The 274,053-nt window shown below is 41.2% G+C and overlaps 1 protein-coding gene and 1 non-coding gene across 17 annotated transcripts; one reads left to right on the top strand and one right to left on the bottom strand.

The window, feature by feature from the left end:
- Positions 1-55,357: 55,357 nt before the first annotated feature.
- On the bottom strand, positions 55,358-198,990 carry IRF2 (interferon regulatory factor 2). Of its 16 annotated transcripts, none has more exons than XR_010318783.1 (10): positions 140,234-140,327; positions 135,956-136,052; positions 105,352-105,451; positions 104,185-104,361; positions 103,643-103,689; positions 93,102-93,219; positions 80,328-80,492; positions 68,446-68,492; positions 59,328-67,077; positions 55,358-56,244 (listed from the first exon to the last, which is right to left on the bottom strand). XR_010318783.1 is itself a non-coding variant. In XM_064273526.1 (10 exons), exons 3-10 carry the CDS (start codon positions 138,720-138,722, stop codon positions 74,590-74,592), a joined length of 1,395 nt encoding a protein of 464 aa, XP_064129596.1. In that variant the 5' UTR covers positions 138,723-138,819; positions 139,211-139,381; positions 140,234-140,327; the 3' UTR covers positions 74,368-74,589. The 16 variants fall into 16 exon arrangements, 12 of the variants coding, with proteins under 12 accessions (XP_064129605.1, XP_064129596.1, XP_064129599.1 ...); XR_010318784.1 differs by having other exon boundaries at positions 60,594-67,077; XR_010318785.1 differs by lacking the exon at positions 55,358-56,244 and having other exon boundaries at positions 57,125-60,699; positions 60,813-67,077.
- LOC111752197 (U6 spliceosomal RNA) lies at positions 168,211-168,317 on the top strand. The gene has a single exon (XR_002787191.1). It is a non-coding gene; the product is annotated as a U6 spliceosomal RNA (small nuclear RNA).
- Positions 198,991-274,053: the final 75,063 nt, after the last annotated feature.

The following is a 274,053-nucleotide window of genomic DNA, read 5'->3' as shown; positions in this document are numbered from 1 at the left end:
CTGAATAATACCCTGATTAAAAACCACTGGGTAATAGATGGAATCAAAATATACCTAGAATCAAACAAGAATGAAAGCATATCATACCAAAACCTTTGGGACACAGCAAAGGCAGTGCTCAGAGGTCAATTTATAGCAATAGATACACACATCAAAAAAGAAGGGACAAAATCAAAGCATTAGCTACAGAACTCAAACAAATAGAAAGAGAACATCAAGAGAAGCTCACAGCCCCTTAAATAATAAAGGAAATAATAACAATCAGAGCAAAAATAAATGAAACAGAGAATAGAAAAACAATAGAATTAACAAAACCAAAAGTTGATTCTTTGAAAGGATCAACAAAAGCGACAAACCACTAGCCAAACTGACAAAAGAAAAACAGGAGAGGACACAAATAATCCAAATAAGAAATGAAATGGGGGACATTACAACAGACACAACTAAAATAAAAAGGATCATAACAGAGTACTATGCAAAACTATACTCCAAAAAATTTGAGAACTTAGAGGAAATGGACAAATTTCTAGAAACACACTACTTACCTAAACTAACACAGAATGATGTTGAAAATCCAAACAGACTCAAAAGAAGAGATTGAAAAGATAATTAAAAAAAAAAATCCCCAACGAAACAAAAGCCGTGGCCCAGATGGCTTCACTGAAGAATTCTACTAAACATTCAGAGAAAAGCTTATACCAGTACTACTCAAACTATTTCAGAACATAGAAAAGGAAGGGATTCTTCCTAATTCATTCTATGAAGCCAGCATAACTCTGATACCAAAACCAGACCAGACACCACATAAAAAGAAAATTATACCTGAATATCTCTCATGAATATAGATGCAAAAATCCCAACAAAATTCTAGCCAATAGAATTCAGCATCATATAAAAATAAAATAAAACACCATGACCAAGTGGGATTCATACCAGGTATGGAAGGATGGTGCAACATTAGAAAATCAATCAACATAATTCATCCACCACACAATAAAGAATCACATAATCATCTCCATTGACGCAGGAAAGGCATTCGACAAAGTCCAACCCACTTTCCCGATAAAAACTCTCAATAAAGAGGTATAGAAGGGAAAATCCTCAGCATAATGAGTGGCTCCTGTACAAAACCAACAGACAACATCATTCTTAATGATGTTGGAGAGTGACTGAAAACATTCCCCTTGAGAACAGGAATGAGACAAGGATACCCTTTATCACCACTCTTATTTAACATTGTGATGGAACTCCTAGCTAGAGGAATAAGGCAAGAAAAAAGAAATAAAGGGCATACAAATTGGTAATGAAGAAGTTAAACTCTCCCTATTTGTGGGTGGTATGATACTAATATAGAAAACCCAAAAGTCTCCACAAGAAAACTACTTGAACTAATAGATTCAGCAGAGTAACAGGATACAAGATAAACATACAAAGATCAGTTGGATTTCTATATGCCAATAAAGAGAACAATGAAAACAAAATCAGGAAAATAATACCATTAAATAGTCCCTAAAAAAAAAAATACTTAGGAATAAATCTAACCAGGTATATAAAAGACCTATACAAAGAAGGTGGCGTAGTGGTTAAGTGCTATGGCTGCTAACCAAAGGGTTGGCGGTTCGAATCTGCCAGGTCCTCCTTGGAAATTCTATGGGGCAGTTCTACTCTGTCCTATAGGGTCACTATGAGTCGGAGTCGACTCTACAGCACTGGTTTTTTTTTTTTTTTTTACATATACAAAGAAAACTACAAAACACTACTGCAAGAAACCAAAAGAGATCTACATAAATAGAAAAATATACCATGCTCATGGATAGGTAGACTCAGCACTGTGAAAATGTCAATCCTACCAAAAGCAATCTACAAATACAATGCAATCCTGATCCAAATACCAACTGCATTCTTTAAACAGATGGAAAAACTAATCATTAACTTTATACGGAAAGGGAAGAGGCCCTAGATAAGTAAAGCACTGGCCAGGAAGAAGAGTAAAGTAGGAGGACTTGCACTACCTGACCTCAGAACCTACTATACAGCTACAGTAGTCAAAACAGCCTGGTACTGGTACAATGACAGATGCATTGACCAATGGAACAGAATTGAGAACCCAGATGTAAATCCACCCACCTATGGTCACCTGACTCATAGGGTCGCTATGAGTCAGAATTGACTCAATGGCAACAGGTTTGGTTTTGGGGTTTACGGTCACCTGATATTCAACAAGGGCCCGAAGTCCATCAAATGGGTAAAGGACAGTCTTTTGAACAAAAGTGCTGGCAAAACTGGATGTCCATCTGCAAAAAAAAAATGAAACTGGACCCATACCTAACACCATACACAAAAACTAATTCAAAATGGATTAAAGACCTAAATATAAACCAGAACTGTAAAGATCTTGGAAGAAAAAATAGGGTCAATGCTAGGGGCCCTAATATATGGCATAAATAGGATACAAACAACAACTACGAATACACAAACACCAGGAGATAAACTAGATAACTGGGATCTTCCAAAAATTCAAAAGTTATGCTTATCAAAAGACTTCCCAAAGGGTAAAAAGAGAAACTACAGTCTGGGTCTGGGGAAAAAAAAAAAAAATTGGTTATGACAAATCTGACAAGGGTCTAATCTCTAAATTTTATAAGAAATTCCAACGCCTCTACAACAAATAGACAAGTAATCCAATTAAAAAATGGGCAAAGGATATGAACAGACACTTCACCAAAGAAGACATTCAGGCAGCTAACAGACACGTGAGGAAATGCTCGAGATCACCAGCTATTAACCAAAAAAACCAAACCCATTAGAACTGCTCCATAAAGTTTCCAAGGAGTGCCTAGTGAGTTTGAACTGCCGACTTTTTGGTTAACCCCTGTAGCACTTAATGCCTGCTCCACTAGGGTTTCCATTAGCCATTAGAGAAATGCAAACCAAATCTACAATAAGATACCATGTCACCCTGACACTACTTGCACGAATCAAAAAATAGAAAATAACAAATTTTGGAGAGGCTGTGGGGAGATTGGAACTCTTATGCACTGCTGGCAAGAATGCAAAATGGTACAACTTTTTGGAAAACAATATGGTGCTTCCTTAAAAAACTAGAAGTAGAAATACCATGCAATCTAGCAATCCCACTCCTAGGAATACATTCTAGAGAGACAAGAGCCATCACACAAATAGACATATGACACCCATGTTCATTGCAGCATTATTCGAAATAGCAAAAAGACAGAAACAACTTAAGTACCCATCAACAGATGAATGGATAAACAAACTATGGTACATACACACCATGGAATACTACGCAATAAAAAACAATGACAAATCTGAGAAACATTTCTCACAACAGGATCATTCTAGAGGGATTATGCTCAGTGAAATAAGCCAATAACAAAAGGACAAATATTGTATAAGAGCACTATTATAAAAACTGAAGAGAAGATTCACACACAGAAAGAAACAATCTTTGAGGGTTACAAGGGAAGAGAGGGGTGGGGTGAGAAAAACACTCACCAGATAAGTGGTTAACTTTGGTTAAAGCTAAGACAGTACACAATACTGGGGAGGTCAGCACAACTTGACCAAGGCAAAGTCTTAGAAGCTTCTTAGACACATCCAAACTCCCTGAGAGACTAAGTTACTGGACTGAGGGCTAGGGACCATGGTCTTGGGGGACACCTACCTCAACTGGCGTAACAGTTTATAAAGAAATGTTCTACATCCTACTTTGGTGAGTAGTGTCTGCGGTCTGGGGAGTGGCCGTCTAAGATACATCTGCTGCATCCATAGCACTACCGCCAGCCCTGCTGTGGTCACACCACAAGTAGTTCAACCATATAAAACTAAAAAAAACCAAGCCCACTACCGTCGAGTTGATTCCAACTCATAGTGACCCTATAGGACAGAGTAGAACTGCCCCATAGAGTTTCCAAGGAGCACCTGGTAGATTCAAACTGCCGACCTTAGCACTGCAGCCCCAGCACAACCACTACGTCACCAGGGTTTCCTTCAACCATATATACAAGACTAAATGGGCATACCAGACCAAAAGCAAAGATGAGAAGGCAGGAAGTGACAGAAAAACTGGACGAATGGAAATTGGGATCCCAGGATCGAGAAAGGAAGAGTGTTGAGGCATTGCACGTTGACAACCAATGTCACAAAACAATTTGTGTATTCATTGTTTAATGAGAAACTAATTTTCTCTGTAAACTTTCACCTAAAAAACCACAAAGAAAAAAGAAAAGGAACCAAATGCAGGAAAAAAAAAAAAGAAAAGAAATTACAGTGATGCAGTACAAACCAAGGAATGTCAAGGATTGCTGGCAACCACCAGAAGCTAGGACAAGGCAAGGCAAGATTCTTCCCTAGAGTCTTCAAAGGGAGCATGGCCCTGCTGACACCTTTATTTTGAACTTCTAGCCTCCAGAATTATGAGAGAGAAATTTCTGTTGTGTTAATTCATGCAGTTTGTGGTAATTTTGCAGGCAGACCTATGAAACTAATACATTTACTAACACCTTGTCCAGTGAAATATTTTTGTGTGAACGTATGGAGACTTTAAGCAAAGCAGAACATTTGATATTGGAGATCACATTAAGAGAACAGCGTACATCCCCTCGGTACCATTAGTAAATAATCATTTATTGGAGTACTTAATATTGCCAGTCACAACAATGAGTGCTTTACACACATTTTCTTAATCCTCACAATGATCCTATGAAGAATATATTTCTATTTTATAGAGGAAAAAAAAAAAACACGAGTCAGATTAAGTAAGAATACGGCTAGCAAATGACAGCAGAACTTGAGCCCAAGTTTGTGGGACTAGCTCTGAAGGCCATATTCCTTTCTCTGCACCAGTCAGCACACCTAGATGTCAGCCAGAAAGAAACCCCGTGTGGAGTGCGACCTCTGTCCAGTCTGCAAGGCAGGCACGGCTGCTCCACAGTTACGAGAAGGGACACAGTATTCTGAAACTGCATAAGGAATGTAAAGAAGACGTGGAATCCCTCAGAACTGCTTATCCCTTCCTGGACGCTGAGTTCAGAAGAAAAAAAAAAAAAGTCTTTTGTGTAGCACTTGAGTAGGTAGCTGGGCCCTGAATATGTTAAGAGCAACTGGTGAGAGCCATGGCTGGGTTTTGCCAGAATGTATGCATTTAAAATAGTTTGTCTCTTCCTAAGCAAATGATTTCCTTGCTCATGTCAGGTCTCAAATGCTTACTGAGCTATTTAAGAATTCCACGGAAGCCTAGAATTAATTTTTACAAAGAAAATCTCAAAACTGGCATTTGTTGATAAAAATAATTTTGCAATTTTAAGAGGACAGTCTTGGTACTTCACAGTAGATACCAATGTCATCTGTTTAAGATTTGTAGCCACTGAGTCCCTGGGTGGTACGAAAGGTTAATTTGCGTGGCTGCTAACTTAAAGGGTGGCGGTTCGAGTCCACCAGAGGTGAATCGGAGAAAAGGCCTGGTGATCTACTTTCCAAAAATCAGCCACTGAAAACCCCGTGGAGCCCAGTTCCACTCTGACGCACAACGGGTCGCCATGAGTTGGAACTGACTTGAGAGCAACTGGAGTTTGGTGGGAGCAGTGGGATGGATCATGTGAAGGAGCCTGCCAGCATGCCCCTTCACGCGTAGTGAGTGAACCCAGGCTAGATTTTGATAACATCTTGTGAGGCTGTGGAAAGAGTCTTATGTCCGTACTACAGACGAGGAAACACAGTCAGAGTGTTTACCTGATTTTCCCAAGAGCACAGAGGTAGTAAATGGCTGAGCCCAGATTCAAATCCAAATCTCTTTGATTCCAAAGACAGACTCTCAATCACTTCTCTGAAGAACAGAGAAGCACAACTGTATACCTGCCACCTGAGAAAAAGTAGGACCTCAGCTTTTCCTCTGAGGCATCTTAGGAAATCCTTGGGAGCAGCAGAAGCATGATTTTTCTATGTACTTAGTACTTGCTTATTTATTTATACCTATTTGTTTATCTTACCCCACGTTCTTCATGTGACTGCACTGCCAGAGTTCACTATCCATTGTAGTACATAATTCCATTTATCCTAAAGTCCTTTCTTTTGAGCTTCAGAAATTTCCTGTACATCATAGAATTCTTGGACTTTATTATTGAGTCCTTTCCACACTCTTTGTGATCTGGACGTTTCAGCTTTCCAGGCTAAAAGATGCTGCTGTGAAAATGTCTGTCCTCCATTCGAATGTCCTCTACTCGCTCGATCACACAGTTTCCTTCTCTGCTTCCCTGTGGCACCCAGCAGCATTCCAGGAGCAGGACCTTTTGGCTTTATGTGGGGGGATGCTGTCCCTTTTCTGTTTCCTTTGCCCTCCGCTCTCTTTCTGAGAGTGTAACAAGATCCAGAGAAAATAATGTCAGACACAAGATCTGAGCCTGTTTGCCTCTTTTCCTCATTCATCTAACCTTGCACTGGCTGAGGTAAACCACCATTATTTTTTTTTAACCGTTCTCAGGATCTTGGAAGGTCTTTCTACAGTTTAACAGCAGTCTTCAACTCCTGAAAGATTCTGATGACGCATACAGTTAGTTGGAAGCTTCACTGCGCAATCCTGCTCCCTGGCTATTTCTGGTAAATGTTAAATAAAACCAATTTCTGTGTTCCTGATTCCAAGGCACCACAATGGCAAATATTTCTTTGTTGTGGATGCATAGAATGGTTTAAAGACAGGAACGAATGTGTTCCCTCCCTTGTTTCAAAACCCAAGACAACTGCTGTTTTAATAATCTTCCTTTAAGCCTAAAAACTCATACTCATAACCTCCTCCTTTATCCCAGTGAAGTTGTCAGGGCCAGGGAATTTTTGGGGGGAGGGGGGGTGTTTAATTACCTTTTCAATCTCTTCTTTTGATATGGGTTTATTTAGTTGTTCTTCCTCTGTTTTAGTTCAGGTAGGTAGTATGTTAGTTTAGGTAGGTGGTGTATTTCTAGAAATTTGTCCGTTTCCTCTAGGTTCTCAAATTTTTTGAAGTATAGTTTTTCATAGTACTCTGTTGTGATCTTTTTTATTTTAGTTGGGTCATTTGCCACTAGTGGCAACCCCATGTGTGTCAGGGTAGAACTATGCTCCATAGGGTTTTCAACAGATAAGTTTTCAAAAGTAGATCTCCAGGCCTTCTAAGGTATCTCTGGGTGAACTCAAACTGCCAACCTTTCAGTTAGCAGCCAAGCATCTTAACCGTTTGTACCACCCAGAGACTCCACTCTTTATCTCCACATCCATTTATCCCGCCTACCTTTCCCCCCACCCACACAAGACTAAAGAATGCACGAAGGCATGAATCCTTTTCCAAGTAGCATGACCTCCTCACCACTAAAACTTATTCATGTTTTTGAGCTTTAAAAAACCAAACCCCACGAAAGCATGGTATAAACTTCTCATCCTGGTCAATAGCTTGAAAAGAGAATAAGGGACCAGAATACTGTCTCCTTTAGTCAGGTCCTCTGTATGGGGAAGTAGAGGAAGAAATAATAGAAATTCCAAATAGCTTTGGGTAGACTTGAGAAGAGAGAAATACAGGATTGGATTCAGGTTTTGCGGAACCCCAAAGCTTATATAATTTTGGGTACCTTCATTAAGAAAGATGCAAAATTATGAATACAAAATTAAAAAAAAATTTTTAGGTGACTATTAATATTTATAGTGAGAAAAGAACACAAAAATAGATGAATTTTTAAAAAGTGACAAGCATCATAAAATCCAGAAAAATAAGATGTTTCATTAATTAAGTGTTTAACACACCTCTAGCAAACTTTTTGCCTTACATTTATTAGCTTTCTGTTTTATAATATTATTTTTATAGAGATAACAGAAATAATTCAGCCTTTTCTCTGGCATGTTTGATCAAAATTCGCTTTTATTATTAATAGTGTAGAAACATTTCTTTCAGCTTGAAACGTTATTACTGATAACATAAATATTTAGGATTGTTGTCAAATTTGGGGAAATCCCAATGGCCTTTCTTTTATATAGATGTCCTTATACATATATTCAGTATTTGTCATACTGCCACAGGTTTGTGTTCAGGAAACACAGAAATTCTGACAAATTCTATTTCCCGCAGTTCCTATCAACAAAGAAAATACATACTTGGCAAACTTTTAATTGAATACTCTGCATTATCCAAATTACTCCAAACTGGGGAGAACTATCCTTTTGAACAGGTGGCGGTGAGAACCAAAGCCTCCGTGTAGAATTTTATACGTTGGTCGCTGAAGCCACAGTCTAGCTCCTGGCGCCATACATTTCAAAGCTTGCTGCTCCTCCACTCCTCATGGAGTGCTGGGTGCAAACTGCCATGTGTTCTCTGACTCTGCACATTTATGTCTTGACATCAGGTGAATCAGGAGTATTCCTGAAAGTCATTCCTCACCAGGATGGCTGGTAGTAACTTAATTACGTGGAAGTGTCTGAAAAACACACAAATATATCCCACTTAACCTAAACTAAATGTATCTCCAATCCAAATCCCATTAAAGCAAATATTAAAAACACCCAGGACCACTCCCAAAGCTGACACATGGACAGCAGAAACAGAGGGGAAATTAGATGGAAAGAACCAGCAGTCTTAACTTCTTGTGGCTAAAATGTCTCATTTTTCTTATTAGTGGTTACAAGGGTGGGAATGAAGAAGGGAAAAAAGAGGAGGCACTGCTTACGGGGCACTGAGTTTCTATTAATGGTGGTAGAATAATTAGGAAAAGCATTGTGGTAACGGTTGCACAACACGATGAATGTAACCAGTGTCATTGAATTGTAAGTTAAAAATTGTTGAATTGGAAAATGTTTTGTTATACATATTTTTACAACACTAAAAAGTCTTACTTTTGCAAATATCATAAACATAAGACCATTTGAACACATTCCTCCTAGGGCTTTGGAACGGGCCCAAGCAAGCCAGGGACCCTGCAACTTAATTAACTTCACGGTAAATCCACCTCTGGACACCAGTTACATTTTAAGCAGAAGACAGAGAATTGTTATACATAAAATGACCTGCCTCTGCATTGCCAGGCATTACATAAGTCCCTCACAGCTCCAGAACTTATATAACGCCAGAGGAATTTATCCAAAGGAGGCTAAGTTTAACACCTCAAAGGACTGAGTCTATCTAAAAATAACTAGATTAAATTTTCTGCCATCAAGTGAAGGGAGGGCTTGAAATAGTGATCAAATTGATAAAGATATTTCTGCCTTGAGATTTGTAACCTGTGAAATTTGTTCTCACTACAGTTGAAAGGAGAAAAAAGAAGCAGCATGACTGTTATGGGTTGAATCGTGTCCCCCCAAAATATGTGTTGTAAATCCTAACCTCTGTGCCTGTGGTTATAATCCCATTTGGGAATGGGTTGTCTTTGTTATGTTAATGAGGCAGGATTAGTGTAGGGTGTACCTTGAGTCAATATCTTTTGAGATATAAAGAGATTAAACAAGCAAGAAGAGAGATGAGGGGAAGGTTGATGTCAAGCCACATGGAGACCTCCAAGGAAACAGGAAGCAGAAGCTGCAGAGACAAGCACCTTCCTCCAGAGCTGATGGAATAAGAAAACCTTCCCCTTGAGCTGGCACTCTGAATTTGGACTGCTAGCCTTCTAAACTGCGAGAAAATTAATTTATCTTTGTTAAAGCCACCCATTTGTGGTGTTTCTGTCATAGCAGCACTAGAAAACTAAGACAATGATTATTCTTATACTCTGAGAAATAAGAATGCAGGATACTAAACAAGGGAAATAATTAAAAAGAAGCTGCACATTTCACATAACAAACCTTCCTAATACTCAATGGTGTAAAACAACTATTTTATCATTATGCTCACAGATTCTGTAGACCAGAAACTTGAAAAGTGCACAAAAGGATGACTCTTCTATGCTCTACAACGTCTGGGTCCTTGTGTAGGTTGACTCACGTAGCTGGGGTGTGGAACTGATGGGGCGAGAGGATCCACTTCTAAGATGGCTCTTGCCTTAGTCAGAGTTTTCTAGAGAAACAGAATCAGTCTGTTTGTGTCACTGTTTTCTAGTCTCTAGGAGCGGAATTGCTAGGTCATATGATCTGTTGAAAGATTTTATTAACATACTTATCTCCCGTTAGGAGTGCCTGAGTGGCCCAAATGGGTGGTTCAAACACACCCAGAGACTCCTGGGAAGACGGCCCTGACGATCTGCTTCTGGCAGGTCACAGCCTTGAAATTTCTATGGAACACATTCTGCTCTGACACACATGTGGTCACCTTGAGTTGGAACTGACTCAATGGCAACTAACAACAACAGCACCTCCCATCAAGACTACATGTTCCTTGGGTCAGGGATGATGTGATCCTATCTGTATCCCCTTGGAACTTCTACAGTGCTTGATTTATAATAGATACTCAATCTGTATTTGTTGGAAGAAGGACAGAAAGCATGGTCGCTGCAAAAATGGCTGCATCATGTTCACATTGACTGATTTCAGGCTCCACGCTGGTCTGTGCCACCTCGCCTGACATTATTGCAGGGCTGAGGAGCTCTGCATAGCTGAGCTGTGGGAGTGCAGCTGACACCACCCTGAGTATCACCCTGCACCTCTAAGCACTCTTGACTCACTCTCTGTCTCACCCAGCCAGTCCTTTTGGTTAATGAGCAGGCCACTGAAAGTTTGCTGAGATTGGTGAAAGAACCAATGAGAGCAGTGAGGGGGCCCAGAAACCTAAATGTCACAGGTTCTGTTAGCTTCCTGTAGTCATGGGTGCAATACAAGGATGAACTGCATGACCTCCTCCCCCAATTCCTTAATGTAATGACAGATGTGTCAAAGGAAAGGAAGTGGTGTGGAGATTTTTTTGATGGACTTGGCTGCAAATTCCTAGTTTCATCTACAAGTTCCAGGAGACCAAGTTGTGAAATTCATATTTTCACTTAAAAGTCTTGTCCCCATGAATTACAAACTATGAACAAACTTCTCTTTTTGACATTTGTTTTTGTGTCTGTCTAAATGAAGTGCTAACATTTAAGAGAACTGACATAAATGTTATTAATTTGACTTTATATGACTTCAACAAGTGTTTATAAACAGTAGCCATGAACACAGCTCAATATATCAGGAGATTAAAAAAACATTATAGGACATCAGGACCTTCCACTAACTATCTAGTTAGAAATATAGAGCGAAGCCACTTAGGAAAAATATAGAAAAGCTAGGCAGGGTCTTATCAAAAGTTACCATGGGCTGCCTAGGCACTGGGGAGCAGAGAAAGGAGATCCCTGGGGGTTAAAAGAGTCATGAGCCAGAATGGAAAAATTGCATAGGTTATGGCAGAAGAGGGAAAAAGGTGGAATGGCATGAGCAAAGGCTTGGAGGTAGCATATCTGACACCCTGAGTAAGTTTCTATTAGGAAGCAAAAGGAAATAAGATTGAATGAGTTGGTTGGAAACTGATTAAATGGTCTCCAGATGACTGTGTACTTGATCCTATAGGCCAGTATTTGCCAAATATACTCACTGGAATACTAGCCTTAGGAGATTTCCTGGGAAAAGAGTTTCATGGTCAAGTAAAGATTCACACTCCCTACTATCTGCAAACTAGGGGATTCACACTGTGCATTAATACATTAAAGACTAGGAGTCATCCTGCTGTAAAGAAATCTGTTTAATTGGTTTAAAGCCTTAATAAACATGAAAAGATGTTCAACATCATTAGTCACTATGAAAATGCAAATTTAAGGCACAGTGAGATAGCACAACACTCCTGTCAGAACGACTAAAATTAAAAAAAAAAACACTTTGAGAGACAAAGTTACACTGGAGCTGAGGGCTGGGCACCATCATCTTGGGGGACATCTAGGTCAATTGGTATAACATAGTTCATAAAGAAAATGTTCTACGTCCTACTTTGGTGAGTAGTGTCTGGGGCCTTAAGAGATTTCAAGCAGCCATCTAAGATACATCTATTAGTCACATCAAATTTAGAGCAAAGGAAAATGAAGAACACTACAGACACAGGGAAAATATTAGTCCAAAGGACTAATGGACCACAATGAACCACAGCCTCCACTAGCCTGAGCCCAGAATAACTAGATGGTGCCTGGCTACAACCACCAATCACTCTGACAGGGATAACAATGAAGAGTTCCCAGTACAGCAGGAGAAAAATATAGAAAAAAGTTCAAATTCACATTTAAAAAAAGGCAAGACTTTCTAGTCTGACAGAGACTGGAGGAACCCCTGAGACTATGGCCCAGGACACCCTGCTAACTCAGAACTGAAGCCACTCCTGAAGTCTACCTCTCAGCCAAAGATTAGACAGGCCTATAAAATAAACAATAACACAAGTGAGGAACGTGCTTCTTAGTTCAGTCGAGTACATGAGACCAAATGGGCAACACCTGCCCAAAAGCAAAGACAAGAAAGCAGGAAGGGAGGACAGAAAAACTGGACAAATGGACTCAGGAAACCCGGGGTGGAAAGAGAGGGAGTGCTGGCACATTGCAGGACTTCCAACCAATGGCGCAAAACAATTTGTGTATAAATTTTTGAGTGAGAAACTAATTTGCACTGTAAACTGTCACCTCAACACAATTAAAAAAAACTGGCAATACTAAGTGCTGGTGAGGATGCAGAGCAATTGAAATGCTCACACACTGTTGGTGAAAATGCAAAATAGTACAACCACTTTGGAAAACAGTTTAGATTTCCTAATAAAGTTAAATATACACTCACCATATATCCAGCAAGCTCACTGCTAGATATTTACCCAAATGAAATTAAAACTTAAATTCATACAAGAAGTAGAAAACAAATGTTTACAGATGCGTCATTCATCATCACCAAAAACTGAAAACAATTCTAATTTCCTTCAGTGGATGAATGCAAGAACAAACTCTGATACATCCATACAATGGAATGAAGTTCTTGTTAGCTGCCCTGGAGTTAGCTTCAACTCATGGCCAACTTATGTACAACAAAACAAAACATTGTCCAGTCCTGCACCATCTTCATGATCATTGGTATGTTTGAGCCCACTGTTACAGCTATTGTGTCAATCCATATCATTTAAGGACACCAAACATGTCTAAAGCAAGCATACTGAAATCCTGCCACCCTTGCTTCTAAGGAACATTCTGGTTGTATTTCTTCTAACACTGATTTGTTTGTTCTTCTGGCAGTCCACAGTATACTCAATATTCTTTGCCAACACCACAATTTGAATACATCAATTCTTCTCTGATTTTCCTTTTTCATTGTCCAGCTTTCACATGTATATGAGGTGGCTGAAAAAAAACATGGCTTGGATCAGGTGCACTTTAATCATGAAAGTGATATGTTTGCTTTTTAAAACTTTAGAGAGGTCTTCTGCAAAGGATTTTCCAAATGCAATACACCATTTGATTTCTTGACTGCTGCTTCTGCGGATGTTGATTGTTGATACAAGTAGAATGCAATCACTGGCAACTTCAATTTTTTCTCCTTTTATGATGATGCTATTTATTGGTCCAGTTGTGAGGATTTTTCTTTTCTTCACCTTCAGCTGTAATCCATACTAAATAGAAAACTACTCAGCTCTAAAAGTAATGAACTACTGATAAATGCAACAACATAGGTGAAATCTCGAATACATTAAGCTATGGGGAAGAAATCAGCCACAAAAGACTATAACAATGTCCTATAATAGGCAAAATTATAGGAAGAGAGTGTTGATAAATGGGAAGGGATGGCTGCAAAGAGACATGAAGGAAGTTGCTGGAGTGAAGGAGATGTTCTATATCATAATTGCAGTGGTGGTTACACAGCTGTGCATTTGTCAAAACCTTAAGAAGTTTCATTTTACTGTAGGTAACTTATACTTCAATCGTGTAAAAAACTAATGAGGTTAAAAGAAAAAACAGCACAGAGAATGGATGCCAAATAAGTGTGTGTGTGTGTGTGTGTGTGTATCTGTTGTTTTTAGGTTAGTTCCTACTCATAGTGACCCCATGTACAATAGAACGAAACACAGCCTGGTCTTGCACCATTCTCATAAGTGTTGTTATCCTTGAGCCCACTGTTGAGAGGGGCTCATCTTCCAGCACATCAAACAATGTTCCATTGCTATTTATAAGGTTTTCACTGGCTAATTTTTGTCAGAAGTAAACCACCAGGTCCTTCCTCCTAGTCTGTCTTTATCTGGAAGGTCAGCTGAAACCTGTCCAACATGGGTGACCTTGCTGGTATTTGAATACCGGTGGCATAGATTCCAGCATCACAGCAACACACAAGCCACCATGGTTTATATATATATATAAACCCACTGCCATCAAGTTGATTCTGACTCATAGCGACCCTATAGAGTTTCCAAGGAGCACCTGGTAGATTCGAAATACTGACCTTTTGATTAGCAGCCATAACTCTTAACAATTATGTCACCAGGGTTTCCATATATATATACTTATAAAGGAGACCTGGTGGTGCAGTAGTTAAGCTCTCACCCACTAACGAAAAAGTCAACAGTTAGAACCCACAAGCCAATCCACAGGAGAAAGATGGGGCAGTCTGCTCCCATAAAGATCACAGCCTAGGAAAACCTATGGGGCAGTTCTATTCTGTTCCATAGGGTGGCTATGAGTCAAAATCAATTCAAAGGCACAGAAAAACATATATGTATATATATGTATGTATACACACACAAACTCCTATTCACATCCAGGAGCCCTGATGGTAAAGTGGTTAAGAGTTCAGCTGCTAACCAAAAGGTCAGCAGTTGGAATCCACCAGCTGCTCCTTGGAAATCCCATGGGGCCATTCTACTCTGTCCTACAGGGTCACTATGAGTCAGAATTGACTCCACAGCACACAACAACAACACAGCAATTCACATCCTCATTCTTCTGGCCAACATGGTGCCATAGACAGAAGCACTAGGCCATCCCTGTACAAAAAACGCCTGAAAAACTAAGCAAAACAGAGACAAATGTCATTCCTGGAACATGAGCTGTCAAATGAAGAGATAAGGAACTCAGCCAAGCACTGAATGGGATAAGAAACTGAAAGAGGATGGAGAGCAAGGAGAGATAGCTGCAGAGGGCCCCATCGCTAACGCAGCTTGAATCTGCCATCTTGAACTCCTGTGGGGACTGGCAGACAGGGAGCAGAGGAAAGCAGCTTCACGGAACTCCCAGCAGGAGACAGGACAACCAGTAACCAGTGAGACATGCTTTCCCATCCCCCCATCCTCTCCCCGCTGCTCTAACTTTGAGCTTGCTGGCTGGCTGTGGTGGCTCGGCTGGCTGGGAAGTGCAGCATCCGTGCAGCTTGGATTCACCCATTGGACAAGCAGCTGAAAATTATTGTGAGTACAGACGAGCAAACAACAAAGAATGCACAGCCTGCCTGCTCACACATAACCAAATAAAACAACAAAAAAAAGATGTAACAAACAAACCTACAATCAAAAAATGAAGGAAAAAACTACTGAATGTCCCGAAGAAAGCAGACAATATCAAAACATTTAAGAAAAAGGACCAGATGGCTCCAGTAGGTGTCCAAAATAAAATAATGGATAACTTTCCAGTAGAAGAAAAGGCACTAGAACTACCTGACAGGGAATTCAAATCTCTAATATTCACAGCAATCCAAAAACTGAAGCAAAAAACAGACAGAAGTGAGAAAAAAATAGACAAATTTATGGAAAAGGCAGACAAATTCATGGAAAATACAGACAAAAAAATGGAACAAGTCAGGAAAATAATACAGGAATGAAATGCCAAAATAAATTCACAATTAGAAATCATACAAAACAACAATTAGAAATCCAAAAGATAAACAACAAGATTTCAGAAACGGACAGTGTCATAGAAGGGCTGAGGAGCAGGTTTGAAACGATGAAAGACAAGATCAGCAAAATTGAAGACACACTTGGATACAACTCTGTTTGAGGAAAAATCAGAAAAAAGAATGAAGAAAAGGGAAGAAACCGTGAGAATTATGTAGGATACAATCAAAAGCAAAAATTTGCAAGTGATCAGAGTTCCAGAACAGGGAGAGAAAATGGAAAACACAGAGATTATTGAAGACTTGTTGACAGAAAACTTCCCTAATATCATGAAAGATGAAAAGCTGACCATCCAAGAAGCTCAACGAACCCCATATAGGATAGACCCCAAAAGAAAAACACCAAGGCACATCATAATCACACCTGCTAAAACCAAAGACAAAGAAAAAATCCTGAGAGCAACTGGAGAAAAACAAAAAGTCACATACAGAGGAGAAACAATAAGACTAAGCTCTGATTATTCAGCAGAAAGCATGCAGTCAAGAAAGCAATGGGATGACATATATAAAATCTTGAAAGAAAAAAATTGCCAACCAAGAATAATATATCCTGCAAAACTCTTGTTCAAATATGATGGTGAAATTAGGACATTTCCAAATAAATAGAAATTAAGGGAATATGTAAAAACCAAACCAAATCTACAAGAATTATTAAACGGAGTCCTTCAGTCTGAGAACAAACATCAGGCCACAGCCTGATTCTAGGACACAAGATTGGACCAGCCAGATACTAACTAGGAAATGAACTCTCAAGCAATATCCAAAATCAAAATAATTGCAACAGGGAACTAAAGAGGTTAATCTGTAAATGACAACAACATCAGAACAAGAAAAAAGGGAATAAACTGTATAGGTGTAGAACTTTCTAATGGAGAGGAAGGCAAGGAGATACCAAATAATGTTAGACTGGTTCAAACCTAGGAAACTAAGTGTAAATTTCAAGGTAACCACGAAGAAAGTTAACAAACTTACTCATCAAAATACAGAAGAAAAAGAAGTCTCGATAAAAACAAAAGAAGTCCACAAACAAAAGGAACTCAGCACACAAGAGTAAGAGGAACAAAGGAAATGTCAGCACCACAAAAAAGCACTACAAAATGACAGCAATAAACTCACACCTATCAATAATTACACTGAATGTAAATGGCCTAAATGCACCCATAAAGAGATGCAGAGGGACAGAATGGATTAAAAAAAAAAAAGAATCCATCAATATGCTCTCTACAAGAGACGCAGCTTAGAATCAAAGACACTAATTTGTTAAAAATCAAAGGATGGAAAAAATATATAGAGCAAATAACTACCAAAAAAGAGTAGGAGTGGCAATACTAATCTCAGACAAGATAGATTTTAAAACAAAGCTCACCATAAAAGACCAAAAAGGGTACTTTATAATGATTAAAGGGATGATCCATCATGAAGACTTAGCCATAATAAACACATACACACCCAATGACAGGGTTCCAAAATACATAAAACAAACTCTAACAACACTGAAAACAGAAATTGACAGTCCCACAATAATAGTAGGAGACTTCAACACACCACTCTCAGTAAAGGACAGAACATCTAGAAAGAAACTCAACAAAGATACAGAAATGCTAAAGGGCACAATAAGCCAACTTGACCTCATAGATATATATAGAACACTCCACCCAACAGCTGCAAAATACACATTCTTTTCCAACGCATATGGAACGTTCACCAGAATAGGCCACATCTTAGGCCACAGAGCAACCCTCAACAAAATCCAAAACATTAAGATAATACAAAGTATCTTCTCTGACCACAACGCATCAAAGTAGAAATTAACAACAGGAAGCGTAAGGGAAAAAAATTAATTACATGGAAACTGCTTAAAAACCAGTGGGTAATAGAAGAAATCAAAGATGGAATCAAAAAGTTCCTAGAATCAAACAAGAATGAAAACACATCATACCAAAACCTTTGGGACACACCAAATGCAGTCCTCAGAGGTCAATTTATAGCAATAGATGCACACATCAAAAAAAAAGAAAGGGAGAAAATCAAAATACTAGTTCCACAACTGGAACAATTAGAAAGAACAGCAAAAGAAGCCCACAACCACTAGAAGAAAGTAAATAATAAAGATTAGAGCAGAAATAAATGAAATAGAGAAAAGGAAAACAGTAGAAAGGATCAACAAAACCAAAAGTTGGTTCTTTGAAAGGATCAATAAATTCAATAAACCACTGGCCAAACAAAAGAAAAACAGGAGAGAACGCAAATAACCTAAATAAGATATGAAATGGGAGACATTACAACAGACCCAACTGAAATAAAAAGGATCATAACAGAGTATTATGAAAAACTATACTCCAACAAATTTGAAAACCTAGAGGAAATGGACGAATTTCTAGAGACACACTACCTACATAAACTAACACAAAACAACATTGAAAATCTGAACAGATCCATAACAAAAGAAGAGATTGAAAAGGTAATTTAAAAACTCCGAACCAAAAAAAGCCCTGACCCAGAAGGCTTCACTGGAGAATTCTACCAAACATTCAGAGAAAAGCTCACACCAGTACTACTCAAACTATTTCAGAACATAGAAAAGGAAGCCTTACTTCCAAATTCATTCTAGGAAGCCAGCATAACCCTGATACCAAAACCAGGCAAAGACACCACAAAAAAAAAAAAAAAAAGAAAGAAAATTACATACCAATATCTGTCATGAATATAGATGCAAAAATTCTAGCCAATTGAATTCAGCATCATATCAAAAAAATAATACACCATGACCAAGTAGAATTCATACCAGGTATGCAAGGATGGTTCAACATTAGAAAACCAATCAACATAATCCAAGACATAAGTAAAAGGAAAGAAAAGAATCACACGATTATCTCAATTAACACAGAAAAGGCATTTGCCAAAATCCAACACCCATTCCTGATAAAAAAAAAAAAAACTCCCAATAACATAGGTATAAAAGGGAAATTTCTGAACATAATAAAGGGTATCTATGCAAAACAAATGGCCAACATCGTTCTCAATGGAGAGAGGCTGAAAACACTCCCCTTGAGAACAGGAAGAAGACAAGGATGCCCTTTATATCCATTCCTATTTAACATTGTGTTGGAAGTCTTAGCTAAAGCAAAAAGGCAAGAAACAGAAATAAAGTGCATCCAAATTGGTAACGAAGAAGTTAAAGTCTTCCTATTTGTGGATGATACAATACTATCCACAGAAAACCCAAAAGACTCCACCAGAAAACTTCTGGAACTAATAGAAAGTTTCAGCAGAGTAACAGGATACAAGAGCAGCATGCGAAAATCAGTTGGATTCCTATGCACCAATAAAGAGAACAATGAAAAGGAAATCAGGAAAACAATAGCATTTATAATACCCCCTAAGAAAATAAAGTACTTGGGAATAAATCTAACCAGGGATGTAAAAGACCTATATACAAAGAAAACTACAAAACACTACTGCAAGAAACCAAAAGAGATCTACATAAATGGGAAAACATACCATGCTCATGGATAGGTAGAATCAACATTGTGAAAATGACAATTCTACCCAAAACGATTTACAAATACAATGTAATACCAATCCAAATACTAACAACACTCTTTAAAGAGATGGAAAAACTTATCATTAACTTTATATGGAAAGGGAAGATGGCCCGGATAAGTAAAGCACTATTGAAGGAGAAGAATAAAGTAGGAGGACTTGCAGTACCTGACCTCAGAACACACTGTATGGCTACGGTAGTCAAAACAGTCTCGTACTGGTATGACGACAAATACATTGACCAATGGAACGGAATTGTGAACCCAGATTTAAATCCATCCACCTATGGTCACCTAATCTTCGACAAAGGCTCAAAGTCCATCAAATGGGGAAAAGGGGAAAAGATAGTCTTTTTTAACAAATGGTGCTGGCAAAACTGGATGTCCATCTGCAAAAAAAATGAAACAGGACCCATACCTCACACCATATACAAAAACTAACTCAAAATGGATCACAGACCTGAATATAAAGCCAAAAACTATGAAGTTCATAGAAGAAAAAATAGGATCAATGCTAGAGGCCCTTATACACGGCATTAACAGAGTACAAATCACAAGCAACAACATGCAAGCTCCAGAGGATAAGCTAGATAACTAGGATCTTTTAAAAATTAAACACTTATGCTCATCAGAAGACTTCACCAAAAGAGTAAAAATAGAACCTACAGACTGGGAAAAAAAATTGGGGTTTTACAAACCATACAAAGGCCTAATCTCTAAAATCTACAAGAAAATCCAAACCTCTACAACAAAAAGATAAATAATCCAATTAAAAAATGGGCAAAGGATATGAATAGGCACTTCACAAGAGAAGACATTCAAGGGGTCAACAGACACATGAGGAAATGCTCACGATCTCTAGCCATCAGAGAAATGCAAATCAAAACCACAATAAGATACCATCTCACTCCACCATTACTGGCATGAATCAATAAAACAGAAAATAACAAATGTTGGAGAGGCTGTAGGGAGATCAGAACTCTTATGCACTGCTGGTACGAATGCAAAATGATACAACCATTTTGGAAAATGGTATGGAGCTTCCTTGGAAAGCTAGAAATAGAAGCACCATATGATCTAGCAATTCTACTTCTAGGAATATAGCCTAGAGAAATAAGAGTCACCACACAAATAGATATATGTATGCCCATGTTCTCTGCAGCATTGTTCACAATAGCAAAAAGATGGAAAGAACCTAGATGCCCGTCAACAGATGAACGGATAATCAAACTGTGGTACCTACACACAATGGAGTATTACACAATGCTAAAGAACAACAATGAATCTGTGGAGCATCACATAACATGGATGCATCTGGAGGACATTATACTGAGTGAAATAAGCCAATCACAAAAGGACAAATACTGTATGAGACCACTACTGTAAAAACTCCTGAAAAGGTTTACATACAAAAAGAATCTTTGATGGTTTTGAGGAAGGGGAAGGGTGGGAATGGAAAAACACTAGATAAGCAATAGATAAGTGGTAACTTTTTTTAAACTTTGGTGAAGGGTGAGGCAGTACACAATGCTGGGGAAGCCAGCACAGCCTGTAAAAGGCAGGGGTATGGTAGCTCTCCATAGACACACCCAAACTCCCTGAAGGACTGAATTGCTGGGTTGAGGGCTGTGGGGACCATGGTTTCAGGGAATATCTAGCTCAAATGTTCTACACTCAACTTTGGTGAGTAGCGTCTGGGGTCTTAAAAGCCTTTTGAGTGGCCATCTAGGACACTCTACTGGTCCCACCCCTTCGGGAGCAAGAAAGAATGAAGAAAACTAAAGACACAGGGAAAAATTAGTCCAAAGGACTAATGGACCACATCTACCATGGCCTCCACTGGACTGAGTCCAGTACAACGAGGTGGTGCCCAGCTACCACCACTGACTGCTCTGACAGGGATCACAATAGAGGGTCCCAGACAGAGCTGGAGAAAAATGCAGAACAAAATTCTAACTCAAAAAGAAAGAGCAGACTTGCTGGCCTGACAGAGACTGGAGAATCCCGGAGAATATGGACCCCGGATACCCTTTCAGCTCAGTAATGAGGCCACTCCTGAGGTTCACCCTTCAGTGAAAGATTGGACAGGCTCATAGAACAAAACAAGACTAAAGGGGTGCACACACCCTGGGGCAAGGACTGGAAAGTAGGAGGGAAGAGGAAAGCTGATAATAGGGAACCCAGGGTTGAGAACAGAGAATGCTGACATGTCATGGGGTTGTTAACCAATGTCATACGACAATGAGTGTACTAAGTGTTTGATGAGAAACTAGTTTTGTTCTGTAAATCTTCATCTAAAGTTCAATTAAAAAAAAGAAAAAAAAATTCACACCCTGAGGAACTATTTCTACATTGAAAAGTTTGTAAAGGAGGAGGAGAGGCTAAAAATCATAGATTAAGCTTTCAGACAATCACACCAGGATCCATCATGTATTCATCCATTTGGAATGAATGAATGAATGAGGTAGTGAGCACCTACCATACACATTGTTCCAGACACTGGGGTAATAATAGTTAACAAAGAAGAAAAAGCTGTTTCCATTTAGACCTCACATTGGAGGGAATTAGGTGATAGTGGGTGGAGAAAGGCAATAAAAGGTAAGTAAATTTACATAGTACACTAGGAAGTAATACATGCTATGTAGAGGAAAGCAGAAAGAGGGTAAGGGGGTGTGGGGAATAGAGGCCTGTAATTTTTAATATAGTGGTCAAAGAAGACTTCACTGAGAAATTGAAATTTAAGCAAAAATTTTAAGAAAGTGAGGGAGAAAGCCATGAAGCTATCTAAGGGAAGAATTTTCTGGACAAAGGGGATAGCAGGTGCAAAGGCTCTGAGGGAGGTGAATGTCTGACTTTTCCAAATAAAAATTCCTGGGACAGGTGAATCATTCCTGCCAAATGTTTGTTTTCCTCATCTGTTATATGAGGGCATTCAACAAGGAGCTCACCAAGACCTCTTCCAGCTCTAACCTTGGATTCTGAATACTCAAATTTCACTGTCTCCTCTTCTTTTGAGGAGGCCGCTTGTTCATCTGCCCATCTCTAAGATCGCCCATCTCCAGCCCTTTCTCCATCTGGATAAAAAGGGTTGGAGGAAACCTGGGCCTTGCTGATGTGTGTGTCTGCTCTCTGTTGCTAACATTCGACTCTGCTATGGTGACATCGTCTCTTCAGCATCTTCTCTGAAAAGATCCACTAATCTTGCTTCTTTGAAATCATCCCCATCCCTTCATTCCTCAGTGGCTCACTCAAGCAGTTTGATCAACACCCTATTTCCTCAATCGTATAATGCAATCAATTGTAAGACGCTCTGACAATTTAATAACAGCCTTTCAGGAGAAGGGAAGGAAAGATAAGAGTGGATAGAAAAAAAGCAGGGAGGGAGGGAGAGAGCAAGGTAGAAAGAGAGAGGGGAAGGAGAGAGAGACTAAATTTTTTGTACACATGTTTCTTGTTGTGTGCCATCAAGTCAGTTTTCAACTCATGTTGTTGCTGTTGTCCTGTGCTGTCGAGTCGATTCTGACTCATACTGACCCCAAAGGATAGAGTAGAACTGCTCAGCTGCTAAGTTGACAGATTGAATCCATCCAGCAGCTTCCCAGGAAAAAGACCTGTCAATTTGCTTCCACAAAGATTACAGCCAAGAAACTCTATGGAGAAGTTCGACTCTGTCATATGGTGTCGGTATGAGTCACAATCCACTTAAGGGGACCTAACAACAACAACAATCTTTATAGAAGATCTCCAGGTCTTTTTCCCAAGGAGCCACTAGGGGGGGTTCAAATGACCAAACTTTCAGTTAGCAGCAGAACGCTTAACTGTTGCACCACCAGGGCTCCTATACATTCTTAAATGACTTTAAGAATATTCATCTATCCATGCAAGTACATTGCTGTTATTTGTTGTTAGGTACCTTTGACTCATAATGACCCTATGTACAACAAAACGAAACACTTCCTGGCCCTGCGCCACCCTTACAATTGTTTCTAGGTTTGAGCCCATCATTGCAGCCACTGTGCCAGTCCATCTTGTCAAGGCTCTTCTTCTTTGGTCAGTCCTCTACTTTACAAGCATGATGTCCTCCTCCAGGGACTGGTCCCTCCTGTGAACATGTCCAAAGTATGTGAGACAAAGTCTCGCCATCCCTGCTTCCAGGGAGCACTCTGGCTGTATTTTTTCCAAGACAGGCTTGTTTGTTCTTCTGGCAAGTATGTGCCGCTTTCATTTTCAGTGTCATTACCAAAGTTTAAATCCAGCCTACGTCATTATCAGAGACAAAATATTCTTCCAAATCATTTTGGACATCCCGTTATTCACAGCCTAATGGGGGACGTGCTGCTTTTCCAGCATGTTTATGAGCTTGGGCTCTTTAGCAGACTTAAGATTTACAGTGTAATGGGAAGGCAGAGAATCCTGGTGGTTTGTTGGTGTTTCTTCTTTGGTTAAACTTATAATTCTGTTTTTCCTTTTTAGAAGATAATCATTTCACAGCTTCTTTTGAAAAGTCACTAGAAGCTTTTCACAGATCGTAGAAACTGAATAATAATTTTTCATGATGAGTGAAGTCGTCACACCAATTTCTTCTAGCTTTGAAAATTTTGTAATTTACTTTGCGAGATGAGGTAATTTCTAATGCCTGGCATGTGCCACAAATCTCATGTATACATGACTTTTTTTTTTTTTAATAATTTTTATTGTGCTTTAAGTGAAAGTTTACAAATCAAGTCAGTCTCTCACACAAAAACCCAAATACACCTTGCTACACACTCCCAATTACTCTCCCCCTAATGAGACAGCCAGCTCTCTCCCTTCTCTCTCTCTTTTCGTGTCCACTCGCCAGCTTCTAACCCCCTCCACCCTCTCAACTCCCCTCCAGGCAAGAGATGCCAACATAGTCTCAAGTGTCCACCTGATCCAAGATGCTCACTCCTCACCAGCATCCCTTTCCAACCCATTGTCCAGTCCAATCCATGTCTGAAGAGTTGGCCTCGGGACTAGTTCCTGTCCTGGGCCAAAGAAGGTCTGGGGGCCATGACCACCGGGGTCCCTCCAGTCTTAGTCAGACCATTAGTCCAGTCTTATGAGAATTTGGGATCTGCATCCCACTGCTCTCCTGCTCCCTCAGGGGTTCTCTGTTGTGTTGCCTGTCAGGGCAGTCATCGGTTGTAGCCGGGCACCATCTAGTTCTTCTGGTCTCAGGATGATGTTGTCGCTGGATCATGTGGCCCTTTCTGTCTCTTGGGCTCGTAATTACCTTGTGTCCTTGGTGTTCTTCATTCTTCTTCGATCCAGATGGGTTGAGACCAATTGATGCATCTTAGATGGCTGCTTGCTAGCGTTTAAGACCCCAGACGCCACTCTTCAAAGTGGGATGCCAGTTGACTTAGATGTCCCCTGAAACCATGGTCCCCAGGCCCCTGCCCCTGCTACGCTGGCCTTTGAAGCATTCAGTTTATTCGGGAAACTTCTTTGCTTTTGGTTTAGTCCAATTGTGCTGACCTCCCCTGTATTGTGTGCTGTCTTTCCCTTCACCTAAAGTAGTTCTTATCTACTATCTAATTAGTGAGTGCTCCCTCCCACCGCCCCCCCCCATAACCACAAAAGAATATTTTCTTCTCTGTTTGAACTATTTCTCAAGTTCTTATAATAGTGGTCTTATACAATATTTGTCCTTTTGCAACTGACTAATTTCACTCAGCATAAAGCCTTTCAGGTTCCTCCATGTTATGAAATGTTGAAATGTTTCACAGATTCCTCACTATTCTTTATCGATGAGTAGTATCCCATTGTGTGAATATGCCATAATTTATTTATCCATTCATCCGTTGATGGGCACCTTGGTTGCTTCCATCTTTTTTGCTATTGTAAACAGTGCTGCAATAAACATGGGTATGCATATATGTGTTCATGTAAAGGCTCTTATTTCTCTAGGATATATTCCAAGGAGTGGGATTGCTGGATCGTATGGTAGTTCTATTTCTAGCTTTTTAAGGAAGTGCCAAATCGATTTCCAGAGGGTTGCACCGTTTTACATTCCCACCAGCAATGTATAAGTGTTCCAATCTCTCCACAGCCTCTCAAACATTTATTATTTTGTGTGTTTTGGATTAATGCCAGCATTGTTAGAGTGAGATGAAATCTCATTGTAGTTTTGATCTGCTTTTCTCAAATGGCTGATCGTGAACATTTCCTCATATATCTGTTAGCTACCTGAATGTCTTCTTTAGTGAAGTGTCTATTCATATCTTTTGCCCATTTTTTAATTGGGTTATTTGTCTTTTTGCAGTTGAATTTTTGCAGTATACATGATGACTTTTATTACAATACAGGAAAGCAGTGCAATCTGTGTGAAGGCAATTTCTCTGACAATTAAAAACACCAATCTAAGTTAACAGTGTGTGCTGGCACCAACACAAATAACAAAACAGAAGTGACAAAGTGGGTGAATGAATACTTCTACTATGGCGCAGCTATCTTTGCGTGGCTAGAGGGCAATCCCAACCATTGACACCTCACTCCTCTGGCAACACTTTTGTGTGTGTGTGAATTATGTATGTCTTTATTATTCATCCAAACATTACTGACCCATCAATACAATAACCAGATATGGGCAATAATAATTAAATTCAATGATCTTTGATGGTTTCCTGACTTTTTGTCACTATGTAGGTATATTAGTCAAAGCTGGATTCTGGAATATATTTTAGTATAACAGTTTGTTATTTTAACATAGAACCTTTAAAAATATTATTGTGTTTTAGGTGAAAGTTTATAGTGCAAATTAGTTTTTCAATGAAAAAATTTATACACAAGTTGTTTTATGACATTACTTGCAATCCCTGCAATGTGTCATCACTCTCCTCTTTTCCCTTTCCATTTTGGGTTCTCAGTGTCCATTCATCCAATTTTCGTGTCCCTTCCTGCCTTCTTGTCTTTCCTTTTGGGCAAGTGTTGCCCATGTGGTCTCGTATACTTGATTGAACTAAGAAGCACGTTCCTCATGTGTGTTATTGTTTGTTTTATACGACTGCCTAATCTTTGGCTAAAAGGTGGACTTTGGGAGAGGCTTCAATTCTGAGTTAGCAGGGTGTCTGGGGGCCATAGTCTCGGGGGTTCCTCTAGTCTCTGTCAGACCAGTAAGTCTGATCTTTTTGTGTGTGTGTGTGAATTTGAATTTTGTTCTACATTTTCTCCCGCTCTGTTGGGGACCCTCTATTGTGACCCCTGTTAGAGCAGTTGGTGGTAGTAGGCTGGCATCACCTAGTTGCGCTGGAATTATTCTAGTGGAGGCTGTGATTCATGTGGTTCATTAGTCCTTTGGACTAACATTTCCTTTGTGTCATTGGTTTTCTTCATTCTCTTTTGCTCCAAACACGATGGGACCAGTAGATGTATCTTATATGGCCACTTGCAAGCTTTTATGACCCCAGACAGTACTCAGCAAAGTAGGATGTAGAACATTTTCTTTAAGAGCTATGTAATGCCAATTGACCTAGATGACCCCTGAAACCATGGTCTCCAGCCCTCAGCCCAGTATCTTGGTCACTCAGGGAGTCTGGATGTGTCTGCGAAGCTTCTATGGCTTTACCTTGGTCAAGTTGTGCTGACATCCCCAGTATCGTGTACTGTCTTACCCTTCACCAAAGTTATGTACTATCTAGTTAGTGTTTTTCCCTCTCTACCACTCCCCTCCCTTGTAACCATCAGAGATTGTTTCTTTCTGTGTGTAAAAATTTTCCTGAGTTTTATAATAGTGGTCTCACACAACCTTTGCCCTTTTGTGATTGAATTATTTCACTCAGCATAATGCTCTCCAGATTTGTCCATGTTATGAGATTTTCGCAGACTTATCATTGTTCTTTATTATTGAGTAATATTCCATTGTGTGTATGTACCAGAGTTTGTTTATACATTCATCTGTTGATGGGCACTTCAGTAGTTTCCATCTTTTTGCTATTGTCAATAACGTGGCAATGAACATGGGTGTGCACACATTTATCCATGTGACTGCTCTTATTTTTCTAGGATATATTCCTAGGAGTGGGATTGCTAGATAGTATGGCATTTCTTTTTCTAGCTTTTTAAGGAGGTGCCATATCATTTTCCTTCCCCCACATGTCTGTCATTTTATCATACTGTAGGGGCTTACATGTTGCTGTGACGTTGTAAGCTATGCTACCGATATTCTGATACCAGCAGGGTCACCCGTGGCTGACAGGTTTCAGCTGAGGTTCCAGGCTAAGACAGACTACGAATAAGGACCTGGCATTTGCTGATGTGGCATGACTCAAATGAGAAGAAAGAGCAGAAAATATCTATTAATAATCAGAGTGTGGAATGTACAAAGTGTGAACCCAGGAAAACTGGGAATTATCAAAAATGAAATGGAATGCATAAACTTCAATATCCCAGGCATTAGTGAGCTAAAATGGACTGGTATTGGCCATTTTGAATTGGACAATCATATGTTCTACTATGCCATGAATGACAACTTGAAGAGCAATGGCGTTGCATTCATTATCAAAAAGAACATATCAAGATCTATCCTGAAGTACAACGCTGTCAGTGATAGGATAATATCCATATGCCCACAAGGAAGACCAGTTAATACAACTATTGTTCATGCTGAAGATGAAGAAATTAAAGATTTTTACCAGCTTCTGGACTCTGAACTTGATCAAAAAAGCAATCAGGATCCATTGATAATTACTGGTGATTGGAATGCAAAAGTTGGAAACAAACAAAAAAAAAAGGATCAATAGTTGGAAAATATGGCCTTGGTGATAGAAATGATGCCAGAGATCACATGATAGAATCCTGCAAGGCCAACAACTTCTTCACTGCAAATACTTCTTTCCACCAACATAAATGGCAACTATACACATGAACCTTCCAGATAGAATGCACAGGAATCAAATCGACTACATCTGTGGAAAAAGACAATGGAAAAGGTCAATATCATCAGTCAGTAGGCCAGGGGACAGCTGTGGAACAGAACATCAATTGCTCATATGCAAGTTCAAGTTGAAACTGAAGAAAATTAGAACAAGTCCACATGAGCCAAAGTATGACCTTGAGTATATATATCCCGCCTACATTTAGAGATCATCTCAAGAATAGATTTGATGTGTTGAACACTAATGACTGAAGACCAGATGAGTTGTGGAATGACATCAAGGACATAATACACGAAGAAAGCAAGAGGTCATTAAAAAGACAGGAAAGAAAGAAAAGACAAAAGTGGGTGCCAGAAGAGGCTCTGAAACTTGCTCTTGAATGTTGAGTAGCTAAAGCAAAAGGAAGAAATAATGAAGTAAAAGAACTGAACAGAAGATTTCAAAGGGTGGCTCAAGAAGACAAAGTATTATAATGATATGTGCAAAGAGCTAGAGATAGAAAACCAAAAGGGAAGAAAACACTCAGAATGTCTCAAGCTGAAAGAACTGAAGAAAAAATTCAAGCCTCGAGTTGCAATACTGACAGATTCTATACGGGAAATATTAAATGACACAGGAAGCATCAAAAGAAGACAGAAGGAATACACAGAGTCATTACACCAAAAAGAATTGGTCAACATCCATCCATTTCAAGAAGTAGAACATGATCAGGAACCGATGGTACTGAAGGAAGAAGTCCAAGCTGCTCTGAAGGCACTGGCAAAAACCAAGGCTCCAGGAATCGATGGAATATCAACTGAGATGTTTCAACAAACAGAGGCAGTGCTGGAGGTGCTCACTCGTCTATGCCAAGAAATATGGAAGACAGCTTCCTGGCGAACTGACTGGAAGAGATCCATATTTATGCCTATTCCCAAGAAAGGTGATCCAACCAAATGTGGAAATTATAGAACAATATCATTAATATCACACGCAAGTAAAATTTTGCTGAAGATCATTCAAAAGCAGCTGCAGCAGTATATCGACAGGGAACTGCCAGAAATTCAGGCCAGATTCAGAAGAGGACATGGAATCAGGGATATCATTGTTGATGTCAGATGGATCCTGGCTGAAAGCAGAGAATACCAGGAAGATGTTTACCTGTGTTTTATTGACTATGCAAAGGCATAAAACTGTGTGGATCATATGGAATTCCAGATAACATTGCAAAGAATGGGAATTCCAGAACACTTAATGGTCCTCATGAGCCACCGGTACATAGATCAAGAAGCAGTTGTTCGGACAGAACAAGGAGATACTGCATGGTTTAAAGTTAAGAAAGGTGTGAGTTAGGGTTGTATCTTTTCACCATACCTATTCAACCTATATGCTAAGCAAATAAGCTGAGAAGCTGGACTATATGAAGAACGGGGCATCAGGATTGGAGGAAGACTCATTAACAAGATGACACAACCTTGCTTGCTGAAAGTGAAGAGAACTTGAAGCAACTACAGGTGAAAATCAAAGACAATAACCTTCAGTATGGATTACACCTCAACATAAAACAAAAGTCCTCACAACTGGACCAATAAACAACATCATGATAAATGGGGAAAAGATTGAAATTGTCAAGGATTTCATTTTACTTGGATTCACAATCAACACCCATGGAACCAGCCGTCAGGAAATCAAAAGACAAATTGTTATGGGCAAATCTGCTGTGAAAGGCCTCTTTAAAGTGTTGAAAAGCAAAGATGTCACCTTGAAGACTAAGGTGCACCTGACCGAAGCCATGGTATTTTCAATCGCATCATATGCATGTGAAAGCTGGACAATGATAAGGAAGACGTAAGAAGAATTGATGCCTTTGAATTGTGGTGTTGGTGAGGAATCTTGAATATACCATAGACGGCCAAGAGAACAAACAAATCTGTCTTGGAGGAAGTACAAGCAGAATGCTCCTTAGAAGCAAGAATAGAGAGAGTGCATCTTACATGCTTTGGACAGGTTATCAGGAGGGATCAGTCCCTGGAGAAGGACATCATGCTTGGTAAAAGAGAGGGTCAGAGAAAGAGAGGAAGACCGTCAACGAGATGGACTGACACAGTGGCTGCAACAACGGGCTCAAGCATAACAATTGTGAGCTGGCGCAGGACCGGGCAGTGTTTCATTCTGTGGTACATAGGGTTACTATGTACTATGACATGAGGGCACCTAACAACAACAACATACCATTTTCCTTAGTGGTTGTACCATTTTACATTCCTGCCAGCAGTGCATATGAGTTCCAATCTTCCCAAAACCTCTTCAATATTTATTATTTTCCAGTTTTTTGATTAGTGCCAGTAATGTTGGGATGAGAACTCATTGTAGTTTTGATTTGCATTTTTCTAATGGCCTAGGATCACAAGCATTTCTTCATGTGTCTGTTAGCCACCTGAATGTCTTCTTTGGTGAAGTGTCTGTTCATTTCCTTTGCCTATTTTTTAATTGAGTTATTTTCTTTTTGTTGTTGAGGTGTTGAAGTATTCTATAGATTTTAGAGATTAGACCCACGTTGGATATACCATAGGCAATTTTTTTCCCCAGGCTGTAGGTTGTTTTTTTACACTTTTGGTGAAGTCTTTTGATGAGCATAAGTTTAATTTTTAGGAGCTCCCAGATATCTAGTTGATCTTCTGGTGTCTGTGCATTGTTAGTTATGGTTTGTATCCTACTTATGCAATATATTAGGGCCCCTAGCATTGACCCTATTTTGTCTTTCATGATCTTCATAGTGTTTGGTTTCATGTATAGGTCTTTGATCCATTTTGATTTAGTTTTTGGTGTATGGTGTGAGGTATGAGTCCTGTTTCATTTTTTTATAGATGGACATCCAGTTTTGCCAGGACCACTTGTTATAAAGACTATCTTTTCCCTGTTTAAAAAAAAAAAAAAAATTTTTTTTTTCTCTGTTTAGTGGACGTTAATCCTTTGTCAAAAATCAGGTTACCGTAGGTGGATGGATTTACATCTGGGTTCTTGATTCTGTTCCATTGGTCTGTGTGTCTGTTATTGTACCAGAAACAGGCTGTGTTGACTATTGTGGCTGTGTAGTAAGTTCTGAGATCAGGTAGTGTGAGGCCTTCTACTTTGTTCTTTTTCTTCAATAATGCTTTGTTTATCTGGAGCCTCTTTCCCTTATGTATAGTTAGTTTTTTCATCCCTTTAAATAATGCTTTTTGTGTTTGGATCAGGATTGCATTATGTCTGTAGATTGCTTTGGGTAGGATTAACATTTTCACAATGTTGAATCTTCCTACTCATGAGCGTGGTATGTTTTTCCATTTACATAGGTCTCTTTTGGTTTCTTGCAATAGGGTTTTGTAATTTTCTTTGTAAAGGTGTTTTACATCCTTGGTTGGATTAATTCCTAAGTATTAGATTTTTTTAGGGGCTTTTTTTTATTATAAATAGTATTCTTTTCCTGATTTCCTTTTTAAAGTTCTCTTTGTTGGAGTATAGGTATCCAACTGATTTTTGCATGTTGATCTTGTATCCTGCTACTTTGCTGAATCTATTGGTTCCAGTAATTTTCTTGTGGAATCTTTGGGGTTCTCTAGGTATAGAATCATATCATCTGCAAATAGGGATACTTTTACTACTTCCTTCCCAATATGGATGCCCTTTATTTTTCTTACGTTATTGCTCTAACTAGGACTTCCAGCAGAATGTTAAATAGGAGTGGAGATAAAGGGCATCTTGTTCCCGTTTTCAAAAGAAATGCTTCCAGTCTCTCTCCATTGAGAATGATGTTGGCTGTTGGTTTTGTAAAGATGCCCTTTCTTATGTTGAGAAGTTTCACTTCTATTCCTATTTTATTGTTTTTATCAGGAATGAGTGTTGGGTCTTTTTTGAGTCAATCGAGATGATCATGTGAGTCTTCTGTTTTATTTATGTGGTGCACTACTTTGATTGATTTTCTAGTGTTGAACCATCCTTGCACAAAAAACAGCATACCTGGTGTGAATCCCACTTGGTCTTGGTGTATTATTTTTTGTTTTATATGATGCTGAATTTTATTGGCTGGAATTTTGTTGAGAATTTTACCTTCAATATCCAAGAGAGATACTGGTTTATAATTTTCTTTTCTTGTGGTGTCTTTGCCTGGCTTTCATATCAGAGTTATACTGGCTTCATAGAATGGATTCGGGAGTATTCCTTCCTTTTCTATCCTCTGAAATAGTTTGAGTACTGTCAGTGTGAGCTCTTTTCTGAATGTCTGGTAGAATTCTCCAGTGAAATTGTCGGCTCCAGAGATTTTGTTGTTGTTGCAAGTTTTCTTTATTACCTCTTCAGGGTCTTCCCTCATCATGGGGCTGTTCAGACTCTCTATCTCTGCTTGTGTTAGTTCAGGTAGGTAGGGTGTTTCTAGAAATTTGTCCATTTCCTCTAGGTTCTCATATTTGTTGGAGTACAGTTTTTCATAGTATTCTGTTATGATCCTTTTTATTTCAGTTGGGTCTGTTATAATGTTATAGATTTCATTTCTTATTTGGGTTATTTGCCTCCTCTCCTTTTTTCAAGTTTGAGCAATGGTTTGTTGGTTATGTTGATCTTTTCAAAGAACCAACTTTTGGTGTTCTTGATTTTTTCTATTCTCTATTTCATTTATTTCTGCCCTAATGTCCCCCCTCTCCCCATTCCTGTGGTGACTTTGGGCTTCTTTTGCTGTTCTCTACTTATTTGAGTTGTAGAGCTAACGGTTTTATTTTGGTCTCTTCTTTTTTGATGTGTGCATTTATTGCCATAAGTTGACCTCTGACCAGTGCCTTTGCTGTGTCCCAAAGGTTTTGGTATGGTGTGTTTTCACTCTGACTAAATTCTAGGAGTTTTTTTTAATACCTCTTTGATTTCTTCTATTACCTAGCTGTTTTTAAGGAAGGAGTTATTCAATTTCCATGAATTTGATCTTTTTCCTTCCTCTTCTGATTACTGATTTCTATTTTTTTAATTTTGTTTTAAGTTTAAAATTCAAGTCAGTCTCTCATACAAAAACTTATACACACCTTGCTATGTAACTCTAGCTGCTCTCTACCTCATGTGACAGCATACTTCTCCTCTCCACCCTGTATTCCCCACCAAAGTGAGATGCAGAACGTTTTCTTAATACATTTTATTATGCCAATTGACCTGTATGGCCGCTGAAACCATATTTCCCAGATCCCCATCCCTGCTCCTCTGGCCTTCAAAGTGTTTAGTTGTTTTCAGGAAACTTTTTACTTTTGGTTTAGTCCAATTGTGGTGACATCCCCTGTATTGTGTGTTATCCTTCCCTTTACCTAAAATTATTCTTATCTACTACCTAGTTAGTGAATACCCCTCTACCTCCCTCCCTACCATCATAATCATCAAAGAATGTTTTCTTTTGTGTTTAAAACTTTTCTTGATTTCTCATATTAGTGGTCTCATAGAATATTTGTTTTTTGCCACTGACTACTTTCACTCAGCATAATGCCTTCCAGATTCATCCATGTCATGTGATGTTTCACAGATTCATTGTTGTTCTTTGTTGTTGTGTAATATTCCATTGTGTGAATATACCATAATTTATTTATCCATTCATCCATTGATGGCCACCTTGGTTGCTTCTGTCTTTTTGGTATTGTAAACAGTGCTACAGTGAACGTGGATGTGCATGTATCTGTTTGTGTGAGGGCACTTATTTCTCTAGTATATTCCAAGGAGTGGTATTGCTGGACAGTAAGGTAGTTCTACTTCTAGCTTTTTAAGGAAGCGCCAAATCAATTTCCAAAGTGGTTGTACCATTTCACATTCCCACCAGCAGTGTATAAGTGTTCCAGTCTCTCCACAACCTCTCCAACATTTATTATTTTGTGTTTTTTGGATTAGTGCCAGCCTTGTTGGGGTGAGATGGTATTTCACTGTAGTTTTTATTTGCATTTCTCTGATGGCTGATGTCCATGAGCATTTCCTCATGTGTCTGTTAGTTGCCTGAATGTTTCCTTTGGTGAAGTGCCTGTTCATATCCTTTGCCCATTTTTTAACTGGGTTATTTATCTTTCTCTTGTTGAGTTCTTGCAGTATCATCTAGATTTTAGAGATCAGACACTGATCGGATTTGTCTTAGCCAGAAACTTTTTCCCAGTCTGTAGGTAGTCTTTTTACTCTTTTGGTAAAGTCTTTGGATGAGCATAAGTGTTTGATATTTACAAGCTCCTGGTTATCAGGTTTCTCTTCTGATGTTTACGTATTGTTAGTAATGTTTTATATACTGTTTATGCCATGTATTAGGGCTCCTAGCATTGTCTCGATTTTTTCTTCCATAATCTTTATCATTTTAGATTTTATATTTAGGTTTTTGATCCATTTTGAGTTAGTTTTCGCACATGGTGTGAGGTATGGGTCTTGTTTCATTTTTTTGCAGATAGATATCCAGTTATGCCAAAAGCATTTGTAAAAGAGACTGTCTTTTTCCCATTTAACAGACTTTGGGCCTTTGTCAAATACCAGCTGCTCATAGGTGGATAGATTTATGTCTGGATTCTCAATTCCGTTACATTGGTCTATATATCTGTTGTTGTACCAGTACCAGGCTGTTTTGACTACTATAGTGGTATAAAAAGTATAACAGGTTCTAAAATCAGGTAGTGTGAGGCCTCCCACTTCGTTCTTCTTTTCAGTAATGCTTTACTTCTCCAGGGCCTCTTCCCCTTCCATGTGAAGTTGATGATATTTCTATCCAACGTATTACAAAATGTCACTGGAATTTGGATCAGCATTGCAATGTATTTATAGATGGCTTTGGGTACAATAGACATTTTCACGATGTTGAGTCTTTCTATACGTGAGCAAGATATGTTTTCCCACTTAAGTAGGTCTCTTTTGGTTTCTTGCAGTAGTGTCTTGTAGTTATCTTTGTATTGGTCTTTTATGTCTCTGGTTAGATTTATTCCTAAGTATTTTACCTTCTTGGGGGCTATTGTAAATGGTATTGATTTGGAGAACTTCCTCTTCAAAGTTCTCTTTATTGTTGTAGAGGAATCCAACTGATTTTTGTATGTTTATCTTGTATCCTAATACTTTGCTGAACTCTTCTATTAGTGTCAGTAGTTTTCTTGTGGATTCTTTAGGGTTTTCTGTGTATGAGATCATAATATCATCTGTAAATAGAGACACTTTTACTTCTTCCTTACAAATTTGGCTGCTCTTTGTTTCTTTATCTAGCCTAATTGTCCTGGCTAGGACCTCCAGCACAATGTTGAATAAGAGTGGTGATAAAGGACATCCTTGTCTGGTTCCCGGTCTCAAGGAAAATGCTTTCAGACTCTCTCCATTTAGGATTTTGTTGGCTATTGGCTTTGTATAAATGCCCTTTATTATGTTGAGGAATTTTCCTTCTATTCCTATTTTGCTGAGAGTTTTTATCATGAATGGGTGTTGGACTTTGTCAAATGCCTTTTCTGCATCAATGGATAGATTATGTGGTTCTTATCTTTTGTTTTATTTATATGATGGATTATATTGATGGTTTTTTAATGTTGAACCATTCTTGCATACCTGGTATAAATCCCACTTGGTCATGGTGAATTATTTTTTTGATATGTTGTTGAATTCTATTGGCTAGAACTTTGCTGAGGATTTGTGCTTCTAAGTTCATGAGGGATATAAGTCTATAATTTTCTTTTTTGGTGGTGTCTTTACCTGGTTTTGGTATCAGAGATATGCTGGCTTCATACAATGAGTTTGAGAGTATTCCATCCTTTTCTATGCCCTGAAATACCTTTAGTAGTGGTGGTCTTAACTCTTCTCTGAATGTTTGGTAGACTTGTCCAGTGAAGCTGTCAGGGCCAGGGCTTTTTTTGGGTTTTTTTTGAGGTGGGGTGGACAGTTTAATTACCTTTTCAATCTCTTCTTTTCTTATAGGTTTATTTAGTTGTTCTACCTCTGTTTTAGTTCTGGTTGTTAGTGTGTTTCTAGAAATTTGACCGTTTCCTATAGGTTTTCAAATTTGTTAGAATACAATTTTTCATAGTAATCTGATATGATTCTTTTAATTTCACTTTGGTCTGTTGTCATAACACCCATATCATTTCTTGTTTGGGTTATTTGCTTCCTCTCTTGTTTTTCTTTTGTCAGTTTGGCCAATGGTTTATTGATTTTGTTGATCTTTTCAAAGAACCAGCTTTTGGTCTTATTAACTCTTTCAATTCTTCTTCTGTTCTCCATTTAATTCTTCTCTGATTTTTATTATTTGTTTTTTTCTGGTGCGCAACAGTTTCTTTTTTGCTCTTTCTATTTGTTCAAGTTGTAGGGATAACTTTTTTTTTATTTTGGCCCTTTCTTCTTTTTGGATATGTGCCTTTATTGCTATAAATTGACCTCTGAGCACTGCTTTAGCTGTGTACCAAAGGTTCTGGTAGGAAATGTTTTCATTCTCATTGGATTCTATGAATTTTTTTGTCCCATCTTTAATATCTTCTATAACCCAGTAGTTTTTGAGCAAGGCGTTGTTCATTTTCTGTGTGTTTGATTTCTCTTTTCTGCTTTTTCTGCTATTGATTTTTACTTTTATGGCTTTATTGTCAGAGAATTTGCTTTGTAATATTTTGATGTTTTGAATTCTGTTAAGCCTTGCTTTACCACCTAATATGTGATCTATTCTGGAGAATATTCCATGTGCATTGGAAAAGAAAGTATATTTGGCTGAAGTTGGGTGGAGTGATCTGTGTATGTCTATGAGGTCAAGTTGGTTGATTATGGCATTTAGATTTTCCATGTCTTTACTGAGCTTCTTTATGGATGTTCTGTCCTTCACTGAAAGTGGTGTGTTGAGGTCTCCTACTATTATTGTGGAGCTATCTCACTTTTCAATGCTGTTAGAGTTTGTTTTATATATCTTGAAGCCCTGTCTTTTGGTGAGTAAATATACTATGGTTACTTCCTCCTGGTATAAAAAAAAAAATTGTCACTTTAATCATTATATAGTGTCCTTCCTTATCCTTTGTGGTGGATTTAACTTTGAAGGCTATTTTGTCAGAAATTAATATTGCCACTCCTTTTCTTTTTTGATTGTTGTTTGCTTGATATATTTTTTTCCATCCTTTGAGTTTCAGTTTGTTTGTGTCTTTAAGTCTAAAGTGTGTCTCTTGTAGGCAGTATATAGACAGATTGTGTTTTTTTTACCCATTCTTCCACTCTCTGTCTCTTTATTGGTGCATGTAGTCCATTTATATTCAGCATAATTATGGATAGGTATGTGTTTAGTTCTGTCATTTTGATGTTTTTGTGTGTGTGTGTGTGGTTGACGGTTCATTTTTTCCACTTAATTTTTTGTGCTGACTAGTTTTTCTTTACATATTGTCTTTTCCTCATTTTCATTGTTATTCATTTAGTTTTTGCTGAGTCTTTATGTTTTTCTTGTTTTTTTATTTTGATGTATAGGATTGTAAAAAAAAATTTTTTTTTTGTGGTTACCTTAATATTTACTCTTATTTTTCTATGTTTAATCCAATCCTTTATCTCTTTATGTCACCTTGACTTCCTCTCCAGATGAAAGATCTATGACTACATTTTTTAGTCCATCTTTATTGATTTAATGTGGTCATCTTTTATATAATGACATCTCTGTTTCCGTGTTTGGAGCGTTTTTTATCTTGATTTATTTTTGTCATTTTTCTGTCTGGGTTGATATCTGGTTGCTCTGTCCCATGCTCTACTCCTGGGTTGATATCTGACGTTACTGATTTTCTAACCAGAGGACTCCCTTTAGTGTTTCTTGTAGTTTTGGTTCGGTTTTTCAAATTTCCTAAACTTCTGATTATCTGAAAATGTCCTAATTTCACTTTCATATCTGAGATGCAGTTTTGCTGAATGTATGATTCTTGGCTGCGATTTTTTTCCTTCAAGGCTTTCTATATGTCATCCCATTGCCTTCTTGCCTGCATGATTCTGCTGACTAGTCTGAGATTATTCTTATTGACTCTCCTTTGTAGGTGACTTTTTATTTTTCCCTAGCCACTCTTAAAATTCTCTCTTTATTGTTGGTTTTGGCAAGTTTGATTATAATACGTCTTGGTGACTTTCTTTGGAGATCTACTTTGCATGGGGTTCAATGAGTATTTTGGATAGATATCTTCTCGTCTTCTCATGATATCAGGGAATTTTTCTGCCAGCAATTCTCTCTGTATTTTCTGTTCTAGTACTGCAGTCACTCGTAGGTTATTTCTCTTGATAGAGTAGCACATGCTTCTTGGCGTCTCTTCCTTTTTTAAAACTCTTTTTTCTGATTTTTCTTCAAATGTATTGGTGCCAAGTGTTTTATCTTCATTCTTACTAATTCTGACTTTTATATTCTCAATTCTGTTCCTCTGAGTTGTCTAATTCTGAAATTTTGTTAATCTTCTCAATTTCTTTTTGCTGTCTCTCTATGGGTTCTTGCAGCCTACTAAATTTGTCAGTAGGCTCTTGAATAACCTTCTTAATTTCCTCCACTGCTTTATCTATGTGTTTCTTGGCTTGTTCTGCATTTTGCCTGATCTCCTTCCTGATTTCTTGAAAAGTTCTGTATCTTAACCTTTCATGATCTACCTCTGGTAATCCTAGGAATATTTCTTCATCTGGAAGATTCCTTGATTCTTTGTTTTGGGAGCTTGCTGAAGTGATCACAGTCTGCTTCTTTATGTGATTTGATATTGACTGTTGTCTCTGAGCCACCTATGTTAGTGTGTTAATTTATTTTATGTTTGTTTACTGTGTCCTACCTTCATGCATTGTTTTGTTTTGATATGGCCAAATAGGCTGCTCAAGTGAGTTAGCTGGATAATTGGTGGCTTTGAAGCTCTAACGTCCTGTCACTAGATGGTCAGAGCCATTACCAAGTATATGAGACCAAGAGTCCATTCACTTTTCTTGTATGGACTCACCTGAAGTGTCCAGGTAGTTAGTCACCAAGTGTGTGGTGCAGGTTCTCACCTACAGTCTTAGAAGAGCAGGGGTGGTTGGTGTAGGCACAGATATCTAGCTGCAGCAGGGGGTCATGCTCTGAGCAAGGCAGGGGCTGAAAACCGTCCCTGAGTGTCTGTGAGGAAAGTGCATCCCTGTTCCCTAGGGCACACAGGTGGGTGAGCTCTGCAGCTGGACCTTGGGCACCCAACTCTTCTGGTTGTAAGGACTGGGAGGCACCACTTTTCCTTGAAGCCCTGTTGCAGGTGGCTAGGTGGCATGGGTAGAGCCACCATTCCTCAGACCCCCAATGTGGGTAAGTGAGGACCCTGCTTAATAGGCAGAGTGGTGTCAAACATCAAAAACCCTCCTCTCCAGCACCCAGCTGAAAGAGTTGAAGTCAGACCTCAGGCACATATACTGTTGCACTGTGCCAAGGAGGGCCTAAGCTGCTGAAATGGGCCCACACAGGTAATTGCAGGGGTGAAAGGCATTCGAAATCCATGGATTGCTTTTGCCTGTGCCCAGGCAAAGGAGTTGCTTCTGCCCTGAGTTCCCAGCTAAGGGGAGCCAGCAGATTATTTTCCCCATTTGTTAATCCTTCGCCATCCTCCAGGAGAATGGCTCAGGATGTGCAGCAGGCCCTGTCTCAGGACCAGGGAAAGTGGATGCCACTGAAGCCATCTCGGGGGCTGAAGCAGAGGGAGGAGGGATCAGGTAATGGGAGAGAGTTCTTTCAAAAGAGGTGCTTTTTTGGTTCACATGGTAAATTAGACACAAATACTTATCTTTTGCACAGAGCGCTGTTTTTCACTGATTTCAGAGGCATGAGTAAACTCTGTGCTGCTCACTCTCACCGTGGTGGAAAATGCATCCATAGCACTACTGCCAGCCCTGCTGTGGTCACACCAGGGGATCGGGCCTGTGGGGTGCTGGTTCCCGCAGAGTCAGTTCCAGCAACTCCTTGCTGCTTTTGAACCATCTCTCCCTCCCCCTTCTGCTCAGTCCAATTTCTTACCTTTGCCTTTGATGTTCAGGGCTCTTAGCTTGTCATATATATAATCGATTCACTTGTTTTTTAAGGTCTTTGTTGTAAAAGGGACCACCAGAAGAGTCTGACCACTCTGCCATCTTGGCCCCACCTCCTGATTTCTACTTTTATAGCACTGTGATCAGAAAAGATGCTTTGTATTATCTCAATGTTTTGGGTTTTGTTGAGGGTTGCTTTGAGGCCTAAGGTGTGGTCTATTCTAGAGAACATTCCATGCGTATTGGAAAAGAATGAGTTCTTTGCTGCTGTTAGGTGGAGTGTTCTGTATATGTCTATGAGGTCAAGTTGGTTGGTTGTAGCCTTTAGATCTTATGAATCTTTGTTGAGTTTCCTTCTAGATGTTCTGTCTTTTACAGAGAGTGGTGTGTTGAAGTCTCCTACTATTATTGTGGAAGTGTCAATTTCTCTTTTCAGGGTTGTTAGAGTTTGTTTTATGTATTTTGGTGCCCCATCATTGGATAGGTAGATATTTATTAAGATTATGTCTTCTTAGTGGATTGTCCTTTAATCATATATAACGTCCTTCCTTGTCCTTTATGGGTGATTTTGCCTTAAAGTCTATATTATCTGAGATGAGTGTTGCCACTGCTTCCCTTTTTTGCTTACTGTTTGCTTGATATATTTTTTCCATCCTTTGTTTTTTATTTATATCTTTGTGTCTAAGGTACATCTCTTGTAGAAAGTATATTGATGGGTCATGCTTTTTTATCCATTCTGCCACTCTAGGTCTCCTTACAGGTGCATTTAAGCCATTTACTTTCAGTGTGATTATCGATTAAAAAAAAAAACACAAAAACCTGTTGCCATCAAGTTGATTCCAACTCATAGCAACCCTATAGGACAGAGTAGAATAGGCCCATAAGGTTTCCAAGGATAACCTGGTAGATTTGAACTGCCAACCATTTGGTTAGCAGCTGAACTCTTAACCACTACGCCACCAGGGTTTCCAGTTATCGATTGGCATGAGTTTATTGCTGTCATATTATTGTGCTTTTTTGTGGTGCTGATGTTTTCTTTGTTCTTACTTTTTTGTGGTGAGTTCCTTTTGTTTGTGGATTTTCTTTTCTATTCTTTCATTATTAAAAATTTTGTGTTTACTGAGACTTTACATTTTTCTTCTTTTTTTTCTGATGAGTAGGTTTGTTAACTTTCTTTTTGTTACCTTGAAATTTACCCTTATCTCCTTAGTTTTGAACCAGTCTTTTACTACTTTATATCATTTTGACTTCCTCTTCATTTGAATTTTCTATACCTACATCGTTTATTCTCTCTTTTATTGTTTTGATGTTGTTGTCATTTACAGATTTGTATCTCTGTTTTCTTTTTCTAAGTCTTTAGCTTTGTTTTACTATTGAGAGTTCTTTACCTAGGTTGGTATGTAGCTGATACTGTCCTGTGTCCTAGACTTTGTTTGTTTTCTGATGTTCTCTAATTGAATGACTCCCTTTAAAATTTCTTGTAAATTTGATTTGACTTTTACATATTCCCTTAATTTCTGTTTATCTGGAAATGTCCTAATTTTACCACCCATATATGAGAGAGTTTTGCAGGATTTATTATTCTTGCTTGGAAGGTTTTTTGTTTGTTTGTTTGTTTGTTTTTCCTCTCTCTCTCTGAAGATTTACTATATATCATCCCATTGCTTCCTTACCTACATAGTTTCTGTAAAGTAATCACAGTTTAGTCTTATTGTTTCCCCTTTTGAAGTGACTTTTCATTTTTCTCAAGCTGCTGTCAGGTTTCTTTCTTTGTCTTTAGTTAAGAAGTGTGATTATGGTATGTCTTGGTGACTTTCTTTTGGGATCTATCCTATATGGGGTTCGTTGAGCATCTTGGATGGTCAGATTTTCATCTTTCATATTTCATGCCAGCAAATCTTCAACAATCTTCTCTGTGTTTTCCATTTTCTCCCCCTGTTCCAGAACTCCGATCACAAGTTAATTTTTGCTCTTGATTTTGTCCCACATAATTTGTACATTTTCTTCATTTTTTTCTTCAAACGAATGGTGTCCATGAATTTGTCTTCAATTCACTGATTCTGTCTTCCATCATTTCAAATTTGCTCCTAAAACCTTCTATTAAGTGGTCCATTTCTGAAATTTTTTTATCTTTTGCATTTGAAGTTGCTGTTTTTTTAATTTCTAAGTATTTATTTTGACATTTTGTTCTTGTATTATTTTTCTGTATTCTTCTCTGGTTTTGTCTGTGTTTTCCACAATTTTATCTATTTTTTCCTTAACTTTGTCTATGTTTTCCTTGATCTCTTTCCTAATCTCTTCAAGACCCCTAAATATTAGTCTTTTGAATTCCATATCAGATAGTTCCACGGCCTTTTCTTCTGCTGGAAGATCATGTGATTATTTTGGTCACTTGCTGGGGCCCTGTTGTCCTGATTTTTTTGTATGTTTTGATATTGCCCACTGTCTCCAAGACCTTAAGGTATTTTTTTTTTCATTTATTGGTTTTATGTTCATTTGTTTTGTCCTGTTTCTTTGTTTTGTTTTGATATGTAAGGGCAGACAGGCCAGACATGCTTTGCTGCTTGTTTGTGGGAACAATAGCTCTCACCACCTTGTGTGGGTGTGCAGGTCAGCAGCAGGCAGGGTGAGCCCATTTCACCATGCACTGGTTTGGTAAGGTAGCTGAGGGCAGACTAGGTGGGCACTGTTTCCTGATATTGGTCCAGTGGTGTGGGAGCATTCACAGCCCCTTGTCAGATAGGTGGAGTTGTCAGACGGGGAGTGGTACGGGCTTGCTTCTCTCCATTCAGCAGCTGGTCAAGTGGCAGAAGAGGGGCAGCAGTGTGGAACCAAAGCAGTGGTCCAGCAAGGGCTGGCAGGAAGGGTGGTGTGGTACAGAGGTAGGTGGCGGGGGAGACAAAAAAAAAAAGAGATAGAAAGAAAAGAAAAATATGGTGAGGTGGAAGGTATCGGGTGGGGGCACGGTGAACCCAAGGTGGCAGTGGGCCAGTGCTTCTCTTGCCAAGTCTTGGCCCAGCAGGAACGGTTAGAAGTGGGGTATGGGCCTAGTTGTGAGAGGGAAAGAAAAGAAGGACAGGCTAAAAATAAAATAACATGGTGCAATGGGAGCTGGTGAGTGGGAGTTTGGGGGACCTGGGCTGGTGGAGGGCTGGTAGCTCTCTATATGCAGAGGACTTGGCGAGAAGTGATAGAGGTGGTGTACTGGGCTATGCGGAGGGAGAAAGAAAAGGAAGAAAGGCTAAACAGAAAATAAATGGCACAGCAGGAGCTGCCTGCGGAGGCAGGGCAAACCCCGGCTGGAAGTGGGCTGGTATGGTACCTCTCTACCTGTGATGGTGCAGCATGGCCCAGTGTAAGGGGTAGAGGTGGTGTACAGGGCTTGGTGAGAGGGATAAAGAAAAGGAAGAATGGGAAAATAAATGGTCCTGCAGGAACCAGAGGGTGGGGACATGGTAGACCTAGGCTGGCATCTGGCTGATGTCTCTCCAGCCAAGGCTGTGCATCATAGCTTGGCTGGAAGGGGAAGAGATGGGGAATGAGTATAGTGGGAGGGAGAAAGAAAAGGAAGAAAGGGTAAAAATAATAAATAAATATGTATTTTTTAATGGTGTGGCAGGAAGCAGCAGGTGAAGGTGGAGTGGACCTAGGCTGGTGATGGGCCAGCATCACTCTAGCCAAAGCATCACAGTGTAGCTCGGGGGAAGAGATAGAGGTGGGGTATGAGGCTAGGTGGAAGGGAGAAAGAAAATCAAGAAAGGAAAAAAAACGATGGTGCAGGAGCCAACAAGTGGGGATGGGGTGCACCTAGGCTGGTTGGAGGGCCAGTATCTCTCTAGCCAAGGTGGTACATCATGCCCCAGTGGGAAGGAGTAGAGGCGATGTACAGGCTAGGTGGAAGGGAGAAAGAAAAAGGGGAAAGGGAGAAAAATGGTGTGGCAGGAGCTGACAGGTGGGGGTGGGGTGGACCCAGGCTGGTGGCAGGCTGGTACCTCTCTAGCCAAGATGGCTCAGCGTGGTCTGTCAGGAGGGGTGGAGCAGGTGTATAGGGCAGAAGGGTGAGAGGTGGGAAAGCGTGTTTCTCTAGTTACTGGGTGCTCTGTCTCCTGTTGGGAGCTCCGTAAAGTTGCCTTCTTATGCTCCCTGTATGGGATCATTGATGGCTGTGCTCCAGGATGGCAGTGCTGTGCCATGTTAGTTGGCAGGGACCTCCACTCAATATTCTCCTCATTCTCTACTTTCCCTCAGTTTCTTCTTCCATTTGGTGTTTGCTCTAGTTCTTTATCCCCTCATTTGATACTTAGGGTTCTAGGATTGATAGTTGTATGTGTTTTACTTAGTTTTCCAGGTTTTTGCTGCAGAGGGACGGCATAATGCGTCTGTTGAGGGTGCCATGTTGACTCTGCCTCAACTTCTTTTGACATGAAGTGCATTACGCATCCCAATTCCATAAATGTGAAAAAAATAAAGTGGCTCTTAAAATAGAAGAAACATGGCAGTTTTTAACAATCACAAGGCCTTGAAAATTTCATTTAGTCTACAAAGCTGGAGCCATTTTTCATCAGCTAAAAGCTTGTTTCTACTTCTTCCTTCCTGTCATCTCAACTCCTGCTCCAGCTCCAAACTTAAAGATAAGAGAGTTCAAAGCACTGCCCAGAGGGAAAACCAATCTCAAAAGGAAGAAGAAGACAATAGTTAAATTTATTTTAAACTTCCTGCCCGATCTCTTAGACTAATTTCTTCTAGATCAGACTTCATTTCCTGAAGTCTTATGGGCATATGGTTATTTTCAGAGCTGTGCTAAGAGATGAAGGCTCCCTTTTCTAGGTCCTCGAATTATCAACATCATAATGGCTTTTACGAAACTCCAACTTGTATCTGATAAAGAGCTGGAGGGAATTAATCCTATAAAAGTATTTTGCAGTTCTGTATGTGCATGTGTGTGGTTACTTTTGCATTTGTTAGCTTTATTTCTTTCTTTGTAATAAAGCTATAGAGCAAATGACTTTTTAATAGTTGTTAAAAGCTATTTTTTTTGTTTGTTTGTTTTGGGGGGGGTCTAGCACAGCAGGCCTCTCCCTTCCTGTTTTACCAGTAAGAGCTTTGCATTACTGCCGCTGAAAAATTTCCCAGCGAATATTTTAGAAGAAGCAGCAAGTCTTCCAATCTGGAAATTGCACAGGAACCTGCATAAGTGGCAAAGCCAATCCAGGCCAAGATGTAGGTGTCTCTAGAAAGAATTTACACACAGCTCTGGAAGAAACAATCACCTGTAGGCGTTCAGTCCCACTCTCAGTTGTTGTTGTTAGGTGCCGTCAAGTCAGTTTCAACAGTACAACAGAGCAAACTGCTGCCCAGTCCTGAGATTCCTCACAATCCTTGTTACGCTTGAGCCCATTTTCCAGCCACTGTGAAAATCCATCTTGTTGAGGGTCTTCCTCTTTTTTGCTGACCGTCTACTTTCCCAAGCATGATGTCTTTCTCCGGAGACTGGCCCCTCCTGATACCATGTCCAAAATACAGTTTCGCCATCCTTGCTTATAAGGAACATTCTGGTTGTTCTTCTTCCAAGACAGATCTGTTTGTTCTTTTGGCAGTCCAAGATATATTCAATATTCTTTCCAACACCATAATTCAAAGGCATCAATTCTTCAGTCTTCCTTATTCATTGTCCAGCTTTCACATGCATATGATGTGATTGAAAATACCATGGCTTGGGTCAGGCGCACCTTAGTCTTCAGGGTGACATCTTTGCTCTTCAACACTTTGAAGAGGTCCCTTGCAGCATATTTGCCCAACGCAAAGCATCATTTGATTTCTTGACTGCTGCTTCCATGGCTGTTGATTGTGGATCTAAGTAAGATGAAATCCTTGACAACTTCAGTCTTTTCTCCATTTATTATGATGCTGCTTATTGGTCCAGCTACGAGGATTTTTGTTTTATGTTGAGTTATAATCCATACTGAAGGCTATAGTCTTTGATCTTCATAAGTAGTTGCTTCAAGTCCTCTTCACTATCAGTAAGCAAGGTTGCCTTACCAGGGTGAGGGTGAATGTGCCCTGCGTGTGTCTCACTGGCATGGATACCCCTGCCGGTTTGCACTCAGCTCTGCAGACTCACTGGAACCATGAGACAAAGCAAATCGGACCACAGATCTGTGCTCCTCACCCTTCATTCTTCCCTGCCTTAGCAGCTCTCAGTTGCTGGCTAGGAAGAGCAGTATCTCTACCAGGGCAGCTAGAAACTCTTTCTTCTCATTTCTGAACATGGAACCCTCCGTATTTGCCTCCCTTACTTATCTTACAGACTTTCAGACATATTTTATTTATTCAGGATGATTTCCTTTAAGGGAAAAGGCCTTGTTTCCGATTACTGAATGTCTCCCTGTGCACACTGTGAGGACCTGGTCTTTTCCCTCTACTGACAAGGCACTGCCTGAGCAGCAGTTTAGTTCTGTCAGCATTGGCTAAGGAATTAAAATTGGAACCATTATTCCCTGTCCTTAAGTATAAAGAATGTGACCCAGCTGGAACAAGAAGGACTCACATGGTATGAAAACCATAGTTTGGACAATCTTGGAAAACATCTTTTAGGAAACCTTTCACATAAACAAATACTTAGAGAACCAAAAACCCACATATTTTCCACTCTTATCTTTTTCTATTAGCATTAAGTAAATAGTAAGATTTGTTGGACCATTGAAGACATTCCTCAGTGTCATTACTGAAACTTGTACCAATGATTATTAAGAAAGGCAATTCAAAATGTAGAACCAAGGTGATTTAGCAGTTTTCAGCCAATCCATGGAAAAGTGAAGCTTTTACCCATTTGTAATGATTTTACCCGTTTGTAATGTCAATATATTCTGATGATTCTGTAACATTCCTCAGACTCAGCAGGTATGGCTCTGGCAGCAGCACACTTGTTCATTTTCCACTTTTGCCTCTTGGAACATATGCAGAATAAAATCTTTCCTCTTGCTTTACTACAACATTGTGGTGACTTTACCTTAGGACAACATCAACAGCCCTTCACAGCAGCTGTCACATTGCTCAGCCCCATCACAGGAATTGTCAAAATCCCAGAATACCAGTCACTTACTTTCTGGCATCTTGACTATTCTTAGAGAAAAATTCCTGCTTTTCTTTTAAAGAAATCAACAACAACAAAAAAAAAGTTCATAAGGAATTGAATCTTTTACTATTAAAACCTCTGACACTTTCAAGTGATAAAGAAGAACTACTTAGCTCCTTTCCTAGGTTTTGAGTACCTGCCAGGCACAGACAAAGTTTGGAGGTTTGAGCCTACCCAGAAGCACCTCAGAAGAAAGGTGATCTACTTCTGAAAAATTAGCTGTTGAAAACTCTATGGAGTACAACTCTACTCTGACACACGGGGCTGTCATGAGTTGTAGTCAACTCAGTGGCAATTGGTTAGGTTCTCATTTTGGTTGTCCCACACAAAAAGCATGCTCACCCCCTCCTCAAGAGAGAAAACTCCAACACTCATCCAGTGACTGCCTCCATGTCAACAGCTAGGATTCCTTGGTAATGCTCAGTTTTCTCATTAGATTCAGATGTAGTTCCTTACAGAACAGAGATCTATGAACTAAAAGAAACAACCACTGCCCCTCTCCTCCTAACTAATACACAGTACTGGAGCAGGCCCAGGATAACCACAACAGAAACTCCCCTTCAGAAAAGGGAATGAGGAAACACTCAACAGCCACTAGTCCAAACAATCATGGGATTCCCCGAGGCAGGAAATGTGAGAAGCCCTTGCCCTATGTCAAAATATAATTCAAAAAGTGGAAAATACAGTTCTCATACAAATACGTACCGAGTACAGGTGAAATATTTAACTCATTAATGCGGGAACCGGCAGGGTGACAAAGCTGGCTCAATTGAGGATTCAAGACACTGAAGTCACTCCAGTCAGTGAAAGAAAGTGCTAAAATAAGTAAGATACAAAACTGGGCAATGTCTAGAGGGGCGATAAAATCGTAATGTTTGGATTTGTCTATCACACAGAAATCATTTATTTCTCTATCACATAAAATTTGTTTGCAACTTGTCAGTCTTCCACAAGTTAATGTCTAACTTGTAGATAAGAGCTTGGGCCATAGCCAACAGCAACTAGTTACAGTCCATCAGTGGTTAGATGACTTTTGGTGGCTTATTAGACAACGCTATAGTCTAGGGCATCCAGAAATCTTTTTGCCTTCTTTCCAACATTTAGATAGATTTTCTTAGCTCCTGACAATGAAGAGTAACCAAGGCACCCTACACTTAGGTTCTTTCCAACCAATTTCTGATGAGTTTTTTTTATAGCCTCAGTAGACACTTTCAAGTTATTACCAAATACCATGTTTCTGCATAGCATGGATCTCCATTGTTTCCAGACTCAAATACCTATCTCTTTGGTATTCACCTCCCAATACTAAGCCAATACCCCAGATCTTGGGTTTTGAGTTTTGGCAGCACATTACTTCAAGGTAAGGATTTCTATATCTGTTATGGTAGGATAAACATAATATATAACATAATATATTAAACACATTAGAAATTTCTTTCCTACTCATGTAACAGTTCAAGGTTAGTATTTCCTGGATGACACGTAGCTTTCGCCCACATGGTCTTCCTGGAATCTGAGTCCCTTGCATCTTCTGGCTCCACCATGTACTCTCACGTCATCTGAATTTGCAAACAGCTGGTAGAATGGGGAAAGAGAGTGTGGGGAGAATGTAACTGTCTCTTAAAGACTTAGCTCAGAAATGGCATCTAGCACTTCTACTCACATTCTATTGGCTAAAATTTAGTCATATGGCCACACTAATTGCAAGTAATGCTGGGATAATACTTTGACAAGTTACTCAGGAAGACAAGGAATGAGAACGTTGGTGGACAAAGTTTGATGTCTGTCCTCCCCGCCCCTCCGCCTAAGTAGAGAGGTCTCTGGAGGGCAGGAATGGTTTTATTCTTGTTTATTCCTAGGGCATAGAAATGTGTCTGGCTCATTGGCACTTGATAAATGTTTAAATAATTTAATGAATAAATAAATACTTTTCTCACTAGATATCCACACCATAGCGCAGAAGAAAGGGGGAGATGCAAAGAACAGAGTCCTGGTTCTGACTCAATCTGTTGCTGCCCTCTGATAAACCTTACTAGCTCCTCAGGTCAGCTCCAGAACCTCTGTCTCTCACCCTGGTCATGGCCCTAGAGTAGGCACTGAGAGAGTCCCACAAAGGGAGCACTTCCTCTTCACTTCCTCATTTCTATGAAAGGAACAAAAATATTACCAATCACACAATGTAATTCTCGGATACCTTACTTCTGTTCATACTCCATCCAGCCACATGCAAGATTGGGGATTCTACCTCCTAAAAACCAGCCTGTTGCCATGGAGTCAATTCCAACTCATGATGACTCCACACGTGTAGGAGTAGAACTGTATTCCATAGGGTTTTCAATGGCTGATTTTTCAGAAGTAGATTGCCAGGCCTTTCTTCCAAGGTGCTCCGGGTAGACTCAACCTCCAACCTTTGAGTTAGCAGCCAAGCATGTTAACTATTTGCACCACACTTTAACAACAGCCCTCTATTCATCTTGTTTCTTTCATCACCTGGCTCCTTCATCTTCAGTTTTCAATTCCTTTTGCCTAGAAAACTACAATTATATCATTCCTCTGCTTAGAATATTTGATGTCTCCCATTTCTTACCAAATTATGAAGATTCTTCACCCTCGTATTCAAGGCCCTTAACTGGGATGACTATACAATTCACCCACTAAATTATGACGCCTTTGGGAGTAAAAGGGGAACCAAAATTAATTAAAATTATATAATTTCTTGAAACATTTATCTGTTTACAAATAAATTCGTGTTTAGTATATTGGCAGAGCAAAAAATTGTATGTTCCAAAGGAAATTTAAAAAATAAAGCCTTTTTAAAAAGTATGAAAATAACAAGTATCTGTAAACATTAAAGCAAAAATTTTTAACTTCTTTATCTTGATTATCTGAATATTTTAAAAAACCAAAAAGAGGATACACTTTAATTACTTTCTTAGCCATATCTGTCTTTAATGCTGCATCACTAGCCTTTTCCTTAAGAATGTATTTTTTATTACGGCCTTATTATTTTAATAATTTTCATTATCAAATTTACTAGTAAATAATTGTGTCTGAGCTTTTAAAAATTTTCAGGTGGTGAGTTATCTGGTAAGCTCAGAGCAAATTCTACTAAATGGAGGATATTCTCAGCTCTATTTTTATTAAAATATGTAAATACTTAATCTTAAATATTTTCACAAGCACTGTCTTCTTGCCTACAGCATATTGTTTGACAAATATTTGTATAAAACAGAGCTTTTCAAGTAAATTTTCTCTAGGATATTTATAATGATTCTGTAAACTTCAATGCTTTAAAATTCGAGAACTTCTCACCATTCCAGTTAGAATATAAATTTATCAAATTAAAAAATATTGAAAGATGTTTTCCATGTTAAGACATTTCAACCTGCAATTGTAGAAATGGCAGATTAAACCCTGTACACTGCTTGAGTTCTCTTTGTTTAATTTGTTCACATCTAGTTTCTCCCTTGCTTTTGTAAGGATACGTTTCAACATCTTCCTTTTCAGAAAACTTTATTTTCAGTAATTGCAATTCCCTGAAAGCTTCAAAAGCTGTGATTGTTTGATGATCCATTTCCTGAATATTTTGATTAAAAGTTTTTCAACTGGTTTTGAACAAAATGCAGTTAGAATTTGGAAGACTTATTATAAAAGTTTAAGACTATCGTAGGACATTTAGTTTACAAAATATTTCTCTGAAGGCTCAAAAATTTCTTTGAAATCCAATTGATGATGGGCAGCAAAAAAAGAAAGCCCATACGTTCCATGCTGAAGTTCTTTGTAAAAAAATACATATTCAACATCATCACAACTATTTGTAGTTCAATTACGCTGTATAAAAATATTTGTAAACTTGACACCTAAAATTTATATTTCCATTGGTAAAATATTGCTGCTTATTAGACATAATTATAAATTATGTGTGTGTCATAGCTAATTTCATGTAGACTTCTATTCCATTGGAGCGCTGGTGGCACAGTGGTTAAGAACTTGGCTGCTAACTAAAAGGTCTGCTGTTAGGATCCACCAGCTGCACCTTCAAAACCCTATGGGGCAGCTCTACTCCATCCTATAGAATCACTATGAGTTGGAATTGACTCGACAGCAATGGGTTTTGTTGGGTTTTCCTACTCCACTGATTTCTTCACTTGATAAGAACACTGGTTTTGCCATGACTCTGTGGTATCCCAAAATTTATATTTATATTATCATTGCAAAAGAAATACTCTCACCTTTGATATTGAACAAAGTTTGCCAATAGCATGTTCAATAACATGACACATTTCACCTTCAACAGAATACACTTCCAAAAGCTTGACTTTGATTCTGAGAATTGGAATTAAAAAAAAAGAACCATTTTTGCAGTTATCTGACTCTGTGTGAATCATCCGATGGTGTTGATACAGACTGGCATCATTTAACAGCTTGCCAAATTCTTCTGCTAGTGAGGCCAGCACATAAACAGCTTTCACTTTGTGTTCTTCACATGTGCAAGAAAACTTGGCGTTGAAAATGAGAAAAATTAATTTAGAAGAACAGACATTTGATTTAAATGAAAAGTCATGCTCACAGAGTGATATGCAAATACACTGTATTTGTTCGTGTTAAATAGCCATCTTCAAGCACAGTCTTTTTGAAATCACTACTAACTGTTGAAATAGGTTTTGATACTTCTTCAGCAGGTTTTTGTCTGGTAAAGGTTTTCATGTGGTGGGTGGTATCACCAGTCCCATGGAGGATGGTAAATGTCTACATAGATTTTGTGCAAATTACATATCGATCATCAACTTTCTTAAGAATCAGAATGCCAGTACAATTTTTTTTATTAAGCATATGCCTTTTTAACTCATTGTTGCCAAAATTGTCTATTGTAAAATAAAAAAGTTACTAAATAATAAAATAAGCAATTGTGGATTGATATACAATAAATAACAAAACCACCCTAGCAAGAAGATTCATAGTACTTTGCATATGCTCTACGGAAGGACTTCTCAGTTTTTATTTTCTGCACATAAAATTTCATGTACAAATAATCCATCATTTGTCATTTCCTCCACCCTGTTGAAGGGCAGTCTGATGACTTTGTGCGTCTCACAGGCCTCACAGCACCACTGACTGGCATGCCAAGTGGTCTGCAGGGGCAGCAGGATCAAATACCTTTCCTAGCAGGCCTAGTAACTTGAAAGGGTTAACTGTCCCTGGACACTTGTGCTTGAGAGCACTTTGCTTTCTTTATATGGATCCACATGCGGTCATTAAAACAAAGATATGAGTATGAGTTATGTTCTGTCTGGGAAAGGTCAGGGAAAGAGAGAACAGTATCACTTTCAGATTTAATCACACGTTAAAGTGCAAACTTTGTTCACTGCACATGCATCTCACACACTACTAACCATAACCCATTGCCGTCCAGTCGATTCCAGCTCATAGCGACCCTATAGGACAGGGTAGAACTGCCCCAAAGAGTTTCCAAGGAGTGCCTGGTGGATTTGAACTGCCGACCTTCTGGTTAGCAGCCATAGCTCTTCACCACTATGCCACCAGGGTTTCCCACACACTACTAGATGAAACTATAGCAGACACTAGAATAAAGAATTGAGCAAAGGTATATACCAGAAGTCTACCAAACCTATCCTGGTTTATTTAATGAAACCATAAAATCCAGCCTTCAGTGTGGGTTACACCTCAACAAAAAGAAAACAAAAATCCTCACAACTGGACCAATAAGCAACATCATGATAAATGGGGAAAAGATCAAAGTTGTCAAGGATTTCATTTTACTTGGATCCATAACCAACACCCATAAAAGCAGCAGTCAAGAAATCAGAAGACACATTGCGTTCAGCAAATCTGCTGCAAAAGACCTCTTTAAAGTGTTGAAAAGCAAAGATGTCACCTTGAAGGCTAAGGCACGTCTGACCCAAGCCATGGTATTTTCAATCACATATGCATATGAAAGCTGGACAAAGAGTAAGGAAGACCGAAGAGAACTGACATCTTTGAATTGTGGTGTTGGCGAAGAATAATGAATATACCATGGACTGCCAAAACAACGAACCAATCCTTCTTGGAAGAAGGACAACCAGAATGCTCCTTAGGAGCAAGGGTGGAGAGACAGCAACTTACATACTTTGGACATGTTGTCAGGAGGGAACAGTCCCTGGAGAAGGACATCAAAGTAGAGGGTCAGCACAAAAGAGGGAGACCCTCAACAAGATGGATTGTCTCAGTGGCTAAAACAATGGGCTCAAGCATTACAACAATTTTGAAGATGGCACAGGACCTGGCAGTGTTTTGTTCTGTTGTACGTAGGGTCACTATGCGTCGGAACTGACTGGACGGCACCTAACAAAAACAACACCATAAATAAGAATCTATGATCAATTTTTCATGAATGATCCGTGTACATTTGAAAAGATGACATGTCTGAAATATCTATCTTTGTTATTCATCTCCCACTACTAAGCAAACACTATATTCTCTATTATTAGTGTAGTGTTGTGTATATAGTGTGGTGTAGTGTTGAATATGTACACATAAGATCTACCTTATTGATTAGATTTTTAAAAATATATCTTTGTTGATTTTCTTTCTATTAGATCTTCATGTACTGAGCATGATGGATGTCTTAGTCATCTAGTGCTGCTATAACAGAAATGCTACAAGTGGATGGCTTTAACAAAGAGAAATTTATCCTCTCACAGTCTAGAAGTCCAAATTCAGGGTGCTAGCTCTAGGGGAAGGCTTCTTCTCTCTGTTGGCCCTGGGGGAAGGTCCTTGTCATCAATCTTCTCCTGGTCTAGGGGCTTCTCAGTTCAGGAAACTTGGGTCCAAAGGATGCGCTCTGCTCTGCTCCCAGCATTGCTTTCTTGGTGGTATGAGTTCCCTCTGTCTCTCTGCTTGCTTCTCTCTTTTATATCTCAAAAAAGATTGACTTAAGACACAATCTAATCTTGTAGATTGAGTCCTGCTTCATTAACACAACTGCCACTATTCTCATCTCGTTAACATCATAACCCATTAACCATTGTTGTGGAATTGATTCTGACTCAGTGACCCCCGACAGAGTAGAACTGCCCCATAGGGTTTCCAAGGAGCCACTGGTGGATTTGAACTGCCCACCTTCTGGTTAGCAGCCATAGCTCTTAACCACTGTGCCAGCAGGGCTCCATTAACATCACAGAGGTAGGATTTACAACACATGGAAAAATCACATCAAATGATAAAACAGTGGACAATCACACAATACTAGGAATCATGGCCTAGCCAAGTTGACACACATTTTGGGGGGGACACAATTCAATCCATAACAGTCTATTGTTAATGTGTTTATATTTCTACCCTCTTCTCGTGTAATTTCTGCCTTATGTAGGTGCTTGCTCTGTCTTTTGGTGAACAGATATTCATTGTTGGATCTTCATTGTGAATGTGTTTTCCACATTTTATAATATCCTTTTTGTCTCACTTAAAATCTTTTTGGCCTGAATTATACTTTGTCTATTATCAGTATCACTACCCCAACTTGCTGTTTTTATTTTTTTCTGGTATGTATTTGCCCATTTATTTGTTTTTGGTCTTTGAATCACTCTGCTTGATTCTCCTGAATACAGCATGGTGTCGGGTTTTGCCTTATGGGCCAGTTCGAGAACTGGGTCCTTTCTTGCTACGGACAAAATGAAAAAAAGAAAGAAATCAGTAAAGTCCATTCTATTTATTAATATGTCTCATATGTTCAGTCTCAAGACTCATATTATTTTGTTATAATTATGGCATGTGTTATATTTGCAGTATTTCTTTACTTGGTATGTCTTCTTTGCTATACATTTTTTCATTTCTTTTGGCATTTCAGAAAGTTTATATATTTTTTCCAGTGGTTGCCTTTATATTTATTCCATTGACAAGTGTGTTTCATCCCTGTTTTCTTCTTATTTAAGCTCTTATCATCTGGTATGCCCGTTTGTACTTTTCTCTCCTACCCATTATCTATAAAATTGTTAACTATACTATTCTACTTTTCCCCTTTCTCTCTCTCTCTCTTTTTTTTTTTTTTTTTGGTTGTATTCTTTCTAATTTTCCATAACATAATATCTCAACACACTATTCTTTGACCCATGTCTTCACCTTTATTTTGGTCTTAGCTATACAATTAAATATATTAAAATTTCACCACCAGTCCTTTTGCAAAAATTTGCCCCCATGATCTCTTTGTTGCACAAAACTCATCCTTTAGGATAATCCCACTGCACGTATACACAGCGTTTCCTGAATTTTTGCATGTTGAAACTTTTTTTTTAGCCTTGATATTTGAAGGACAGCTTAGTTAGTTACCAAACCCTTGGCTCACACTCTTTGCTCTTAAGTCTCTTAAGAGGTGCTTTATTATTGCCTTGCATTGTGTGTTGCTAATGAGCAGTCTAATGCCAGTTTTGTTTCTTTATCCTTATAAGTAATTTGATCTTTTGCCCAGAGGCTATATAGGGGATGGAATGGTGCCCCCTACATACATATTTCCATGCCCAATCCTTGGAACTTGTGAATGCTACCACATTTGGAAAAAGGCTCTTTTCAAATGTAATTAAGTTAGGGATCTTGAGATAAGATTATCCTGCATTATCTGAATTGGCCCTAAATTCAATAGTGTTCTGGTAAGAAAAAGGCAGAGGCAGATGTGAGACAGACAAAAGAGGAGTAGACACTGGGGGGAGGGGGGAAGGGAGAGGGCCATGTGGAGATTCTGGTAAAGACTGTAGTTATGCAACCAGAAGCACAACTTCTGAATGCCAGGATGCTGGGAACCACCGAAGCTGGAAGAAGCAAGGAAGGAGTTTCTACCAGAATCTTCAGAGGGAGCAATCTTGCCAACACCTTCCTTTCAGATTTCTGGCCTCCAGAACTGTGAAAGAACAAATTTTTATTGTTTTAAACAACCAAATTTATGTAATTTTCTAAGATAGCCCTAGGAAATTAATATAGTCTCTGAGGATTTTTTTTATTATTATTTTTATTTTTGCATTTACTACAAAATGTCTCAAAGTTGATCATTCTAGGTCACTTCTCCAAGATATACATAGGGCCTTTTAAACATGTAGATTTGTTTTCTCTTATATCTGGAAAGTTTTCTTGGATTATAGTTCCGCTCCATTGTTTTGTTTTTCTTCTTTTTTTTTTTTTCAGGAACTTCTGTTGTATGTATGTTGGACCATTTGCCTATCTTCCATTTTAATCACATTCTATCTGACTCTTTTTATATCTTTCTTTATTTCATTTTCATTATCTTAGTTATTTTACCTCCGTTATTCAATGCTGAAATTTTTCAACATCAAATCTATTCTCCTTTGAGCATCTTGTAATTTATTCTTTATTTTGGAAATAATTATGTTTCTTCAATTTCTTTCCTGAGGTCAGTTAACTCATGTTTTTTTTTTTTTCCTTTAGTTTGTTTTTTGGGGGGGAGGCATTTAGCCCATTGATCATCCTAGTTTTTGAATTTCTGATTATGGTGTTTTTCCCTGCATATCTCTAGTTGTTTGTTGAACATAATTACTTCACTTTATAATATGGTGTTATAATTTTCTTCTGCTTTGTTGTTGGTTTTAGGTGGAGAATGTTCAACAGTTAAGCCATTATGATTCTCATTTTCTATTTTCTTCTAACAGTTGTTCTTTATAAAGTTAGATTGATTGCTTGTTTCTTTTCCTAGGCATTTTGTGGAAGAGGTTTCTAAATAAGAATTTCCCCCTCCCATCAGTGAAGTGAAATTTATTTAATGGATAATAATGGAGAAGTTATCATGTCTTATTTCTCTTTTATTTCTGCAAGATTCTCAATTTCCCCCTCTTAGTTTCTTCTTTCTCTTGACTGCCAAGTCTCCAAGGGGCACCACCCACTCTCTGTTTATCTGGTTTTCCCCAAGAAACAATGCTTCTTTAAGGCTGTCACTTCTAATCTTGCTCACTTTCAAGCTCCTTCCCTCTAACTGTGCTGTGAATTCATAACTTAGTATTGAAACTTACTCTTTCTGGAGGTGATTTTGTCTATGTTACATCTAAGTCCTCCATGCTTCTTTATTCCTTTTTTTTTTCCCGGAGCCTTTTCAATCTATTCTCCGCTGCTCTCTGCACCCACAAGTTTGCAGTCACAAATGGTGAGAGCACCATTGGGATATAGAGTTTATTCCTCAACATATTGGTAATTTGAAGTTGGTAATATTCTCTGTCTTTTACTAATACTGAATGCTTGGGCTATATGTAGTCTTCTTGTTTTCCCATTGAATTTAGGGGTTGTATGAAAAGATTCAAATTCAGGTGGTTGCAATTATTCCCCAGACCTCAAAATCCCTCTAGATTAGTGTTTCTTAATCATTTTGAACCCATGTTATCTTTTCATCTACATAAAAATTGCATGCAGTAGTATAGTTTTTATAAAATACAAAAATAGATGAAATATTATGACTAAAAACAAATCAAAGCAGTGGGACAAAGTACTGTTTTGTTTTCTAGCCTTGCCTCCCTAGATTCTGATATGCAAATATTTCCTTACCCTCTCCTCCAAATAGCTGGCTTGAGTAATTTACAGAGCCATAATTCTATAAACATTACATTCTATAAATAGTTACATTCATTCTATATTGCCAGAACACATAACATTTACATATTATCTGTTATGGATTGAATTGTGTTCCCCCAAAATATGTTTTGGAAATCCTAATCCCTATACCTGTGGATGTAATCCCATTAGGGAATAAGGTTTATTTATGTTAATTAGGCAATATCAGTGTAGGGTGTGTTTTAGGCCAATCACTTTTGAGATATAAAAAGAGCAAATGAGGCACAGAAGCAAGCAAGTACAAACGAAGGGGAAGATACGCTCCACATGAAGATGACCAAGGAACCAAGGAACAGAAGCAGAAAAGAGAAAATGACTTTCCCTCAGAGGCGACAGAAAGAGAAAGCCTTCCCCTAGAGTCAGTGCCTTGAATTCAGACTTCGAGCCTCCTAAACTGTAAGAAAATAAATTTGTTTGTTAAAGTCACCCACTTCTTGTATTTCTGTTATAGCAGCATCAGCAAACTAAGACACTATTCTTGCAATGCTGCCCCCACTCTTGTTTCTGTCTTAGCTATACAATTACCTGGGGTCACAATGAGTCAGAATCGACTCGACAGCAACTGACAACAACATACAATTGCGTATTAAATTTTCACTATTGGCTCATTTGCCAAAGTTTCCTCAGTTATCTTTTGCTTGGATGAAGCTCATCCTACCGGTGAGTACTCTGAAACTATGTATATAAAGTGTGCACATTATTTATTCCCTGAAGCCTCAGAGAAGCATTTCTTCTGGAGGAGAATCAGTTACATAGAGAATGGGTGGTACTTCTTGCAGATAATGCAATGACGGGAAAAAAAGGAAGCAAGAAGGGAAATTTTAAGCATCTTGAAAGAACGAGAAAGATACTTACTTTTAAAATAATTTTACATATGGCCTCACCATTATGAAAAAATTGTTTTATTATCCAATATGATATTGTATTAATACATATACTAACTTCCTGAAATTTGGAAGTCTTAATCTATGCAATCTCTGGAATTCAACGGCACCATCTTCTGCCACTACTACAACTCATTTTTGAAATTTCCTGCACTTCAGATGTCTCAGGCTCTCTGTTTTTGTGTATCAGTCTACTAAGTACACTTCTTTCCTCCCTTGCCTTGGAGCTACTACTCCCCTGGGTCTGCTACCTGTCCCACTGCCTTGCTGCTTTTAGCCAAATTCTCATTCCTTGGCTCAGGTTGTGGCCTGCCATCTCACTCCAGAGTGTCTGGGAACTTTTACCAGCCACCTGCCTCCACCTTCACCAGAGCACTGTCCAGGCTTACTTCTCATCATTCTACTCGACCTGGTGCCAATATTGTTGACACCACCTAGGCTCAGGCCACTGCTCATTACAGCACTAAGAAGTAGCTAGGGAACCTACCTGTAAGAGTGATGAACGGCCCTGAGGTGCAGCATTACATACCCTCAGCTTTTCTCTCTTCAGGGTGTATACACTGCTCTTGAGTGGTCAGGGGTCACTATGGGCTCAAGAAACAGTCACCACACTGTACTGAGAACAGCTCTCACTGCCTTCAGGTTCTCTTGATGACACCAGCTGGTGATACCCGCAGAATCAATTTTCTTCCTGGGATTCAGTCCCTGAAACACTCTTCTAGTTCTTTTCCCAGGAGGCACTTCAGCCCCTATGCTAATCGCTCTATGCTAACAGATGCCAAGGGAGTGCTCCTGCCCTCACACCTGGCGCATGTGTAGGCTCTGACAAAGCTCCTGCAACACAAGATCCCTCATCCTATCCATGAGCTAGGATGAGATTCTAGAATAGGGTGAGAGTATGTCCAGAAAGCAAAAAAAAAGCTTAATAGTTTGTTGGTCTGTTTTAGAAATATGTTGAAATATGTGCAGTTTCAAAATTGCTGAGTAAAAATGCCATGTGTCCCACGAATCTCGTGGGAATTATAGTGCAAACTGGTTCACAGTGGAAATTATATTGCTGACTCAGAATGAGGCAAGTTAGAATCATCCAAATAACCAAAAGTTGATTTACTTTATCTGGCGGTTTCATAAGGCATTTCCTACATTGATTTGAGTCAATGTTGTTCAAAAATAAAAGTAAGTACTAACCGGTTCTGATTGCCTCTAACTTCTACCAAAAAGAAATAAATTCTAAGCCCCTTCCAAGCCCGTTCAGTAATGGAATTTGGCTTGCCTAGTAAAATGGCCCAGGATCTCTTAATTAAAAAAAAGAACACCTAATTTTAACTATACAGAAACTGGGATCACAGGTTTCAGCTCTGTGATGCTCAACAGTGAACGCTGGGATTCATATGAGTCTGGGGGATGGATCATTTGGAATCAGCACTCCAAAACATGGACTGTGGCTATTTTATGTGCAGATGTTTAGTTTATACAATAGAGGGCCTGCTAAGTACCCTTGCTTTAATGGCATTATCTTATTTAATTCTTACAACAGCCTTGCAAGTAAAATATTAAATACCCCCATTTTACATAGGAAGAAATTGGTTCCCATGGACTTTAAGAAATTTGCTTCAAATCATCAGCGGTAAGTGAGAATTGAACCCACACTGATCTGATTTCAGAAATCTTTTCTCTTCCTACTACACAATGTTGCCTTCCCATATACACTGGAGTCTATGGGATGAAGATTCCATTCTCTGGATATTCCTACCTTGGATTTTTTACTTTCTTTTGTTTCTTGGCAAAGAGTGGCTTCCACGAGGCATGGTGAATGTCTCAGGTAGGCCCTCAGTGTCCATTCCCACCTCTTTCTTCTACTGCAGAGGAAATAAAAAACCGTATTTCCCAGACTCCCTTGCAGCCAGGTTTCTAACTGCAGATTACATGCATTTGCATGAGACTCAAAAGTCAGAATTAAGGCAGGAGCTACCTTCTCCCTGATTTGGCTCTCACCATTGGCAAACACGACTGTGGAAACACTGGACGTTCTGAAGCAGTGTCTCAACGTGCGGTCACTAATTTCGTGAGCGTGGAGGGATCGTTAGGGCAATGGTGAGAAGCACTTCCTGGTTCTCTGATTTCAGCTACTGCAGCTTGTTCTCAGAGTCCACGCTGATTTCCAACCTTCATTGTTGATGGCAGAGGTGGAAAAAAAAAAAAAGCAGCTGTAAATCAGCTCCTCCAGCCTTCCTAGGAGCCCTGGTGGTGCTGTCGTTAACAGCTTGGCTGCTAACCAAAAGGTGGGCAGTTCAAATCCACCAGCTGCTCCTCCGAAACCTTATGGGGCAGTTCTACCCTGTCCTACAGGGTCGCTATGGGTCGGAACTGAATCCACAGCACCTAACAACAACAGCCTTCCCATTTGTGAACGCATTCTTCTCTCTATTCAGTCCCATTCTGCTTAAAATAGCTGCAGCGGTCTCTGTTTCCTGTACCTGAACCCTACCGATACACAGTTGTCCTTTTTCCCTCTAACTGCCTGTCTTTGCAACTGCCAGCCCTTTACTTGATTCTTTAAGCTCTCAGATGAAAGCTTTGAGTATGTCTGTCACTCTTCCCTCAGCCTGCTTTATTTTTCTTCATGGCACTTATTGTCACTGAAGGATTATTTTTATTTACTGGTTGGATGTCCACCCCAACTACGGACTTTAAGAATCCATTGGAGCAAGGATTTTGTTTTGTTCACTTCTGTACAGCCCTCTAACTCTTGGAACCAAACCAGGTGCCATCTAGTTGATTCTGACTCATGGTCATCCCATATGAACGGGACCAGCAAATAGAGGGAACTCAATAAATATTGTTTAACGAATGAATCTACTTTTCTTAACAAATTAGTACTAAATCAACGCATTAGTCACAGGCCCATCAACAACATAGCCTCAATAACTCCTCCTCTTGAAGCTTCCAAGTAGTCCTCAGAGAACACAGAATGACGTGCTTTCTCTGACGTCAGCGTTAAAATCAGGGTGACCAGTTCTTCCTCGTTTACCTGAGACTTTTCCAGTTTTAGCACTGAAAGCTCCATGTCCTGTGAACCCTTTTGGTCCTGGGTAAACTGAAATGTTTGATTATCCTAATTAAATCAATGAGGTGCTAAGGAAAGACATTTGGAATTACATTAAATTAATCTTGCAAATAAGAGAGTTTGAAACATGAATCTGCCAAGTGAGCCTGTGGTTTCCTTCCCACATCACAGCAGTACTGCAAACGAGCCCTGAACCATCAGGGAGAATTAGAGCAATGACTTTGAATTGCAATTTACATTTTTACAAAAATTCCTATTTGCCTATCCCCTGAATCTTTCAGCCTGAGTCTGCGGAATCTCTTCTGTACTGCCTGTGGCTTTTGCTGTTAAACCCCAAGCGGCCTTCGATTCAGCCCAGTCTCATGCAGGCCCCACACACCATGAAATGAAACCCTACCTGGTCCTGTGCCGTCTTCATGATCAGTTGTGGATCAGCCCGTTGTGACCCACAGGGTTTTCGTTGGCTGATTTTCTAAAGGTCACCAGGCCTTTCTTCCTAATGTATCTTAGCCTGGGAGCTCTGCTGAAACTCGTTCAGCATCATAGCAACATGCAAGCCTCCAATGACAGACGGGTGGTGGCTGCGCATGAGGTACACTGGCTGGGAATCGAATCTGGGTCTCCCACAAAAAAGCAGAGAATTCTACCACTGCATTGCATGGTTACACGTGAAAACTGATACATGGGCTTCCCAGAGAAAAGATGCTGCAGCGCTCACAGCACTAGACCCTGTTGGTAAGGCAGAAGTTCAAATTTATAATCTCGCTGGGAGACAGGAGAACTCTGTTGAGAATATATATTGATGTTAATTCTAGGAATGAATGACTGATTTACTCATCACCAACCATTAAGAACTCATCCTCATGTAGCTTGCAGCTAACATTATCCTGGAACTTAGGACAAAAACGTCAACACCTCTGAACTGACGCATTAGAGAGAATTTGGAGAGCAATAACATTCTCAGACACTGGACCCAAGGTTCTGGCAGATGTAGCATGTCGGGTATTCTCTTTCCCTGATGATTCACGTGGATAATGTTTAGGTGGGTCAATTTTTTAAAATTCTTCTCAAAAAAGAAACAAAGATATTGTCATCTTGGAATCTGTTTTGCACCTGCAGAAACAGTTGTGTTACTAAAATCAAGCATTTTCGCTGCACAGGCTGCTGCACGTGAGGGTGCTGTTTCTCCTGCCGTGTGTGAGGGGTTAACGCAGCAGCAGTCGCACAATCCCAGCACAGCGCGTTCCACAGAGCCAGCAGCTTCTGTCCGAGCATGTTAATAGAACAGATCCGGAAACGCTGACCAAACCTCCACAGGGCAGCCTGCTTGGAGGAGCAGACGCACACACGCAGCTTTGCTCCACAAGAAACCTGGTCAGAGGACCCCCCAAAACGCTTTCGGACTCTGTGAACCCTGAAACGCCCCACATCTCGATCCTTCCACAGCATGGCCCAGGTTCTTGAACAGACTTAACGTTTATTTTTGCTAAAACCAGTTATTCGGCCCGGCCACTTCCTTCCTTCTAGGCACTATTTTCAGCAGCAGAGACACAGAGCCCTGCACCTGTTAGCCTGACCACAGAGAAAAAAAATACTCTACAAAACCCTCATTTATCTAAGCAGCAGTACCAGCACTGCTGTTTTCCTAATCTTAGAGCTAGGAAGAAGTACCTGTCCCTGGATTCACGGTTCACAGGTGTACGACATGCCTCAGGTATCTATAGGGCCACTATTAGTTGAAACTGACTTGATGGCAATGGGTTTTGATCAAAGGGGTGACCCATGTACTGGCTGCAGAGAATGGAGACTATTGTTCAAAAGGCAGTCACACCAAACTTGCTACTCACCCATTCACACACTACACCTACCATAAAAGCCTACTGGTTCACCCAGACACCAGCCGGATGAAGCACATGCCCCCAATACTTCCTCTCAGTGGTCCACAGATGCCCCATCTCACTCATTCTTCTTCTGTCAACCCTAAGCATTGTGTGACTGCTGCCTGCTTTCCTACACTACTGGCAAGTAGCCCTTTAAAGTAATACATAGCCTGGTCAGAAATATTTTAAGTGCAATTCTGTTTTTCATGGCCTTATTGGCATTGCATTATTAACTTTAAAACTTAAATGTTGGATTTCCAAATCCTGACCATTCTTCTACCTGATAAGGTTCTGTTTAAGTCCAGTTAAACCACAGAAGTGAAGCAAGTTTGGGGCCTGCCGGTTGCTAAGGAGGCAGGGGTGTGAGCTGGGTACTAAGTCAAGTCTGAAGGACAGAAAGTGGGAGGGGAAGAGAGGCTGCCCTTAACCCTTTGGTAGCCAGCCCATGTGACATAGGGTCACCTTCCTTTATTGTCATTTAAATTTAAAAAAAAAAAAACAGGATGAATAAAGGATTTAGATATAAAATAAAAATTACTGAACTTGTTTGTTTAGGACCCAGGAGAGGAGTGGTTCTGGGCTGAAGAGCATGGTGCTAAGAAGGCCAGGGAGCATCCCTTTCCCTCCTTAGGCTTCTCCTTTCACTGGAGATACAGGCTTTCCAGGGAAATGGAGATGAGCTCACAGTCACGAAGGGCGCTGCTCACAGAAGTCGTTCATCATCAACGCCTGGCACTACATCAGCCAGTAGAATGCTTCTGTTAATTTTTGTTAGGGCTGGATAATTTTATACCGCTTTATTTTTTTTTTTTTTTTATCTGCTAACCAAAAGGTCGGTGGTTCCAATCTACTGGCTGCTCTTTTGAAACCCTATGGGGACAGTTCTGCTGTCCTATACGGTCACCGTGAGTTGGAATCAACTCAATAGCAAAGGGTAATTGTATCTGCAGCCACACAGAAGGAGTTAGATATAAAAATAGCCCTTTGTCCTTACACTGAAGGAGGCTTTTCAAATATTAACTTGGCAATCTCCTCGACGACTTCCCAGAGGTGAGCTGAGTTTTACTGTTCTGATTTTATAAACGCAACAGCAGCAGGCGAGGTCAGTGCAGACTTTTCCAAGGTTGGTTACACAAGGTTGAAGAACAAGGGGTGAGGAAGGGAATCAGGCCTTCCTGAATTCGTATGTCTCACACCAAAAGACAGACTCTAAGTTCTGAAGGCAGGGCCTATGTCTAAGGCCCCAGGTCCCAAAGACAACATGATGGATCTAAGTAGGAACCCAGTAGGTATTTCTTGTTACTGAAAACAGCAACATAAATACAGACCTTTAGTCACACGTGTAGCCTCTGGATGGAAGCGCAGAGGTGGGTGGCATGTGCTCACAGCAAGGAAGTGAGTAACAGGGTGGGTAAAACGGCTCCCTCTGCAGTCACACCAGGAGCCCCTGGGTGCTGCCAACAATTAACATGCTGGGTTGCTCACAGAAAAGTTGGAGATTCAAGTCCACCGAGAGGTGCCTCAGAAAAAAGGCCTGGCAATCTAATTCCAAAAAATCAGCCACTGAAAACCCTGCGGAGCACAGTTCTACTCTGATACACGTTGGGTCACCATGAGTGGGGACTGACTCAACTGACCTGGGCTCATCTCACACTCTTGACCTTTCCTATCTACATGGTCTTGAGTGAAGGCATTTTATGGTCACTCTCCATTTCCTCACATGTGAAATGGAGGTCATTCCCTGTTGTGTAGCATACCTGTGCAGATAAAGAAGGCAGCCCGTGTAATGTCAGCACGGCCCTGGCTCAGGTAAGCACTCAGCAGAGGGAGTGACCTGCATCCTCACAGCAGGATCTCCAGGGTCTCTGGTGGTCCTCAAGGGAAGACACTTTGGTCCCAAGAAGTAATACTTTGTCAGTCCTACCCCACATTTGTGCTCTAAAGTAGACACAGACAAAGCCAGGCGTGATGCCCATTAAAAATTTAACTATATATCATATTCATTTATTATCGATCCACAGGATATTTGATTGCTACATGAGCTCATATAAGCTTTTCACCTTTACAAAATTAAAAAAAAAAAATTGTGCCACAAGGATGTAATAACAACTGCTGATAAACAAGAAAAGGAATCTTAAAATTATAAATTTGCCGTAGAAAAGATAAAAAACAATTATATTTTCTTTAGAATTTTACCTTGAATAAAATATTCCCCTGTATAAAAAATAAAAAAGCTTGCTCTGGTTAGAATTAAGAGTATTTTTTGTCTTCAAATCTGGGAATTTGCATAATATTTCCATGATAGTTTTCCTGTGTACCGCGTGGCATTCAAGCATAGCAGATCAGAAAGACTTTTTTTCTTTTTTTAAAGCAGTCTTAAAGTGGGACATCTGTATAGAGGTTCATTTTCTTCTCCTCCCCCTCAGGCGCATGGAACACAGCCTTTTAGAGAAGGAAAAGTAGGAAAAGAACCCAAAGGGACAGGAAGGGAAGCCGGTAGGGGGCAGGGAAGGGGAAGTCTGTGCTGTGAAGCAGAGCAAGATCATGAGAAGGCTATCTGTAAGTGCTTTACGATAAGGTGCAGAAGCCGACTCCAAGGTCGCTAGCACTGCCCTATGTACATATTCACAAGAATAAAAAATTCCAGCTAGTTCACATTTTCTCGTCCATTCTGAGGCATCCACTCCACCATGCCGGCCTTGGCTGCCCACTGCAGGTGTTGGTCCTATGACATCCTTGAACTTGAGGGAGCACCCCTGGGAAGTCCACCAGACTCTAGAGAGATGTGTTTACCAATGCGCTGGAGTCCTGAGTTAAAAAGAAGCTCCAGTATTGGAGTTGGACACAGCAATCAATGTTCTATTGTCAAGGCTTTTTCCCTTAGATTTGCCTAAAACAGGTGTCAGAGAGAAAAATAAAATACAGACAAACAACAAAACAAAGCTAAGAAATCCCAACAACCACCAGGGAGAGTCAAAGGCTTAACAGCTCTTGACCCGGGCCTGGGTGATATCTGATGTTTTCTTGATGACGCTGGCCCGAGTCTCCTGGTCTGGCCGACTGCTGCTGGGGGCTGCAGTCACAGAGGGAGCGAGGGGGAGGTCGGCAAAAGTGGGCCAGGAGCTGTTGTAAGGCACCGGACAGCTCTCCTCTTTGATGGTGACCTGGAGATCAGGCTTGTTGGAAGTGACAAAAGTCGCCATGCTGGGCAGCAGGTAGGTGCTTCGTGTCCCCATGTTGCTGAGATATTGTTTGCCTTCGATATTCCTCTTCCTCCAGTGGGGCCGCCCCTTTCAAAGAAAACAATTAAGATGCATTTTTTTCTTTTCCTTCTATTGAACGCCACCGGTATAAAAAAACCCACCACTCTTCCCATGTGTTGGTGTTTCAATTGAAAAGAGTCACAGAACAGCAACAGCTTAGCAGCTTTATAAACCAAAGCCCAGTGCTGTCGAGTCTATTCCGACTCATAGCAACCCTATAGAACAGAGTAGAACTGCCCCATAGTTTCCAAGGAGCGCCTGGCGGATTCGAACTGCTGACCCTTTGGTTAGCAGCCGTAGCACTACTACGCCACCAGGGTTTATAACCCTCCCTAAAATCCACACCCAGCCATTCATACCCCAAGCAGTGATTTCTCTTCCTTTTTAGTCAGTCCTCATTTGCTGTCCCAGAAATATAGCCAAAACTATTCTATGAAGGCAGGAAAACAAGGCAGCATCTCAGATCCCAGTTCCGTTCTGCCCTGGCTGCCCAGCCTGATGGTTGGATAGGTTTGAGGGTGGGCTGGCTGGTTTGTCAGGGCTCCTTGGCCCCTCTCTGAGAGCCCAATCTCCATTTTCAAAGGAGGGTCCAGGAAGGACTAACGCACGTGCCCTGGACTGCTTTCAGTGGGTGCAGCTCAGAGCCCAGGAGGCCCTCCAAGCAGCTCAGAAAAGCTGGAACTCTGACCGTGAAGAAACAGGGTCAAACGTACAGCAGCATCTACACTTTGTTTTGTCAGAATTCCTGCACTTCACTTGAAGGTATTTGGTATCTTTGGAAATTACTAATTCAAACAACCATTACTCCTCTCTCCCTCTTCCTCTCTTTCATGCACTCACGGGTGGTGAGCGCGCACGCGCGCGCGCGCGCACACACACGCGCACGCGCACACACACACACACACACACAACCGTCCCCTGCTTCTACAGCCACTTCCTGCTATTGTGTGAGGCCTGCCTGGAACGGGGAAATCGGAAGCCTGCCAGCTCAGAATCGAGATTAGCACACAAGCAGCCTCTGGGCAGGGATCACAAAGGGAGGGGAATCCAGGGATCTGGGGGCCTCTTGCTTAGCCCTTCCTGATGCTTCCTTCTGGTGGTTGCTTTGGCCACTCCGGACATTCTATTTCTGCCTGTGAATTAGGATATTTATAGTGGTAACAAATCGTTCCCTGGTCTCAACTTCAGTTCCATCTTCCTGCCATCACAGCCTCTTGCTAACGGTAATATTTCACTTCTTTCCCTCTCACTGAGCTCCCGAAGTTTAATAATTCAAAATCCAAAAGCAAAACTCATGATCGAAATCTTAAAAACTTAGCTATTAGCAAGGAAAACAAAGTGGCCTCTGGGAGTGCCTTCCCACAGTGTCTCTGGACCATGTGGTGCCACGCTTACCTCAGTGCTCTCTTCATCGCTGGGCACACTGTCGGTAGTTTCGCTTTCTGTTCACAGAGAGAAAAACACAAGGCATCATTCCTGCCACTTACGCTGTTTCGAGGCTCAGGCAGTGTTTTAAAAAAATATATCAGTACTTCTTTTCTCAAAAGAGAAATGGATAACTCAACTAACCATCCCCCTCCCCTTCGTAAGGTCAAACACAAAAACTTCTGATTGTGAGATGCTGGAGTTTTAATTCTGTAATGCCGGTCCTTTGGAGAAAGCTGGTTTTAGAGGTGTTACGGTTGTTAGTTACTGTCCAGTGGATTCCAACAGACGATGACTCGACATGTACAGAGTAGAACTGCTCCATAGGGTTTTCCAGGCTCTGACCTTTCAGAAACAGATTGCCAGGCCTGTCTTCTGAGGTGCCTCTGGGTGGGTTCGAACAGCCAACCTTTAGGCTAGCAGTCGAGCGTTTAACCATTTATGCCAGCCAGGGACTGCTTCAGCAGTGAGGGGTGGCTTTATATTCCACGGCCAGGCTAAGCTGATTTCCCAACGCAGGGGCACTGGTTCCCGTGGCGCCAATCTGCTTTCTGCTCCCCACGCCCTCTGCTTATGCCTGATGGCACCTCAGCACCTTTCCCTCACTGCTGCTCTGTCCACAACGCCCCACGCTGGTCCTCTCTCCCAGTTCATGTCAATTACTTCATTTAAATCCCAACTTAAAGTCAACAGTATCCAGAAACTCTCTCGATCTCACCGTCCTGCTCAGGTGCCTCCTCTCCCTGCAGTACCTGTATCTTGGGTTTGCAGAGCCGTATCTTCCACCTGGCTTACGGTGGTGGATAGATTCTAGGGTGGCCCCACAACCCTCATTTCCAGGTCTTCACTCTCCTGTGTGATTCCCTCTCTTGGGAGTGGTGGGACCCACGAGTTGCTTCTAACCAACAGAATATGGCGTATGTGTGATTACATGTACACGATTAGGTTACACAGGATGGCACCTGTTTTGTGAGGAGACGCTATCCCTTGCGGGCTTTGAGGGGGTGAGAGACCATGTTGGGAAGGCTGACACGGTAATGAACTAAAGGCACCTTCCAGGCAACAGCCAGCAAAAACTGAGGCCCTTGATTCTACAACGTGCAATGGACTGAATCCTGCCACCAAACACATGAGCCTGGAATTAGGCCTCAGATGGAAGGGCGGCCCTGGCAATACCTTGACTGCAGCTTTGTGAGTCCCCTGTAGCAGAGGGCCCAGCTAAGCCAGGCCTGCACTCCTGACACAGAACCAGGGGGGATGACAAAGGATGTTGTTGTGGGGCAGCTCTACTCTGTCCTATGGGGTCGCTGTGAGTTGGAATCGGCTCGACGGCAGTGGGTTTGGTAGTTTGGGGTTGTCATTCTTAGGTGCCATCGAGTCAATTCCAACTCAAAGCAAACGCATGTGACAGAGTAGAGCGGCCCCATAGGGTTTTCTAGGCTATAATTTTTATGGGAGCAGATCACCATGTCTTTCTGCCACGGAGGGATGGCACAGATACATCATTTTCAGCCACTAAGTTTGTGGTGACAGTGTTTCACAGCCAGTCAGTGACTCAGCTTCCATCAGTTGTGAGACACTCAGCCTCAGTGAGCTGCAGCCCCCTGTAAAATGGGGCTGGTGATACCTTCCTAAGAGGACTATTTGATGCATAAATGAAAGGGTGTAGTGCTCACATCCAGCACAGGGCACGCACACAGCAGACAATAAATAAATGTTAGTTAGACACCCAAGAAATGTTGCCACACAAAACATATTAAAATACACATTCCTACGTCCCTTACAAGGAGCTCTGGTGGTGCAAAGATTAAGTGCTCGGCTCCTCATCAAAAGGTCAGTGGTTTGAGCCCACCCAGCCTAGAAAACCCTATGGGGCCGCTCCACTCTGTCGCGTGTTTGCTTTGAGTTGGAATTGACTTGATGGCACCAAAGAATGACAGACAACCCAAAACTACCAAACCCACTGCTGTCAAGTCGATTCCCACTCACAGCGACCCCATACAACAGAGCAGAACTGCCCCACAACAATGTCCTTTCTATCCTAAGCTCATCAGCGCTTTCAATATTAGATAGTACAACAGGCTGGATGAAGAGAGTCAAATCAAGAGAGAGTGATTACGTGTCACCTGTACATGTAATGGAGTGGCGCAGTGGTTCAGAGCTCGGCTGCTAACGAAAAGGTCGGCAATTTGAACCCACCACCTGCTTCTTGAAAACCCTGTGGGGCAGTTCTACTCTGTCCTATAGGGTTGCTATCAGCTGGAATCAAATTGGCGGCAATGGATTTTGTTTTTTTATTTTGGGGGGAAATGTAATAATTTTTTTTAAAGTAAAAACATTTTAATTTTTTTTGAAGTACAAAAAACGAATGGTGCGCAGTTTTTCAGTGTTGACAAGGCCATCGAAAAATGATGAACAAAGGGGAGCATTTCAGAAACAAGTACACCCTTAAACCTTTTGCTGTCAAGTCGATTCAGACTCACGGCGACCCTATAGATCAGAGTAGAATGGCCCCATAGTGTTTCCAAGTAGCAGCTGGTGGATTCAAACCGCTGATCTTTTGGTTTGCAGCCATAGTACAGCCACTGTGCTACCAGGGCTCCAAAGAGATCACTTAATCTGGGTCATTCATTGTACAGACGAGGCCTAACGAGATACCTTATAAGGCTGTTTATGATGTGCTGTGAGCCTGGGACGCATGGGCTGCTGCGCATGCAAGTCTTATTCAGCCCTGGGAGGGTCCTCAGTGGCAGATACCACAATCCCCCCACTGTGCAGGGGAGCTCCGACACTCTGGTGCCTTCTACCCTGGCCCCACTGAGGGACTGGCCTTCAGGTTCACATCTTGCTGGTGGCAGAGCTGGGACAGACGTCTCTCAGCCCAGGCGGAGCCCTCCCTACCACACAGAACATCAGCCACAGACCGGGCTCTGCATAAATTAAAGGCTAAAGAAAAAGCCAACAAGCTATGCCACAGGCTCATTTCTTAAACAAAGAAAAAGAATGGTGACTACATGGTCCCACCCCAGAGCCATCCTGCACCTTTCTCGATCACTGCCTCCAGTGGTTTCACAGCCAAAGGCTGACCATGAGTAATTAGAGAACAGGCCTCTACACTCCCAGGGCCTGAGCTCACGTTTCCCAAAAGCATCTCCAGCTGGGAGCAGCAAATGCCCAAAGAAGGCTTCAGCCTCGGCTGACAGCGCAGCCATCGAGACAAGCTGACAACACTAAGCACAAGAAAGGTTTACACACAAAAACAAATTAAAAGCAGCAAAAAAGAACATTCTCCTCTTCACACTAGCCCTCACACTAGCTCAGTATCCTGAAGAGGCAGGAATCAGCACTGCCACTCCTATAAAGAAAAATGAGGAACAGAGATGTAGAGAAACTTGCCAAAGTTAGTAACTGAGTCAGCAGAGTGGGGAGAAAACAAAACTGCACTTCAGATCCCAGGGCCTCCGGTGCTGAACGCAGGGCCTCTGCCTCCATAAGGCTCCTGCTCCACCAGCCTCTGACGCAATCTCAAGATCCCCTTTCTATTTTTATGCTTAGCTTTCTTTGTGCTCCAAAGCCAAGGTTTCTCTTCCTTCCATACATGGCCAGGCCCCTTCACTCCTAATTATCCTGCATAAACACCATCATCTTTGTTCCTCTCCTCTTCATATACACAGATGCCACAGGCACGCGCTTGCTGGAGGAAAACACCAGGGTCTAGGCTCCATCGCAGTCCAGGTGGCACTGCACGGAGGGGCTGGAAGTCAGACCTTCAGTAAGATTCCTTGGTAAGACCACAATCAGAACCTTAATTTCCTTTAATACCCACTTTTCAGCTCAAAGAAAGTTTCAGACAATACACATGTTTTGAAGTTATGGTTTAAACTGACATTAATAAATGTTAGCTCAAGAGCATATGTAGTTTTGAAGATTAGCTACTTCTGAACTAAACCAAAAAAGAAAGAAAAGCCAAAAAAAAAAAACAAACAAAAAAACAGTTGTTGTTGAGTTGACCCCGACTCCTGTCGACCTCATGTGTGTCAGAGTAGAACTGTGCTCTGCAGGGCTTTCAGTGGCTGTTTTTTTCAGAAGCAGATCTTCCAACGGGCCTCTGAGTGGATTCGAACCACCAACCTTTTGATTAACAGTTGGGTGCTTAACTGTTTGTGCCTCAGGGCTCCTACTTCTGAACTAGAATCTCAGTGGCCTTGAGTGCCTTCAGCCTAGGAGCAGGAGACGCTCAAAGCTTCCACCTGAGGGCCCAAGACACGTCCGCTGGAGCAAAGCTTCCACCTGAGGGCCCAAGACACGTCCGCTGGAGCAAGAGTGGCTCTCACAGCCACGACCAGATGGCGGGAGGTGTACTCAAGGCCACTGTCCTCCGTTTTCGTAGTTTTACTTCGCCATTGTCACTTTTGTCATAACATATACGGCAAATGAGGTCACCGCAGTGCCTACTTCTGGGTCAGTTACTGCGAAATATCAACATGAGACATTATTTCATTTTCAATCAAGAAATATTTCCGTTTTGATTATTTTGGATGTTTAAAAATGCACTTTGAATACAATAGAATAAAAAATCTGGCGTAGCTTCATCAGCACAGTTTAAATAAGCTGGGAATTTGTAGCTACAGAGTGAGTAAGAAGTCCATAATCCTGAGCAATTCACTTAATCTTTCTGGTCTCAGTTTCCCTGAAAGTAACTGGGGTGAGAGGGAAGGGGCAGATCTGGATTAGAAGACCTCAAAGGTTTCATCTTCCAGTACCCACATCGAGGATCACGATCTCCTTAGGCTCACGCACTGTATCAGCTTCCCTGAGGATACACAGAGCCGCTGGGCAGTGCACATCGAGGATCATGGTCTCCTTAGGTTCACGCACTGTATCAGCTTCCCTGAGGATACACAGAGACGCTGGGCAGTGCACACCGAGGATCACGATCTCCTTAGGCTCACGCACTGTATCAGCTTCCCTGAGGATACACAGAGACGCTGGGCAGTGCACACCGAGGATCGTGGTCTCCTTAGGCTCACGTACTGTATCAGCTGCCCTGAGGATACACAGAGACGCTGGGCAGTGCACACCGAGGATCGTGGTCTCCTTAGGTTCACGACTGTATCAGCTTCCCTGAGGATACACAGAGACGCTGGGCAGTGCACATCGAGGATCGTGGTCTCCTTAGGCTCACGTACTGTATCAGCTTCCCTGAGGATACACAGAGACGCTGGGCAGTGCACACCGAGGATCGTGGTCTCCTTAGGCTCACGCACTGTATCAGCTTCCCTGAGGATACACAGAGGCGCTGGGCAGTGCACATCGAGGATCGTGGTCTCCTTAGGCTCACGTACTGTATCAGCTGCCCTGAGGATACACAGAGACGCTGGGCAGTGCACACCGAGGATCGTGGTCTCCTTAGGCTCACGTACTGTATCAGCTTCCCTGAGGATACACAGAGACGCTGGGCAGTGCACATCGAGGATCGTGGTCTCCTTAGGCTCACGTACTGTATCAGCTTCCCTGAGGATACACAGAGACGCTGGGCAGTGCACACCGAGGATCGTGGTCTCCTTAGGCTCACGTACTGTATCAGCTGCCCTGAGGATACACAGAGACGCTGGGCAGTGCACACCGAGGATCGTGGTCTCCTTAGGTTCACGACTGTATCAGCTTCCCTGAGGATACACAGAGACGCTGGGCAGTGCACATCGAGGATCGTGGTCTCCTTAGGCTCACGTACTGTATCAGCTGCCCTGAGGATACACAGAGACGCTGGGCAGTGCACACCGAGGATCGTGGTCTCCTTAGGCTCACGTACTGTATCAGCTGCCCTGAGGATACACAGAGACGCTGGGCAGTGCACACCGAGGATCGTGGTCTCCTTAGGTTCACGACTGTATCAGCTTCCCTGAGGATACACAGAGACGCTGGGCAGTGCACATCGAGGATCGTGGTCTCCTTAGGCTCACGTACTGTATCAGCTGCCCTGAGGATACACAGAGACGCTGGGCAGTGCACACCGAGGATCGTGGTCTCCTTAGGCTCACGACTGTATCAGCTTCCCTGAGGATACACAGAGCTGCTGGGCAGTGCACATCGATGATCGTGGTCTCCTTAGGCTCACGCACTGTTATCAGCTGCCCTGAGGATACACAGAGGCGCTGGGCAGTGCACATCGAGGATCGTGGTCTCCTTAGGGTCACGCACTGTATCAGCTTCCCTGAGGATACACAGAGCTGCTGGGCAGTGCACATCGAGGATCGTGGTCTCCTTAGGCTCATGCACTGTATCAGGTTCCCTGAGGATACACAGAGATGCTGGGCAGTGCACACTGAGGATCGTGGTCTCCTTAGGCTCACGCACTGTATCAGCTTCCCTGAGGATACACAGAGACGCTGGGCAGTGCACACCGAGGATCGTGGTCTCCTTAGGCTCACGTACTGTATCAGCTGCCCTGAGGATACACAGAGACACTGGGCAGTGCACACCGAGGATCGTGGTCTCCCTTAGGCTCACGTACTGTATCAGCTGCCCTGAGGATACACAGAGCCGCTGGGCAGTGCACACCGAGGATCGTGGTCTCCTTAGGCTCATGCACTGTATCAGGTTCCCTGAGGATACACAGAGGCGCTGGGCAGTGCACATCGAGGATCGTGGTCTCCTTAGGCTCATGCACTGTATCAGGTTCCCTGAGGATACACAGAGCTGCTGGGCAGTGCAAATGATAAACGCACTCTGCTGCTAACCGAGGGTCAGAGGTTCCAGTCTACCCAGAGGAGGCTCATAAGGAAGGCCTGGCAATCACTTCTGAAAAATCAACCATTGAAAACCCTATGGAGTACAGTTCTACTCATAGTTGCCATGAGTCGGAATCGACTCTAAGACAACTAGCTTTTGGTTTTGAGAATACATAGTGTCGAGCCATCTCAGGAACATTATGGGAAGGAAGGCAATAACTTTTGTCTTAAAGCCTTTTTACGCTCTAATATCCTAGTAACATTTTTCAGAAAGATCTGGTTCAAGTTTTAGTAAATAGATGACAAGGATTTCTTTCCATCCAGCATTTCCTCAATTACTTTTACTAAGAGGCTTAATTAAAAGGTTCAGATCAGAGTCCTTTTAATCTTAAAGCAATTCTATCTTTGCCCCACCCAAAAGTGTACAAGCCTGCTGTGGTTTCCATAGGGATCCAAAGGCTTTACTGGCCTTGCTGGTCAGCAGGCGCTCTCCATTCTCTCTGCCATAAGCAGTTCCTCCATGGTATTATACCTTTCTCGCGAACTTATTCCCCAACCCCCTCTCACGTCCCCCAAAAGAAATCCTATTATGGCTTTCTTTCACTAAGCCTTCAAAAACTTTCTAAGAGGCCACCTGACTGTAGCCCTTTAAAAATAAAATGAATGACTGTCTTCTAGAGCTTCCTGAGGGAGTCTCGGGGTGGCCCACACTATTAATGTGCTCAGTGCTAACCGAAATGTTGGTGGATCCAGTCCACCCAGAGTCACCTTGGAAGACAGGCCTGGCAATCGATTTCCAAAAGATCACAGCCACTGAAACCCTATGAGCACAGTTCTACTCTGACACACACGAGGTCACCATGAGTTAGAACGGACTCCATGCAACTCGTTATTTATTTAAAGAGCTTCCCAAGGGTGGGCTTTGGGGGATGCTGCCCCAGCACCAAAGTTTACAAAATCATACTAGAATTCCATGCTGTCTTAAAACATCCAACGTAAGGACTTCCATTCAAAGAAACTGCTTTTCTTGTTTCTCATCATAATATTTAAAACAAAGAAGAGAAGACAGACTTGCAAGCTGAATGTGGTTTTAAGATACTACCGGAATAATATTTAGTGATCAGTAGGGGAAAAAACAGCAAAGGACAGCTCCCAAATACCAGTTTTCTGAGCAGGGAGGTAAGTGGGGGTGGTTAGAGGAGGCCGCAGTTCTTCAGAGTCACACAAGGGAACCCTGTCATGAAAAACAGGCAAACAGACTATTCGGTTTGGGAATATAAAGTAAGAAAGGTGAATACAACCAGAAAACTGTCTTTCCTAGCAGCATGCTAAAAAATTACTATTATGGACTGAATTGTGCCCTCCCAAAATATGTGCTGTAAATCCTAACCTCTATGCCTGTGGTTATAATCCCATTTGGGAATGGGTTTTGTTTGTTATGTTAATGAGGCAAGATCAGTGCAGGGTATATCCTAAATCAATCTCTTTTGAGATATAAAGAGATTAAACAAGCAAGCAAGAAAACAAATGGGGGGCGGGGGGCATTGATGCCAACCCACACGGAGACCTCCAAGGAACCAGGAAGCAGAAGCTGAAGAGACAAGGACCTTCCTCCAGAGATGACAGAGAGAAAGCCTTCTCCTGAATTTAGACAGCCTCCTAAACTCTGAGAGAATAAATTTCTGTCTGTTAAAGCCATCCACTTGTGGTATTTCTGTTAAAGCAATACTAGATTGCTAACACACTGACTGAAGGACTTAAACTAGCCATGGTCCGTAACAGATAAAGTTTTTGTTTGTAAGCTCTAGAAAAGCAGTGTTAATGACATTTTGGCTTCATCCAATACACCTCTCTCCAGAACCCAGACAATGAAAACAACTGAAAGAACTAGAGGGTGAGCTGACAAGCCAGGTTCCAACAAAACCTTCTGCCTCCTGCCATCCTGGAACTAAAATCCTTCTCTTCAAATCCGTGCAAACGCCCTGAAAGGGGTAAGGAGATTTTCATTTCTCTCAACATGGAGCAGCTATTCTCGGGATTCTTCTACTAAAGCAAAACGCCACGGCTGGCAGGACAGCAAGAAGAGGTCCTTCAAAAATCTCCAAGAAGACAGAAAATCCTACAACAGACAAACAGAAAAGTCTATTCTAAAGCCCCAAGCCTTAAAAAAAAAAAAGTGCATGGGGTCTAATAATGCCTGGTACAGCATGATGTGCAAGAGTCACGGATTTTTAGCCATAGTTGTGTAAACACAGACAAAGCGGCTTAGTGTTTCAAGCTGCAGTTTTCTCAACTGTAAAATGAAGGCAGAAATATTCTGTCTCCTTTGGTGAATCCTTGTGAAAATCAAATGAGACCACATGCAAGCAAGTGCTGTGAGTGGCCAAGCCTGGTGCAGTCTCCCGGGCAGCATGACAGCCGGGGGCTGAAGAAGAGGGTCTATCTGTGCTACCAGCTGCTTGTCCTTCAACACACTGCTTTGGCTTGGAGTCCTCAGTTTTAAAGAGTGGGTAATATTGGTGCCCACGCTGAAAGGGTTATTCTCACGAGAATTAAACAAGTCAATTGCTATCAAGCACTTAGCACAGTTCCCAGGGTACAAGAAGCATGCAACGAATTGTAGCTATTCCTGGGGGCTGGCAAAGGACCTGGCACACGTAGGAGTTCAAAATACGGTTGATGAATACGTACGCACTGACAAGCCCATTCTGTTTGACAGATTATAAGCTACTTGTAGCCGAGGTCTGTTCTCATTTTCCTAGGATAAAGGAAAGTTGGGGTTCAGGAAATATTACGTTAGTTTAGTGGCTGCTAATTCACAAACAACTGGCCACTTGAGTCAATCAAATTCTAACGCTGACTTTATACCAGTCAGGGAGGTGTCGCCCTAACTGGGTAACACTCCACCTGGCAGCATAAAAAGGACCCTGGGAAGAATCCCTGAACCAGTCACCAGAGCCAACTCTACCAGTTGCTGTCAAGTCGATTCCCACTTATGGGGAACTGTGCTCCATAGGGTTGTCTTTTTTTTTAAAAAAAAAAAGGTATTTTATTATGTTCTCAGTGAAAATTTACACAGCAAATTGGTTCCCATTTAACAATTACTATACAAATTGGTGACACTGGTTATATTTTTCACAATGTGTCAACATTCTAATTAATTCTAGATGTTTCGTTTCCAGTGATGTGGTTTTCCTGTCCCCTTACCCTTTCATCTTTGCTTTAGAGTAACTGTTAACCATTGGTCTTACGTCTCATACAGATGATTTTTTAAAGGTATGCAGTACTCACTGGTAATTTTCTGTATTTTATGAGCTGATCAGTTATTTAGCTAAAAGGTGACTTTGAGGTAGTTGCAGTTCAAGGTTTATGGTTCAGGGCAACAGTTTCAGGTAGTCCTCTAGTCTCAACCAGTCCAGTACATCTGGGCTTTTAAAGATTTTAAGTTCTATTTCACATTTCCCCCCCTTCTCTCTCCATCTACTGTGGCCCTGATCATAATGGTTGTGAGTAGTAGCTGGACAGCAACTAGTTCTTCTGATCTCCAGGCAGATGAGACTGTGGGTTCATGTAGACTTTAGTCCTACAGGCTAGTTTCTCCTCTTAGTCTTTGGTTTCCTTCCTTTTCTTTTGCTCCAGATGAGAAGAGGCCAACAGCTGGTTCTTAGATGGCCTCTCATAAGCTTTTAAAAACCCAGACACTACTTACCAAGCTAGGATGCAGAAAATAAACTTTATGAATTATGCCAGTTGACTGAGTTGTCCCAAGAGACTACGGTCCTAAGGCTTCAAACCCAGGCTAATCCCATGAGGTGTTTGGTATAACCAATCTAAGGAGTATCAGTTATAATATATGTATTATATATGTACATGTGCATGCATATATGCACGCACACACACGTGTCTATACACACGTTTAGTTATATGTATCACACACACACATACACACACATATATCCATAGGGTTTGCGATGGCTGAGTCTCTGGAAGTAGATCATCTGATTTTTTCTCCAAAGTGCCTGTGCGTAGGCTTGAACTTCCAGCCTTCAGTTAGCAGCTTGATAGCATTAACCGCTGCACCACCAGGGACTCCTGACAGTAATCACCCATGATAGGGCCTCTGCTTTTTTTTTATTTTTAATATTTGAAAGCAATAACATGACTTAGAATTTATATTTCCTAATTATGAAAGAAGAGCCCTGCTGGCACGGTGATTAAGAGCTTGGCTGCTAACCAAAAGGTCGGCAGTTCAAATCTCCCACCAGCTCCTTGGAAACCCTACAGGGCAGCTCTATTCTGTCCTATAGGGTCACTATGAGTCAGAATCGACTCAATGGCACACAACAATGGCAATTATGCAAGAGTCCTCAAAATTAAGTGGAGATCATCAGGAAGTGAGTGTGAGATGATGTGACATTGATGGGAAAAATGAGCCATCACTTTATTCTGTAAGGATGGAAGAAACAACAGAATCTGTTTCTAATGCTTTCACAGTATCTAGACCAATTCTGGAAACTATACGGCTATTCCCTGGGGAAAAAGAAATGAGCTCAGACACCTGGCCTCCTGAGAAGCTGTGCTACACAGAAAGGAGAAAATACATGGAAGTGGCACGTAGACTTGATGGAACAGGCTAGATCCAGCAATGAGCTTCGAGTCTGAAGACTGGGTTCAAGTCCTGGCCCAAACACTTATTGACTGTGTGGATTTGGGCAAATCACTTCACTTCTAAAACTAAAGGCACTGGAAGGATGACCTCTAAGCCCCTATCCAGCTTGGACAAATGCCATTAAAAACACCCTGCAGGATTTCTGAATACTTGCAGTGAAAATAAAGTAGACTCTAACTGCTTCCCCAAAAGAAATCTTAATATTTGTTAGTCATGCACAGAAGTGCTATGTGATCGAGTAAAGAAATGCTGTAACCATATTTTTTAACTGGGAACAAAAGAGTGCAACAAGATATTGGTCCAGGAAATTAAAGCAAGAATAATTCCATCAAGAATAACCCCTAAGACAGAGGAGAGATTCCTTGCTGTGTGGTGAAGCCACTGGCTCTAGACTAAAGGAGCAGCCTTGCTCGTTCCTGGCTCAGTTCAGAGATCTCCTTCTGCTGGCTTACCTGCGTAGGAAGACACAGGGGATATCTGCAGAGGGTAGAGCTCGCTCATGCTGACTGGCTGCTCATCACTTTCAGTGGTCACCTCTACGACTTGGCAAATGTCCGGCGGGTTGGTGACAATCTCTTGATCCTCAATGTTGCCGCCCAGGTGAGACTGTCCTACAACTTCAAAGAAAAGAGAGTCATCATGCACCGAGGTCTCCTGACTTTACAATTAAAGCACACGCTCTCTAGAAGGAAAGTCTTCCCCAAAAGAGCCTGCCACCTCCCAGGAAGATGAAGAACAAGCCTTGGCTGCTGGCTGATGTCTCCAGAGAAGCAGTCCGCCAATAATCTGGCTATCCTGGGCTGTTTCCTGCATGCCTGCCAACAGTGCTTACAGGTGGCCTCACCCGTCCATCTCAGCAGAGTCGCAAACTCAAGTTGTTCATGGCCAAGGCTACACGACCAGAGGCTAAATTCAGATATAACCCCCTGGGCCAGAAATGACAGTCCTTAGAGCCTGACCCATTTCTATTCTCCACCCTTGCTTTGAGGTAGGCTGCTGTGCTATTTTCCGGACCCCGTGGTCCAGAAAGACAGGACTGAATCTTAATAAGGAGGCCGACCCACCCAAATCCACCTCTTGGTTTCATGTGTAGTTGCAGGGTGCTCTGTTCATACTCCCAGCCCTCCTCCTGCTCTGCAGGCAACATGATAGCTGGGGGAAATATGAAAACAATATAACACAGTTTCCCAATTCTAACAAACATCAGTAGCATCAATTTCCCAGTAATGAAATGGATTCTGACAGCCCTGGCTGTGAACGCTGGCATGATTATTTCTTATTTTTTTAATTTTTATTGTGAGATCATTGTAGACTAACACGCACTTGTAAGAAAAGTCCAGAGAGGTCCTAAGTATCCACTGCAGTCTTCTCCAACGGTCACATTTACGAACCTATGTAGCACAGTATCACAGTCAGGACACCGACATGGCCACGGTCCACTCGTCTTGTTCACACTTCCTTAGTTTTAATTGTACTCATTTGTGTACGTGTGTGTATTTAGTTCTATGCAATTTTATCGTACGTGTAGGTTCAGGTATCCACCACTACAGTCAAATACTGAGCAGTTCCATCACCACGAGTATCTCTTTGGTTACTCTTTTGTAACCACACCCAGCTCCTTCCAGCCTCCCTTTCCCCTACCACCTCCTTGTTCCTATTTGCTCCTAACCCCTGGCAACCACCAATCTATACTCTCCGTTTCTGTAATTCCTATCGTTTCAAGGTTACTTAAACACACTCATATAGTAACCTTTGGGAGCTGGCTTTTCTCACTGAGCATAACTCCCTGGAGGCCCATCCAAGTCGCTGTGTCAACAGTTGCCCCTTTTTATTGCTGAGTAGTGTTCCAGGGTACGAGAGGACCAGTCTATTTAACCACTCACTGACTGAAGGACATCCGAGTTGCTTCCAGCTTTTGGCTGTTACGAATAAAGCTGCTATAAACATTACTGTACACATTTTTGTCTGAACGAAAGTTTCTATTTCTCTGGGATAAACGCCCAAGAACACGATCACTGGGTGATAGGTAACTGCACGTTTAGTTTGACAAGAAACGGCTCAACAGTTTCCCAGAACAGCTGTACTGTTTTACACTCCACCAGCAATGTATGAGTGGTCAGCTTCCCCTCATCCTCACCAGCATCTGGAGTAGTCACTCTTTTATTTTAGCTGTTCTAACAGCTGGGTAGTGATGTCTCACTGTGACTTTAACTTGATGTCCCTAATGCCCTGCCCTAATTTTAAACAGAACAGACATTACACTGCTGTTGGAAATTGACTGGATGAAATAGCCCTGAAAACTGATTCCAATAAATACTTGGGGAGATCATAAAAAGGCACTAATGACGTTTTCCCAAGGTCCTCACAGTACTTTACCACCATAATCAACACCTTACATCTGTGTAAGTGCTTTTCACATTTCAACCCATAAGACTGACAGGGAAAGCATCAATCTGCTGTTACAGATGAAGAAACTTAGCACAGAGAGGTACAGTAAATGCCCAAAGTCACACAGCCTGGATTATGTGCTCTCTCTCTGACATCTTCTCCCCCATGTGTACCATGTTCAGGCTAGGCAGGAAGGGGTCAAATTCCAACCTCCTTGAAAAGTTAGCCATCACAGACAGGTAGATAAAGGGGTTCTGTTTTAACTGCTTTCTAGATGTTGACGAGCCTAGGTGGAGCAAAGAGTTTGTGACAGGCTGCTAATCCAAAGGTTGGCGGTTCAAACCCACCCACTGGCCCCACGGAATAAAAGGCCTGGCAAACTGCTTCCATAAAGATCACAGCCAGGAAAACCCTACGTGGCAGTTCTGCTCTATCGCGGACTTGCCACGAGTCAGGGGCTGACTCCGCAGCAGCTAAGAACGAGGAGGGGTCGTCTGGCTTCTGCTCAGGGGAGGTGTTCGAGGGCAATGGTAGTTCACAGCTTCTCTAATGAAGACGGCAAAGGGGCACAGGAGGCTGGGGAGGGGGATTTGGGGATGTGGCGAGAGTCCACAAAGCCACAGCTCACAGAGCAGAAGGGAACTGTATGCTGTTTAGGTTTCCCTGGAGGAGATCCTGGAGGAGATGAGGTTAACGAAAAGGAAAGCAGGCTGTGTATGGCGGGCGGTCTGATTTCATCCACGGGAGCGTCCCACGCGAGTACGAGAGCATCGGTTCACGCGGCTCGCCGGACACGGAGTGCCGACATGGCCTCTCTCAAGGTTCTTCTGCCTCTTCTCCCAAGTAAATAGAACAGCTGGAAAATGAGAACTGACTCCTAGGTCAATCTTGCTCTAAGAAGCAGCTGACGCACGGAGACAGAAACTAAAGAGTATGTGTGTTGGCGGGGGCGGGGGTGTAACCAGCGATAGGCAATTAAGGTCTTATAATCAATTTCATGTAAATCAATGCTCTTTAATTTCCAACACTCCAAAACTCACTTCTCTTTGGAACTATAATCCTTTTTTTTAAAATATAAAACTATTTATTGACCACTGTTCACCAGTATTTACAATAAACAAAGTACAATTGGATTAACATTCTCATTACTACACAGCTGTTTTTCTTGGCTTCAGCTGAACCAGTAACCCACGTACTGAGAAGACTGAACCTACACGTAAAGAATAGGTTGAGGTAAAGATAAACACGCAGGTCAGCAGGTTAGATTATGAAGTTTGTTCACCCATTTATGCCAGCACGTCCTCAACTGCAGCACCTCTAACCATCTCAGCAGGCTGTCACCACCAAGGTCTTAGGTGACCCACGAATCCCGACCTTTTAGTCGACACAGCACAGGGATTTCAACTCTCCCTCAAGGAACGGCTCTCCAGAAGGAACAACTGCCCGTTTAACTACACCTTGCTTGGCTAACTAAAACATACTAGTATTTGTCTAGTTTTCTCATCTGAGCAGGGAGGTTTTTAGCAGTGATAAGATTTTCCTCTCAGGGAATTTTGCAAATAAACGGTTTTGTTTATATGACTATAAAGATATGGATTTTTGATATGGATGTTTTAAATTGTCCAATTAATTACGGGATCACTTACTTGATTTGAAAGCTATGCTTTCAAAACTTTTTTCAGTTTAACTTGAGGTGGTCTATTTCTTGAGTTGCTCAGAATGATAGCATCCCTGAAACAACCTGCTTACCCGTGGCTCTGAAACACCGTTTTGTTTAGAATTCTTTGCTTTTGGTGAATGTAAATAAAATAAAATAAAATTTATATATGTATTTATGTATACACACATGCAAATAACAAAGAATCAAAAAACCCAGAATGGTCCTTAGGAATACATATGGGTTAAACACAAGTTCTGGTTCAGTACCGGCTATGTAAATTTTTCCAGTATTTAGAAAAGCTCTTCTCTAACGCAGAGGAAATAATATACCATAGTATCCAATGTTCTTTTCTGATAAATGAAGAAACTACAGAAAGTTTTTATTTATTTGTTCAAAGTAACCAGTGCTATTGATGCAACCAAAAAACAACAAAAAAACCCACAACTCCCCCAATAGTACTTCAAAACAAACACATTAAACTTGATTTCCATTAGAATATAGTTATTCTTCACACTAATAAATCAAAAAACCAAGATCCAGACTTTATGTACATATAAAGATATATCAAAAAGCAACACAATTACTGAGCTTCATCTCCTGGACAAGAATGCCAAGTTAGCCTCTCTTCATAAAAGGCAATTACAATTTGAGGGCACTTCACGTTTGCCTCTTTTGCCAGCACCAAGTCAGCCTCATCTGAGTCTTTCCACTTCATGAGAAACAGTAATTCTCCACTGGTGTCCATGGCGTCAATTATTCGTTCAGGATCAAGACCTCTGGCAAAGCCTCTTGGTGTGACAGCAGCGTCTCTTTTCTTCTTTGATTTGCTGTCATCAGGTTCATTGTCATATAAAGATTTTCTTTTGGAACCATGTTTTTCTTTAACCGCTTTTTGAGAATTAAGAAATGCTTCAATTAATTCCAGACAAACTAAATTTTCTTCAGGTTCCCAAGTATTGTCAGCATCGGTAAACCCCTTCCACTTCAGCAAATACTGCACCTTCCCGGTCACTACATGTCGGTCCAGCACTTTTTCTACCACAAATTCTTCAAGTTCTGCCTTTTCGACTTTTTTACTCTTCCCATTCTGTTTCTTTCCCATTTTTTGCGTTCGAAGCGTGGCGCCTGGTGGTCCCCAGAGGGAAGGGAGAGAGAAGGAGGGGCTGTACTGTAATTCTTAATAGAAAGACAGTAAGGTAGTTTGAGTATAAACAATGGCAGCAGCTCAAGCGTCTTCCCATTATATCCCTTTGTTCTGACCAGGAATTCTCTCTCTCACTGCTTTCCCCATAATGCCCAACTCAGTTATTCAGCCAACACATGCTTTGCACAAGACACTGTTACCAAGTACTACAAGGCTATACTGTCGCTGTGTGACGTCAAGTCAATTCCTACTCACAGCGACCTTGTAGGACAGAGTAGAACTGCCCCACAGGCTTTCCAAGGAGTCCTGGTGGCACGGTGGTTAAGAGCTCAGCTGCTAACCAAAAGGTTGGCAGTTCGAATCTACCAGTCGCTCCTTGGAAGCCCTATGGGGCAGTTCTACTCTGTCCTATAGGGTCACTATGAGTTGGAATTGACTACATGGCAATGGGTTTGGGTTTTTTGTTGTTGTTGTTGTTAATCTTTATGGAAGCAGCCTGCCACATTTTTCTCCCTCAGAGCCACTGGTAGGTTTCAACCACTGACCTTTCAGTTAGCAACCAAGCACTTAACTACTGTGTCACCAGGGCTCCTTAGGAGGGTACAGAAAGATCGATCAGTCAAGGGCTCTGTTTGTAATGAGTCTAGTAGGGTTACAGGCCAGCATGCATAAATCTAGAGAATACAAGGCAACAGTGAAAATCAAAAAAACAAAAAAAGAGGGGTGGATGGCAAGAAATCACATGTTGAGAGCCAAGGAAGGGGACAGCTGCTTCCAGGTAGAGGGCTCTGAGCTCCAAGGAGGCAGGAGCATGGAAGATGGGGCCTGAGCAGCAGGCAGGGCCGACAAGGTCCTGTCTTCTGAAGCCCTTGCTGACCTCTCTCTCCTCTGAGTACCCCTCACTCATCGTACCAATTGCTCAGCAAAAACAATAATGTGACACCACCTTGCGACATTTCTGCCTTGTTTGCTGGGTAACTGTATCCTTAATTAACTTTTATCTGTCTATGTCATATTTCCTCAACCAAGTGATGGCTCCTGGAACAGCTGAGAACCTGTCTGAGAACTTTTGTATCCAGCCATAGCACATGCTCATGGCTCCTCCAGAGAGCAGTTCAGGGGCCCGCTGCTAAATGAGTGGACAGATGAAGGGGCTGAGGCTCCCTGGCTGGTCCAGGCTTCTCCCTTGGGAGCTGAAAACATAGAATCTTGCAAAAGTTCATGATGACTTACAAATATAAAAAGCAAAAAACCAAACCCATTGCCATTGAGTCTATTCTGACTCATAGTGACCCTATAGGACAGAGTAGAACCGCCCCATAGGGTTTTCAAGGAGCAGCTGGTGAAATGAAACTGTCGACCTTTTAGTTAGCAGCCGTAGCTCTTAACCACTATGCCACCAGAGCTCCCTTGCAAATGTAGGAGGTGACAGGTCATGTTTTCTAGAGAAGTTTAAGACCTAGGCTCTTTTGAACCTAAGTGAAGTCTTAAAGACATGGCCATCATAGTGGTTGCTAGGGGCTGAGGTGGGGGAAGAGACTGACAGCAAAGGCCATGAGCAAACATCCTGGGTCTTTACAGGGTGGTGGTTATGTAACTCCAACCCCAGGATGGAAAAGTAGGTTGTTTTCAGGGCCACACTCTGGGTGCCCAGTTAACTGCATTATCTCTAAGGTCAAATTATCTCCAGAAGAGGGTGCAGCTTTATGCCTCAGTAAAAACCTCCCACTTCTCTCCATCTGAACATCTTTGAGCACATTTGAGAAACTATCCCCAACTCTCAAGTCACAAACCCAAGAGAGATGCAGGGAAATCCCAACATCTGAGATGTGACCTAGGTGTACTTTACGCACCATCAATCTTTGTCGCCTTCATGCCAGGTGAGCTGATTTCCCCAAACAACTCTGCCCTGGATGGCAAAACAGACAGTATCTGCCATTGGACAAACCATTAGCTATCTACTGTAAGGTCAGACGCAACACCCCACTGGATGTTAAGGAGTGTCCTGATTGTGATTAGTAACAGTAACAAACCTAGGATTTCCCGAGCACTTACCTTTGCCAGATTCTATACTACGTGCTTTGCCAGCATGATTCCAAAATCCTACCACGTCACAAATAGCCAAAAGGTAGAAACAACCAAAGTGTCCACCAACAGATGAATGGATAAACGAAATGTGGTATACACATACAGTGGAATACTATTCAGCCTTAAAGAGAAATGAGGTCCTGATACATGCTACAACATGGATGGACCCTGAACACATTATGCTGGTTTAACTAAGTCAGTCACAAGATGGCACATATTTTATGATCTCACTTATATGAAACAGGCAAATACAGAGAGACCAAAGTTTATTAGTGGTTACCAGGAGGGAGAGCTCTGGAAAAAAGAGAGTCTTAGCTTAGGGGAACTGAGTTTCTGTTAATGGTGGTGAAGAATCTGGAAACAGACAGTGGCAATGGCTGCACAGCACGATGAACGTTATACCCAGTGTCACTGAACTGTATATGTAAAAAAATATTGAATTGGCAAATATTTGGTTATATATATTTTTTACCACAATAAAATAGTAATAGTAACTGGATGAGGAAGGAACAATTATCACGCCCATTTTAGAAAGGGAAAACAGAGTCCCGGACAGCTAAATAACTCATTCACGTCAGGCAGCTAGGAAGTGGCAGAACCAGGACTCAAATTCAGCCTCACCTGACCCTAGAGCTCAACTCTTAAGTGCTTTTCAACAGAAAGAGTTAAGGAACTTCAAACTCACCTACTCTGCTTTTTAAGCCCCTGGTAGGTTAAAAACTTTCAAATCTCACCTTAATGAGACTCTTGGCTCCTAACCAATAGTGAAATTTGTTTTCAACGGTTATATGTTGGGTGCCAAGGAAATTCTCAAATGGTTGGAGGAGCTAAGAAATCCACTAAGCTTCCCCAGCTTACTAAGTTAAGGCCAGTGCTTCAGGGAAAGAGTTACCCACAGGAATGCTGAGAATTACAACAACATTATTTGTGGCTGGTTACTGAGGAGGCAGTTTAATTCCTAAAAGGTAATCCTTACTTTATTAACAATTGTTGACTTACAGGAGGGCTCAACTAGAGAAAGCAGCTTGCCCGTTATGCCCCAGAGAAACCTCTTCAGAGCAGATACAATTTGAAATGAAAAAGCCCTTAGAGGTGACTTGGCCCTATCATTTTACAGTTGAAAAAACCGAAACCCAGAGAGGTCAGGTAAATTGCCAAGGTCATCCAGACAGCTGCAGAGTCAAGAGTAAAACTTATCAGCAAAGCGTATAAAATTAAGCCATCAGCATGGTACAATGGAGAGAAAGCTCTTTTTGACCCTGTCTGGGAAGTTGAGTATTTGAGACTGTGGATACCAGCTCTGAGGGTACAGCCCAGATGGAGGCTAATTTTGTTTCCCAAACATATTTTAATATGATTTTGATTATGTAATAATCGTATTATCTCACCACCTCTAATCACAGAGTGATTTATTGACACATCTCATTTGATCCTTGCAACAACCCTAACAGGAAGCAGTAACTTCAGAAAGGAGTTCTGTCCTTGTGCGGTCAGACTGGCCCCGGCTGTAGCCCATAACCAGCCCAACAGGTTGGTCTGAGTTGCAGGGTGCAGAAGGAATGTGGCTGGTGTGGTGTGAACTCTGCACCTCCACTCGGAAACCGCATCACAGGCTGTTAATACTATACGAAGGTGGGCAAATGATGGGTCCCAACAAAAATCAGCACTCAGTCAGTACGGCTCAGGGTCAACGGTCTGGGAGCGGAAACCTGGATAAGCCTTCTTGGATTGGCAGCTTACGCTTACTGATTTAGCTGCCAAATGTCCATTTCTTGCTGTGCTGTGCCAACAGAACCTTAGTGGCCACTCCACGGTAACAACACACACCACTAACTTTGCTTTCTCTGCACAGAATCACGGGAGGTCCAAATGCTCAGAAGAATTCAGATTCGAAATCAGGTATGAAAGGTGGGCAGAGGACTGATCACACCGGACACGAGGAAGACCTACTATTTATCCTGGGGGCAATGGGAGGGTGGTGACATGGTTTGATTGTCATGTTTTAAAAATCATTTTGTGTGGAGAATACTTGGAGAGGCGGGAGGATGGAAGCAGGACTCAGGCAGGAGTGAAGGTGAGTGGTGTGGGAAATAGAAAAAAGAGGATGGATGTGAGAAAGATGGCAAAAGAAAACAGGTGGATCTGACAGTTAATTATAAATGGGGTCGGGATGGCAACGGAGAGGGGGAGAAGAACAAAAACAAGCATAGCCTCATAAAACACAGGTTTCTTGGGTAAATAAAAATGTCTTACGGTTGAGAAACCACTGCCAAGCTCCACTGGTTAGCACACAGTGACTACGAAGCAGGCCCACAAGACTCACCTTGGTGGCCACTCACCACTGTGGAAGAGCAAGGTACGCTATCAGTTCTATGGCTATACTGTGAGATCTTGTTGTACATCTCATATGGAGCTCCATGTCGTAAAAATTTCCTAGGGGTTCTGACATAATTGCCTCTGATATCTAGGAGTTCTGATGACTCTGGCCTCCCAGGAGAAAGCACGGGGCAGAGGTGACAACCGACAGAACATGGAAGGTCTTCACCCCCCACCCTCTTCAGTGGGGGTGCCCTCTATCTAAAGAGCCACCTCAAAGCTAATTTTTAAATTCTAGATGGAATTTCACATCTTAAGCACCAGGAATACTGGGGACAAGGATAGGGAAGAAAAGAGATAGGGAAAGATGAAGACAGTTCTGCAGCCCGGCCCTCTCCAGTATCACCCCTTGGCCATCCTTGAAACCACAGTGAATTCGAGTGCCAGAGGCTGCCAACCTGAACTATAACCATGAGCCCTTACGGGGATCTGAAAGGAAATCTCTTCTCTTGCTTCTTCGGTCCTCCCTAGTCCTTCCAAGCTTGGCTAAAAAAATCTACTCACAGTTCACTTCAGATAAAGTTAAGTCAAATTTAAAAGCAAGTACCAAAAAAAGAATATAACGTGCATTTTGGGCAGCCAAAATTAAGACAAAATCCAAAATACATTATTTCTTAATTGCTATATGTCTAGTCACTAAGGATTTTTTTCTTTAATTCAGAGTAATGAAAAGCCTCCATTGTTCCACAGCAATCTTTGGTTTATTGAAGGGTGGGGTTACCTTTTATCAAGAAACACAATGGGGTTATAAAGCGCTGCCTAGGCACGTCAAACAGAACGTCCGCACCTGCAAACTTTTCACGCTGGCCTGGAGATCATTTCAGCACAGTTCAGCAAAAGCACTGCTAACCTGGGCAACATGCCAGCTGGGTGTTGTCTGAACAATTCAACATGTAGCTGGCTTCTTCTGTTTCCTAAAAACAGAAGTCACCACAAAAAGAAAAAAAAATCCAATGCCAAAGAAAAATAATTTTTTTTCTCCCTCTCCTTAAAAGGAAAGCAGAGATAGGTCTTCTGGGTGCTAAACACTGTGCATTTAACCATACCAGAGAGATGGAACATTAGGAGACGTGACATCTCAAGTGTGAGACCCTTCCTTGGTGTGCGCAGGCAGCTGAATCTGAAGGTTCACTCGGCTCTTAGGGAGAAGAAGCCCGACAAGGACCCAGCCCTCCGACAACTGATGCTGTTGATCACAGAGTGTAGGTAAAGCTCTGTGAAAGGTTTACTAACCTGTGTTATTGCTATTATCATCAATGATCACAAATTAGCCATTTCTTTAAAATATTGCACCTGTCCACTTCATAAATAATTATATACCTTCATAAGGGTGATGGACGAGTTAAAAAGAGAAATTTAAACTCGTTTTGCTCCTGTTTATTACTAATTCCTTATTAAGACCAGGAAGAGAATCATTCAATCCATTAGATGGTTCCCTGAACAACCCTGGTGTTTTTCTCTGCCCTAGAAGAGGGCAAAGAAAACTCATTAAATAAGTACCAGCTCCAGGCAGAAGACAGTACAAAAGGCAAAGAACAATTAATTGGGTAGAGGATTTTCATACTCAAGACTGAAAGACTCTTTTTTTCTTTTTTTTTGAAATAAAGAAAACTCTGGTACAATTGAGGCTCTTGTTCAGCATTTGTCTGGGCTGCATTTACCTCACAAATGGCAGGGGGCTCCGATAACCAATAAACTCACCCAAAGTAAGCTGAATCTTAAAATATCCCTGAATTTTTGGCAAACTTCTTCATTTTTTTAAAAAGCCTCAATGGGCATATACTTTGCAAGGGTCGCCTCGCGAGAAAGGCAGGATAAAGGAAGAGCCGGAAGAATAGGGAGGGCCCTGAATGAGGCCACCCCGCACCGCGGCTCAAGCCAGCCATGGAAACAGCCACGGAGACGAGAGACCTGGGAGCTGGGGCTTCTGTCAGGCAAACAGCCTAACTTCACAGGGCCCAGCTTCCTCATTGGAAAGTGGGAGAATGCTTGATCCTTAAGACCCACCTCAGCTCAAAAACTACGAGCTGTGGGACAAACTGCCTCCATGCAAAAGTGGCAAGTCTTGATGTCAGCTCTGGGAACAAGGCAAGGCCCTGTCTGTCTGTCTGTCCATCTCGGTAGATGGAGTGCATTCAACACATGCTTTCTCTTTCTGCCAAAGTCAAAGGCAGTTCCTGCATACGTGATTCTACCTCCAAAACTCCAAAATCAAGGGAGGGTGAGGGTTATGCCCTCTCAATGCTCTCTCAGGCTGCAAAGCCCTAACGTTTGCAGCTCCAATCCAGAATGCAGGCACCCAAACACAAGGCTCGCTTTATAGCCCTGCGACATCTCTCTGGTTCCTAGCACAACATGCCAGAGGAAATCAGGAGCCCTGTTTACAAAATGCAGCAAAGTTTAATTCAAATGGTAGTCCAGGCAAAGAAGTGTGGCTCTGGGTTGCAGCTATAGTTAATCCAAGTTCACTGCCAGGTCTCCCCTCTTGCATCTGGTCCCCACCATCCACTCACCACAATAGTCCAGTGGGGCCTTATTAATATGTAATTCACAGCTTGTCACCTCCCTGCCTAAAACCCTTCAAGAGGTGGTGGTCACATTGTGTATGTGTGAAGAATATTTGTGTACTTTACGGTCCATATAATATACTTCAATAAAAAGATTTCCTAAACAATGCCTTCCTTAACACTTGGAATAAAACCCAACCATCTCCCCGTGACCTACAAGGCCTGCATGGCTTATCCCGGCCTCACTCTCTGACCGAATCTCATGCCACTCTCCCCATGTTCACTATGCTCAGCCTCCTCCTCTTCTCACAAGTGTGAAGGGGTCCAGTGTGGGCAGTTCCTCCACCCACTGGCTGCTGGTGAAATGCTGCTCCTCAGAAAGGCCCCCTCAGCTCCCCACCCTAAATGCGGCCCCCTGTCATTCTCTCATCTTGCTCTTCTTTCCCTTGCAGTACTTCTCACAATTGGTAATGCTTCCGTTAATTGTGGGTTTGTTAGCCATCTGCCTCCTTCCTTCCATGAGGACAGGAAACAGGTCTACCTCGTCTCTACTCTTTCTGCTGCTTGTAGACCGAGCTTGGTATATGGAAGGTACTCAAACACATCTGCTGAATCAAAGTGTGCCCTTTGGCAACATGTCTTTGTGCCTCAGTTTCTTCACATGTAACATGGGCACTGTCTTTGTAGCAAGTCAGCCACAGAACAGGTGCTTGGCAAATTCATAAAGACAGTCACAACATATTTGTTCATGTGACCAAATACTGAAAGACGATTGAGAATCACTAATCATCGGCCACCGGGAAAAAACATTTCGTTTACTTGGACGCTAATGGGAAACCACCCTCAGCCTTCTTTTCTTCAGGCTGACACATCCAAGTTCCTTTATCTGATTCTCAAAGCGCTTTATTTTTTTAGCCCTGAAATCTTGGGGCTGGAACTTGCATTTTGAGATGATGCCAACACCTCCCCCTTCTGACTGGTTTTTCAAGATCACTGCTTTACAAATTTTAGACCCCCAGAGGCCGCTCGTGTGTACAAAAAAATGAAATGTCAAAACAGTTACCTATGATGTTCACCGTACTGTCCACTTCATCTTTTATAGCTGAAGTCAGGACGGCGTACTCAGGAGAAAGATCACTCACTCCATTACTAAGCCCCAAAGATGATTCAACCGGTTCTTGCTAGGAAGAAGAAAAGAAAAAAGAATTGAGAACACTTCTTTTCCCTCCCGTTTCTTAGATTAAATTCTACTCCCTGTCTACTTTCTTAATGCTGGGGTCATATTTATCTACTGAATGCATTCCCTACTTCTCTAAATTAGCCTGCAGTTATTGAAGCACGTTTCTGCCTAAGAGCGTACTGCTGGGTATTCAGTTACTTTCATTTTCCTTCAAGGAAATAGTACCACAGCATCTGGCTGGCCTCTGAAAACACTTACACCTGTAGACCATGACTGTGGGTTAAGCAGGGCACGTAACTGTCTGTGAAAAGGACTGCACTGCGTACATTCCAGGTCTTCCTTCCTGGGTAGAGCGCTCAGAAGAGTCAGCTGCAGGCTTTTTCTCTAAGGAGGAATCGTGTCATCTCTTTTGCAATTATTTCTTAGGAAAAGCTCTGCCTCACCGACTGGCCTGCCACTAGGAACAGAGAGGAAGCTGTGGATGAATTTTCCTCAGGTGTGTTTTGCCATTACCTCTGGCCACCTGAGCCTTCTTCACTGGGTGGCTGGCTGACAGCACAGGCCACACTCACAGCTGAAGCCTCCCTCCACCTGGATGAGGTCCAGTCAAGCAACTCCATGTCCCTGCTTTCATAAATGCCTTTCAAGTGGCTGAATAATACATCCAGCCTGAGAGGCTACACATTCACACTAAGGAAACAATGAAAACAAATTCCTGGACCTCATTACAGCGCTAAAATTTGCTTTATTTAAAAGCACTGAACTCTCCACTCTCTAAGAGTGTCAACCAACTCTGGGAAAGCCAGTCCTGAGGTGCAAGTTGACTTCCAGCATTTTGATTAGAGAGCTTTTCCTCAAGGCCAGATTGCATTTGCTTCCGGTTAGGCACAGAAGTGCCACACAGGAGGACTCATGGGGAAACCAAAATGGAAGAGAAGGGTGGAGGGGTGGGAAGAACACAGGTCTAGAAGCTGAGGACCATGGGAGGTAGAAACCTTAAGAGTGGTACTCAACTCAAAGGCATGTTGAGCATTTTTATTATTTATGTGCTACTTGGAATCAATGATGAATTCCAAGAAAAATCATAGGGAAGTAGCACCCTGGAGGAAATTCCCTGTTCCTTCTAGATCCCACCTGGCCGGCTCCCAACATGATAACCTGACTTCAAAGACATCACTTCACCACAGAGTTCAATTTTTTTAAAAATCACACAATGCATTATTTATAAGATGTACCAAAGGCTGAATACAAGGAAGGGCCCAGAAGGGCCCCACTGGGCAGAAATTTTACCCCTTTTTCCCTCAGCATCTTGTACTTTTCCCTTTTTTAAGAGTTCCAAATAAGAAGTCTTGTTTTCTAGCGGTGTATGGGCAAGGAGAATTATTTGACTGTGACTTGAGCAACCATTTATTTCCTTCTTTCATAACGAAACTTAGAACAAGTGCCTGACCTCCCTAACTTCACCCCTCAGCACCCCCACCACCATTAGCAATTGGCACCTGTGGTCCCACTTCCACCCCACTGCAGATCAAGCGCCCAGGCTGGTGGTAAGTCTGACAGGCCTGGGGACAAGGCCTAGCTCCTGTCACTGGTTGTGGACCTTACTTAGCCTCCTTGAGCCTCCCTTTGGTCATGGTGAAGAGCTGTAAAGTGAGGACAGTAACAGCATCCGTGCCACAGGGATGACGGAAAGATCAGATGAGGTAAGACTGTGCCCAGCACAGATGAGTGCTATTCTCCAAGGTCACCAATGAAATCTTGCTCTCCCAGATCCAGTGACCTTTTCTCAAGTCCTGTCCCCTCGCCCCATCTCTCTGACATCCACCAGAAGGGACCACACTTTCCCTTTCTGACCACCTACCCGGCTGAATTATTTGCAGTTGAATTTGCTGCAGTTCTCTGTCTCTCCAATCGCACTTTGCTTTCTTGTGGGTTTCCTCAACGGTTCCTCATTTGTCTCCCCTCTTGTGGGTTTCCTCAGTGGTCCCTCATTTGTCTCCCCTCTTGTGGGCTTCCTCAATGGTCCCTCATTTGTCTCCCCTCTTGTGGGTTTCCTCAATGGTCCCTCATTTGTCTCCCCTCTTGTGAGCTTCCTCAATGGTCCCTCATTTGTCTCCCCTCCCTGATGATGCCCACATTTCATTACTCCACTTCCCTTTCCTTGATTCCCTCACGAGGAACTAAACACAGAACATCTGAAGAAATTATGGAAAAACTGCTCATTTTCATGAGTTTCTTTTGTCTCAAGTTATTTTTTACTCAATCTCTATGTTTCTTATAAAGGTAAAAGGCAGTCTGACTTGCATATATTTAAAAACCAAAGTTATTCTGATTTCTCAAAGAACTCAAGTATTGCATATGATCTGCCTTTAATTAGTGGCAAGTAATACTTTTGCCACTTTACACTTGAGAAAACTATGACTCAGAGACTAAATTAATTTTCCAAGATCACACTCCTCCTAGCCTGAGGGGCCAGAAGCACTGAACCCAGTCGTTGGTCTTGAGACATGGTTCAATTCCAAAAACTTTCTGTCTTAATAAACGCTTGTCTCCTGCACTGCTTCCATGACGGAACTAATAATGGAGATTAAGATGAACTACTTTGAATACTGTTTTACTCCCCCCAGCCCACTTCAAATAAACTGTCAATTTCAAGGTGTTCAATGCAAGACACCTCTTTGGTACTATCACTCTGGGAGGGGGATCTAGTAAATTGTACGGAACATAGCCAGCATCTCCCTGAGAAGTCTCCTTTACATCAAGGGTGCAGAACAGCAGGCCCATGAGAGAAGAATGTTCACTATAAAACTAAAACCCATTGCTGTCGAGTCAATTCTGACTCATAGCAACCCTACAGGACAGAGTAGAACTGCCCCACAGGGTTTTCAAAGAGCAGCTGGTAGATTCAAACTTTTGGTTAGCAGCCAAGCTCTTAACCACTGTGCCATGAAAGCTCCATCTTCACTATATTCAGTCAAAATTTTTGAAATGATTAAAACTAGGGCTTTCTAAACCCAAACTATGCTAAAATAAACCCAAGGAACCCAAGTTAGGAAAAGGAAGCGTAAAGTTCTCTGCACACCATGTGCTCTGCCCTGCAGGTTACGAATGGCCTTTGCCTGCAGCCTCTCCTGGTCCTCCAGGAAGCCTCGCTGTTGCCCTGTTCCGACAGTTCCTCGCTGCGTTGCACCGTAACCTGGCCTAGTTAATCCTGAACCACCCCCCACTTTCTATTTTCTTTCTTATTGAGATATAGGCTCTCCAATCAAGTCACCTGGAGATTTCCTGCCATCCCTGGGTGGTGTAAACAGTTAAGTGTTCACTATAAACCCAAACTTTGGCAGCTCAAATCCACCCAGAGGTGCTTACGAAGAAAGGCCTGGCAATCTACGTCCAAAAGGTCACAGTCATTGAACACCCCGTGGAGCGCAGCTTTACTCTGATACACACGAAGTCGCTGTGAGTCACAGCCTACTTGGTGGCAACTGGCTCCTGGCAGCTTTCTTTGCTTCTAACCCTCTCATTTCTCTCCAAAAAAAACCAGAAAAAAGACTGCACTTGGAGTCAGGCTCCACTATGGTGCTCTTACCCTGTCAAATATTTATGCCCACGAACCTTATCCGCCATTACGGAATCCAAGATTTGGTCTAGGAATTCGATTACGAAAACAAGCTGGTACAAGAGAGATATTAAGGGCAGAGGTGGCTTTCTTTAGCCCTTTAAAATGAAACAGCTTTGAATGGTCTCAAAGCTACACTTGCTAGATGAGCTTGGGGTGGACCTGAGTTAGAGGGCGGCAGAGGGCTTCTCCAGCCAGTCCCTCATCCCTCTGCTCCAAGCCCATTCTGTCTCATCCCTGTGCCACAGTCTTTCCTCTAGATCTCCCCACTCCTCAGGCCCATACAGTGGCCAGGTGATCATCTCACATCCCCAACCCACCTCTCACTCCCCAAAATTCACTAATTCATCCGAGCTAAATTAGATTCCTTGAAGTCAAATTCAAAGGCATCAAGTTTAAGGGCCTCTCTGCATCCCTCGGCTAACAAAAGCGTCAGACTGACAGCCGGGCTTCATAAAGTAGCCCAGGGAACTGGACCCTAGGAGAGTGCACTTCTGGTACACACCCTACACCATGAAGGCACACAGTGTCACTAAGATTTGTTCTTAGGAAAAGAGGCTGAAGCCTACAGCCTAATCCTAAGAACACTTTCCTTCTCTTCCTTTCTTGGAATTAGGCCTTCACTCTTTTCTCTCTCTCTCCCTTCTAACTTTTTCCTTGGATCACTCTTCTCTTCCTCTTTTCCTGGGGTTTTTGTCTTCATCTCACATAGCTTCTTTCATGGAGAGGACATCTGTTTTCAAGGCCTCCAAGTATCATTCTTGAGTAAATGACCGTACAGCTCTACCTCCAACATTTACCTGAGCTCCACATCTGTTGGATCCAACTTTCTACCCAACGGTCGCCTTAGAGGACTCTCTGTCACTTCAAACTCAACATTTTCAAAGTTAAGCTCATCCTCTTCCCGACAAAAAAATCTCCCTTCCTAACATTCTCCTCTGAAGTCCAAAAGCTCGGGTGTCCTCCTTGACCCACTTCTGTCTTCATTCTCCGTAACCTCCTCCACTCTCTGAAGCAGTATATCCTCCCTCCAGTTCTCCCTGCCTACCACTGTGAGAATGGCCTTCCTTAAAGATCAACGCCAGCACGTTCTGAATCTGCTCCAAGGCGTTCAGCTGTGCCTTATTTCTTAAAATCATCCACAGAGGTCGTTTAAGGAGGCTGTGTGGCATAAACAGTTTGCAACTGACTACTAACCAGAAAGTTGGCAGTTTGAACGTACCTAGTGGCTCCACAGAACGAAGACCTGGTGATCTGCTTCCATAAAGATTACAGCCAAAAAAAAAAAACACCTGTGGAGCGAGCAGTTCTACTCTGTGACACACAGGTCGCATGGAGCGAGCAGTCCTACTCTGTAACACACAGGTCGCCAGGAGTCAGGGGATGACCTGACGCAGCTAACAACAACGAGAGGTCATGCAGCTGACCAGTTCTCAAACTGCTCTGAGCAGTCCTACTCTGTAACACACAGGTCACCGGGAGTCGGGGATGACCTGATGCAGCTAACAACAACGAGATGTCACGCAGCTGACCAGTTCTCAAACTGCTCTGAGCAGTCCTACTCTGTAACACACAGGTCGCCAGGAGCCGGGGATGACCTGAAGCAGCTAATAACAACGAGAGGTCACGTAGCTGACCAGTTCTCAAACTGCTCTGAGCAGTCCTACTCTGTAACACACAGGTCGCCAGGAGCCGGGGATGACCTGAAGCAGCTAACAACAACGAGAGGTCACGTAGCTGACCAGTTCTCAAACTGCTCTGAGCAGTCCTACTCTGTAACACACAGGTCGCCAGGAGCTGGGGATGACCTGAAGCAGCTAACAACAACGAGAGGTCTCGTAGCTGACCAGTTCTCAAACTGCTCTGAGCAGTCCTACTCTGTAACACACAGGTCGCCAGGAGCCGGGGATGACCTGATGCAGCTAACAACAACGAGAGGTCACGTAGCTGACCAGTTCTCAAACTGCTCTGAGCAGTCCTACTCTGTAACACACAGGTCGCCAGGAGCTGGGGATGACCTGATGCAGCTAACAACAACGAGAGGTCTCGTAGCTGACCAGTTCTCAAACTGCTCTGAGCAGTCCTACTCTGTAACACACAGGTCGCCAGGAGCCGGGGATGACTTGACGCAGCTAACGACGAGAGGTCACGCAGTCGACCAGTTCTCAAGCTGCTCTGAGCAGTCCCTTCAACAGCCACCATAAGGAAAGGAGGGACAGGGCAAGCCCATTAATCCATCTCATCCAGGCCAATTCTCATTATATCTGTTTTTCAAATGAGTGGTTGAAAGGTGTTTTCATCTGATAAAATTTGGAAATGAAAGACGTCTTCCAACTAGTGTGGGGATCCTTCCAGTAGCAGCCCTGATAGGTGGTAATTTGGCCTGTCTTTGAACAGGCCAAATGCCAGGGGATTAATTAAGCCAGACAGTACACTGTTTCTTTTTTCTTTCTTAAATTTTTTATTGTACTTTAGATGAAGGTTTGCAGAGCAAACTATTCTACCAGAGGTCTGCATTCAGAACCAATCCAGCCCAGGTCTACTCATTACCAAGTGACTTTAGAAACCTTGCAAAGTCCTATTTTCCATCGTAACGCTAATACTTTGACTTGGAAGTTTCTAGTTTCAAAGTGTGTGTACATCGTCTGCACACAATGAGGCAGGGAGTATTCACTTACAATCCAGGGTACCTTACCTGTCTTTACTTCCCACTGTTCCCTCACACAAACACCTACTCTAATTAAGCCACTCTCCTGACTTGTACAGCGAAGACCAAACAGCAAATCTAATCTCCTGGCCTTCATTCGTAATGTTCCTGGTGGTGTAAACGGCCACTATGTTACCCTACTACTTCCTCCGAGGCCTGGCTCAGGTGCCACAGCTTCCAAAAGGATCAGAGGCTCTGGGTGTGCTGAAAGAACACGGGTTCTGGGGCTGACGGCCTCGATTCAGATCCTAGCTCCATAAAACAATGCAGCCTTGGACAAATTACTCAGCCTGTCTGTGCCTCTGCCTCCTCATATGCACAAGAGATCATCTGCCCATCACAAGGCTCAAACATATCAACGGCTACCTCTGCTTTAACACAGTCAGCTGCTGACTGAAAGGCTGGTGGTTCAAGCCACCAAAGGTACCCTGGAAGAAAGGCCTGGTGATCTGCTTCCAAAAGGTCAGCCCCTGAAAACCCTCTGGAGCACAGTTCTGCTCTGACACAGACGGGGTCACCATGAGTCAGAACGAGCTCAGTGGCAACTGGTCACCTGGTCACCTCTCTGTTTCACCCTCTTCTGTCCTTACTCATCTTGGCCTTGCCTGAATCTGTTCCATGGTATTTTCTAAAACACTTATGTGCACTGATGATACATGATCTGCTATTGCTTACTGTGGAGTTTTTCATCCTTACTTTCTCACATAGGCCCCTGCACACATGACTCACTGAGTCCACAAAGAGAACGTCAGAGAACGTGGAGGAAGGGTTCCTGCACCAACGGGCCTTGGGGTTCCCAATCTAGGGGAAACGTTTGCTGGGGGGACACAGAGCACGGACATGGATAAGCTGCCTAGTGGCCCAAGAAAATTCTGACACTTGCCCCACATACCCTAAACATCGGTTGCTAATTAAAACTTCAATTCGACTTGAAGAGTTTATTTTAACAGCAAATTTTCATATACTGTAGTTAGTGGACACAAGACGAATTTCCTCAGTGGAAGAAAATTTGCACAGGATATATTAACTCTATCCAGTTACATATTTGCACAGAATATATTAACTCAGAGTTTAGGTGTTTTGACACACAACAAAAAGTAGTATATTAGCAGCTCGATAAGGATAAGTTCCTTTGACTACACAATTCTAGACAACCTGGGGAATTAAATTTTGAAACACTGTACAGAAATGTTCAGTCGCCACTATGGCTTGGCACTCATAAACCACAGAATCCGGGAGGCCCACTGGCCTCATCCACGTTCCACCACTACACTGTGGGACAGCTGCAAGTACGTTTAAATGCAGAAGTTAGACTTTGCTTATTTCTGATGAGCCATCTGTCTTCTGCTGAACGAACAATATCCCTTTGAGGGATGAGTTTCAGGTATTAACCATACCTTCATCACAGGACTAGATATTTGATGATACTGAGGAATTTCTGTTAATTTTTTTAAGTGTAATAATGACACTGTGCTATTTAAATTTTTTAAAGGTAGATGCTGAAATATTTATGGAAGAACTGATGTGATATCCGGAATTTACTTCAAAATACGAGGATGGAACTTGACTTGCACGGTTGCAACTAAGAGGAAACCTCTCGGCTGCTTCCCTGGGCCACTACGGCCAGGCCCACGCAGGGCGACACCTTCCACAACCTGTGCATTCGCACGGCCACACGGAAGACGCTGCCCACGCTGGCGCTGACTGCAGTCATCCTTCACGTAAGACAACACCTGTCATAATTTGCATATTTCCTTACACATCCACTTCCTGAAATAGGATATGCCTTATCATCAATTACGTGTCATGGTTTCATTGGAAGGAGTTTTTCTTTCTTAGTGATACATAACATAATGGTGCCTTTTATAACTGCTGGTGTCTGCCACTCAGTGAAATATGGTGGGTACGTCTGAGCAAAGTTTATTGGAAAGTGAACATCTGTTACTGCATTCTTATTTTTCCACTAGTTGTGATTACTAAATTAAATCTACATTCTAATGTAAAAACCCCACTTCCATCTTGGATATTGTATTTATTTATGCATCTATTTAAACAACAAATACCTATGTATCTATTCAGTGATCAAATATGTATTAACTACTTCTTCAGTTATTACATGCACTGAGCTACAGGTTCTGAAAATAATCTACGATATGGTCACACTTAGGATTCTACCAAATTGTTCAAAATCATATATTTGAGGGGAAGCTATACTTTTCTGATAAAACACCATTATCAACATGAAGGCCTAACGACAACAACAAAAAAAAACCCTAACTATGGAAATCATGATAAGACTCAAAACTAGGTTTTTTCAATGAATAGGCTGCAAGGAAAAATAATTTTTTTAAATGATGAAGGGGTAATCTGTAAGTTAAAAAAACTTAAGAGACACAAACAAAATCATAGCTAGTACTTTATATGGATCCTTATTCAAATAAACAAGCTGCACAAAATTTATAACATTTATGAGACAATTGGAAATCTGAACACTGACTAGATATTTGATGATATTGAGGAATTCCTGTTAATTTTTTTAAGTATAATGATGACACTGTGCTATTTAAATTCTTTTTTAAAGATAGATGATGAAATATTTATAGAAGAACTGATATGATGATATCTGGAATTTACTTCAAAATACTGAATGGAACCACAGGAAACTTTAAGTCAAAAATCAGTGAACATAGATGATTTTGTAGCAGAGGTACGGGAAGGGGTGGAGGTACTCCTGAAACAAAAGCAGCCATGAGCTGACTAATGCTGAAACTGGGGCTTGGTCTAGGGGCTATTTATGCTCATTTGTCTCCTTTTAATGTGTATAAAACTTTCCACAATAAAAAGTTAAAATAGACCTTTATGCTGTGCTATACTTAAAAGAGTCACAAACTAAAAGACATCAAAAGTAAAACTGGAAGTATCATTGTTAAAATATACTCTGCCTAAAATATTTGTTTTCCATTGTAGAGGTCAATATCTTGAAAAGTTTAGCAATTTATCCAAGTTTTCACTCAAAATCAAACTGCCTTCACAAATCTAACTTTATATCTAAAATACTTTGCATTTTTCCCACTATTTCAACTTATTGGTCTGTTTTTAAACATTGTGCTATCTAGACGGTTTGGGTTTTTTCTTCAATAGTTTTTACAGGTTAGAAATCAGAATGCTTGACATCTCATTCAAGCTCAGTGCTAAGTAACTGTGCCATCTTGGGTTCCTGCCCTCACCTCTCTGCCTCTGCAAACTCAGGGCAATGAACCAGACGATCTTCCCTATAACGGTCTACGCGTCGGTGACCGCAGTGTCTGCTCTTTGCTTAGCAGCTCTAGTTCACCCTCAACTTTGCAAAGAATACTTGACTATCCTCTCAGTATTTAACAAGGGCTACTTTTTTTTTTACCCAATCTACTCGATGGCACGCAACAACAACAAACCCAATCTACAGCATGGAGACCCTCAAGCCATGGAGGCTCAGCAGAATTAACTATGGGGGCGGGGGATTCAGACTACATACCCTACTGAAAAGCATGTTCTCCCCTCCCCCCCACCACACAGCCCTAAGGAAAACTCATGGGAGTTATGACAGATGGTTCTGTAATGGAGCAGGAAAAAACTATTGAGACCCACACTAGTAAAGTGCCTGCATTTACTACTGTGTCCCTAACCTAAAAGCCTGTCACTGAATATGTACGATCTATATATGATAATCTTTTTAATATTATTATATGATATTTCATATATTTTAAAACATATTTAATAGGCTGAAAACATAATATTATCATACATTATCTGGTTGCTGGAGCTTCGCTGGAAGTAAGTGACCAGGTGAAGAAGGCCCAAGATTATCTAGCTCAGTGTGAATCTGTGACTTCATTCATAACTTTCTCAATGAAATTGGATTAAGCAAGGGATGTGTGGGCTTGTGTCTGCAAGTGGTTACATGTCAAAGAGGAGACATGTAAAACACAGAAAACACAACACCAAAAGAAGAAAAATGAAACATTTCCCAGAGACCATATTACTTGTTTTCATGAAACAGAATATGAATCACGAATGTGGTCACAACTCTGGCCTTCTCTCCGAAAAACCAAAGATTACCTTGATGTGCTTAACTCTGTCTTCTTTTTCTGTCTTTGTTTTCTTTCCTGTCACAACAAAAGAAGAGTTTTGGATTAATTTATTAACATATAGAGAAACATTTCTCCTGAGTTAAACTACTTCAGAAAGTCTTAAAGAACTGCTTGCTTTAATCTGTTGTTGTTGTTGTTGTTAGGTGCCATCCAGTGAGTTCCGATTCACAGCAACCCTATGTACAACAGAGTGTAATGTTCCCTGGTCCTGCACCATCCTCACAGTCCTTGCTTTGTTTGAGCCCACTGCTGCAGCCATTGTGTCACTCCATCTTGTTGAGTGTCTTCCTCTTTTTTGCTGACCTTCTACTTGAACCTGTACATGGTCAAAATTCCAAGTGCTCCTTTGATTGCCTTTGGTGACCTGGATGTCATTTTTCCTGGTCAGGTGAGAGCAGAATCATCATCTACAGTACGACTAGGTGTGCTTCCCTAGGAGGGACTACAGGTGGAGGAGCTATGATATACATTAAGTGGTCAATTTTTCAGTCAATAAATATCTTGATCTACCTTTCTTAGAAGGTCGTTCAGATAAGGGCAGCATTCGATACACTCTGAAGGCATTGTTTCCCTTCTTTATGCTTTTATCCTTGACTTCTTCAATATCGGGCAAGGAGTTCATGGCACATCGGAAATTCGCCTTCCATGTTTTTGGATCAGGTTTATCTACGCCTGGTTGATGCTTTCCTAACAAAACAGTCAAAGGTTAAGAGGAACAGGGAAAAAATTAGATCATTGAACAAAAATTTCTGGAGAAATATTATTGCTGGCCAGATGGTACAGAGAAAGCTTTTTTTTTTTTCCATTTTCCTTTTTTTAATTGTGCTTTAAGTGAAAGTTTACAAATCAAGACAGTCTCTCAATCAAAAACTTACATACACCTTGCTATGTACTCCTAGTTACTCTCCCTCTAATGAGAGAACACACTCCTCTCCACACTGTTGTATTCCCCGTGTCCATTCAGCCAGCTCCTGTCCCCCTCTGTCTTCAGAGAAAGCTTTTATTTCCAGGCTATACTTAGAGTAACCAACTGTCCAGGTGGACCAGGAACTAGGGGTTCTCAAGATTCAAGACTTTTAGTTTTAAAGTTCAGTCAGTTTCTTGTAAACCAGGATGTGTGAGTCACTCTGGTGATACTAAACAGCCTGAGGGAAGATAGTGATCGTAGAAGAATGAGGAATCAACATAAGTGGTACAGATGACTGAGAAGCCAACACACACAAGGAACCTGAGTTCCTCTTTCTCTTCTGACTCTCAAATATTAAGTAAGAAGTACAAGAGGAATACAGTCATTTGTTCCGGTAGTATAAATAGCTGCCTACTTAAATTCTGTAATAAATAAGTAAGTATATTCCTGACCACCTTTTGGGAAGATAAACTCAATCCAAGTTTATACCTCCAAAATAAATGACTATATTCTCTCGGTATACACTTGAGGAACTTATTAGAATACCACATTTACAGGAAATTTAATGGCTGAAATTCCATGGGATGTGTAGAACATGGCTTTTGAGTGATGAAGTTTGTACCCATGTGTCCTGGACGTGCCTGGAGATAAGTCAAAGATTTTTCACAGCTACCGTCATGTGGCATCAGCCAGGGGATTCTACAGGTGTTACGAAAACAAAAACACACAAAAATGCCCATGTCTATAAACACTGCAGGGGGCGGTAATACCTGTGTGGATCGCCCAGTTCCTAAAGAGTGGAGCATCTTTTTCTACATCCCATCCATGTCTAGCCGCATGCATCCAGGGGATCTGAAAAATCTTCTTTTCCTGACAAAAAAAAAAAGTAAACAAGAACTGCAGCCCTGGGTTTTGGTCCATCATTGAAGAGAGCTCTTCAGTTCTAATTAGTAGGATTCATTACTAAGCATCACTGGGTCTGCTGACTGTCTAGTGTAAAATCTACCATAAACCAAATCCACTCCCACACTGGGACTCACATCTTGACAGTGTGGCCAGGGAGAGATTCAGAGTCCTGTGGAGCCTGGCAGAGTAGGGGTGTATTCCAAGGTCTGTTATCTGGGACTCTTCTCTTCAACAGGACCATAGATAATTGACAACTGACCCAAACCATTAGTACTTATTTTTACAGGTTATTCCCACCATTTGGTAAGCAGAAACTCCAGCTGCCTACAGTAAACTGAAAATCACATAACTTTCCAAAATAACACCAATTTGAGCTGCTAAAGGGAAGTTGGAGGTATCTGAGGGCACTGTCTCAGAGACCAAACATCAAAATCTGCTTGGGGTATTCAACAGAAATAAATGATTTCTACTGCGGTAATTCCTGTATGTCGGCTGCCCTAAATACGGCAACAAGAAGCACAAACAAAGATGTACAGATTACATGGAGAAGACACTCCGTCCCTGGAGAAACATCTCTCAAGACAATTCTTAGACCAGATCCTCTCTATCTCTCATAGAGCCTGGGGCATAACTCAAATTTGCTTAAACTAATCTGGCAAACGCATGATTAGAAACTAATGCTTTGGAAGCAAAGTTCTTCTGATAATACAGCTACACATGTGAAACCTGGTTCAAGCAGCCCTCCGACTGGTACTGCCGCAGTTCCTACTGACCCTGTGGCACTCTGCATCAGACTAAACACGTTCACACGGGTGTCGGTTTTGTTTCTTGGAACAATCTAATCAACTAAGTATGTGTTATTACTTCCATTGTACAGATGAGAAAACTGAGTAACATAATTAAATGATTTAGCCCAGAGGCTTATGGCGCTAAGCGTCTAGATTGAAACCTCAGGTAATGTGATCCCACGTTGGCTCACTCAAGCATATCAACTTGTCTCCCCACACATCTGCTGGGTCATGAGAAGCACTGGGGGGCTCTCAGATTTAGAAGAACCCCTGTTCTATGGCATACCTGTTGATTCAGAAACTGTGGGGCATAAGGCCCGAGAAGCTTTTTTTTTTAAAAAAAAAAAAAGCAGTTCTAATAACTTCAAGGTATGGGGGCTCCTCCACAATATGCTGGTGAAGGGAAGAAAACGCCAGAAGGGATTTTCCACCACTTTGGTCTCACACAATGAAAGGCGGAAAGGGTCCCAACTGTCTCAAAATGGGGCCTGTGCCTCTCTCAAGAACCAATTACAAAGCCTGAATTAAAATACTTCAGAACATTTGAGAGTTTCCCAAAAACTGTTAAAAGGGAAAATTCTACTGTATTTAAAAGTAGATTAATAAAGAACTGAAAGCAAGAGGCTTTCATAAACTACTCCTTGTTCGTTCTATATCACCCAAGGAGACAACAGAGTTTCACGTTAGCAATTTTTAAAAGGGCAGTGACCAGAAATGCACTGGGTAAAATTTTTTTTTAATGGAGCTAGATAAAAATCAGAGAGAACAATTGCTTGATATAGCTTTTTATGTGCACATGAAAATGAATAAAAATGAAAAAGAGTTTTTCCTGAGGTACACACTCAGGAAAAAACGTACTGAGGTACATACTCAGCATCTAAAGATTTTATGCTTAAAAAACAGGCCCGTAAAGAACATGCTGTTGTACTTTTTGCTCAGTCAAAGGAAGAGTGGTGTGGCACAATCTGAAATCCACTTCACAGGACATGAAGCTGATCCCCATCAGGTAGACCTTTCAAAGAATTTACATGTGTACATGCACGGAGACACAACCACCAAACCTCGTCTCACAGAAACCGCCAAAATCATGAAACCACAAAGCCGTACCTAAGCCTGGCAATATCTACTGTGAATCCTCATGGAAGCACTCAGGATATAAAGTATCAACAAATGAAAAATAATACTGTTATTCAGTAGAAATGTGAAAGGTGGTAAAATACCTACAAATCCATTTTCTTCCAATTATCTCTTAAATGTGGTGCTGTCTCGCTAGGGCTAATCATAAAACCTGTGCCCTAAAGCCATACAAAATAAATTTTCTTAAAAACATTTGTTGAGGAGTTACAAATAATGAAATTGGAAATTCCAAGGTCCCATCCCTCCACAGAAACAAAAGAACAACTGGAAATACTGTCACAATCAACTTTGTTGGGATCCTAGAAAACACTCAGAGCTTTACAGCACTCAAGCAAACACTTATCATGAAAAAGGTGACTGTAACCTACTTTTTTCCCCATGTCCTCTTTCCCCAGCTTGGTAAAGGTCTTAAAGACCTCTGACTGAATTCCCAGGTGGGTTCCTGCTTCAACAAGGAGCAGAGCAGACCTTGTTTTTAAATAATTGTGTTTGTCTGTTTTGACTGTCCAGGGGCTCCCTGAAAAACTAACACAAAGGGCTTGCCTTTATTTTGCCTAACTCAGAACTGTCTAAAGACAAACAAGTGGCTGCACAAAGGGATTCTTCAAAAAACATTGAAAGGCAAGTGAACTAGACACTTGCCACCTGGAGCAAAGGATATCATTTGGGGCAAATAATACACATGCCAAAAAGCCTGGGAGAAAAAGTTTGGGAGTGAGATACTTTAGGAAGTAAAGGTTTTGAAAAGTTTCCACATATTTCTGGGAATTTAGAAAACCATGTGCATGCCCAGAAAGGGGCACATGCTCAGAAAAGAACTTAGAAGACTCTAAACTCTTGCTGGCTGACCTTCAAGCTCTACGCAAGCAGTCCGTGAAAGCAAAGGCATGCTTGGGAACAGTCCAGCTGAGTACCGAAGTCATGACCCAGCCTACACACAGAGCCCAGATGCAAATACTGGGAGATTTTTTTTTTCTTCTTCTTTTGGTTCCAGGCGTTTTAGAAAAATCTGTCAACTTACAAGCTCACCACTAAGCTAACTGAACAGACTTCAGTAATCCCTACAAAGAACACAGTCACTAAAAAAAAATAGTTCAGAAAAGTTACTAAACAAACAACTACAACCCAAAACAAGCAGCAACGACCAACCATGGGGATGAAGGGAGAATCTGATCTCCAGAGTTATCACATGAGACTATGTGGGCAGCTCCCGTCTGGAACGGAGATGAGGAGCAGAGGGTGTCAGACGCTGGCCGAATGGACACGAAAATAGAGAGTGGACAGAGGGACTGTGTCGTCTCATTTGGGGGAGAGCAACTAGGAGTACATAGCAAGGTGTATATAAATTTTTGTATTAGAGACTGACTTGATTTGTAAACTTTCACTTAAAGCACAATAAAAATTTTTTTAAATGTCTAGTTTTAAATAAACTATTGCTATGCATTCAAAGAAATACAGTATGGCCCACTCATAGGAAAAATAAATAAATAAGCAGAAATTGTCACTGAGGAAGCATAGAACAGCTGAAGAAAAATGAAAAGTCACATGCAAAGGGGAAACAATGAGACTATGCTCTGATATCATGGCAGAAACCATGATGATGAGAAAATAATGGGATGACATATACAAAACCTTGAAAGAAAAAAATCGCCAATCAAGAATAATTATATCATGCAAAACTCTCTCAAATAAAAAAAAAGGAAAAAAAATTTTTTTAAATAAGATGGTGAAATTAGGACATTTCCAGATAAACAGAAATTAAGGGAATCTGTAAACACCAAATCAAACTTACAAGAAGTATTAAAGGGAGTCCTCAGTTAGAGAACCAACAACATGGGACAATAACCTGAATCTAGGACATGGGTCACTATCAGCCAGATACTGAACTATATAATAACTCTCAAGGATAAAACAAAACTAAAAGATTTAAAACAGGGAACCAGAGACATCAATCTGTAAATGACAACATCAGAACAATAAAAGGGGAATGACATGTTATAGGTATAGAACTTTCAAATGGAAAGGAAGTCAAGGAGATATCAAGTAATAAAAAGACTGGTTCAAACTTAGAAGATAAGGGTAAATTTCAAGGTAACCACAAACAAACCTATTCATCAAAATAAAGAAGAAAAGCATAAAGTCTCAACAAACACAAAATCTACAATAAAAAAAGAAACGAAAACAAATTCCACAAACAAAAGGAACTCAGCACAGGAGAGTAAGAGGATCAAAGAAAACATTAACACCACAAAAAAAGCACTACAAACTGACAGCAATAAACTCACAACTATTGATAATCACACTCAGTGTAAATGGTTTAAATGCACCCGTAAAGAGACAGAGAGTGTTATATGGATAAAAAAAAAAATGACCCATCAATATGTTGTCTAAGACTTCCGGCCAACATGGTGCTGTAGACGGAAGCACCATGCCAACCCTCCAAAGCAAAAACTAAGTAAAACAGAGACAAACGTCAATCCTGGAACCCTAAACCTCAAAAGAAGAGATAAACAACTCAGTCAAGCACCAAATGGAATAAGAAACTTACAGGAAAGTGAGGAGAGATACATGCAGAGGTCCCCTATCAGCTAATGCAGCAAGGATTCGCCACCTTGGACTCCTGTCAGAGATCTGCGGACAGGGAGTATAGGAAAGCAGCTTCACGGAGCTCCCGCCAGCAGACGGAACACCTGGTAACCAGCGATACACACTTTCCCACTCCTTATCCTTCTCCCCCCTGCTCAACCTCCCTCACTTCATAGCTGGCTGTGGTTGCTCGGCCAGCCAGGAAATGCAGGGTCCGTGCTGCCTGGATTTACCCTGCCCACATCGGAGATCTGTGGACAGGAAATATAGGAAAGCAGCTTCAAGGAGCTCCCAGCAGTGATATAACCAGTGATATATGCTTTCCCAGGAAACCCTGGTGGCGTAGCGATTAAGTGCTACGGCTGCTAACCAAAGGGTCAGCAGTTCGAATCTGCCAGGTGCTCCTTAGAAACTCTATGGGGCACTTCTACTCTGTCCTACAGGGTCGCTATGAGTCGGAATCGACTCGATGGCACTGGGTTTGGTTTTGGTTTTTTTATATGCTTTCCCAACCCCCTACCTAATTCTTTACCACCCCGCTACCCGGCCTCCTCTGCTTTCCATTGGCAGCATTCTCTTGGCTGGGAGGCACTCACTTTGGCCCCTTGCAGCTTGGATTCACCCTTTTCACACTTGCCAGCTTCCAGAGTGCCATTTGTTTGTTGCTGGTGTTGGTTTTTTCTGCTTCTGTTGGTTTCTTCCATGTCTCTTGCCACCTCTCCTTCCCTTCCCTTGAACACCTGGCTCCCTGTGCCATCTTTGCTTCTTCTTGAAAGGCTGTAAAGCACAGCTTGACTGGAGAACTACTTCCTTGGCCCACACCACCACACTGGTGGGATCCCCAAGGGATTTTTGTTGTTGTTTTGCTTGGTTTGTTTTCTTTTTGTTTTCGCGGCTTTCGACCCCTTCTAGCAAGTCTGTACAGCGTGACTTGGGAGCCACTTCCCTGGTCTGCGCAGCTGTGCCATTCGGATCCCTGGGGGCATTTCTTTTTTCCTTTTTGTCTTTCTTTATTTCTAAGTTTCTCATCTCTCTATACTTACCATCTTTTCCTGTCTCCTGAACACCTGGCGCTGTGTGGTACCTCTACCCCTTCTAGCCAGGCTGTACTGCGCAGCCTGGGAGCCACTTCCCTGGTCTTCGTAGCCACACCGGTGGGCTTTACTTTTCTTCTTCTTTTAATCTTTTTTTTTCCCCCCTTTTTATTTTACCCCATCTCTCAGTTTCTCATTTCTCCACTCCATCGGCAAGCTCCCTTAGCACTTTTCTTGTTTGTTTGTTTTTCACTCCTGTTTCTTTCTCCTCTCTCTCCTCTTTCCCATACACACCTAAGCTCCACACATCACAACCTCCCACCTCCTTCCTGCCCACCTGCACCGTGCACTGAACATCATGCCCCCAAGGACCACAGGTATGGCCTACCGGAACCTGCCCAGCATTGATTCCTGGCCCGTCTAGTTGACCCTAGAACATGCCACAAACAGCCCATCCCAACCCTTCCCCTTAAGCTGGACCCATCCTGCTACACCATAACTGAGTGACTGGCCCTGCCCACTGGACAAGGAGGTGAAAAGCTCATACCCACGGATAAGCAAACAATAAAGAACACACAGGCTGCCTGCTCAGACATTACCAATTAAAAAAAAGAAAAAAAAAAAAAAAACAGGATGAAACAAGCAAATCCCCAATCGATAAACGAAGAAAGTAACTACTGAATGTCCTAAAGACAGCAGACAATATCAAAACATAAAAAAACAGAACAGTATGGTTCCAGTAAGCATCCAAAATAAAACACCACATGACTTTCCAGTAGAAGAAAAGGCACTAGAACTACCTGATAGGGAACTCAAATCTCTAATATTCAGAGCTACCCAAGAGTTGAAGCAAAAACCAGACAAAAATGAGGGAAAAATAGACAAATTCATGGAAAAGACAGAGAAATTCAGGGAAAATACAGACCCCCCCAAAAAAAAAAAAAAAATTCAGGAAAATAATACAGGAACAAAATGCCAAAATAAACTCACAACTAGAAATCATACAAAAACAACAACTAGAAACCCAAAAGATAAACAACAAGATTTCAGAAATGGGCAGTGTCATAAAAGGGCTGAGGCCAGGTTTGAAACAATGGAAGACAGGATCAGCGGAGCTGAAGAGAAACACTTGGACACCGTGTTAGTTATCCAGTGCTGCTATAACAGAAATAACACAAGTGGATGGTTTTAACAAAGAGAAATTTATTTCTTCACAGTAAAGTAGGCTAAAAGTCCAAATTCAGGATGTTAGGTTCCGGGGAAGGCGTTCTCTCTCTGCCGGCCTTCTCATCAATCTTCCCCCAGACTAGGCACTTCTCTGCGCAGGAACCCCGGGTCCAAAGGACGTGCCCTGCTCCCAGCACTGCTTTCTTGGTGGTAGGCGGTCCCCTGTCTCACTGCTCCCTTCTCTCTTTTATAGCTCACGAGATTGCCTCAAGACACAATCCAGTCTGTAGTCTGAGTCCCATCTCACTAACGCAACTGCCACCCATCCTCCTTTGTCAACATCATAGAGGCAGGATTTACAACATATAGGAAAATCACACAACACTGGGAATCAGCCCAGCCAACTGATACACACATCTTTGAGGGGACATCATTCAATCCATAATACATACAACTCTGCCTGAGGAAGAATCAGAAAAAGAAAAAAAAAATGAAGAAACCCTGAGAATTATGTGGGATACAAGCAAATGCAAAAACTTGCAAGTGATCGGAGTTCCAGAACAGGGGGAGAAAATGAAAACACAGCTCTGAAAAATGGCTGACAGAAAACTTCCCTAATATCACGAAAGATGAAAAGTTGACCGTTCAAGAAGCTCAACGAACCCCATATAGGATAGACCCTAAAAGAAAATCACCAAGGGCATATCATAATCACATTCGCTAAAAAAAAGGCAAAGAAAGAATTCTGAGAGCAGCTCAAGAAAAAGGAAAAGTCACATACGGTGGAGAAACAATAAGACTAAGCTCTGATTATTCGGCAAAACCACGCAGGCAAGAAGGCAATGGGATGACACATATATGCCTTGAAAGAAAAAAAACTGCCAACCAAGAATACTATACCCTGCAAAACTCTCATTCAAATATGATGGAGAAAATTAGAACATTTCCAGATAAACAGAAATCAAGAGAAAACGTAAAATACAAACCAAAGTTATAAGAATTATTAAAGGGAGTCCTTCGGCCTAAGAACAAACAACAACAGACTACAGTCTGAATCTAGGGTGCAAGGTCGTACCAGTCATGTACCAACTTGGAAATTAACTCTCAAGGACTATCCAATACCACAAGAATTATAATAGGGAACCAGAGAGGTTAATCTGCAAATGACAACAACGTCAGAACAATAAAACAGCGAATAAACGGTATAGGTAAAGAACTTTCTAATGGAGAGGAAAGCAAGGCAAAACCAAGTAATAATGGACTGGTTCAAACCTAGGAACATATGGGTAAATATCAAGGTAACCACAAAGAAAGTTAACAAACCTACTCAACAAAATAAAGAAAAAAAACATAAAGTCTCAGTGAAAACAAAATCTACAAAAACAAAAGAATTGAAAAAAAAATCCACAAACAAAAGGAATTCAGCACAGGAGAGTAAGAGGAACAAAGAAAACATTAACACCACAACAAAAGCACTACAAAATGACAGGGATAAACTCATACCCACCAATACTTACACTGAATGTAAATGACCTAAATGCACCCATGAAGAGACAGAGAGGGACAGAACGGATTAAAAAAACAGGGTCCCTCAACACGCTGTGTACAGGAGACACACAATAGAAACAAAGATGTAAATTTATTAAAAATCAAAGATGGAAAACATATATCAAGTGAACAGCTACTAAAAGAGGAGGAGTGGGAATCCTAATCTCAGATAAAACAGACTATAGAACAAAATCCACCATAAAAGACCAAGGGGGCACTACATAATCACTGAAGGACGATTCACCATGTAGACAATCACCATAAAAGACTAAGGGGGCACTACATAATGACTGAAGGACGATTCACCATGTAGACAATAGCCATAAAAGACCAAGGGGGCACTACATAATGACTGAAGGACGATTCACCATGTAGACAATCGCCATAAAAGACCAAGGGGGCACTACATAATGACTGAAGGACGATTCACCATGTAGACAATCGCCATAAAAGACCAAGGGGGCACTACATAATGACTGAAGGACGATTCATCATGTAGACAATCACCATAAAAGACCAAGGGGGCACTACATAATGACTGAAGGACGATTCATCATGTAGACAATCACCATAAAAGACCAAGGGGGCACTACATAATGACTGAAGGACGATTCACCATGTAGACAATCGCCATAAAAGACCAAGGGGGCACTACATAATGACTGAAGGACGATTCATCATGTAGACAATCGCCATAAAAGACCAAGGGGGCACTACATAATGACTGAAGGATGATTCACCATGTAGACAATCGCCATAAAAGACCAAGGGGGCACTACATAATGACTGAAGGACGATTCACCATGTAGACAATCGCCATAAAAGACCAAGGGGGCACTACATAATGACTGAAGGATGATTCACCATGTAGACAATCGCCATGAAAGACCAAGGGGGCACTACATAATGACTGAAGGATGATTCATCATGTAGACAATCGCCATAAAAGACCAAGGGGGCACTATGTAATGACTGAAGGACGATTCACCATGTAGACAATCGCCATAAAAGACCAAGGGGGCACTACATAATGACTGAAGGACGATTCACCATGTAGACAATCGCCATTAAAGACCAAGGGGGCACTACATAATGACTGAAGGACGATTCACCATGTAGACAATCACCATAAAAGACCAAGGGGGCACTACATAATGACTGAAGGACGATTCATCATGTAGACAATCACCATAAAAGACCAAGGGGGCACTACATAATGACTGAAGGACGATTCATCATGTAGACAATCGCCATAAAAGACCAAGGGGGCACTACATAATGACTGAAGGACGATTCATCATGTAGACAATCGCCATAAAAGACCAAGCGGGCACTACATAATGACTGAAGGACGATTCATCATGTAGACAATAGCCAAAAAAGACCAAGGGGGCACTACATAATGACTGAAGGACGATTCACCATGTAGACAATCGCCATAAAAGACCAAGGGGGCACTACATAATGACTGAAGGACGATTCACCATGTAGACAATCACCATAAAAGACCAAGGGGGCACTACATAATGACTGAAGGACGATTCATCATGTAGACAATCACCATAAAAGACCAAGGGGGTACTACATAATGACTGAAGGACGATTCATCATGTAGACAATCGTCATAAAAGACCAAGGGGGCACTACATAATGACTGAAGGACGATTCATCATGTAGACAATCGCCATAAAAGACCAAGCGGGCACTACATAATGACTGAAGGACGATTCATCATGTAGACAATAGCCAAAAAAGACCAAGGGGGCACTACATAATCACTGAAGGACAATTCATCATGTAGACAATCGCCATAAAAGACCAAGGGGGCACTACATAATGACTGAAGGACGATTCACCATGTAGACAATAGCCATAAAAGACCAAGGGGGCACTACATAATGACTGAAGGACGATTCACCATGTAGACAATCGCCATAAAAGACCAAGGGGGCACTACATAATGACTGAAGGACGATTCACCATGTAGACAATAGCCATAAAAGACCAAGGGGGCACTACATAATGACTGAAGGACGATTCACCATGTAGACAATCACCATAAAAGACCAAGGGGGCACTACATAATGACTGAAGGACGATTCATCATGTAGACAATCGCCATAAAAGACCAAGGGGGCACTACATAATGACTGAAGGACGATTCATCATGTAGACAATCGCCATAAAAGACCAAGGGGGCACTGCATAATGACTGAAAGACGATTCATCATGTAGACAATAGCCATAATAGGACAGGGCTTCCAAATACATAAGACAAACTCTAACGGCACTGGAAAAGTAACTGACAGTTCAATAATAATAGTAGGGAACTTCAAACACCACTCTCAGTAAAGGACAGAACATCTAGAAACAAAGACACAGAGGAGCTGAAGGGCACAATCAGCCAACTTGACCTCACAGACACATATAGAACACTCTACCCGACAGCTGCAAAGTACACTTTTTTTCCCAACACACATGGAAAGTTCGCCAGAAGAGAACACATTTTAGGCCACAGAGCAACCCTCAAAAAAAATCCAGAACACTGAGATAATACAACCTATCTTCTCTGATCACAACAACATTAAGGTAGAAATTCACAAAAGGAAGAACAAGGAAAACAAATCGATTGCATGGAAACCGAATAACACCCTGCTTAAAAACCACTGTGTAACAGAGAAATGAGAAATGGTATCGAAATAGACCTAGAATCAAACAAGAATGAAAACACATCATACCAAAACTTTTCTGACACAGCAAAGGCAGTGCTCAGAGGTCAATGTACACCAATAGATGCACACATCCAAAAAGAAGGGACAAAACCAAAACATGAGCTACACAACTCGAACAAATAGAGAACAGCAAAAATAAGCCCATGGCCACCAGAAGAAAGGAAATAACAAAGCAGAAATACATGAAATAGAGAACAGACAAAGAGAATCAACAAAACCAAAACTTTATTCTTGGAAAGGACCAACGAAATGACAAACCACTGACCAAACTGACAAAAGAAAAACACACAAAAAAGGACGCAAATACTCCAAATGAGAAATGAAATGGGGACATTACAACAGACCCAACTGAAATAGAAAGGATCATAACAGCATTATGAAAAACTATATTCCAACAAATTTGAAAACCTAAAGGAAATGGACAAATTTCTAGAAACACACTGCCCACCCAAACTAACACAAAATGATGTTGAAAATCTGAACAGACCCATAACAAGAGAAGAGATTGAAAAAAAAAAAAAAAACTTCCAACAATAACAACAACAAAAAAAACCCTGGCCCAGATGGCTTCACTGCAGACTTCTACCAAACATTCAGAGAACAGCTTACACCAGTACTACCTAAACTATTTCAGAACGTAGAAAAGGAAGGATACTTCTGACTTCATTCTATGAAGCCAGCATAACCCTGATACCAAAACCAGGCAAAGACTCCACAGAAAAAGAAAACTACAGACCAATATCTCTCATGAATAAAAAACCACCAAAAACCAAACCCATTGCCATCAAGTTGATTCCAACTCATAGTGACCCTATAGGACAGACTAGAACTGCCCCACAGAGTTTCCAAGGAGTGCCTGGTAGATCTGAACTCGCAACCTTTTGTTAGCAGCTGTAGCTCCTAACCACTACACCACCAGAGTTTACCTCTCATGAATATAGATTAAGAACTGTCCACAAAATTCTAGCCAACAGAATTCAGCATCATATCAAAAAAATATTATACCACGACCAAGTAGGATTCATACCACGTATGCAAGGATGGTTTGACATTAGAATATCAATCAATGTAATCCACCACATAAATAAATGGAAAGAAAAGAATCATATGATCATCTTAATCGATGCAGAAAAGGCATTCGACAAAGTCCAACACCCATTTCTAATAAAAACTCTCAATAAATAGGTATACAAGGAAAATTTCTCAACATAATAAAGGGCATCTATGCAAAACCAATGGCCAACATCATTTTTAATGGAGAGAGGCTGAAAACATTGTACTTGAGAACAGGAACAAGACAAGGATGCCCTTTATCACCGCTTCTACTTAACACTGTGCTGGAAGTCCTAGCTAGAGTAATAAGAAAAAGAAATCAGGGGCATCCAAATTGATAACGAAGAAGTTAAACTGTGCCTATTTGTGGATGATATGCTACTATACAAAGAAAACCCAAAAGACTCCACAAGAAAACTACTGGGAACTAATAGATTCAGCAGAGTAACAGGATACAAGATAAACACACAAAAATCAGGTGGATTCCTATACACCAATAAACAGAACGATGAAAAGGAAATCAAGAAAACAATACCATTAAAATGGCCCCTAAAAAAATAAAACACAGGAATAAATCTAACCAAGGATGTAAAAGAGCTGTACGAATAAAACTACAAAACACTACTGCAAGAAACCAAAAGAGACCTACACAAATAGAAAAACATACCATGCTCATGGATAGGTAGACTCAATACTGTGAAAATGACAATTCTGCCCAAAGCTATTTACAAATACAATGCAATCCTGATCCAAATACCAACAACATTCTTAAATAGATGGAAAAACTTATCATTAACTTTATATAGAAACGCAAGAAGCCCCGAATAAGTAAAGCACTTCTGAAGGAGAATAAAGCAGGAGGACTCACACTACCTGACCTCAGAACCTACTATGCAGCTATGGTAGTCAAAACAGTCTAGTACTGGTACAACGACATATACATTGACCAGCGGAATAGAATTGAGAACCCAGATGCAAATCCATCCACCTACAGTCACCTGATCTTCGACAAGGGCCCAAAGTCCATCAAATGGGGAAAAGACAGTCTTTTTATTTAGTAAACGGTGCTGACAAAACTCGATGTCCATCTGCACAAAAATGAAACAGGACCCACACCTCACACCATATACAAAAACTAATTCAAAATAGATCAAAAAAGACCTAAATATAGAGCCCAAAACTATAAAGTTCATAGAAGAAAAAATAGGATTAACACTAGAGCCCCTAATACAAGGCATTAACAAGATACAACCGTAACCAATAATACAGGAACTCCAGAAGATAAGCTAAATAATTGGGGTATTCTAAAAATGAAACACTTATGCTCATCAAAAGACTTCACCAAAACAGTAAAAAAAGAGAACTTACAGACTGGGTAAAAACTTTTGGCTATTACCAACCAGACAAAGGTCTGATCTCTAAAATCTACAAGAAAATCCAACCCCTCTACAACAAAAAGACAAATAATCCAATAAAAAATGGGTAAATGAAGTGAACAGACACTTCATCAAAGAAGCGGCCAACAGACACATGAGGAAATGCTCGACATAACTAGCCATTAGAGAAATGCCAATTAAAACCACAATGAGATACCACCTCACCCCAGCATTACTGGCACAAATCAAAAAAAAAAAAAAACAGGAAAAAACAAATGTTAGAGTAGCTGGGGGGAGACTGGAACTCTTATGCAGTGCTGGTGGGAATGCAAAATGATAAAACCATTTTGGAAAACGATATGGTGCTTCCTTAGAAAGCTAGAAATGGAAATACCATATGATCCAAAATCCCACTCCTAGGAATACATCCTGGAGAAATAAGAGTCATCACACGAATAGGCATATGCACACCCATGTTCACTGCAGCATTACTGGCAACAGCAAAAAGATGGAAACAACGTAAGTGCCCACCAACAGCTGACTGGATAAACAATGGTATACATACACAACGGAATGCTACGCAACAATGAAGAACAATGATGAATTAGCAAAACACCTACAACATGGGTGAAATCTGGAGGGCATTATGCTGAGTGAGATAAGTCAATCACAAAAGGACAAATATTGTATGAGACCACTATTATAAAAACTCAAGACCACTATTATAAAAACACACAGAAAGAAATGATCTTTGATGGTTACGAGGGAGGGAAGTCGTGGGGAAGGAAAAACTCTTAACCAGATAGTAGATAAGTGGTAACTTTGGTGAAGGGTAAGACAGTACACAATACTGGGGAAGTCAGTACAACTTGACCAAGAAAAGGCATAGACACTTCACAGACACATCCAAACTCCATGAGGGACCAAGGTACTGGGCTGATGGCTGGGGACCACGGTCTTGGGGGACGCCTAGCAATTGGTATAACATTTTATGAAGCAAATGTCCTATATCCACATGTGGTGAGTATCATCTGGTTTAAAAAGCCTAGGATTGGACATCTAAGATACGTCTAGTGGTCCCATATCGGCTGGAGCAAAGGACCTGGGCACCAAAACACAAAAGAAAGATTAGTCCAAAGAACTAATGGACCACAACAATCACAGCCTTCATCAGACTGAGCCCAGAACTAGATGGTGCCCAGCTACCACCACTGACTGCTCTGACAGGGATCAGAGCTGGAGAAAAATATAAAACAAAAGTCAAATTCACACAACAAAGGCCAGACTTACTGGTCTGACAGAGACTGGAGAAACCCCAAGAGTATAGCCCCTGGACACCCTTTTAAACTCAGTACTGAAGTCACTCCTGAAGTTCACCATTCAGCCAAAGGTTAGACACGTCCATAAAAAAAACAATAACACACTGAGGAATGTGCTTCATAGCTCAAACATGTATATGAGACTAAATGGGCATAAAAAAAAAAAAATGGGCATAACCCCCCTAAAAAACAAACCCATTGCCATTGAGTCGATTCCGACTCATAGCAACCCTTACAGGACAGAGTAGAATCGCCCCATACGGTTTCCAAGGAACACCTGGATTCAAACTGCCGACTTTTTGGTTGGTAACTGTAGCTCTTAAACACTACGCCATCAGAGTTTCCACAGTTTATTTAATTTGGTGCACACCAATCCAAAATTAAAGAGAAAAAGGCAGGAAGGAACAAGAAAACTGGACAAATGGAAACGGGGAACCAGAGGTAAAGGCGAGACTGTTGACAGACTGAGGGGTTGGCAACCAATGCCACAAAATAGTTTGTGTATTAGTTGATGAGAAACTAATTTGCTCTGTAAACTTTCACCTAAAGCACATCTAAAAAAGACAGAAAGAAAAACACTATGGAAGCCAAAGCAGTGGAGTGTCATATTGAAGTGCTGAAAGAAAAAATTCTAAATCAAGAATTCTGTATCTGGCAAAACTATCCTTCGAAAGTGAACAAGGAGCTAAGACATTACCAGATAAACAACAGGTGAGGGAGTTAGTCACTAGTAGATCCTTCCTATGAGAAATGCTAAACCCTTCGGGCTGAAGTGAAAGGACACTAGACAGTAACTCAATGTCATACAAAGAAATAAAGAACATCTGGGAAGGTTAACTATACAGATCAATATAAAAGTCAGTACTATTGTATTTTTGGTTTGTAACTCTTCTTTTTTTTCCTATGCATATTAAAAGATAAATTTACAAAGCAATAATTATAAATCTATGTTAATAGGCACACAATATATAAAGATGCAATTTATGACAATAACAACATTAGGAGGTGATAAGAAGCTATATAGGAGTAGTTTTTTTGTTTGATTGTTTTTCTCATTCAAAAACTTATACACAAATTGTTTGGTGACATTGGTTGCAGTTTCTCAATTTGTCAGCACCCCTTTCCATCCTGGATTCCCCGTGTCCATTCGTTCAGTTTTCCGTCCCTTCCTGCCTTCTCATCTTTGCTTTTGGGCAAATGTTGCCCACTTGCTCTCGTACACTTGATTGAACTAAGAAGCATTTTCCTCACATGTGTTATTGCTTGTTTTATAGGCCTATCTAATCTTTGGCTGAAAGCTGGACTTCAGGAGTGGCTTCAGTTCTGTGTTAGCAGGGTGTCTGGGGGCCATAGTCTCTGGGGTTCCTCCAGCCTCTGTCATACCAGTAAGCCTGGTCTTTTTGCGTCAATATGAATTTTGTTCTACATTTTCTCTAGCTCTGTTCAGGATCCTCTATTGTGATTCCTGTCAGAGTTGTTGGGTGTTAGCTGGGCACCATCTAGTTCTTCTGGGCTCAGGCTGGTGGAGACTATGGTAGTTGTTGTCCATCAGTCCCTTGGACGAATATTTCCCCTGTGTGTTTGGTTTTCTTCATTCTCATTTGCTCCAGACCAATAGATGTATCTTAGATGGCTGCGTGCAAGCTTTTAATATCCCAGATGTTACTCCCCAAAGTAGGATGTAAAAGATTTTATGAACTGTTATGCCAACTGGCCTAGATGTCCACCGACACTGTGGTCCCTACCCCTCAGCCCCAGTAACTCGGTCCCTGTAGGTATCTGGATATGTTCTTGGAAGCCTCTATGACTTTGCCTTGGTCAAGTCATGCTGACTTTCTCTATATTGTGTGTTGTCTTTCCCTTCACCACAGTTAACACTTATCTACTATCTAGTTAGTGATTTCCCCTCTGCACCCCCCCCTTGCTCGTAATCCTCAAAGATTTTTTTTTTCCTGTGTGTAATTCTTTTCTTCAGTTTCTATAGTAGTCGCCTCACACAATATTTGTCCTTTTCTGACTGACTTATTTCACTAGCATAATGTCCTCCAGATTCATCCATGTTGTGAGATGTTTCACAGATTCATCATTGTTCTTTATTGTTGTGTAGTATTCCATCGTGTGTATGTACCATAGTTTGTCTATCCATTCATCTGCTGATGGGCACTTAGGTTGTTTCCATCTTTTCTACTGCAAATAATGCTGCAACAAACATGGGTGTGGATATGTCTGTTTGTGTGAGGGCTCTTACTTCTCTAGGATATATTCCTAGGAGTGGGTTTGCTAGACAGTTTAGTATTTTTATCTCTAGGTTTTTAAGGAGGCACTATAGCATTTTCCACAGTGATTGTACCACTGACGTTCCCATCAGCAGTGCAAAAGAGTTCCAATCTCCCCACAGCCTCTCCAACATGTATTATTTTCTGGGTTTTTGATTGGTGCCAGTAATACTGGCATTAGATGGTATCTCATTGTAGTCCTGACTTAAAATTCTCTAATGAATAATGACCGCAAGCATTTCTTCATGTGTCTGTTAGCCACCTGGATATCTTCTCTGATGAAGTATCTGTTCATATCATTTGCCCATTTTTTTAATTATTTGGTTTTTTTGTTGTTGAAGTACTGTATAGATTTTAGAGATTAGACCCTTGTCAGATATGTCACAACCAAAAATTCTTTCCCAGTCTGTAGGTTTTCTTTTTATTCTTTTGGTGAAGTCTTTTGATGAACATAACTGTGTAATTTTTAGGAGCTCCCAGTTACCTAGCTCATTTTCTGGTGTTTATGCGTTGTTGGTTATAGTTTGTATTGTATTTATGCCAGGTATTAGGGGTTTTTTATTAGGGGTTGGGTTTTTATTAGGGCCCCTAGTGCTGTCCCTATTTTTGTTTCCTCATTTAATGGATGTTGATCCTTTGTCAAAGATCAGCTAACCGTAAGTGGATGGACTTATGTCTGGTTTCTCAGTTCTGCTCCACTGGTCTATGTGTCTGTTGTTGTACCACTACCAGACTGTTTTGACTACTGTGGCTGTATAGCAGTTTCTGAGATCAGGTAGTGAGAGGCCTCCTAATTTGCTCTTTTCCTTCAGTAATGCTCTGCTTATCTGGGGCCTCTTTCTTTTCCACATAAAGTGGGTGATTAGTTTTTCCATCTCATTAAAGAATGCTATTGGTATTTGGATCAGGACTGCATTATATCCGTGGATTGCTCTGAATAGAATTGACATTTTCACGACTTTTGAGTCTTCCTATCAATGAGCATGGTATGTTTTTTCCATTTATGTAGGTGTCTTTTGGTTTCTTGCAATAGTGTTTTGTAGTTTTATGTTCCTGATTAATTCCTAAGTATTTTATCTCTTTAGGGGCTAGGAGCAAGTTTTTACATCTATTGATGCTAAGATTGTATTAATTCAAACTACACTGGTATAAGTTTAAGAGACTAGTTGTAATCTCTGGGTAACCACTAAGAAAACATCTAAAAAACTGTACATAAAAGGAAATGAGAAGGGAGCCAAAGTGGAACAGTAGGGGAATAAAAACACAACAAAAATCAAAGACGAAAGAAGGCAATAATGGAGCAACTAAATAAAAAAGATAAAAGACATATAGAAAACAAATAGCAAATGGCAGTGGTAATTTCTCCAGTATCAGTAATTGCTTTAAATGTAAAAGAATTAAACTCTCCAATTAAATGGCAGAGAATGGCATTAAGGACAAAAACACATGATCAAACTATATGATGTCTACAAAAGACTCACTTTAGATCCAAAGACACAAATAGGTTTTAAGTGAAAGGATGGAAGAGGGTATTCCACATAAATAGTAACAAGAAGAGAGCCAGAGTGGCTATATTATTACCCAACAAAATAGATGCTAAGCCAAAAACTGTTAGAGGAGGCAAAGAAAAAATTACATATTGATAAAAGTGTAAATTATCAAGAAGATCTAACAATTATAAACATATACAAACATAACAGTGCTCCAAAATACATGAGGCAAAAATGGACAAATTGATGGGAGAAATACACAGCTGTACAATACAAGCTGAAACCTTCAGTACCCATTTGCAGTGATGGGGAGAACAAATAGAAGATCAACAAGAAAACAGAGGTCTTCCACAATGTGATAAACCGACTAGATATAGCAGAAATACACAGAACACTCTACCCCTAAACAAAAGAACACACATCCTTCTTAAGTATATGCAGGACATTCTCCAAGATACACCATGTTAGGCCAAAAAAAAGGCTCAATAAATATGTTGTTGTTAGGTGCTGTCAAGTCTGTTCAGACTCAAAGTGACCCTATGTAGACTAGAAGGAAACACTGCCCAGTCCCATGCCATCCTCACAATCATTGTTATACTTGTGCCCATTGTTACAGCCACTGTGTCAATTCGTCTCAGTGAGGGCCTTCCTCTTTCTCCCTGACTCTCTACCAAGCATGACATCCTTCTCCAGGCAATGGTCCCTTCTAATAAGATGTCCAAAGTATGTGAGATGAAGTCTTGCCATCCCTGCTTCTAATAAGCATTCCAGCTATACTGCTTCCAAGATGGATTTGTTCACTCTTCTGGCAGTCCATGGTATATTCAATACTCTTCACCAACACCATAATTCAAGAGCATCAATTCTTCTTCTGTATTCCTTATTCATTGTCCAGTTTCTTATGCTTATGAGGAAACTGAAAACACCATGGCTTGGGTCCGGTGCACTGTAGTCCTTAAAGTATATTAATAAATATAAAAAGATTAAAATCACACAAAATATCCTCTTCAACCACAATGGAATGAAACAAGAAATCCATAACAGAAGGAAAAGCAGAAATATCACAAATACAGGGAAATGGGTCAAAGAGAAAATCACAAGGGAAATTAGAAAATACTTTGAGACAAATGAAAATAAAAATACAACATACCAAAACTTATGGAATGTAGTAAAATAATGCTTAGAGGAAAATTTACACCTGCAAACGCTTACAGATAATCTCAATAACCTAAGTTTCCACCTTAGAGAACTAGAAAAAGAAAAGCATACTAAACACAAAGCTGGCAGACAGAAGGGACTAATAAAGATTAGAGAGAAGATACACCAAATATAGAAGATACACAAAATATAAAAGTTTTTTTTAAAAGATCAACAATATTGATAAGCCTTTAACTAGAATGACTAAAGAAAAAAAGGGGGAGATTCAAATTACTAAAATCATAAATGAAAGTGGCAACATTTCTATTGACCTGATAAAAATAAGAAGGATTGTAAGTGTGTACTATGAACAATTAATCACACACCAACAAATTAGATTACCTAGATGAAATGGAAAAACTCCTGGAAACACACAACCTACCAAAATTGACTCAAGAAGATACAGAAAATCTGAACAGACCTATAACAAGCAAAGAGATTAAACCAGTAATCAAAAACTTCCCAACAAAGAAAAATCCAGGACCAGATGGCTTCACTGGTGAATTCTACTAAACATTTAAAGAAGAATTAACACCAGTACCTCTCAAGTTCTTTCAAAAAACAGAAGGGATGGGAACACTTCCTAACTCATTTTATGAGGCCAGAATTACCCTGATACCAAAGCCAGACAAATCACAAGAAAAGAAAACTACAGACCAATATCCATTATGAATAAAGATGCAAAAATCCTCAACAAAATACTAAAAAACCAACTCCGGCAGCACATTAAAAGATTACACACTATGACCAAGTGTGATTTATGGTATTCAACGTAACGAAATCAATCGTTGTAATACACCACATTAAGAGAACAAATGAAAAGAGCCACATGATCATCAAATAAAAAAATACATTTGACAAAACATAACAGCCTTTCACGATAATATAACAGCCTTATAATATGACAAAATATAACAGCCTTTCATGACAAAAATACGAGGAATAGAAAGGAACCTCCTCAACTAGAAGGAAAGACATCAAAACTGGAAAGAAGAAGTCAAACAGTCTCTGTTGGCAAAGGATATGATCCTACATAGGGAGAATACTAGAGAATCTATTTTTAAAAAATTATAGATAATAAATTCAGTAAAGTTGCACGATACAAGATCAACACACAAAAATCAGGTGTAAGTCTATACACTAGTAGCAAACAATCTAAAAAGGAAATTAAGGAAACAATTTCACTTACAATAGCATCAAAAACAATAAAATACTTAGGAATAAATGTAACTAAGGAGGTGCAAAACTTGCTGAAAACTGCCAAACATTGTTGAAAGAAAGTAAAGATTACCAAAACATATGGAAAGACATCCTATGTTCATTAATTAGAACTTAATACTAAGACTTAATATTGCTAAAATGGTAATACTCCCCAAAGTGATCTACAAATTCAATGCAATCCCAGTCAAAATCCAAATGGCCTTTTTTTACAGAAATGGACAGCTCGTATTAAAATTCATATGGAATTTCAAGGGACCTAAAGTACCCACACCTCACAACTGGACCAATAAGCCACATCATGATAAACAGAGAAAAGACTGAAGATGTCAAGGACTTCAGTTTACTTGGATCCACAATCAACACCCATGGAAGCAGCCGTCAGGAAATCAAAAGACACATTGCATTGGGCAAATCTGCTGCAAAAGACCTCTTTAAGGTGTTGAAAAGCAAAGGTGTCACCTTGAAGACCAAGGTGCGCCTGACCCAAGCCATGGTATTTTCAACTGCATCATATGCATGCGAAAGCTGGACAATGAATAAGGAAGACCAAAGAAGAACTGACGCCTTTGAATTGTGGTGGTGTTGGAGAAGAACGGTGAATATATCATGGACTGCCAAAAGGATGAACAAATCCATTTGGAAGACGTGCTCCCTGGAAGCAAGGAAGGTGAGGCTACATCTCTCATACTTTGGACACGTTCATGCTTGGTAAAGTAGAGGGTCAGCAAAAAGGAGGAAGACCCTCAACAAGATGGATTGACACAGTGGTAGCAACAACGGGCTCAAGCAGAACAACGATTTTGAGAGCGACGTAGGACTGGGCAATGTTTTGTTCTGTTGTACATAGGGTTGCTATAAGTCAAAATCGACTTGACGACACCTAACAACAACAACAAAGTAGCCAAAACAATCTTTAAAATACAAAGTTGGAGAACTCACACTTCCTGATTTCAGAACTTACTGCGAAGCTACAGTTATTAACATAGTATGGTACTGACATAAGAACTGACATAGACTAACGCAATACGATTGAAGAGTCCAGAAATAAACTCCTACATCTATGGTCAAATGTTCAATAAGGGTGAGAAAAAATCAGTCTCTTCAACAAATGGCGCTGGAACAAGTAAATATCCACATGCAGAAATAGAAAGTTGGATCCTTACCTCATACCATACACAGAAATAAACTCAAAATGGATCAAAGACCTAAATATAAGAGCCAAACTATAACTTCTTAGAAAAAACCATAGAGGTAAATTTTCATGACCCCTCAAACACATAGGGGTAAATCTTTGGTTTCTTAATTTTTTTTTTTTTTTTGGTTTCTTAGATGACACCAAAAGCACACACAATAGAAGAAAAAATAGATAACTTGGACTTCATCAAAATTCTTGTGCATCAAAGAACACTACCAAGAGAGTGAAAAGATAGGGAGTGAAAAGACAATCCACAGAATGGGAGCAAATATTTGGAAATCATATATCTGACAAGGATCTAGTATTCAGAATTATGAAGAACTCTTACAACTCAACAACAAAAGCACAAACAACCCAATTAAATTATGGGCAAATGACTTGAATACACATTTCTCCAAAGAAAATATACAAATGGCAAACAAGCACATAAGATGTTGCTCAGCTTCATTAACCGTTAGGAAAATGCAAATCAAAGCAACAATGAGATACCACTTTACATCTACCAGGGTGCTTAGAATTAAAGCAAAACAACAAGTGTTGGTGAGCATATAGAGAAATTGGAACCCTCATACACTGCTGGTGGGAATGTGAACGACATAGCCACCGTAGAACACAGTTTGGTGGTTTTTAAAAAGTTAAACAGAATTACCATGGGACCCAGAAATTCCACTCCCAGGTATACCACCCAGAAGAACTGAAAGAAGGTGTTCAAACAAAAGCTTGTACATGAATGTTCATGGCAGCACTGCTCCCAACAGACAAAAGGTGGAAACGCCCAAATACCCATCAACTGATGAAAGGATAAACGAAATGTGCTATGTCCATACAACAGAGCATTATTCATCCACAGTAAAGAACGAGGTACTGATAACATTCTACAAGATGGATGAACCTGGAAAACAATACCCTGAGTAAAAGGAGACAGACACAAAACCCACACACAAAAATATTCCACTTATTCAAATTATCCCCAAAAGACAAATCCATAGAAAGAGGATTAGTGGTTAGGGGGAGCGGGCACTGGAAATGGGGAGCAAATGCTTAAGAGAGTTTCCTTTCTGGGTGATGGAAAAGTTCTGGAACTAGACAGTGGGGATGGTTACACAGCACTGCAGGTACTTAGCACCACTGAAAAGTACACTTTAAAACAACAAATTTAAAAAATCAATGTAACTTTTAACTAGCTTTTCATATTACAGGAAAATAAACTCCTAATAAATGAAACAAAGAAACATTAAAAAAAATGTTGAGGGGTAAACAAGATAAGTTTCATTTTAAAATTAGAAGATATTCTGACCAAGATACATACTAGCCAAAGGTCATCAAGTTTCATGGGACAGTTAAAGTGTTCCTTCATCTGTGCAGGACCTGTGATGTCACTATGACCAGGTGCTGTGTCTGTGAAAGCCCTATGACGTCACTATGACCAGGTGCTGTGTCTGTGAAGGCTCCGTGACGTCACTATGACCAGGTGCTGTGTCTGTGAAGGCTCTGTGACGTCACTATGACCAGGTGCTGTGTCTGTGAAAGCCCTATGACGTCACTATGACCAGGTGCTGTGTCTGTGAAAGCCCTATGACGTCACTATGACCAGGTGCTGTGTCTGTGAAGGCTCTGTGACGTCACTATGACCAGGTGCTATGTCTGTGAAGGCTCTGTGATGTCACTATGACCAGGTGCTGTGTCTGTGAAGGTTCTCTGACGTCACTGTGACCAGGTGCTGTGTCTGTGAAGGCCCTGTGACGTCACTATGACCAGGTGCTGTGTCTGTGAAGGTTCTCTGACGTCACTGTGACCAGGTGCTGTGTCTGTGAAGGCTCTGTGACGTCACTATGACCAGGTGCAGTGTCTGTGAAGGCTCTGTGACATCACTATGACCAGGTGCAGTGTCTGCGAAGGCTCTGTGACGTCACTGTGACCAGGTACAGTGTCTGTGAAGGCTCTGTGACATCACTATGACCAGGTGCAGTGTCTGCGAAGGCTCTGTGACATCACTACACACCAGGTACAGTGTCTGTGAAGGCTCTGTGACATCACTCTGACCAGATGCCGTGCCTGTGAAGGTTCTCTGACGTCACTATGACCAGTGCTGTGTCCGTGAAGGCTCTGTGATGTCACTATGACCAGGTGCTGTGGGTCTGTGAAGGTTCTCTGACGTCACTATGACCAGGTGCTGTGTCTGTAAAAGCCCTGTGACTTCACTATGATCAGGTACTGTGTCTGTGAAAGCCCTGTAACTTCACTATGACCAGGTGCAGTGTCTGTGATAGCCCTGTGACTTCACTATGACCAGGTGCCGTATCTGTTAAGGCTCTCTGACATCACTATGACCAGGCGCTGTGTCTGTGAAGGCTCTGTGATGTCACTATGACCAGGTACTGTGTCTGTTAAGGTTCTCTGACGTCACTATGACCAGGCGCTGTGTCTGTGAAGGATCTGTGATGTCACTGTGACCAGGTGCTGTGTCTGTTAAGGTTCTCTGACATCACTATGACCAGGCGCTGTGTCTGTGAAGGCTCTGTGACATCACTATGACCAGGTGCTATCTCTGTGAAGGCTCTGTGACATCACTATGACCAGGTGCTATCTCTGTGAAGGCTCTGTGACATCACTATGACCAGGTGCTATCTCTGTGAAGGCCCTGTGACGTCACTATGACCAGGTGCAGTGTCCGTGAAGGTTCTGTGACATCACTACACACCAGCTGCTATGTTTGTGCAGACTCTGTGATATCACTATGCACGGGGCTCCATGTGAGCAGTGCTGCACAGGCGTGGCTGTGTTCACTGCACAGCAGGACTCTATGTACCACAGTCCCTTCATGCTGACACACATACAGAACTTGGCCCATCTGAGAGCAGAAGAGATGAGCGCTGCATGAATTCAGAAAAACATTTAAGATTACCTTGAGCAATGCAGAACAGACACACCCTAGACACATAGGAAACTAGTTTTGTTATCTCTCTCTGCCTCTTTACACCAATGTTTTTAAGATTTTCCAGTTAATTTGCTACTTTTCTTTGGGTTTTTATTCTGTTCAGAGATAGCCTCGTGTTTACACAAGAACAAGTCTGCTTTCAAAGTAAAGAAAAAGGAAAGTTCTGGAGCCACCTGATGATGTCCTGTGTCTGGGGAGTGGCTGTGGTATCTGGATGCGGGCAGATCCTCAATCTGACTATGAATTTCAATGACCAGAGTGGGAATCAAGCAGAGCTCTAACGAAGAACCTGGACGTGGCTGCCCCTTCCTACTCAAGAAATGCCCCAGGGACACCACCAGGAAGCACCTGGACAAATCCAGGACTGACCTGGTGTCTTCAACAAGTCAATGGCAAGGAGGAAAAAAAGGAGTGTATACTGTACACAATCAGGAGACTTAGAGTCATAACAACCACACAACCTATGGACCTTCTTTGGATTCTGACTTGAACAAATCAACTGTAAAAAGATATCTGGGGAATACTCAAAGCATTGTGAATATGAATAGGGTAACGATGATATAAAAAAAATCATTATTAATTTTGCCCCATTTATGATGGTATTGTGGAGATGCAGACTATGAGGAATTTGCTTTAAAATGCCACACTAACACACGGAGACATACACAAAACAAAATGTTAATTATTGTGAAATCTAGATGTGAACACATGGGAATTTGCTATACTATCCTTTAGTCACTGGACTATTCAAACATACTATGTACACTTGCAAATACTCATAATAAAAAGTAAATGGCCCAAGACAAGGCCCTGTTTGTACAGTGTAGCTATAATGCTGTTCTGCCCAACTTCCTCACTATTCCTTCAGATAATTCCAAAGCACCCATTCTACTGCCATCCTTCTCAGAATGTACTGACAGCAGGAGATGGAAACAAGTTGAAGGCATTATTTAAAACCACCTATTTGTCTCTTACGAGGAATGCACTACGTTTGATGGGCCTTCCGTTTGAGAGAGACTATATTAACAAAACAAAAATACAGCCACCAGTGTTACCTTTCTTTAAGTCTGTGTCTTAGTCATCTAGAGCTCTGTAACAGGAATACCACAAGTGGATGGCTTTAACAAGGAAAATTTATTCTCTCACAGTCTAGTAAGCTACAAGTCCAAATTCAGGATGTCAGCTCCAGGGCACGGTTTTTCCCTCTGTGGGCTCTGGAGGAAGGCCCTTGTCATCAATCTTCCCCTGGACTAGGAGCTTCTCCGCACAGGAACCCCAGATCTAATGGATGCGCTCCACTCCTGGCACTGCTTTCTTGGTGGTATGAGGTCCCCAACTCTCTGCTTATTTCCCTTTTCCCTTGTAAGACTAAAGGTGGTGCAGGACACATCCCAGGGAAACTCCCTTTACATCACATCAGGGATGTGACTTCAGCAAGGGTGTCACATCTCACCTTAATCCTCTTCAACATAATCCAATTTTGCCTTATTAACCACAGGCAGAGATTAGGATTTTCAACATATAGGAATATTGTAGCAATCACAAAATGTAAGACAACCACACAATACTGGGAATCATGGCCTAACCAAGCTGACACATTTTGGGGGGATGCAATTCAATCCATGACAGTCTGTGTCATTCATTATTCATGAACAGTACTTACCAAGTGCCTCCTAAGCGTCAGGCACCAGGCCCGCGAGTGTGCAGCCCGACCGACACAGCCATGTGCCCACCCTCCTGGAGCTCGGAGCCCAGCACTTGCAGCAGGGGCTTTCCCCACAAACACGACACTCTGCGTGTCAACTATGGCGAAAGAGGACCACGAAGACCATGGACAAGGCTCATCTTCTAAGCACCACAAAGTCTTCAGTGGGAGAAGAGATTTTGGAATGGCTTGTTTCTACCTCAAACCGCTCAAAATAGAAACAGGGATTCTTAGGCAGAATGCTTATAAATGGGAAGAAAATGATATCAGGATCTCAGTAAAGCATTAATGTGGACAGCTGATTGCCAACAAACTTAAGTTAGTGCTATGGACTGAACTGTGTCCCCCTAAAATATATGTTGTAAATCCTAACCTCTATGCTTGTGGTTATAATCCCATTTGGCAGTGGGTTGTCTTTGTTACGTTAATGAGGCAGGATTACTGTAGGGTGCATCTTGAGTCAATCTCTTACAACGTATAAAAGGAGATTAAAGAAGCACACACCGTAGCACATGAAGACCACCAAAGAGCCAAGGAATAAGGACCTTCCCTCAGAGTCAAGAGAGAAAGCCTTCCCCTGGTGTTGGCACCTTGAATTTGCACTTCTAGCCTCCTACACTGTGAAAAAAACAATTTTCTGTTTGTTAAAGCCATCCATTTGTGGTATTTCTGTTACAGCCCTAGATAACTAAGGCAGATAGTGAAAATCTGAGTCCAAAGTTGGTGGAAGCCTGTGGAAAGATGCCCTGTGGGAGTATAGGTTCAGAGAGAAAATGCCCTGACCTCACGCAAGGCCTCCAGTCACGGCGCCCACTGCACAAACACAGCCACACGCCCACTCTCCCTGAGGGCCCAGAGTCCTGACTGACCAGGCCCCTCAGGCAGCAACTACAGCCCACGGGCTCCTGTGCCAGTGTTACTGAGAGGCGGTGTCTGTAGGTAGCCATGCGCACGCACCCCCTTTCTTCAGTCCAGCTCTATCAGAGGGCCAGTGAGATGGCAGAGAGGGTCTCCATCTCCTCTCTGCCTTAGGAAGAGAACTCACGAGTCAACAGCCAGATGAGTGAGGCTCAGCAGGTAAGGGCCACCTGAGAGGATCTAAGTGCCCAGTTGCACAAAGAGGATTCATTTCCTTCTGGCCCCATATGAGAAAAACAGAGACTAAGTGGATGGAAGAAAAGGCATTCAAGTGGAGAGTCCCAGTAAGGAAACAACCCTTAGAGGCTCTATTAGCTCCCCAGGGCTGCCGTAACAAATACCACAAACTGCATGGCTTATGACAGCAGAAACTTATTCTCTCACAGTTCTGGAGGCCAGATGTCTGAAATCAAGGTGTCAGCGGGCCATGCTCCCTCCCAAGGCTCTAGGGAAGAATCCTTCCTTGCCTCTTCCAGCTTCTGGTGGCTCCAGGTGTTACAATCTCTGACTCATCTTCACAGGCCTTTTCCTTCTCCTCTCTGTGTTTCCTCCTCTTATGTCATAAAACATGGACTCTTGTCTGTGGATTTGGGGCCCATCTGGATAATCCAGGATGATCTCATTTCGAGATCCTTAACTTCATTACATCTGCCAAGACCCTTTTTCCAAATAAGGTCATTTACAGGTTCGAGGGGTTAGGATGTGGATATACCATTTTGAGCAACTTAGTAAGTGGCTGCTACTCAGTGCACAAGGCATGATGACTTTGTATGTTCACTGCATCAAGCCAACCAAAATTTGGAGATATGTTTTAAAGAAAGCAAAAGTAAAACAAACAGCTCACTTCTCCTCAGAATTCAAGAATATCTGTTTTAATCTCACACTATAAATCAAAACAGGTAATGTTAAAGAGCCCTGGTGGAGCACTGGTTAAGCGCTCAGCTGCTACCAGGGAAGTTGCTGGTTCGAGCCCACCCAGTGGCTCCCCAGGAGAAAGACCTGCCAATCTGATCCCATAAAGATCACAGCCTAGAAAACCCTATGCGGCAGTTGTACCCTGTCATATAGGGTCGCTACAAGTCAGAGTCAACTCAATGGCAATGGGTTTGGATGGGAGGCACAATGGTTAAGCACTTGAATGCTAACTATAAGGCTGGCAGTTAGAACCCACCAGCCGCTCCTCGGAAGAAAAGACCTGGGAATCTGATCCCAAAAAGATTACAGCCTAGAAAACCCCATAGGGCAGCTATCATATAAGATGGCCATGAGTCAGAATCAACCTAAAGGCACCTTCAGGAAGAAAAAAAAGTTATCTTGTTCTTCAAAATATAATCCTACTTAACCTCTCTGTGCCTCAGTTTCCTCATTTGTAAAATGGAAATAGTAGAATTACGCATCTCATAGTAGGGATTCTGTGAGTTAATGCACATACACTGCGTAGAGGAATACCAGGCACACAGCAAGCGCTCAGTAAGCGCTTAACTTTTATGATTACTTATTATCCTGTGTCCCTACTCTCTTGCACCATCACCTCCCCTTTCCTGATACCTCCTATGCCTCCTACTAACTGGGCAGGCAGAGGAACACCTTGATGTTTGTGTCCTTATTTGGGAGAAGCTAATTTTGAGACCCCTCAGAGTATAAATCTAAAACACTATAGATACTGCAAGGCTATAAAAACTCATTGTTTGCCATAAATTTCAATTTGTATGGACAACTTTATGCTTTTAAGGTCACATAAAATGAACACATGGCTTATTTAATCTATTTACTCTGTACCCTACGTTGCTTCAGAAAGGACTCACTTAAACCAATACATTCAAATACAAGTACATTAAATATAAGTGAGTGAGGAAAAAAAACAAAAAGAAATGAAATTTCATAGATATCTGAAAAGATAAAATGAAGCCAGGAATGAGATCAGTTAAAAAAAAGTTACACTTCCAGGCAACAGTCTGGCTCTAAGCTTTCCAGTGCCCCATATGAAGTGAAGTTGATCAGCTAAATTATTCACGTGTTCTCAAGATTTAAAAAATCGGTGGGAGGGGGTCTTGGGGAGGAAAAGAAGAAAAAACCACCTGCACCGAAGAATTTCAACAAACCCTGGCAGTGGGAGAGAAACTTCGCCCTTAAAGAAGCCCTGATATATTTTATTTAGCTGCCTATGTTATAACTACATATTTTCAAATGTTTTTATTTTTCTATACATCATCTCTTCCTGGTTCACCCTAACAGCTAGGATTAATTAAGTTGAGAGTTTTGCAGTTGTCAAAGTAAGGGAGTGTTTATGTATACATGTGTCAGGGGGATGTTAGAACAGCTGGGTTCATGGACGGGGCTTCAAGACAAAGATGAAGAGGAAACATTTAAGACAAAACAAGTTTTCTTTACATAGAGACCACTGAAAAGAAAATCTATATGCTTCATCCCCAATATCAATCCGGGAGTTCCTAGGACCTCTAAACCCTAGAAAGTCAGGACAAGCAGAGAAGGAATTTGGAGAGGAGGGCGAGGGTCCTTGAAGAAAAACACAGTAAGAAGTTTCCCCAAACAGTCATCCGAAACACCAGACGTAAGCTGGCACTAGTAACTCAAGCTTGAGGCCATGGGCAGAAAAGATGATAAAAATCTTATTTACATGATAACTCAATGTTTTTATGGGTTTTGGGGGGTAACGGTTTGTTTTTGTAATTAATAAGCCTAAGATTTTGAACATGAAGAACAATTTGACCTTTAGCAAGTCTCTCTCACACACGTACCCATGCACGTACACACCCAAAGCGCCTACCTTGTTAAGCCATCTCAGCCCCGGTATTGTGTTTGAATTTATCTGTTCCTCCAGCCACGGGCGCATCCGCATCCTCTCCACAGGCATGGTAGGTACCCTTTTGCAAAGGAGAAAACACATTAGGCAATTCTATCGCTGTCGCTGCCTGCACTCCAAGGAACTACACCCCTGCTTGATCCTTTTCTATCTGCCTTTCCTCAGAAGCACACAGCTTATTTGCATGGGCATGTGGGGTGTAGTCAGGGAACTGCACTGAAGGGCTCTGCCTTGCTTGCCACTCTGCCCCATTCCCAGGGAGCTGCCTCAGTGGGGCAACGGTATGGGCCAGGTCTGCCCATTCTGCCAAGGGGATGCGCTGGAGGCCCAGACCGGCAGACACCCAGCTAGATGGAGGACTCCGACTCCTCCTTGTGACCTTGCCTGATGCTAGGTTTTACCAGTGCTGGGGTGGCATAAACAGTTAATTAGCTCTGCTGCTAACTGAAATGCTGGAGGTTCGAGTCCACCCAGAGTTGCCTTGGAAGAAAGGCCTGGCAGTCTACTACTGAAAAATCAGCAAACGGAAACTCTGTGGAGCACAGTTCTACTCTGACACACTTGGGGTGACCACAAGCTGAAATCGACGGCAACTGGTTCACTGGTGACCTGGCTGAATGGAGCGAAACAGCTGTGGTGGCAAAGAGTTATTATAACCAATTCACTCCTTTTTGGTATCTGAGTTATAAAGGCTACGAACTCCAAACACAGGCACTTAAAAGCTCTAAAGGGATCAGTTAATTTGGCTCCTCCAAGGTCTTTCACCAACCAGGCATCTCCAGGCTTGTTCTATCTGCTTTCAGAGCTTGCCAGCATCTTGCTTTGGCTTCGCCTTGACTTTTACCCTAATTCAGTATTTTATTCACTCCTGCAGGCATCTTTTTTCAATACCACCCTACCCCTCCTCTTTATTTAACCTACTTTCCCTCCATCCGGCCCACAGGACGCCCCTCTCTCCTTGTCTTAGTCATCTAGTGCTGCTGTAACAGAAATACCACAAGTGGATGGCTTTATCAAAGAGAAATTTATTCTCTCACAGTCCAGTAGGCTACGAGTCTAAATTCAGGGTGTCAGCTCCAGGGGAAGGCTTTCTCGCTGTGGGTTCTGGAGGAAGGTCCTTGTGATGCATCAGTCTTTCCTTGGTCTGGGAGTATCTCAGCACAGGAACGTCAGGTCCAAAGGACACGCTCTGCTCCCTGTGCTGCTTTCTCGGTGGTTTGAGGTCCCCAATTCTCTGCTTGCTTCCCTTCCCTTTTATCTCTTGAGAGATAAAAGGTGGCGCAGGCCACACCCCAAGGAAACTCCCTTTACGTTGGATCCAGGGAGGTGACCTGGGTAAAGGCAGTATTACAATCCCCCCCTAATCATCTCAGCATAAAATTACAACCACAAAATGGAGGACAACCACACAATACTGGGAATCATGGCCTAACAAAGTTGATAAACACATTTTTTGGGGGACATAATTCAATCCACGACACTCCTCCTTGCAGATTCCTTTCTAAGATACTCTCTCCCTTGTCCACCAAAATTTACTCAGAGTAGAATTACTAACAAAGTACCTTCCAAACTGTCTAGTACTCATCTTCACCTTAAGAAACCAAAAACCTGTTGCCATCGAGTCGATTCTGACTCATAGCGACCTTACAGGACAGAACAGAGCTGCCCTACAGGGTTTCCAAGGAATGGCTGGTGGATTCCAACTGCCGACCTTTTGGTTAGCAGCTTGAGCTCTTTACCACTGCGCCACCAGTGCTCCATCCTAATTGGACCTAAAGTGAACTTTAATCTGGGATCTAAAAGCAAAGACGATACTAATACAATTCTCTGTTCTGTAGGATTTCATTAACAATGTGATGTGATAATCCTCTTTTCACCCCTTCACAGTGTCTTCTTTCTTTTACTCATTCCTGCTCTAAAAATGAGCTCTGAAAATTATATTCAGGTGTATTTGGGCTGAGATGATCCAATAACTGTCCCTTGCAGCTTGCAAAGGGCCTCCTTCCTCCCCTATGCCCTGCCCCCCAGCTCATCGCAGATTACAAACGTTATTAACTGAACTCATGTGGGGCCTCACCCTCTGCCTACTGTGAAGCCACCTCTCTCAGTTCTGGTCCACTCGCTGTTGCAGACAACTCCAGCTCCTTTGCTCATATCATTCCCTCTGCTCTTCCTTCCCCAGCCCTGCTGATCCTTATCCACCCTCTAGGAGCCAACCTCCACCTCCGGCACAAGGCCTTCCCAGAACACCCCAAGCTGAGGTAATCCCTCCTCCTCCAACTCTACAGCACTCGCTCTTCTTGTACCGCTCATGTGAATAGCAAACACGGTTTTAAAAGGGGCAGCGATTACATGTTATCTTTATTTGTATCTAATTCTCTTATTGCCTATAAACTTTCAGCTCTGTATACCCTCTCTTCCTATTAGTTCTTCCTGGTTAGTTCTGGTTAATTATAAATTCTCTGAGGACTTCACCTCTCATAAATCATTTTATAAGCCTTTAAAACCCAAATGCTGCCTTCCACACAGGTGGTTAAACCAAGGAACAGGCCAATTCTAAAGACCAGCCTGGGTAGTACTGCCACTGAGGACTGTCACCGTTTCCTTACCTGGAGGCTTCAGGCCAGCATTCTTTGACACAAGCAAAAGGAACCTCAGAGACAGGCCAAAAGGACAAGGCCACAAAAAGCCCCAAGTACAGCTGTTGTAAGTGGTTCTCAGGTCGTTCCATTCATTCATTCATCCACCCATTCCAAGATCATTTTCTGAGCATGACGTTCTAGGAACCGGAAAAGATAAGACATCTCTGCCATCTAGGACTTCCTAGTCTAACACGAGAGACAGGAAGGAAGAGAATTACAACACCACATGTTGAATTCTGTGTTCAAATGATAAGGAGTTATGGAAGACCTATGGGGGTGCTAGGAAAGGTCTACCCACTGGAGTGACCACCATGAGGTCACTGGCCAGCACAGGGGTGACACACCAGCCCAGTCAGACCCTCCCTCTTAATTAGATCTCAAGGCGGGGCCAAGATGGCAGAGTAGTCAAATGCTTCCTGTGGTCCCCCTTACAACAAAGACCCGAAAAAAACAAGTGAATCAATTATATATGACAATCTAGGAGTCCTGAACAAGAAAGACAAAGTTGAGGAACTGGACTGAGCAGCAGGGGGAGGGACAGACAGTTCAGAAGCAGTGAGGAGTTGCCAGACCTGACCTGGCTGGCACTGGCACCCTGTAGGCTGTAGGCTGGCGCAAGTGGTGAGGCAAGTAGTAGTACTTTGGACACGTTCTCCACACCAGGGGAGACTGAGTGGCAGGGAGTCTGCTCAAACCTCCAGAACCAGCGAGAAACAGCACTCAATCAGCAAAAGTACAAGCATCTAACCTACCACACAGATCAAAAAGATTAAAAAAAAAACCCTTTTGGGAAGTACTTCTCTCCCATTTACCTGTCTCCTCCCCACTCTGCACCAGGTCCTGGTCCACCTTCAGTGGTTGCTATGCTCCCTGGGCCAGAAGTAGGACCCATCGCTGTGCCCTGGAGCCATTCTCCCAGCTTTGGAGAGGGAACAAACTAGCAAACAGGAAAATATAATCTGCCAGCCCCTAAGCTGGGAACTCAGGGCAGACACAGCCCTTTTACCTAAGCACAGGCATAAGGGGTCCATGAACTTTGAATGCCTTTCACCCCTGCACAGACCTGTGTGGGCCCATTTCAACACTGTAGGCCCTCCTTAGCACAGTATGACAGGGTATATAACTGAAGCCTATTTTCATCTGTATCTGCTCTAAGGGGGAGTGACAGAGTCATGACATTTGACACCACCCTGCCCATTAACCAGGGTCCTTACCTATCCACATCAGGAACTTGAGGACTGGTGGCTCCACCCACTCCACCGAGCCACCCCAGACAGGGGTCCAAGAATAAGTGTTGACTGCCAGTCCTTATAACCGACCGCACTGACTGCTCCTAGTCTGGCTGCAAAACCCACCCACCTACGTGCTCTAGGGAACAGGGACATGCCTTCTACCCAGACACTCAGGAGCAGCAGTCAGCCCCCTGCCCTGACCAGCATATGACCCCCTACTGCAGCCGAATACCTGTGCCTACTCCAATCACCCCTGCCCATCTAGGACTCTAGGTGAGAGCCTGTACCACACACTCGGTGACCGATGACCTAGGACACCTGACCTGAAACCACACAAGAAAAGTAAACGGGCTCCTGGGCTCACATACCTGGTAACAGCTCTAGTCACCTGCAGACAGGACATGAGATCTTCAAAGATGCCAAAAATCAAAGCAGACCACACGAGCAGCCTATTTGGGCATATTGAAACAAAACAAAACAAGAAGCTAGGACACAGTAAACAAACATAAAATAAATATAATAACTTACTGATGGCTCAAGACAACAGTCAATATCAAATCACATAAACAGGCAGACCATGATGGCTTCAGCAAGCCACCAAAACAAAGAATTAAGAAACCTTCTGGAAAAAGAGAACTTCTTGGGATTACCAGAGTAGTATTCAAGAGATTAATATACAGAACTCATCAAGAGATCAGGAAGGAGATCAGGCAAAATGCAGAAGCAGCAAAGCAACACACAGACAAAACATTAAAGGACCTTAAAAAGATTGCACAAGAGTATAATGACAAATTTAACAGGCTGCAAGAATCCATAGAGAGACAGCAAACAGAAATCCAAATGACTAACAGTAAAATTTTAGAATTAGACAACTCAATAGAAAGTCACAGGAGCAGAATTGAGGCAATGGAACTCAGAATTAGTGAGACTGAAGATGTAAGCACTTGACATCAACTTATTTGAGAAAAAATCAGATAAAAGAATTTAAAAAATGAAGAAACCCTAAGAAGTATGTGGGATTCTATCAAGGGCAATAATCTATGAGTGATTGGAGTACCAAAACAGGGGGGATAACAGAATTGTTGAAGATTTGTTGGGAGAAAACTTCCCTGATATCAGGAAAGATGAGACGATATCTATCCAAGAAGCTCACTGAACCCCACACAAGGTAGATCCCAAAAGAAAGTCACAAAGACATATTATAATCAAACTCGCCAAAACCAAACATAAAGAGAGAATTTCAAAAGTGGCTAGGGATAAACAAAAAGTCATCTATAAAGGAGAGCCAATAAGACTAAACTCTGACTACTCAGCAGAAACCATGCAGGCAAGAAGGCAACAGGATGACATGTATAAGGCCTTGAAGGAAAAAAACTGCCAACCAAGGAATCATATATCCAGCAAAACTGTCTCTCACATATGATGGTGAAATTAGGGCATTTGCAGATAAACAGAAGTTTAGGGAATTTGTGAAAAACAAACCAAAATTACAAGAAATACTACAGAAAGTCCTCAAATTAGAAAATGAATAACATTAGTTAACAACCTAAGACTAGAACACAGGACAGAACAACCAGGTATCAACCCAGATAGGGAAGTCACAAAAATAAATCAAAGCTAAAACACGGAATATAGGGAAACAGAGGTGTCAACATGTAAAAAATGACATTAAAATAAAAAAACAATCCAGGTGCTGTCGAGTTGATTCCGACTCATAGCGACCCTATAGGACAATGCAGAACTGCCCCACAGAGTTTCCAAGGAGCACCTGGCAGATCTGAACTGCCAACCCTTTGGTTAGCAGCCATAGCACTTGACCACTATGCCACCAGGATTTCCAAAAAAAGGGAGAGTAAATAATGTAGTCTTAAAACTTTCGTATGGAGAGGAAGTCGAGGTGAGATAAAGAAATAAAAGATTGGTTTAAACTTAGAAAAATAGGGGTAAGTATTAAGGTAACCGCAAATGAAACTAACAATCCAACACATCAAAATAAAAAACAAGAAAACAAAGACTCAGCAAATACAAAATCAACAACAAGGAAAAAGATGAAAAGAAAATAAAAACAAGCAACTCAGCACAGAAAATTAAGTGGAACAAACAGTCAACGGCACACACGCAAAAAAATACATCAAAATGACAGGACTAAGCTCATAAAAAAAAAAAAGCATACCTATCAATAATTACGCTGAATGTAAAAGGACTGAATGCACCAGTAAAGAGACAGAGTGGAAGGATGGATAAATAGGCACAATCCACTATATGCTGCATACAAAAGACACACCTTAGCTCAAAGACACAAACTAAAACTCAAAGGATGGAAAAAATATATATCAAGCAAACAACAATCAAAAAAGAGCAAGAGTGGTAATATTAATCTCTCACAAAATAGACTTTAAAGCAAAATCCACCACAAAGGATGAGGAAGAACACTACGTAATGATTAAAGGGTCAAAAACAAGAAGACACAACCATAGTAAATATTTAGACACCAATGACAGGGCTCCAAAATACATTAAAAAAAAAAAAACTCCAACAGCACTGCTCCACAGCTCCACAATAGACAGCTTCACAATAATAGCAGGAGACTTCAACACAACACTTTTGGTGATGGACAGAACATCCACAAAGAAGCTCAGTAAAGACACAGAAGATCTAAATGCCACAATCAACCAACCTGATCTCACAGACAAACACCTCACCCAACAGCAGTCTTTTTCAATGCACATGGAACATTCTCCGGAATAGACCACACAGTAGGCCACAAAGCAAGCCTTAACAGAATCCAAAACATCAAAATATTACAAAGCATCTTTTCTGACCATAAAGCCATAAAAGTGGAAATCAATAACAGAAAAACCGAGGGGGGAAAAAAAATCAAATACATGGAAACTGAATAACACCTTCCTCAAAAACTACTGGGCTATAGAAGTTAAGGATGGAATAAAGAAATTCACAGAATCAAATGAGAATGAAAACACATCCTACCAGAACCTTTGGGACACAGCAAAAGCAGTGCTCAGAGGTCAATTTATAGCAATAAATGCACACATCCAAACAGAAGAAAGGGCCAAAATCAAAGAATTATCCCTACAACTTGAACAAATAGAAAGAGATCAACAAAAAAAGCCCTTGGGCACCAGAAGAAAGGAAATAATAAAAATTAGAGCAGAATTAAATGAAATAGAATTGAAGAAAAATAATGGAAAGAGTTAAAAGACAAAAGCTGGTACTCTGAAAAGATTGACAAAATCAATAAACCATTGGCCAAACTGACAAAAGAAAAACAGGAGAGGAAGCAAATAAGCCAAATAAGAAAAGAGATGGGTGATATCACAACAGACCCCACTGAAATTAAAAGAACCATAACAGAATACTATGAAAAACTGTACTCCAACAAATTTGAAAACTTAGGGGAAATGGACAAATTTCTAGAAACACACTACCTACCTAAACTAATACACAAACGGAGGTAGAACAACTAAATAAAACTATAACAAAAGGAGAGACTTAAGAGGTAATTAAACCCCCCGCCCCCAAGAAAAAGCCATGCCCCTAGATGGCTTCACTGTAGAATTCTACCAAACTTTCAGAAAAGACTTAACACCATTACTACTAAAGGTATTTCAGAGCATAGAAAAGGATGGAATACTCCCAAACTCATTCTATGAAGCCAGCATAACCCTGATACCAAAACCAGGTAAAGACACCACATAAAAAGAAAATTACAGATGAATATGCCTCATGAACATAGATGCAAAAATCATCAACAAAATTCTAGCCAACGGGAATTCAGCAACATATCAAAAAAAGAATTCACCATGACCAAGTGGGATTCATATCAGGTATGCAGGGATGTTTCAACATTAGAAAAACAATGTAATCCATCACATAAATAAAACAAAAGATAAGAACCACATGATCTTATCAATTAATGCAGAAAAGCCATCTGAAAAAGTCCAACACCCAATCATGATAAAAACTCTCAGCAAAATAGGAATAGAAGGAAAATTCCTCAGCATAATAAAGGGCATTTATACAAAGTCAACAGCCAACATCATCCAAAATGGATAGAGTCTGAAAGCATTCCCCTTGAGAATGGGAATCAGACAAGGATACCCTTTATCACCACTCTTATTCAACATTGTGCTGGAGGTCTTAGCCAGAGCAATTAGGTGAGAAAAAGAAATAAAGGGCATCCAAATTCGTAAGGAAGAAGTAAAAGTATTCGCATTTGCGGGTGATATGATCTTATACACAGAAAACCCCAAAGAATCCACAAGAAAACTACTGAATGTAATAGAGGATTTCAGCAAAGTTTCAGGATAGGAGATAAACTTATAAAAATCAGTTGGATTCCTGGATACCAACAAAGAGGAAATCATCAAATCAACAGCATTTACTACTGCCCTGAAGAAGACAAAATACTTAAGAATAAATCTAACCAGAGATGTAAAAGACCTATACAAAGAAAAGTAAAAAGACGCTACTTCAAGAAACCAAAAGAGACCAACGTAAGTGGAAAAATATACCTTGCTCATGGATAGGAAGACTCAACAATGTGAAAATGTCAATTCCACCTGAAGCAACCTACAGATACAATGCAATCCTGATCCAAATTCCAACCACATTTTTTAATGAGACGGGGAAACAAATCACCAACTTCATATAGAAGGGAAGAGGCCCCGGATAAGTAAAGCATTACTGAAGAAGAAAAAAGCCAGAGCCCTTATACTACCTGATCTTAGAAACTACTGTACTGCCACGGTAGTCAAAACAGCCTGGTAGAACAACAAATACATAGACCAATGGAACAGAATTGAGAATCCAGACATAAATTCATTCACCTAGCTGATGTCTGACAAAGGCCCAAAGGCCATTAAATGGGGGAAAAGACAGTCTCTTTAACAAACGGTGCTGGCATAACTGGATATCCATCTGGAAAAAAATGAAACAAGACCCACACCTCACTCTGTGCACAAAAACTAACTCAAAATGGATCAAAGACCTAAATATTAAATCTAAAAAGATAAAGATCAGGGAAGAAAAAATAGGGACAATGCTAGGAGCCCTAATACATGGCATAAACAGAATATAAAACCTAACTAATAATGCACAAACACCAGAAGAGAAACTAGGTATCTGGGAACTCCTAAAAATCAAACACTTATGCCCATCAAAAGACTTCAACAAAAGAGTATAAAGACAACCTACAGACTGGGAGAAAAATTCTGGCTATGACATATCTAGTCAGGGTCTAACCTCTAAAATCTACAAGACAATGCAAAATTTCAACCACAAAAAAGACAAATAACCCAATTAAAAAATGGGCAAAGGATATAAACAGGCATTTCACCAAAGAAGACATTAAGGTGGCTAACTGATACATGAAGAAATGCTCCTGATCATTAGCCATTAATCCAAAAACCGTTGCCAACAAGTCAATTCCAACTCATAGTGCTCCTACAGGACAGAGTAGAACTGCCCCATAGAGTTTCCAAGGAGTGCTCAGTGGATTTGAACTGCCGACCTTTTGGTTAGCAGCTATAGATCTTAACACTTCCCATTACCCATTAGAGAAATGCAAATCAAAACTACAATGAGATACCATCTCACCCCAATAAGGCTAGCATTAATCCAAAAAACACAAAATAATAAATGTTGGAAAAGTTGTGGAGAGACTGAAACACTTTTACACTGCTGGTGGGAATGTACAATGGTACAACTGCTTTGGAAATCAATTTGGCACTGCCTTAGAAAGCTAAAAATAGAAGTATCATAAGGTCCAGCAATCCCACTCCTTGGAATATATCCTAGAGAAATAAAAGCCATCACACGAATACATACATGCACACCCATGTTCACTGCAGCACTGTTCACAATACCAAAAAGATGGAAACAACCTAGGTGCCCATCAATGGACGAATGGATAAACAAATTATGGTATGTTCACACAACGGAATACTAAGCAATGATAAAGAATAACGATGAATCTGAGAAACATCTCATAACATGGATGAATCTGGAAGGCATTATGCTGAATGAGATTAGTAGTCGTGAAAGGACAAATATTATATGAGACCACTATTATAAGAACTCAAGAAAAGGTTTAAACACAGAAGAAAACATTCTTTGATGGTTATGAGGGTGGGGAAGAAGGGAGTGGGAAATTCACTAACTAGATAATAGACAAGAATTGTCTTGGGTAAAGGGAAGGATGATGTACAATACAAGGAAAGTCAGCACTACCTGACTGAACGAAAAGCTAAGAAGTTTCCTGAACACGACCAAACACTTGGAGGGACAGTGTAGCATGGTTTCAGGGAACATCTAGGTCAACTGTCATAACAAAGTTTATTAAGAAAATGTTCTGCATCTCACTCTGATGAGTGGCATCTGGGGTCTTAAAAACTAGGGAGCAGCCATCTAAAATGTATCAATTGGTCCCAACCCACATGGAGCAAAGGAGAAGGAAGAACACCAAAGACACAAGGAAAATATTAGCCCAAGAGACAAAAGGGGCAACATAAACCGAGACTCCATCAGCCTGAGACCAGAAGAACTAGATGGTAGCCGGCTACCACCAATGACCAACCTGACAGGGAACACAACAGACAGTCCCTGACGGAGCAGGAGAAAAGTAGGTGTAGAACTCAAATTCTACTAAAAAGTTCATACTTGATGGTCTGACTGAGACTGGAGGAACCCCAGAAGACATGGCCTCCAGACTCTCTGATAGCCCAGAACTAAAACCATTCCTGGGGCCAACTCTTCAAAGAATAGACTGGGCTTTAAGACATAAGAAGATACTTGCGAAGAGCGTGCTTCTTAGTTCAAGTAGATACACAAGACTAGATGGGCAGCTCCTGTCCGGAGGCAAGATGAGCAGGCGGAAGGGGACAGGAGCTGGGTGAATGGACACACAAAATCCGGAGTGAAAAGGCAGAATATGCCGTCACAATACAGGGATGGCAGCTAGGATCACATAACTGTGTGTATAAATTTTTACTAGAATTTGCTATCACCACCATGGGTAATGGTGATGATATTGTTACTGAACCCTAGAAGGTGGGTCCTTGTCCAGCACACTCAGACTTGCCAATTTCCTGGCACCGGCCTTTGAGAAGAGAAAGTAACTTCATTGCAGTGCCCAGAGCAAGGACCTGGGAGGAGGTTCCTCAGATCCAGCTCCCTGAGCCATGGGGAAGCAGGGCTTATGTGTGATTTGGGCAGGAAGATGGTGGCTGCTTATTTTTTTCCCCTTTTTGCCCAGCAGCAGCTCAGAGTCCAGCACATAACAGGTGCTTAATGTATACTTGTTAAATGAATTAAGATAGAAAATTTAAGCAGAAAAGCATGTTTGGAAGAAAACATGCTAATTTTGGCTTTCTGACAGGCCTATCTTTCATCATTCGCATAGACAGAAACAAAGGGAGTTATATTTCAAAAGTCCAGTACTCTGCAGAGGTGAAGTCTGAAAATAGGAATTCTGGAATCACTAGCATATAAATGGTAGCTACGGTCATGGGCGTTGGTAGTTCAGTGGCAGAATTCTCACTTTCCACGCAGGAAACCAGGTGTGATTTCTGGCCAGCGTACCTCAAGCACAGTGGAGGCTTGCATGTTGCTATGATGCTGAGCAGGTTTCAGTGGAACTAAGACTAAGACTAGGAAGCCAGTCCTGGTGAGCTGCTTCAGAAAACTGGCCACTGAAACCCTACAGAGCACAGTTCTACTCTGACACCCATGGAGTCTCCAAGTGTCAGAATCAACTTGATGGCAACTGTTGGGTATTTTTTTGTTTATTTTTTCAAGAGTTGATTATGGAATCTGGACCAGTGCTTCACCAATTTTAATGTGCACACACATCTCCAATAGGTCTGGGTGGACTCTGTGAGTCTATAATCCTAATAAGCTCTTAGGTCTGCGGAAAACACTTGGAGGATCCAGGGTCTGGATTTACTTTTAATTACTATTTACGCAGTTCTTCCGTGGCTTCCTGCAAAGTCTGATCATTCTGGCAGACAGACCTCCTCCATTTGTCTAAGTGTGTCAGTGCATCACCTGTTGGTCTGTCCCTTATTTCCATGCTATGTCTTTTTAACAAGCAAAATTTTTCTCACCAAACCAAAATACTATGCAAATCAAACAATTTTTTTTTTCAAAATCTTCAAAGCTTTCATAAATTATAATTTCATTTTTAGGAAAAGCAAATAGAGTATTTTTTCAGAGTAGGACAAACTCTGTTAGAAAGTGTTTCACTTATTTCTGATTTTAGGCTTTGTTTTTTGTGTACTTGTTTGCTTGTTTTTTAAAGTAACAGGACATCCCCAATGATACACAACAAAAAACGAATCCTTTTACATGAAGGCACTTCCTTTTTGCTTGACTTTATAGCCTGGTCTCATCAGATTAAAGTAATCTGGAACTATCAGGAGAAAAATTAAATTATATCTGACCCCATGACCCTCTGTCATCAAGTCGATTCCAACTCAAAGCGGCCCTGTAGGACTGAGTAGAACTGCCCCAAAGGGATTCCAGGGAGCAGCTGGTGGATTTAAACTGCCGACCTTTTGGTTAGCAGCCAAACTCTTGACCACTGCACCATCAAGGCTCCAAATCATATATAGAACATAACATTTTCCTAAGGTTTATATTATCTCTAGAGTTTTTTCATATACAATGGCCAAAATTCAGTCAAAATACCTAGGAATACAAGGATAAAAGGCAACATACTAGGAAACCAAGGAAAACTGTGGACATCAGAAATAGACCCAGGGGAAACAGATACAGATCTAATGGATATATAGACACTAAATGTTTTCAGACACAGTCTTTAAAATAACTGCCTAGTAAGCTCAAGGAAATAAAAGGTTTGGCAGATAACTGGAAATTATTTTAAAAAATAGAAATACTAGAACTAAAAACTAATTAAAATTAAGAATTCAATGGACGGGCTGAATAGATTAGACACCACTGAAAAAACATCAAGTAAACCAGAAGACAGTGCGCCCACTAGCAGACCCAGGAGCCAGGAAATGTTAAAAGGTATCCTTTAGGCAGAAGAAAAAAAGTAAATCTAGACGGAAGCCTGGGGATTCAAGAAGGAATAAAGAACAATAAATAGGATAAATATGTAGTTAAATCCAAATTATTGACTATATAAAACATTCCATGTTGTTGTTGGTGTGGCAGAGCTGATCTGACTCAGCTCGACCCACGTGACAGGCTGCGATCTCTGCAGGAGCAGATCACCAGATCTTTCAGATCACCAAATCCTTCTCCTACAGAGCCACTTGGTGTGTTTCAACCACCCGCTTTTCAGTTACCATCTGAGCACTTAACGGTTGTGAGAACAGAGCTCCTTAATAAATTATATAGAGAACTAAAATACCTGGTAACAATAATATTCGAATCAAAAGGGAGGAAAATGGACCTTGCCTGGTCCAAGAAGAAAAAAAAATACTAATTTATACTAGACTTTGGTAAGTCAGGAAACCCTGGTTGCATAGTGGTTAAGAGCTACAGCTGCTAACCAAAAGGTCGGCTGTTCGAATCTACCAGGTGCTCCTTGGAAACCGTATAGGGCAGTTCTACCCTGTCCTATAGGGTTGTTATGAGTCGGAACTGACTCGACGGCAAAGGGTTTGGTTTGGTTTTGGTTTTGGTAAGTCAAAGATATGTGTTATCTCTTGGGTAATCAAAATCCTTTATTGAGTATGCAAAACTTTCTTTAAAAAGATAGACCAAAAGCCATCATTTTAACCTTATCTTCCATTCCTTTTAAATACGAGCCTTCACCAACCGGGCAGGTCCTCTAACAATCTCCCCCAAAGGACTTGAACAACTTTGAGCCTTTGAAAATATCCTAAGGGCAAGAGCAAACTGAGGAAGCTGGAGCCACTGTGGAAATGCCAACCAGTAAAGGGTGGATGAGGAAGATGATGACTAAGAACACTGCCCATGTGCTAGTTCATCAGTTCATAGTAACGGAGTCACAGGAGACAGGTCAAAGCTGGGGAAGTGAAGGTAAGCACTGGAGTGGGAACTACGTTACTAAACCAGGGCTTCTGTCTGAGACTGCTCCACGGCAGAGCTCGCCTCCATTCCGTCTGCAGCTGCATCATTTGTTTTAAAGTAGCTGTAGGGCTCCTGTCACCTAACAGCACCCCCTACACAGCCATGTGCCCACGCCTCTTATCAACCTACAGAAATTCTACCCTCCCAACAATGGTTAGCTCAAATCATCCATTAAACTCTCCCCCACGGGTCTTCCCACTGTACCCTTCTCCTACAGCATGTATTGTCTGCACTACCCAGTCACCCAGTGTATCATCCAATATTTATTAAACATATATTATCACAAAGAACTAGGCTAAGTTCTGTAGAGGAGTGAAAGATGTGTAAAGCATGATCACTACCCTCAAAGAACCAGTAAGTTAACTGGGGATGTGAGACGTAAATCATATAAAGTTAACTAATAATACTATAATTATAGTAATGAAAGACTATGCAGTAGAGATTAGAAGGCAGTATATGATTGCCAGCTAAGTGAACTAGCTCATAAAGAATATATAAATCATTATTAAATGGTTTGTATGAGAAAGCTTTATGGTCAAGGAAGAGTTTATACGAAGGATGCGAGGAACTGTCTAGACAGATATGGCAGCAGGCAAGCCAGGCAAGGTAAGAGGCTGGTGCTGATGGCCAGAGCTGGACTGAAGGAGATGTGTTTACTGACGTGGGCAAAGCAATTGACTGGAGCCGATATGGGGGTGCAGGCTTCGTAACAGTCACCTAGGCTGTGAGAAGCACCACACTAGAGAATGTACATAAATCAGCCCTAATCCTTGCAACAGCCCTAACAATTAGTATTATCCCCGTGTTAGAGATGAGGAGAAGTACAACTCGTAAAAAAAAAAAAAAAAACTTGCCCCAGTCATCTAAGTCAATAGATGAGGAGCCAAAATTTGAACCTAGATCTTTCTGAAGTGTCTCCAATGCCCCTCTAAGGCTGAGCTTGTTTACACAGGCTACTAAGGACTTGGAAACCCTGGTGGCGTAGTGGTTAAGTGCTAGGGCTGCTAACCAAAGGGTCGGAAGTTGGAATCCACCAGGCGCTCCTTGGAAACTCTATGGGGCAGTTCGACTCTGTCCTATAGGGTTGCTATGAGTCGGAATCGACTCGACAGCACTGGGTTTGGTTTTTTGGACTAAGGACTTCTGAGTATGTGACATGATAAAAGCCATGTTTTTACTGTCATCAATTCAGTAGCACTGTAGCACTGTATACAGGGCCAAATGGAGACAAGGAGATAAGCTGGAAGCTACTGCTCTGGTTCAGGATTGTGGTTATGGAGATGTACAAGAAAAAGCACAAGTAATAATACACTTACAGGCATCAATAGTAATTAATAGTTGTAATTTTTCATGTGCATACAGTACCAGTTGCTTCCAAGTCAATTCCAACTCATGGCGACCCCACGTGTGGCATCGTAGAACTGTGTTCCACAGGATTTTCAAGGCTGTAACCTTTTGAAAGCAGATCACCAGGCCTTTCTGGTGATCTGGCACCTCTGGGTGGGTTCAAACCACCAACCTTTTGGTTTATAGTCAAGCGCTTCACTGTTTGTGCCACCCAGGGACTCCACGCACACAGTAACCTTCCCAAAATACAAGTTCCTCTCGCACAACATTCTACACTCCTTACACTGACTTTTAGGTACCTTTTCAGCAAAAGTAAGAATTTCAGTTCAAAATTATGTGAATTGGGAGGAAACTGAGGTTGAAAACAGAAAATCATCACCACCCCCATGACAACATTTGTTCAGGTGCTTACTAGGAACCAGGCGCTAGGCCAGGTACTTTTCATGCATTATTTCATTCAATCTTCAAACAAGCTACACGGGATAAAGTCTCTTACTCCACTGTACAGATTAGGGAACTGATGCAGAGAGGTGAAGCCACTTACCAAGATCCACAGCTACTAAGTGGTAAACCAAAACCCAAACCAAACCCAGTGCCATCGAGTCGATTCCGACTCATAGCAACCCTATAGGACAGAGTAGAACTGCCCCATAGAGTTTCCAAGGGGCGCCTAGCGGATTCGAATTGCCACCCCTTTGTTTAGCAGCCATAGGACTTAACCACTACACCATCAGGGTTTCCACTAAGTGGTAAAGATGGGATTCAAACCCAGATCTGCCTGACTCCGAACAATACAACAGAAATCTCTTAAGACCAGTATTTTCCAAACCTCTGGTAACAACCCTCTAGAGGGTCACAAAATCAGTGAATCGAGATCAGCAACTTTTAATTTAATTTTATGGAACGAGAATATACAAAAAAAAAAAAAAAATCCATCCAGAGTAGAACTGCCCCATAGGGTTTCCAAGGAGCAGCTGGTGGATTTGAACTGCCAACCTTTTGGTTAGCAGCTGAGCTCTTAACCTCTATGCCACCAGGGTTTCTCAACTGGAATATAGAACAGAAAATATGAGTGTATCCTAAGTAGTAAGCGTAGGCACTGTCTCATGAAACTTGTTTCAATTTTATATTATGATATAATATATTATGCTATAATGGTGCTATGGTCAAAAGAGTATGCAAAACACTGCACCAGGCTGAACTGCTTCTCACGTGTGTGCGTATAAATGTACAGTAAAACCTATGAGAGACAGAAGTCAATGGATCGATTGCCTTGTTTTTCTGGGTCTCACAAGTTTTCCACCTTTAACAGGGTGTGGTCTTACCATTTTTCTATCTCCCGTTTTAGTGGAAAATATCTGAGTTTTCCTTCTCTGACAGGGTTCCTCCTTACACAGGTTCTGGCTTTGGCAGGTTTTCCTGCCTATGGGTGTGTAGTATGGTGGAGGGAGAGGGTGACTGTATAAAGTGAAAAGCAAGAAAGGAGGACACAGGAAGACAAGAAGCAAACCCTGCGAACTGTGCTGACCTCTGGGAGACAGAGGTGAAATACATGAGAGACGCTCTATGGTAGGTGCTCAGCCTGAAAACATCACACTCAGAGCTAGGGCAACACGACCTTGTCTAGCAGGGAGGCTGCTTGTGAACCATCTTTTTGACTATGCTTGATACTACTCTGCCTGAAGAATTCACATCTCTCTAAATGGGACCCTGCGAGATTAAGTCAACAATTACTGGTCATGAAATCAGAAAGACATTTAACATTCGTGTGTGACACCAGCCACAGAAAAAAGCATGTCTCCAAGGATGCATAATATCTACAATGCAGACACTATTTTAAAAAGACTTGTTAAACTTGAGAAGAGTTTATAAGCAAAGGACGTCAACCGGATAATACCAATTATATCATCAGTGCAACCCTTATTTCATGTCTTTACTGTTTTACTTTACTGGACTTAAAAAGATATATGTCTTTAAGATATAGATTCATTTATGAACTCTAGCTTCTAGCCCAGTTTCTCTCATGAGGTTTTAAGAAATTCAACCATGAATTCTCCTACGATGCTACTTTTCAGGGACTCAGCCTTGAATGATGTGGCAGAACTGCTGTCCATCGCTCATACCTCTGACTACATCATAACACACAGTTACACTTTTCTCTGTCTCCTCTGCCAGTATCCCAAAACTGCCTCTGCAACATTATTACCCAGGATACTTTAAAAAAAAAAAAAAAGAACTCCCTTACCCTGAGCTAGACATACTGAGTAATTCTTCTCTGGGGCTTAGGAACCAGATTTTTTATTATTATTACTACTATCCTAGGATAATTTCAATATGCATCCAAATGTGGGAATCACTGTCATTTGGTACTCATTAGCCCAGCAGCCTTCTGGACTCCAGATGTTTAATAAACATCTCCCATTGAGGTCATGGGAAAATGGGGCGGCCAATGGTGAATAGATTTCACCATGAGCGGAATATAAAAGTACATACGAAATTAAAATTCTAAAATGCCTTCGAGTACCACAAAACAAATTTTCCATACTGAGACTCATCCGGATTACAGGTTTGCATATTTGCCAGTCTACCCACAATTTTCTTATTAGCAGGGTTTTCTATATCCTTTTGGAAGTTATTACCATATTACAAAAATTACCCCATCTCTGACCACAAACTACTCTGGTACCTGTAAGAGTGTAATTTCACTACCGTTAATAACTTCTACTGCATAATGAACAACTATAAGAGGACAGAAAAACTGACTTAAGGTTCCCACCTGTGGTTTTCATTACTGCGAGTGATGCAGTGGTCGTTCTACAGCAGTTCACGATGCAGCCTAAAGAGAACATGAGTTCTTCATTCAGGTAGTAAGCCTTAAAAATACATGTAGGGTGCTGTGAAAGTGGGATCTCCACATGCAGAAAAATGAAACAGGATCCCTGCCTCACACCATACACAAAAAACTAATTCAAAATGGATTAAGGACATAAACATGCAAACTAAATCCATGAAATTCTCAGAAGAAAAAGCAGAGGCTACACTGTCAGGCCTAGTTTGTAACAATGGATTATCTAACATAATAACAAAAGCACAAACAGCACCGCCAATTATTGTACTTGCTGTAAATAAATTGTACACCTGTAAAAAGTTGAATTGGCAAAAAAAAAAATACACATACACATGTATATATATATATATAGCATGTTATGTTTATGCAAATGTGTGCTTTCCTGAGAGAGGAAAGGGCAGAAACCTAGAGACACTTAAACAGAGTTAACAAACACTAATGGAAGTCTAACTAGGCCTTTCTTCTGAACCTTGTCTTTTTTTTTTTTTTTAATTTCATTGTGCTTTAGGTCAAAGTTTACAGCTCCAGTTAATTTCTCATTCAAAAATTTATACACATATTGATTAGTAACATCGGTTACAATCCCCACAAAGTGACAGCACATTCCCCCTTTCCACCCAGGGTTCCCTGTGTCCATTCATCCACTTCTTGTCCCTTCCTGCTTTCTCACCTTGCTTTTGGGCAGGAGTTGCCCATTTGGTCTCATATATTTGATTGAACTAAGGAGCACATTCCTCACTTGTGTTTATTCTTTTACAGGCCTGTCTAATCTGTCTGAAAAGTGGGCTTTGAGAATGGTTTCAGTTCTGCACTAGCACATTGTCCAGGTTCCTCCAGTCTCTGTCAGACCAGTAAGTCTGGTCTTTTTTCATGAATTTGAATTCTGTTCTACATTTTTCTCCCATTCTGTTCAGGACACTCTGTTGTTATCCCTGTCAGAGTGGGCCACTAAAAAGGTAGCAGGGCACCATCTAGTCCTTCAGGTTGGTGGAGTCTCTGGTTCATGTGGTCCTTCAGTCCTTAGGGCTACTATTTTCCTTGTATCTTTGGTTTTCTTCATTCTCCTTTGCTGCGGACAGGATGGGACCAATAGATGTATCTTAGATGGCCGCTAGAACGCTTTTAAGACCCCAGACGCTATACACCAAAGTGGAATGTACAACATTTTCTTCATGAACTATGTTATGCCAATCATCCTAGGTGTCCCCGAGACTATGGTCCCCAGGCCCCAGCCCAAGCTACTCAGCCCCTCGAAGTGTTTACAAGTCTCTACGAAACTTCTGTTCTTTTGCTTTGGTCCAATTCTGCTGACTTCCCCTATACTGTGTGTTGTCCTTCCCTTCACAGAAGTTTACAATTGTCTACTATCTAATTAGTGATTTCCCCTCCTTCTCCCTCCCCACTCTTATAACCATCAAAGAATGCTTTTTTCTGTGTGTAAACCTTTTCTTGAGTTCGTATAATAGTGTCTCATACAATATTTGTCCTTTTGTGACTGACTTATTTCACTCAGCATAACGTCCTCCAGATTCATCCATGTTGTGAGATGTTTCATGGATTCATCATCGTCCTTTATGTAGTATTCCGTTGTGTGTATGTACCATAATTTCCTTACCCATTCATCTGTTGATGGCCATTTAGGTTGTTCCCATCTCTTTTGCTATGAATAATGCTGCAATGAACATAGGTATGCATGTGTCTGTTCATGTGATGGCTCTTATTTCTCTAGGATACAGTCCTAGGAGTGGGATTGCTGGATCCTATGGTATTTCTATTTACAGCTTTTTAAGGAAGCGCCATATTGCTTCCCAGAGTGGTTGTACCATTTTGCATTCCCACCACTAGTGCATAAGAGGTCCACTCTCTCAACAACCTCTCCAAAATCTGTTACTTTTTGTTTTTTGGATTAGTACCAGTATTGTCAGGATGAGACAGCATCTCATTTTACTTTTGATTTGCATTTCTCTAATGGCTAACGATTGTGAGCATTTTCACATATGTCTGTTGGCCTCCTGAATGTCTTCTTTGGTAAAGTGTCTGTTTATATTTTTTGCCCATTTTTTAATTGTATTATTTGTCTTTTGTTATTTAGGTGTTGAAGTATTCTGTAGACTTCAGAGATTAGACCCTTGTGGAATATGTCATAGCCAAAATCTTTTTCACAGTCAGTAGGTTCTCTTTTTACCCTTTCGCTGAAGTCTTTTGATGAGCATAAGTAATTTTTAGGGGCTCCCAGTTATCCAGTTTACCTTCTGGTGTTTGTGCACCGTCAGTTATGGTTTGGGAAACCCTCAGCGAGACGGGCTGACACAGCAGCGACAACGGTGGACTCCAACCCTCCAACTATCACGAAGATGCCTCGGGACGGGGCAATCTTCTGTTCTGTTGCACATAAGGCTGCCATCAGTCGGAGCCAGCGTGATGTTGGTGACTGAAGTGGCGACAGGTGAGGAGGGTCAGGGAAACGGACGTAGGTCAGGGATGGTCAAGAAAGGGGTCAGAAGACAGTGGAACAGAACTGAGAACTCAGTTGTAAATCAGTCCACCTATGAGCAGCTGATGTTTGACAAAGGGCCAAAGTCTGTTAAATGCGGAAAAGGCAGTCTCTTTAACAAATGATGCTGGCCTAACTGGGTGTTCATCTGTAAAAAAATTAAACAGGACCTATACCTCACACCATGTACAAAAACTAACTGAAAAAGTATCAAAGACCTAAATATAAAATCTAAAATGATAAAGATCATGAAAGAAAAAGTAGGGACAATTCTAGGGGCCCTAGTACATGGCATAAATAGGACACAAACCATAACGAACAATGCACAAACACCAGAAGATAAACTAGATAACTGGGAGCTCCTAAAAATTAAACACTTATGCTCATTAAAGAACTTCAGCAAAAGGGTAAAAAGAGAAGCTACTGACTGGGAAAAAAATTTTGGCTATGACATATTCCACAAGGGTCTAATCTCTGAAGTCTACAAAATACTTCGACACCTAAATAACAAAAAGACCAATTCCAAATAAGGGACTAAGTAGCTGGGAATGGGGCCTGGGGACGAACACGTCGAGACAATCAAATATACGAGACCCAGTGGGCACCCCTCCTGTCCACAAGCAAGACGAGAAACCAGGCACCAGATGACTGGGCACGGAGAACTCCGGGTGCTGTTACGCTGCAGGGATTGCGACCATTGTCACCAAACAATACGTGTATAAATTTTTGAATAAGAAATTAACTTGAGGTATAACTGTCATCTAACGTAAGGTAAAAATAAAAATGGAAGAAATATATAGTCACCGTACCTAAAAGAATTGGTCAATATTCCACCATATCAGGAGGCAGCATATGATCACGAAGCAATGGTACCGAAGAAAGAATTCCAAGCTACACTGAAGGCACTGGCAACAAACAAGCCTCCTGGAATTGACAAAATACCAATCAAGATGTTTCAACAAAGGGATGCAACACTGGAAGCGCTCACTCACCCATGTCAAGAAATATAGAAGACAGCTACCTGGCCAACTGAATGGAAGAGATTCATATTTGTGCCCATTCCAAAGAAAGGTGATCCAACAAAATGCAGAAATTATCTAACAATATCATTAATATCACACCAAAGTAAAATTTTGCTGGAGATAATTCAAAAATGGTTGCAGCTGTACACCAACAGGTAACTGCCAGAAATTCAAGCCGGATTCTGTGAAGGACATGGAACGAGGGATATCATTGCTGATGCCAGATGGATCTTGGCTGAAAGTAGAGAGTGCCAGAAAGATGTTTACATGTGTTTTATTGACTATGCAAAGGCATTCACCAGACTCTGTGGATCATAGCAAATTATGGGTAGCACTGCAAAGAATGGGAATTCCAGAACACTTAATTACGCTCATGAGGAACCTGTCCATAAAACAAGAGGCAGTTATTCAAACAGAACAAGGGGATACTGCATAGTTTAAAATCTGGAAAGGTGTGCATAAGGGTTGTATCCTTTCACCATACTTACTCAATCTGCATGCTTAGCAAATAATCCGAGAAGCTGGACAATCTGAAGAAGAAAGCAGCATCAGGACTGAAAGACGACTTATTAACAGCCTTGCCTGCTCAAAGTGAAGAGGACTTGAAGCATTTACTGATGAAAATCAAAGACTATATCCTTCAATATGGATTGCAACTCAACATAAAGAAAACAAAATGTCCTCACAACTGGACCAATAAGAACATAATGATTAAAGAAGAAATTACTGAAGTTGTCAAGGATTTCATTTTACTTGGATCCACAATCAACAGCCATGGAAGCAGCAGTCAAGAAATCAAATGACCCATTGCATTGGCAAATCTGCTCTTTAAAGTGTTGAAAGACCTCTTTAAAGTGTTGAAAAGCAAAGATGTCACTTCAGGACTAAAGTGCACCTGACCCAAGTCATGGTGTTTTCAATCGCATCATATGCATGTGAAAGCTGGACAAAGAATAAGGAAGACTGAAAAAGAATGGATGCCTTTGAATTATGGTGCTGGCGAGGAAGACTGAATATACCCTGTACTGTCAGAAGAACGAATAAATCAGTCTTGAAAGAAGTACAAACAGAACGACCCTTAGAAGTGAGGATGGCAAGACTTCGTCTTATGTACTCTGAACATGTTATCAGGAGGAATCAGGCCCTGGAGAAAGACCTCATGATCGTTAAAGTTGAGGCTCAGCGAAAAAGAGGAAGACCCTCCATGAGATGAACGCTCACAGTGGCTGTAACGATAAGCTCAAATATAGCAATTTAGCAACAATTGTGAGGATGGCGCAGGACCGGGCAGTGTTTCATTCTGTCTCGCATAGGGTTGCTATGAGTCAGAACTGACTCAAAGGCACCTAACAACAACAGTTTTCTGAAGCAGACTGGCAGGCCTTTCCTCCTAGTCTGTCTTAGTGTGGAAGCTCCCCTGAAACCTGTTCACCATGGGTGATCCTGCTGGCATTTGAAATACTGGTGGCACAGCTTCCGGTGTCAGAGTAACACACAAGCCACCGCTGTGCAAGCTGACAGGTGGTAAATTCCCACATCAAGGCCTCTGTGACCTATGCCCTCACTCATCCTCCCCACTGCTGCCTGGTCTTGGTCTCCTCCTCCTTCCTGCACTTCCGTACCATGCCTCTACTGGTCATTCTGCCTTCAGTCCATTTCCACATTCTACTCAGAAATCTCAGAAACACAAATTTGAACTTAAAACCTTTCAACGGTTTCCCATCTGGTACCTTTAGGAGAAAGCTGTGACTCCCTACCATGACCTAAAGACACTTTGCTGGGTCTCCAACACCCTTTAGTATACTTGCCTACCTTTGCACTCCCAGACCTTCATGCTCCCTTCCTGTCCAACTAGTTCCACTTCCCCAATTTGCCTTTCTTTTCTTGACTTTGCTCCCTTGCCCCCTCTCCCTAGAATGTCTGCTCTCTGGCTTCATTTTGCCCCAACACAGTAGCCCCACAACTTCCCTACAACGAATGGGTCTCATAGCCACCATTTTGTTGTTTGATCACAGGATGTTGCAAAAACTCATGACTGGGTTGAATGCTATCGTGACAGATTTGTGGTTTATCGCCTCATCCAAGCTTTCAGAGTCTCTGGGACCTTTTCTGCTTTTCCTTCGTCAGCCTCTGTTCCACTTCCCATGAGAGTGATTTCAGCTCTTTCCATCCTCACCCCCTAATTCACTACTGCCCTATCAATTCTGGTAAGTGATCTTTCCTCCAACTTCACAGAGAAAATAGAAGCCATCGGGCCTCATCTTCCTGAATTTCTAACTTCCCTCCCCCTTCTGTATCTGTACTTTGGTGACCTCCTCTTTTCTCTTTCAGACCAGATGGGTGGTGACACCACTCTCTCCAACAGGAAACAGAGAAGGTTTAAAAGGAGAGATAATACTCAGTTCAGTTTTGGAGTTTAAGATACCTTTAAACTAACCAAAACTAAACGCATTGCCACTGACTCACAGTGACCCTACAGGACAGAGTAGAACCACCCCATAGGTTTCCAAGGAGCAGGTGGCAGATGTGTTTAGCAGCCAAATGCTTAATCACTGTGCCACCAGGGCTCCATCTAGTCGCCATCAAATCAGTTCCAACTCATGGCAACCCCACAGGTGCCGAAGTGCTCCAAAGGGTTTTCAGTGCCTGATTTTTCAGAAGTAGGCTACCAAACCTTTCTTCTGTGGACTCAAACTTCCAACCTTTTGGTTGGCAGCTAAGTGTGTTAACCCTTTGCATCACCCAGGGACTGTGAGATATCTTTAGGATGTTCAAAAGGAAATGCTGGGTAGGTAACTAGACATGTTGGAGCTCAGGAGAAAGGTCTAGCCTGGAAATATGCAACCATTCTTTAAAGACTGCTCAAAACCCATTTCTTCCAAGAAGCTATCCTGGGCAATTCAACACACCTACAAATCACCTCCTATTTCCTTTAATTCATAAGACACACTGCCTCTTACAGTCTTTTTAACATTTATCTTATGCTTATACTTAGTCTCATGTCTTTATGTATTTCAGTCCATTGAGACAATATGCCCCTTTCAAGCTGGACACCTAGGTTACCATTACTTTGTGTCCACTGAACTATGTCATCTGGCACTTTGCATCCAGCAAACACCCTGTAAGTATAGACCAGTCCTGTCCAATAGAACTTTCTGCAATGATGGAAAAATGTTCTACATCTGTGCAATTCAGTAAGGCAGCCACTTGAATACTTGTCATGTGGCTAGAGTAACCAAGGAAACATTTGTCACCAAAGATGGAAGCACAGTGTCAAAGCTGGTTCTGATCTTTCTCCATCACAGTGAGTGGTTCAGGGGCCTGAAGTGGACACTTGCTATAGAGAACATTTCTGAGACAACTGGGAAAGCTGGACGGGGTCTGCGGATTGGATGGTAGGAGTGTCTCCGTGTTAATTTCCTGATTCTGATGGTTAGGTTGTGGTCATGCTGGAGAGTGTTCTTGTTTGTAGAAAATACACACTCATGCATTCAGGAATAACGGGATATCGGGCTGGCAAGTTACTTTCAAAAGGTTCAGAAAGAGTTTTGTACTATTCTTTCGACTCTAGTTTAAGTCTAAAACAATTTCAAAAGAAAAAGAAGAGGACTTAGAAATACAACAGCAAAGTACATAACTGATTCACAATAGGGAGGGAAAAACAGCATTTCTGCAGAAAGTTCCCTTTGTGGTGCTTAAACTAAACCACTGGCAGTTTTATTCTCAAACCAGGCACATGACTGTGTCCCTTCATCCATCCATCCATAAGGGGCAGCTCAACCAAGCAGCAACGATCTGAACAAGGAGGCTCTAAGCTCCTGTCCTGGGACGGTAGAAGTGATGGCCCTTCATTCATTTAACCTGAGGTGGTAGGTGGTGTAGGAAGCTAGAACTAAGATGACCAGAGAGCTCATCTGCGTATTTTAGAGAAGGCCCTCATCAAAGCCATCAAAGATTTAGCTCTAGTCAAACTTCCGTGCCAATACCGTACTAACCGAAGTTACTTAAACTAAAACGCAAGGTTGGTTTCCAAGCAATACTCCCTCCCTTCATAGGTTAAGGCTGCACCGAAGGAAGAAGTCAAAAGCACCTGTTGCTGGCAGCCGCCGACGGCGTTTTCTGGTGACGGACGAACAGAGGCCCGGACTCCAGGGCCTGCTCTGCAGGACGTTTCAGGACAGCCTCGAGCTTTGGCCAGGGCCCCCAAAGCTGGCATTCCCAGCATAGTTTCATTTTCTATCATGACAATATTTTCCACTCCCACAGCCTTTCAAGCAATTGGCTCAAAAACGGCCCACCATGAGTAAGGGTTTTGCTTTTTGTTTCTCATTTGCAACTTTTCTAGAATATAGACGCCTGAATAACCTTCAATTTTAATCTTCTTTCCTGAAAACTTCAGTAACTACTTTGGTCTCAGAGGAACAAGCATAGCCCATATTTGTTATTCTCCAAGACAGCATTTACAACACTTCAAGAATAGAAAGTGAAACCGGTGGGTCAAGAACAATTCCTTCCTTCAACAAAGATGCAACAAGCAGATTCCGACTGCTCTTCCCAATCCCACCCCAATCCGTTAATTTGGCAGAAAAACTGAATGCTCTTTTAAAAGCACAGATACGATCTTATCATTATACTGCTTGAAGCTGGCTGCTGCCACCTGCTCCAGCCTCGTCTCCCCCGCTGTCCTTACACCCCCCTACCTCCGGCCGGCCAGCGTGTTTACTCCAAAGCCTCTGAACCTATTGTCCCTCAGCTTCAAGAGCATCCCCTTTCACTCAACTTCCAAACCACTTCCTCGGCAAAGCCCTGTCTGTCTCCGTCTTCTCCACTAGACTGGACCTACATGAGGACCAGGACCAGCTCTGGTTTGTTCACCATTATGTTCCCAGGGCCTAGGGTACAGCGGAGACTGATGCTCGACAAATATTTGCTGAATAAACGGACAGTGAACTTTCTATATATGCTGGGCATTGCGATAAGAAAAAAAAAAAAGTTGCCATTAAATCAGCTCCAACTCACAGAGATCCTATGTGCGCAGAGTGGAACGGTTTCATAGGGTTTTCAAGGCTGTGACCTTTCGGAAGCAGACCACCAGGCCCTTCTTCTGAGGCACCTCCGGGTGGGTTCGAATGGTCAACCTTTCAGCTAGGAACTGAGCACTTAACCTTCTGCACCCCCCAGGGACTCTGTGATAAACAAACAGGAAATAGAAAGGGGGCTTCCACCTGTAAGGGCAAGGAGGCTCATACACAAGCAACTGCCATGGGGAAACTGATGAATTGCCTGAAAAAGAGGTATATGTAAATTTTGTGGGGAACTCTAAGAAGGCAGAGATACATATTTTTTTAATTATTTCTCATAAACAATAGTTAATTTTAGGTTCCAGAGACAACTTAGAATCTTGTTTGTTTCACAGTTTTATATACGGGAATGCCCTAGAAGCTTACTAATGCTCACTCGCCATCGCTGCCTTGCCCGTTCCCGAGAACTTGAGGCGGTCAGTGTGGCGGCCACATGATTTACTGTTCAAAATGGGACACGTCTGAGTGGGAACAGGACCTTATTTATAATTATACTAGAAACAGACATAAAGAGGTACCTCGGATGTAGGGCATAGTTGCTCTGGAATAGGTTCACCAGCTTTTATTCTTAATCCTTGGGCCAGACATGTTTCAGAATTCAGAAGTTTCGGGGTTTTAGCAAGATCATATAGTGCACATACCATGTAGCACACGATACCCCCGGCAGTATCTAGGGCAGAACCCCTTAATCCGACGCAGTAATATTTCTGCAGCAAAACATGAACATTCACACTGACTGGGATAAATAAAGACCATGGCAGCTTCCTGTCAATTCAGGACAGGCTATGTTGCCAAATGAGTCACAATGAAAACTTTCCGCTTTCAGAGCTTTTTTGGATGGCAAATAAGGAATTTGGACCTCTAGGAGATTTCAAGTTATTTCTGTCCTTGGATGACATTATTGTTCTCATGCTATACAAGAAAATCAGCACCTTTTACCTGAAACTGTACTTAAAAATTAACCTGGCTCACACTCTGCTTAATTTAACGACGAGCAGCACATTTTTAGTCCCGAAACAGAAAATTTTAATACAAACTACTTTTGCACACTAGAAAGTAGGAAAATACTTTTGCTGAATATTTTTTTAAAAAATTTGAAATTGTGAACAGCCATTTAAAAATTATTATTTCCTTTAAGCCAGGTATACCTAGCAATATGTATAAGTGCTTTACCAATCCAATACATAAAAATACTTATTTATGAAATAAGAAAAGCTTTAAATGCGATTCAGAATTTCTTTACTCTCCCTAAAGGTTCCTTTACAATTAACATCTCCTATAATACTTTAAATACTTGATTGCAAAAATTAAATTTATTACAAAGGATACTTTTATGAATACCGAGTTAAATCAGATGTGGACAGGCACTATGAATGAGAACTGTATCATCTACTGAGATGGACGCCTAAGCTACTGTCCCACTTTTTTATAAGGCCTGCTCATCTGTGGAAAGCTATGAATAAAACAAAATTATTCCATTTCTACATGCAACCTTCTTAAAAAGATTAAATACAGCAGCACAAATGCATATTTATTTAAGAAACTCTAGTAAATTTTCTTCCTTTTTTTGTCACCTAAAATAATGTTGAATGAAAGGGCAAAGAAATTATTGCAATATAAGATTAATATACATTGAACTGTTTAGGTTCTAGGGATTTAGGTAAAAATATAGTTTATAGATCCTTGGGGACATACCTCTTCCTGGCAGGGTGAAGAAAGAAAACATACTAAGGCTAAAGAGGGTCAAGATGAGGAGACACCCTAGACATCCGTGGGCGCTGAAATGAATTTTTCATAAATATATATATATATATACATATATATATATATGCGCCAAAGTCAAACTTGTCTCCAAAGGAATGCTCTCCTGATTCCTCAGGAGGGAAGGCTGGTGGTGGTGGTAATGATGGTAGTTACCACCTACTGAGCACCTAGGACGCACCTGGCATTAAATCTGTGCTTTCCATATGTCATCTCATGCAGTCCTTACAACCCTACAAGGCAGGTACTATTACTACCCCCATTTTAAGCAGCATTGTTTCCAGCTGTGGCATAATGTTTGCCAAAGCAGGTTCTTGGTTGCTGAGCTCCATTAATATGCGAACAGAGTATCCAAATGCAGAAGTCAACCTTTAGTGGTCTTCTTGGTAATATAAAACTTCTGGGAAATAATATTCTTCTACATGTGCCCTTCAGGTGCTCAAACACAGACACTAGAAAATGGTGTGCTTCCAAAGCTTTACATGGACACCACGCTAATTCTGGTGGCTATCTCCTCATGTCAGGAACAGGTCTACAGATCAGAAGGAAAACACAAGGCCAGAGTTTTCACTGTGGCACTTCACAACACTCTCTGCTTGGTTCAGTCTTTGTTCTGAGAGGGACAATCAAGAATACAAATCACCCTGGAAAAACCGCATTAAGGGTAGAGTTGCACAGCTGATTATTTTAACTGCTGTCTGTAAGTTGTATACCTATAAAAAGATGAATTGAGTAAAGTTGTGCAATATGTATATTTACAACAATGACAAAAAAAAAAAAAGAGTAGCTGCTGAGGCTACTTATATACAACCAAAAACCTCAAGGGATTTGGTTCCTTGATTTGGAGGTTTAGGGTCATGGTTTCACGGAGTATCCCAGTTAATTGGCCTAATAATGTGTTTAGTGCCTCTGTTCTATCTCCTGGTTCATTGTGTAGTGTCTAGGGTCCTAAAAGCTTGCAAGTAGCCATCCAAGGCACAACAATTTGTCTCTGTTCACCTGGAACAAGAAAGGAAGAAGGAAAGTCAGGCACAGGAGGAGGATATGGAATGTGTGGCTAATTGCCTCCATCAACAACTGCCTCCTTTGCCATGAGACCAGAGAACTGGACGGTGCCTGGCCACCACTACTGAACACTTTGATCAAAGATTCCATAGAAGTATCCTGATCGGAAGGGGGAAAATGAAGAACAGAATTTCAAATTCTCATGGAATCCAGACTTTTGGGAGCCATGGAGGTTGGATGAATCCCTGAAACTATTGCCCTAAAATAATCTTTAAACCTTAAACCAAAAATATCCCCTGATGTTTTCTTAAAACCAAACAACATTTTAGCTTAACTAGGGGGGAAAAAAAAGTCTGCCTTGAGCATTGTGCTCTTCTAAGAAGTATCTACATGGGATCAAAGTGACCACAGCAACTCCAAAGATTACTGTTAGATAGGAACCTTAGGGGGCAATGAGTTTATGTTGCTGGGGAGGAACAACTCAGAAAAGGAGGGTGAAAATGGCTGCACAACTCAAAGAATATAATTGATGTCACTGAGTCGCACATGTAGAAGACGTTGAACTGGCAGATGTTCTGCTGTGTATATTCTCAACAACAACAAAAAAATAAAATTTTTTCGAAGAAAAGAGATATGACCACAGCGGGAGGGGGTGGGGGGGAAAGAAATCAAATCCTTCACAGACAAGGATGGGACAAGAAGATAAGTGACTGTCTGGGGCTTTTCCTAAAAGAGGAAGTCTTTTTCAATGGCAATGGGTTTGGTTTCGGTTTTTTTGACCCTGTATGACCCCAGGGCTGCACTGCTGAAAACACTTTTTTTTTTTTTTTTTTTTGGTGAGTTTTCACAACAAATCCCGCAGCAAAGATAAGGGTTTCAAAGCTGAAGTCCTTAAGCAAAGCTTCGTCAAACCTTTGCACCTCTACTTATTAACCCCCTCAGGTCACATGGGGAACCAAGTCAGGTTTCTCCCACCAACATTTAGGTGACTGGGAGGCAGGCAGGGTGAGGAGCTGTGTGTGTACAAGGCCGAGCACTGTCTCAGCTTTAAGGAAGACCGGAGGGAAGGGTCTGGATCTCCAAAGTGACTTCTTAAAGAAGACTTTCCCAGTTACACAGGTTCATAAAGAATGTAAGTAAGCGTTGCCCCAGGAGAATTATTCCGCACCTATCCTAGCAGATAAATCAAGAACGAGAAAAGCTCATATCCACACCTAAGACTCATAAAGTAAGGAAGGAGTCTCATCGCCGCATCTCTCTGTTAATTTTCTCAGACTGGCTTCCATGGAAGTAATATAACACTGCCTATGGGACCTGGCTGAGCTCCCTGGTTTCAAACCCTGGCTCTACCACTTATTGGCTGCATGACCTTGGGCTCTACCACTTATTGGCTGCATGACCTTGGGCAGGTCACTGAACCTCTCTGCTCTTACAGGGCTCTGTGAGGATTAAATGAGGAAACATTCAAAACACTTAGAACAGTGCTTTATGCCTCACAGGCACTAAGGGTGGGTGTACAAGTAGGTACAACATCTCCACACAGCAGCTTGGCCATAGGTATCAAAATTTTAAATAGCATTCTTTGACCCAACCATGTCATTCCTAGGAATGGTTCCCAGGCAGATAATCACACAGTGCTTGATAATAAATGCACAAAAACATTCTATAACAGCGAAAGTGAAACATAAGAGATCCATGACATAATATTAGATAAGGTTATACACTATGAGCCCAGTGATGTAAAACTAATGAGAGCTTTATGTGCCCATGAACACAGTGTGACGTCCTTAAGGAAGCTCCGTGAAATGGTAACTGTGAGTAGCTCTGACAGGATTTGAGGAAATGTTAACTTTTTTTATTTTAAATTTTTTTACACTGAACATGCATCATTTTTAAATTCATGAAAGCTGTTTTCATTTCAAATAAATAGGATATAAAGTTTTGATTTATAATGTTGACTTAAGTAAAAATTGTAGCCATTTAAAAATAGCAAGCCATATAGATCACATGCTCACAATACAGTGAGCAAGAATATGACAGAATGAGCTTAAATAGGAGCATGTAAGAGTACACGTGAAGTGCTTTTACGCTTTGTTTCCATCTAATTACTGAAGGAAATGTTTTGATAAAGTCACCTTTTATATTTTCATCAACTATAGCTGTCACAAGTCTGCGAAATGGGAGGTTTTATTTAAAGCATTCCCATAGGCAGTAGTTTCTCTTGCCCTTGAGTGAGGTCGAGTATCTGAAGTTCAGGGATGGCTGCTTAGTTTTCCTTATTCTTGAGAGGATAATTCTGTGCATTACAAAACAGTGTTCTTTTAAAAACGCTTTTATTTACAGACTAAAGGATACTAACGATTTACTTAAGATTCTAGACTAACAAGGCTGAAGGGGACCTGGGAGAGAATCTATCCTTAAGCTCTAACCAACTACCCCAGAGGGAAAGAGTCAACCCGCCTCCCTAGGATTTCCTAGAGATAAAATCTACCTTGGTGATGGGTCCCAAGGTATCACAGGCTTAACATTTGGAAGCATGTGGGATGCTTGATAAGGACAGGTAAATACAGACAGGTAGACACAGATAGCATTAGATCCACCATCTCTCTATTTCTATAGCATATTTGAAATCAGACTAAGCTAATGCTTCTTCATAATTTCAATTTAATTATATGTGAAACATGTTTTCCAAAAAAAAGAAACCAACGTGCTCACTTTGGCAGCACAGATACTAAAATTGGAAGGACAGAGAGAAGACTAGCACGGCCCCTGTGCAAGGATGACACGCGAATTCGTAAAGCATTCCATATTTTTTTAAGAGTGAGCTTCTTGGATCGAGTAGACACATGAGACTATGTGGGCAGCTCCTGTCTGGAGAGGAGATGAGGGGGCAGCAGGGGCCAGAAGCCAGCAGAATGGACACAAATATATACAGTGGAGGGAAGGAGTGCGCTGTCTCATTGGGGGGAGAGCAACTAGGAGTATATAGCAAGGTGTATACAAATTTTTGTATGAGAGACTGACTTGATTTGTAAACTTTCACTTAAAGCACAAAAAAAAATTTTTTAAAAAGAAAACCAACAACAAAACAAGCAAGCAAAAAACCTACAATGATTATTAAATTTGTTGCTGATATAAATGTCATATTCTTTCTGGTGAAAAAAGAAAATGAGATGCTCGGAAAGTTCTGTGAACTTGTTCTAAGTACTTTCCAGGTCATCTAAATTATGAAAATCCATGAGGTTTTTTAAAAATGCATCACCATTTTAAAGTGTATTTTCTAAAACAATTCATATAAGACAATAAATAACTAAAAGGGTAGGCTGACCTTTCAAAAAATTTCATAATTTTAAAACCATGCCTCGAGTTTGGCCCCAGGTCCCAGCACCATGACGGCATCAGATCCTGCAATTCAGCAAAGCAAGAGACAATCACCGCAGGTTTCAAAGCGTATGGACTGAGCTAGTACTGCGTTTCCAAATCTTCTTTCCGTATGGAAAATGAGAAAAGAAGCGATCCTATTTTTCCCTTAATCAGCGTGTCCTGAATGTCGCCTTTGCAGTATTGAAGAAGGAAAGCAAACTCTGAAAATCACAGGTTCTCCTTGGCATCCAACCCCCCACTCCCAGTGGTCTATAAACAGACCAACCATACAACGTGGGAGCATCCAGCCTCCTAACTGTGGCGTTCATTCAAGACTGTCCCTCTCTCCATGAAAACGCTGGTGTCCCTAGAACCATCCATCTAAGTCAGCAGAATACAAGGCAGGAAAGGACTTCTTAGCCATCACGCACACAGGGAAAGCAGGGGAAAAGTTCAGTAACATGGTGCATGTGTGGGAAAAGGGCAGAAAACAAAGCAGGTGATTAAGACCTACACATTGGCTCGGGGAAGGGAACACAGCAAGGAATGGACAGGACCTCAATTACATGGGCTGTTTAAACCTGCCGCTTGCTTTTTACACTCTACAGACCTAGAAAAGGTGTGTTTTGCCCCATTGAGAGAAGAGGACATGGGGAAAGAAGAGACAGTAATGCTTTCAATGCTGAAATTTGAAAAGTCCGATAACAGGGACTCTTAGAAGCGCCAGCATACTGGAACCTTTTAAGAAAAACTATTTCCATAAAATGACAAAATTGTTTGCTGTCATCTGATTTTAAATCCATTACTAGCAGACTGCTGAAAACCACTCCCTTAGCACAAGACAGTTGCCTGAAGATAATCTGCTCTGAAAAAGGTTAACTTTGAAAGGCACAGTCTATCTTTTTTCCTGGATGAGAAAAAATGATTCCCTCCCTCGCTCCACATCCACAGGCTGCCCTGACCTCCTTCTTGCTGCCACTTTTCCTTTGAGGATAGGCTAGCTGACAGGGCGGTACCCAGCCAGTAACTCTCAATAAAGGTCATTACTATTATTACTGAGCCGCCCAACTGCACTCTTTATGTACAAACCAGGTCATGACCCAACACAAAACCTATAAACTTATGCACTACAGTTTTTGTTGGTCTGGTTCTATTCCTGGGGTAAACCTCCTGATTTCCAATGAATTCCAACTAGAAAAGAGAGCCAAAATTGCTACCCTCTCTAGGTACAGGATTACCTCTGAAGCAAAAATGCATCTCTCTCCTGCAAGCTGCATAATTGTCTTCAATTTTTTGGAAATTATACTATTTCCAAATGGTGGCTGAAGTTGGGTTTTGTGTCTACTGCTCTGTCACTATATCTCCTACCCTGCTAACTCCTTCCAGAAACACAGTGGTTTCCTTCCCTCCCTCTCTTTGTTGAGTATAATGTCGTAGAGAGAGCTCAAGTTTGCGGTCAAGCACACCTGGATTCAAACCCCACCTCTTACAACCTGTAAGTTCTCCAAACCTTATTTTCCTCATCTATAAACAGAGATCTTAATAGCAGCTTGACAAAGCTGTGTGAGGAAGAAATAGATAAAGGGCATTTTATATTAGCAGGAAAAGTATGGAATGAGATTGCTTTGGTCCTCTCCAAGGCGTCCCCAAAGAAACCTCAGTTAGTAACAGCCAGTGATCCACCAGTAGCGGAGTGGACAACGCTAGATGATCCCACAAGGAGCAGGAAGATACTCAGGGTACATCTTCTGGAATAATGGCATAGTCTCCCCACTGTGGAGTGCTGGCCAGATTAATCTTCCAAAACATCTCATCACCTTGCTCAAAATCCTTCAGGGCTCCACAATGCCCACCGAATAAAATCTGGACTCTCGACTGCCGTAAGTCGCCCCTCTCCCACCGTTCCAACCTCTCCTCCCACTGAGTCCCTCCACCTCCTGACTCAGCTGGAGCTCACAGCTTCATGGACGTGCAGACAGGCTCTCTCGGAGTGCAGTCCTTGTGAGAGCAGCCCCATCTCACCCGTCTCTGAACTGCCCAAAATACCAAGCACAGAACCTAACATGCAGTAATTACTGACTGATGAGAAAGTGGATGAATCCTCTTGGAGAAGCACTTTGGGGGTGAGGGGATTGGAGAGGAGGCAGATGACATCAGCAACGTGTTGTGACAGGTAAAACTTATTATAAGAAGTGATAAAAGCAAAAAAAGGTGAGTGCAAAAGCATGCAGCCTAAGGAAAAGTAATTTTACCATTTTCATGTATTTTCCAGGTGAACTAAGCTAAGTCTATTCACAAACCTTTAAATTACATTTATTCAATAGTTCATTCAAAAAAAAAACCTGTTAGGTACTGATACATGCCAAGACCAAGATACAAAGATGATGAAGACACAGTCGCTGTCCTCAAAGAGCTTACAATGCAAGGGTGGAGGAAGGCACATGAGACACCAGCTGTGAAATCAGGCACCGCGTCCCGAAGGCGACACTGGAGAAACAAGCGGGGTAGGAGCCAATGTGTGAGGATGCGCCTCGCAGTAACACATTCTGTGACAACTGAGTACACACTTAACACAATTAGCTCTTGGTTCATTCTCTGCATCAGACTCACCCCATCACTTCAGTAACCTCACAGTAATGGGACCCTACATTTTACACAGGTGAATTTTTCGGGAAGGCTTTGGGGGAGTATTACTATATTATGTAGAAGCCCAGAACTGAGAGGACTCTGGAAAGTTTCATAGAAGAGGGGGCATCTGAGCTGGATGTGGACAGGTGAGAGTCCCTTAGGTGGAAAGGAAGGGAAAACATTCTGAACAGAAGGATGAATAACAAGAAAGGCAGGAAGGAGGAGAGTGGATGCCATATTTGAACCATTAACATGGAGTGACTGGCGCAGGAAAAATGGATGGATGTGGTGGAGAAACAGGTGGAAGGCATGACTACAGCTGGCTATTTAACAGTCATTTGCACTTGTACCTTAGCAAGGATCTTTACTGACTGACGAGGGAAAACATCCCAACACACCCCAGGGCACACACAAACATGGCTGACGCGTTTCCACCTGCTGTCTGGTCCTTCTGCCTCAGTGGAAAACACAGCACGAGCCTTAATAGCTCCAAAGTACCATGGATGGATCTACGTCTGGGCAGGAAATAACAAATACAGAAACTAAGTCAACCACCGTAACTCAATTCAACCAACATTTATTTAGTACTGCATATATGCAAGTCATTTTGGTGGCGCAGTGGTTAAGCACTCAGTTGCTAACCTAAAGGCTGGCAGTTCAAACCCACCAGCCGATCAGTGGTAGAAGATGTGGCAGTCTGCTTCCTTAAAGAGTAGAGCCGTGGAAACCCTATGAGGCAGTTCTACTCTGTCTTACAGGATCACTATGAGTCGGAATTGACGGCAACAGGTTTTGGTTTTGGTGAAAAACACTTTGCTGCATTCAAAAATTTATAAATGGGTCAAAAGGGCAGCACTTTACAAAAGAATATAGACTATCACATATAGAAATATACCATAAAAGTATCTAGGGTCTTTGACTAAGACCTTACAACTTGATCCCTACAATGAAGAGAAATATCCAGTAAAGCACAGCCAGTCAACCTAAGCTGTTAGACCTCCACACCCGATGGTGGCGACATTCTCACCTCTCAGTCAGTCTCCGGGGATGCAGAGGGGACAGAACGGGAAGAAGTTCCTTTCTTCCAAGGCGCCTTGGGATGGGCTTGAACGGCCCATCTTTCAGTTGGCAGCTGAATGCGTTAACCATGAGACCAATACTTGAGGTTAATTTTAAGGATTTTTTTTTTTTGAACTTCTGCCCCAAGCTTAAAGAGAAGAATATAAATTTCTGCAAAGTACAGTTCTCCTTAAGCTCTGCCTTGTGTCAAACAGACATTATGTATCTTCTTCCCAACTCATTCTTAGTCAGAATTCATGTCACCTTGCCAGGCCAAATCATCTTGTAAAGATCAACTTTTCAAAAGAATTGAGTGAAACGAAAATTTTGAGCAGAACATAAACCTAAACCAACAATAAATTTGCTACTGCACCCTTGCACTACTTCCCGGAATTTCTTCATCTACTAAAACCCAATCCGGGATAAATAAATGGCTTCTCGTTCTGTTGGTAATTCACAGCAAATCACAAATGCCTTTATTCATTTCATTCAACAGATCTGTTATTTCAGCAATGATTTTTTTATCCACTCAAAGAATAGCACTGAAACATAATAAAACATATCATATTTAAATTCTCATCCCCTCAAATGTTATTTTGAGGCTGCTTTTACTCACCTTTACCCCAAAATACCATAAAAGTGAATGAACCCCAAGGTCTTTTTCATGATCCCCAAACTGATAGCGGCTGCTACGATTAATTCACTACCACATTCGAGCACTGCGACATTTTTCCTCTCTTTAGAAATTTTAGAATTCAAAATAAAACTAACAGTAATTATTTGCTGGCGAGTTCAGCAAAATCACTCCATCTGCTCACCTGGCTTCAGCAGGTCACATGATTTCCAACACGCTATAAACAGTGTTTTCCCGACTCTATGTCCTTCCCCTCCCCTTCTATCAGTTTGCCATATTGTAGTGGCTTCCACGTCGCTATGATGCTGGACGTTTTCCCACCAGTATTTCAAATTCCGGCAGAGTCCCCGCAGTGTTCTGATTTCAGCAGAGCTTCCAGACTAAGAAAGATTTGGAAGAAAGCTCTGATGATCTGCTTTGAAGAGCAGCCAGCAAAAACCCTACGGATCACAACAGAGTACTGTCTGCTTTCGTGCTGGAAGACGAGCTCCCCAGGTTGGAAGGCACTCAAAATGCAGTGGCCTCAACGATAGACTTGAACACACCAACGAGCACGAGGATGGAGGAGAACCAGACTACGTTTCGTTCTGTTGTACACGAGCCAGAGCCCACCTGATGGCGACTAACAGCCACAGCAGCATTCTACGTATATTTCCAATGCTAGCATTCTATGAGAAGTTAAATTTTTTATCTGATTTTTTTCACTTACCAATCCACTCTGATTTACTCTATTCAGTATAATTTAATTCCCCAGTGTGTGTTTCATCAGGGTTATAACAGATGAAATTTTAAAAAATGGTTTTGTGAGGAGGTGGGACAAAGACGGTGGAGTAGTCAGACACTTCCTGTGGTCCCTCTCGCAACAAAGACCCAAAAAAAAAGTGAACCAATTATATATGACAATCTAGGAGCCCTGAACAACAAGACAAAGTTGAGGAACCAGACTGAGTAGCAGAGGGAGAGGGGGACAGTTCAGAAGCAGTCGGCATTTGCCAGACGTGACCTGGCCGGCACCCTACAGGCTGGATCGGCTGGTGTGCTTGCACCGTGGCAAGCACAAGCACTAGCACTCGGGATGAGTTTTCCGCTTTGGGATAAACAGAGCCGTCGAGAGTCTCCACAAACCTCCAAAAACAGGGAGAAGTGGCAGTGAATCAGTGAAAGGTGAGTGTCTAGCCTGCCATACAGATCAAAAGAACCCTTCCCCCCTCCCTTGGGAAGTACCTCTCTCCCATTTACCTGCCCCTACCCGCTCTGCTCCAGGTTCCAGTCCATCTTCAGCGACTGCTCTCCTCCCTGGGCCGAAAGTAGGACCCGTCATGAGCCGTGAGCCATTCTCCCAGCTTGGAGAGGGAGCAAATCAACAAACAGGAAAAATATTGTGCCAGCTCCCTTAAGCCAGGAACTCAGGGCAGTCCCTTTGCACAGGCATAAGGAGTCCATGGACTTTGAATACCTTTCATTGCTGCCAGACCTGTGTGGGTCCATTTCAACAGCTTAGGCCCTCATTAGCACAGTACGACAGGGTATACACCTGAAGCCTATGTTCAAATCCAACAGCTGAGGAGGAGTGGAGTGGCTGATTCACGACATTTGACACAAACCTGCCCATTAAGCAGGGTCCTCACCTACTCACATCAGGGGCCTGAGGACTGGTGGCTCCACCAACTCCACCTAGCCACCCACGACAGGTGTCTGAGAATAAGTGGTACCACACAGTCCTTACAGCCAACAGTACTAGATGATCAAAGTCCGACTGTAAAACCTACCCACGTAGGTGCCCTAGGGAACAGGGACACGCTTTCCACACAGACATTTAGGGGTGGTTATCAGTCCCCTGCCTTGCTTAGCACATGACCCCCTACTGCAGCCAGATACCTATGCCTACACCCAATTAGCCCTGCTCATCTAAGACTGTAGGTGAGAGCCTGCTCCACACACTTGGCAACTGACTACCTAGATAAAAAATAGATACCTCAGCTGAATTCATACAAAAAAAGTAAACAGACTTCTGGGCTCATATAACTAATAACAGCTCTAACCACCTGGTGACAGGACATTAGAGCTTCAAATTTGCCAATAATCAAACTAGCTCACTCGAGCAGCCTATTTGGGCATATCAAAACAAAAAAAGAAGCTAGGACACAGTAAGCAGGCATAACACAAATAAATGTAATATCTTCTTATTGATGGCTCGGAGACAACAGTCAATATCAAATCACATAAAGAGGCACGCCATGATGGCTCAGGAAGTGACCAAAACATTGAATCAAGAAACCTCCCAGAGGAAGATAGCGTCTTGGAATTACTGGAGGTAAAATTCCAAAGACTAATATACAGAGCTGTTCAAGATATCAGGAACGAGATCAGGCAAAATGCAGACCAAAATAAGGAATATACAGACAAAGCAATAGAGAAATTTAAGAAGGTTATGTCAGAGCATAAAGACAAATTTAGCAGGCTGCAAGAACCCAATGAGAGACAACAAACAGAAATCCAAAAGATTAACAATAAAATTTCAGAATTAGACAACTCAATAGAAAGTCACAGGAGCAGAACTGAGGCAACAGAAGCCAGAAATAGTGAGACTGAAGATAAAGCACTTGGCACCAACTTACCTGAGGAAAAAGCAGATAAAAGAATTTTTAAAAATGAAGAAACTCTAAGAATTATGTGGGACACTATCAAGAGGAATAACCTACAAGTGATTGGAGTGCCACAACAGGGGTGGATAACAGAAAATACAGAGAGAATTGTTGAAGATTTATTGGCAGAAAACTTCCCAGATATCGTGAAAGATGAGAAAATATCCAAGAAGCTCACTGAACCCCACACGGGGTAGATGCCAAAAGAAAGTCACCAAGACATATTGTAATCAAACTTCCCAAAACCAAAGATAAAGAGAGAATTTTAAGAGTGGCTAGGGATAAACAAAAAGTCATCTACAAAGGACAGTCAGTAAGACTAAACTCTGACTACTCAGCAGAAACCATGCAGGCAAGAAGGCAATGGGATGACATGTATAAAGCCTTGAAGGAAAAAAACTGCCAACCAAGAATTACATCTAAACCAAAACTGTCTCTCAAATATGATCGTTAAATTACGGTATTGCCAGATGAACAGAAGTTTAGGGGATTTGTAAAAGCCAAACCAAAATTACAAGAAATATTCAAGGGAGTCCTCCTATTAGAAAATAAATAACATCAGATAACAACTCAGGACTAGAACACAGGACAGAACAACCAGATATCAACCCAGATAGGGAAGTCACAAAAATAAATCAAAGCTGAAACACTGAATATAGGGAAACAGAGATGTCAATGTGTAAAAGATGACATTAAAACAAAAAAGAGGACTAAAGAATGCAGTCGCAGAACTTTCATATGGAGAGCAAATCAAGGTGACAGCAAGAAATAAAAGATTGGTTTAAACTTAGAAAAACAGATAAATATTAAGGTAACCAAAAAGAAAATTAAGAATACTATACATCGAAATAAAAAACAAGACAAACATAAAGATTCAGCAAATACAAAATCAACAACATAAAAAAAAACAACAGCACAGAAAATTAAGTGGAACAAAGTGTCAACAACACACACACACACACACACACAAAATCAAAATGACAGCACTGAACTCATATCCAAAAACAATTATGCTGAATGTAAATGGACTAAATGCACCAATAAAGAGACAGAGAATGGCAGAATGGATTAAAAAAAACACAATCCATCTATATCCTGCCTATAAGAGACACACCTTATCATGAAAGACAAACAAGCTAAAACACAAAGCATGGAAAAAAATATATCAGGCAAACAACAATCAAAAAAGAGCAGGAGTGGCAATATTAATCTCTTACAAAATAGACTTTAAAGCAAAATCTACCACAAAGGATAAGGAAGGACACTATAAAATGATTAAAGGGTCAATACACCAGGAGGAGAAAACCGTTAATATTTACATACCAAACAACACAGCTCCAAAATACACAAAACAAACTCTAACAGCACTAGGAAGAGAAATAGCTCCACAATAATATTAGACCTCAACACACGACTTTTGGTGAAGAACAGAACATAACATCCAGAAAGAAGCTCAGTAAAGACACAGAAGACCTAAATGTCACAATCAACCAACTTAATCTCATAGACATACACGGAACACTCCACTCAACAGTAGGCAAGTGTACTTTCTTTTTCAACACACATGGAACATTCTCCAGAATAGACCACATATTAGGCCACAAAGCAAGCCTGAACAGAATCTAAAACATGGAAGTATTACAAAACAACTTTTCTGACTGTAAAGCCCTAAAAGTAGAAATCAATAACAGAAAAAGCAAGGAAAAAAAAATCAAACACATGGAAACTAAACAACACCTTGCTCAAAGACTACTGGGCTGTAGAAGAAATTAAGGACAGAATACAGAAATTCACAGAATCAAATAAGAATGAAAACACATCCTACCAGAACTTTTGGGACACAGCAAAACAGTGTTCAGATGCCATTTTACAGCAGTAAATATACACATCCAGAAAAAAGAAAGTGCCAAAATCAAACATTAACCCTACAACTCAAAAAAATGGAAAAGAGCAGTAAAAGAGGCTCACTCGCATGAGAAGAAAGGAAATAATAAAAACTACAGCAGAAATAGTGAAGAGAAAAACTGAAAGAATTAACAAGAAAAAAAGCTGATTCTTCGCAAAGATCAACAAAATCGATAAACCACTGGCCAAACTGAAAAAAGAAAAACAGGACAGGAAGCAAACAACCCAAACAAGAAATGATATGGGTGATATCATAACAGAACTAACTGAAATTAAAAGAATCATAACAGAATACTACGAAAAACTGTACTCTAACAAATTTGAAAACCTAAAGGAAATGGACAAATTTCCAGAAACACATTACCTACCTAAACGAACACAAACAGACGTAGAACAACTAAATAAACCTAGAATAAAAGAAAAGATTGAAGAGGTAATTTAAAAACTCCCAACAAAAAAAGCCCTGGTCCTCACGGCTTCACTGGAGAATTCTACCAAACATTCAGAGAAGAGTTAACACCACCACTACACAAGGTTTCAGAGGATGGAATACTCCCAAACTCGACCTGTGAAGCCAGCATAACCTTGATACCAAAACAAGGTAAAGACACCACAAAAAAAAAAAAAAATTTCAAACCAATATCCTTCATGAACGCAAGCGCAAAAATCCTCAACAAAATTCTAGCCAATAGAATTCAACAACACATCAAAAAAATAATTCACCATGACCAAGTGGAATTTTTATACAGGGATGGTTCAACATTAGAAAAGCAATCAAAGTAATCCATCACATAAATAAAACAAAAGGTAAGAACCACATGATCTTATCCATTGAGGCAGAAAAGGCATCTGACAAAGTCCAACATCCATTCATGACAAAAACTCTCAGCGAAATAGGAATAGAAGGGAAACTCCTCAACATAATAAAGGGCATTTACACTAAGCCAGCAGCCAACATAATCGTAAGTGGAGAGAATCTGAAAGCATTCCCCTTGAGAATGGCAACCAGACAAGGATGTCCTTTATCACCACTCTTATTCAACATTGAGCTAGAGGTCCTAGCAAGAGCAATTAGGCAAGAAAAAGAAACAATGGGCATCCAAATTGGTAAGCAAGAAGTAAAAGTATTCCTATTTGCAGATGATATGATCTTATACACAGAAAACCATAAAGAATCCACAAGAAAACTACCGAAACCAATAGATTTCAGCAAAGTTATCAGGACACAAGATGAACATAGAAAAATCAGTTGTATTCCTCTATACCAACGAGACAACTTCGAACAGGAAATCACCAAATCAAAACCATTTACAATAGCCCCCAAGAAGGTAAATATACTTAGGAATAAATCTAACCAAAGACATAAAAGACCTATACAAAGAAAACTACAAGACACTACTGGAAAAAACCAAAAAAGACCTACGTAAGTGGGAAAACATACCCTGCTCATAGATAGGACAACTCAACATTGTGAAAATGTCAGTTCCACCCAAAGCCATCTACAGATACAATGCAATCTGGATCCAAATTCCAACCACATTTTTTAATGAGATGGAAAAACAAATCACCAATTTCATATGGAAATGGAAGATGCCTCAGATAAGTACAGCATTACTGAAGAACAACAAAGTGGGAAGCCTCACACTGCCTGATTTTAGAACCTGTTATACTGCTACAATAGTCCAGACAGCCTGGTACTGGTACAACAACAGAGACATAGACAAATGGAACAGAACAGACAATCCAGACATAAATTCATCCACCTATGAACAGCTGATATTTGACAAAGGCCCAAAGGCCATTAAATGGGGAAAAGGCAGTTTCTTTAACAAATGGTGCTGGCATAACTGGATATCTATCTGCAGAAAAATGAATCAAGACCCATACCTCACACCATGCACAAAAACTAACTCAAAATGGATCAAAGACCTAAATATTAAATCATAAATGATAAAGATTATGGAAGAAAAAATAGGGACAACGTTAGGAGCCCTAATACATGGCATAAACAGAATACAAAACGTAACAATGCACAAACACCAGAAGAGAAACCAGATAACTGGGAGCTCCTAAAAATCAAACACGCTCATCAAAAGACTTCAGCAAAAGAGTAAAGAGAAAACTTACAGGTTAGGAAAAATTTTTGGCTACGACATATCTGATCAGGGTCTAATCTCTAAAATCTACAAGATATTGCAAAACTTCAACCACGAAAAGACAAACAACCCAATTAAAAAATGGGCAAAGGATATGAACAGGCACTTCACCAAAAACGACTTTTTCAGGTGGCTAACATATATGTGAGGAAATGCTCACGATCATTAGCCATTAGAGAAATGCAGATCGAAACAATAACGAGATACCATCTCACCCCAACAAGGCTAGCATTAATCTGGAAAACACAAAATAATAAATGTTGGAGAGGTTATGGAGAGACTAGAACACTTCTACACTGCTGGTGGGAATATAAAATGGTAAACTACTTTGGAAATTGATTTAGCGCTTCCTTAAAAAGCTAGAAATAGAATTACCATACCATCCAACAATCCCGCTCCCTGGAATATATCCTAGAGAAAGAAGAACCGCCACATGAATGGAGATATGTACACCCATGTTCACTGCAGCACTGTACACAACAGCAAAAAGATGGAAACAACCTAGATGCTCATCAACGGACGAATGGATAAACAAATTACGGTGTTTTCACACAATGGAATACTATGCAACGATGAAGAGCAATGATGAATCTGGGAAGCATCTCACAACATGGATGAATCTGGAAAGCATTATGCTGAGTGAAATTAGTCAAGAAAGGACAAATATTGTATGAGACCACTATTATAAGAACTCAAGAAAAGAACTAAATACAAAAGAAAACATTGTTTGATGGTTATGAGGACGGGGAGGGAGGGAGAAGGTGATTCACTAACTAGATAGTAGGCAAGAATTATCTTAGGTGAAGGGAAGTCCACACAAATGGACGAAACCAAAAGCTAACAAGCTTCCTGAACAAAGCCAAACACTCTAAGGGACAAAGTAGCAGGGGTGGGGGTCTGGGGACCATGGTTTCGGGGGACATCTGGGTCAACAGTCATAACAAAGTATATTAAGAAAATGTTCTGCACCCCACTTTGTTGAGTGGCATCTGGGGTCTTAAAAGGCAGCGAGAGGCCATCTAAGATGTATCAATTGGTCCCAACCCACCTGGAGCAAAGGAGAATGAAGAGCACCAAAAGCTCCAGGAAAATATTAACCGAAGAGACAAAATGGGTCACATAAACCAGACTCCAACATCCTGAGGCTAAAACTAGATAGCACCCAGCTCCCACCAATGACACCCTGACAGGGAACACAACAGACAGTCCCCGATGGGGCAGGAGAAAAGCGGGGTATAGAATTCAAGTTCTAGTAAAAAGACCAGACTTAATGGTCTGACTGGGACTGGAGGAACCCCAGAAGCCGTGGCCTCTGGACTCTCTGTTAACCCAGAACTAAAACCATTACTGAAGCCAACTCTTCAGACAAAGATTAGACTGAACTGTAAAACATAAAATAATACTCGTGAAGAGTGTGCTTCTTAGTTCAAGTAGATACACGACACTAAATGGGCAGCTCCTGTCCAGAGGCAAGATGAGAATGCAGAAAGGTATAGGAGCTGTTTGAATGGACACGGGAAATCCCTGGTGGACAGGGGTATGCTATCACATTTTAAGGATAGCAACTAGGGCCACATAATAATGTGTATAAATTCTGAACAGGAAACTAGAGCTGTAAATTTTCACTTAAAGCACAATAAAAAAATTTATTAATTAATTTTAAAAATGGTTTTCTGCTATATGCTACACACACCGTCATAGGTAGAATCTTCATTAGTTTTTCAGACTGTACTAGTACATCCTTGTGGAACCCACAAAAAGAACAACCGGAAATGCATCCATAAGTTCCTGCTGTCACTCTGTCCCCTCAGTCCCATCATGGGCAACTGGAAGTATTCACCATGGCCAAAAACACACTTACAAATACACAGAGAAAAGGAAGCATTTTAAAAAACAAATAAGGTCCTAATTTCCCTTCACAGTGGATGTCAACTCAAGCCAGTGGATGTCAACTCAAGCCATGTGAGGAGAAAGCCTCTCACCGCCATGCACAGGGGGAGGTTCTCCCCACGCAAAACTGCTATGTATTAAGCAGCCTTGCTAGTTACAGTGTCTACCCTGAGGGACAGGAACGTAGGGAGTGGAGACAATTATCAGGATTTTTCAAACAAAGACATACATTACCGTAAAAGAGCTATATCTGTGCTTGACTTGCCCACATCAGTTTTTCTCAAAGGCAAAAGACACCAGACAACAGCTGAATTCTACCTACCAAATGGAATGTGAAAGAATGGGAGAAAAACAGCAGTAACAATGAAACAATGTCTTTTTTTTATAATTATTATAAAATTAAGAATCTTTTAAAAAAATGAAATAAAATGCATACGCTTGGCCAAAGAGTAGCACAAACAGTTCAGCGCTCAACTACTAGCTGAAAGATTGGCAATTCAAATCCGCAAAGAGGTGCCTCGGAAGAAAATCTATCAACTTTTGAAAGGCCTTGAAGAGTCTATGGAGCAGTTCTATTCTGCACACTTGGGGTCACCATGAGTCCGAGTAAACTCAATGTGACTCAACAACAATTAATGACAACAACTTGGTTATAGCTCCATCACATTAGCCCTAGTGCTTCCACCATAATCTGAAACTATCCCCTGTGGTCCAAGGAAGAAGACCTCTAAAAGGTATTATGGATAACAAAAATCACCAAGAAGTGTTTTCTGGAACTATGATCTTAGCTGCCTAATTGCTTGACTCTATTTTATCCACCTGTAAAAATTAGACTCCTTGTTATTGTTGTTGTTAGGTACCCTGAAGTCAGTACCAACTCATAACAACCCAATGTACAACAGACCAAAACACTGCCAGGTCCTGCACCATCCTCACAATTGTTGCTATGTTTGAGCCCATTGTTGCAGCCACTGTGTCAATCCATCTTGTCAAGGGTCTTCCTCTTTTTTGCTGATCCTCTACCCACCCAAGCATGACGTGCTTCTCCAGGAACTGGTCCCTCCTGATAACACGTCCAAACTACCTCAGACAAAGTCTCACCATCCTCACTTCCAAGGAGCACTCTAGCTGTACTCCTTCTAAGACACGCTTGTTCTTTACCAACACCATAACTGAAAAGCATCAATTCTTCTTCGGTCTTGCTTATTCACTGTCCAGTTTTCACACACATATGAGGTGACTGAAAATACCACTGCTTCCGGGTCAGGCGTACCTTAGTCCTCAAAGTGACATCTTTGCTTTTCAACACTTTAAAGAGGTCTTTTGCAGCAGATTTGCCCAATGCAATACCTTGTTTCATTTCTTGACTGCTGCTTCCATGGGTGTTGACTGTGGATCCAAGTGAAATGAAATTCTTGACAACTTCGATCTTCTCTCTGTTTATCGTAATACACTTTATTGGTCTAGTTGTGAGGATTTTTGTTTTCTTTATGCTGAGGTTTAATTCATACTAAAGGCTGTGGTCTTGATCTTCATTAGTAAGTGGTTCAAGTTCTCTTCATATCGAAAATTGTTAATGAACCTTCCTCCAATCCTGATGCCACGTTCTTCGTCAGAGAGTCCAGCTTCTCGGGTTATTTGCTCAGCATACAGATTGAATAAGTATGGCGAAAGAATACAATCCTAAGGCACACCTTTCCTGATTTTAAACCACACAGTATCCCCTTGTTCTGTTCAAACGACTGTATCTTGATCTATACACAGGTTACCCACGAGTACAATTAAGGGTTCTGAAATTCCCATTCTTTGCAATGTTAGCCATGATTTGTTATGATCCACATAGTTAACGCCCTTGCACAGTCAATAAAATACAGGTAAATATCTTTCTGGTATTCTCTGCTTTCAGCTGAGATCCATCTGACATCAGTCATGATACCCCTTCTTCCACATCCTCTTCTGAATCTGGCTTCAATTTCTGGGATGAATCTGGCTTGAATTTCTGGGAGTTCCAGGTCGATGTATTGCTACAACCATTTTTGAATTATCTTCAGCAAAATTCTACGTGCATGTGATATTAATGATATCGTTCGATAATTTCTACATTCTGATGGATCACCTTTCTTTGGAATGGGCACAAACATACATCTCTTTCAGTGGGTTGGCCAGGTAGCTGTCTTCCAAATAAATTGGCATAGACGAATGAGTACCTCTGATGCTCCATCCGTTTGCTGAAACATCTCAATTGGTATTCTTCAATTCCCGGAGCCTTGTTTTTTGCCAATGCCTTCAGTGCAGCTTGGACTTCTTCCTTCAATATCATCAGTTCCTGATCATAGGCTACCTCCTGAAATGGCTGAACACTGACAAATTCTTTTTGGTACAATGATTCTGTGTATTCCTTCCATCTTCTTTTGAATTTTCCTGAGTCTTTCAATATTTTGCCCATAGAATCCTTCAATTTTTCAACTTGAGGCTTCAATTTTCCCTTCAGTTCTTCCAGCTTGAGAAACCCCGAAGAAGAACTGAAGCCTTTGAATTGTGGTATTGGTGAAAAATACTGAATATACCACAGATTACCAAAAGAACGAACAAATCTGTCTTGGAAGAAGTACCACCAGAATGCTCCTTAGAAGCAAGGATGGCGAGACTGTGTCTTACATACTTTGGACATGTTGTCAGGAAGGATCAGTCCCCAGAAAAGGACATCACACTTGGTAAAGTACAGGGTCAGCGGAAAAAAGGAAGACCCTCAATGAGATGGACTGACACAGTGGCTGCAACAATGGGCTCACACATAACAATTGTAAGCGTGGTGCAGGACCAGGCAGTGTTTCGTTCTGTGGTACACAGGGTCGCCATGGGTTGGAACCCACTCCACAGAACCTAACAATAACAACAACTTGCTTTCTTCATGTATAATGTCCTTGATGTCATCCCACAACTCGTCTGGTCTTCAGTCATTAACGTTCAATGTGTCAAATCTGTTCTTGGATGGTCTCTAAATTCAGGTATGATATACTCAAGGTCCTATTTTGGGTCTGGCAGCTTGTTTTAATTTTTTTCAGCCTCAGCTTGCACTTGCATGTGAGCAATTGATGGCTATTCTAAAGCTGGCCCCTGGCTTTGCTCTGACTGATGACATTGAGATTTTCCATCGTCTCTTTCCACAGATGTAGTCAATTTGACTCCTGTGTTTTCTGTCTGGTGAGGTCCATGTGTATAGTCACCGTTCATGTTGCTGAAAAAAGGAATTCGCACTGAATAAATCGTTGGTCTTGCAAAATTCTATCATGTGATCTCTGGTGTCATTTCTGTCACCAAGGCCCTATTTTTCAACTATCCATCCTTCTTGTTTCCAACTTTTAAATTCCAATCACCAGTAATTATCAATACATCTTCATTGCACGTTTGATCAATTTCAGACTACAGACGTCGGTAAAATCTTCAACTTCCTCATCTTTGGCATTAGTCATTGGTGCATAAATTTGACTAACAGTTATATTAACTGGTCTCCCTTATAGGTTCCTAACTAAAGACTTCAGAAAATCTATTTAGCTAACTCAAATCCAAGTTGATTACTTTTCTACTTTTTTATATACTCCTTTACATGTAGTTGGAGTCTCTGGGTGGTGCAAACAATTAACATGTTCCCCGCTAACCGAAAGGTTAGAAGTTTGAGGCCACCCAGAGGTGCCTTGGAAGAAAGGCCTCATGATCTACTCCAGAAAAATCAGCCACCGAAACCCTACGGAGCACAGTTCTACCTGGACACACATGGGGTCTCCAGGAGTCGGGGTCAGCTTGACGACAACTGGACTTGAGCCTCTAACCACCCAGGAACTCCCCACATACAGTTAGCACTAAATAAACGCTCATCCAGTGACTGAGTGGTCCAAAGAGTCACTTGTTCCAGTTGAAACGTCTTTACGTTTCCCATCTCCCAAACTGCAACCTGACTTTGAAAAAACAGAAAGAAAAAACGTTAAGGCATTAAGAGCACCTGTAAGAGAGGCAACTCCTCTCCAATGACGTTGAAATCTGCCCTGACTTCACAGATCAACAGTATCACGACACCCAAAAGTGGAAACAACGCTTCATCTACATTTCCTACCAGGACCTCCCAGCCAGGCTCCCCAGGCTGAGAAGAAGAGGGGAGCAGCAGCATCTGTGTGGCTCCTTGGGAGTCCCTACAACACCCCAAACCCGCAAGCTCATCCTCATGGGGCTACGGCCTCATGCTTGACTTCTCTGCGCCTGTTCTTTCTTGCTACCTTGAGGACCTTAACTTTAAAAATCAGCTAAGCAGAGGGCTTTTTTTTTTTTTTAAGCAGAGGGCGTGACTTAAGTTTTCCCATGTGAACAAAATCCCAACACCCCAGAAAAGAGTCAATAAAGATTTACCTTCAGGATTATTATTTTAAAGTGAGATTATGCTTTCCTATTCTTCTGTCACTTGCAAATCCCCAAACCTACTAGAATTCACTTAAAACTAATCTACGGTGTTTTCATTGGAAGAAAGCAATCAGGAAAAGCTCTGGCCCACTGAGCAGCTGGGAATTTCTCTGCTGAAGGTTTGGTTTAGTCTTTATTTTTCTAGCTGCTGGCCCTGCTAACATGAATCAGTGAATGTTGCATTAAATCTTGCAGAGAAAAGCTACCTAAGCAGTTCTTAGGTAGGATTCAATAAAAATAAATTGCCTTGCCTCTGTGGGGAAGTCTGTTGCTTCAACTTCACAATTACAGTCAAAGAGAGCAAAGGACAGCAACTGCAAAATATTGTACTTGATTTTAAAAGAATTTCACTGCATATATGCTACAGACTGAAGTGTTCATTAACAAACCCAGAGGGAAAGCAGCAGCTCCCTGATGCACAGCTCCAGCTTATGACCAAATAGCTTATTGATACATATAAACAGCATCAATACCATCACTGAGACTTAGATGATCATAGGAATGGCCTGGCAAGGTTTTCTTAGCGGTCTGGGTACAAAAACAGAATACCCACACGTTAATTTTTCACCTTGTAGGTGATGAGTCCCTAATTAATGCAAAGCGACAAATCCCAATGTTTATGTGCCCAAGACATACATCACCAGGCTTCTAACACCAAGTGAGCCTGTGCCATCCTCCCCGAGCTGGAATTCAGCCTTCTGAGCTAACCTTTGCTCTACAGATGAAAACCACATCAACAGAGGATTATCTAGTTCTCACTGCATATCAAGTGCTGGGAGGGAATGCAAAGAAACACGACACGATCCCAGCTCTCAGATAACACACCATGTAGATGATATAAATGGAAAAACTGAGTAATCAAAGATTGTTTTAACAGTTCAAGAGGCAAGAGGAGAACCATCAAAACGTACAAGACTAACTGCCATATCGCTGGCACATCCACTGGGTGTGTCTGTAGAAATTCAGAAAGCAAACAGTTGCCGTCCAATCAATTCCGACTCATGGAAACAGCATGTATGTCAGCGTACAACTACGCCCATAGAGTTTTCGGTGGCTGATTTGTTATAAGCAGATCACCAGTCCTTTCTTCCAAGGTACCTCTTGGTGAACTCGAGCCTCCAACCCTTCAGTTATCAGCCAAGCATATTAACCCAGGGACTCCTTAGAAATTCGGAGCAGGTTATTATTTTAGGCTGGAGAGATCAGGTAAAGTTTTGGCGGGGGGGGAGGCACAAGGAGATTTGTGCAGTTATGACCACCTGAGCTCTGCTTTCCTCCAGTCCTTTTAGGTTTCATTCCCGGAATAAAACTCTCCCCCACCCAGCCCCGTATTTCTCCTCAGACCTTGCTTCGATTCCTAAGCCTGAACTATCCAATATGGTGGCCAGCAGCCACATGCAGCTACTGGGCACCTGAAATGTGGCTAGTCCGAATTGGGTCTGCTGTAGGTGTGACGTAACACTGGACTTTGAAGACTCAGTATGAAAAAAAGAATGTAAAAGATCTCATTAATATTTGTATATCAATTACACGTTGAAATAATATTTTGGGTATGCTGAGTTAAATGAAATATACTATTAAAATTAATTTCACCTGTTTTGTTTTGTTTTTTACTTTTTTCATGTGGCTACTAGAAGAGTGAAGGAGCCCTAGTGTGGTAACGGTTAAGCGCTCAGCTGCTAATGGAAGGCTGGTGGTTCGAACCCATCCAGTGGTACCGCAGGAGAAAGACCTAGCAACCCACTTCTGTGAACATTACAGCCTAGGAAACCCTATGGGGCAGTTCTCTGTCACGTGGGGTCACCATGAGTCGAAAATCGACCTGACTATGCCCAACAATTAGAAAATTAAAAGTTACGTATGTGTCTCACATTACGTTACTGCAGAACAGTGCTGTCCTAACCAATACTGCCATTTTTTGGCTGTTCTTCAGCATTCTGCTGCTGAATTCCTAACAGTTATGCCCTACCCTAGTTGCATAACAATCCAAAAATGTCTTCAGTATCCAAAAAGGGATCAAAAGTGTTCTAAATTTTTTTCAGATAAAAATTAGGGCTTGAGGGGCTTCTTCAGCTGTGGGAAATCAGAGATTCCACTCTGATAAGGTCATACTAAGTCACTGTCCACTAGAGGACTTATAAAGGTGGTTATGTGGGGATAAGTAAAACTCGCCTGGATTTCTCCATGTTCCTACAAAACACCCTAGTCTCCCAAGACATGAGGACGCGTACAATATAAAAACAGAGAATGTATATGACATATAGATAACGTTTGCTTTCACTTTCCCTAGAAGCAATTTACTCTTGACATATCATGAGAATTTGTCTAAAAAACTTTTTTTTTTAACCAGAAAGGATAACAAAGTTTTTCTTATCTTCATGAACGGAACGCCGGTGGTGCAGTGATTAATCACTCGGCTGCTAACCAACAGGTTGGCGGTTCGAATACACCAGCTGCTCCGTGGGAGAAAGATGTGGCAGTCTGCTTCCGTAAAGATTACAGCCTTGGAAACCCTATGGGGCAGTTCTACAGTGCCCTACAGGGCTGTTGTGAGTCTGAATCAACCTGATGGCAGGGGGTTTGGTTTTGTGGTTTTTATCTTCATGAGAAAGCCAAATGGCTACAGCTGGCCTAGGTCCCTAAGTTAAGCCCCCAAGGTGCTAGGAAAACCTACCTCCCTACTTATGAAATTTCAACAAGGATGAAGCCCAGACCTTGGACACATCTCTAGGTTGTAAAGCCAGAGACACCTGGGGTTTATCTTACCCTTAGAATGATCCACAAGGTTAGCTGAGAACCCAGGATCCTTTCCATCAAAGGAGCAACGGTTTTTTCCCCTCTCCACCCAGCGGGGGTGGGGGGGAGGGCAGCTGCTCCATCCCTCATCCGCAGGATGTAACCTGCATCCGTATAGAAAGTTTCCACCAGCTCCCACGTTGTTACCTGTAGGTCAAGGTATGGGGGACCAACACTGCAATGTTACTCTGGCTACTGACCTGTGACCTGGTTGTAAATATCAGTAAAGAACTATTTTCCCTGACTCAGGTGCCTTGTGTTTCTGCAGTATTCATGTCTATAAAGAATATAACAATGCTATTGAGGAACATCTCAGACCCTTCATGCTTCTTGACAAAGAGCGCGTCCAACCTCACCAGGAGCCACCAGTCTGAAACTGTTTTCAAGTAGCAAGAGCCGTGAAGAGTAGGTCGATGGTACCTTCTCCCAGCGCTGGCTGAGGACATCGTGATTCTAGAGCCTGGCTCCAGACATTAAGGCAGAAAGAGCACAAGAATAGTTAAATCCAGGTCCAGGGACGGATTACCCAATAAGCAAGGTATGCACGGGCTTAACTGTTTACTTACTAATCCGAAGTGCACAATCTCTCCTGTTTTTCACCACCTCACAGTGAGTAAACACAAGTAAGCCTGTGCCTGCCTTGCTCACTGGCTAATCCGCCCGAGGTTAGCACAGCACCTTCCTCAACAAGGACCAGTACACTTTCCCCAAACTTACACTACAGAGCCCTGATGGTACAACGGTTAAGCGCATGGCTGCTAACCCAAGCTTAGCTGTTCAAACCCACCCAGCAGCTCCTCGGGAGAAAGATCTTGTGACCTGTTCCCGTAAAGATTACAGCCTAGAAAACCCTAAGGGGCAGTTCTACTCTGCTGCATGGGGTCACTATGAATTGAAATTGACTCAACGGTACCTAACAACAACAACAATCTTACGCTACCCAGGGGTAAGGTCAAGAGGGGACATTTTAGAATTGTCTTGAGTTATAAAAGTAATTGTGCTTGTTGTATTAAATTTGGAAATTACAAAACTATTTCAAAGGGAACAAAAAACACAACCCCACCATCCAAATGATGTTTTCTTCCAGTTTTTTTTTTTTTAATCATGTTATACAAATACATTTACAAACAGAATTAGGGCCACAATTTAATGCCCTCTTCTTTCCATCCAGCATATACCATAAACATTTTCCAATCATCAAATGCTTTTCAAAAACATGAATTTTGTAAGCTAACTATACTCATATCTGCATGTGCCATAATTCATCCAAATGTACTCCTACTGTTGGATATTTAGGTTGTTTCCAAGTTTTCACTACAATAAAAGCCAATTCAGTAAACATCCTCGTACATAAATCTTTGTTCCCAACTCTGGTTACTTCACTGAGTGGATTCCTAGAAGTGGAATTAACTGGGTCAGAGGGTTTAACGTTTTCAAGACTTTCAGTACATAGCACTAAACTGAATTCCAGGAAGGTTATTTCAATGTACAGTTCTAACTACAAGATAGATTACTCAGTTTCAAAGTCAATGGCATGCAGTACCCAGTTACAGCATTCGTGATTCAGTCTTCACTTGTGCCATATATTCTTTAAGGAAACACAGAATTGGTCCATTCTCTTTTCCTGATTCCATATTTACCTTCTGCTGTTGGCACTGTGTGCTGTCAAGTCTAACTCACAGTCAGAATCATAGTGACCCTATGTGACAGCACAGAACTGCCCCATACGTTTTCTTATGCTGCAATCTTTAAAGAAGCAGATCACCAGATCCTTCTCCCACGGAGAGGCTGGTGGGTTCAAACTACTGAACTTATGAACGTTAGCAGCCAAGCACTTAACCATTGTGCCACCAGGGTTCCTTATTTACCTCCTGCTGACAAAAACAACACTGAACCAAAGAAGACCACCTGGGGGAAAGGAAGAGGACCTAAGAGTGTTATCACAGTATTTCTAATAAATATTATCTACCTGTATTCTGTATCTTCCTCTAGAAGCCTATAGTTTCTTCCAAAGGAAATTTTGGATTAAGTTTGAGGCCTCGAATGTTGTTGTAATCCGCTGCAGAGTCAGTCCCTGACAGACAGTGACCCCTTGCACAATGGAACAAAATGCTGCCTTGTCCTGCATCATCCTTTTGAGGACTGGACCACTGAAATCTATACAGTTTTCATGGCTGATTTTTAGAAGCAGATTGCCAGGCCTTTCTTCCTAGTCCATCTTAGTCTAGAAGCTCTGCTGAAACCTGTTCAGTATCACAGCAACACACGGGCTTCCAATGACACACTACGGTGGCCAGGAATTGAACCCGGGTCTCCCACACGGAAGGTCCGAGTTCTACCACTGAACCACCAATGCCTTAAGGCCTCGGATGGTGGGTACCAATTCCTCCAGCCCAGACAGTGTCCTAATACTAGTATTCCTAAGGTGGCTTCAATCATGCCCAAGTGATAACTACTGACAACTTGCTGTTCATTTGTAAAAAGTCTACTGATACCTAACAGTTTTCCCATCAGACTTTATCTTTCCCTGGATAAAAAGGCCTGACCTCTAAGCCCAGAGTGGAGGGTCCTCCAATAGTTCAGCTGGTCCTTGAGTTCCTATCAATTAACTACCAACTGTTACCGTTGCCCACCACCCCCAACCTCTGAAACTCTTTCAATGGCATTTGTGCAAAGACAGAAAATTTATCTGCCTGATTACATCTTCTTTCTCTCCCAATCAAGAATTCAGGAGGCATGGTGAAGGGTAAGAGTACACAATACTGGGGAAGCCAGCACAACCTGACCAAAGCGAAGTCATAGAAGCTTCAAAGACACATCCAAACTCCCTGAGGGACTGAATTACTGGGCTGAGGGCTGGGTACCATGGTCCCAGGGAACATCTAGCTCAATTGGCACAACAGGTAATAAAGAAAATGTTCTATATCCTACTTTAGTGAGTATCAAAGTAAGTCTTAAAAGCTTGTCAGCAGCCATCTAAGGTACTACACTGGTTCCACCCCATCTAGAGAAAGGGAGAACGAAGAAAACCAAAGGAAGACACAAGGGAAAGATTAGTCCAAATGACTAATGGACCACAAGTACCACAGCCTCTACCAGACCGAGTCTAGCACAGTTAGATGGTGCCCAGCTACCACCACCAACTGCTCTGACAGGGATCACAACAGAGGGTCCGGGACAGAGCTGAAGAAAAATGCAGAACAAAATTCTAACTCACAAGACCAGACTTACTGGTCTGACCGAGACTGGAGAAACCCCAAGAGTATGGCCCCCCAGACACCCTTTAAACTCAGTACTGAAGTCACGCCTGAGGTTCACCCTTCAGTCAAAGATTAGACAGCCCCATAAAACAAAATGAGACTAAAGGGGCACACCAGCCCAGGGGGAAGGACAAGAAGACAAGAGGGGAGAGGAAAGCTGGTAATGGGGAACCCAATGTCAAGAAGGAGAGAGTGCTGACATGTCTTGTGGGTGGCAACCAATGTCACAAAACAGTACGTGTATCAATTGTTTAATGAGAAACTAATTTGCTCTATAAACCTTCATCTAAAGCACAAAAAAAAAGTTAAAAAAAATTTAGATCCTCCAAACACCTGACATTCATAACCTCAATAAGAACAAGTTAAACTGTGAAATCACTTTTTCCTTTGATCACATTATGTAACCAAGTGTCAAAGGCTGTAACACAGACAGCAACAGGCTGCCAACTACATCTGAAAAGAAATTCCTTATGAAAATCACATAGCAAGCAGTTAACTCCCAAAATGTTTGTTTAATGAAAGCTGGACAGGCATTTATCCACAAAATCCTAAACTAGGATATTCTGTTGAACTAAATTGGTCTTGCCCTTGAGATAAAAATGCTTAGAATCCATCATGAGAGAGAACCGCACAAGCCTTCTGCTCGTCAAGAAGACAGGGCAGTGCAGCACACACATGGACCGTGACTTATGGAGATGTTCCTTGCTTGGGTCTAATTCTTTCTTGCTTATGGGAGCTGAATACTAGACTGACAAAAGGACTCTCAGCCCAAACAGAAACAAATAGAAAAGAAGCCCAAATTCTCTGTGGCCTTCCGGGACAACGAGATAAAAATACAAAAAGTCATTGGTTCAAGCTCACGAGCACCTCCACAGGAGAAAGATGTGGCCGTTTATGAAGATTTACAGCCTTGGAAACCCTATGGGGCAGTTCTACTCTGACACTATGAGTGGAATCGACTCGGCAGCAATGGGTCTGGTTTTCTGGTTAGAGACACTTGAAGGAGCCCTGTTGGGGCAACAGTTAAGCAATCAGCTGCTAACCGAAAGACTGGCGGTTCAAACTCACCAGTGGCTGGCTTTGCTGGAGAAAAGACCTATTTGCTCCCATAAAGATTACAGCTAGGAAACCCTATGGGGCAGTTCTCTTCTGTGCTGTAGGGTCATCAGGAGTAGGAATCAACTGCACAGCATGTAACAACATAGACGCTCGATTCAGTGGTTCTCCACTTTGGCTCTGCCCCACTCACCCGAGGGATCCCAGTCTGGGGAATGACGGGTTGTCGCGGGGAAAGGCGGGGAGAGGCTCTATATAGTCTCAAATCTGGGGGCTCCTGTGCCCCATCCCCTCAGAGATGACAGAACCAACCAGCACATTTTACAGATGTGAAAACTAAGGTCCAGAAAAGGGAAGTGATTGAAGAGTTAGTACAACAGCTGGGAGTCAACTCTGGGCCTCTGGATTCTGGGTCCACGCACCTTCCCCCACACAGAGCCTAGTATATAGGTGGCTGTCAACAAATATTTAACAAATAAATGAACTAATGGCACAAGGTTCATATTCATTTAACAACTTAACTGCGTGAGTTCTACAGTGGTTCGGATCTTGGACTCCCTGGACCCCGAGCAGAACGCAAAGGTACTGATGGAGGTGGGAGGGTCCTCTGCTAGTTTCAGTACCTCAAAAAGCCCAACAGGACCGTGAGCTTACCTGAAAAGCGCTGTCCAGGCTGTCTAAAACACCAAGTCCCTCTACTGTGCCTGGAATTAGATCAACTAGATTCGATAACAATGCTTTTCTCAAGTCAATCGTAAGTTCTGACTGGAAACGCCACGTGTTCTGAATAATAGAAAATGAGCAAGTGAACTCTCCCTAAGTAAATGCAATTTATTTCAAGACCCTCAAAATACAGGGCTTGTGAGGGGAAAATCATTTTGAAGGGCTGCTTCGAGGTAAAAAGTTGGAGGCTGCAAGCCTGCTGTCCACTTTGAATCCAGAGGGGCCCAGGTAGAGCCCTGCAGACAAAGAAGCTGCCAGGATCAGGTGCCTATAGGCTTCATTTCATGGCTGTGAATTTCCCTTGGTATTTTAGATAAATACTGACTTCTGGTTTACATCTCAACTCTCTGTATTATTTTCCTTCTACGTACAGAAGTTTATCATTATTTGTTGAAAAAGTGAGGTTTAATCAAACCTTGCTCCCATTCCCACCAGCCACTCCCACCACCTGGCCACCGCACAGCCCTGCCTCGGGCAGACGTAACGCAGAAATCATTGTTCCAACTCAAGTCCAAGGGCGACAGAAACGGGACGGAGGCAGAAAGGCCTGACCTTTTACTCCTGCATGAAAGGAACACAGTACCCCAGAGAGATGTAAGGAAGAAGAGTTGACTTTTATTAATAATAACTGACATTTCTCAGCAGATTATTTTTATGTATTACTTTCTGTATTTTGTTTTATATATGTAAAAATATGTTATATATTTAATACCTTATTTCACATATGTAACGTTGAGCACACAAGTATTCAATAAATGCAAGTTAATCAAGTCCCTTTAAAGATGTTATGGCAAAATATTGAAATTAGCTAAGGCATGCCTGTAATTATACATAATGAATCGAAGAGTCTCAAAGCAATGACGAAGAAAATTCATACTACAGCACAATGAGGCTTGGGAAGATTTTTTTCTCCCGCTATACAGAAAATACATTGGTCCAATCATTGTTATTTTCATCTCATCTGGTCTCCATAGGTACCACCTAATTTTTGACAGGAAAAATTCACTGACATTGTTATATTTCATTGTTAAATACTTTCTCGATACTTGACATAAAATAGTTACTCCATGTTTAACTCCTTGCCAACATTCATATACTCTCAGAAGTAAAGCCCCTCCTTTCTGGAAGTGTGATAAGAGAAAGTCAGCATTTAATCCCCAATCATGATCGCCCGGCTTTTTAGGTTAATAGTAATGATAGTTTTTTTTTTTTTTTTAAGTTAATGCCTTACACATTTATAGATTACTGTACTATAGGCAACTTTCTTTCATACACAGTATCTCATTTATTCCCAAAAGCAACTCTGAGATATACAGTCAAATATTATTATTACCTTCAAAGGACCCCAAAAGGTAATCACTGTATTTATTTTGTGGTTGTTTATCATCAGCTCGCCAACTAAAAAGCAATCTCCCTAAAGGCCTTTCGTGTTCTTTCTTGTTCTCGGTTGAATCCACAAGCCTAGCACTGGGTCTGGTGCACAGTAAATGTTCTGCGAATATTTACTGAATGAATAAACTAATTCCCTTATCTGCTTTAAGCCCTTTTTGGTATAAGGCAGATTAGGGAATCATGACCCAGTTCAGAGGTCTGTTCACTATCAAAATGAAATGTGTGAAACTGCTCTAAAAACAAAACAAGTGAACAACAACAACAAAGAAAAACAGAGCTTATATTTGATACTAAGAATAAAATTAAAATGTCCTTGGCAACACAAGGAATTTAAGGCACATCAAATGCTGAACTTCCTTAGTTTCGAGTGCTCCGTCACGAAGTGTAAACATCTTTAACTGGCTCCTACATTGAATATTTGCCCTAATAAAGCACGTCAGACGGCAGCGAGGACAGCGGTGGGGCCAGAGTTCACAGAGCTGCCGCTGCTTCATGGCAACCGTTTGCTGGCCATGATCGGCCTCCCATCTGAACACACACCCTTACTGTTGATTATGACCACATTTTTACACGTTAAGTACATCTGAAATATGTGGAATTATCTCTTAACTTCTGAGGGTTCACAGAAAAAAGGCTATTTGTTGAGAATGGAAAATGTAAGTGTTTCATTTCAAGAAGCAATTAAACTATACAAATCATAACAACAGACAAGAACTCTTGGATCTAAGTGGCAAAAATCTAACTTCTTACACAACAGGCCAAGTTATTTAATTATAATCATTCACTAATTAACAGTGAAATTCTGGACTTTGCGACATCAATCAATAGATATTCAAGGTTTTCCTTTTGGAGATTCCAGTTTAAGTCCTAAATATTCTTTCTGCTGAAGTTTCCTTAGAAAACGTAAGTTTTTCTAGGAATTCTTAGTTTTCTTCCCTCCCGCAAAAAAAAAAAAAAGATGGGGCTTCTGGAAAATCAGATAATGCTGGATCAGCCTGGGAGACAAAACTAAGCAGGGATTCCCCCCGCCCGCCAGGTCCTGCTAAGGAAGCAGCATCTGTCTAGCATCAAGGCCGTCCACTCTCCCTGCTCGTCTGTCACCAGACTCCTCTCTGCACCTGCACTTAAGCACCAAAAAGTGCAGGCTGCTAGGCTCCAACGGTATTCACAGGCAGTCCGAAAACCCATGAACGACTGTACGCTTGACAACAACCTTGCTGATTCCTAAAAATCCACAACAGGAAATGTAACTATCCTCCACCCTCCTAGCCATTCATCAAAAGCAGATGGAGTCACAGCAACAGGGAGGCCAGTAGCAGAAAGCAAATGTCATGGTCACTTTTTCCCATTTAGAAAGCCTCCACATTTTCTTATTCCATAACCAAGGGCAAGGCGTACACCCACTGCTCATACTGCCGGAGAAGGCTGCGGAGGACAGAGGAGCAGTTAAAATGCCCCCACGTTTCAAACACTACGGGTTTAAACCACCCCCTAAACTCGCTGCCAACGAGTCGATTCCAACTCATTGCAACTCTACAGGAAGGAGTAGAACTGCCCCACAGGGTTTTCCAGGAGCGGCTGGTGGATTCGAACTGCAGACCTTTCGGTTAGCAGCCCAGCTCTTAACCACCCCCCAGTATGTGACAATCTCGACTGCCAGTCCCAGGAGTCCCCATTTACAGCTGATCACAAAGGGTCCCGTCTACCCAACTGACCCGGGCGCCGGGTCTGGTGCCCCATCACTGTCCCTCTGGCCGGCTCGGCACAGGGGCTCAGGCTGGCAAACGCATCGAGCTCCGGGGCCAAGGACAGACGCCGGCGTGTGCGGCCGAGGGAGCCGAGCTGGCATCTGAAACTATGAGAACTCGGAGAGGCTTCCCAGCCCCCGCGGCTGCTGGGCCCCAGGCCGTGCCCCAGGAGCGAGGCAGGCGGACGGGCGCCGCGGTCGGCCGCGGCCGGCATCGCTGGGGAGCCAGGCCCGCGAGGCGGAAAGGAAGTGGCGGCCACCAGCCATGTTCAGCCGCCGGGCGAATGTCACCCGGAGCCCAGGGCCGGGTCCGAGGGTGCGGGGCGGGGACTCACTCCCACCCTGGCCGCCCGCGCCCAGGACCCCCACGGGCCGCCCGCGCCCAGAATCCCCAGGCGCCCCCCGCGCCCACGACCCCCAGGCGCCCCCCGCGCCCAGGACCCCCAGTAGCCCGCCGCGCCCAGGACCCCCAGGCGCCCCCCGCGCCCACGACCCCCAGGCGCCCCCCGCGCCCACGACCCCCAGGCGCCGCCCGCGCCCACGACCCCCAGGCGCCGCTCGGTCCCCGGGCTCCCCGCCCCCACCTCGCCCGCTCCGTAGCCGAGGCGGGTCAGGCCCAGCGCGGGAGGCCGGCCCAGGGGCGCCTGCGGGGACCCGAGGCGCCGGCGCTAGGCCGCGGCCGGGCAGGTGACGGCTCAGGGTGGCGCCCTCCAGGGACGAGCCGCCCGAGCCCCGCGCGCGCCCGGACAAGCGCAGCGACCCAGGCCCCGGGCCAGGCCGGCGCGGGCGGCGGGAAGGAGGACGCCGCGTCGCCTCCCGAGCGGCGGCGGCCCAGCCCCCAGGAAGCCGGGCGCGCTGGCCAGGCCCGGCTCCGAGCCCGCCCGGCCGGCTCTGCGCGCTGGCACCCGGCGCCTGCGGGCCCCTGGCTGAGCCCGGAGGCCGGGCGAGCCCCGGGCCCCGCGGGGCCCCGCCGAGTTGCCTTTGGCCCCGGCGAGCGGCGCCCGTCCCGGCCGGGGCGCGGGCAGCCCGGCGAGCGGCGGCTTCCTGCTCATGGGCGCTCGAGGCTGCCCAGCGAGGGGCGCCGCCGCCGGCGCGGAGCTGGACCTGCTCCCCTCCCCGGGCTCTGGGGGCGGCGGCGCTGTAAACACACACGACATAATTGTTTCCAAGGGAGGCCCGACTCCAGCGGACTGGGACCGGCACACACGGCAGCCGGGGCGCAGAGCCCACAGCCCAGGTCTGTGTCCATGGAGCCACCTCTCCACAACTGCAAATCCAAAAGTGAAATTAAACCTCTACCAACCTCCCCCTCCTCCTCCCTTCACACCTCTTCCTCCTCCTCCTCCTCCTCGCAGCCTCAGCAGCCCCAGGAGCGGCAGCAACAGCCGCAGAACCTGCTTCCCCTAAAACCCGACGCTCGATCCATAACTGCGCCGACTGCTCCCCCAGAAGCCGGCGTCGGTGTTTATGAATCCCGGCATTTCCGTCTACAAAACCAGCGCCGTGTCGCGCCAGCAGGACGCACGAGCACACAGCCCCCTGGTCCTCGTCGGCAAGCCCCCCAGCAAAACACACACGCAGTCACAACTATATTTGAAAAATGTTACCTCTCAGTGTGCTTTTTCACGCTACCAATACAATTCCGCAGGGTTTAAGTGTTGCTAGGGTGTGTGAAATGGAAATGAAAGCCCGTCAGTTGAATAATCGCAGGAGCAAAACTAAAAGTTATCCCCGGCTCGCCTGAGAACAGTCCAGAACGAAAGCAAAACAAGGAGAGGAAACTGCGAAGCGCCGCGGCCGGCGCCCCTCCCGCCCCCGCCCCGCTCGGCCCGCCTCCCGCCGCCCTTCCTCCCCTGTTTGTTTCCAGCTGGTGCAGCCGGCGGTGGGGGCCGGGGAGCGCGCCCGCCGCGGCCGGGGTGCGGAAGTTCGCCGCCGCCGTTCATTGGCAGACAGCGCCGCTTTCATTATTTCTCGGAAAAGTCAATTTCATTTTCACTTCCCCACGTCGTGGCGGCAGGAGCAACAAGCGGCTGCTCTGGAGTGCGTGGCTTGCACACCAGGGCGCTCACGCTCGCGGCACGAACGCTCCACTGAGGCTCCAGGCGTGGCTGGGCGCAAGCTTGGGATCTGGCCAGAATCTGGTGGCAGCCGCGGAGGAAAGCAGGGACCTGACTGACTCCGTCCTAAGGGTGACCTGACGCTTGGGGAAGAGAGAGCCTTCAGGGAAGAAAAGGGGTTTTAGCCATCAAGTTGGGAGGGCGGGTGTAAGGGGTGTTCAAACCAAAACCGAACCTGTTGGCCCTGAGTTGATTCCGACTCATAGCGACCCTATAGACAGAGTAGAACTGCCCCACAGAGTTTCCAAGCAGCGCCTGGTGGATTAGAACTGCCAACCTTTTGGTTAGCAGCTGTAGCACTTAACCACTGCACCACCAGGGTTTCTGCCACCAGGGTTAGAACCTCTTTTTTCAGGGTGAGTAAAAATGCACGCTTTAAAACTGCCCGCCTCAAGGGAATAAAAGAGATAACTCACTGAAAAGACAGCATTACCTAGATATTAATGCAAGAACTAGGTCAAGGGACTGGTGCCCGTAACCTTACTAGAACCCCCTTCAGTGGTTGAGGGTGTAACCATCTGAGGTGCATCTGCCATAACTGGCACCACCTGGCACTCCTTCGGGGGCTGGACGATAAGGAAGGCCTCCCCGAGTAAGTCAGCAGCAGCGCGCTCCAGAACCAGGTATCGCCTGCTCAGCAGAAGTTGTTCCTGCAAGATGAGGTGGGCAAGGATGTGAGTTACTTCTGACTTAGAGACGTCTTGGTCGTTGCTGATCCAAGAGAGGGTGTATACTGTAGGACTGCTTCCAGCCTGTCTCAGACTTGGCCTCCTTAACTAGCAAGAATCCCTGGGTTGCACAGATGGTTAAGTGCTAGGCTACTGACCTAAAGGCTGGCTGTTTGAATCCACCCAGTGGCGCCTCGGAAGAAAGGCCTGGCCATCTACCTCCAAAAGATCACAGCCAATGAAAATTCTATGGAACGTAGTTCTATTCTGAAATATATGAGGTCGCCATGAGTCAGAATTGACCTGAGGCAACTGGTTTTAACTTACTAGCTGAGCATCTTGTCAGTTTTGCTCAGCCTAAGATCTCTGTTTTCCATGGCATAAGTGGGGTTAAACGAGGGATAGTACCTGTCATCCTCCCGGGGTGTTAGCTCAAACTAATACAACTCACTACCTATCCCTTTCTGGTCCCTTCTTTAAAAGTATACTCTTGTCTAGTTTTACTTCTTCCCACATAGCGTTTCATCGCCCTTTATCCAAACTTCTCTACCCAGCAGAGAGTGTCCTTTCCTGGGACTCCACCATACCTATTTATATGTAAGCATTTTCTTAAAAACAACTCCCAGCACCTACCTCTCTTTGTCACGGAATATTGAATTCTGTGGACTGGATAAGGAAAATTATCCAAATTAAATATGCGTGCGTGGTGAGGAGAGAGCTCAGGGTTTAGGATTCCGTTTGTGACAGTGGTCTCAGAAATAGATCTCACATGCACATGTTATTCCTAATTCTCTCTTAGAAATAATACCTTACACATCTATTCACTTTCTTAGTTCATGTAACAGGCAGTTAGAGTAACTGTAAACAAACTCCATAGGATAATTACCGCCTCTGCCTACCGGGGCTCAAACGAAAAACCCAGCAGACATCCCTGCCACCACCCATCTGTCAGTGTGTGGTACTGTGGTGGCCGCGTGTTGCTGTGACGCTGAGAGCTATGCCAGCAGCATTTCAAATACCAGCAGGGTTACACGTGGTGGACAGATTTTAGCGGAGCTTCCAGACTAAGACAGACAAGGAAGAAAGCCCTGACTATCTGCTTCCAAAACGTAGCCAATGAAACCCCTGTGAATCACAACATAGCATGGCTGTGGGTATGCCATAGGAGCAATCGTGTGGTGAAGGAGAGGGACAGCAAGGGCGAGGGAGACCCTCAGGGAGACAGATTGGCACAACTACACAATGGACTCAAACATGCCGGCGTTGGTGAGGCAACGTTTCATTCTGTTGTGGATAAGGTCACCATAAGTCAGAGCCAACTTGACCGCAGCTAACAACATCAGACATCCCTGATGTCTTCCTTTCCCATCAGTCGTATCCTCTTGACCGGTTGATGCTACTACCAGATACCGCTGGGCCTGGCCCTCTGTCCATCCTCACTGCACTGCCTTCATTCACTGATGTTGCGGTTGCCTGGTAGCTGTGCTCCCTGTCTCTAACTCCAACCCTCCAGTCTGTTGGATAGGATAATAGCATCCACACTATTATCCAAGTTAAATGTAAAGTTAACATTAGGGAAAGAGCCATTCCAATCCTAACTCTGCCCCTCAAAAACCTCTCTGTAGCCTTTAGAGTAAAATCCATATTATTTGACAAGACACATAAAGTCCCCTGTAATCCGACACCACACTCCTTTTCTGGCCTCCTCTGCCACTGCACCCCAGGAATACTGCAGTCCTGCCTTGCCAAACCCACTGCCGTTCCTTTTTGTGAAACAACGGAGCCACCCTCTTGTTCGTTGTTCTATCGTAGCAAGGTGTCATCACATAGACACTCAAATTCTTCTCAGTTAATAATTACTTGCTCCTCTTCAAGCTCTCATGACTTTTTAAGACTTTATCAGAGCATTTATTTTATATTTAATAATTTTTTAATGTAAAAATAATTTGTTGTACAGAATTTGGGACCCACAGAAAAGTTGAAAGAAGGAAATAAAGCCGTAAGAAATCTCACCACTCGGGAATAGATCTGTTAATATTTTAATGTATTTCCTGCCACTGTTGTTTCTAAAGGACCGTTTCTGGTCCTGCATTACTCAGTCTCTGCACCGTTTAATGATGCTGGTCAATCACACCCATCTTACATCCTATCTGTGTGACACCTGTCTCTCCTGGCCGCGTCTTGACTCGCTTCTCTTCTGCTGCCTGGCCCTTAAATGTACTGTCTCATTCTTCATGTTTTCTCTCTGGGTGCTTTCATCCACCCCCAAAGCTTAAATTTCACTATTTGGTGATGACTCCAAAATCGGAACTCCTGAGCTCTAGACACATTGTTTCACAGATGGTCCTTGGGTACGAGCATTAGTGGTATAATGCTCGTCTTCCACACGGGGGACCCGGGTTCGATTCCAAGCCGATGCACAGCCACCACCACAGCTTTGCACGTTGCTGTGATGCTGAACAGGTTTTCATGGGGCTTCCGGAGAAAAGCATGACGGTCTAATTCCAAAAATTAGCCAGTGAAAGTCCTATGGGTCTTAGTAGTCTGACCCGCCAGCAATCATGAGGGTGGCATAGGACGGGGCAGCATTTCATTGTGCATGTGGTCACAGTGAGTCAGAGGCCAAGCTGACAGCAGCTAACAACAAAACTAAGCTCATAACATCTTTCCCCACAACCTTGTATTTTTCACTTTGCTGACTAGACAGGAAGCTGGGAGGCATCACAGACTCCCCACTTTCCTGAACCACTAGGCATACCCCTAAGGCGTAAGTATTATTTCCAATTTTTCAGGCCCCTAAACTCAAAAAACACAGGAGGAATCTTATTCTATTCTTATGCCCTTGATGACATGTTACTGCAGACCAAAAATGAAAATATGACCTGAAACAACCACATGGTACTGACATAGTCAAGAAGTTGTTCTCAGCCCTTGAATGAGATGCATATAGTTGTAAATCTCTGTGGAAAGCTGGTCAAGTCTGTGGAAAAAGTAACCTTCATTTTTATCAAGGAAATCTGACCAAACGCTTGAGTCAAATATGTAAACAGATGTTGAGCAATCTTGTGTAATGAAACTAGAGTGATCTCGTGGGTATGAGGCATGTTTATCCTTCACCTGTGGAACAGAACATCCTAAAAGAAGATCTACCTAGGCACATCAGGACTGATTTGTTTTCTGGGGGCCTGGGTAAGGACAGTGATTACTTGGACATGGCGGTGAAAGACCTCTCCATGCGGGCACCTTAACTCATGGAGTTCAGGAAGAAATTTACAGAAAAATTCAAAGTTAGCCCCTTTGAATTTTTTTTTTTCCTTAGCAAATGAGAATAGCTTTATAAAATAATAATAATTCAAGTAACATTTGTTGAGTGCTTGTTGTCTGCCAGGAACTTTTCTCCACACTGAGGAACACCTCTGCCTTGCAAGGACCTTCCTTACGTTCTAGTCGATTGGCGTGTTACTCTCCATTGTATCACCCTCTACCTATAACCAAAGCTTTCACAACTGTACATTGAAGTTATGAACACAAAAGACAAAGTGTAAATATTTACAGCTATGATTAAATCCGTCATCTGCCTGTCGGCTGAAGCCCCAGTTTTCTTCACAGTATCACTGGGACCACTGCCCTGGCCACTGAGAAGATTACAGAATCGTGGAGAATGAACATTCTATACTTGCCAGAGCAGTTGGCCAAAACAAAGCTGTAGACAATAGTTCCGGCATAGGAAGACTATTCTTATGAAGTCCAAGTTAACTAAACACACAGCCAAGTTGGATTTGAGGTAATAGAGACACATGGTTGCCGTCGAGTTGATTTCGACTCAGGGTGACCCCGTGCATGCGGAGTAGAACTGCTCCACAGGGTTTTCAAGGCTGTGGCCTTTCAGAAGCAGATTGCCAGGCCTGTCTTCCAAGCAGCTTCTGGGTAAGTCTGAACCACCAATCTTTCAGCAATCAAGCACTTAATCATTTGTGCCACCAACGGACTGCATGAATCACAACCACAAATCGTAAGAGAACTGTAATGAAGCTAAAAAAGTCTTCAGTCAAAGTTCGAGTATCACAGCCCTCGAGTTGGAGAAGTGTTTGAGCATTTTTGACCGTTACCTCACGTCATGGTTTCTTCTATTTTACTAGTGTCTCATTTTATTGTAATTATTTCCCTAAAAATCACGAAATTAAATTTAGTAATATATTACCCAATCCTTGGTTAAAAAAAAAAAAAAGAACATTGCCATCAAATCGATTCCGACCCATAGTGACCATATAGGGCAGAGTAGAACTGCCCCGTAGAGTTTCCAAGGAGCGCCCAGTAGATTGAAACTGCCAACATTTTGGTTAGCAGCCATGGCACTTAACCAGTATGCCACCAGGTTTTCCAAATCCTTGGTAGTAAATATTAATTTCGTACTCTTCTTCTGATTAGGGGAAAACATACTCTCCAAAATTGCCATGATTTTTTGTTTGTGTGGTCAGTTTTTTCTTGTCCAAAGGGAAGCTTTCAATTTTGAAAACTTCGTAGATTATTTTTTGGCATAGCTTCTCTGTTCTACCTCAAATGGCTTTGAAATATTTATTATTTCTCTGAGGTGGTAAGCTATAAAGTATTGCTTTTACTTTTGAAGACAAAGGGGAAAAATGTCTATAGCTTTGCCCTGAAGTTTTTTAGAAAGAACTGTTGTAATATTCGGGAGTATTAAAGATACTCTGAACAAGAAATAAGTTTCAAATTTGTAACCAATATTCAGCAAGCCATTTGACTTGCTGGTCACCTAGACATTTGAAGAATTTTTTGCTACAGTTTTGCCATTCTCTGTGACCTTAGTCATATGAATGGAGCTTAATCATGTGCACTCTGTCCTCATTCTCCCCGGCCTTCATGGTATTTTGAATGATACACTCTGATTTGATTTGAAAATGTCTGGAGATTTGCCAATAAAAAAGACAGAAAGAGTCATAAAATACAGAATTGAGAATATTTTTTATATTTTTAACATAATTTATTTTTAGATCCGTTTAGGTTTACAGAAAAATTGTGCAAAAAGTGCAGAAAGTTCCCATATACACTCCTACTCCCTCACACAGCTTCTCCTGTTACTAACATCGGGCGTTAGTGTGGTACCTTTGTTACAGTTGATGGACCAACGTTGATACATGATTGTTAACTGAAGTCTGTAGTTTACATTAGGTGTTTTGACAAATGCATAATGTTATATATGTACAATTACAGTATCATGCAAAATCGTTGCAGTGCCCTTGAAATGCCCTGTGCTCCAGCTGTCCATTGCCTCCCTCCCCATCCTCTAGCAACCACTGATTTTTTGACTGTCTCTATAGTTTTGTCTTTTCCAGATTGTCATGTAATTGGAATCATACAATGTATAAACCAGGGCTGGTTTCTTCCACTTAGCAATGTGCAGGTAAGGTCCCTCCATGTCTTTTCATAGCTTGGTATCTCATTTCTTTTTTATCACTGAGAAATATTCCATCGTATAGATGTCCTCCAGTTTGTTTATCCGTTCACCTAATAAAGGACATCTTGGTTGCTTTCCAGTTTTTTGAAAATTATGAATAAAGCTGCTATATACATTCGTGTCCCCAGGTTTTTGTGTGGACCTAAGTTTTTAACTCATTTGGGTAAATACATAGGAGCACAATTGCTAGATCATGTGGTCAGCTTTGGAGCCCTAGCGGCACAGTGGCTGAGAGCTCAACTGCTAACCAAAAGTGGGCAGTTGTAATCCACCAGCTGCTCCTTGGAAACCCTGTGGGGCAGCCCTGCTCTGTCCTATAGGGTCATTATAAGTCGAAATCGACTCCCCAGCAACAGGTTTGGTTTGGTTTTATGGTAAAGTTTAGCTTTGTAAGAAGTTGCTAGACTGTCTTCCAAGTGGCTGTACCATTTTGGTCCACGTTTCACCAATATTTATTGTTGTCAATGTGTTGTACTTCAGCCATTTTAATAGCTGTGTAGTTGTATCATTGTTATTTCAACTTGCAATTCCCTACTGACATGTAACTGGTGTGAGTTGTGTGGGGGGATTAATGACATACGATGTTGAGCATCTTTTCACACACTTATTTCCCATCTGAATGTCTTTGGTGAGGTATCTGTTCATATTTTTTGCCCGTTTTTAATTGGGTTGTTTGCTTTCTTATTGTTGAATTTTAAGAGTTCTTTATATATTGTCATGGATCGAATTGTGTCCCCAAAAAATGTGTCACCATGATTCCCAGTATTGTGTGATCACCCACCTTTTTGTCACCTGATGTGATTTTCCTGTGTGTTATAAATCCTACCTCTATGATGTTAATGAGGTGGGATTATCAGGAGTTATGTTAACAAGGCAGGACTCAATCTACGAGATGAGGTTGTGTCTTAAGTCAAATCTTTCTTGAGATATAAAAAAGAGAAGCGAGCAGAGAGACATGGGGACTTTATGCCACCAAGAAAGCAGCACAGAGAGCAGAGTGCATCCTTTGGATCCGGGGTTCCTGTGCTGAGAAGCTCCTAGATGAGGGGAAGGTTGATGACAAGGCCCTTCCCCTAGAGCCAACAGAGACAGAAAGCCTTCCCCTAGAGTTGTCACTCTGAATTTGGACTTGCAGCCCACTAGACTGTGAGAGAATAAATTTTGTGTTTAACATTTAGGTCTATGGTCCACTTTGAGTTAATTTTTGTGAAAGATGTGTGGTATGTGTCTGTTGTTGTTAGGTGCCGTCAAGTCGGTTCCAACTCACATCCACCCTATGTACAACACATCAAAACACTGCCCAGTCCCGCGCCACTCTCACAATCATTGTTATGCCTGAGTCCATTGTTCTAGCCACTCTGTCAATCCACCTTGTTGAGGGTCTTCCTCTTTTTTGATGACGCTTTGCTTTACCGAGCATGATGTCCTTCTCCAGGGACATCATGCTGATCCCTCCTGATAACATGTCCAAAGCATGTGAGACGTGGTCTTGCCATCCTTGTGGTATGTCTCTAGATTCATTTTTTTGCATGTGGATGTTAGTTATTTCGAGACTCGTTCTTAAAAAGACTATCCTTTCTCCATTGAATTGCCCTTGTTCTTTTGTCAAAGATCAGTTGAGTACATTGGTTTGGGTTTATTTCTGGATTCCCTTTTCTGTTCCACTAATCTGGTTGTTCTTTCACAAATACCATGCTGCCTTGATAACTGTAGCTTCATAGTCTTGAAATCGGATAGAGTCAGTCCTCCAGCTTTGTTCTACAGCATTATGTTGGCTATTCTGAGTCTTTTCCCTTTCAATATAAGTTTTAGGATGAGCATGTCATATCCACAAAATAACTTGCCAAATTTTTCATTGGGATTATGTCAAATCTATAATTCATATTGGGAAAATGGGATCATGTTGAATCTGTAATTCATGTTGGGAAAATTGATAGTATTTTTAAATTCTTCCTCAAAAAACTTCATCTCCGCTAAATCCATGAGCATGACAGTGCGTAGATAGAGCTTTTAGCACTGCTTCCTTAGCCCTGGCTGCATCTCTGCCACATGTCCCACCAGGGTCATGGACCGCCACCAGACTCCACATACTCTTGAGCTGCTGTGAACAACAGACCTCAGGGAGCTTATGTTGTAGTGAGGGTGATGTCCACAGTTAAATAAACAAACAAACCAATAAAATCATTACAGGTTTGTTTTAGTGCTATGAAGGACGTAAACAGATGCTTTGATAGAAAATACTGGGGTATATAGGTGGTCAAGGGAGGTGCCTCTGAGGAAATGACATTTAAGCCAAGATTTAAAGGATGTTGTTTTAGCTGCCGTCAAGTTGACCCCTGACTCATGGCAACCTCATGCATTACGGGGTAGAATGACTGTACTCTTGGCTGTAATCTTTATGGAAGCAGTTCACCAGGCCTTTTTTCCACGGAGCCACTGGGTAGGTTTGAACTGCCAACCTTTGGATTAGCTGCCAGTTGCAAACTGCTTGCACCACCCAGTTTCCTTCTAATTGTGTGATAAAGTTCCCGGGCAGAAGAAAAAGTGGGACAGAACCCTAAGATACAAGAGGCTGGGATATTCTGGGAACTGACTGAAGATGAGGGTGACTTCAGGGCTGTGAGTGAGGTAAGGAGGACATAAGGTATCAGTGGATGGACAAGTGGGCAGCGGCCACATCAAGAAACCTGAATCTCACTCCCAGAGCAATGACGACGTTGAAGGGTTCTAAACAGGATCTCCCTGTGGTTTTAAAAGAGCATACTATAAAATCGTCTATGCTCCAGTAAGTTTGTTGTTTGTTTTTTTTACCATTATTTAGGTTGATCCTGTTTGACTCCGACATCAGTGAAATACAAGAGTTGCTTGTTAACTTGCTGATTGCTTAGAGGAATTTACAATTGTTGCTTCTTTGCCCTCAGTTCCTGGCAGGATGAATTTACTGAGGACAAATGAGGAATTGAATTTATGATGTCCTAAAATGGTTCAGTCTTTTTTATTCCATTTTGAACTCAATTCAAAAAATATTTATTCCCCTTAACTTTTTCTCTAATTTCCATCTCCATAAATGAATGAAGTAAATTCAGGTCTTTATAGCCAAAAAAGAAGAAGAAGAAGAAATTTCCAGCTGTAGATTCCAGGCACACACTATTTCCCTCAGTCTGTTTTGAACGAACAGTGATAATTTATCAGAGGTTGTGTCACCACAACACCAATATTCATTACAATATTATTCTGGTTTCAAGTGTATTTCACGTTTTTGATTCCTAAACATTTTCTTGATTCTTCTTTCATTAGAAACGCCTTGTGTGATAGTTTCCACAGAACAGAATTTTCGTTCCACAGAAGTAAAACTTAATGGTTTGCCTTTGATGTTTTGTAATTCGAAAGTAAATAATTGGCTTACACAGTCCATTACACATTTTCTCAACCTCAAGCTATGGATCCTGGTTTCCGGCACTGCTACTCCCTAGACAACCAAAGAAGCTCCACTTTCGTCTGTTTTATGCATTGAGTTTCTGAGTAAGATTTCATTTGGGAAAAACATTATATTGCTTAAAGAAATGGAAAAAGATCAAAGCCAGTAATGGAGACTTGTTATTGTTACTTCATTTCCTGATAATTAGAGTTAACAAGAAAGAAAATACAACCAACGATGACTGAAAAATTAAATGGAGACATTTTGGATCCATTGAGACGGGGGAGTTCCCAAATCTATTGTGCAAAACTATCCCATGAAGTCATCTGTAAACAAAACAACAGTTTAGCTCAATTAATAAAGAATGTTGGCCTTGAGGAAAAAAAAAAAAGAAAAACCATAAGATTGAAGGAGAGAAAGAAATGTACACACCAAGCAACCTAAGGCTGTGCAAGAGTCAACATAATTAAACAAGCTCTCACTGGGTAGCCAGGCAGAGCTGACCGTATGTGGACACCAATATCATAGTTTCATCATCAGTGTAGTTATGCTCAAATTGACTCCGTGTTTCATTATTTTCCCTTCATACCTTGATGAAGACTTTTTATCTTTTCATTGGTACAGACCCAACAGGTCCATGACCACTTGTTTCACAGTGTCCGTGATTGGTAGGCTTCTATGGCACCTCCTGACAGGTAACCTTTTTCCCTTGTTGAGAAACTGGGTGAACATTATCTCCCACCCTACCATCTCTCACAATGCTAAGTATTGTACCACATACAGACGTTTCGATTAGTTGATAGTTTTGCTTATTATGAACTTAAGTATGGTAATGGGAAACATGTATGTTACACATCGAGGGCAAAAGGGAAACATAGTTTTCTATGTACAGTATGACCACAACAAAGATATTCATAGAGATAAGACCAAAAAGAAACACGTCAAAACATGAGCAGTGGTTGTCTTTGAGTGATGGAACTATGGGTAATTTTTTTTTTCTACTGATACAAAATTTTAAAGAATATTTTTATAAGTGATTTCAGAAATTTATTTCTGGATATGCTTATGATTTTGATATAAATTACATATAACTTTTAACTAGTTTTCTCACAGTGCTTCAAAAAAGAAAGTGCTGTTTAACATATCCAAGATATATTACACTTTGATTTTTTAAACCTATGTAGCTTTCAAGTTACATAAAAAAGCCAAAAAAAAAAAAAAATACCCAAGTTACATAGATAATTTTTCCTTCAAATGCTATAGAGTTTCTCCTAGTCTTTTATTTTATCAAAAGACTCATTTTTAAAAAGCGTTTTTGCTTTTAGGTTAGCATTTCATATATTGACTCTTTAAAGGAACGGACACCATGAAAAACAAGCTTTCTGGGACTCAGTGCTCCCAAAGTATGAAAATAACTTATAAATTAATGTTGTGTACTGATCAATAGCTATTAATAAGTGATATGCCCCATGATCATTATTCATATTTAAATAATACTATTTTTCTTGGATTCACATGTTTTAAATATGCTGTTTGAAAAAGATTAAGAATTCAAAGCAATCTATAACAAATAAAGAATTTTTTCTAATTGTGATGTTTTACATCCTTTATATGCAGATGCATGTTACAATATTCTTGGCAATCAAATTCAAATTCTTAGATCTCAAACATGAATGAGGACTTTTAAGAAAAATATTCAAACTTTTATGTTAAATTTGTTCTTTTTGCCTTCTTTCTGGCACCTTCATATTTAGTCATCATAGTGGCACTTTTTCTTGCTCAGTTTCCACATCCAACCAGATTAGCAGAAGGGGAGAGAAGAACATCTCTCATTTGGGGCAGTGAGGGAAAGGAACTCTCTTTCTCTCTTCCTGTCTGTCCGTCTGTAACTTTGTGTCTCTGTCCTCTCTAACAGTAGGGCAAAGTTCACTGCATCCAAATTTCCGTTTGGAATTCAGAAGAGTTTTCCACCTGTGATGGTTCAGGTTGTGTGTCAACTTGGCTAGGCCACGGTTCTCAGCAGTCTGGCAATCATATAATGTGATCACCTCCATAATGGGATCTGCTTTGAGTAGCCAATCAGTTGAAATGGAGTTTCCTTGGGTGTGTGGCCTGTATCCGAATATAAGCGGATGTTCTGGCAAGGCTTGTGGGATTTTGCTCTCTCTGGATTCTGCAGCTGGCCCTTGTTCCAATTCTCAGGACTTGAGCTAGCAGCTTACCTGTGGTCTCACCTGCCAATATTGGGATTTATAGACTTTCACAGCCTGTCAGCAAGAGCCCTGCTCTCTGAACTGCCAATCTTGGGTTTGTCAGCTCCCAGCGGTTAAGTGAATCAGGAGGAGCATCTATCCTTACCCACGGACTTGGGACATCCCAGCCTCTACAACCTCGTGAGCTATTTCCTCGATATAGATCGCCCTCTAGATATAGGTTTTACTGGTTTGTTTCTCTGGAGAACTCAGCCTAAGACACCACAGAAATAATAAGAAACTGTGAGTTAAAATAATAGTTTGTGGGTTGGCCGAGGAACACATCATTTTACAACACTGTATATATTGTAAATGCAATCTGAGGTCTAAACAACTGTTTTCTAAAGAAACTATTAGAGCACAGTGGGTTGTGTGGGCCTGGGACTACCAACCCGTAACAGAGCTGTGCTCAGCACTTTGGAAGAGATGAGGAAGAAAGGGGTCTGGTTGCCCATATGAAGGCATGCACAGTCTGCACTGGGAGACAGGGCCTGGAATGAATAGAGACTATTTCAAGACAGAAGATGGTATAGGGCCCCGCTCCTGTTCATTCAGCATCTGTGTTTTCACTTTATAGTATAATTATCTTTCTCTGCTTTATATTTTAAACATTTTTTCTAACGTAAGTAATACATGATTATAGCAGAACATTAGAACAATACAGACATATTTATGGAGACAAAATTGGAAAGAACTTGAGTCAATAACTAAATGATTTGTATAAGCTATGGTTGATCCAGTCTACAGGATGTTAGGCACCAAGAAAAAATAAAGAATTCAAGAAAATCTGTTGATGTTCTGTAGGGAGAGGACTGAGACATATTGTAAAAAATGAAAATCGAGATGCATCCTTTGATCTCATTTTTGCAAAAACCATGGAAAAAAAAAAGTCTGAATTAGAAAGAATAATGATATGCAAACCAAGCTATTAACATTGGTCACCATGAGGATGGGGGAGTTATTAATTTTTCCTTGCTAATCTTTGTATTGAGAGAGGGAAAATGATAATTTTAAAACAAAATGAAAATTTGGAGATATAGAAAAGATTAAAGAGAAAAATTTAAATTGCTTTAATTTCTGATTTCTATTTTAATTTATTGGGTGGTGTGTGGATGTGTGTGTGTGTTTGAACTGCACTGGTTAATTAATTATAAGTAAATATTTCTTGACTTTACACTCCATTTACATCACTTTAGAAGCCTCTGGCAAGAGTTCTTTAACCAAAAGCCAAACACCCATGGTGGAGACTTTTAAGCAGGCAAGGCATTTCGGTTCCTTATGCATCTGCCTACTCTGCCTGTTGTGATGACTTGTGAGACGACAAGGACATCATAAATGAAGAAAGCAAAAAGCCATTAAAAAGACAAGAAAGAAAGAAAAGGACCAAAATGGCTGTCAGAAGAGATTCTGAAACTTGCTCTTGAATGTAGAGTAGCTAAAGCAAATGGAAGAAAAGATGAAGTAAAAGAGCTGAACAGAAGATTTCAAAGGGCAGCTCCAGAAGTCAAAGCAAAATATTATAATAAAATGTGCAAAGACCTGGAGTTAGAAAACCAACAAGAAAGAACATGCTCGGCATTCCTCAAGCTGAAAGAACTGAAGAGAAAATTCAACCCTCAAATTGAAATATTGAAAGTTTCTATGGGCAAAATATTGAACGACTCAGGAAGCATCAAAAGAAGATGGAAGGCATACACAGAGTCATCATACCAAAAAGAACTGGTCGACGTTCAACCATGTCAGGAGGAAGCATATGATCAAGAACCGATGTATTTAAGGAAGAAGTCCAAGCTGCACTGAAGGCATTGGTGAAAAGCAAGGCTCCAGGAATTGACAGAATACCAACTGAGATGTTACAACAAACAGATGCAACCTTGGAAGCACTCACTTGCCTACGCCAAAAAATTTGGAAGAGAGCTACTTGGTCAACCAAGTGGAAGAGAGCCATATTTGTGCCCATTCCAAAGAAAGGTGATCCAATGAAATGTAGAAATTATTGAACAATATCATTAATTTCACATGTAAGTAAAGTTTTGCTGAAAGTAATTCAAAAATGGTTGCAGCAGTTACTGGCAAGGAACTACCGGAAATTCAAGCCAGAGTCAAAAGAAGGCATAAACGAGGGATACCATGGCTGATGTCAGATGGACCTCAGCTGAAAGAAAAGAATACCAGAAAGATGTTTACTTGTGTTTTACTGACTGTGCAAAGACATTCAACTGTGTGGATTATAACAAGTTATGGATAACATTGCAAAGAATGGGAATTCCAGAACACTTAGTTGTGCTCATGCAGAACCTGTCCATAGACCAAGAAGCAGTTGTTTAAACAGAACAAGGGAATACTGCATAGTTTAAAATCAGGAAAGGTGGGCATCAGGGTTGTATCCTTTCACCATATTTATTCAATCTGTATGCTGAACAAATAATCTGAGAAGCTGGACTATATGAAGAAGAAAGTGACATCAGGATTAGAGGAAGACTCATTAACAACATGTGATATGCAAATGACACAACCTTGCTTGCTGAAAGCACTTACTGATGAAGATCAAAGACTACATCCTTCAGTACAGATTATACCTCAACATAAAAAAAGAAAAAATCCTCACAACTGGACCAATAAGCAATATCAGTGAGAAACAAAGAAAATATTGAAGTTGTCAGGGATTTCATTTTACTTGGATTCACAATCAACACCCATGAAGTAGCAGTCAAAAAATCAAAGGATGTATTACATTGGGCAAACATGCTGCAAAGACCTCTTTGAAATGTGTAGGGGGTCAGCAAAAAGGAGAAGACCCTCAAGGACATGGATTGTCACAGTGTCTGTAACAATGGGCTCAAACATAGCAACAATTGTGAGAATGGTGCAGGACTGCTCTGTTGTACATAGGGTCGCTGTAATTCGGAACCAACTCTACAGCTCCTAACAACCACACTCTGCCTGTGGCAAAGGCTCGTCTTAGCCCCTTCTGTGCATCTCTGCAGCTAAATGGCGAGAAAGAGCTTCCTAAAGTGTAAGACTATTAGGTTGTGGGGTACTGCATTCTCCCAGGATGAGCCCTGCTTCCACTCTAAGGGTTCTCTGCCTTGTTCTAATGAACACTATTGTGTCTCCTTAAAGAACCAACATGGCTTCTTTCAGTCAGGTGGGTGTACTAGCAGGAAATAAGTGAGCTTCTAGTGGGGTCTGGCACACTGAATACACTTTAAGAACAAAGGGCTGTGTACATTTCTCCTTAACACTACCCATAAGCCCAGGACAAATAGGCTTAGTCTAGTTTTCTCTGGACCTCTTCTGAGCAATTATTCGCTGGAAGAGATATGTCCCTTACATCAGCTTGACACTTTCATTACTCAAGAACTGAAATAAATCATTACAGAGAGGAAACAATGAAGCATAGCAAGGACCACCAAAGGAAAGGCTGAGAGTGTTCCCACAGGTAGTGGGACTTGAGTTCTACCTTAAAAGATGGGTTAAAAATAAACATCAGTTTAATTAGAAATAGATTTATATGTGTATCTATTGTTAATATAAAAAAAAAATCAGCCTAAAAAAAAACTCCAGTGCAAGCTTTTAGATTTTAAAACATCTTTTCACTCACAGAGAGCACCCATTTGACAAACTCATCTGGTCTTATAGTCCAATCCAGTTCTGTTTTTAGGCCAAAGGGATTTTGTTGAATTGCATATTCAATATATTGGTAGAGTTGGGAAACTGGTTTTTACAATTAAAAATTGGGGATGGGAGGGAAGAATCCTAGCTCCAAGATACAGAATAAATATGTACATTTAATAAGATCTCTAAGGCAGCTCTTTGGCCTCTGAAACTATAGGTTGAAAATTAGTTCCTTGTGATGGTTTAACTGATCGCTCAGTAATGAAGAAGAGAAGTTCTAATCACGGGATCAGTGCCCGCAGAGTTCCTCGGTCTCTCTTGGAGCATGCATCGGCAGAGAGGCTGCCGTAATAATGGAGGTGCACTTACAGTCACGTTCAGGATGCACACAGGAGTAGCCTCAAGTTACTACCTCAGCACTTTACTCACAAGTTAGTTTAATTGTTTGGCTATGTTTATTCCATGATATCAAACATCTGTGAAAACTAAAGAAGAGAATGTGCAGTGTCCAGATGTTTAGCTTGTCATCATGTAGGCAGGAGCACCTGTGCATTAAACTAGTTATCATATCCAGATGTTTGGTGGTATGAGCCTATATTTATCTCCTGTTAGCCAGTATAAAGCCCAAATTAGATTAAAAATCAGTTTATCTCCTCATTTAGGCTTTAAACAAAAATGAATCCAACACCAAAACCCAGTGCCCTCGAGTCGATTCCGACTCATAGAAAACAAAAATGAAGATACTATAAAAATCCATAATATGGTGAGCCATGTTTTCTGCTGTAAAAATGTGAGACTTCTGGTTTCAGAATGGCAGAGTAAAGACATACTCCTCAGTTACCTTCACTCAAAAATCACCAGGAACAAAAAAAAGACCAGACCCACAACTGGGGGAATCCCCAAGACTGTGGCCCCCCAGACTCCCTGCTAACTCAGAACTGAAGCCATTCTCGAAGTCTACCTTTCAGCCAAATATTATACAGGCCTGTAAAATAAACAACACATGTGAGGAACGTGTTTCTTAGTTCAATCAATATGCAAGACCAAATGGGTAACATCTGTCCAAAAGCAAAGATGAGAAGGCAGGAAAGGACAGTAAAAAATGGACGAAAGGACACTAGAAACCTGGGGTGGAAAGGCAGAGAGTGCTGACACATTGCAGGGATCACAACCAACATCAGAAAACAATTTGTGTTGAAATTTTTGAATGAGAAACTAATTTGCTCTGTAAACTTTTACCTAAAGCACAATTTAAAAAAAAAAAAAAAAACACAGGAAACAGTAAGGAGAAATGTACATCCATCTTTAAGAAACTAAGAGACATCTAATACCACAATATAACCATCACCTTCGAGTTAATTCTGACTCATAGCGACCCTATAGGACAGAGTAGAACTGCTCCATACAGTTTGGAAAGCTATAATCTTTACGGAAGCAGACTGCCACATCTTTCTCCCACAGAGTGGCTGGTGGGTTTGACCTGCCAATCTTTCAGTTAGCAGCCAAGTGCTTTAACCACTGCGCCACCAGGGCTCCTTACAACCACAATATAAGAAGGTAGAATTTGGAAAGAGAAATAAAAAAAGACTTAAAAAGGAAGAAGGTCAAAACTTAGTGCCTGCAAGGGGAGTTGTAAGATATCTATAAGAAGTAAGGTATATTTCCATACAGAGCCCTGAAAAGACACAGGAATAGGGGAAACTAGGCAGGGTGCAATGAGATTATGTTAAAGTCTATATAAGGAGTAGCTAGAACCCTCCAGTTCTCTACCCATCCAGTTCCCAAGCAGTTGGCTGACTCCTCTTCTCCTTCTAAATACTGAAGAGGAGAGAAGCGAAGTTCCTTCCAAAGCAAGAGAATTGAGGGACAGTCTGCACGGTGAATAGGGAAATCTTCTCCCTTCCACAGCTCAAACCTAGAAAACCCGCAGCTAGATAAGATGCCCAGTGAAGAGGTTTTTTGTTTTTTTTGTTGTTTTTTTACTTCAGATTAAATACTTTAAGACAGTAATAACAGGAGGTCCTTGGTAAAAACACCAGGTGGTTACCCAGTTTTCCTCAGTGAGGACCACTAATTTAGAAGCACAGCACATGTACACAGAACTTTTGCTCTTTGGTGCCTTACTCTTAAACATGAATGAATACTAAAGGGTTTAAGAGACACCAAGGAAAAACTGTGACATGACCAAAATGAAAATGAACAAAATAAAAGAACTCAGGGAACGAAAATCATGCATAAAAAAAGAAAACTTCAAAGAAATTTTAATTAGTATCATTAGAGATTTGTGAGAAAATATTACATCTATGAAGTGAGCACAAGGATATAAAAAGAAACAATTAGAGAACAAGAAAAAGCTCTTGGAAATTAAAAATATAGAAATTTAAGATTTAGTAAAATAATTGGAAGATAAGTTAAAGTAAATCTCACATAAAGAGGAAGAAAATGGTAAAAGAAAATAATAGAAAGACAACAGGAGAAAAAAACAAAAAACAAAAAAAATTGGAGGCTTAATCCAAGAGAACCAATTCCTGACTTATAGAATTCAGATAACAGTGGGCAAAAAATTAGTAAAGACACAAGAAAATTTCAAAGAACACGATTTTCCAAATTTAAAAAACACACCACTGTGTAAGACAATATATGACTGAATATATGATGTGAAGATCCACAACAAAACCATCATCACAATGACTAAGACAGTTTGGCCATTAGAGAGTAACAAGGACTGGACTTGACCTCCTGAGGTAAACAGAAAACTGGACAAAACACATGAAACAACTGTTTTCAGGCAGCGAACAATAAGCAGCACTGGACTGTGATTCTTGGGATAAAGAAAACAAATGAAGTGAGCCCTGTGACTACCTCTGCTTTCTATCAGAACGGTTTCCATACTGCATTTGCAGTGATGTGGGACACAAACTAGAGCCAGGAAATGGATTTGAGGAAATGAAGGTCAGAGAGGTTGAGGCAGTTGGAAGTTGTAAGGCAGAGTTTGGGAAAAAATGTTTTTGTTGTTGTTAGGTGCTATTGAGTTGGTTCCAACTTATAACGACCCTATGTACAACAAAACAAAACACTGCCTGGTCCTGCACCCTCCTCACAATCGCTGTTATGCTTGAGCCTATTGTGGCAGCCACTGTGTCAATCCATCTTGCTGAGGGTCTTCTTTTTCGCTGGCCCTCTACTTTACCAAGTCTGATTTACCAGGAGCTGATCCCTCCTGATAACATGTCCAAAGTATGTGAGATGTAGTCTCACCATCCTTGCCTCTAAGGAGCATTCTGGTTGTACCTCTTCCAAGACAGGCTTGTTCGTTCTTTTGGCAGTCCATGGTATATTCAATGTTCTTTGTCAACACCACAATTCAAAGGCATCAGTTCTTCTTCAGTCTTCCTTATTCATCGTCCAGCTTTCTCATGCATATGAGGCAATTAAAAACACCATGGGTTGGGTCAGGAGCACCTTAGTCTTCAAGGTGACATCTTTGCTTTTCAACAGTTTAAAGAGGTCCTTTGTAGCAGATTTGCCCAATGCAATATGTCTTTTGATTTCTTGACTGCTGCTTCCATGGGTGTTGATTGTGGATCCAAGTAAAATTAAATCCTTGATAACTCAATCTTTTCTCCATTTATCATGATGTTGTTTATTGGTCCATTTGTAAGGATTTTTGTTTTCTTTTTGTTGATGTGTAATCCATACAGTAGGATGTGGTCTCTGATCTTTATCAGTAAGTCCTCTTCACTGTCAGAAGGAAAAAAAAAAAAAAAAACCTGTTGCTGTCAAGTCAATTCCGACTTATAGCAAGCCTATAGGACAGAGTAGAACTGCCCAAAAAGGTTTCCAAGGAGTACCTGGTAGATTCGAACTGCCGACCTTTTGGTTAGCAGCCATAGCTCTTAACCACTACACTACCAGGGCAGTAGTTATACAGAAAAAGAGCTCTAGAAATCTGTATGATCTGCTTGAGTGTTGACTGAGTACTGGAGCATGCATGTGGAAACCAGTATTCCAAAATAGTGGGCAGAGAATGACTGGGGGATGGTAAACTAAATAAGCTCATACAAGCCTTGGAATTTATTACATTCCGAATAGCCAGAATGGAGAGGCATTAGTGATCATCCAGGCCATTCAACCCTCTGTAGAGGGCTGAACAATCCTTGTGAGTGAAGGCCACTTTAGACATACCTTAGCAAAACAGATATTAAAAGGTATAGCAAGTATACTGATATGCGAGTATAGCTGCCTGACTAAACAAAGATAAAACTCATTAAAGAAAACAAAAAACATAAAATTCACAATGTCTAAAATCTAAGACAAATTACTAAACATGCCAAGAAGCAAGAAAACACGACCCGTAATCAGGAAAAAAAATCAATCAATAAAAAAAATAGAACCAGATAAAAAATATACTATCTGAAAAGAAAATTTTAGTGGATGGACCCAGCACCCAGGTCTCAGTTTCTAAAATCATTCTCCAATAAAAGCAACCAGGGCTCCTTCAAGAAATGACTACCTCCAGGGCTGGGGCGAGGAATATACAAAATGAGCCTAGAGCATCTTGTAGTGCCAGAAAGCGAGGAAGTTCTCAAAAAAACAAAATGATGGGGATACGTCAAAGGGACACAGGAGCCAACTGAAAGAGCTGCAAGTGGCCAAGTCTGAAACAATTTAAGCAACAAGATAAAGAAGTATTGGACTATAACCCAAAATATAAAATAAATATCCATGAGTCTATACTCGTATAAATCAATGATTAAATAAATACATAAATGGGGGAGAAGAGACTAATGTCCTATATAGAAGAATTTCAAATAATTTGCATAGATACTCTTCCTAGAGGAAATGGAGCATAACTCCCCACCCCTTAAATGTGGGCTGCACATAGTGACTTCCTTCCAAAGATTATTGTATGGAAGGGGGTGGAGTGAAGAGTAACTACAGTGAAGAAATCTGACAAACACTGTCTCAACCAGGTGATTAAATTTAACATCGCCAGTGCTTAGTCATGTTGATTGCATGTACCTTTGAAATGATACTATAAGAATTAAATGCAATGAGAATGACATTAAATGATCTCTGTGATCTTTCTCCCAAAAACCCATAGCCCCATTGTGGTAGTCAGAATAATGGCCCCAAAGATGTCCACGTCCTAATATCCCAAACCTATGAATATGCTACTTTACATGGCAAAAGGGACTTTGTGGATGTGATAGAGGCTTTGAAATGGGAAGTTTATCCTGGATTATCTGACTGTGCCCAACCTAATCACATAAGTCCTTAAATGTGGAGAGCCCTTCTGGCTATGGTAAGGGAAATAAATGTGACAATGGAAAGTGGGTCAGAGAGATTCAGTGTTGCTAGCTTTGATGAGGGAGGGAGGGGACAAATAGTCAAGGAAGCTGGAAGGCTGTAGAAGCTGGAAATGGCAAACAGATTCGTCCCTAGAGCCTCCAGAAAGGAACATCGCTCTGCCAACACCTTGATTTTAGCTTAATGAGACCTATGTTAAGCTTTTGACTTACAAAACCATAAAATAACAACTTTGTGTTGTTTAAGCACTAAATTTGTAGTAATATAAAAGTACTACACTCAGTATAACCATGAGAAAAACATCAGACAACCCAAAATTGAAGGACATTCTACAAAATGCCTGACCAGTACTCCTCAAAACTGTTAAGGTCTTCAAAAACAAGGGAAGTCTGAGAAACGATCGTAGCCTAGAGGAGCCTAAGGAGATGTGACGACTACATGTAATGTTGTATCCAGGATAGGATCCTGGAACAGAAAAAGGACATTAGGTGAAAACTAAAGAAATCTGAGTAAACTATGGACTTTAGTTAATAGTAATGTGTCAACGTTGGTTCTTCAGTTGTGACAAACATATCATAGTAACATAGTAATGTTTTCCCAATAGCGGAAACTGGGTAAAGGGTATACAGGACCTCTCTGTAGAGTCTTTGTGATTTTTCTATAAATCTAAAACTCTTCTAAAATAAAACTGTATCTTTAAAAAGTCACTGATGGGATTAACAGCAGATTAGACACAAAAAGTCATGAAATAGGAATTGTAGCAATGACATCTATCCAAAATAAAGCTCAGGGGGTGGGGAGAGGCTGAGTAACATATAGAACAATACAAAAAAAAAAAAAAACTGACATATGCATAATTGAAGTCCCAGAAAGGGAGAAGGGAGGCCAGAAAAATATTTGAAGAAATAATAATCAAAAATTTTCCAAATTTAATGGAAGTCATAAACCCACAGGTCCAAGAAGCTCAATAAACTCTAAGCAGGATAATAAAATAAAATTTTAGAAAACCATAAATACATACCCCAAGGCATATCATAATCAAATTTCTGAAGGCCCATGATAAGGAGAAAAAAATTTAAAGTAGACAAAGAAGAAGAAAAGCATACACAGAGGAACAATGATAAAGATGATAGTAGACTATGAAATGATACTAATTAATAGTAGGATTGATGAACTCAATTCAAAAGGTCCTATAACGGACCTAAAACTTAAACTTTGTCGAAGAGGTAAGATTTGCATACTGCAAATGATTAGAAAATAATTCCAGGGTAATGTATTAACTTGTATTTGGTATGTAGGCTAATTATACTGCCAATTCTAGAAAGTAAACTTTTGCCAAAAACAGTCCACAGTCATCTACCCTGAGTTTCTCTGAGTTTGTGATTCTATAGGAAATACAGTAAATTGTTATGAATTCTAAATGTGAAGTTAAGAACTATTATCATATTTATGCTTTTACTATATATATATACAATATTAATAACTATTGATTAAACACCCCTACCTTTTTTTTTCCACCTTTCTAAGTACATCAAATTGGTTAAGTATAAAATATTTAATCCCACAACTATCTACACTATTTCATTTAACACGCAGATTTTGGGTTGGTTAGATTTTTATAATACCTCATCTCAACTCCATGGTCCCACGTGGTACTTTTTGAGTTCCTGAGGAACTCAGCTTCTTTTCCAAGTTGCTAATTTGCCAATATCAGGCAAATTCCTGACTATTCAATGTCAGCAGGGATCAGGGGAATGGGAGAAAACATGTAAAGACTAGTTTTTTGTTTGTTAACTCTAACAAAATGATCAAATAACTTTGTTTTTTCTCTGTAGGATAATTTTTTCTAAAATACCTTATGATATACTAATAGTTTTAATTTAAAAAAAACCAAACCTGTTGCTGTTGAGTCGATTCCAACTCATAGCAGCCCTATAGGTCAGAGTAGAACTGCTCCATAGAGTTTCCAAGGAGCGCCTGGTGGATTCGAACTGCTGGCCTTTTCATTAGCAGCCGTAGCCACCAGGATTTCCAATACTTTTAAGAGGAACAAAGAAATAGATTAAAAGTTAATGTGTTTTCAGAACAATGGGCCAATGACCTTGACAAACCTTCATTAGGGGGGAAGTTTTTGTTATTTAATATGACTCAACAAAATTTGAATATAAACATATATATCTCCTGTCAGAGTCATTAACAAAACATAAGCAGATATTTGCTCACTTCTAATGACCCATTTTTAGTAGAATGACCCCTTTTTCTGAGAACGGTGAGAGATCTGGACCACACCAAGTATTCCCAGACTCTTTACCACCAAAGAAGGAAAAAAAGCAATGGATTTAACTTCCCCTGAGTACATACTATGTGCCAGGCACTCTGATGGATGCTTAAACACCCTGTCCCCCATAAGTCATTCCCTTTGAGATTGGGGATCTCATGCCCATTTTAATATTTTATCATCTTTGCCGGGTCTGGTGTAGAAGTCTCCTTACTGGTATCGCTATTTCTACTTTTGTCTCCTTATGGTCCATTCTGCTTAGATGCACCAGAGTGTTATCAAGATATGCCCCGTCACTTCCCTGCCTAAAGCCCTTCAGGCATTTCCTGTAGCAATTAAAAAAAGATCACCCTCCCTTCAATGGCTTACAAAACCTTTGCATGTAGTCTGGCCCTTATCCATAGAACTCTAATTTCACCTGGGACTCTTTTCTTCCCTACTCACTGTGCTTTAGCCCAGGGGTCAGCAAAGTATGGCCCCAAGGCCAAATCCAGCCTACTACCTGTTTTTGTATGACTCCTGAGCTAAGGATGGGTTTCACATCTTTTACTGGTTGAAAAAAAGTCAAAAGACAAATAGCATTGTGTGAGTCATAAGAATTATATGAAATCCAAATTTCAGTATCGAGACTTCATCTCATGTACTTTAGACATGTTATCAGGAGGGACCAGTCCCTGGAGAAGGACATCATGCTTGCTAAAGTAGAGGGTCAGCAAAAAAGAGGAAGACCCTCCAGATAGATTGACACAGTGGCTGCAACAATGGGGTCAAACATAACAATGATGGTGCAGGACTGGGCGGTGTTACGTTCTGTTGTACATTGGGTCGTTATGAGTCGGTACCAACTTGAGGGTACCTAACAACAAGAAGCCTAATTTTTACAGATAGGGAAAATAGAGTCAAGCAATTAGGCAGCTAAGACCAATTCGACTGCACCTAAAAGCAACAACAAGGTAAAGCTCTATTGGAACACAGCCACACTCATTCGTTTACATAGTGTCCCAGGCTACTCTCCTGCTACAGCATCAGAGCTGAGAAATTACAAGAGAGACTGGGATATTCCACAGAGCTTTAAGTGTTTACTAACTGGCCCTTTACAGAAACGTTAGCTGAACTCTGCTTTAACCACACTGGCCTCCTTTCTGTTCCTAAAACTCACCCCACGCATTATCTCTTGAGAACTCTCTACCTCCTGCTCCCTCTTGACACAGTGGCTGCAACAGTGGGCTCAAATATAGTAACAATTGTGAGGATGGTGCAGGACCCGGCAGAGTTTCATTCTGTTGTACATAAGGTTGCTATGCGTTTCATCTACCTTGCACCTCTCTAGCTCTTTGCATGGCTTATAAGGTCTCGTTTAATGTGGACTAAACCAGCAGACAGTCATACACTATCAGGCTGTGTCCTTTACCCGTAAAATGATCGGTCTCCAAACCCTGCATGGAGAGATTTGGTTTAAGAAGCTATCTCATCCATTCTCAGGCCATAGCCAGCCCTGAACTCTGTTGACATGGTGATTCCTTCTGCAGTCTGTGTGAGCGGGTGTTCCCCACCTGTTCACCTAGGAAACTAAAAAACTGAAAGAAGAGACTGCTCCATCTCCTAGACTCATGGGAACAGAGGCTTCACTGAAGACTCTCCTCAGAGCCATTTCTGTCCCATCCTAGCCAGCAAAGCAGTGAATGCAGCCCAGAATTCACGTAATTTGTGGACCTAGGAAGTACAAGAGAGGATGACGTTTTCTTTTTATCAGAGAGACAGGTCCACACAAGAAGTTCGTAGGCCCTCTGCATAAAGTCACATAAGAGTAGTGTGTGGTGTGGTCCACGAGCACTTTAGACCAGAAGACCTCCTCTCCCCCTAGCAGCTTCTAGACCACAGTAAGTCCTCTGCCCGCTCTAAGTGCATGTCCTCGCCTGTTCTCAGAGTAACTAGCATAATCCTCCTGGAGATTCTTAAGCATCAAATGAGAAAATGTTTGTAAGACTGTAAATATAAAATATTTCACTAACTCTGTCTTACTATCATGGCACAGGAACACTGAATTCACTGACAACTCCCACAATTTTGCAACTATTTTGAGTATTTAAGTAAATTGCTGTGATCATAAATGTATTATTTTGTTCCTAGATGTATATAAAAATGATAGATATGAGATTTTAAGGGCTGTCAGCTAAGAATGCAAACACGTCCTGTAAGATGCAGCAGGCAGCTTGTCTGAGGCTGAGGTAAGAAAGGGAGATCCTGAGAAAGGAAGCTTTTGTGATAACAGGTCAAGGCCGGGCCAGGAGGAGAAATGCATCAATGCCTGCTGGTAAGGACAACTCTCAGATTTATGTAACAATTTTTTTATTGTGGTAAAAATATATATAACAAAACACGTGCCATTCCACCTTTTTTACATGTCCACTTCATTGACCTTAACTACATTCGCCATGTTGCCCAACTGTCACTACTGTTTCCAAATGTTTTCATCACTAATCTTGACTGAAACTCAGTGCTCCTAAGCAGTAACTTCCCCTACTCCCTAACCCCCATCCCCATAACCACTGATGAACGTTGGTCCCCATACATTCGCCTGTTCTAGATACTTCATGGAAACCCTGGTGGCGTAGTGGTTAAGTGCTATGGCTGCTAACCAAAAGGCTGGCAGTTTGAATCTACTAGGTGCTCCTTGGAAACCCTGTGGGGCAGTTCTACTCTGTCTTATAGGGTCACTATGAGTCTGAATCGACTCCATGGCAATGAGTTTTAGATACTTCATAGAAGTGGAATCATACGATATTCATCCTTTTGTGTTATGCGACAATTTTAATTCAGAGAGTATTTTTTCCCAAAGTGTTCTGTAAAAGAGGTTCACCACTTACTAAGTGTAGCAAATTCCAAGGGGAGCGCTTGAATGAGGAAACTTTCGAGTTGAGATTTAGAAGAAAATGTGGTAAGTCCTTAGAAAGTGAGAACAATGCTGGGCTAAGGGCAGGTTTTAACATAAACCAATATCTCTGCTAAGGCATGTATGAAGCAGCTATGGATGGTGTGTACAATGTGCCACGGCTCTGGGGTCAGGAGGCGTGGGTGCCAGCCACTTACTGTCTGTGTGAGGTGGCTCTCAGGAGCTAGTTTTCTCATCTGCAAAATTGGGACAATATATTCTATCTTGCAGGGTTGTTGGGGAGGAATAGAGAGAATTTATGTAAAGCAATCTGTACTGTGCCCCTGCTCAAAGGAAAGCTATTGTTACTGTTCCTGCATGCTTGGTGAGTTGCTGTAGAGATGTACACTTCATTAGATGACATTCTCTTCACTAGGCTGCAAGGATATCAGTTTGAAGCATAGCTGAGACTAGAAGCTGACAAAAATCCAGTTGCAGGTACCTGCAGGTGATTCATAATAAGAGCACTGCTAAAATAGACAGAACCATCTGCTTCCTCAGGTGCCAAAGTAACAGAGAGACTCTTCACTCGGCTGGAAAGTAGAAGTGAATTTGGGGTCTGCCTCTGAGCACTAGGGTAAGGCCAGAGCCCCGGGAATTCCTCAGAATGGGGGCCCAGGGCCTAGGGAGAGAACTCTAATTGTAATCATGAAGGAAAACCAAAGTCTGAGCTAGAGGAAAAGTGAAAGAAAGAAGCAGAAAGCAGGCCTTGTTCAAGTGGTATATACAGATGACAGGAGCTGGATATCTGGAGCTAGGGTGTGACGAGACTCTTTCTCCCCCTGCCACTGCAGAACTAGTTGATTGGGCAAGGCAGTGACCCTTATCACCTATCTCCACCCTTCCTCTATGGATCCTTGCCCAGCTGCCTGTCCCCAACCCAGGCCATCCACAAGTCTGTTCTTTCCTTCACCTGACAATGAGAACAAAGCAGGGAGCAGAAGTCGGGTCAAGTGAGACGCACTCACCCTTGACAGCAGCTGTAGGTGAGCAAGCAAACTCCAGGCCCCCAGCAATCTGGAGGGTCCTTTTGGCACAGATTTTACAAGGTTCAACCCTCTTGTCCACCTGTCTTAGTTATCTAGTGTTGCTAAAACAGAAATGCCACAAATGGGTGGCTTTAGCAAACAGAAATTTATTTTTTCACAGTTTACGAAGCTAGAAGTCCAAATTCGAGGTGCTGGCTCTAGGGGAAGGCTTTCTCTCTGTCAGCTCTGAAGGAAAGTCCTTGCTCTTTTGAGCTTCTGCTCCTGAGCCATCTTCACGTGGCTTGGCATCTCTCTTGCCCCATCCTTGCTCTCTTCCTTGCTTGTTTAATCTCTTTCATATCTCAAAAGTGATTGACTTAAAGCACACCTTATGCTAATACTGTTCATTAACATAACAAAAACAAACCCTCCCCAAATGGGAATATAACCACTATACAGGTTTGGATTTACAATACGTATTTTGGGAGGACAGAATTTGATCCATAGCACCACCCAAACCCTATTCTCTCAGGATAACATCTCAACAGCAACTCACCAAGCATCATCACAGTTGATGTGGGTTCCAACGAGAGGCCGACATGTGTTTCATTTTGTCCCCATCATGTTCCTGTTTGTGCTTGTTCTCCCTCACTGCACATCCATCTTCCGGTGAGAGACGGACATGGGTTCCAGTTCGTCCATATGGTTCCACTTCGCCCACATAGGTTCCAGTTAGTGTTTGCTCTCTCCCTCTTCATCTCCATCTTTCCTTCTTGAAGCCAGTCCTGCTGACTTCGGGCGCATCTCTAGACACGTGGACAGCAGGTTGCACAGAGTGCCTCAACAGCTCCCAGAGTCATGTACATTCTAATCCCTACAGTAAGCTCCTTGTTTCGCTCAGGATGGTTTTTCTTCTCTGATTAAACTTCAACTGGTACAGATTTTGGAACCAGAGTGGGTGCTGTTGTAATTAAATCCTAGAACACGTGGCACTGGCTTTGGTATTGGGCAATGGATAGAAAGCAGGAGAACCTTGAGAAGTCTGTCAATGAAGTTTTAAATAAACATGAGTAAAATATTATTGGAATCTGTAAGAAAGGAGACATTTTTATGTAGTGACAGGAAGGTTAGCAACATTGACACCTGTGGTAACTTGGAAAATAGAAAATGAACTTAAAGAACTGTGTGATCTAGTCAAGATTTCCAGACATAGTATTGAAAGTACTGCCTGGTTTCTTCTAGCTGCCTATAACAAAACGAGAGAGCGTGCAGATGAGCTAAGAATAAACTATTGAATATAAAAGTGACAGGGCTTGCTGAATTTGAAAATAAAAGTTTCTCATTCAGAGCCTCTCCAGATGGCAAACAAATCTAAAATTAAGAAATGGCTTCATGTTCTGGTTCCAGTTAAGACAGAGTGAATAGACTCCATGGGCTCTCTGCCATTGATTAGATCTAAAAATCCTGGATAAAATATATAAAGCAACTAATAAGGACTCTGAAAATAAATAATAGGAGGCAGATTGGGAAGGGAAATGAAAACTCCAAGAAAGACCCATAAAGTGGCGAGTGTCCTAAGATTTTTTTTTTTCTTTCCACATCCGGTACAGACTCAGAAAACCTGCAACTGCTTAAGTTGCATGGGCAGAAAAGCTCCAAGAGAAACCCTCTCTGGTCAAAGGAAAAAGAATAGGGCCATGCATGACAGAGAACAAAGTGAGGAATCCACTGTTTTTGTTCTCTCCTGACCTGCTCTGATACCATGAATCAATGAAACCTGGAAGTCTTGGGGGGAAGTTAAGTGTAGTTTGCATGTGGGAGGGGTATGTACCTTTGTGGACAGAGGGCAGAACTTGGCAGACTATATCATGCAAAGATGCCCATAATAGTATTTTCCATTTCTTGTGCTCTTTTGACAATATGATCTTGTCATCTCCCACCAAAAGCTGGAGTCTATGCCCCTCCCCTTGGACCTGGGTGGTCTGTCGTAATTGTTTCAACCAACAGAGTATGGCAGGAAGTGACACTATGTGAATTCCAAAACTAGATCATAAAAGGCAATGCAGTTTCTTCCTGGCTTTCACTCAGGATATGTGCTCTTGGAACTCAGCTGCCATGCTGTGAGAAAGCCCAAACCACATGAGAAGGCCGGTGTGGATGTTCTGACCCACTGCTCCAGTTTAGGTCCTAGCCAACAGTTAGCATTAACCCCAGGCTCCAACCCCAACCACCAGCTGACAGCAACCACAGGAGAGACCCTGAGCAAAAACTGCTTAGGTTAGCACAGTCAAACACCGGAACTGTGAGATATAATAATAATGATTTTTGTTGTTTTATGCCACTAAAATTCGGGCAAGGGAATACTGTATTGTTTAAAATCAAGAAAGGTGTGTGCCAGGGTTGTATCCCTTCACCATATTTATTCAATCTTTATGCTAAGCAAATTTTCCAAGAAACTGGACTATATAAAGAAGAATGTGGCATCAGGATTGGAGGAAGACTCATTAACAACCTGTGATATGCAGATGACACAACCTTGCTTGTTGAAAGTGAAGAGGACTTGAAGCACTTACTGATGGAGATCAAAGACTACAGCCCCCAGACTTCCGGCCAACATGGCACCCTAAACAGAAGCAACATGCTGCCGAAGTGTCAAAGGAAGAGATAACTCAGCCAAGCACTGAATGGGATAAGAAACTGACAGAGAGAGTGAGGAGAGGTACCTGCAGAGGTCCCCTATCAGCTAAGGCAGCATGGATTCACCATTTTGGACTCCTGTCAGAGACTGGCAGACAGGGAGCATGGGAAAGCAGCTTCACAGAGCTCCCAGGAGGAGACAGAGCACCAGGTAACCAGTGATACACGCTTTCCCACCCCCATCCTCTCCCTGCTGCTCTAGCTCTGTGCTTCTGAGCTGGCAGTGGTGGCTCAGCCAGCCAGGAAGTGCAGTGTCCATGCCACCTGGATTTGCCCCACACACATCAGAGATCAGTGAACAGGGAGTATGGGAAAGCAGCTTCAAGAAGTTGCCAGCAGGAGACAGAGCACTAGTGAAATACACTTTCCTAACCCCATCCTTCTTCCCCCACCCCCTTTGGCCTCCTATGCTTCTTACCAGCCATAGTCTGTTGGCCCAGAGGCAACTGCTTCAGCCCTGGGCTGTTTGGATTCACCCCACCCATACTTGACTGCCATTTGTCTGTTGCTGGGTTGATGTCTTCCATTTCTTTTGGTTTCTTCTGTGCCTCCCACAAGCTTCCCCTCCTTTCTCTCAAACACCTGGCTCTGTGTGCCATCTTTGCTTCCTCTTCAAAGGTTGTGAAGTGCCACTCAGCTGGGGAACCACTCCACAAAAAAGGCACTACAAAATGACAGCTATAAACACACTCCTAATCAATAATTAGACTGAATGTAGATGGCCTAAATGCTCCCAAAAAGAGACAGACAGTGAGAGAATGGATAAAAAAACAGGATCCATCAATATGTTGTCTACAAGAGACACACCTTAGAAACAAAGATGTAAATTTACTAAAAATCAAAGGATAGAAAAATAACTTCCAAAAAAGAGCAACAGTGGCAATACTAATCTCAGCTAAAATAGACTTTAAAACAAGATCCATCATAAAAGACAAAGAAGGGCACTATATAATTATTAAAAGGATGATCTGTCATGAAGACTTAACTATAATAAATAACTACGCATCCAATGACAGGGCTCCAAAATACACAAAACAAACTTTAACAGCACTGAAAAGAGAAATTGACAGTTCCACAATAATAGGAGGAGACTTCAACACACCACTCTCAGTAAAGACAGAATATCTAGAAAGAAACTCAACGAAGACACAGAAAAGCTAAAGGACACAATCAGCCAATTTGACGTCATAGATATATGTAGAACACTCCACCCACAAGCTGCAAAGTACACATTCCTTTCCAATGCACACAGAACATTCTCCAGAATAGACCACATCTTAGGCCACAGAGCAACCCTCAACGAAATCTGGAACACTGAGATAATAAAAAGTATCTTTCCTGACCACAACGCCATGAAAGTAGAAATTAACAACAAGAAAAGCAAGGAAAAAAAATCAATTACATGGAAACTGAATAACACCCTGCTGAAAAACCACTGGGTAATAGAAGAGATCAGAGATGGAATAAAATAAAATCCCTAGAATCAAACGAGAAGGAAAACACAGCATACCAAAACCTCTGGAACACAGCGAAGGCAGTCCGCAGAGGTCAATTTATAGCAATAGATGTACACATCAAAAAAGAAGAAAGGGACAAAATCAAAACTTTAGCTACACAACTTGAACAAATAGAGAACAGCAAAAGAAACCCAAAGCCACCAGAAGAAGGGAAATAATAAAGATCAGAGTAGAAATAAATGAAATAGAGAATAGAAAGAATCAACAAAACCAAAACTTGATTCATTGAAAGATCAACAAAATCGACAAACCACTGGCCAAATTAACAAAAGAAAAGCATGAGAGGACACAAATAATCCAAATAAGAACTGAAATGGGGGACTTTACGACAGACCCAACTGAAATAAAAAGATCATAACATAGTACTATGAAAAACTATAATTTGAAAACCTAGAGGAAATGGAAAAATTTCTTCAAACACACCACCTACACAAACTAACACAAAAAGTTGTGGAAAATCTGAACAGATTCATAACAAGAGAAGAGATTAAAAAAAAAAAACCTCCCCCCCCCCAAAAAAAAACCCTGGACCAGATGGCTTCACTGGAAAATTCTACCAAACATTCAGAGAAGAGCTTATGGCAATACTACTCAAACTATTTCAGAACATAGAAAAGGAAGTGATGCTGCCAAATTCATTCTATGAAGCCAGCACAACCCTAATACCAAAACCAGGCAAAGACATCACACAAAAAAAGAAAATTACACAGCAATGTTTCTCATGAATATAGACGCAAAAATTCTCAACAAAATTCTGGCCAATATAATTCAGCATCATATAAAAAAAAAAATACACCATGACCAGGTAGGATTCATACCAGGTATGCAAGGACGGTTCAACATTAGAAAATCAATCAATGTAATCCACCACATAAATAAAAGGAAAGAAAAGAGTCACATGATCATCTCAATCTATGCAGAAAAGGCATGTGACAAAGTCCAACACCCATTTCTGATAAAAACTCTCAATAAAATAGGTATAGAAGAGAAATTTTTCAACATCATAAAGGGTATCTGTGCAAAACCAACAGCCAACATCATTCTTAATGGAGAGAGGCTGAAAACATTGTACTTGAGAACAGGAAAAGACAAGGATGCCTTTTATCACCACTCCTACTTGACATTGTGCTGGAAGACCTAGCTAGAGCCATAAGGCAAGAAAAAGAAATAAAGGGCATCCAAATTGGTAATGAAGAAATGTTAAACTGTCCCTGTTTGCAGATGATATGATACTATACATAGAAAACCCAAAAGACTCCACAGAAAAAACTAATGGAACTGATGGAAAGATTCAGCAGAGCAGCAAGATACAAGTTAAACATACAGAAATCAGTTGGATTCCTATACACTAATAAAGAGAACAATGAAATCAGGAAAACAACACCATTTATAAAAAACACACAAAAAAAAACCCCAGTGTCTTTTGGTTTCTTGCAGTAGTGTTTTGTAGTTATCTTTGTATAGGTTTTTCACAACCCTGGTTAGGTTTATTCTGAAGTTTTTTTTTTTTTTTAGGGGCTATTATAAATGGTAAATAAATAAAAAAAAAATACCATTTATAATAAAAATAGCCCCTAAAAAAAAAATACTTCAAAATAAACCTAACCAGGGATGTAAAAAACCTATACAAAGATAACTACAAAACACTACTGCAAGAAACCAAAAGAGATCTACATAAATGGAAAGACATACCGCGCTCATGGATAGGTAAAGTCAACATTGTGAAAATGACAATTATACCCAAAACGATTCACAAACACAATGCAATCCCGGTCCACTTATATTAAATTCTTTCAAGAGATGGAAAAACTTATCATTAACTTTATATGGAAAGGGAAGACAGCCCAGATAATTAATGCACTATTGAGGAAGAAAAAATAAAGTAGGAGGAATCACATTACCTGACTTCAGAACCTCCTATACAGCTACAATAGTCAACACAGCCTGGCACTAGTAAAACGACAGATACATTGACCAATGGAAGAGAATTGAGAACTCAGTTGTAAATCCATCTACCTATGGTCACCTGATCTTTGACAGGGCCCAAAGTCCATCAAATGGGGAAAAGACAGTCTTTTTAACAAATGGTGCTGGCAAAACTGGAGGTTCATCTACAAAAAAATGAAACAGGACCCATACCTCACACCATATACAAAAACTAACTCAAAATGGACCAAGGTCCTAAATATAACGCCAAAAAGTATGAAGTTCATAGAAGAAAAAATAGGATCAACGCTAGAGGCCCTAATACACAGCATTAACAAGATACCAACCACAACTAACGACACACAAATCTCAGAAGATAAGCTAGATAACTGGGATCTTCTAAAAATTAAACACTTAGGCTCATCAAAAGACTTCACCAAAAGAATAAAAAGAGAAGCTACAGAATGGGAAAAAATTTTTGGTTATTACAAATCAGACATAGATCTAATCTCTAAAATCTACAAGAAAATCCAATGCCTCTACGACAAATAGACAAGTAATCCAATTAAAAAATGGGCAAAGGATATGAACAGACACTTCACCAAAGAAGACATTCAAGCGGCCAACAGACACATGAGGAAATGCTCACGATCTCTAGCCATCAGAGAAGTGCAAATCAAAACCACAATGAGATACCATCTCACCCCACCATTACTGACACGAATCAATAAAACAGAAAATAACAAATGTTGGAGAGGCTGTGGGGAGATCGGAACTCTTATGCACTGCTGGTAGGAATGCAAAATGATACAACCATTTTGGAAAACGAAATGGCACTTCCTTAGAAAGCTAGAAATAGAAATACCATATGATCCAGCAATTCCACTTCTAGGAATATGTGCTAGAGAAATAAGAGTCATCACATGAGTAGACATTTGCACGCCCATGTTCATTGCAGCATTATTTACAATAGCAAAAGATGGAAACAACCCAGATGACCATCAACAGATGATTGGATAAACAAACTGTGGTACATACACACAATGGAGTATTATACAAGAATAAAGAACAATGATGAATCTGTGAAGCATCTCATAACGTGGATGAAGCTGCAAGACATTATGCTGAGTGAAATAATTCAATCACAAAAGGACAAATATTGTACAAGACCATTACTGCAAAAACTCATGAAAAGGTTTACATACAAAAAGAAAGTCTTTGATGGTCAAGAGGGAGGAGAGAGGTAGGGGATGGAAAAACACAAAATAGATAATAGATAAGTAGTAACTTTGGTGAAGGGTAAGACAGTACACAATTCTGGGGAAGCCAGCACAACTTGTACAAGACAAGGTCGTGGAAGCTCCATAGACACATCTAGGCTCCCTGAGGGATGGAATTGCTGGACTGAGGGCTGTGGGGACCATGGTCTCAGGGAACAACTAGCTCAACTGGCATAACATAGTTTATAAAAAAAACTGTTCTACATTCTACTTTGGTGAGTAGCATCTTGGGTCTTAAAAGCCTGTGAGCAACTATCTATCTAGGATACTCCACTGGTCTCACCTCTTCAGAAACAAGGAAGAATGAAGAAATCTAAAGATACAAGGGAAAGTTTAGTCCAAAGGACTAATGGACCACATCTTCCATGGCCTGTACCAGACTGAGTCCAGTACAACCACCACTGACTGCTCTGACAAAGAGGACAATAGAGGATCCCGGACAGAGCTGGAGAAAAATGTAGAACAAAATTCTAACTCAAAAAGAAAGATCAGACTTGCTTGCCTGACAGAGACTGGATAGTATGGCCCCCGGACACCTTTCCAGCTCAGTAATGAAGTCACTCCTGAGGTTCACCCTTCAGCCAAGGATTGGACAGGCCCATAAAACAAAATGAGACTGAGGGGGCACACCAGCCCAGGGGCAAGGACTAGAAGGCAGGTGGCAATAGGAAAGCTGGCAACAGGGAACCCACAGTTGAGAAGGGAGAGTGTTGACATGTTGTGGGATTGTTAACCAATGTCATAAAGCAATATGTGTACTAACTGTTTAATTATAAACTAGTTTGTTCAGCAAATCTTCATCTAAAGTACAATAAAAAAAATTTAGAAAAACAAAGACTACAGCCTTTAGTATGGATTATACTTCAACCTAAAGAAAACCAAAGTCTTCACAACTGGACCAATAAGCAACATCATGATAAACGGAGAAAAGATTGAAGCTGTAAAGGATTTAGTTTTACTTGGGTCAATGCCCATGGAAGCAGCCATCGAGGAATCAAACAATGTACTGCATTGGGCAAATCTACTGCAAAAAAACCAAAACCAAATCTAGTGCCATCAAGTCAAAGGCCTCTTTAAAATCTTAAAAAGCAAAGATGTCACTTTGATGACCAAGGTGCACCTGACCCAAACCATGGTATTTTCAATCATCTCATATGCACATGAAAGCTGGACAACGAAAAAGCAAGACTGAAGAAGAATTGGCACATTTCAATTATATCGCTGGCAAAGATTATTGAATATACCTTGGACTGCCAGAAAAACAAATTTGTCTTAGAGGAAGTACAGCCATAATGTTCCTTAGAAGCAAGGATGGAGAGACTTCGTCTTCACTTTGGACATATTATCAGGAGGGACCAATCCCAGGAGAAAGACATCATGCTGGGTAAAGAAGAGTATCAGCGAAAAAGAGTAAAACCCTCAATTAGATGGGCTGACACAGTGGCTATAGGGCTTAAACATATCTACTATTTTGAGGACGGCACAGGGCTGGGCAAAGTTTTGTCCTGTTATACTGAAGGTTGTTATGAGTGGGAGCTGACCTGACGACACCTAACAACAATAACAACAAAGTTCAGGTATTTTTTTATACGTCCGTAGATAACTGGAACAGGGACCATAAAAACAGCCATTTTGCTTCCTTGTTCATCAGATCTCAGATTTTCTACAAATCTATCTTCTTACGTGCTACTTGGAACCAAAGACAAGCCCCATATGCTGGTTCTAATGTTTTCCCATCCTCTTCTTGTGACATTGTGGTTTGTGCTTTTCATCTTGGTCTTTGGTAACGGGATTTCCTCATTGACAAGGCATCCCCATAGGAGAGACACTGCCACTTGGAATTACCTCCAGATTCTACCCTCAGTAACCTCAGCCATCAGACATGGGGCCAGACAAGTGGAAAAGAAAGCCCTTCAGGCTAGTGAAATAACAAGCCTAGATAGATCAGAAGATTAGTAAGGAAAATTATGAGTATAGTTGTTATAACTGAGATATTGGACTATGGAAACCTAAAACAATGTGATAAATACATAACAAATAATAAATGGAGAAGAAAGAGAGAAAATAAGAAAAAGAAAAAGGTAGAAACAGGAAGGAAGTAGGCAAGAAAATGGAAAAGTAGATGCAAGATCAGAGAAGTAGGGAGGGAGGAGTTAAAGATTCTGAGTCAAGAACAGAACATGAAGAGAAAAAATACAGAGTGCAGGTATGCAGGCATACTTGACAGATATGCCAAAAACATCTGTGGAAGACATGGGAACATGAGTGAGCTCCAAGGCAGCCAAGGTGCTCTGCAAAAAATGTACTAGCCTTTATTGTGTGTAAGTTATACTTCGATGAAAAAGGAAAAAAGTATACCAACTGGACTAATCCTATCTGATCTTATCACATTCTGCTGTTAGAGCAGTAACATTAAAATGAGTTATTATTATCCATCAACAATGTGAAATTATGTGGTGTGGAGATAGGACCTAAAACTTTGAGTCTGTTATAGGAAAAGACTTCTTCATAAGGGCAACTGTGCTTTCTAGAATACATACAGGAAAAGTGATAGAACATATTGAAGTTACGAAAGTTGGCTTTCCAGTCTCTCAGGATGTTAATCAACTTGAGGAACAAACCAGACTATACCATCAAATAACTTATGCTGGAAGAAGAGAAGAATGGTGATAGATGTAGAGAAAAGCAATGATAAGACAAGTAACACAGTAGAAACCGACAGTCTATAAAATGCATCATCACTTTACAGAAAGACGCCAAACCAAAGAGATATGTTTTTTCCTAATCTGTAAGCCTTGTACAATAAACCATCACTGTATCATGGGACAGAGGAAGGCTGGGTCTTCCAGCTCCATTTCTGAACAAGAAGAAAGCATTCTACCAATGGGAGGTGGAGCCCAATAAGGGGGATAACTTAATCTACCACTGCCCTTGGTAGTTAAGTGTCCACCTGCTAACTGAAAGGTTGGCAGCTGAGCCCACCCAGTGGCTCTGCAGAAGAAAGACCAAGCGAGACCGGACAATCTGCTCCCATAAATTTACAGCTAGAAAACCCTACAGGGAAGTTCTACTCTATCACATAGGATCACTATGAGTAGAAAAACAACTCGATGGCAGGTAACAAAAACAGCAACCCTGGTTTGAGAGGGCTTATAACAGAACATTCAAGCCAGTGTGCTGGGGCAGATACATTCTAGGTGTGCCCTCATCTCCTGGGTTGGCCATGTGCAGCCGCATGCAGTTAACCTCAGCATGCCATGTACAAATATTATCATTTCCAATCATTATATAATTTTCTATATGTGGCCAGGAAGGTGGAAATGGTTGGGAGACACTGTTTTGTGGCTGTGTTGATTCTTTATTGATGAGAACTTCATGTCAGTAATTCTTTGATTTTGCATAATCTATGCATAACCTATCCTGCTGAATTCCAACCCAGTTAATGAGAAGGGAAGTCCATTTCAAAATACCTTACTATTCAGTTGGGCCCCCACCCTCACCCCAACCTGAGATCTACTCCCTGGGCAGAAAATGTTCATGGGAAGAAGTAGAAGAAGGTTGGGGAGGTTAGTGGGATAAAGGTGCATTCGTCACTAACCAGATAAGTGACCTTGAGCGAATTATAAAGATAACCTAATGAAATCCTTTCACTCTATGGATGAGGAAACCTGGACTAACGTTAAATAGCTTGAAATATCAAAGACATGGCTAGTGGTAAGGCCAAAACAAGAACTGCTATTCTTTTCAGTGCCTTTACGGGGCTGTTACTGCTCCTGAACCAAACTGCAGCCACAAGTATGTTACTCACTTAAACAAACAAACAAAAAAACAAAAAAGAACCATGTCCACTCTCACTAAGGGAGATGAGTAGAGCTGTGGTCACAGAGACTGGCCAAACCAGACAGGAGGGCCAGAACCGGACAAGAGCCTTGGCATGCTCATCCCATTCAAAAATCAGGGTTCTCTTTGGGACATAGCTAAAGCAGTGCTCAGAGGTCAATTTATAGCAATAAGTGCACACATCCAAAAAGAAGAATGGGGCAAAATCAAAGAATCGTCCATAGAACTTGAAGAAATAGAAAGAGAACAACAACAACAAAAACCTCAGGCACCAGAAGGAAGCAAGTAATAAAAATTAGAACAGAATTAAATGAAATAGAGAATGGAAAAACAATAGAAAGACTTAACAAGACCAAAAGCTGGTTCTTTGAAAAGATTAACAAAATGAATAAACCATTGGCCAGACTGACAAAAGAAAAACAGGACAGGAAGCAAATAATCTGAATAAGAAATGAGATGTGTGATATCACAACAGATCCAACTGATATTAAAAGAACCGTAACAGAATACTATGAAAAACTGTACTCTAACGAATTTGAAAATCTAGAGGAAATGGTCAAATTTTTAGGAATATACTACCTACCTAAACTAACACACACAGAGGTAGAACAACTAAATAAACCCATACCAAAAGAAGAGATTGAAAAGGTAATCAAAAAACTCCCAACAAAAAGAGCCCTGGCCCTGGAGGCTTCACTGGGGAATTCTACCAAACATTCAGAGAACAGTTAACACCACTACTGCTAAAGGTATTTCAGAGCATAGAAAAAGATGGAATACTCCCACAAATATTCTATGAAGACAGCATATCCCTGATACCAAAACCAGGTAAAGACACCACAAAAAAAGAAAATTACAGACCAACATCCCTCATGAACTTAGAGTCAAAAATCCTCAACAAAATTCTAACCAATAGAATTCAACAACATATCAAAAAAAGAATTCACCATGACCAAGTGGGATTCATACCAGGTATGCAGGGATGGTTCAACATTAGAAAAACAATCAATGTAATCCACCACATAAATAAGACAAAAGACAAGAACCACATGGTCTTATCAATTGCTGCAGAAGAGGCATTTGACGAAGTCCAACATCCATTCATGATAAAAACTCTCAGCAAAATAGGACTAGAAGGGAAATTCCTCAACATAATAAAGGGCATTTACACAAAGTCAACAGCCAACATCATCCTAAATGGAGAGAGTCTGAAAGCATTCCCCTTGAGATCGGGAACCAGACAAGAATGCCCTTTATCACCACTCTTATTCAACATTGTGCTGGAAGTCCTAGCCAGAGCAATTAGGCTAGATAAAGAAATGAAGGGCATCCAGATTGGCAAAGAAGAAGTAAAGGTATCTCTGTTTGCACATGACATGATCTTATACACACAAAAACCTAAAGAATCTTCAAGAAAACTACTGAAACTAATAAAAGAGTTTAGCAGAGTATCAGGATATAAGATAAACATACATAAATCCGTTGTACTCCTCTACACCAACAAAGACAGCGTCAAAGAGGAAATCACCAAATCAATACTACTTACAGTAGCCCCCAAGAATATAAAATATTTAGGAATAAATCTAACCAGAGATGTACAAGACCTATACAAAGAAAAGTATAAGACACTACCGCAAGAAACCAAAAGAGTCCTACATAAGTGGAAAAACATACCTTGCTCATGAATAGGAAGACTCAACATTGTAAAAATGTCTATTCTACCCAAAGCAATCTATAGATACAATGCAATCCTGATCCAAATACCAGTGACACTTTTAATGAGATGGAGAAACAAATCACCAACTCCATATGGAAGGGACAGAGGCCCTGGATAAGTAAAGCATTACTGAAAAAGAAGAACAAAGTGGGAGGCCTCACACTACCGGATTTTAGAACATATCATACCGCCGCAGTAGTCAGAACAACCTGGTACTGGTACAACAACAGATTCATAGACCAATGGAACAGAATTGAGAACCCAGACATAAATCTATCCACATATGAGCAGCTGATATTTGACAAAGGCCCAAAGTCAGTTAAATGGGGAAAAGGCAGTCTCTTTAACAAGTGATGCTGGCGTAAGTGGATATCCATCTGCAAAAAAATGAAACAAGACCTATACTTCACACCATGCACAAAAACTAACTCAAAATGGATCAAAGACCTAAATATTAAATCTAAAAAGTTAAAGATCATGGAAGAAAAAATAGGGACAATGCTAGGAGCCCTCATAAATGGCATAAATAGTATACAAAACATTACTAACAATATATAAACACCAGAAGAGAAATTGGATAGCTGGGTGTTCCTAAACATCAAACACCTATGCTCATCCAAAGACCTCACCCAAAGAGTAAAAAGATTACCTACACACTGGGAAAAAGTTTTTAGCTATGACATTTCCGATCAGCACCTGATCTCTAAAATCTATATGATACAGCAAAAACTCAACAATGAAAAGACAAATAACCCAATTAAAAAAGGTGCAAAAGATATGAACAGACACTTCACTAAAGAAGACATTCAGGTAGCTAACAGATACTTGAGGAACTGCTCCCGATCATTAGCCATTAGAGAAACGCAAATCAAAACTACAATGAGATTCCATCTCAACCCAGCAAGACTGGTGTTAATCCAACAAACACAAAATAATAAATGCTGGAGAGGCTGTAGAGAGATTGGAACACTTATACACCGCTGGCGGGAATGTAAAATGGTACAACCACTTTGGAAATCAATTGGCACTTCCTTAAAAAGCTAGAAATGGAACTACCATACAACCCAGCAATTCCACTCCTTGGAATATACCCTAAAGAAATAAGAGCCTTCACACAAACAGATATATGCACACCCAAGTTCATTGCAGTGCTGTTTACAATAGAAAAAATATGGAAGCAACCAAGGTGCCCATCAGTGGATGAATGGATAAATTTTAATGGTATATTCATATAATGGAATACTACACAACGATTAAGAACAATGATGAACCTGTGAAACATTTCATAACATGGAGGAATCTGGAAGACATTATGCTAAGTGAAATTAGTCAGTTACAAAAGGACAAATATTGTATGAGACCACTATTATAAGAACTCTAGATAAAGTTTAAAACCAGAAGAAAATATTCTTTGATGGTTACGAGGGTGGGGATGAGGAGAGAGGGATATTCACTGACTAGATAGTAGACAAAATTTTATTTTAGGTGAAGGAAAAGGCAACACACAACACAGGAGAAGCCAGTACAACCGGACTAAACCAAAAACAAAGAAGTTTCCTGAATACAACCAAATGCTTCAAAGGCCAGAGTAGGTGGGAGGGGGGGTCTGTGGACCATGATATCAGGGGACATCTAGGTCAACTGGCATAACAAAACGTACTAAAGAAAACATTCTCCATGCCACTTTGGTGAGAGGCATCTGGGGTCTTAAACGCTAATAAGGGGCCATCTAAAATGCATCAATTGGTCTCAACTTACTGGAGCAAAGGAGAATGAAGAACACCAAAGACATATGGAAAAGATGAGCTCAAGAGACAGAAAGGGCCACATAAGCCAAAGACTCCATCAGCCTGAGCCTGGAAGAACTAGATGGTGCCTGGTTATCACTGGTCACTGCCCTAACAGGGAACACAAAAGAGAATCCCTGACAGAGCAGGAGAACAGGGGGATGCAGATCTCAAATTCTCGTAAAAAGACCACGCTTAATGGTCTCACTGAGGCTGGACGGACTCTGACAGTCGTGGTCCCGGTACCCTTTGTTAGCCCAAGATTGGAACCATTCCCAAAGCCAACTCTACAGACAGGAATTGGACTGGACTGTAAGACAGACAATGATACCGGTGATGAGTGATCTTCTTGGCTCCAGTGGACACTTGAGCCTGTGTGGGCAACTCCTATCTGGTGGCAAGATGAGAAGGAAGAGGGGGACAGGAGCTGGTTGAATGGGCATGGGGATTACAGGGTGGAAAGGAGGAATGTGCTGTCTCATTAAGAGGAGAGCAGCTGGGAATGCATAGCACATGTACAACTTTTTATGAGAGACTGACTTGATTTGTAAACTTTCACCTAAAACACAATAAATTTTTTAAAAAATCAGGGTTCTGCTTTGCTGATCCAGAAACCTCAGAACTGGTTTCATCATGGAAGACTGATTCACACCAGCTAGCCACAAAGATCTGAAATCTAAACCAGAGTGCCATTTTATTACTTTAGAAGGGGGAATAGGCCTTGCCATCCACAGCAGCCCTTTCCAGTTACCCAGACCCCTTTAGAGGCTATTTGATGGGCATGGAAGTAGAGCACAAGGGTCCCCGAGCCACCGTGACACCTGATGAAACGCCCTGCCTCACAACAAGGTACTTTAGCAAATGTTAGCTACTTCCCTCTCGCACCCCCGCTGCCAGATTCCCACTGTCTAGATTCATGCTGGAGAGGGTTGGCGTTCACCTATCCCCCTCCTATCAGTTCTCCCCTAGATAAAATAAAACACAACTGATTCATATTCCTCCAGGTTAATATACTTATTATGTTCAGCCTCAGATAAGTTAATATAGATGCCCTGATACAACACAGTGATGACTTTGGAACATCTCTATGTCCTTAGTCCGTAATTTACTGATTATTCTTTAGTGGAACTTCACCCATTACCTTTAGATGCCTCCACATTTTAGTCCCAGAGGTTAGATTCATGTCAAGGTTTTGACTGTCTTGGTGTTGCCCCATGTACTGACTACAGTATCCGCTAACAGCAATGCTTAGTGACTAGTTTGACATCCCTAGGTGGTGCAAGAGGTTAAGTGCTTGGCTAATAACCAGAAGGCTAGAAGTTTGAATCTACCAGAGGCTCCTGGGAAGAAAGGCCCGGCAATCGACTTTGAAAACTCAGCAATTGAAAACCCTGTGGAACACAGTTCTACTCTGATGACGTGACCCAGAGTTGACTCAGTGGCATCAGGTTTTTAGTGACTAATTTGGGTGCCAACTCAAAGATTCTCACGGCCCACGTTTGAGAAATTACGAAGTTAGCACGTGTGACAGCTGCTCATCTAGTGTTTTCATCCTGTGGCACGTGGGGCTGATTCTCTACACCGAACCACACACGGACCACCCCTTTAATCCACTTTCCATTTCTTTTTCTCCTTTTTTTTTAACCTTTTTGCTGTTTTACTCTCCAAGCACCACATGCTTCTGCCGTGCTGTCACACACAAGTATTAGCTGCACCGACAAACTGCCTTAATTCTTTTTGGAAAGCAGCAAAGGTTAGATCCTTACTTTTGGTACAAAGCTCCACTGCCTATTCTTAGTCATGTGACCTCCTGGAGCCTCAGTTTCCCCACCTGCAAAATGGTGATAGCCACCTTTGTCCCCTGCCTTCTTCACAAGCTGCTGTGAGATTCAATAAGATAATGTAGGCCAGAGCCTACAGATAATTTGCAACGGAAAAAAATTAGGCATTCATTCGCATTCATTCATATGTCATTTTTGTTCCTTTCCTGTATCTAATTAAATCAAGAGCACTGTCAGGTATAGGATTCTTAGGGACCAGAGCATTGTTTCTGGTGGGCGAGAGTAGTGCTTTGGGGATGTAATTTGTTTTTTCTGTACTTTAGGGTAAAAGCCCAATCTGGAATTGTTATGGCTATTTATCCTTCCAGCCATTTTGATGCTAATCTGAAAAGTTCAGCAAGGATGAATATTCTAAATATGTATTACTTCATTTAATGAGCATCTTCGTTAATAGTCATGGTTCATCGCATGACTGGCCTTTTCGAGAGTACGAGTAGGCAGATGGCAAGCCAAGCCTTGGCTTGCCTGGAGAAGAAAACTTGGAGACCCATATAAGTAAATTTAATTAGAGATTTCACATGGGACGATTGTGGGATGCGGGCAGATTTTACCCTGGCTTGCAGCAGGGGTGCTTTGTCCTGGTGTGTGACATATCAAAGGCCCCCATCCCTGAGAGCCACTTTTCCCTACTGTGTGAATCCTTTCTGCAGTGCTGTAAAGTGCAGGGATTTCATTTTAAACACAAAATGTTCTCCACCTCCCATAATAGCCTGCAGCTGCTTGACCACACCACGCAAGAGGTACAATGTTGGAGTTGTCCTTGGAGTTGCTTCAGACCAAAACCAAAATATTTTCCACTTCCAAGAATCACTGAAAGGTCACCTATCGGTGGAATTTAAAATATTTCTCCCATTAAGTTCCAGACCTACAGAATCAGTTTGAATATGAGGAGAAAGGAACAAGTTAACAGAGTTGCTCTAATAAAAGCTGTTCTTGAGATGACAAAGCTCTGTTCCGAGAAGCCTTCAGCCATCTTTATGAATAAAAGGAAACAACACCTGGATAGAGGAGGCGATCAAAGCCCTCATTCCCTCCAGCCAAAATGAGAGAGATATATTTTTGGGTTTTTTCAACATGGTGTCTAATATTCAACACCTAGAAGAAGTGAATGCCTAACAAGTAGTGTATACGGTAGACAATAAACATTAGTTGAATGAATGAATTAATGAATGAATATCATAGTCTTAATTACATTTTAGTTTAAGAGAGGATTTTCTTTACGAAACTACCTGTCTGACTTTAAGCTGTTACCTAAAATTTGAATGTGTAGTTGTAAGGTTGCAGCACAAATCCAGGCAGGGCACCCATGGAGAGGTGAAGGAATGAAGAGTGTACCCACCATGCAAGCCAGATTAGTTGAACCAAACCTTGCTTGGCACTTAATGGGATGAAAGAGGTCCTGGTAGATTTTTCTTATATCCCATGTCCTCTGCTATCCATGCATTTCAGGAACAGACTTTAGTTATTAGCAGTAAACAGCACAGTTTATTGCTAAACTTTTTTTCTTTTCAGTGTATTCAGGAGTCGCTACAGTAGAGTTACCCACATTTCAAATCCTTGCACCAAACATCTGTGATGCTAAGGGTAAAACAAAGAGTGCTGGTGATGCAGCAGTTAAGTGCTCACCTACTAACCGAAAGGTTGGCAGTTCAAACCAACCCAGCAGCTCTGCAGAAAAAAGACCTGGTGATCTGCTCCCATAAAGATTACAGCCTAGGAAACCCCATGGGGTAGTTCTACTCTGTCAAATAGGATCGCTATGAGTCAAAATCAACTCGACAGCACCTAACAACAAGCATAAAGCAATGATGTTTAGTTGTGTTCTGGAGGAATATTTGCATAATGATCATAGATTCTAGAAATAGAAGAAGGAATACTGCATGTGATTATCACTGTCTTTTTTACTACCTGTTCAACCCACCCTGTCATAGAGATAGAACAGAAGCAAAATGTCAAGATATTGTTAAGCCATTTGGTTGTCCCATGTATCCATTTAATTTTTTTTTCTTCTCCCAGATGAGACCACATGGCAACTTTCAGAAAAATACTTTTCACAGAACCAAGATGTCCTTGACTAAAGTGACCCTTGGGACCTAGGACACCAGGCAACACAAGGGAGTTTGATGCGCAGCTAATCCCTTCCCTCTCCTTGTCCCAGACCTGAGGACCTGTCTCAGAAGAGGAGACCTGGGGTTTGTCACATTGTAATTTCCACAAGTAATAAGTTGTGAGCCTCATAAAGCCAATTTTGCTGATTTTTCTCATGTGCGTGCTAGGTGTTGCCTGGTGTCCTAGGTCCCAAGGGTCACTTCAGTCAAGGACATCTTGGTTCTGTGAAAAGTATTTTTCTGAAAGTTGCCATGTGGTCCCATCTGGGAGAGGAAAAAAAAAATTAAATGGATACATGGGACAACCAAATGGCTTAACAATATCTTGACATTTTGCTTCTATCTATCTCTATGACAGGGTGGGTCGAGACATGATGGTACTGAAGCCTACTTAGTTTCTCAGTGTTCGACAACAGGATCCCAAGAGCAAATACCTAAACTTGAAGATGTCACCACAGGCATCTGTAAAGCATCCTCACTTCACTGCATTTGCCCAGAAGCTGAGGACCTTTTGCAGTAAAGCCCTTCAACCATGAGGGGAGTGACAATGTGGTGTCCTTATAAGGGACACTAAAATGATAAGTGAAGAGGGAGGTCAATCTTCTCCCTTTTTGGAACCTAAATTGTAGCCTCACCAAGATCATGGGCCACAGAGTCCGTCAGGGGACTAAGATCCTGGAGTCTGTCTAGACAATTCCTGCTTAAAAATACCCTTGTTATACTGAATGGTTGATCCTATCTAGAACTACTTACCTTCTCTTCCTCTACATGTCTGACATCTCTGTGCTTCTCTCCAGTGACATCACTAGTCTTAGGGTGGTAGGAGTGGAACCTAACCACATTGCTTATGTCTCTGGTTTTGGCTTCTTTTTATTATGAACTCTTTCCTTCTAACACATTTAAGGGTGTGGTGCATAAATAAACCTGTGAACTTTTTGTTGGTCTGAACTGAGAGAAGTGAGGAAGTGTTAGGAATGTTTTGAGTATACAATTTCATCAGGTTCTGCAGCTTTACTATACCAGAAAGAGTGAGATTCTGTGTATTCCAACCTCGTCATCTTGGTGGCTCTTCATTCAGGGTCTCTCGTCACCAGTCCCTGAGTGGAACTGAGATGCTAAGATAGGGTTTCTAAACCTGGAGTATCCTATTTAGAACTTCCCAACCCATTCCTGCCAACCCCATTTGGGGGAGTATGGAGAGATTCACTTGCTAAAATGGTGAAGCAAGTGTCCACAGCTGGCCGGGTTGAGCTGTTTCTGAAGCTCAGAGCAGTGATGACTCACCCCTCCTACAGTCCGTTAGCTTCCCACTGCTCTCACTAGACCAGCTACTCCTCTCATTCTGACTCCTACAAACCCACTTATTTTCAAATTTGCTCAAAAGCGATGACATTCAAACCCAACCTGCTCCATACACAGGATGTTGAGAAAGCACACAGCGAGTGTCAACGGTCCGCAGACGAAATAATGATCACAGAATGGGGACTGCTTTCTTGGATTATGGATGGTGAGAAATAGCTGCTAATAAGAAACTACAGGAACTTTTAGGACATGTGCCATCCTGCCCAACCGAGTTCAGGGAATGCAGTCATTCTAACTGGTGCTGTTCAGAAAGTCACACCACATTTTAATTGAATGCACAGGCTCCTGTAAGATTGGGAACATAATACTTTGGTGCCCAAGACTAACTGAGCTGGTAACATAGACTAAAATGACTTCCGCCATAAACCATCTATGCTCCCTGTGACGCTTCCAGGCCTTGTTGCTAATATCACAAAAGAAAACTGAAAAAAACAAAACAAAACACTTTTTTGAAAAGGTTTAGGTCTTTCCTGCGTGGTTCCAACTGTTAGTGCAATGAAAGAAAATGCAGTGACTCCGTAAGGGAACACCGTAGCTGGATTTAAGAGAGACTTTTTGGAAGAAACGATAAAAAGAAATCAGCGGTGGAATGCAAAGTCACCAAAACCAAGTAGCAAGCAGCCCAGCTCTTCCTATCCTTCCATCAGGCACCATAAGTTTAAAGGGGTCTCCAGTCATGCAGTATATCTCTCAGAATTTGCATTTGGAGCCCACCTATATCCAGCCAGAGTCCAAGGCCTCCTGAAGCCTCCAATACTTTGGAAAGATAGAATATTCAACAGATTCATTCAGCAAATACTTGAGTGCCTACCATATGCCAGGCACTAAGACATAAGGAGTTATGGTAACAAGAGGTGGCTTGCATATCAACCCTGTAAAATTAACCTTTAGACAACCAGTGGGGACTCCAAAGATATTCAACATGAGCCTGAATTAAAACATAACTCGTCTTTTATGTTGTGACTTTTTAAAAAATGTCTTTGCTTTAAAAGTGAGATCAATATGGGCTGTGGCCTTTCACATTAACTGAGCAGCTTGGTGGAAATCTCTCCAAGGCATCTGTCAGAGCCGTTCTTTAATCTTTAAACTTGAGCTCATTGTCTGCCCTCCAAGTCTGTATGTCAGCTGGTGGAACACAATCATCCAAATCAGGACTTGCAAGTCACTGTTTTGTTTTGTTTTAAATATTTTATTGTGTTTTAGGGGAAAGTTTACACAGCAAATTAGATTTCCATTCAACAGTTCAAACACAAATTGTTCCATAACATGGGTTACGATCCCTGCAATGTGTCATTTCCACCCTGTCTGCCCCATTTCCATACATCCAGTTTCCCTGCCTGCCCCTCTTTGTGTTCTCATCTTTACTTTCGTATAAAATTTTTTTTTTGGTCTCATATAGTTGATTGTTTAAAGGAGCACATTCTTCCCAGGTGCTATTTATTTTTTAGGCCAATATTATTTGGCTAAAAGGTGACCTCTGGGAGTGGCTTCAGTTCCAGGTTAAAAGAGTGTCTTCTGGAGATAGTCTTGGGGGTTCCTCCAGTCTCTATCAGTCCATTAAGTCTGGTCTTCTTTGTGAATTTGAGTTTTGTTCTACATTTTTCTCCCATTCTACCCAGGGCCCTCTATTGTGTCCCTATGTAAATATCACTCTTGCCTCCTTCTATTCTCTGACTTCCAAGAACCAATTAATCACCATATCTTACCACTTTTACCTCTGAAACACTATGCAGATATAATTATCTCTTCTCTAGACACTGTAGTAGGCACATAAATGTGCGCTATTATTATTATCATCCCCAGTTAACAGATTAGCAAACAGACCTACAGAGGTTAAGTAATTTGCTTAAACCACATAACTAGTATATGGGAAGGCCAATATTCAAGCTCAAGTCTGTCTGATTCCAAAGACGATAGTTCTTAAACCCATGTGTCTATTATTCAGCAATCTTTGCCCTATTTTAAACCTCATCTCTTTTCAGTCTCCTTACCGATCTCTCTGCATCCACGTTTTTTTGTTGTTTTTTTGTCTTTTTTTTTTAACCTTTATTATATTTTAAGTTCAGTTTATAAAGGTATAATGTACAAAAATAATATGCACCCCTCTTAAGTACAGTTTCATGAGCTTTGACAAATAAATATAGTTGTGTAACTACCACCACAATCAAGAACATTTCCATCACCTCCAAAATTCCTTCATGACCCTTTACAGCCCTGGCAATCACAGATCTGATTTTTCTACGTATAGCTTTGCCTTTTTTAAAGAATGCAATGTAAATGAAATTATACAGTACATGACCTTTAGTATCTGGATGCTTGCAAAATTTCTTGACAAAATTCTAGCCAATATAATTCAGGATCGTATAAAAAATAATACACCACAACCTAGTGAGATTCATACCAGGTATGCAAGGATGATTCAACATTAGAACACTAATCAATGTAATCAACCACATAAATAAAACAAAAGAATCACATGATCATCTCAGTTGATGCAGAAAAGGGATTCGATAAAGTGAAACACTCATTCCTGATAAAAACTCTCAAAAAATAGGAAGAGAAGGGAAATTTCTCAACATAATACAAAATCAACAGCCTACATCATTCTCAACAGAGAAAGGCTGAAAATATTCCCCCAAGAACAGGAAAAAGACAAGGATGGTCTTTATTAGCACTTCTATTTAACACTGTACTAGAAGACTTAGCTAGAGCAATAAGGCAACAAAAAGAAATAAAGGGCATTCAAATTGGTGAGAAAGAAGTAAAACTATCCCTATTTGCAGATGATGTGATACTATACACAGAGAACCCAAAACACTCCTCAAGAAAACTACTGGAACTAATAGAAAGATGGAGCAGATTGGCAGGATACAAGATCAACATACAAAAATCAGTTGGATTCCTATACACCAATAAAGAGAACTACAAAAAGGAAATCAGAAAAGCAATATCATTTACAATAGCCCCTAAAAAAATAAAATACTTAGGAATAAATCTAACCAAAGATGTAAAAGAGCTGTACAAAGAAAACTACAAAACACTATTGCAAGAAACCTATATAAATGGAAAAACATACCATACACATAGATAGTTCAACTCAACATTGTGAAAATGTCAATTCTACCCAAAACAATCTATAAATACAATGCAACCCTGGTGCAAATACCAACAGCATTCTTAAGGAGGTGGAAAAACTAATCATTTACTTTGTATGGAAAGGAAACAAGCCTCAGATAAGTGAAGTATTACTGAAGAAGAAGGCCTTGCACTACCTGACCTCAGAACCTACTATACAGCTAAGGTAGTCAAAAGAGCCTGGTACTGGTACAAAGACAGACACATTGATCAATGGAACAGAACCAAGAACCCAGATGTAAATCCGTCTACCTACAGTCACCTGATCTTTGACAAAGGTCCAAAGTCCATTAAATGGGGAAAAGACAGCCTTTTGAACAAATGGTGCTGGCAAAACTACACGTCTATCTGTAAAATACTGAAACAGAACACCTTACACAAAAACTAATTCGAAATAGATCAAAGACCTAAATATAAAACCTAAAAGTATAAAGATCCTGAAAGAAAATATATGGTCAATGCTAGGAGCCCCAATATGCAGCATAAATATGATACAAACAGAACTAACAATACACAAACACCTGAAGATGAACTAGAAACGTGGGATCTTCTAAAAATTAAACACACACGCTCATCAAAAGACTTCAACAAAAGAGTGAAAAGAGAACCTACAGACTGGCAAAAAAAGTTTTTTGACTATGACAAATCCAACAAAAGTCTCATCTCTAAAATCTATGAGAAAATTCAACACTTCTACAATAAAAAGACGATTCAATTAAAAAATGGGCAAAGGATGTGGACAGATACTTCACCAAAGAAGACATTCAGGTGGCTTAAAGACACATGAGGAAATGCTTGCGATCACTAGCCATTAAAAACCCAAAAGCAAACCCCCTTGCCGTCGAGTCAATTCCGACTCATACCAACCCTACAGGACAGAGTAGAACTGCCCCATAGAGTTTCCAAGGAGCGCCTGGCGGATTTGAACTGCCAACCCTTTGGTTAGCAGCCATACCATTTAACCACTATGCCACCAGGGTTTCCCACTAGCCATTAGAGAAATGCAAATCAAAACTACAAAATTCTCACCCCCAACTGTACAGGCACTAATAAAGAAAAAACAGAAAATAACAAGTATTGTAGAGGCTGCGAGGACACTGGAACTCTTACGCACTGCTGGTGGGAATGTAAAATGGTACAACCATTTTGGACATATATGGCACTTCCTTAAAAAGCTAGAAATAAAAATAACGTATGATCCAGCAATCTCACTCCTAGGAATATATCCTAGAGAAATAAGAGTGTCATACGAATAGACACAAGCACACCCACATTTATTGCAGCATTATTCACAATAGCAAAAAGATGGAAACAACCTAAGTGTCTATCAACAGATGAATGGATAAACAAACTATGGTACACACACACACAATGGAATACTATGCAATGATAAAGAACAATGATGAATCTGCAAAACATCTCACAACATGGATGAATCTGGAAGACATTATGCTGATTGAAATATGCCAATCACAAAAAGGACAAGTACTGTATGAGATCACTATTATAAAAACTGAAGAAAAGGTTTACATACAGAAACAAACAATCTTTAATGGTTACGAGGACAGAGAAATGGGGAGGGAAAACACTAACTAGATGATAGATAAAAGGTAACTTTGGTGAAGAATAAGACAGTACACAATACTGGGGAAGTCAGCACAACTTGACCAAGGCAAAGTCGTAGAATCTTCATAGACACATCGAACCTGCCTGTCATGGATTGAGTTATGTCCCCTCAAAAATGTGTGTATCAAAAAAAAATGTGTGTATCAACTTGCTGAGGCCATGATTCCCAGTATTCTGTGGTTGTCCTCCATTTTGTGATTGTAATTTTGTGTTAGAGAGGATTAGGGTGGGATTGTAACACCCAACTCCAATATAAAGGGAGTTTCCCTGGTGTGTGGCCTGCACCAGCTTTTATCTCTCAAGAGACAAAAGGGAAACAAGCAGAGAGTTGGGGACTTCATACCACCAAGAAAGCAGCATCAGGAGCAGAGTGTGTCCTTTGGATCTGAGGTTCCTGCACTGAGATGCTCCCAGACCAAGGGAAGACTGATGACAAGGACCTTCCTCCAGAGCTGACAGAGAAAGAAAGCCTTCCCCTGGAGCTGACACACTGAATTTGGACTTGTAGCCTACTAGACAGTGATAGAATAAATTTCTATTTGTTAAAGCCATTCACTTGCGGTATTTCTGTTATAGCAGCACTAGATGAATAAGACACTGCCTGAGGAAACAAATTACTGGGCTGAGGCCTAGGGACATTATCTCGCGGGACATCTAGCTCAACTGGCATAATATACTTTATAAAGAAAATGTTCTACATCCTAAACGAATGATGAGTATCATTGGAGGTCTTAAAAATTTGTGAGCAGCCATCTAAGTCACATCTACCGGTCCCACCTTGTCTGGAGCAAAGGAGAATGAAGAAAACCAAAGACACAAGGGAAAGATTAGTCCAAAGGACTAATGGACCACAACTACCACAGCCTCCACCAGACTGTGTCTAGCACAACTAGGTAGTTCCCATCTACCACCACTGACTGCTCTGACAGGGATCATAGTATAGGATCTCAGACAAAGCTGGAGAAAAACATAGAGCAAAATTCAAACTCACAGAAAAAGACCAGACTTACTGGTCTGACAGAGACTGGAGAAACCCTGAGAGTATGGCCCCTGGATACCCTTTTAACTCAATACTGAAAGTCCTGAAGTTCGTCCTTCAGCCAAAGATTAGACAGGCCTGGTGTCACAGTGGTTAAGCATTTAGCTGCTAACCAAAAGTCGGCAGTTTGAATCCACCAGCCAGCCACTCCTTGGAAACCCTATGAGGTAGTTGTACTCTGTGAGTTGGAATGGATTCGACAGCAATGGGTTTAGTTTTTGTTTTTGGTATAAAATAAACAATAACACACATAGTTCAACCATGTATATGAGACTAAATACCAGCCCAAAAGCAAAGATAAGAAGGCAGGAAGGGACAGGAAAACTGGATGAACAGAAATGGGGAGCCGAAAGTCGAAAAGGGGAGAGTGTTGACACATCACGTGGTTGGCAATCAGTGTCACAATTTGTGTATTTATTGTTTAATGAGAAACTAATTTGCTGTATAAACTTTCATCTAAACAACAATAAAAAAAAAGAAAGAAAAAAATTGTTTGGTAAAAATTCACTAGTGAATTCATCTTGGCCTGAAGTTTTTGTGAGAAAATTTTTAACTAAAAATCTAATAAATAAGGCTATTCAGGTTATGTATTTTTTGACTGAGCTTCTTAGTTTCTGTCTTTTAAAGAATTGTCTATTTCACTTAATTTGTTAAATTTATTGGCATAAAATTGTTCTTAATGTTCCCTTATCACCCTTTAAGTATATGTAGTGATGTGTGGCTAATTGCCTCCATGAACAACTGTCTCCTTTGCCATGAGACCAAAAGAACTGGATTGTGCCCGGGTACCATTACTGAACATTTTCATCAAAGATTCCATAGAAGAATCCTAATCAAATGGGAAAAGTACAGAACAGAATTTCAAATTCTCATGGACTCCAGACCTCCTAGAGCCATGAAGGCTGGATGAACCCCTGAAACTATTGCCCTGAGATAATCTTTCAACCTTAAACCAAAAATATAAACCTGAAGTCATCTTGTATGTTTTGTTGTGTACATTTTCAACAGTAACAACAAAATAAATAAAATTATATATAGATGATACAGATATAGATATAGAGATAGAGATGATAGAGAGGGATAGAGATAGAGATAGAGATAGAGATAGAGATAGAGATAGAGATAGAGATAGAGATAGAGATAGAGATAGAGATAGAGATAGAGATAGAGATAGAGATAGAGATAGAGATAGAGATAGAGATAGAGATAGAGATATACATTAAATCTATAAGCTTCCTCCTAAGTACTATTTTAGTGGCATCTTAACATCTTACATATGATGTCTTTTCATTTTTATTTAGTTGAAAATACTTTCTCATTTCCCTTTTGATTTCTTCTTTGACCCATGTCTTACTTAGAGTTTGTTGTTTAGATTGTTAATATTTGAGGATTTTTTAGTGATCTGTCACTGATCTCTAACTTAATTCCGTTGTACTTATAGAACATACTTTCAATGGATTGAATCTTTTAAAATTTATTTGGAATTATTTTATGGGGCAGGTTATTGTCTATGGTAGTGTATGTTCCATGCATACTTGAGAAGAATGTGTATTCTGTTGTCAGATTAAATATTCTATGATTCTCAGTTAGGTCAATTTGACAGATAATGTTGTTCAAATCGCATATCGCCTTATTGGCTTTCTATCCTTATTGAATGTCTTCTAGATAAATTTTAGATTGGAATTATATGAACTTCTTTATCCCTGGTAACATTTTTTGCTCTGAAATGTATTTTGTCTGATATTAGTATCGCCACTCTTTTGAAGGAATTTAGAATGGTATATAGTTTTCATTATTTTACTGTTAATCTGTTGCTGTCCTTGTATTTAAAGTATGTTTCTTGTAGACAGCACATAGCTGGGTCTTGCCAATTTATCCAACTGAAAATCCCTACCTTTAAATTTAGACCATTTACATTAATGTGGCTATTGATATGGTTGGGTTCAAATATATAAATTTTCAGTTTGTTCCATAAAATCTTTGGTACTTTTTTCATCTTTTCTTGACTTTTGTTTCATTTAACTGAATATTTTTTATGATTCCATTTGATCTCCTTTGTTAACTCATTAGCTATAATTCCATTTTTTTATTTTTGTGGTTGCTTTAGAGTGTACAGTATACATCTTTAATTTACCTCAGTCTATCTTCAAGTGATATTATACTACTCCATGTATAGTATTAAAAAAAAAAAAAGCCCTTGCTGTCAATTCCAATTCAAAGCAACTTTCTAGGACAGTGTAGAACTGCCCCATAGAGTTTCCAAGGAGTGCCTGGTGGATTTTAATTGCTCACCTTTTGGTTAGCAGCCGTAGCACTTAACCACTCTGCCACCAGGGTTTCCATGTATAGTATAAGAAGCAAAAATAAAAATAAGAACCAAAAAATAGCATGCTTCTGTTTCTCTCCTCCCAACCTCTTTCTATTTACCACACAGTTTACTTTTACATGTTATTATTTATGTTCAAATAGTCAATTATCTTTTAAAGAAATTTAAATATTTATATTTGCATATTTACCCACGTAGTTACCATTTCTGGTGCTCTTCATTTCTTTATGTAGATCTACGTTTCCAACCGGTATCACCTTTCTTCTATCTGAAGGACTAACTTTACTAGGTCTGCTAGTGACAAATTCTTTCAGCTTCTGTATGTCTGAAAAAATCTTAATTTCACTTTCCTAATTGATAGATAGTTTTGCTGGGTACAAAATTCTGGGCAGTTATTTTTCTTTTCTTTCAAAACTTTCAAAGTGTTGCTCTACTGTCTTCTCACTTGGATCACTCCTGGCAAGAAATTGGTTGTCACCCTTATCTTTTTTTCTGCCTCATGTAACATGTCTTTTCAAACTCTGCCTGCTTTTAAGATTTTCTCTTTATCACTAGTTTAATCATGATGTGCCTTGGTGTAGTTTTCCTTATATTTCTTGTACCTGGGGTTTGTTCAACATTTTGAATTTGAATATAGTTTTCATTAAATTTAGAAAAAAAATTTGGCTATTATTATTTCTCCAAATATTTTTTGAAGAAAAAGACATTTATATTAGGTCACTTGAAGTTATCCCAAAGCTCATTGGTACTCTGTTCATTTTTTTATTATTCCTTTTTCTCGCTGTGTTTCATTTTAGATAGTTTCCATTGTTATGTCTTCAAGTTCATGAATGTTTTCTTCTGCAATGTCTAATCTTCCATTAATCTCATCCAGTATACTTTTCATCTGGATATTGTAGTTTTCCTCTCTCTAAGTTTGATTTGAATATTTTTGTATCTTCCATGTCTCCACTTAACTTTTTACAGCATATGGAATACAATTACATTAACTTTTAAGTCTTTGCCTGCTAATTCTAACATCTGTATCAGTTCTGGGTTAGTTTTGTGTGATTATTTCATATCTTCATTATAGGTAAAAACCCTGTGGTTAAGTGCTACAGCTGCTTACCAAAAGGTTGGCAGATCAAATACACCAGGAGCTCCTTGGGAACTCTACGGGACAGTTTTACTCTGTCCTATAGAGTCGCTATGAGTCGGAGTCGACTCGAAGGCAATGAAAAGGGGTTCATTATAGGTAGTATATTCTGGCTTCTTTGCATGTCTGGTAATTTGTGATTGAGTGCTAGACGTTGTGACTTTTACTTGGAAGGATACTGGATATTATTGTATTCCTATAAATATCCTTGAGCTTTGTCCTTAAACATTGTTAAGCAACTTTGCAATGGTTTGATCTTCGCAGGTCTTGCAGGACCAGAGCAGTACTTAGTCTATGGTTAATTAGAATCCATTACTGAGGCAAAACCTTCTGTATAGTATACCAAATGGCATCTGAATCTTGAGGTTTTCCAGTCTGGATGGCGGGAATAGGCACTATTCCTGGTGCTGTGTGAGTGCCAGGCAGTTCCCTCTAATCCTGTTAAGTGATTCTTTCCTCATACACATGTGCTGATGAGTACTCAGCTGAATACTTAAGGGGCCCTTCTACAAATCTCTCAAATTCTCTCTCTGTGAAGTTTTCTCCTCTCTGGTAGTCTGTCCTTTGCACTCTAGCCACCTAGATCTCCCTGGACTCTCAGGTCCATCTTCTCAACTCAAGGAGTCCATTGTGCTCTGCCTAGGTTCTGCCTCCCTGTGCTGAGGCCTGAAAATTCTCTCAAAGCAGTAAACTTGGGCAGTCATAGGGCTCACCTCATTTGTTTCTTGCCTCTTTCAAACTACTCTTTCATATATTTTGTCCATTTTTAAATTGTTTCACGCAAGAGAGTAAATCCGGTCCTTGTCATTCTATTTGATTAGAAGTAGAAATCTCTATTCTTACTTTCATGTTTGAAAATTTCCATATAAGTAAAACAAAATAAGAAAAAAGAGTCCTTGTGTCTTCTGATTGTACTTCATATTGTTCTCAAACCCACTCCAATCTTTTGTCCTGACTGCTGTTGAGACTACATTCCTCAATGACCTCCAGTGCACAATTCTCAGTCCTCATTTTACAGTTTGTGACACACTTAATAATGCCCTCCATTGTCAAACATTTTCTTCCCTTCACATTCAAAAAACCACACATACTCTTCTGGTTTTCCTACTATCTGCTGTCTCTTTTGTTAGCCTATCTTCCCTTTCCAGCCTCTAAAAGTTGGAGTATTCATGATTAATGTTCAGATCTCTTCTCTTCTTCATTCACAGTCCTTGCTCGTACCCCACATACAATCCATCTTTGAACCTAGGGAGTCATACCTTCAAAATTCAATCTCTCCTTATCAATTCCATGGCTAGTACCTTGTTCAAAGTCAACATTATTTTTCACCTGGTTTTTCTGATTCACTCATGCCTGTCTACGATACATTCTCCAAAAACATCCATCATGTTGTTGTTAGGTGCTGTCGAGTCAGTTCTGACTCATAGCGAATCTACATACAACAGAACAAAACACTGCCTGGTCCTGCTTTTTTTTTTTTTTTTCCTGCACCACCCTCAAAATCATTGTTATGCTTGATACCATTGTTGCAGCCACTGTGTCACCCATCTGATTGAGGGTCTCCCTCTTTTTCACCAACCTTCTACTTTAACCAAGCACGATGTCCTTCTCCAGGGACTAATCCCTCCTAATAATATGTTTAAAGTATGTGAGACAAAGTCTCACCATCCTTGCTTCTAAGAAGCATTTTGGCTATATTTCTTTCAAGACAGATTTGTTCATTCTTTCGGCAGCCCATGGAATATTCAATATTCTTTTCTGACACCATAATTCAAAGGCAACAATTATTTTTCCGTCTTCCTTATTCATTGTTCATCTTTCACATGCATATGAGGTGGTTGAAAACACCAGGGCTGGGGTCAGGCACACCTTAGTCTTCAAAGTGACATCTTTGCTTTTCAACACTTTAAAGAGGTCTGTTGCAGCAGATTTGCCCAATGCAATGCATCTTTTGATTTCTTGACTACTGCCTCCACGGATGTTGATTGTGGATCCAAGTAAAATGAGATCCTTGACAACTTCAATCTTTTCTCTGTTTAGCATGATATTACTTACTGGCCCAGTTCTGAGGATTTTTTGCTTTCTTTATGTTGAGGTGTAATCCATACTAAAGGCTGTGATCTTTGATATTCATCAGTAAGTGCTTCAAGTCCTCTTCACTTTCAGCAAGCAAGGTTGTGTCATCTGCAAAACATCCATAGATTTACCTTTAAAACATAAGAAATTCCAATTGGCTTTTTTGCAGGAATAGATAAGCTCATCCTAAAAGTCATACAGAACTGTAAAGGAACCAGAACAACCAAAACAACCATGAAAAAAAAAGAATGAAGTTAGAGGACTCACACTTCCCAGTTTCAAAACTTGCTACAAACCTACAGTAATCAAGGCTGTGTGATACTGGCATAAAGATAAACAGAGATAATAAAATAGACTAGAGAGTCCATAAATAAACTTCTACCTACATCAGTAGCCGAACTGATTTTGACATGGGTGGCAAGTCCATTTGATGGGGAAAGAACAGTCTTTTCAACAAGTGGTGCTACTACACAACCTGCAACAGAATGAAGTTCAACCCCTACTTCACATCATTTTTTAAAATTAACTCAAAATAGATCAAAGACCTAAAATTACAAAACTCTTAGAAGAAAATGTAAGTATAAGTCTTCATGATCTTGGATAAGGCAATGGTCTCTTAAATATGACATCAAAAGCAACAACAAAAAAAGAGAAATTGAACTTCATAAAAATTAAAAACTTGTGTACCTCAATGAATGCTATCAAAAAAGTGAAAAGACAATCCAAAAAATGGAAGAAAATATTTGCAAATCATATATTTCACAAGAGTCTATAATCTGAAATCTATAAATAACTCTTGTAACTCAACAATAAAAGGACAAATAACCCAATTAAAAAATAGGCAAAAGATATGAATAGATATTTCTCCATAGAAGATAAACCAATGTCCAATAAATACATGAAAAGATGCTCAATTCCGTTAGTCATCAGGAAAAGGCAATTCAAAACCACAACAAAATACTATTTCACACTCACTAAAACCAGTTGGCATCCAATAGAGTGCCTCATGGTGATTCCATGTGTTGCAGAGGAGAGCTGAGCTCCATAGGGTTTTCAAGGCTGTGATCTTTCAGAAGTAGATTCCTGGGCCTCTCCTCCAAGGTGTCTCTAGGTGGGTACAAACTGCCAACCTTTGGTTAGTAGTTCAGTGCTTAACCATTTTCACCACCCAGGGACTCATACTCACTAAACCCGTTGCTATCGAGTTGACTCCAACTCATAGCAACACTTTAGGACAGAGTAGAATTGCTTCATAAGGTTTCCAAGGAGTGGCTGGTAGATTCATACTACCGACCTTTCAGTTAGCAGCTGAGCTCTTAACCACTGCACCACCAGGGCTCCCACAACCACTAGGATGGCTGTAATAAAAAACTTGGAAAATAACAAGTGTTGGCAAGGATATGGAGGAACCGGAATTCTCATACATTGGAAAACTGGTAGTTCCTCAAAAGGTTAGAGATGGAGTTATCATATGAACCAGAAATTCCACTCCTAGATGTCTTACCTCTGTATCTCTGTGTCTCTTCTCCTCTCTTATATAAGAACAGTGTGTAAATACCCAAGAGAAATGAAAACATTTCCACACAAAAACTTCTACACAAATGTTTATGGCAGTATTATTTCTAATAGCCAAAAAATGTGAACTAATCCAAATATCTACCAACTGAAGAAAGGGTGAGCAAAATGTGGTATGTCTATACGATAGGACATCATTCAACCATAAAAGGAATGAAGACTGATACAACATGGTGGATCTTGAAAACATTACACTAAATGAAAGAAGCCAAACACAAAATTATATGATTCTATTTATATGAAAAGTCCGAATATGCAAACACGTAAAGAAAGTATAGTGACGGCCAGGGCCTAAGGGAGAAGGGGGATTGAGTACCATTAAAGGGTTACTTTTTAGTGTGATTAAATGTTCTGGAACTGTATAGTGGTGATGGTGGTTTGGAGCCTGGTGCAACAGTGGTTAAGAGCTTGGCTGCTAACCAAAATGTTGGCAGTTCAAATCCACCAGCCAGTCCTTGGAAACCCCATGGGGCAGCTCTACTCTGTCATATAGAATCAAATTGACAGCAACGGGTTTGGTTTTTTGGTTTGGGGATGGTTGCTTGTGGATATACTAAAAACCACTTTATCTTATGCTTTAAAGTGTGAATGTTATGTTATGTGAAATATATGTCAATTAAAAAAATAAGTCAGATTGTGTTACTTTCCTGAACAAAACCCTCTGTTATGGATTAAACTGTGTCCCCCAAAAGATATGTTGAGACCCTAACCCCCAGAACCTGTGAATGTGATCTTGTTTAAAAATAGGGTCTCTGAAAATGTTATCAGTTAACATGAGGTCACACTGGAGTAGGATGGATCCTAATTCAATATGAGTGGTGTCTTTATAAAAGAGAAAAGACACAGATACAGAGGAAAGATAGCCATGTGAGAACAGGCAGAGATTGGAGTAAGGAGCGCCAAGAATCACTGGCAGTTTCCAGAAGCTAGGAGAGAAGCATGGGACATTTTCTCCCGGAGAGCTCTCAGAAGGAATCAACATCCTGATTTCAGACTTCTACCCTACAGAACTGTGAGACAATGCATTTCTGCTCTTATAAGCCATCTAGTTTGTGGTACTCTGCTATGGCAGACCTCAAAAACAGATACACCCTCCAAGGACGTCTCATAACGCTTAAATCCAAAGTCCTTCTTTAGCCTACAAGACTACCTGATCTAGCCCCTGGCTTCTCCTCCCATTTCTTTGCCTATCACTTTTTTCATCTCTCACTGTATGCCAGCGATGGTACCCTTTCTGCTGCCCCCTGGCCTACTCCTGCCTCAGGGGCTTTACCCTTGCTATTTCCTTGCTTAGGAGCCCTGGTAGGGCAGTGGTTAAGTGCTCAGCTAGTAACCAAAAGGCTGGCAGTTCAAACCCACCAGCAGCTCCACAGGAAAAAGATGTGGCAGTCTGCTTCCGTAAAGATTTACAGCCTTGGAAACCATATGGGCCAGTTCTACTCTGTACTCTAGGATCACTATGAGTTGGAATCAACTCAAGGGCAATGGTTTTTTTTGCTGTTGTTCCTTGCTTGAAATGTTCTTCCCCAAGATCTTTGCATGATTAATTTCCTCACTTTATTCTGGAACCTGCTCAATTGTCACTACCTCTAAAAGAGTTTCCCTGATCGTCCTATCTAAAATAACAGTACCCTCACTCTCTAGCCTCTTATTCTATGTTAATTTTCTTCCTGTCACTTATAATTGCTTGCCATTGTATAATTTGTCTACTTATTTATTGTATATCTCTCACTAGAATGTAAACTTTGAGATGGAAGGGACTTTTCTCGTATCTTGCTCACTGTCATATTCTCATACCTATTTTTTGTGCCTGATACCTAATATTTGTCCAGAATTTATTTGCTGAGTTAATGAATGAAGGGGAGAATATGAAACCAGACCAATGGGTCTGTGCCCAGTGTACAAGAAGCCAAAATCTCAGAAGCCCGTCGTGAGAGGAAAAAAGAGTTTATTTTGCAGATTAGCAAGCAGAAACTCAGAGGGATCAACCTCAGATTGAGTTCCTCAGTTTGAGGAAGCATTCACATTTCATAACTATACATATTCATATAGGGGTGGAGGAAGGCAATGGGCAAAATCAGGAAGTTTTAACTATTCATAGTTTCTATTGATTATTTGTTATGAGGCAGGGCTAAGACTCGGCACAGAAGTGGCCGACAGACTCTTTGCTTTTGAAATGGGCTCAGTTACTGAAGATGACATGTCCAGTGATTTTGGTTCCTTGACATTAGTCTTTTCATTCCTTAACATGAGTTCTCTTGTGTTATTGTGCATGCATGGTGGACTGGGATTGTCTACTGGTCTTCTTTGTTCTGTACATGCCTGATCACTCTGAGCTGGTTAGACCTGGACCCGTCTGAGGCTTTCCAGAGGCTCTGCAAAACAATTTACAGGAAGTGAGTGACATGGTGGAGAGGTGACTGGGAGTGGCCTGATAACTGGTGGAGTACTAATTAGGTGTCTTCAGCCTCTAGGGTTCCCTAACAACTATGTATAATGGGGTGAAAAGATATTTTAAATAAAAAATTATTTTGGGGGAGGAGCCAAGGCACTGTAGACAGAAGCATCACACCATCCCTCCACAGCAAAGACTCGAAAAAATTAGTAAAATGGAGACAAACATGGAACAAATTCTGGAACCCTAAGTTTCAAGTGAAGATTTAAAGAACTCAGCCAAGCACCGAATGGAATAAGAAACTGACAGAGAAGATAGAGCGAGGAGAGATACAAGTGGAGGTCCCTATTAGCTAACACTGCACAGATTCACCATCTTGGACTCCTGTCAGAGATTGGTGGACAGGGAGTACAGAAAAGCAGCTTCACAGAGCTCCCAGCAGGTGACAGAGCACTCAGCAACCAGCAATATATGTTTTCTCACCCCCCATCCTTCTCCCCCCGATCAGCCCCTGCTAATTCCTAGCTAGCTGTTGTCACTCTGCCAAGAGCTGTGGGCTCTGTGCTGCCATGTGGATTTGCTCCACCCACATTGAAGAGTGGTGGACACGGAGTACAGGAAAGCAGCTTCATAGAGCTCCTAAGAGGAGACAAGACACCTGGTAACCAGAAATATACACTTTCCCACATGCCACCCTCCTTCCCCCCCTCTGCTCAGCCACCACTTCCTGCTGGCCACAGTCTTTTGGCTGAGAGGCACTGGCTCTGGATCTGTGCCACTTGGATTTAACCCACCCGCATAGGTGGGCTCTCTCAATGCCATTTCTTTCTTGCTAGTGTTACTTTTCTTCAATTCTTTTGATTTCTCCCCTGCCTTCCAACTCCTCCCCCTCCTTTCTCTCAAACACCTGGCTCCATGTGACATCATTACTTCTTCTTGAAAGGCTGTGAAGCACTGCTCATCTAAGGAACTGCTTACCTGGTCCACCCTGCCATGCTGGTGGGATCCCTGGGACCTTTGTTTTTTGTTGTTATTGTTTGTTTGATTTTGTTTTGTTTTGTTTTGTTCTGTTCTGGTTTGTATTCTTTTTCTTTTTCTGGCTTGGGAGCCCCCTCTAGCCAGGCTCTACTGTGCAGTTTGAGAGCCACTTCCCTGATCTGGGTAGCCATGCCAGTGACATCCCTGGGAGCATTTCTTCCCCTTCCATTCACCTGGACCTGCTCTGCTGCTCCATATTTGAGTGACTGGCAATGCCCATTGGACAAGAAAGTAAAAAGCATCATGCCTACAGATGAGCAAACAACAAAGAACACATAGCCCACCTGCTCAGACATAACCAAATAAAACAAACAAAAAAGGTGAAACAAAGAAATCTATAATTAATAAGCAAGGAAAATAACTACTGAATGTCCCAAAGACAGCAGACAATATCAAAACATATAATAATAATAATAATAAAGACAGGATGGTTCCAGTAGGCATCCAAAATGAACAACCAGATGACTTTCCAGTAGAAGAAAAGCTACGAGAACTACCTGATAGGGAATTCAAATCTCTAATATTCAGAGTTATCCAAGAGTTGAAGCAAAAAGCAGACCAAAATGAGAGAAAGATAGACAAATTCATGTAAAATACAGACAAAAAAGTAAAGAATTCAGGAGAATAATGCAGGAACAAAATGCCAAAATAAATTCATGAGTAGAAATCATACAAAAACAACAATTAGAAATTCAAGATAAACAACAAGTTCCAGAAATGGACAGTGTCGTAGAAGGGCTGAGAAGCTCACTTCAAACAACGGAAGACAGGATCAGAGAAATTGAAGACAAACACCTGGATACAACCTTGATTGAGGAAAAATCAGAAAAAAGAATGAAGAAAAATGAAGAAACCCTGAGAATTATGTGGGGTACAATCAAAAGAAAAAATTTGGGGATGGGAGGAGGGGACAAGACAGCAGAGTATTCGGACGTTTCTGGTGGTTCCTCTTACAACAAAGACTTCAAAAACAAGTGAATCAATTATATATGAGACAAACTAGAAGCCCTGAACATCAAAGGCAAAGTTAAGAAATTGGACTGAGCAGAAGCGGGAGGGAGAGACGGTTCAGAAGTGGCGAGGAGTTGCAGGGACTCACTTGGTGGGAACTGGCACCCTGTAGGCCCAATCCCCTGGCACAACCATGGTGGGGCTGGCATGGCACTCGGGATCCATTTTCCACAGTGAGAGAGAGCAAGAATCACAGAATCTACTCACACCTCCGGAATCAGCAAAGAAGAGTGCTGTTGGCAAAAGATAAGTACTTGTGTCTAATTTACTTCATGGACCAAAAAGCACCCCTTGCGAAGAACTCTCTCCCATTTATCTGACCCCTCTTCCCTCTGCTCCAGCCCCTGAGCTGGCTTCAGTGGCAGTTGCTTTACCTGAGCCTGAGATAGGTCCTGCTGGGTGCCCTGATCTATATTCCTGGCTTTGGAGAAGGAACAAATTAACCAATGGGGGAAAAGAATTGCCAGCTCCCCTAAGCTGGGAACTCAGGGCAGAAGCGGCTCCTTTGCCTGGGCACATGCATAAGTGGCCCACAGACCTTGAATATCTTTCACCCCGCATAGACCTGTGTGGGCCCATTTCAGCAGCTTAGGCCCTCATTGGCACAGTCCAATCCTGTAGGTGCCTGAGGTCTGACTTCAACTGTTGCAGCTGTGTGGAGGAGAGGTGGGTTTTTAACATTTGACACCGCTCTTGCTATTAAGCAGGGTGCTCACCTACCTACATCAGGGGCCTGAAGATTGGCAGCTCCACCCATGCCACCTAGCCACCCATGACAGGGGTCCAAGGATATGTACTGTCTCCCAGTCCTTACAGCCAAAAACGTAGGGTGCTCATGATCTGGCTGCAGAGCCCACCTACCTGAGTGCTGTAGGGAAGAAGGACTTGCTTTCATTGCAGATGCTCAGGGGATGGTTGTCAATTCCCTACCTTGCTCAGAGTGTGACCTACTGCTGAACCGAGATACCTGTTTCTTCACGAATTACCCCTGCTCCTCTAAGACTGTAGGTGAGAGCCTGCACCACACGCTTGGTAATGGACAACCTGGACACCTGAGCTGAACCCATGCAAGAAAAGTGAATGGATTCCTGGGCTTATATACCTGGTAACAGCCTGAAGAATCAGGCGACAGGCACTAATAATCAAACTAGCTCAGTCAAGCAGCCTATTTGAGCATATCAAAACAAAACAAAGCAAGAAGCTAGGACATAGTAAGCAAACATAAATTAATACAATAATTTATAGATGGATTGGAGACAACAGTCAATATCAAATGACATAAAAAAGCAGACCAAGATTGCTTCAACAAGCTCTCAAAAGAAAGAATCAAGGAATCTTCTGGATGAAGGTATTTTCCTAGAATTATCAGAGGTAGAATACAAAAGATTTATATGCAGAATGCTTCAAGAGTTTAGGAAAGAGATCAGGCAAAATGCAGAACGAGCCAAAGAACACACAGATAAAGTAGTGGAGGAAATTAAGAAGGCTATTCAAAAGCATAATGACAAATTAAATAGGCTGCAAAAATCCATAGACAGACAGCTATCAGAAATTCAGAAGATTAACAATAAAATTTCAGAATTAGACAACTCAGTAGAAAGTCAGAACACCAGAATTGAGGATATGGAAGCCAGAATTACTGAGATTGAAGATAAAACACTTGGCACCAATATAGTCAAAGAAAAATCATATAAAAGAATTTTAAAAAATGAAGAAAACCTGAGAATCATGTGGGACTCTATCAAGAGAATTAACCTATGAATTATTCAAGTATCAGAACAGGGAAGGAGAATAGAAAATACAGAGACAATTGTTGAAGGTTTGTTGGCAGAAAACTTCCCTGATAGCGTGAAAGATGAGAACATATCTATCCAAGATGCACATCGAACTCCACAAAAGGAAGGTAGCAAAAGAAAGTCAGCAAGACATATTAAAATCAAATGTCCCCAAACCAAAGATAAAGAGAGAATTTTAAGAGTGGCAAAAGAAAAAAAAAAAAAAACGGTGCTATCGATTCAATTCCGACTCATAGCGACCTTATGCAATGCCCCATAGGGTTTCCGAGGAGCACCTGGCAGACTTAAACTGCCGACCATTTGGTTAGCAGGCATAGCACTTAGCCGCTATGCCACCAGAGTGGCTAGGGATAAACAAAAAGTCACCTACAGAGTAGAGTCAATAAAAATAAGCTCGGACTACTCAGCAGAGCCCATGCAGGGAAGAAGGCATGGGATGACATATATAAAGCCTTAAAAAGAAAAAAATTGCAAGCCAAGAATCATATATACAGCAAAACTGACTCTCAAATATGAAGGCTAAATTAGGACACTTACAGATAAACAGAAGTTCAGACAATTTGCAAAAATCAAACCAAAAGTACAAGAAATACAAAAGAGAGTCCTCCAGTTAGACAATCAATAACATCAGATATCAAACCAAGACTAGAACACAGGACAGAGCAACCAGATATCAACCCATATAGAGAAATCATAAAAATAAATCAAGATTAAAAATGCTCAAAACAGGGAAACAGAGATGTCATTACGTAAAAGATGAAATCATTAAATCAATAACTAACCCAGTAGTCAATATGTAAAAGATAAAATCATTAAATCAATAACTAACCCAGTAGTCAATAACTAGGGACTAAAAAATGTAGTCATACATCTTTCATATGGAGAGGAAGTGAAGGCAATACCCAGAGATAAAATTTTATCTGAAACTTAGAAAAAGAGGGGTAGATATAAAGGGAGCCACAAAGGAGATTAACAATCCTATACATCAAAATAAAGTACAAGAAAAACGTAAATACTCAGCAAAAACAAAATCAACAACAACAAAAAAGGAAAACCACAGTTTATAAAGAAACACTACTCAGCACAAAAAATTAAAGGGAAAAAAGAAAGTCAGTGACACACAAAAAGAGACATCAAAATTACAGCACTAAATTCACACCTATCCATAATAATAATGAATGTAAATGGACTAAATGCACCAATAAAGAGACAGAGAGTGGAAGAATGGATTAAAAAAACACAATCCGTCTATATGCTGCCTACAAGAGACACACCTTAGACTTAAAGACACAAACTAAAACTCAAAGGATGGAAAAAAATATATCAAGCAAACAACAATCACAAAGGATAACGAAGGACACTACATAATGATTAAATGTTCAATTTTTTTAATACCAGCAGGATATGACCATAATAAATATTTACACACCCAATGACAGGGCTTCAAGGTACATAAAAGAAACTCTAATAACATTGAAAAGTGAGATAGACAGCTGCACAATAATAGTAGAAGACTTCAACACACTACTTTCAGTGAAGGAGAGAACATCCGGAAAGAAGCTCAATAAAGACACGGAAGATCTAAATGCCACAATCAACCGACTTCACCTCACAGATGCATACAAAACACTCCACCCAACAGCAGCCAAGTATACCTTCTTTTCCAAGCATATACAACATTCTCCAGAATAAATCACATATTAGGTCATAAAGCAAGCCTTAACAGAATCTAAAACTTCAAAATATTATAAAGCATCTTCTCTGACCAGAAAGCAATAAAAGTAGAAATAAACAACAGACAAAGCAGGGAAAAGAAATCAAACACATGGAAAATGAACAACACCTTGCTCAAAAACTACTGAGATGTACAAAAAATTAAAAACAGAATAAAGAAAATCATAGAATCCAATGAGAATGAAAACATATCCTACCAGAACCTTTGGGACACACCTAAGCAGTGTTCAGAGATCAATTCATAGCAATAAAGGCATACATACAAGAAGAAGAAAGGGCCAAAATCAAAGACTTATCCATACAACCGGAACAAATAGAAAGAGCAGCAAAAAAAAAAACCCATGGGCACCAGAGGAAAGCAAATAATAAAAATGAGGATGGAATTAAATGAAATAGAGAACAGAAAAACAAATGAAAGAGTTAACGACACTAAAAACTTGTTCTTTGAAAAGATCAACTAAATTGATAAACCATTGACCAAACTGACAAAACAAAAACAAGAGGGGAAGCAAAAAATCTGAATAAGAAATGAAATGGATGATATCACAACAGACCCAAGTGAAATTAAAAGAATCATATCAGATTACTATGAAAAATTGTACTCTAACAAATTTGAAAACCTAGAGGAAATGGACAAATTTCTATGTACCTAAGCTTACACAAACAGAGGTAGAACAAATAAGTAACCCATAACAAAAAAAGAGATTGAAAACGTAATTTAAAAACCCCAAACAAAAAAAAAAGCTCTGGCCCTGATGGCTTCACTGGAGAATTCTACCAAACTTTCAAAGAGTTAACACTACTAGCAAAGGTATTTCAGAGCATAGAAAAGGATGGAATACTCCCAAACTCATTGTATGAAGACAGCATATCCCTGATACCAAAACCAGGTAAAAAAAAAAAAAAAGACACCACAAAAAAGAAAATTAGAGACCTATATCCTTCATGAACTTAAATGCAAAAATCCTCAACAAAATTCTAGCCAGTAGAATCCAACAACATATCAAAAATATAATGCACTATGACCAAGTGGGATTCATATCAAGTATGTAGGGATGGTTTAACATAAGAAAAAAGCACAATGTAATCCATCATACAAACAAAACAAAAGACAAGAACCACAGGATCTTATCAATTGACAAAGTCCAACATCCATTCATGATAAAAACTCTCAGCAAAATAGGAATAGAAGGAAAATCCCTCCACCTAATGAAAGACATTTATACAAAGCCAACAGCAAACATCATCCTAAAGGGAGGGAGTCTGAAAGCATTCCCCTGGAGAATGTGAAACAGACAAGGATGCCCTTTATCACCACTCTTATTCAACATTGTGCTGGATGTCCTAGCCAGAGCAATTAGGCTAGATAAAGAAATAAAGGGCATCCAGATTGGTAAGGAAGAAGTAAAAGTATCTCTTTTTGCATATGGCATGATCTTAGATACACAGAAATCCTTAAAACTCCAAAAGAAAACTACTGAAACTAATAGAAGAGTTCAGCACAGTCTCTGGATACAAAATAAAATACAAAAATCAGTTGGATTCCTCTACACAATAAAAAGAATATGTCAAAGAGGAAGTCATGAAATCAATACCATTTACAATAGCCCCCAAGAAAATAAATCTAACCAGAGATGTAAAAGACCTATACAAAGAAAGCTACAAGACACTACTTCAAGAAACCAAAAGAGAGCTACATAAGTGGAAAAACATACCTTGCTCATGGATAGGAAGACTCAACATTATGAAAATGTCTATTGTACCCAAAGCAATCTATAAAAAAAAAAAAAAAAGCAATCTATAGATACAATGAAATCCTGATCCAACTTCCAATGACATTTTTTAATGAGATGGAGAAACAATTCACCAACTTCATAAGGAAGAGAAAGAGGCCCCGGATAAGCAAAACGTTACTAAAAAAGAAGAACAAAGTGGGAGGCCTCACACTACCTGATTTCAGAACCTATTATACTGCCATAGTAATCAAAACAGCCTGGTACTGGTACAAGAACAGATACATAGGCCAATAGAACAGAATTGAGAATCCAGACATAAATCCATCCACATATAAACAGCTGATATTTGACAAAGACCCAAAGCCTGTTAAACGGGGAAAAGACAGTCTTTAACAAATGGTGCTGGCATAAGTGGACACCCATCTGCAAATAAAATGAAACAAGACCCATACCTAACACCATGCCCAAAAACTAACTCAAAATGGATCAAAGACCTAAATATCAAATCTGAAGTGATAAATATCATGAAACAAAAAATAGGGACGATGCTAGGAGCCCTAAAACATGACATAAACAGTATATAAAACATTGCAACCATGCACAAATAACAGAAGAGAAACTAGATGATTGGGAGCTCCTAAAAATTAAACACTTTTGCTCATCCAAAGACTTGACCAAAAGAGTAAAAAGACTACCTACAGACTGGGAAAAAGGTTCTGGCTACAACAAATCTGATCAGCGTCTGATCCCTAAAATTAAAACCTCAACAATAACCCAATTAAAAAACAGCCAAAGAATATAAACAGGCACTTCACCAAAGAAAATATTCAGGAAGCTAACAGATACATGAGGAAATGCTCACAGCTGTTAGCCATTAGATACATGCAAATCAAAACTACAATGAGGTACCACCTCAACCCAACGAGGCTGGCATTAATCCAACAAACAGAAAATAATAAACGCTGGAGAGATTGTGGAGAGACAGGAACACTTATACACTGCTGGTGGGAATGTAAAAGGGTTCAATTACTTTAGAAATTGATTTGGAGCTTCCTTAAAAAGCTAGAAGTAGAACCACCATACTACCCAGCAATTCCACTCCTTGAAATACATCCTAGAGACATATGAACCCTCACATGAATAGATATATGAACACAAATGTTCACTGTAGCACTGTTTACAATAGCAAAAAGATGGAAGCAATCAAGGTGCTCGTCAATGGATCAATAAATTATGGTATATTCACATAATGGAATACTATGCAAAGATTAAGAACAACGATGATTCTGAAACATCTCATAATATGGAGGAATCTGGAAGACATTATGCTGAGTGGAATTAGTCAGTTGGAAAAGGACAAATATTGTATGAGACCACCATCATAAGAACTCAAGAATAAGTTTAAACACAGAAGAAAATATCCTTTGATTCTTGCAAGGGTGGGATGGGAAGGAGAGGGGTATTCACAAATTAGATAGTAGACAAGGATTATTTTAGGTGAAGGGAAAGACAACACACAGTACAGGAAAAGTCAGCACACCTTGACTAGCCCAAAAGCTAAGAAGTTTTCTGAATACAACCAAACACTTCAAAGGCCGGAGGAGCAAGGACAGGGGTCTGGGGATGATGACATAGGTCAATTGGCATAACAAAAGGTATTAAGAAAACATTCTGCATCTCACTTTGGTGAGTGGCATCTGCGGTCTTAACTGCTAGGAAGCAGCCATCTAAGATGCATCAATTGGTCTCAACCCACCTGGAGCAAAGGAAAATGAAGAACGCCAAAGACACATGGTAAATATGAGCCCAAAAGACAAAAGAGACCACATAAACCAAAGATTCCACCAGCCCGAGACTGGAAGAACTAGATGGTGCCCAGCTACCACCAATGACTGCCTTGACAGGGAACACCACAGAGAATCCCTGATGGAGCAGGAGAACAATGGGATGCAGACCTCAAATTCTCATAAAAAGACCAGACTTAATGGTCTGACTGAGACTGGAGGGGACCCAGCGATGATGGCTCCCTGACCTTCTGATAGCCCAAGACTGGAAGCATTCCCAAAGCCAAGTATTCATACAGGGATTGGACTGGAGTATAAGACAGAAATTGATACTGGTGAGGAGTGAGCTTCTTAGCTCAAGTAGACACATAAGACTTTGTAGGCAGTTCCTGCCTGGAGGTGAGATGAGAAGGCAGAGAGGGACAGGAGCTGGTTCAATAAACACGGGGAATACAGGGTGGAGAGGAGGAGCGTGCTGTGACATTAGGGGGAGAGCAGCTAGGTTTACATAGCAAGGTGTGTAAGTTTTTGTATTAGAGACTGATTTTAATTGTAAACTTTCAGTTAAAACCCAATAAATAAAAATTGCAAGTGAAGTAGTTGCAGAACAGGGGAAGAAAATGGAAAACACAGAGAGGATCTTTGAAGAATTGCTGACAGAAAACTTCCCTAATATCATGAAAGATGAAAAGCTGACCATGCAAGAAGCTCAACAAACCCCATGTAGGATAGACAACTAAATAAAATCACCAAGGCATACCATAATCACACACCCTAAAACCAAAGACAAAGAAAGAATCCTGACAGCAGCTTGAACTAAAGGAAAAGTCACTTACTTTTTTTGATTATTTAGCAAAACCATGCAGGCAAGAAGGCAATGGGATGACATATATAAAACTTGAGGAAAAAAAAAAATTGTCAACCAAGAATAATATATCCTGCAAAACTCTCATTCAAATAAGATGGTTAAATTAGGACATTCCCAGATAAACAGAAATTAAAGGAATGTGTAAAAACCAAACCAAGCTTTCAAAAATTATTAAAAAGAATCCTTTGGTTTGAGAACGAACAACCTCAGACTACAGCCTGAATCTAGGATGCACGATTGTACCAGGCAGGTACGAACCCAGGAAATGAACTCTCAAGGACTACTCAAAACCAAAAGATTTACAACAGGGAACCAGAGAGGTCAATCTGTAAATAACAACAATGTCAGAACCATAAAAGAGGGAGTAAATGGTGTAGGTATAGAACTTTCTAATGGAGTGGAAGGCAAGGCAACACCAAGTAATAATAGACTGGTTCAAACCTAGGAAGATACGGGTAAATTTCAAGGTAACCACAAAGAAAGGTAACAAACCGACTCATCAAAATAAAGAAAAATATAAAATCTCAGTAAACACAAAATCTGCAAAAATAAAAGAAATTCTAAAAAAATCCACAAACAAAAGGAATTCAGTACAGGAGGGTAAGAGAAACTAAGAAAACATCAGCACCACAAAAAAAAGTACTACAAAATGTCAGCAATAAACTCATACCTATCAATAATTACACTGAATGTAAATAGCCTAAATGCACACATAAGGACACAGAAAGTGACAGAATGGATTTAAAAAAACCAGGATCCATCAATCTGCTGTCTACAAGAGACACACCTTAGAAACAAAGATGTAAATTTATTAAAAATCAAAGGATGGAAGAAAATATATCAAGCAAAAGCTACCAAAAAAGAGCAGGAGTGGCAATGTTAATCTCAGAGAAAACAGACTTTAAAACAAAATCCACCATAAAAGACAAAGAAGGGCACTATATAATGATTAAAGGGACCATCTGTCTTGAAGACATAACCATAGTAAACATCTCTGCACCCAATGACAGGGCTCCAAAATACATAAAATAAACTCTAACAGCACTGAAAATAGAAATTGACAGTTCCACAATAATAGTAGGAGACCTCAAAATACCACTCTCAGAAAAGGATGGAACATCTAGAAAGAAACTCAACAAAGATACAGAAGAGCTAAAGGACACAATCAGCCAACTTGACTTCATAGACATATATAGAACACTCCACCCAACAGCTGCAAAGTACACATTCTTTCCAACACACATGGAACATCCTCCAGAATAGACCACATTTTAGGCTACAGAGCAACCCTCAACAAAATCCAAAACAATGAAATAATACAATGTATCTTCTCCAAACACAACTCCATCAAGGCAGAAATCAATAACAGGAAGAGCAAGGAAAAAAAATCAATTACATGGAAACTGAATAGCACCCTGCTTAAAAACCACAAGGTAATAGAAGAAATCAGAGATAGAATTTTAAAAAATTCCTAGAATCAAATGAGAATGAAAACACATCATACCAAAATCTTTGGACATAGTAAAGGTGGTCCTCAGGGGTCAATTTATAGCAATAGATGCATACATCAAAAAAGAAGGGGACAAAATCAAAACATTACCTACACAACTCAAACAAAGAAAGAGAACAGCAAAAAAAAAAAAAAAAAAAAAAGCCCAGAGCAACTAGAAGAAATGAAATAGAAGATCAGAGCAGAAGTAAATAAAATAGAGAATAGAAAAACAAAGAAAGAATCGGCAAAACCAAAACTTGGCTCTTTGACAGGATCAACAAAATTAACTAACCACTGGCCAAATAGACAAGAGAAAAACAGGAAAGGATGCAAATAGCCCATAGAAGAAATGAAATGGTGGACATTATCGCAGACCCAACTGAAATAAAAAGGATAATGACAGACTATTGTGACAAATTATACGCCAACAAATTTGAGAACCTAGAGGAAATGGAAAAATTTCTAGAAACACACTACCTCCCCAAACTAACACAAAATGATGTTGAAATCTGAACAGACCTATAACAAGAGATTGAAAAGGTCAGTTAAAAAAAAGTCCCTACAACAACAACAAAAAGCCCTGGCCCAGATGGCTTCACTGGAGAATTCTACTAAACATTCAGACAAGAGCTTACACCAGTACTACTCAACTATTTCAGAACATAGAAAAGAGATACTTCTGAATTCATTCTATGAAGCCAGCATAAAACTGATACCAAAACCATGCAAAGACACCACAAAAAAAGAAAATTACAGACCACCATCTCTTATGAGTATAGATGCAAGAATTCTCATAAAAATTCTAGCCAATAGAATTCAGCACTATATCAAAAAAATAATACACCACAACCAAGTAGGATTCATACCAGCTATGCAAAGATGGTTCAACACTAGAAAATGAATCAATGTAATAAACCACATAAATAAAAGGAAAGAAAAGAATCACATGATCATCTCAATCGACAC

Source organism: Loxodonta africana, chromosome 21, assembly GCF_030014295.1.
Source record: "Loxodonta africana isolate mLoxAfr1 chromosome 21, mLoxAfr1.hap2, whole genome shotgun sequence".
In the NCBI taxonomy this organism is placed as follows: Eukaryota; Metazoa; Chordata; class Mammalia; order Proboscidea; family Elephantidae; genus Loxodonta; species Loxodonta africana.
Note: the sequence above shows the minus strand (reverse complement) of the source record. Positions and strands in the feature narration are given on the sequence as shown.

Bases quoted from the DNA above. Each gene is read 5' to 3' on its own strand.
- IRF2 (XM_064273525.1), bottom strand. From the start codon at position 161,889: ATGAAACTATGCTGGGAATGCCAGCTTTGGGGGCCCTGGCCAAAGCTC. The intron at 103,690-104,184 runs GTAGATCAAGAT...TTGTTGTGACAG, and splicing joins TGAACGACCTTCTAAGAAAG to GAAAGAAAACAAAGACAGAA. The intron at 93,220-103,642 runs GTAATCTTTGGT...TCTTCTTCCTAG, and splicing joins ACAGAGTTAAGCACATCAAG to CAAGAACCGGTTGAATCATC.